This window comes from Anabrus simplex, chromosome 1 (genome assembly GCF_040414725.1).
Source record: "Anabrus simplex isolate iqAnaSimp1 chromosome 1, ASM4041472v1, whole genome shotgun sequence".
Taxonomy (NCBI): domain Eukaryota; kingdom Metazoa; phylum Arthropoda; class Insecta; order Orthoptera; family Tettigoniidae; genus Anabrus; species Anabrus simplex.
Genome location: NC_090265.1, coordinates 1,208,847,753 through 1,209,115,121, shown reverse-complemented (window position 1 = coordinate 1,209,115,121; position 267,369 = coordinate 1,208,847,753). Strand labels below are relative to the sequence as shown.

Genomic DNA, 267,369 nt, shown 5'->3' with positions numbered 1-267,369 from the left:
TAGTAAAGTTAGAGAAAGAGTGCAACAACAATACGATGATCTGTGTGGTAAGGTAGAGACTAATGCTAAAATATGTAATGAAATTTTAAGAAAGCAGAGGAATATGCTACTGAAATTAAAGCCACCAAGGAAAGACAGGAACACATTGCAAATGACGTAGAATCTAGAGAGAAAATAATTAATGAACGTATTGAGAGGTCGGAGGCACTAATACGTAAAGAAATCAGAGAAAAACAAGGTAATATAGGAAGTCAGTGCCATGGTACAAATTTCATATATGAAACTGATTTACCTAAATTCAATGGGAGGCAGACAAACCCTTTAGATTTTTTAAACACTGTTAAGAAACGGTTTGAAAAGCGAATCGAAGAAGGAATCATTGAATGGGAAGAAGCGTTAGAAATAATTGGTAAAGCTTTTATTGGGGAAACGAAATCATGGTTTGCGGTGTATAAGAGCAGCATGACCAGTATGGTGGAATTCCAGAAATATTTCACGGAAAAATTTTGGAGTGAAGCTATACAAAGCAGGGAAAGAGAACGCATTGTCTTTGGGAAATTTAGGCCACACGAGGGAGTTTCTATGACCGAATATTTTTTGGCCCACGTTATGATTTGTAAAAACGTAGATGGGATGTCAGCGGAGAGAGATATTGTGAAATTATTACTCAGGCATTTTCCCAACAAAATCCGCGAAGCTAGCTGTATGCAACAGATAGAGTCTATTCAGGGAATGGAAAGATTGCTAGCAAGTTTCGATGCGTTAGGAAATAGTAATAGTACACGAGAGCACACAAACTATCAGACACCACCCAGAAGACAAGAACACAATCACCGTGGTCAGTTTCAACCGAGACAACAACCTGTAGGTAATCAGTCACACCAGCAAAATAGGAATGTTCAGAGGGAACGCAATGTAGAGGAAGGTACAAGCCGAAATCAGGATACAAGGAGACAAAGTAATTTAAACTGATAGTAGACGGTAATGAGAGATCAGATTATCAGTCTTCAGTACATGTTGCGAGAAATTGTGTAATGACGCACATGGATTATGATCTCGATGTTAGAGATGAGTTATTAAGGGAGGTGGAAGTGAATCAAGTCGATGTTGGTAGTAAAAGTGAGAACCCCGTTGTTACGATCGTTATATGGAGGGCGCAGTATCAGGCTTTATTGGATTCAGGCAGTCAAAGATCATGTGTAAGTTTGAAGTGGTATGAGGACAGAAAGAAGGAGAATATTGAGATTGAGGAAATGCCTGTGAAATCCACATATATCGTCACTGCGGTAGGTAAACGATCCAAGCAAATATGTAAACAAGTTGCCATACCTATTTGTATTAACGGGAAGTCAAAAATTCAGATCTGTCTTGTTATTCCGAATCTTATATTTGATGTTATCTTGGGATCTGAGTGGCTAAGTTTATACTCAGCTCGGTTAAATTACAATGAGGCGATAGTATATTTAAGGTGGGATAATGAGGATGTTAAAGTCACGTGGGATGCCGAAGTTCAGACGAAAGTGGAGGTTTGTAACATGTGGTGTGTTAATGAGGTTTCAAAAGATGAAGAAGAGAGAGCGGATTTTAAGTTGTGTGAAGTGTGGTTAGAGGAGAACCACGATGATGCTTTGAGAGAAGCGGTAAATAGTAGCAATTTGGAAGAAGGTCAGAGGGACCGATTGTTGTATGTGTTGAGAGAACACAAGGAAGTATTTTCATCGAAACCTGGCAAAACACATGTGTATGAACACTCATTTTCAGTGCTGGATAAAAGTATATTCGCTGGACAGAGATATCCGATTCCACATAAGTATGCTAAAGCATTAGACAATCAAACAGAAGCTATGTTAGAGGATGGTATTATTGAAGTTTCGAGTAGTCCGTGTGTCAATCTTTTATTGAGTAAATCGACAGGTCTTAGTTGCAGTAAGATTATTAGTGACAAGTATATTCAGGAATTAGGTACGCCTAGTAGGTTATTATCTGATAGCGGATCTCAATTTACCTCGAAGAAGTGGAAGGCTGTGATGACAGAGTTAGGTATCACACATGTTTTTTCCTCAATTAGGAATCCGCAAGGGAATATGTGTGAACGCGCGATGAAGGAATTAGGTAGGATGTTTCGATCTTTAGTTCATGACAAGCACACTGCGTGGGTTGGTTCTTTAGCGTTGATTGAGAAATGGATTAACATGGTTCAGCATGATAGTACGAAATTCACCCCATTAGAGGTTCATTTTGGCAGCAATCCAAGGAATGAGCTGCCAAAAGTACTAGGTATTACACAGGAACCTCAGCGGGACTCTCAGATATATGTCAGGTTAGCGAGAGAGAATTTGATTAAAGCGGCTGAGAAGCGTAGCAGACAGCAGAAACGTCAGGTGTTAGACGAATTTCAGGTAGGAGATTCTGTTCTGTTACGTGTTCCCATGCTCTCGTCCAGTGAAGAGAAAGTGACGAAGAAATTCTTTTTGTTGTATCGGGGTCCATTCCAGATTCATTGTCGGGTTGGTCCTTGTGCATACAGATTGAAAGATGGTAATCGTGTCATGTTGGGCACTTATAATATTCGCTCTCTGAGAAGATATATTTCTGCGAATAAGTGTAATGTCTCCCCGATGTTGTTTTGACAACATTATATGTACGTGAGTTGGAAAACGTGAATTCATGTATAGGTTGTGAACCTAGACCTGACACCATTGTAGAAGCCATGAGTAACTTGGGATTTTTGTTTTGAAACTGCAGAAGGAAATTAATGCAATAATTTTCTAAGTAATATTTTTTTTGCAATGAAAACAAGAAATTGCTTGCGGCCATCTAAGAGAGGTAATCTACGTGTGATTACGTGTGTGTGTGTGTGTGGTGTATATATAATATAACCTGGAACTGCCGAACACTTTGATGGTGAAGTGCAAAGATAGTGTTATTTACCTGTTGTTGTAAATATTATGAGTGTCGCTGACAAACTTTCGCAAGAAAATTGGCAGGAATTATTACTAACTAGCTGGTGTACCCGTGCTTCGCTACGGGATTCTCAGAAAGACTGACTTTGTGGTTTTCCTAGCCTGAAATCAACATAGGTCATTACAAAAATGTAAGTATGAATGTAGCGATTAAAAGCAATGCCATCATATAAAATACTCGATCAAATGGAAAGCCGCACGTTTTATCACTTTTAACGAACAGTGCTGCGGTTAGATTGCGGTGCCAATCTAATAGTCCAAAGTTCCAGAGCTGGGATGACCAGGCCGTAGATTGCCATGAACACTCATCTGCCATTATTCCGCTAAATATGCACACTGTTCATTCCAATCAGTGCCTCGAGATTGAATAGCCCGAATGCTATGATGATCCAGTGTGTTACGAACCAGTAGTATCAGAAAATTTATAAACCAGGGGAATGGCATGCTAAAGAAGAAAGTTATCTAACTCCCCAGCTACTTCCCATCAATATTCAGATAGGCTGTTACACTCTGTACCACTGGGCGAGTTGACCGTGTGGTTACCGGTGCGCAGCTGTGTGCTTGTATCCGAGAGATAGTGGATTCGAACCCCATTGTCGGCAGCGCTGAAGATTGTATTCCGTGGTTTCCCACTTTCACACCAGTCAAATGCTGGGCCTGTACCTTAATTAAGGCCTAAGGCACTCGTAGACCTTTCCTATCCCATCGTCGCCATAAAACCTATCTATGTCGGTGCAACGCAAATCAAATAAAAATACTCTGTACACAGCAGTAATCCTATCTACCGGAGATTAAGGGCAACAGAAGACACAAAGCTCATCACGACAAACAATGGTCAATGTAATGTTATTGTTGATCAATGTTATGAGCTTTCTATATTGTAGGCCTTCACATTTAGTTTTCTTTCGACTCTGTGATTTGTTAAATATTTTATACCATAAACTGTAGTTTCTTATTCTTCGGCTTTACATACCGATTTTCATTAAATACTGTTTACCCATTTTGTCGTTACTCGGCGCTGATATGTACTTAGTAACAAAAATCCAAATACATGAATATCTTTGTGATCATAGCCAGTACGGTAACAATGTATAAGACATGAATAATAGGAAATTTAATACTATATAACCTTAGTTATGTAGCATTCATCGATTACACCTCTAATAAGAAATATTTGAGAATTACATTTTAGGCCTTCCCCTAAACTACCATATCACTCAGGGTGAATAAAATAATTTACAGCCTAGACTATAGCGACTTATTTCCTGACTTTGCATAGCGATTTTCATCAAGGTAGGACTACTAATAACAACAATATTTGAGAATTAAATTTTAGGTCTTCCCCTAAACTACCATTTTTCTCAGCGTGAATACAATTATTGATAACCCAGATTGTAGCAACTTATTCCCCAACTTCGCATACCCATTTTCTTTAAAATACGACCATTAATAACATAAATAGTTGAGAATTCAATTTTAGGCCTTCCCCTAAACTACCATTTTACTCAGCGTGAGTAAAATGATTTATAGCGTAGATTGTAGAGGCTCATACCCCGACTTCACATACCGATTTTCATTAGACCACTAATAACATAAATAGTTGAGAATTCAATTTTAGACCTTCCCCTAAACTACCATTTCACTCAGCGTGAGTAAAATGATTTATAGCCTAGATTGTAGAGGCTCATCCCCTGACTTCACATACCGATTTTCATTAAATTCTCTTCAACCGTTTTCTCGTGATGCGTGTACATACATACAGACAGACAGACAGACAGACAGACAGACAGACAGACAGACAGACAGACAGACAGACAGACAGACAGACAGACAGAAATTACGGAAAACTGAAAAGTGCATTTTCTTGTTACTATGGACATGACTGATACAGAAATACCATTATTTTCAAATTCTGAGCAATGTACAGACAAAACTCTTATTTTATATATATAGATGTTATCTGGTATCGTTGAAACAGACACTCTACAGTGAGATACAAGATTTGGTTATGTATGTTTTTTATTAAGTGTTTGTAAGATGTAATGATGTATATATCAGCCGTTTTGTTGTAGTGTGTTATTTTCATATACGTTATATCTGTAAATAATAGGAGGGCGTATGTAACCATCCAGGCTTCCCCAGCCCTACTAATTTAATATAATATCATGTTACGCGATATCATTTGATATCAAGTTTATCCGCCATCGGCAATTATTTGTAATAACATATTTATTCAACGTCAATCAGTTGTAATCAAGGCATTTTGGAATCATATTGTATATATAATAACATCGTTTTAGTATTTAAATTATTATATTATGTAGGATAAGAATTCATTATGTTGTAAATACGGTCAATATGTTGAGACATAGTTGTTTTCATTTCATCTCATGTTTGTGTATACGGAGGGTTATTCTTGAAGCTTGGGATTTTGTGTTAGTCATGGGTTTATTTTATGGCCAAGGCTAGTAAACAGCGACCCGTGTGCGAGGCTTGCAAGAGGGTCAGCTATATCTTCGCCACGCCTTCTGGACTTGTCGAGGAGGAAGAGAAGGGGAGTTGATGCTTCGATCTATCGAATCAGATACTTAGTTGTATATGAGTTTTGAGATTGAACTGTTACCAAGAGTGGGGGTGAGCCCGGATATATACTGATTCTCAACACGAGAACGGGACCGTACAACCTTAGAGCCTTACAGCCTTACAACCTAACTACGAGATACTCCATCACTACTACTAATTCTACTGTGAACATCTACTTTGAACGACGTGATTTGATTTTTGATACAGTGTGTGGTCGCTCCGCGACATAGTTCCTTTTGTACAATGTGTTGTCGCTGCGGTAATGTTATCGGATCTACGAGAAACGAAACAAGCTTATGGCTTGTGTGATATTCAGTAAATATTGTGGACGAAGAACTATGTTTAGTTCAAGTCTACGGAATTTGGTACAAGTCTGTACCGTATAAATAGTATAGCTCAGTTGGATTGAGATTTCTACTAATATGGAAAAATTCATATTCTGAATTTTCTCCTCTTGCGATCAAAGCTGATCAGTTCTTACAAGTATAGGGCCAATGTCTAATTTAAAGACTAAGCAAGTAGGGAGTGTTAGTCCAGATAGCCCGTACCATATCAGAGAAGGAAGGAAGGATGTCCATGGAGCAAAAGTCTACATCGAGAAGAAGAGAACGAGTAACCACGGAAACCAGATGACTTCAACGGAAGCTGCTATTGGTGAGCTTCAATTAGATAAAGCAAGCAATAAGTAAATTCAGTAAATTAAATTCTAAATTCCTCCACGCTCTAAGGAAACTTTTCCGATTCATCTCATTTTTTTGTATAATAAATTCATTTGTATTTTATATTGCGTTAATTTTCTTTCTTAAGCGATACTTAATGGTTAATTATTTAAAATCCTACCCCTGTGATTTAAGTGTAAGTCTCTATGCTAGTAAATATAAATTTTGGTTTACAGTTTTATTTAAAACTGTAATCATGGCGCCCAAACATTACATAGAGAAATGGGAAACCATGGAATGTTAATTGTTTCTATTTGCGTGGCAATTTGCGGGCAAGCCACAAATAGTTTATTTAATATTCATGTGTCCCAAGATAATAACTTTCATCTCCCCAAGTGTTTTGACGAGGTGGAACAGTTACAATATGACCGAAATCCATCGAACTAGGAATGTAAGCTTACATCTACACGATCCCTACCGTGTAGCCTAATCGCTCTGTCAAGATATGGTAAGGTGGCAAGGGAGTCTTATCCTAGGAAGTTTGACTGGAATTTTATTGGTTGTTCAATGATAATAGTGAAGTGCTATATATGAGTGAACGTCCTTTATAAAAAAGGGGTATGAGTAAATAAAAGACTCCAAAAGTCTTACGTTCACTTCCAGGGCATTCACCCAGTAAAGTTTCTTCGAAAATAAGTATCCATTTAGTCAGTCGAAGTTATTAAAGGCAGAACAGTACCTATCGGACATTAATTTTCAAGAGTTAAGTTACATTTTTTATAATGTGAATACGTTATTTATGCTGTAATTTTCACGAGCAGAAGTATACCTGCCAAAGGCTCCTTTGGGTATAACATCAGAACGTTGCGAATCATTGCGAATCAACTACGAAAACTGTAGTTAGTTGTGCAATGTGTCATGGTGCCTCAAAGAGAGAGAGAGAAGTGGTCGTAAAGAAAGAATTATCATCCTCTTTCTTGACAATTATTTGACTTATTAACCAGTTGTCCCAATAAGTACCTGCGGAATTCCCTAAATCGGCGGGTTTCCTTTAAGGGTAAAAGTTTCTTGTTCTGCTGCTTCATGTCATGAGAGAGAAGCTGTGAAATTCGTAAACATTCTTCTCTTCGTCAGCATTTTGTCCCACCCTGAGACAGGATACGCAAAACTGGTTTTTCACCTTATTCCAGATATTTCTGAAGACATTCTGGTTCACTTTGTGTTATTGCTGGGGGTTTAAGCACTATTCTCTTCCTGACATCATGTGATTTTAAGGAAAAAAATCCAATCTAGGATCCCCAGCGAGACGAACCCCAGCCGACTGAGAGGAAAGCCAGTACAGCTACCGTACTAATTAAGCTCCCGAAATTCGTAATAATAATAATAATAACAATGTAACTGGTTTTACATCCCACTCACTGCTTTTATGGTTTCCGGAGAAGCGCCGAGGCGCTGGAATTTTGTTCCACACGTGCAGTATTTGAGCACTTTTAATATTATTTTTTGCTAGGGGCTTTACGTCGCACCGACACAGATAGGTCTTAGGCGACGATGGGATAGGAAAGGCCTAGGAGTTGGAAGGAAGCGGCCGTGGCCTTAATTAAGGTACAGCCTCAGCATTTGCCTGGTGTGAAAATGGGAAACCACGGAAAACCATCTTCAGGGCTGCCGATAGTGGGATTCGAACCTACTATCTCCCGGATGCAAGCTCACAGCCGCGCGCCTCTACGCGCACGGCCAACTCGCCCGGTTTTTAATAATTCATAAATAACACTGTTGTTATATAAGTAGAAGAAGTATTAATAACACTTTTTTTCATACCCTGTCGAGGTCGCAGTTGGATCTGTCTCGTACATGTGGACTAGGCCCAATATTATTGGCGGATGCCTTTTTTTTACATACTACTTTAGTGTTTCTGTGGTGGATAAGAAGTGTGTATTTAAACAAACACCCAGTCCTCGATTAGGTCGGGAATAGAACCTGGAATCCTCTGAACCGAATGCCAATACAATGATCATTCAGCCATGGAACCGAAATTATACTTATATTAGTAAATGTCTTTATAAATGATTATCATTTTTGCATTATTTTTCGTATTTCTCTTTGGAGATTTCTGTTGTCCTCAGTACACTCATGTACAGTAGTAAATGGCTAAACTCAAGGTCATTAATGTACATTCTGTGGACCCGCTGTAGTAAACGTGAGGCATCACTTTCCAACTATCCAATAGGGTACATAAATAACCCACTAGTCTTGAAAAGAGTATTCTGAAACTCAGTTTCACCAAGGACTATTATGACGTCCACAGGCGAGCTTTCACACGACTTGCTGTTACTTCCTTGCTGTCAACACACCCACTACACATTCCCAAGGCCAAGGTCGCATTAAAATCCGTAAGGAGGTACAAAGCATCACTAAACGAATTCAGGTAGTGTTACTGTGATGAATTATTATAAAGCAGAACTACAGTATTTTACAGCAGATCAAGAATTAACAGGTATAACCTAAAGTGAACTGGCTGTGATATGGTCTTATTTATATTCGAATCGGATTGGACTTCGTAAAAGAAATTACCGGCATCTTCAAATTATTTAGGGATTAGATTATCTGTTTTGCCATGAATTCGGAATTGGTTAGAGAGTCTTGGGCAGGATGAAAGAGTTTCGCAATTAAATTCGAGGAGAACGTTTAACGTCGGGGATTTTGCAGGACACGAGGTTTCAAAATCCTACCCCTACCCTTATACAAGGTCTCTCATATAAACTCAGACCGAACGCACGGTGTCTGTACTCTGCGCTACGGCAGCTGCCTCAGCCGAACTTACGTCGCGCGCGGCCGCCCTACTTTAAGCGTATATACGATCTTATACGACATCTTACCTTATAAAAGATGCTGGAAGTGTCGCCCTTCCTGGGTTATACAGGCATTGTATCTGGTAACCACATTATGGCTGACGCGAGAGAGTTCTGGCAATGTAATGTTTCTGATTTCATTCGTAATGTTTTCTTTCAGTTCTTCCAATGTGTGAAGATTTGTTCGATACACTTTTTCTTTCAGTTTACCCCACAAGTAAAAATCATACACTATTCGATCTGGAGAACGAGGGGGAAATAGACCAGCACTGATCACTCTGTCTGCAAACACTTCCGAGGGGCTGAATCTTGCTGAAACCACCCACGCGATTTTTTCTTTTCCCGTTAGCTGATGGAAGAACGGCGCCAAAATGGCATCTTGGTACCTCTCTGCATTTATTGTCGTCTCGAAAAAAAGGGGCCCAATTATTCGTCTTGCACCAACAGCACACCAAATATCAATCTTACTATCATAATGAGGGACTTCAAAAACACCATTAGGATTTTCTGCACACCAATAGCGAAAGTTATGACTGTTCACAAGACCATTAAAATGAAACCAGAACTTTTACATACGAAACTACGGTGTTGCTATGATAACTGTCTCACCATGTTAACAGGTGAGAGTTAGACTGGCAACTCATGCTTGCCAGGTCGAACACGTGCAGGCTGCTTGCAAGGTCAAGAACTATGCGCGCGCCTCCCACACGGCAGCTGCCGTAGCGCAAAGTACAAATTCCGTGCGTTCGGTCTGGGTTTATAAGAGAGGTCCTTAGCAGAGTCCTGGCATTGTTTCCACTTACCTGTGCCAGACTGGTCACTTTCATCCATCCTATCAGACATTCCTTGGTCAACTCTTGTTCTTTTTCAACCCCGGCGGTATTAGAACATTTGAGACGTAAAGAATATTTCATGTTACCGCCCTCGTGGCCCTTGTCTTTCTTTGGCCGATACCTTAACTTTTCGAAGTGTCGGATGCCTTCCATTTTCTCTCCCTCTGATTAGTGTTATATAGAGGATGGTTGCCTAGTTATATTTCCTCTTAAAGCAATAATCACCACCACCACCACCATCGAAAACGCCTGGGTGGAATTCCATAAAACTTGGTATTGAAGTTAAGGGTAAAGGCGAGTAGAATATTAATAATTCATCTTTCATTTTGTGTTAGCGGGGAGAGGGGTTGATGGTAAGGCATAAATACAAATCGTAGATATCTGAGCGAGACGTGCTGAGAAGGGGAGTACGCCAGATGAGATTCCTGTCAGCGCGACTCCCAGCCTGTGTCATTCCGATAACCACCTTCATTCCGATCTTCGAGTTCGTCGCGTATAATCACATCCAGATGAGAAGCCTGACCCCCTATAGTGCCGAGTTGGAACTCAGGGATGGGTATTTTTCTCACGGCCAGCTCTATGTTGCATTCTTCATGATAACATGACCGGCGGCAGCAGCTGAAGGAAAATTAAACATAGACTATATACGCATATTGCATACAGTTTGCGCGCAAGTTACTTTTATCTAAGAAGTGCCGAGCGAGTGGCTGCGGGGTTTGGGTCACGTAACTGCAGCGTGCATTCGGGAGATAGTGGGTTCGAACCCCTACTGCCAACAGCCCTGAAGATGGTTTTCCGTGGTTTTCTATTTTCACACCAGACAAATGCTGGGGCCGTACCTTAATTAAGGTCACGGCCGCTTCCTTTCCACTCCTATCCCATCGTCGCCATAACAACTATCTGTGTCGGTGCGACGTAAAAGCACACTGTGTATCTAGGAAGTGAGGACCCTCCAGGGTAGAATATCTAACGTATATAAAGACGCTCTCGAATAGAACACCCGAATCCGCAACTTGACTTAGGATTTCCAGAAGGGTACTCTTTCCGACATGTCTGTCTGTCTACAGCCCGCAGACTGGTTGGTTCCTCAAATAACACCACCAAAGGTTATACAGTTATAGGAATATCGCAAAAGCCGATGGCGGCGCCATAATGCGGCGTAAAAAGCAAGATGAGGAGTGAGGTAATTTGTCACTGCTTTCCTCACAGGGCTAGAAAATGCTACTGCTTGTTCGTTGCACAGTGCGTTCGTTGTGTGCTGGTCTTGTGAAGCACTCTCGAAATTTTCAAATTCCTTTCTCTCGGAACTGGGTAGAAATTGCACCCGCTATGATGGTACCTTGCAATTTGAACTGATCAAAGTTATCGTCATGGCCTGTATGTATATTGAAAGTGGTTAAAATCGGTGGGGATACGTTGCCAAGGTCTCCTGTAACTCCATGAAGCCGCATATTTGTTTCGTTAGATCTTTCTTAATTCGTAGGAGCGGATGTCCATGTACATGCCCTTAAAAATATAAAACCAATAAGTTAATCGGTCAATCAATTTTATACTTTGATACCAGAGTTTATGAACATCAGAATAGTCTGTTCCCCTTTTCTCCTCCTCCTCTGTTAAATAACCTTCTACAGTTTATTCCACTATTCGTTGAAACCTACAATCCGTGATCTCGTAAGCTCTGGGTCAAGAGATTATCGCTCTTCGGCCTTTAATAACTAACCCACTCACCCAGAGCGTCGCCTCTGGACTATTTATCATCTTACGATATAGTGTGTTCCAGTCCTGACATCCATGGATTCCTGGGTGTGAACTACGGTGACACTAATGTCGCCAGTACAAAAAATCTGTCGGCCTTGATTGTCAGTGAGCTGTTGTTCTATGGTATGTTGAGGAAGAAATCTTTCCATTTCAACTAGAGGGTGATCCCAGATCATTTATATTGTGGCAAACACACTATTCCCTGAGATATCCCAAAAATAAGATCATGAGAAATGCCTATGGAAAACATGTAATATCTTTCTACCATCATTACACAACGTGAAAACGACGACGGTGGCTACGATCACTGGAGTTTTAACCTACTTTTATCATATAGAATGGACCCTAATGACTATTATGTCCCAAGTCATATATTTCTATATATGAAAAGAGTTTACTCAAATCAGCTTTTGTAAATCTGTCCGTCTGTTCTACTGGACCGATGTGATTCATTTTTATTTTACTATCTCCGGAATTATCTACCGGTGAATCATGATACATTGATAGGTCTCTAAGTTCAGCCAACGTTGAGTAATCATAAAATCAAATCATTAAATTATCACTCCAATAATTGCAGGCGAAGGCCTACCCTAACCGCAATACATTCTGCACTTAGCAGGTTGCTAAGCGACTAACACTTTCAATAATATTCTGATCCTTAGTAATGTCATTGCATTCAGCGATGTATGATTACTACCTGTCAAGCCAGATAGTATGCACTTCCTCTGATCACGGACGAATACTATTCCCCGCTAGATTCCTAATAACTTACATGTGGCTAAGAGAAAAACTGTCTACGTACCAACAGACCCCATCATGACATACGCCTTACACATTATCTAGGAACACCTATCGAAGGATAACATAGCTACACTAAATAGAGTGAAGGCCATGTATCTTAAAAACTTTCTCTGCCTGGCAAAATACGCTCCTTCGAGACTACCCTATGAGCTTACAAAACAATCGTTCTATATAGCACTGCGATTAAAAATACCATTGCCTTCTACGACACAATACCAAGCTTTACATCAAGAACTGCCGGATTTAAAAAAAACGAAAATATGGATAGACTTTTTACCGAACAGACGTCACGACGACGTCAGAATGGATGAATTCTGACTACGAACTGCGGCATACCATAACGCGCTTCTTATTAATTGTTCAAAAACCATTAAAAAGAGCAGGCAAAAAAATATGGCTACGACAGGCACACAAGATGAGTTGGGAAAAAAAAACCTACAACCTGTTTTCCTGTCATTGACCGGGTCAGGGATGTAATGAATGAAGCAGATATAAGCTATTAGTACGATGGGGTCGCCACTCCCAAAGCGATTTATTAATAACTGATAGATGCTGAGAAATGATAATGGAGAGTGCTGCTGGAATGAAAGATGACAGGGAAAACCGGAGTACCCGGAGAAAAACCTGCCCCACCTCCGCTTTGTCCAGCACAAATCAGATATGGAGTGACCGGGATTTGAACCACGGTATCCAGCGGTGAGAGGCCGACGCGCTGCCGTCTGAGCCACGGAGGCTCCTCACGAGATGAGTTATCTGGCCTATTTATAACGAATGATGCGGAGCAGCGCGGATCCTCTAGTATATATATATTATATGTTTAAACATAAATCTTGTCCGGCTCCATGGCTTGCTGGCCTTTGTTCCCAAGGGTCCCGGGTTCGATTCCCGGCCGGGTCGGGGATTTTAACCTTCATTGGTTAATTCCATTGGCTCGGAGACTGGGTGTGTGTGCCGTCTTGAACATTAGAATTCATCACAGGTAGGGCCCCATTCTCATAGACGCGCAGGTCGCCTATGCGGCGTCAACTCGAAAGACCTGCACTCGGCCTCTTCGGAGGCCACACGCCGTTATTACCATAAATCTTAGGAGGAGGATTTTATTTACACTTTTGAGAGAAAGTTAGTTCGACGCTCGGGGGCTGCTACTAATAGGTCTATATTTTTTCGTAACAAAGAAACTTAAAACTCTACTCAGTTCTCGCGACCTTAAAGGGACTGACAGCCGTCACGTAGTTAACGTAAGTTAAAGTCGCAAGACTAACATGGTAGTCGCACCTACGTCTGCAAATGAACTGTCCTTTCTCATGATTTAGTAAAAGTCAGATCACGTACATTTTATTGATACATTAACACCATACGCTGTTTTCGCCAACTGAAGAAATCGTTTGCGCATTTATCTAAAAAGTGAACTGTTTTAATTCGTTAGCTATTTTTCTGCTAGTGGCTTTACGTCGCACCGACACAAATAGCTCTTATGGCGACAATGGGATAGGAAAAGCCTAGGAGTTGGAAGGAATCGGCCGTGGCCTTAATTAAGGTACAGCCCCAGCATTTGCCTGGTGTGAAAGTAGGAAACCACGGAAAATCTTCAGGGCTGCCGTCAGTGGGATTCGAACCCACTATCTCCCGGATGCAAGCTCACAGCCGCGCGCCCCTAACCGCAAGACCAACTCGCCCGGTCGTTAGCTATTGAATATGGTGGTGAAATATTTCATAATAGTACAAAACAATGAAATAAATTCCGCGTAATCAACAATTTACTCTATGTAAAAAAAAAAAAAGCAAAAGCAAAGTAAAGGTTTCCACTATCCGTAACCTCGGCACTTGGTGAGTAGAGTGGTTAGCTCTACGCCCAGCCGCCTTTCCCCTAGAAATTAACCTGGCACTCATTTTTGGAGAAAGCTAAGAGAACCTCAAGGCCATGTGGCTCCACGTCCTTCTGGGTGAACCGAACAGGCTAGGCAGCCTCTGTGCAAACAAGTAATAGAGTGACTTAATTACAAAGTCTACTCGTACTTTCATCTTATCGTATGCGTATCTATCTGTTTATAAAACTTGAGTATTTTTAAAACACACTGAAAATTGTACCCACTAATATTACTATCTGTATTAGTTGCAATACGATACTAAGCAAATTTGCAGGGTCATCTCAAACTCGTTCGAACGAGCCAGAGCTACTGTTCAGAACTCTTCTTATGCACTTCAATCCTCGTGATAACGGATGTACACAAAAATAAAACTCTTGTTAGTGACTCAGTAGGCTTTATAACTTAAGTACAGCTGGGCAGATTGGAGTTAAATTAGCTATGTGTACTTCTTGTGGGCACGGTTTAAATCATTCCTATAATTTGGTATTATATCAGTCAATATTTTGAATTAAAATGCCCGTACTTATACAGTCATACAGAACACCATACTACAAGTAATCATTCTGGGAGGAATTGAGATGGGTATTTAAGAATGTAAACTCGAAAAAGCGGATTCCAAAGTTAACTGGATACAAAATGCCCAGTAAGCAAGTCACCCTGCAATACAATCGTAGCGAGGTCGCCGTTGGAGTTGCACGCTTACCCAGATATTTTCTCTCTATTATACTTGACTATGAGTGGAGAACCGCAATATTAATGCGTTTAAATCGTCTCGCTTGCGGGATCAACAGCTCGAGTATCTGTGCCCTTAAATTCTTAATATGGTTAATCTCTGTTCATTCCGCTGAACAGCATATCCATGAAACGCATTATCGCAATTGTATCTTATACAGGATGTATCTAAATTATACCTCCAAAAGAATCAGGGATGCTCTTCGTGTTACATAAGGAACAATGACGCAATCGGATTGGTGGAGAACATTTTTATTTTCAAGAAAATGAGGTTACCTTGTTACTTCCGGGCGCGCGATTCAAATTGACGAACTCGCCTTATTTGTTGCGCTAGAGCACAAATCGCTGCCCGCTGCTGTTCTTCAGGGAAGGGAGGGGAAGTGCAGTGTGTGATAGATGGAGCCTCCGTTTATAACACACACCACTTCCCCTTCCTACCCTTCCCTACCCTCCTCTAAAGCACAGCAGTGAGCAGCGATTTGCGCTCTGGCAAAGCAAATACGGCGAGTTCGACAATTTCAAATTATACCGACAAAAAACTCAGGGGAAGTAAAAAAGTAACGTCATTTCTTGAAAACATTTTCTCCGCCAATCCGATTTCACCATCGTTCTTTACATAACACGAAGACCATCCCTGATTTTTTTGTCGGTATAATTACGATATACCCTGTATCTACTGTAGGATTGCACCCCACATGCCACGGCCGCAGCCATAGACAGAAACAAGAGGAGAACAATTAATTTCTGTTGTTCAGGTACAATTATATTAAACAGCAACGTTCGTTTTTAAGTGCACGAGCAAGTAACGTAAAATGTTTGTTTTCTTGACATTGATTATACAGTATAATTAGAGAAAAGGGGGATCAAGCTACCGCAGTAGTGTCTACGGAAATAGCGGCTACACCTTTACCTAGAGGATGAACTAGGTACTTATTCTGTTTTCAAAATAATATTGATTCTGAACGCTTATTCTACCTGAAACTTAAAGCCAAACAGACTTGAAGCATAAGCCCTTTCAAATACAAAATTACCCACTGGTGGATGTGCATGCATTTTTAGCTAAGATAATTGGGGAAGCAGGGATCAGGTTACGGCAGTACGGAAGAAATTTTGGGGTGTACACGACCTGGCAAGGCTGGCGCTGACGCTGATGCAGAATTATTTGATCAGATAATCAGCTTTATGGGAAACGACAGAGAAAATAACGTTATTTTAGCGGATGATCTGAACTTACCAAATGAAAACTGAGAAGGGAATGAGAGCGACGGAAAATATGACCAACAAATAGTGAATAAGTTGTCCGACTCGTTGGCTGAATGGCCGGCGTACTGGCCTTCGGTTCAGAGGGCCCCGGGTTCGATTCCCGGCCGGGCCAAGGATTTTAATCGCTTCTGATTAATTATTCTGGCTCGGGGACTGGGTGTTTGTGTCCGTCCCATATTCAGATAACATACCACACTACCAACCACCACAGAAACACGCAATACTGATTACATCCCTCCATATAGGGTTGGCGTCAGGAAGGGCATCCGTTCGTAAAACAGGGCACAATCACATGTGCGCCGCAGTTCGCACCCGCGGCCCCATAGGCGTGGGAAAAAGCAGTAGGCAAAAAGAAGAAGAATTGAAGAAATAGTGAATAAGTTAATATGGGAAGGATAGTTAATTGAAGAAAATAGCAGGAAAAAATATTCTAGGCGCGTTGTTGATAAAACCAAATGAGCTCTATAGAAACTTAAGAGAGAGATGGCGTAAGGGATCATGAAGCTGTTTTTGTCGTAGTTAAAAATAATATCAGTATATTTTAGTGATAGAAAAAATGTCGTATAAGTAGATTAGGCATATGACGGAATTAAAAAAAAAGCAATTATGATAAATGGAAAATAAAAGGTAAATAAACAGCCTATGGGATGGATTCAACGCACTTGTTGAGGAGTGTGAAAACAGCTATATACATTTAACAGTGATAAGGAATGTTAAGGAGCCATTATATTATAAAAGAGAAATAAAGAGATTAAGAAGGAGGTGCAGATTAGAAATAAATAGAGTTAGGAATGGTTGCGGGAGTAAGGAGAGATTGAAGGAGCTTACTAGGAAATTGAGTTTAGCGAAAAAATCAGTTAAGGATAACATGATGACAAACATAACTGGCAGGGCCATGTGAATTTTAGAGAACAGCAGAAGGATATGTATAGACACTTTAGGGCAGAAACAGGTTCCAGGAAGGAAATTCGAGGGATCATTAATAAACAAGGGGAGTGTATATGTGAGGATTTACAGAAGGCAGAAGTATTCAGTCAGCAGTACATAAAGGTAGTTGGAGATAATGTCCAGATAGACGCAGCAACTAATTACTACGGAATTACTGAAATTTACCCATGACAACAGACACATTTACAAAAAGAAAGATAGAAAAGCAGCTGAGATGATAAGATTTCTGTGGATATATTACAGGCTACAGGTTGAGATATATGGAATACCTATTTGATTACTGTTTGTATGAAGGAGCGGTACCAAACGAATGAAGAGTTGCTATAGTAGTGTACAAGGGAGAGGGTGACAAACCTATAGCGGATAATTACAGGCCACTCAATTTGGCGTGTTGTTTGTTAAGTTCTCGGAAAGCACTTTTTCTTATTATAGTAGACACGTTTGCGAAATTACTAACTAGTTTGTTAGAAGGCAGTTCGGTTTAAGAAAGGTTGTTCCAATAAGGCTCCACTTATAGGATTCTAGCAAGATATACCAGATATTTTAGATTCGGGATGGCATATGGACTGAAACGCTATTGACCTATCCAAGGCTTTTGATAGGGTATATCATGGGAGATTATTGACGAAAATGAGGGCTATTGAACTAAACAAATTTCTAGAAACCGAGCGAGTTAGCCGTGCGGTTAGGAGCGCGCAGCTGTGAACTTGCATTCTGGAGACAGCAGGTTCGAATTCCACTGTCGGCAGTCCTGAAGATGGTTTTCCGTAGTTTCCCATTTTCATACCAGGCAAATGCAGGGGCTGTACCTTAATTAAGGTCACGGTCGCTTCCTTCCCGCCCCTGGCCCTTTCCTATTCCATCGCCGCCATAAGACCTATCTGTGTCAATGCGACTCAAAGCAACATGCCAAAAAAAAAAAAAAAAAAAAAAAAAATCTAGAAAATAGAATTCTGAGAATTAGAGTATGTGAAGTGTTATCTGAGCCTGTAACGATTAAGAGGGTGGTCCCGCAGAGGAGTATTATTGGACCTTTATGTTTTCCTATATATGGAAATGATATGAGTAAAGAGCTGGAACCACAGATAATGTTATTTGCGGATGATGATGTATTGTATAGAGTAGGAAATGAGTTGCAGAATTGTGAACGACTGTAGGGTGACCTAGACAATGTTGTGAGATGGACAGCAGGCAATGGTATGATGGTAAATGAGATGAAAGGTCAAGTTGTAAGTTTCACCAAGAGGAAAGGGCCTCCAGTTTTAATTACTGTATCGACCGGGTGATAGTACCTAGTAGGCCTACCTCAAGGGGGTACACTGTACTGTAGTGCCTAGGTGTTCATATAAGGAATTATCTTCATTGGAATAATCATATAAACGAGGTTATTGAGAAAGGTTACAGAACTCTTTACATGGTTATGCGAGTATTTAGAGGTTGTAGTAAGGATGTAAAAGAGAGGGCGTATAAGTCTCTGGTAAGACCCCAATTAGAGTATGGTTCTAGTGTATGGGACCTATATCAGGACTATTTGATACGAGAACTGGGAACGATCTAGAGGAAGCAGCACGGTTTGTTTTGGGTGATTTCCGATAGAGGAGTAGAGTTATGAAAATGTTGCAAACTTTGGGCTGGGAAGACTTGGGAGTAAGGAGAAGAGATGCTCGACTATGTTGTACGTTTCGAGCTGTCAGAGGAGAGTTGGCGTGCAATGACATTAGTAGACGAATATGCTTGAGCGGAGATTTTAAAAGTAGGAAAGATCATAATATGAAGACAAAGTTGGAGAACAAATTGAGGCAAATATTAATTTATAGGACGAGGAATAAATGATTGAAAAAAATGTATATCAAGCGAAATGTTCGATAAATTTCCAAGTTCTTTGAAGACGTTTAAGAAAAAGCTAGGTAAGAAATTGATAGGGAATGTGGCACTTGGGAGACAGCCCTTAATGCAGATGAATGTAGATTGATGATTACTGATGATTGATGATTATTGATGATTGATCAGAGGGACTCCTCAAACATCTCATTAAATGTGCTGTAACAGTCGTTGGTAAGGTATTCTTACTGGGTCAGTATTTCCGTGAACTTGGCTGAGCCACTGACTGAACCACTTAGCCCAGCCAACAATATTCTTCTTCTGCTTTTATCACACCCTGAAGGAGTCGCGCTTGCGAACTGTGTCGTATATGTGGGAGCGGACCTGTTTTACGGCTGGATGCCCTTCCGGACGCCAACCCTATGTAAAGGGATGTTAGCCCAGTGCACAGTAACATGATCATATTCCGTCAAATCCTGCCTGTAATCATTAATTCACATTGACTACTGACGACTATTTGAAGAGATAGAAACTTTGGAGTAAGTAGCATGTACTGAAACTCACACTGGACATAGGCGCTTTGAATTCTGAGATTGAATTTTCAACACGGCTTTTACAAACAGGGAAAGACAAGCCTGGAAGATGCCTTAAAATGCTACTCACAAACTGTCACCGCTCAGTAGTTTAAAGCGTCGGTTACCGTCTTTAATGAAGGATCTTCTTCTCCTGTTTTTCCCAGAATGGTGGGGTAGCGGGTGAGAATTGGGTCGCATATGTGGATCTAGCCCTGTTTAACAGCCGGATGCCCTTCCTAACGCAAACCATATGTTAAGGGATGTATTAATTACTAAATGTTTCTGTGGTGGTTTGTAGTGTGATGTGTGATTATGAAGAGGAATGCATTGGGAAAAACACAAACACCCAGCCCCCGAACTGTAGTAATTAACCAAACACAGGTGAAATCTCCGACCAGTTCGAGAATCGAATCCGGGTTCCTCTGAAGCCGGTACGCTGACCATTCAGCTAAGGAGCCGGACCATTCTAATAAAGAATTCATTGAAATATACACTCGTGTCCTTCAAGGTTTACCTGGGATGAGGTTATCTACTGAAGTGTAGACAGTATTTTGAGTGACCATGGAGAAGGTAATTTGCTTACACTGAAAAATTTCTTAACACATTACAGTAACACCAACCACGATGCCTCTGCACAAATTGACAATGAAGAAAAGTGTCATTAAGGAACTTACTATCCTTCATATAAGCCCGCAATTGTACAGACTTACAGAATTAGAACGACAAAATAGAGACAACTGTTATAGATTCTGTTGCTACATAAACTGTTAAAAAAATGTTAAACGCCCACTAAAAGCATTTACGATTTCGAAGATACCAAGGTGCCAGAGGCAGGCGTATCTGAACACCTTCAAATACGACTGAGCTGGGATCGAACCTGTCAGCTTGGGTTCGAAAGGCCAATGCTTCTACAATCAGAGTTAGTCAGCCCAGCCCATAATAGCATTTATTCCCTCAAATCCATGCCTTTTAAATTTAAACGAATACTGATTCCAGTAAGGTTAGGTTTAAATGATCAGAAATTCTGAGGGTCAAACTTTTGACAAAGTCTGTCTCCTCCGCCATGGTGCTAGAACCCTGATGAGCCTCTGGACCTACCCCAAGCGGCCGCTACTCAACATAAAGGCCTGCAGATTACGAGGCGAGACGTAATCAGCGCGAAGCGTCCTCTTTGGCGGTTATTCTTGGCTTTCTACACCGGGACCACTAAGTAACCGTCGGATAGCTGTTCAATTGGGTTTCGAACCAACCCTCAGATCCAGGTAAAAATCCCTGACCTGGTCGGAAATTGAATCTGGGAACTATGGGTAAGAGACAAGCTCCCTAACCCAAAACCGCACGGCCGGCAAAAATCTGTCTTAATTTGCCAAAACCAGTCTTCAGCCATGAGCAACATTCCGTAGATCTTTTACGCGTAGGATCATTTAGCTCTATCCTTTGTATATCACCAAATCAGGAAATAGCAAATTTTGTATTCAGAGGAATTTTCGATGGTTGCATACCTATGACACAATTTAGCAAAACATTGATAGAATGTAAGTCAAGCTTCAAACGTGGTTCGCTTCTTTACAGGAATAAGAAGGAAACGTAAATGCACGTTAGAGGAAGGGTTTCTGCCCACACAGAGAAATTTACCTGCTTCTTTTACAACTTCATTTTCTAATCGATCAGCCCCTAGCACACAGATATTCTGCGCGGGATATGCTAGATTTTTTAAATCAGAGATCCTCAGTTAAGACTTGAGGCTATTACAAGTAACATTTGATTTCTGAATATTCTTATTTCACAAAATTATTTTCCATAGATGCATTAAAAATCATGTTGGTATGCAGGAGATCTAGTCAGACGAGATGAAGGTAAATACGTATTTGCTCCCATTCATACATTTGTCATACCTTTTTTCTATCCTTAGTGATATATTTCTTACGTTAATACAACGACTGCCTTGACTTTAGAAGAGTCCCAACATAATCCACCTTTCTATGCAAAATCCATTTTTTTATTGGCGTAATTTTCGCACGGCAAAAACAAACCAAACAAACCCCATGGCACTACAGCCCTTGAAGGACCTTGGCCTACCAAGCAACCGCTGCTCAGCCCGAAGATTACGAGGTGACGTGTGGTCAGCACGACGAACCTCTCGGCCGTTATTCTTGGCTTTCTAGACTGGGGCCGCTATCTCATCGTCAGTTAGCTCCTCAATTCTAATCACGTAGGCTGAGTGGACCTCGAACCAGCTCTCAGATCCAGGTCAAAATCCCTGACCTGGCCGGCATCAAACCCGGGGCCTCCGGGTAAGGGGCTACTCCTACACCACGAGGAATTTTCGCACGGCATTGAGACATATACCAAAATGTGTCCTCACGTAGATTCAATACAAACGTAGATATTGCAAGCAAGACTGGACGCGACAATGGATACGAGACTGAAGACAGACAGACAGACAGACAGACAGACAGACAGACAGACAGACAGACAGACAGACAGACAGACAGACAGACAGACAGACAGACAGACGGGTGAATAAGTCATCTGTGACCAATGAGATTATCCTTGATCGAATATATAATATATATAATTTGTAATGTTATTTACGTGTAGGGTAAACTGAAGCTTCTATTTATTTGACTTAGCCAGTACCTGTAACTTGGTCTACATATCCTGCTAGCTTCGTAAACAGCTGTGAATTGCTCGCCGCTAGCGCGTCGGAAAGCGTACGCAGCAAAATACTCTGCTGCACAGTTTTCATCCACTCGTAAACCACTACGGATAATGGCAACCTGCAAGTAGATGATTTAAATATACAGTACAGATACGGAATATTGCATACTGACCTTTCACCGTTTCATAAATAACACTCTTTCGAAAGTCTCTACGATAATACTACCCTCCTTGGTGTAATTCATGCATTATTCAGAAGAGTTCGACTACAGCAAGAGTAGTCAACACACATTATATTGTTTTCTAGAAATACAGTAATAACAGATTGACGAACTGCATAATAAACTTACGTATCAAACAAACGAGCACTTCAATCAAACACAGCCTACTCCCGAGGTGTTCCGGGTGCGAACGGTGGACTTTGCGCTGGTTTACGGCCGGATGCCCTTCACGACGCCAACCCTATGTGGAAGGGGTGTAATCACTAGTACGTATATCTGCAGTAGTTGCTAATATAATGTGGTGTGTGTAAATGAAGATGTGTTCCCGAGTCAGAGAAAATCATACGCAGTCATAATCCCCGTACTGACCGAAAATCGAACCCGGAGCCGAGTGAACCGAAGGTAACTATGCTGGCCATTTCGCCAAGGAGTCGGACAAATAATAATAATAATAATAATAATAATAATAATAATAATAATAATAATAATAATAACCAGCTATTGTGACCTTACAAGAATATATCGAAGACTGGTTTAGGAAGCAACAAGTTTGCATTCGGTAGACCCTAACCTGAAATGGTGTATGAATATTTGCTGATCGAACATACCGACGGATGTCACAAGGGTGAGATCCTGCCTGGGCCGTTTAGAATCAAGAATTCATTAGAGAGAGAGAGAGAGAGAGAGAGAGAGAGAGAGAGAGTGTGTGTGTGTGTGTGTGTGTGTGTGTGTGTGTGTGTGTGTGTGTGTGTGTGTGTGTGTGTGTGTGTGTGTGTGTGTGTGTGTGTGTGTGTGTGTGTGTGTGTGTGTGTGTGTGTGTGTGTGTGTGTTGGAGGGGATCAGGGGGTGAGGATGGGAAAGGTGTGTGTAATCCAAAAAAAATTAACAAAACTTCTTAAGGACCCGAATGCTTAAGAAGCTGCAAGTTTGCAAGCAGGTAGCCCTAACATGTAAGAGTGCAGGAATATTTGGAGATCGAAAATTTCCTTGCGGATCACAACAATGGCTTTCCGACAAAATAGAAAGTTGAAAATTACAATTACAATTAATTACAAACTGATTTACCTTTCACGCTCAGACGACAACTATTCCCCATTATCCCCATTATTATCAATTTATAATCAATAAAGCACTCGAACCATCAATCAACAACATAGGGCTTTTCCTCCTCAGAGAACCTGAATCATCCCATGGACAGCTATATAATGCACTCACTAGGACGTTCAATTAATTTCTCTTTCAAGACAGCGAGGAACAGCGTCATTTATTAGGAATTAAGGAAGTATTTACAAAAAGTAAATAAATAAATCGGAGATCCGGCTCCTTGATTGAGTGGTCAGCAAACTGGCATTTATTCAGAAAGTTCAGGGTACGATCGGCGGCCAGGCCGAGGATTTTAACTGTGTATGGTTAATTCCTCTGGCTTGGGGACTGATAAGGAGAACCCACAGCTATGGGATCACTGATTTCGTTCAAAACCCGGGAGATACATTTGTCATTCGCCGTAAGTTAACGAAAAACCGGCCCTTTAATTTTAACCGCCTGCACACCAGTTGGCAGTTGGCGTGTAACAATCTATAACACTGCTCATCTAGCAGGCTGCGGCCCTGACTGGAAATGCGGCTTCGAGGCGAGCCAGCCCTTCATTTTTACTTAATCTTTCCTTCTCCTTTTTACCCTTAATCTTTTCCTTTGTTCACGTGGACTAATAAATGCGCAGATTATACATAAGCTGTATCATAAACTTGTTTACTACCGTCCCGTCTTGAAACCCGTGGCTTGACAAATCTCCGCTTCTCCTGTTATTTTTATAACTACTGCTACAGATATGATAAGAGATGGAGACGGAGAGAGAAACACCGATATGATAAGAGATGGTGACGGAGAGAGAAACTGTTCACGTCTTACAACAAAAAATCAACCAGGGACGATGGCAAACGTGTTTCTTATTATACACTTTGTATTTGAACTCGCACATTCCTAACAAAAAGTCGGCCGGGCTGAGTGGCTCAGACGGTTAAGGCGCTGGCCTTCTGACCCTAACTTGCAGGTTGGATCCTGGCTCAGTCCGGTGGTATTTGGAGGTGCTCAAATACGTCAGCCTCGTGTCGGTAGATTTACTAGCACGTAAAAGATCTCCTGCGAGACTAAATTCCGGCACCTCAGCGTCTCCGAAAACCGTAAAAGAGTAGTTAGTGGGACGTAAAACAAATAACATTATTATTATTATTATTATTTTGCTAGGGGCTTTACGTCGCACCGACACAGATAGGTCTTATGGCGACGATGGGATAGGAAAGGCCTAGGAGTTGGAAGGAAGCGGCCGTGGCCTTAATTAAGGTACAGCCCCAGCATTTGCTTGGTGTGAAAATGGGAAACCACGGAAAACCATTTTCAGGGCTGCCGATAGTGGGATTCGAACCTACTATCTCCCGGATGCAAGCTCACAGCCGCGCGCCTCTACGCGCACGGCCAACTCGCCCGGTATTATTATTATTATTATTATTATTATTATTATTATTATTATTATTATTATTATTATTATTATTATTATTATTATTATTAACAAAAAGACGCATGGGCAAAGAAAGAGAGATATACAATAAATAAAAAAGAACAAGAGAGAAGAAAAGGAAAAGTAGCCTATAACCTGAGAAGCCCGCGTGGAAGTCAGTGGAAAACCGGGAAAAAACACATCAATAAACTGAGGAATATTTCAAGAAAAATATTTATTTACATTGGTAATATTTTAATAGAGAGCAGATTTCTCCTTACAATTGAGTTGGTATTTTCTGTAAAATTTCTTGAAATAAAATCCGCCTACTTGATATCAAGAAACACAAATAAGATTGCCTTTCCTATCGTCGTCCACGAAATTTTAATGGAACACATTAAACGGCCATTATTAAAGCCACTGATTTTTAACGCATGTAATAATAATAATAATAATAATAATAATAATAATAATAATAATAATAATAATAATAAATGTACAGGTGTAATTCTTTTCATCTGATTGCGCTGTCACCTACCGTTAACTCTAGCTGGATTATACATTGTACAGTATACGTCATTTAGGTTCGACCACAGTTTGTTTGCATGCCAAGTTACGACACGAAAATCGTTTACTGATGTGTTTTTTTCCCGGTTTTCCACTATCGCTGAAATCCTGTATGTGTCAGTGTAACGTTGTGCACCTAGGAAAAGACGTCTACGTTTAACTGATGCAGCTTCCTTTGTCAAGACTTCTGCTGTACATAATACCTGGGAGTCATTCCTAAGAAATTCCGTCTTCGGAATCCACTCTTATTCATGCTTGTAAGTACAGTAGTGCTTGATGATGATGATGATCATCATTGACAAGACAATCCAATGTAATACATCTTACTTCTCCAATCCTTCAAATGATGGCTTCCTCGGACGGGATTGCATGCGTGATATTTGGTCGGAGCTTACTAGTGTACAAGATTTATGATGCTTGTTTGATGTCCAAGGCACTAACATCGGTGTACGATAATACAGGCAAACTACTGCCACAGTCTACTACTGCACAAGTTAGCTTCTACGGTCTAGAAATTCGTCTACAACCTTGCAGGTTCATGAAACTAATTATTACAAACAGTGGTCAACAAACTGAAATGTACATTCATCAGGGAAGTGTTGTAGTAGAGTTAATAATAAATAATTGTACGTGATAACACTCATTTCACAAAACAGTGGAAAGTGAGGAAATTCTAGATCCTGCATCGGAGATGAGTCGTGTGGCCAAGTCAGCCCGCATGCCCGCCTCCAGCAGCAGCCTATATTCAGCTGGCCTTGAACTTGACGGGGTTTGTGTTCTTTTACTACCGCGGGGAAAGGGAGGGGAGGACAAGTCCGGCAGGCCCTCCCTGCCGCAGCACATCAGGGACACGCCCATAACTCACCTACAGCTGCACGGCCACGCCCATCGCTCAAAACCATTTGAATCTAAATCTCGGACACTTACTAATATTGTGCCCGTCCTCAACCACTCTGTCACATCACAGAAGAATGCTTCCTCTACAACGATTAACTTTAACCAAAATGCAATTAACAACATAGATGTGCTGTATTCGTTAGGAGGTTTTGGAAGAATAATTAAATGTTACCATAAGAAGAATATCTGTACCAATACGCTAACCTGAAGTTACAGTTTTAGATAATATAACATCATTTTGCAAGAGTGTCTTTATTTATTATTATTATTATTATTATTATTATTATTATTATTATTATTATTATTATTATTATTATTATTATGTATTCGCAATATTACAAGTCATACTGAGTACTGCTGTATCTCGTCGGTACCTACAAGCAGCAAGGAAGCACCATTATTTCCTTTTGAATATACATATTCACATATAAACTATGTGAAAAATAGTTCTACTGATGTTTTATGTGGTGGATTCATGCAGCAGATGTTCCATCTCCAATGATTTCCGGACGATGTGGCAGGAGGCTAATATGACTACTTTTGTAGTTCTATATAGCTGAAGGGGTGCAAATCGAGGGTTTTACGACTATTATGCAATAAGACAACTGCACGCTCTTACCATTAACACTGTGGTATAGCCTACCTTCACCATCAATCATCAGTCGACCGGACAAGTTGGCCGTGCGGTTAGGGGCGCGCGGCTGTGAGTTTGCATGCGGGAGATAGTGGGTTCGAATCTCACTGTCGGCAGCCCTGAGGATGGTTTTCTGTGGTTTCCAATTTTCACACCAGGCAAATGCTGGGGTTGTACCTCAATTAAGGCCACGACCGCTTCCTTCCAACTCCTAGGCCTTTCCTATCCCATCGTTGCCGTAAGACCTATTTGTGTCGGTGCGATGTAAAGCCACTAGCAAAAATATCACCAGTCGCCATTTATCTGCATTTAGGGCAGTCGCACAGGTGGCAGATTCCCTATATGTTGTTTACTTTGTCTTTTCTTAAATAATTGCACAGAATTTGGAAATTTACTAAATATCTCCCTTAGTTAATAATTCTAATCCCCAACTCCTCTTCCTATAAACGAAAATTTTCCCCAATTTGTCCTCTGGAATTGCAATTTTTATCTTCATATAGTGATCTTACCTAGCTTTAAAAACACCACTCAAACTTATTCGTCTACTAATGTCAATCCACGCCATTTCTCCAGTGATAGCTCGGAATATACCGCTTAGTCGAGCAGCTCGACTCCTTTCTCCTAAGTCTTCCCAACCAAACTTTGCAGCATTTTTGTAACGCTACTCTTTTGTCGGAAATCACTCAGAACAAATTGAGCAGCTTTTCTTTGGATTTTTTCCAGTTCTCGAATCAAGTCATCATGGTGAAGGTCCCGCACACTGGAATCATACTCTAGATGGGGTCTTACCAGAGACTTACATGCCCTCTCTACATCCTTATTACAACCCCTAAATACCATCTAAATGCCTTCTTAGCTCTCCAAATTGATTTAATTTCCACTGAAAAATCGGTGTGACGTATATGTTGCCTGCAGGTTGTGGCAACTAGGGCATGCAATATCTATGATGAAGCGGGTTTCCTTGGTCTTGTCAAGTAAGATGTCATCATCAAGCACTACTGTACTTACAAGCATGAATAAGAGTGGATTCCGAAGACGGAATTTTTAGGAATGACTCCCAAGTATTATGTACAGCGGAAGTCTTGACAAAGGAAGCTGCATCAATTAAACGTAGACTTTTTTCCTAGGTGTACAACGTTACACTGACACATACAGGTTTTCAGCGATAGTGGGATAGCCTAGGTCTAAAAAGTATAGCAGCCGTGGCCTTGAAGTACAGGCTGGTGCGACGTGGGAAAACACGGAAAGCTATTTTCAGGGCTGCCGACGGTGGGGTTTGAACTCACCATCTCCAGGAAGCGAGCTTGCAACAAAACGACGTGTATTGTACAGCCAGCTCGCATGAAAATGAATAGTAGTATGAAATGAGCAAGTTAGTAAATTCACAAAATACAACTGTACTACATTATTCAGTATTATGCACGGCATAACCCTTGATTTTTATTCACATTTGGAACTTATTTAGTACGGTACTGTTAATAAAATCCTAAGGTTACAAAGACATTTCGCAAAAAAAAAAAAAAAAAAAAAAAAAAAAAAAAAAAAAAAAAAAAAGATGCGTACAAGTGAAAGGAATAGGTCTACATCAATCTTGTAAAATAAATATATTTGTCGGTAAAAACTAACTGAAAATGATATTTACACAAAGTGTTATTTACACTAGTCCAGCATGCATTCTATAAGCCACATTATTCAATACAATATGCAGAGGAATATTAATCTGATTCCTCTATTGAAGCTGAGGAGACGGTCATTTTGAGCTTAGTTCTAAAACCATTGGGATCGTTTCTGCATGGCAGGCATTTATACAATTGGAGGCACATGCTTTCCCTAGTGCACCGTCACTGCATTGTCCTACATAAGAAGCTTGCGGTGGTGTCTCAACTGGATATCACGGACGAGCAAGTTCCTCAGAAATGCGTATTTTCTTTCTGTACTTACCTCCAATGTTCCTCCTCAACATCCAAAGGAAGTCTGTATCGTAGCCTTTGACATAATACTACGTCCTGTATCTTTATATCGCACTTTGTCTATAACTAGGACTGACATGCAAGGTCCATTTTTTTTTTTTTTTTTACAATTTGTTTTACGTCACACCGACACAGATCGGTCTTATGGTGACGACGGGATGGGAAAGGCCTAGGAGTGGGAAGGAAGCGGCCGTGGCCTTAATTAAGGTACAGCCCCAGCATTTGCCTGGTGTGAAAATGGGGAAACCACGGAAAACCAACTTCAGGGCTGCCGACAGTGGGGTTCGAACCCACTATCTCCCGAATACTGGATACTGGCCGCACTTAAGCGACTGCAGCTATCGACCTCGGTGCAGAGTCTTTTGGTTCACCTGCATCGAAATACATATTTAATTCATCGTTATGATTTATATTAACTATTAGGAACTGATTTTTTTTTCTTTGTCTATATCTATTGCCAAAGTATATATTTATTCACTGCATATTATTGACACTGTAAATTATCCTATTTGTACATCTTGTCATTTTAAATTCTCTTGTATTTATAAAGTTTACTAAAAACCTACCTATTAAATTCTCTTGTATCTATAAAATTCATTACAAAAATGTTAGATTAAATTCAGTGCAATGATACTGGTAAATGCACTTATGTGTTACTATAATCTAGAACTGTATTGTCTAAAATTATCATCAAAGTCTGTAGTCAGTAATGTCCAGCAATGCCAGCACGGCGAACTCTTCAAATTAATTATGTAAAGACGAATATTCATTAGTATCTGTAACTCTCTTTCTATATCGTGTATTCGGAACAAAATACAACAAAGCACCTATCCAAGCGTCATCCCTCCCCATCCTCTCCAACACCTCACTTCTCCTCTTACATCCCTCACTCCTTCTCCAACCCGCCCAAAACTCCTGGCCAGAGAGAGGGCGTTACTCTTTAGATGGCCCGCCCCTCCCCCTCCGAGGGGAGAATGAAAACTTTTGTAGAAATATAGATAGTGTCTCAACAGCGCACTAGCCGCCAGCGTATTGGAAAGGTGTAGCAATCCAACTGATGAGCCCACTGCTACACTGGGGCGAAACGCTGGTTATTTCACCATCGAAAAAGCCTAAAGAGCTTAAATGTTTTCATAAACACTCTTATTAAGGGCTACCTTTTTCAGATATGTACCGACGCAGATTTTTTGTATAGTTTTTCATGTTGAACTATTTTCAACTACTTGTGGTCTATCGTAGACGGTTTCTGTACAAACACAGACAACTACCGGGGACTTTATTTTATGACAGGGTTCATTTACATTGGATGCACGCTTGCACGAGTAACTGGTGATACAAGCGAGCACAAGTAGCTTGCATGTGCGTGAAGTGGTTATACTGTATCCAACACGGTCGCGAGTAGGCTTCCAAAATAGATAAATCGGACGACGAGAGTTTTGTAATGGAAAATACCCGCAGAGTTTTATTTTAACGATCTTAGCTATGGATTCAGTCATAATAAGAAAATAATAACTGAATGGATATTTTACTGAGAGAAAAAGATGGAAAATACAAACGTATTTTTCTTGATCTATTCGAACAACCGGAAAGGTTCTTTCGGTATTTCCGAATGATGCGTTTGACTGTTTATTATATCCTAGTAAAATAACTCCACCAATCATCAGACAATCAAACTTTAGGATTTGTATGTCTCCATAAGAAAAGCTCGTTGTTACACTGAGGTAAACTTGAAATTTTACAAAAATACCTACAACCTTTAAGTAAGCTACTGCTTACATTACCTACTACATGAAGTAATGTTATTTAACTCTCAAGTTTATACCGCACTGTACGTGTATTGAAGCAATCCGATTACATAAAAGAACTTGTCCTGACTGACTAACTGACTGACTGATTCATCATCGCCGAGCCAAAAGTCTGGACATAAAGAAATGAAATTTTGGGGATACATTCATATTAAGATGTAGGTGCTCGCTAAGAGAGGATTTTTGGATATTCCGTCGCTGAGGGGGTGAAAAGGGGGGTGAAATTTTAAAATGAGTGTATCTATATCCGAAAACTTTAAAAGTTTACAGATATAAAAATTGGTTCTTAGAATCACCTTGAAAAATAAAGTAAAACGTATTTTTTTCGGAAATTCCCAAAAGGAAGGGTGAAAAAAGGGTGAAAATGTGTTGAATGCCTTTTATGAGGATACTTCTGAAGATATTACAGATCTGAAAATTGGTATTCGGGATCTCCTTTGAAAGTAAACAAACACGTCTTTTTTGTTTTTGGAAAATCCAATGAATGGGGGTTAAAGAGGAGTGTCAATTTGGGGTGAATTTTTGGAACGACTAAATCTACAGTACATCTCAGAAACGTAAAATGTTACAAACGTAAAATTAAGTATTTGGAATCTCCAGTAAAAGTAAAGAATTATATGTGATATGTTTTTGGAAACTCCACTTAATTTACCGCCAAGTAGCGGTCTTGCGTCTTGCTGTGGGGTCCACAAGAACAACAACAACAACAACAACAACATCAACAACAACAACAACAACAACAACAACAACAACAACAACAACAACGACGACGACGACGACGACGACGACGACAATAATAATAATAATAATAATAATAATAATAATAATAATAATAATAATAATAATAATAACATAAATTCGACTAATATCACCCACCCTAATAATAATAATAATAATAATAATAATAATGTTAATGTTCAGGACCGTCGTCCAAATGTGCGGACTGCGCTAGAAACGGTTCCTGGTCATGTGATGACTACGATTGCAGTCCGGCCGCGGGTTCAGTACCCCCAAGGCACCCAAGACGACACCACGCCGGATATCTTCAAGGATTGCTTGCTTGCTTGTTGTTTTAAGGGGCCTAACATCGAAGATCATCGGCCCCCTCTTCAAGGATTTGAACCATATGAAAATACTTACAGGAAGAGATCGCAAAGATTTAGGGAGCCAATTGACCGGGTGGAATACCTGGCCCGGGAAGTACGAAATCGATTGCTGGAAAGAAAGATTGAAAAATGGGAGGAACTTCGCCGTAATCTCTCAGAAAACGAGTCAGATCATGAATTTTGGCGGATTCTCTCAGAAAACGAGTCAGATCGCGAATTTTGGCGGATTACATATAAAACGTTAAGCATTCAATTACAAATTTCATTTTAATACCGTAGCGAAGCACGGGTATCTTGCTAGTCTACATATATAAAAGAACATGTCCTGACTGACTGACTGACTGACTGACTGACTGATTCATCATCCCCGAGCCAAAACTACTGGACAAAAAGAAATTAAATTTTGGGGATACATTCATATAAATATGTAGGTGCTCGCTAAGAGAGGATTTTTGTATATTCCGGCCTTAAAGGGGTGAAAACGGGGGTGAAATTTTAAAATGAGTGTATCTATATCTCAAAACTTTAAAAGCTTACAGATGTAAAAATTGGTATTTAGAATCTTCTTTAAAAATAAGGAAACACGTATTTTTTTTGTTTTCGGAAAATCCCAATAGGAGGGGTGAAAAAGGGTGAAAAAGGGGTTGAATGCCTTTTATCAGGATACCGGTACTTTTATCTCAGAAAGTGAAGATATTACAGACCTGAAAATTGGTACTTTTGATCTCCTTTAAAAATAAAGAAGCACGTATTTTTTGTTTTTGGAAAATCCAATTAATGGGATAGAATAGATAAAATGGGTGTATCTACATCTTATAACTTTGAAAGTTTCCAGATGTAAAAATTGATATATGAATCTTTATTAAAAATTTAAAAAACACTTTTTTGTTTTCGGAAAATCCCATGAAGAGGGGTGAAAAGGGTGGGAAAAGTGGTTGAACACTTTTTATGAGGAGACTTATATCTCAAAAACTGAAGATGTTACAGTCATGAAAATTTAAATTTGGAACCTCCTTTAAAAATAAAGAAACACGTATTTTTTTGTTTTTGGAAAATCCACTTAATAGGGGGGTTGAAAAGGGGGGTGAATTTTTAAAATGAGTGTATATATATCTCAAAACTTTCAAAGTGTATAGATGTAAAAATTGGTATTTAGAATCCTCTTTAAAAATAAAGAAACACGTATTTGTTATTTTCCGAAAATCCCAATACGAAGGGTGAAAAATGGGTGAATGCCTTTAATGGGGATACTTATATCTCAGAAACTGAAGATATTACATACCTGAAAATTGGTATTTGGGATCTTCTTTAAAAAGAAAGAAATACGTAGGTTTTTGTTTTTGTAAAATCCAATGAATGGGAGGGTGAAAAGCGGGGTGAATTTTTAAAGTGAATGTATCCATATCTCAAAACTTTCAAAGTTTACAGATGTAAAAATTGGTATTTAGAATCTCCTTTAATAAAAACACGTATTTTTGTGTTTTCGAAAAAATCCCAATAGGTGGGGTGAAAACGGGTGAAAAAGGGGTTGAATACCTTTAATTAAGGTACCTATATATCAGAAACCGGAGATATTATAGACCTGAAAATTGGTTTTTTGAGATCTCTTTTTAAAATAAAGAAATATGATTTTTTTGTTTTTAGAAAATTTAATTTATGGGGGGGGGGATGAAAAGGCGGGTGAATTTTTGAAATGAGTGTATCTATATCTGAAAACTTTAAAAGTTTACAGATGTAAAACTTGGAATTTAGAATCACCTTGAAAAATAAAGTAAAACGTATTTTTTTCGGAAAATCCCAAAAGGAAAAGTGAAAAAAAGGGTGAAAATGTGTTGATTGCCTTTTATGAGGATACTTATATTTCAGAAAGAGAAGATATTACAGACCTGAAAATTGGTATTTGGGATCTCCTTTGATAGTAAAGAAACACGTCTTTTTTGTTTTTGGAAAATCCAATTAATGGGGGTTAAAGAGGAGTGTCAAATTGGGGTGAATTTTTAGAACGACTAAATCTACAGTACATCTCAGAAACGTAAAATTTTACAAACGTAAAAATAAGTATTTGGAATCTCCTGTAAAAGTAAGAAACATAGGTGATTTGTTTTTGGAAACTCCACTTAATTTACCGCCAAGTAGCGGTCTTGCATCTTGCCGTGGAGTCCAGAACAACAATAATAAAAGTAGTAGTAATAATAATAATAATAATAATAATAATAATAATAATAATAATAATAATAATAACATAAATTCGACTAATATCACCCACCCTAATAATAATAATAATAATAATAATAATAATAATAATAATAATAATAATGATGTTAATGTTCAGGACCGTCGTCCTACAAACGGTTCCTGGTCGGGTGATGACTACGTTTGCAGTCCGGCCGCGGGTTCAGTACCGCCAAGGCACCCAAGACGACACCACGCCGGATATCCTCAAGGATTTGAACCATATCGAAAATGCTTACAGGAAGTGATCGCAAAGGTTTAGAGAACCAACTGACCGGGTGGAATACCTGGCATTAGCCCGGGAAGTAAGAAATCGATTGCTGGAAAGAAAGATTGAAAAATGGGAGGAACTTCGCCGTAATCTCTCAGAAAACGAGTCAAATCTTGAATTTTGGCGGATTCTCTCAGAAAACGAGTCAGATCGCGAATTTTGGCGGATTATATATAAAACTTTAAGCATTCAATTATAAATTTCATTTTAATACCGTAGCGAAGCACGGGTATCTTGCTAGTCTATATAAATAAAGTTTTACGGGGCCCGCTGTCTGTAATTTCTTTTGTTTTGCGAATTTTTCAGATAATTATCCGTTTTAGGTCAATTCAAGACCGAATCGGTGGTTTTTACTTTTCGTGTCTGTTTGTCCGTTCCACCATCTCGTCGAAACGGCTGGATAGATCTCAACCAAACTTCATATTTGGAGTATACTCATCCCGGGGAAGGTTTCAATATGCATATCATTTTAAAATCTTTGAATAGACGGGAGGTTTATAGGAAAACCAGAACGGTTTTCCTCCATTTTCTCTCATACTATTGATTTTCTGTAAACTCCGTGGACCGTATGTGAAACGTCTCTTCGTTATAAACAACTTTCGTTATGTTCATAATTTACCTTCCTCTACACATGACGGTGAAATTTACTATTTTCTGCGGGTATCATACTCTGCATTGAGTGACCGACAGACCGACAACGAACCTACAGGTTACCATGGCAACGTCGATGACTGCTTGCCAGCAGGGAAGTAACGTATTGCCATTTTCCTCATCATGCTTTTAAATTCGTGGTTGTTGCTTGGGTAGAAGGCAAGAGAGGCGTCAATCGGCCTATCTGCGGGATATTAGCGGAATATCGTTGGATAACCGCCCTCGAATAGCACCATCTTCTTATCTGTTTACCTAGGAATCACTGCGCCTACATTTTTCCTCTGTTACCGCTTTATTATGTCCATAACTCACACCAGCATAATTTATTGAGGGGCATTTGATTTTCCAATACATTCACTTGGCATTTACATATTTGTCGTTATCCAGCTGTCCTCAGTTATCAATTTTCTATTAATTTCAACTTTCTTAACTGTATTATTTTCTTCCTTAATTACTCCGTATGTACGCGAATGCTAGAATCTACTGGATATATTTCCACCAAACTTCATATTTAGAATCCACCTGTCCTTGGGTAGGTTTTAGGGCAAGTATTGTTTCTAAATCCCTGAACTGACTGGGAGTTTTTCGATACCGAAACCGTGATTTTGCACTCCCACAAAATATACACAACCAAACTTAATTGAAATCTACCTGCCTTAATGGAAAATAATTTCTAAACTTTTTCTCATTTGCATCATTTCGATACGAGGATTAATAAGGGAGATATCATTAACGGACCGTTTTTCGGTACAAGTCCCATCGGACTTAACTCAAGAGCGGGTGCGTGCAAAGCGTATTTCTTACAACTTGAAAACTACTGAAGATATTCGAGCCAAACTTTATATTTAGCATCCACCTGTCCAAAGGTATGTTTTAAAGGTCAATAACATTTCATGTTCCCGGAATGGACTGGTGGTTTATGGGGAACCGAAATGGTGATTTTACTCTTCCACAATGTATACAGTACAAGAACAACCTGACTGGAAATCGACCAAACGTGATGGAATTCCATCTCTAAAACATTTTTTTCATGTACATTTTTTCGTCAGGAGGATTAATAAGGGAGATATCATGAATGGTCAGTTTTGCAAGTTAAGTCCAGCGGACATAGCACAAAAGGTGTTGTACGTGGAGCAGATTCCTTATCTATCTATATAAATAAAATCGTAACGACTGTGTGCCTCTAAATTGACTATTTTGGCGAAATGTTCGCACAGCTACCAATTTAAGGGGTAATAATGACCATCTGCATATTTTTTTTGGTTTAGTTTCCTGAAAGTCCTAATTTTTACACTCCTCGCCCAAAATCCAGATTCCGGCATAATCTGCCAGACGAAAAAGGAAATGGAAATTTGACAAAATTATACGTTTTAGCCTGTAACGGACGGAAAACTTCCAAGATCTTTAAAATTTTCACTTTTTATCCCCGATGAATATCAAAATATGGAGGCAATTTTAATGATGGTGCGGACCTTCGGGAAGTCCTATCACATAACAGATGGCACAATCTCCGTTCAATTTGAAATGTTCTACAACCTTGGTTTTATGACTTTTTGTCGTATCTGTATCCTTTTTACGTTTGAGCATGAATTTTTTTTGTAAACTCCCCTACCCGATTGTGTTTGTAGGCCAGGGCGCCCGCCGTTATAAACACATGTCCTCATCTAAAATGTGACTGGCATTAGGCATAGTGGCCTGCTATTTTGATGGAAACTCACAAACTTGGTGTGACTGGCAGTAAGCTGGCTCGCAGTAGGAAAAAGGGGCCTGACATTATAATGATAACTGCACAACTCAATTTCGATTGATAGTAGGGTAGTTGCCTGCCATTGTAATAAAAACTCCTGAACTGTTATCTGTCTGGAAGTAGGAAAGGGGGGCTGCCATGGTAACGAAAACTCCCCAAATCGATTGTGACCGCGCAGTAGGCAATTGGGCCTGCAATTATAATGAAAACTTCCCAACTCGATTGTGAACGGCAGTAGGCAAGTGAGCCTGCCGTTATATAACAAATCCGTAACAAACACTTTACATTGGAAACAGCGTATGTGGACCTCCCCAAGCTGTTTCTCGGATAACGCTAAGAGATATTCAATTTTAAAACAATCTTATTTACTGCATGTACAGTATTTACTTCGATATTCGAATGCAATGTAGAATACCGTAGCGAAGCACGACTGTATGCCTCTACACTGACTATTTTGGCGAAATTTTCGCACAGCTAGCAATTTAAGGGGTAATAATGACCATGTGCATATTTTTTTTTTTTGGTTTAGTTTCCTGAAAGTCCTAATTTTAACCCTCCTCGCCCAAAATCCAGATTGCGGCATAATCTGCCAGAGGAAAAAGGAAATGGAAATTTGACAAAATTATACGTTTTAGCCTGTAACGGACGGAAAACTTCCAAGATTTTTAAATTTTTCACTTTTTATCCCCGATGAATATCGAAATATGGAGGCAATTTTAATGATGGTGCGGACCTTCGGGAAGTCCTGTCACATAACGGATTTCACAATCTCCCTTCAATTTGGAATGATCTACAATCTTGATTTTATGACTTTTTGTCGTATCTGTATCTTTTTTACGTTTGATTTTTCTCTATTAATCGATGTTAAGTAAATTTGGACTTTTCACATGCATAATTCATACTTTCAATCACTTATAGGAAATATAGAATCATCAAACTATGCACGAAAATTGGCCCACCCAGTAGCCATATGTGAGCCAAATGCTATGTATGTAGCTGTGACATAATTATCCGAAAAGTAATGCAATGTGAGATAATCTTACAAAACTTTACCCTGTTCAACGTTTCTAACTCAATCTGACACATGAATAGATGAGATATCATAGGACCAGCCATTTAGGCCACTAAATCCGGCATCTTGTGGTACAATCCTTTGTCGATATGACGTACGTTTAGCAGCAGTTAATCTGTAAATGAAGGTCTGCAATATTGTAAACACGCATATACTTTCGTATGTCGATCTATATATATATTCACTGATGTCGATTTGTAGCGATCGAGAAAGGGTGTGTCTGCTATTGTAATCAGTACTCCCCACACCGACTTTGACTGGCAGTAGGAATGGGGTTCTTCTCCAACTCCTGTGTAACTGGCAGTAGTAAGGAAGGACTACCATTGTAATGAATAGTTCACTTCTCGATTTGACTTGCAGAAGGCAAGGGTGCATGCAGTTTTGTTTAAAACTCACCTACCGATTGTGTTTAGCAGTAGGTAAGGGTGCCCGCAATTATAAACAAATGTACTCATCTAAAATGTGACCGGGATTAGGGATAGTGGCCTGCTATATTGATGGAAACTCAGCAGCTTGGTGTGACTGGCAGTAAGCTGGCTGGCAGTAGGAAAAGGGGCCTGACATTATAATGATCGGTGCACAACTCATTTTCGACTGATAGTAGGGTAGTTGCCTGCCATTATAATAAAAACTCCTCAACTATTATCTGTCTGGAAATAGCAAAGGGGACTGCCATTGTACCGAAAACTCCCCAAATCGACTGTGACCGCGCAGTACTCAATGGGGCCTGCAATTATAATGTAAACTTCCCAACTCGATTGTGAATGGCAGTAGGCAAGTGAGCCTGCCGTTATATCACAAATCCGTAACAAACAATTTACATTGAAAACAGCGTATGGGGACCTCCCCAAGCTGTTTCTCGGATAACGCTAAGAAACATGCAATTTTAAAACAATCTTATTTACTGCATGTACAGAATTGACTTCGATATTCGAATACAATGTAGAATACCGTAGCGAAGCACGGGTACATTTGCTAGTCTATATATATAAAAGAACTTGTCTGACTGACTGACTGACTGACTGACTGACTGACTGACTGACTGACTGACTGACTGACTGACTGACTGACTGACTGATTCATCATCGCCGAGCCAAAACTACTGGACATAAAGAAATGAAATTTTGGGAATATATTCATATTAAGATGTAGGTGCTCGCTAAGAGAGGATTTTTGGATATTCCGTCGTTAAGGGGGTGGAAAGGAGGGTAAAATTTTAAAATGAGTGTATCTATATCTCGAAACTTTAAAAGTTTACAGATGTAAAAATTGGTATTTAGAATCTTCTTTAAAAGTAAGAAAACACGTATTTTTTGTTTTCGGAAAATCCCAATAGGAGGGGTGAAAAAGGGGATGAATGGCTTTTATCAGGATACCGGTACTTATATCTAAGAAAGTGAGGATATTACAGACCTGAAAATTGGTACTTTTTATCTCCTTTAAAAATAAAGAAACACGTATTTTTGTTTTTGGAAAATCCAATTAATGGGAGGGTGAAAATGGGGGTGAATTTTTAATACGAGTGTATCTATATCTTAAAACTTTGAAAGTTTACAGATATAAAAATTGGTATTTAGAATCTTCATTAAAAATAAAAAAACACTTTTTTGTTTTCGGAAAATCCCATGAAGGGGGGGGGGGTTAAGGGGGGAAGGAGTTGAACACCTTTTATGAGGAGACTTATATCTCAAAAACTGAAGATGTTACAGTCATGAAAATATAAATTTGGAACCTCTTTTAAAAATAAAGAAACACGTATTTTTTGTTTTTGGAAAATCCAATTAATAGGGGGGGGGTGAAAAGGGGGTAATTTTTAAAATGAGTGTATATATCTCAAAACTTTCAAAGTGTATAGATGTAAAAATTGGTATTTAGAATCTCATTTAAAAATAAACACGTATTTATTTATTTTCGGAAAATCCCAATACGAAGGGTGAAAAATGGGTTGAACGCCTTTAATGAGGATACTTATATCTCAGAAACTGAAGATATTACAGATATGAAAATTGGTATTTGTGATCTCCTTTTAAAATAAATAAATACGTATTTTCTGTTTTTGGAAAATCCAACGAATGGGAGGGTGAAAAGGGGGGTGAATTTTTAAAATGAATGTATCCCTATCTTAAAACTTTAAAAGTTTACACATGTAAAAATTGGTATTTAGAATCTCCTTTAATAAAAACACGTATTTTTGTTTTCGGAAAATCCCAATAGGTGGGGTGAAAAGGGGTGAAAAAGGGGTTGAATGCCTTTAATTAGGGTACCTATATCTCAGAAACCGAAGATATTGCAGACCTCAAAAGTGGTATTTGAGATCTCTTTTAAAAATAAGGAAATATGTATTTTTTGTTTTTTGGAAAATTCAATTTATGGGGAAATAAAAGGGGGGTGAATTTTTGAAATGAGTGTATCTATATCTGAAAACCTTAAAAGTTTGCAGGTGTAAAAATTGGTATTTAGAATCACCTTGAAAAATAAAGTAAAACGTATTTTTTTCTGGAAATCCCAAAAGGAAGGGTGAAAGATGGTGAAAAAGGGTGAAAATATGTTGAATGCCTTTTATGAAGATACTTATATCTCAGAAACTGAAGATATTGCAGATCTGGAAATTGGTATTTGGGATCTCCTATAAAAATAAAGAAGTGCGTATTTTTTGTTTTTGGAAAATCCAGTTAATGGTGGGGGGGGGGTGAAAAGGGGTTGAATATTTAAAATGAATATATCTCTATCTCAAAACTTTAAAAGTTTAGAGATGTAAAAATTGGTATTTGGAATCCCTTTTAAAAATAAGAAACCCTTTTTTTTTTTTTTTTGGTTTTTGTTTTCGGAAGATCCCAATAGGTAGGGTGAAAAAGGGGTTGAATGCATTAAATGAGGATACTTATATTTCAGAAACAGAAGATATTACAGACCTGAAAATTGGTATTTGGGATCTCCTTTGAAAGTAAGGAAACACGTCTTTTTTGTTTTTGGAAAATCCAATTAATGGGGTTAAAGAGGAGTGACAATTTGGGGTGAATTTTTAGAAAGACTTATGCCCGGTTTCTGGAATGATGAGATATTTTTCCGATAACTATTGCTTTGTTATAGCTGTCGACTCGATAAATCTTCGCTGCGTTGCACAGCGGAACAGCAGCTAACTTATCGAACTGTCAACTATTGGCTCGTTGATCAAGTTTCATAAATACACACTAGATGCCACCCCTCGTACTGCTTTGTTTTTGTGCATTAGGTGTGTTCCCTAGATTGTCAAGCGCATGCGCACAAGTAATGCATCGCATTTGAGCTTTCTGTGCAGCTCCTATTATTCCCTCTTTGCCATGCAGGAAGAAATGGATATTCGACTAGTTCTTGCAGAAGTGGGTGTCAGTTTCGTGGTGTTTAAGGACTGTCAGAAGAATTTTATATTGTTTGAGGATTTCGAATGAAATATGCTCACGAATGGCACATGTCACGCGCAATCCAGTTTGCACTGAGCCTTATAAGTATACCGTATCTCTTCCCTGTTATTACAAAATATGAACATTGTTTGATCACAGTATAACGACATACATCGCGTAATTAACATAATTATATAACCTGCTAGTTCCTTGTAATGTAATATCGTTAATTAAAAACAATCCCACGATAAAAGTATATGCTCACTGCCAATGCAAGAAGGCCTGCAGTAGGCCTACTACGATAATTGTGTAATTATCTGTTATACTCAGTTACTGGTACCAGTGCTTTTATGGACACGAATGCAGTCACAGATACAAATATGACAAGACGCAGTAGTACTGAATCTTAAAGGTTATCGTAATTAATAATTGATCAACAGGGGACAATGGAAAATTATTTGTTACAGGACGCAAATTGTCGCCTGTAACCTCTACCATACCTCCGACAGTATATTTGTTTAGCCTCAGTCTGTCTTTGAATTCATTTTCACTACTGTATAGTTCATTAGAACATTAGGCCGACGGAAGAAGATGAGAAAGCCATAGAAAATTTTAACAAACGCAATGTTAGCTGCTGATACTGAAGTACTGCGCACGCGCCCAGCAAGTTAACAAACAGATATCTCCTGCTCAGGACCCTCTAAGTTAGCAAGCGATTTGTCGAACCGATAGATGTATCTTACGTTCGTGCAACGCCAAAACACAAGTTAACCATTCGATACCGCTATAGGTTCGATATCTCACGTTCCAGAAACCGGGCATTAATCTACAGTACATCTCAGAAACGTAAAATGTTACAAACGTAAAAATACGTATTTGGAATCATACTCCTGTAAAAGTAAAGAAACATCGGTGATTTATTTTTGGTAACTCCACTTAATTTACCGCCAAGTAGCGGTCTTGCATCTTACTGTGGGGTCCAGTATAATAATAATAATAATAATAATAATAATAATAATAATAATAATAATAATAATAAAAGGGTTGAATGCATTAAATGAGGATACTTATATTTCAGAAACAGAATTATTATTATTATTATTATTATTATTATTATTATTATTATTATTATTATTATTTATAACCTAAATTTGACTAATATCACCCACCCTAATAATAATAATAATAATAATAATAATAATAATAATAATAATAATAATAATAATAATAATAATGTTCTGGGCCGTCGTCCAAATGAGCGGACCGAGCTAGAAACAGTTGCTGATGACTACGATTGCAGTCCGGCCGCGGGTTGAGTACCACCAAGGCACCCAAGACGACACCATGCCGGATATCCTCAAGGATTTAAACCATATTGAAAATGCTTACAGGAAGAGGTCGCAAAGATTTAGGGAGCCAACTGACCGGGTGGAATACCTGGCATTAGCCCGGCGAGTACGAAATCGATTGCTGGAAAGAAAGATTGGAAAATGGGAGGAACTTGGCCGTAATCTCTCAGAAAATACGTCAGATCATGAATTTTGGCGGATTCTCTCAGAAAACGAGTCAGATCGCGAATTTTGGCGGATTATATATAAAACGTTAAGCATTCAATTGTAAATTTCATTTTAATACCGTAGCGAAGCACGGGTATCTTGCTAGTATTATATATATATATATATATATATATATATATATATATATATATATATATATATAAGTATACAAACTGAGAAATAGCATACGAATTCAAAAAGTTGTAAAAAAACAGCTTAAATACACAAGCATTGTAATTAATTTATTAACACTTTAATAACTGTAGAGTTTTTTAACACTGGTACTTTTTAAAACAGCTTAAATGGTGATAAATGACCATCATGACCGTATAATACGTTTTCCAACGTCTTCGGTGTAAAATGCACTTTGAGAAATTAAAAAATGTGTAACTAGCATTGTCATCTTTCCTTAAATATTACCTGTTTTTCCCACTATACTGAAAGCTAATAAGTTTGACAAAATATTTGTTATTATTCATTTGTTTTAGTATTAAATTTTGTTATAATATGTTCATGCATAGAAATTTTGTTGCAAATGTCATGTTTACCATTTTCGTGTCGCATTAAATAATTGCATTTGAAGAGATGCTTCTATTTTTAACCTGTGCTCTTATAAAAGATCAATAACAAAGTTACATTAAATATTTATAAAACAAATGCACAACATTTACCTTAGGTATTCAGTATTCAGTCAGCAGTATGTAAAGATTGTTGGTTACAAGGATAATGTTCAGAAAGGGGATGTGAGTAACACTAAACAAGTATTAATATTTACCTATGATAACAATGACATTTACAGTAAGACACAAAAGTTGAAAACTAGAAAAGCAGCTGGAATTGATAAGATTTCTGGGGATATACTAAAGGCAATGGGTTGGGATATAGTACCATATCTGAAATACTTATTTGATTATTGTTTGGTTGAAGGAGCTATACCAAATGAATGGACAGTTGCTATAGTAGCCCCTGTGTATAAAGGAAAGGGTGATAGACATAAAGCTGAAAATTACAGGCCAGTCAGTTTGACATGCATTGTGTGTAAGCTTTGGGAAAGCATTCTTTCTGATTATATTAGACTTGTTTGCGAAATTAATAACTGGTTTGACAGAAGGCAGTTTGGGTTTAGGAAAGGTTATTCGACTGAAGCTCAGCTTGTAGGATTTCAGCAAGATATAGCAGATATCCTGGATTCAGGAAGCCAAATGGACTGTATTGCGATTGACCTATCTAAGGCATTTGATAGGGTAGAAGACTACTGTCAAAAATGATTGCAATTGGACTAGAAAAAAGAGTGACTGAATGGGTGGCTATATTTCTAGATTCCCGGCGGGGTCGGGAATTTTAAACATAATTGGTTAATTTCGCTGACACGGGGGCTGGGTGTATGTGCTGTCTTCATCATCATTTCGTCCTATCACGACGCGCAGGTCGCCTAAGGGAGTCAAATCAAAAGACCTGCATCTGGCGAGCTGAACTTGTCCTCGGACACTCCCGGCACTAAAAGCCATACGCCATTTCATTTTTTTCAAGAATGACGATTAATAGAAATGATTGGAATTTACTTCTCCAACAACTGGAACCCCCTTACTTGTTCTGCGAGGATTTGAATGCTCATCACACTTCGTGGGGTTTTGCTTTCAATGACGTTTGTGGGTACGCCATAATAAACATTACTGAATACTCGCCAACCTTGATGTTTGTTATTTAAAGGGGCCTAACATCTACGGTCATCGGCCCTTCTCGCCAACCTTAGTACCCACCCCAGAACATAGACCTTCCGCTATAGACCTTACCTTTTGTTCAGCGTCTATCTCTAATGATTTTCAATGGAAAGTTCTAGCATATACGTTGCGATCTAATCATTATGCAATAGAAATTACGATAATCAAAACAGGTGCACCGATGCTTCAAAATGGGTATTTAAAGATGCACACTGGGTAAAATACCGTAATTCCATCGAGGGACTTCATACTGTGACAATGTTTGGTAACCCACGGATTCAATACGACGCATTCATACACATCATTAATTCAGCTGCAGCTTCAGCCATCCCGCAACGAAGGACAACTGTTTGCTCAAAGGGACCTCCAGTACCGTGGTGGACTACGGAATGCTCCCGACTGATTCCAAAAAGAAGACAAGCACTTCGTATCTATAAACAATCGTCCACTCTGAATTATTATCTGGCATATCGAAAAATGGACGCCGAAGTGAAACGATTTCTTAAATGACAAAAACAGAATAGTTGGCGACAATATTGTGAAAAAATAAATAACGATACTCGTCTGGTGTATGATTAACAAACTCATAAGGAAACTACCCACCATAAGTCTCTTCGGAACTGGACTGAAGAATTTGCAGATACCTGCACAATACCTGCAAGGCCCCTGTTATCTAATCCCGATTCTTCTATACCCTCTCAGCATATTCTGCTGAAACCTTTTACATTTCAAGAATTCACAACAGAAGTCAAGTCTTCCTCAAACACTGCACCAAGTTATGATCAGATACATTACCCCATCATCTCCAATTTATCAGTTGAAGCCACGAAGATCCTTCTACGACTGTTCTCGGATTTTTGGACAAGAAGTGTATTTCCTACGGACTGGCTCACACAGATAATAGTTCCAATTCTCAAACCGGGTAAAGACCTGAACGATGCGTCGTCATATCGTCCGATAACGTAGCGAAAATGTTTGAACGGATTCTGAAACTCCGTATAGAATGGTGGGTGGAACACTTCAATATCTTGCCAACTTCGCAATACGGTTTCCGGAAATCAAAGAGTACTGAGGACAACATCAGCATATTTGCGATGGATATAGAACGGACTTACTGCATCAATGGACATTTTGTGGCTCTCTCTTTAGACATATCCGGAGCTTACGATAATATCATTATACAGATCATTAATAACATACTTCGACTGGTAGAATTTCCTGAAAATTATCTTCGAGCGATTTACACCTTGGTACACTACCGTACCGCATCACTTACGTCCAACAAGAAAACAAAACACTATTTGTACCACGAACTGCAACACGAGACTTACCAGAAAGCGCCGTTTTAAGTTCACTCCTGTACGCATTGTATGTTGCAGACCTGGACCACATCTTCATTCCAAATATTAAGATTCTCCAATACGCTGATGACGTTTGCCTATATTCTTCATCTCCAAGCTTTAATATCGCACGTTTATGGATGGAGAATGCAGCAAGGATACTCTTCATATGAACTTTACAGACCGGCCTCACACTTTCGCCCACCAAATCCTCAGTGGTCATATTCACAAGAAAACGAAAAACATATGTAAAATCCGATATTCGTCTTGGCCCGTACACCTTCCCTGTGTGTATGTCAGTCAGACTTTTGGGAGTATATTTCGACAGCCAATTAACGTGGAATCGCCATGTTATGTATATATCAACTAAAGTTGATCGAGTGTTAAATGTTCTACGGGCTCTAATTTTTACGTGGTGGGGAGCCGATCCCACCACTCTATTATTACTCTATTGATCACTAATACGTCCTGTCCTTGATTATGGTGGTATGGTCTTCGGAAATGCACCAAAATATGTACTACGAAAACTCGATTTATTACAATATCGGGCCATCCGCGTATGTTTCAGCACCATGATTTCCACACCAACTAATGCTCTTCTGGTAGAAGCTACGGAAATGGGACTCTCACATCGTTGACAAATGCATTCCGACGTGTGCTTGCTAAGTCAAACTTAAATTACAACACACCCTCTTCCATCAAGAGGCCAGCAACTGGATAGGCTTCTTCGCACCAAACGGACTGCTGAACACCGCATTCCTTTGCTGATTAGAAGTCATCGAGATCTTCAATATTTGTTTCCACTTATACTGAAGACCAATTCTGTACCTGCCTTTTGTCGTGCGCATGAATTGTCCCTTTCTCCTTTGAAAGACTTCACTTTGCCGGACTTCGTCATTTCAAGCCCTTTCATAAAGAGTATGGTAAATAAATTCCTCATCAAGTTTGGCCCGATTTCATTCAAATTTATACCGATGGATCGAAGACATCTACTGGAATAGCATACGCCTATGTCTGCCCTCTTACTTCAGCCACCGAACAACGTTCTCTACCTGAACCAGCAACCATCATCACGGTAGAAATGATCGCCATACATTCAGCGGAACAGTATGGAATTACCCCGAAGTTTTGTAAAATCCTGATTCTTTCCGATTCTTGTAGCACTCTTCAGCGACTAGAATATCCACGGCGGCCCATAAAATCCTCCATATATATTTTTGACATGGTACCCCGCGCAGTTAAACAACAGCTCTGCCACTGCCTTCGTAATGTCCAGGCCGTACTGTACCTCTGATGACGTCACGCTTTGGGGGGGACTTGAAGGCGATACGCATACGCTCCGCTTGAATAACACACTCGTTTAAATTACTTAAAGAACTGTTAACACCTTATAAAACCAAAACCTATCCTCAAATATTTGTTAATTCTGACATACAATGCATATCCTTCTCCGTAACGTTCTTTTTCTCGCATAGATACGTTCGTTTGCGTGAGTACAGCCTAACACTTTGATACATGTTCTTGCGATTTTATCCATTTTCTGGTCAACTGGAACATTCACATCATACACACTGACAGAAAACATGCAGCCAATTACCATTACTATTTATTTATTACAAATATAAATTATTTCTGTACCTCACTATTTCCACTCCATGAACATTGCAGCTTTCGTGGACCTCTTGCAGGAAGTTACACCAGTATGGAGTAGGTCTGCACTCTTTGAAGCACTTTGTTGAATACACAAGTCGGTGTGAATTTTGGAAAAGTTATTTAAAATATATATTCACCCAAATATATGTAGGCCTACACTGTCCGGCCAGGTCTTCCAATTTTTTCCCGCAGCCACAAATGACTAGGGAATCTGCCAACTGCATTGACTCCAAAGCCAAGTATTTTGTGACACACTTAGGATTGTCTGATTTTAGAAATACCATCTTATATGTATCTGACACTAACACAAAATACTCTGTACACCTCAATTCCAAGTTCTGTTGATATGTCTGATGGATACTTTAAGCCCCCTCGATTTAGGAAATTCAGATATCTTACTTCTGGAGGTAATTCATAAATAAGATATGAATCTGTCAGAAGATAAGATTTACGTAAATCACACTGCTGTTTGATACTCATAAATTATTATTATTATTATGCTATTTGCTTTTCGTCGCACCGACACAGATAGGTCTTACGGCGACAATGGGACAGGAAAGGTCTAGCAATGGCAAGCGGCCGTGACCTTAATTAAGGTACAGCCCCAGCATTTGCGTGGCGTGAAAATGAGAAATCACGGAAAACCATCTTCAGGGCTGCCGACAGTGGGTTTCGAACCCACTGTCTCCCGAATACTGGATACTGGCCGCACTTAAGCGACTGCAGTTATCGAGCTCGGTGATATTCATAAATATGACTTGCATGTTCAAATACACCGAATTCAGATAAGCCGTAGGTCTGATTACATAAAAATATAGGGCCTACCTAATGTTACCCATGTTTATGACATAATTAAAAAAATTTAACTCACCATCTGGACGGGACACTTATTTCTCTCAGGATGCGATTTTCAGGAAAGTGCTTGATACACACAACTGTGTTGTGATTAACTATTAAATTCTCCCTGGGAATAGCCTTCTTCCATAACTTAACTCGTTCTTCATCAGAAGGAAACAGAAATACCGGGGTGTACTCTCCTTGTTTATAATTGGCTTTGAGGCCAGGCACACAGCAACTCTTAGGCATGGAAATTTCCCTCACTGATCATCTTAATTCAAGTATATACAATTAGTGGTTAATAATGAAACACAGAATGCACTAACTCAATTAATTTTACACTATAAATATAACTTTACACAAATAAACTACAAAATTAAAACACTGAAGAACGATCCTCTTAACCTATGGCTTCACATAAATACACGATCACAATAAGTTTTCTTCACTAATTAACGGCTTTCCACTTAATAATGCAGTCGATGACGACTCATTCTCACATATATCTGAGTGAACATGCGGCCACTGGTAAAAATTTCAATAAAACTGTGAAAATCTATGTTTAACTCTACTATTTCATGTGCTAAACTTCCCCCCTAACGATCAGCTGATTGCTTTCCCGCGCTCGTTACAGTACGGCCTGGACATCACGAAGGCAGTGGCTCTGCTTTCCTTCTGCCTGCTAGCCGGCGATCCTTCATTTCCAACGCACCTCCCTCTGCACACCTTACTTGGACCAGAGGTGCGCTCGGCTGGGTGCGCAGTCGTTAGTTGATCTGAGGCAAGCTTCGCGATAACACGTCTCCCTAACAGTGCGCTTTCTGGTTTGACTGAAAGCTACACGTTGACTTGTGTGAAATAGTAGTGATAACAATATGCATCCCGTCATGGGCGCCCGCAAGGGGGGCACTTGCCCCCCCCCCCCTGGAATTCTAAAAATGTTGATGTTCAATTGTTTAATATCATACTAGATTATTTCATAAACTGAAATTACTGACAGTCAGCTAGCATATGTTATAACTGGAAGTTTCTGTAAACAATTTAATGTTGCTGACGTTATATTGGTTTTTATATTCAAGAAAATTGTTAATGTGCCCCCCCCCCCCCTGGAAAAGATCCTGCGGGCGCCCATGCATCCCGTCCTTTCAAAACTATACAGAAAAACTCTTCGTTCTCAGGGTCGAGAAATAGTGTCTAACGTGTTACAGTTCATGCAGAAGGAAGCCGATGTAAACAAATTTATTATTCCATCCAGGAGAGTGCAGGAGCGTGTGTGTGCGCTGAAGTCCATGAAAAAACAATTGCTACAGATCAAGGCTGGAACACTGGCATTGTTCAATACACCTCGCAAGAACAAAGAAAAAAAGCGTCCGTGCCCCTGGATTAGATGATTTTGACATGTGCGTTGTTCGAAGGACAATTTTATATAACCGAGAAGGAAATTCCGACTATGAAATCTGTGTTGGCAAAACTAAAAATGTATACAGTAATAGGGCCAAAGCAGTAATTTGCGAAAAATTTTCAAAGAACTTGGATTTCGGTGGAAAAGGGTAGAAACCAACAGGTGTTTGCTAACTGAGTGTAATGATATTCGCAGTGCTCGAATCACAATTTTTGCGTTCTGTTACTACGTATCGTCAAGTGGGCCGCCCTATAGTTCACAGTGATGAAAACTACATTAACAGCTCCCACACATACCGAAGGCTTGGTGAGACACCATATCTCCTACAGAGGGTCTTAAATCGCCGATATCGAAGGGGCAGCGCCTTATTATTGTTCATGCAGGTTATGAACTGGGTTTTACTCCGAATGCTCACTTGGTATTTAAATCAAACCAGACATCCGGCGATTACCATCGAGAAATGAATGCCACGAACTACATGAAATGGGTGAAAAAGGAAATGCTTTTGCCAATCTTGCCTCCAAAATCTGTTCTTGTGATAGACAATCCTTCCTATCACAACGTTCATTATGATACATGTCCTACTTCAAATGCTCTCAAACAGGAAATGCAGAACTGGCTAAGAGAGCATAACATACCTTACGGAGATCATATGTTCAAGACTGAACTTTATGAACTTATAAAGATCAATAAGCCTCGAACTAAGAGCTACATTCTGGACCGTCTTTTACATGAATACGGGCACAATGTTCTTCGCTTGCCGGCTTATCATCCAGATTTGAATAGAATTGAAAAAATCTGGGGTGATATAAAACAATGGGTAGCACAGCGAAATACAACCTTCAAGCTGGATAGCGTTATAAATCTTTGCGTTCAGAGATTATCTGAAATCGGTGCGGAAGAGTGGGGTTCAGTATGCCGTCATATCAGAGAGATTGAGGAACAATATATACAGTCGGCAGTCCTTCTGGAATCTGAAATTGAGCGCCTAAAAATTAATGTGACTAACAACAGCAGCAGCAGCAACGAGCATGATTCGTCAAGCAGCGGCTCGGATAGTGAAAGTGAAGTTGACATGGCTGGGATTGAAGAACTCCAGCCTTAGTTCTTGACATTATGAACTATATTCATGAACGTGATGTTATTTTTGTTAAGTGTTTGCGAGGCAACAACATAATTCTTGTGATAAGGTTTCGTTGTTATTCAGAATTTGAATAAAATGCCATAACCGGTATATGATTGCCACGTTTCTAGCTTGACGTTGAGCAATGGACCTCGCGAAGTGGGAAATAAACTTTATCACTCCAGGAAAAATATAAACTGAAAATGGAAGGCAACTATAGCTGTAATGGATAGCAGCCTATACTAGATACACTATCTTTCCTTTGCTACTCTGTATACTGTACGTCACCTTCATCTTTGTAAAATGAGTCTGTTACAGGAGGGTTCTGTTTGCATTAAAAATCATACTGGTTATAATTGACCATTTATCTCTCGTATGAGGTTTTTGTAATATGTGAGAACAAATAAACTATTCTTTTAACAAAGATTTATATATGATGATAATTTCATTAGAGACCCTTATTTCAAATTACTAGGGTAACATCTCAATATACTGTATATTTGCCATGAAATAACATTACTACTACTGCTATATTAATAATATGAATGAACTTTTAGTTGGAAGGTTTTCTTAGTGATAATATAAACTTCGCTTGCTTACTACAGCAAATTTTCCAAAATATGACGTCACTTACATTCCAAACTTCTGTTGCGTATAGATGTTCACGATAGAGGCGGAAAACTATCGATAGTGCTATCGATAGTTATCGATAGCGACCACTATCGTCTGACATCGATAGTCAGTTGTCTACTATCGATAGTCAACGATGGTTTTCTTTTTTCGTTATTGGCTTATTTTTCGCACTAACAGAAATTGTACAGATGTTTCACTGTTTGGTACCTAATAACTTTAATATCCCGGTTTAAAATTTTGAACTTCATATATATATGCCCAAAAGGAATATACCTGACGTTTGGAAGTGGTTTAGGTGTAGTGAGAATGAAAAGTTGGCTAAGTGCAATGAGTGTGGAATACTGTAACAGAACCCCTACACCAGAATATCCGCAAATGGAATTATATTAGATCGTTCAGTATTTACAGGATTACATTTTTTCCACACGAATGTATGTGCTACATCTACTATCACCATTGTTTCCGACGAAATATTTCCTCACGTTCATTAGAAATACCAGGTCATCATGCGAAAAATCATTATTACTACTATCAGAATTACCAATATCATTTAGAGATTCATCTTTGATGTAGGCGAGTCCCTTATTTTGTCACCAGACAAACATTTCATCCTTTTCGCGCTCGCCATTTCTGTTTACCTTGTCAGCTGGTGAGTCAGAGATTGTATAACTTATAGGCGAGAGAAGATAAGGCAAATTTTAGGCCAAAGGCTTCACAAAACCAACTGAAAACTCTCCTGCCATCCGTTCAGAAGGCTGTAAAACATTTTTCCAAAGATATTACTATACCCGAGAAGATGTCGGGCGATCGCAAATGAACACTGCAGCTGAACGAAAATTTCTCGGGCGGTAAAGTTATGGGCAAGCGCGTGCAGCTCGAGAATGTCTAGGACGTGCCACTAAATAGATTTATGAGTGATTCCGATTTGAATTTCAGAAATTACATAGCATGAAATAGTTGTAATTTCTGTTTAATTTTTGTGTGGATTGTGTTCAGTGAAGGGCCTATTTTCATGCATAACGGTATGATTCGTTCTACTTTTTGAAAACTATCGATTACTATCGATAGTAGAGCTCATAATATCGGAAAATATCGATGGCGATTACTATCGATAGTTTGCCGCCTCTAGTTCACGATTTTGTAGCTGCGTTACCAATTGTGCTGTAGGAGAATTGAATCACACCAGGTTAAAGCTCTAAGCAATTCGTCGCACTTGCGTGCAATATAAAAAGGAAATGCGACGTCCGTTCAAACGAGGGACTTACGAATATATGGGAGTTGTGGGGATCTTTGCATTATACGGAATATAGTATGATGTGAACATAGCGCTGATTACAGGCGTTAAAGCTACTCGATTTCCTTTTGTGATAAAAATTTGCAAACGCTAAACCAACGTCAACAACAGCTCACGTACTCTGGCGGCAGCTGCTTGGTGCTCTGGCTCTGGTGATGGGTAGGTGTGGCCTGGGAACTCCGCGGAGTGACTCGCACTCAAGCTCCCATAAAATGAACTCGGAGCTGTTATTTGACTGCGGGCTTTAACATGTGCGAGAAACGCTGGAATCACGATACACTATGGATAAAAGAACACATAGGAAGACAACACAATGAACGAGCTGATCATCTTCCAAAACTGAGTATTACTGAAGGCCTGTTTAACGGAATCCATCTTCCCTATACGGACTTCCTTCCATCACTACGTCAACGATCTAACGTAAAGTGGTCGGCTGAGTGGACAGATTCACAGATTCAAAGAGGACGACATTATGCAATCATCGAAACAGATGTTCCCACAAAACTCTGGTTTCAACATTTGCCTCTTCAGAGGCACCACCTTACATCCATCATCCGCATGCGTTTGGGACACGGCTGTTACACCAGCCATTTACATAGAATGAGTGTGTTGAACTCTCCCGTGTATGATTGTAATCCGTCAAGTGTTGCAGATCTGAACCACATAATATTGGCTTGCAAACACCATCAAGTTGCTCAAAACCGCCTGTATAAAAGGATACACGAAGTTCGAATCAACATCCCTACCAGTGTTACAATGCTACTATCCCCTTTTAAGCGCGAAGTGCATTAGTTCAAGTTCATTATCTCTGTGAAACAAATTTGAGCATATGAACGTTCCTGAGTCCATCAGAAAGTGTTGAATGTTTATTTAATATGTTTCTAAGTGATTTCTCTTTCAGTCGTGACTGTTTTATTGTTTTATCATACGCTTCCCTTATGTATCCCATCCATTGTCTTATTCATGTATATGTGTATGGAGGCTGCATGGTCGCAAGACCGAAAGCCAAGATTTAAAAAATAGGATTTTAGATCTAAGCTGTACAAAAAAATGTGCTAGGAGAGAGTGCTTCAGAAGGGACCTACAGCATAAAATTTACGGTTAGTTTTACACAAAAACAGCTCATGGCGAATTTTTGTCCTATATCTTTCTGAAACTTTCGTCTGGAATGTGACATTGTATGGAAGTGAAACATGGACGACAACTAGGTCAGAAAGAGAGAGAATAAAGATAATAGAAGCTTTTGAAATATGGTGTTACATAAGAATTATGAAGGTGAAATGGGTAGGTAAAATCACGAATGAAGAGATACTGAATCGAACTGGTGAGAGGAGAATGATTTAGCGAAATTTGACCAGAGTAAGCGATACCGGTAGAATGATAGGACACGTCTTAAAGGCACCCAGGACTTGTTCAGTTCGTTTTTGAGGGAAGCGTAGGCGGTAAGAACGGCAGGGGTAGACCAAGATATGAATAAGATAAACAGATTAGAGTAGATGTAGGATATAGTAGTTATGTAGAAATGAAAAGGTTAGCACAGGACAGGTGGCGTGGAGCGCTGCATCAAACCAGTCTATGGACTGATGACGACACACAAACAAAAACATCTTTTTAAAATACAGTGAAAAATAAATGAAATATCAGTGGAAGTCGTGAGGAAGTTTAAGTCCATGAGCCAGTTATTAGCTTTATAGACTGTAAAGAGAGTTGCTAAGGAGATCGCTCCGGCAACGTTTTAAAGGCTTTGCACATCTGTCCGAATTTTTAAAAATATTAACCTGATACTTAGCTTTCTTTTATACCGGAAGGAAATCAAATCAAGATTAGTAATAATGCAAATATATGTATATGTGAAGCTGTTAAGGGCCACAGAGAGCAAGGAAGCGAGTACGTCACGACAAGCCACTGACAAGGGAGTGGCATGCCCACTTATGTGCCTCAGAATCTGGGGAACAATGTGAGGTATGGACAAAAATGTATTTATGCTCACGCGAACGACGGGTACTTCAGCTAGTCTGAAAATATAATCACGCTGCACCGCAGCGAATTTTTCGAGAATTATTCAGCCGTTTAATATAAAGGTCAGTATCCTATTATTTATACCCATCAACTTTAAAGAACACATACTGCATGTTTGACTAGGACCGATTTGAACAGTGACGCTCTTGACCTAGTTTTTGACGGCCACGTGCGGTTACTACCGGAGAGTTATCGATCACAGACGCCATCCGTCGCCAGTAAATATAGTCTACTAGATTACTAAGAGCACGAGAGTAATACTTCGCAGCTGAGAACTAAATACATTTGTAACAGTATTACATCAGTATCATTTATGACCTTGGGAGAATATTTCTCGCGTGCAAAACGCTATGTCGAAGATAAGTACCAGTTGTATTAACTTTTATAAGCTTACGTACACTATTTCTTTTTAAAACGGCTCTAAGTCACAAGTACCGATATGGAAAGCGAACGCTGCAATGTGCCAATAACCGCAAGGAACAAAACACTAGTTCTTCATGGTTCTATATTATACTCTATTGTGCAACATAACTACTAGAATTACTTATTGACTTGAGGCTTGTTACAGATAAATTTAAAACGAGTTAGAAACAGAATGATTATTCTTGAGGGCGCAACAACTCAGAGCCACCCGTTTTTATTTTTGAGATGGTATTCGTTGCCAGTCTTGTCCAATGTTCCAAAATGACTCCGTTTCCTTGTTAATGTATTACGTAATATTATAAATAGCGTCCTGACATACATTAAAAGTTATATATACACAGTGAGCACATAGGAAATACATGCATTAGAAATGTAAAATACACTGCTGTGTAAATCTTAAGGACGAAAGTAACTTTCGCATGTTACGAAAGTAACTTTCGCATGTTGTATCACTGCCAAGTAACATAACTCGATGTCCGGCCCCGCGGTGTAGGGGGTAGTGCGTCCGCCTGTCACCCGGCGGCCCCGGGTTCGATCCCCAGCTGAGTCAGGGTTTTTTAATTGTAAACGATAATATCCCTGGCCTGGGGACTGGGTGTCTGTGTCGTCCTTAACGTTCTTTTCCTCACATTCCAATTACACCCAGGTTCATATCATATGGTGCAGAGACAATAAATTACACGTAAGTCACTGCGACTCATGATGATCCCTGGACATCACAAAAGTTGATTGATTGATGTTTGTTGTTTAAAGGGGCCTAACCTCGAGGTCATCGGACGAAATGAAATGACAATTTAAAAGACCAAAATCCTCCACTGACCAGAATTCAAAGCGTGAGGACGGAGAATGAATGGATGGACGGATATGAATTTAAAACGATCAGTGGATCCGACCCAGAGTGCCTCACATGCACAGAAGCTGACACACAACAATCGTATTACTGACCAAAGGACTGCTTCTATAGCACGATGCTGAATCGATTATGCTTATAATCGAAACGGGTCAAAAATCCAGGTCATCGGCCCCTCATAATGGTATTTATCACCAGGAAAGTAGAACCATGCTATGTGTAATATTGCGGTACTAATCAAAAGTAGCGGAGACTCGCGGTTTTCCACACATTATGGCACTATTGTAGTTAATGCGCACATGTAACACAGACCTATGGTGTTTCGCATATTGCGGCGCTATTTACAGGCAACGCAAACCTATAAAGGCAACGCAAACCTATGGCGTTCCTCACATAAGTAGACTAACCACAGGGACTCGTACTATCCCGTGGAATTCCTCACATAGTGGGAACTGAGCATAGGTAAGGCAGAACCATGGTGTCGCTCATACAGGGGTTCGAATCACAGGTACTGTAGGACCCACCTCCTGATTCACATGCTGTCACTACTAATCACAAATCTATTGCGTACCTAACATAGTGGTACAAAAAAAAAAAAAAAAAAAAAAAAACCAAACCCCATGGCACTACAGCCCTTGAAGGGCCTTGGCCTACCAAGCGACCGCTGCTCAGCCCGAAGGCCTGCAGATTACGAGGTGTCGTGTGGTCAGCACGACGGATCTGGATCGGGGCCGCTATCTCACCGTCAGATAGCTCCTCAATTCTAATCACGTAGGCTGAGTGAACCTCGAACCAGCCCTCAGGTTCAGATAAAAATCCCTGACCTGGCCGGAAATCGAACCCAGGGCCTCCGGGTGAGAGGCATGCACGCTACCCCTACACCACGGGGCCGGCAACATAGTGGTACTACGCGCAAGTACATGCGACCCATGCTATTCCCTGCGTGATGGTACTAATTACAAGTAGTCTCGTGGTTCTAATTGGATCATCCCTTTGTCGCCCCTTGTAGTCGCCTCTTACGACAGGCAGGGGATACCGTGGGCAAATTCTTCGCCTGCATCCCCCACCCACAGGGGGTTGTGTGTTTGGTCCGCGAGAGGTATTTTATTACCCTCAAGTCTGCCGGCAAGCCGGTTAGGACCCCCCTATCCGCGACCTGGGAAGCGCCACGTGGGAGTATCACCTCTCCCCCCTGCTATGCCAGCGTAGTAGGTTCGTGGACATCACAAAAAGAAGGGGCAGGGTTCTTAAAAGGGTGTGTGATTACCACGGTAAGCGATGCATGCTCTGCAACGTGTTCCCATGCTGACCACAAGATTGGTAAGGAGTTCTTGTGGTAGGCCGTTCCATTCCTCCACCAGTGCGGTTGACAACTGCTGGATGGTCGTTGGTGCATGTGGACGTGCTGCAATACGTCTGCCCAACGTGTCCCACACATGCTCGATGGGATTTAAGTCGGGGAAACGGGCAGGCCAGTCCATTCACCGAATATCCTCTCGTTCCAAGAGCTCCTCCACCTGCGCTGTTGGAGCGGTCATGTATTGTCATCCATAAAAATGAAGTCAGGGCCGAATGTACCCCCTGAAAAGACGCACATGAGGAAGGAATACACTGTCACAATAACGTTGACCATGAGTGTATCCCGTTCAAAGATTTAGAGGTCGTTACGCCCATGGAACATTATGCCTCCCCACACCACAACACTTGGACCACCAACATGATTATGTTCGGCAATACTCCCGGCTGCATTACGTGTTCCCACCTCTTGCCAGATGTGGGTACGTCTAGAATCACTACTCAGACTGAATCTGCTCTCGTCTGAGAAAAGCACTCCACCCCACTCCTCGTCGGTCCAGACCTGATGCTCTTGACACCATCGCAAACGGTACCGCCGATGTGCGGAACACAACGTAATGGTAGTCGAGCAAACAGACCACCCCCATGCAGTTGCCGTGCCACTGTGGAGCGTGAGATTGGGTGTCTTGCAGCCCTGTTAAATGTGGTTGCAATTACACCCGCTGTTTGAAGTGAGTCTCTTCTTACCTTCTGCACAATGTAGCGGTCATCTGCTGCTGTAGTTGACCGTGGTCGACCCCCTCCTCTCCTTCGGGAAACAGTGCATGTGGTTCGGAATGCTCTCCATGCATGTGTAATGCTGTGAGCCATACCAAACTCCTGGGCTACACTCGTTCACACTTCCTCCTTCTTCCAATTTCCCGATGATTCTTCCCTGTGTGATGTCATCCCAATGTTGTCTCCGGGCCATGTTGTAATGAATAACACCACCACAGTTCAACGTAAAAGCTCGCAATTGACTCACACTGCCTTGTCCCTTTCCTTCAACTGCTTCGTTTTGAGGGGCCAGGCTCATTTGGCGCTATAGTCGCCAGATTTCTATGGAAGCGTAGGAGACCTCTGGCAACTTTTTAAGATTTATATTTATTTCCAGAAGTCTATACAGAGTTTCCTCCAATTAATAGACCCTATGATATCTGGATTATAAGCCTACTTATAATATTATTTTGTGCAAGTGCCTGCATGGGCGCATATGAAAAATCCACCCCCCACCCCCACCCCAGTCATGGATAATCACCAACCAGGGGACGAGCTTCCTATCTCCTCCCATCACGGATCTCCGGCAGCTGAGGAGAACGCGCTATCACCTCATAACTACTATACAAGCTAAAAGCTCAGAGCGCCCATGCACACACCATATCCTATTCCGCCTGCTACGGATTACCACCAGCTGTGGGTACGCCCCTGTCTCCCTCCTCCTTCCATTACTATAACTACTCTTTTCCTGTAACTTTCGTATACACATATTTCTAACTACAGCTAAGTACTTGCTTACATTACTAAGGTTATTACATTCATTCCCCATACATCTTATAATTTTAAGATCATTTTCTTTCTGACTCAATTCTAATAAATCACTATTACTCAAAAATGTTCTTCTAATCACTATAGTTTCTTTACATACTTTTAGGATATGAAATTCTTCTCTCATTTCCCCACACAACACACATCTTACATTGTCCTTTTCCCTGCACGTTCATTCATTTCCACCGAGTAATTGATAGCTATGTTGCTTTGTCTATCTCGTTCTTAAGTTTTGCACAGAACACAAAATCGAAATGGCAACATAATGTTCGTAAGTTCTTAAAAATAGGCGCGCTTTTGTTTTCAAGAATGGCTGGATTTACTGTTGTAAGGAGAAATATAACTAGATAACCATCGAACATGCTTATCAGAAGATAAATAATGTTTTTGACGTTCCCTTTAATATCTAAGAGACGTCGGACTGTCAGATTTTTGCCCAGCAGGTGTTCTTTAACGTGTCACAGACCAACGATACGGAATTGTCACTATTAAACACCTTATACCACCGACCTCCGTCCTAATCGAACTCACAAACTAGGGAACAGGAGGATAACGACTAACAGACCGTCCCATTGAAATCGGTTCAGAAGAGAAAATGCAACAGGTTCGATTCTTCGAAGAATGAAGGCATCAGAAAAAGAAAGGCAATGGCCACGAAGGAAGGGAAAATGAAAAATGAAAATGAAAGACACCCTAGGCTTCGCAAACCTAATACTAATACTACAAGAGAGGACCATGAAAGTAAGATAAGAAAGAAGAAAGTAATGAGTCCATCGCAAATAAGTCGAAGGAATGACAAATTCGGCTAGTGGTCCCGAAGTCGTCAATCCACACTCCCCCAAAATGAGAGCCCCAGGGAAGTTACCTCTTTCAATCGCCCCTCGGGGTAGGCGGGGGGAATTTTAAAAACAGTGAGTTGCTCTTTTTATCCCCACTCCACTCCATATCCTCAAATCCCTCCACCCGGACAGCACGTGGAGACTGTGTAGAGGCGATTTCTCATATTCGTTGTTACCACGCCACCCCTTTTTTTCTACCACACAATTTGTGCATGTTGTTGGGTATTCAGCCCGAAAGCTGGTTTGATCCTCTGCAGCTCCGCCAACAGCTGTCATAAATAGCCTAGGCGTCACTGAAGAGGCGTACTAGGGAAATGAGGAGTGAGGTAGTTTCCCGTTGCTTTCCTCATCGAGCCAGCCGTTGCTATTACATATCAGCCTGCCAAGCCCACTGAAATGCATGCACCAACCGACCCTATGAGCGATATTTTCACACCATTCATAACAGGGACTGGCTGCATAAGGAATGGTATTACTAGCATCACTCACACCTCAGTCACTTTCATATTGTCAAAGCCAAGGATGAGACTGAGACAGGTCAATGAAAGTAACAAATTTATTCTAGCCCATACCAGAAGACATAGTGCACTGTAAACACTACATCTCGCCAGCAAAGGCATATGTTCAGTTATATTTTTTGTAACAATTTATTCTTAGGGTTATTATTATTATTATTATTATTAGGATAGTAATAATTAATAGATAGGTTCTTAATTTATGTATATCCAATATAGGTCATATGTAACTGCTTCAGCTTAATCGAGTTTTCTAATGGAAAGTTTATGTATTTTAACCAGGGGTGCGCGTGTTAGATCACTTAGGCCTATACTTCACTTATACTCTGTATTATTATATATTAAATATCAAGGTAATTGTCTAGATGTCCTAATAGTCTGTTTATTTTACAGCTCTGATACGAAAATAAAAATATCTATGTACGTATTTTTTCCTTTTGTTCCAACTATGTAACATTTATATCTCCCTATATAAAGCCCATTGTGTTAATCAGTTTTTGTTACTCATGAAGTCTGTGTTGCAGCTATCCATGTCTGTAAAAAAATAACGGCTCAGAGAATGTTAATATGTCAACCAGAAAAGGTAAATACAAAATTAAACAAGAAATAAACATATAAAAATAAATCAATAAACGCAAAAACACGTCCCTCCTATGCCTGCACCATCCATTAAGAGTAATCGTACCCTAGTCTCAAGACAATCCAGTCCGTCAACACAGCCTCAAAACCAATATTCCTTTTCTTCCCCATCTCCCTCTTCCTCCAATCCCTAACAACCCCGTCCAATCCCCTGGCCTGGGAGAGGGCGACAACGTCTAGGCGGCCCGCCCCACCCCTTCAGGGTGGGGAATGAAAACTTGTAAAAAAAATATTTAAAAAAAGTTTCCCGCCTCTATGGTGTATGTAGTGGTTACTGGATCAGCTGGCACCTGCGGAGGCCCGGGTTCGTTTCCCGGCTCTGCCACGAAATTTGAAAAGTGCTACGAGGGCTGAAACAGGGCTCACTCAGCCTCGGGAGGTCAAATGAGTAGAGGAGGGTTCGGTTGCCACCTCAGCCATTCTCGAAGTGGTTTTCCGTGGTTTCCAAAGTCTCCTCCATGCAAATGCCGGGATGGTACCCAACTTAAGGCCACGGCCGCTATATAAAGCCCATTGTGTTAATCAGTTTTTGTTACTCATGAAGTCTGTGTTGCAGCTATCCATGTCTGTAAAAAAATAACGGCTCAGAGAATGTTAATATGTCAACCAGAAAAGGTAAATACAAAATTAAACAAGAAATAAACATATAAAAATAAATCAATAAACGCAAAAACACGTCCCTCCTATGCCTGCACCATCCATTAAGAGTAATCGTACCCTAGTCTCAAGACAATCCAGTCCGTCAACACAGCCTCAAAACCAATATTCCTTTTCTTCCCCATCTCCCTCTTCCTCCAATCCCTAACAACCCCGTCCAATCCCCTGGCCTGGGAGAGGGCGACAACGTCTAGGCGGCCCGCCCCACCCCTTCAGGGTGGGGAATGAAAACTTGTAAAAAAAATATTTAAAAAAAGTTTCCCGCCTCTATGGTGTATGTAGTGGTTACTGGATCAGCTGGCACCTGCGGAGGCCCGGGTTCGTTTCCCGGCTCTGCCACGAAATTTGAAAAGTGCTACGAGGGCTGAAACAGGGCTCACTCAGCCTCGGGAGGTCAAATGAGTAGAGGAGGGTTCGGTTGCCACCTCAGCCATTCTCGAAGTGGTTTTCCGTGGTTTCCAAAGTCTCCTCCATGCAAATGCCGGGATGGTACCCAACTTAAGGCCACGGCCGCTTCCTTCCCTCTTCCTTGTCTATCCCTTCCGATCTTCCCATCCCCTCACAAGGCCCCTGTTCAGTATAGCAGGTGAGGCTGCCTGGGTGAGGTACTGGTCATCCTCTCCGGTTTCATCCCTCCAGGACACTGCCGTTGAGGCGGTAAAGGTGGGATCTCTCGCTAAGTCCAAGGGAAAACCAACCCTGGAGGGTAAACTGATTAAGAAAAAGAAAGACAATGCAATGTTTGGATTATACACAACCAGTCAAAAAATAATTGGGCACGTGTCCACAATGTTTGTCCAGTGGTTGTCACCCTGTTAGCAACTCGTAGTGCCACCTCTTGCGGCTATAAAAGCAGCCACTCTGTCCGGCATGCTCTCAGCAAGTGTGTGTAGGAGATTCGTCGCCATTCATCCCGCTCTTCCCGAGTGCTCACCCGGCGGCCCAATTCGTCCCAAAGATGTTCTATTGGACTGAAGTCAGGACTCTGTGCGGGCCACCAATCCAGTCGGCGAACATTGTTGTCGGTGTACTATTGCATCTAGCATCGTCATCCTAAAAGTAGGGGCTGGGTGTTTGTGCTGTCTTCATCATTAAAATTCATCATAGGAAGACCCCATCCTCACAGACCCGCAGGTCGCCTATACGGCGTCAACCCGAAAGACCTGCCAATCCGTAAGCCACTATATAAATAAAATCGTAACGACCGTGTGTCTGTGCATTGACTATTTTGGCGAAATTTTCGTACAGCTATCCCTTTAAAGGGTAATAATGACCATCTGCATGTTCTTAGCTATAGTTTCCTGAAAGCCCTAAATTTTACCCCCCCTCGCCCAAAATCAAGATCGCGGCACAATCTGCCAGACGAGCCAGATAATTGAAATTAGGCAAAATTATCCGTTTTAGCCTGCAACCGACGGAAAACTTGCAAGATCTTTAAATTTTTCCCTTTTTATTCTTGAAGAATATCGAAATATAGAGGCAGTTTTAATGACGGTGCAGACCTTCGTTTTGAGGTATTTCGCGGCTAAATATTAAGTCCTATAACGGATGGCACAACTTTCAATTTGGGGTGATGTACAATTTTGGCCATATGATTTTTTGTTGTCTCTCTCTCCCTTATACGTTATACACTGACCAGTCTAGCTCGAGCGGTCGAGGAGAGAGGTTGCGTAGTGAAGTGCGTGCTGTAAACATGGTCGGCATTGAACAGTACCGGGCCGCTATTGGGAAATGGCAGGCAAGGCAGAAGAAGGAGACCAGGAGTGGATTGGTGATAAGTACGGACGGATTGAAAATGAGTGAAGCGGTGCTGGTGGTGACAGTGATAGCAGTGCTACTGGTTATTGGGGGGGTGGAAGTAAACCCAGGCCCAAATACCAGTGGAAAATATAGTACGGAGGATTTGGCCGCACTCAGGGTGGTTGTAAGTGAAGTTATGCAGGAAAAGTGTCAATGGGATAAGGTGCAGGAAATAAAGGACATGATGGAGGAGCAGAGAAAGGAGATAGGGAACATGAAGAAATGGCTTGAAACGAAGACAGAGGAATCGAGCAGGAGAGTGGTCAATAACGAGAAAGAAATCGAGTTATTGAGAGGGGAAGTGAAACATCTGAAAGAGGAGGTGATGAAGATGAAGAAAGAAGCGGAGGGGTACAGGCAGGAGAGATTGAAAAAAGCCATATTTATATATGGAGTTGAGGAAGGGGCAAAAGAGAGCAAGATTGAGCTGATATATAAGGTGGTGGAAGTTATACGTGATGCAATGAAGATAAGCTTTAGTGAGATAGACATAGATGATGTAGAGAGAGTTGGTAAAATCAAAGGTCGGAGGCCAATTAGGGTTAAATTGTTCTCAACCTTAATGGCAGAAACTGTGTTAGGTAACAGCAAGAATTTACAAGGGCTGAAAATAGGGGTGAAAGGAGACATGGGAAGAGAAGGAAGTGAAAATATGAAGATCTTGAATAGGCACCTATGGAGAGCGAGGAACCAGGGGCTAAAGGCCCGAATAAGAGGTCTGAGGTTGGAGGTGACAAACGGGAGATGGGTTAGAGTACATTCAGTGACGAAGCTAAAGGAAATGGACGAAAACGAGAGGGTTGAGGGTGGTGAGAGGACAAGGCAAGATGGGAAGAAGAAAGAAGAAAAGAAGAGGAGGAGGGACGTGGCAGGAGAGCAGAGCATCTCGGAAGAGAATGGGCAGTGCAGCCGGGAGACAGAAGATCAAGATAGTGAAGTGGACGGTGAGAGTGAGCAGCAAGAAACTGGGAGAGTAGAGTGTAGAGGTGCAGTGAGCAAGAAAGGACAAAGGAAGGTGGATTCAGAAGTCCAAAATAGTGAGGGGGTGAGTGGGGGTGAGCAGCAAGAAGGGGTGAGAACAGGGTGCAGTGGTGTAGTGAACAACAAAGGTCAAGAGGAGACAGATCGACAAGAAGGTAAAAAAATTATGAGTAAAGTCAGAAGTAAGAGCTTAAAAGACATATGGGGAAAAGTACGTAAAGGGATGGAGGATACAGAGGAAGAGAGGTCGATAAATACTAGAAGTAAGAATAGAGGGGGAGACCTAGAAGGGAGGGAGGGAAAGTTATAACTATATTGGAAGATAGGATGTGTAAATATTGAGGGACTAAGGAACAAATTAGGAAACAAGAAAGTTCGGGAAGTAATTGAAAGTTTTGATGTTGTGGCACTCTTGGAGACGTGGTTGGAAACAGGGAGGGAGATTTCATGGAAGGGGTTTGAGATAAAATATAAATATAGAAGAAAAGAGAGGAATAAGGGACGAGCACCAGGAGGGATGATAGTTCTAATTAGGGAAGAAATTAGTGAAAGAGTAGAGGATATAGAGACCGATATGATGGAAACCATATGGCTGAGATTGAATTTGGGAGGGAGTGAGGGAAGGAGGAAGAAAATAAATCTAGCTTTTGTTTACTGCCACCCTAGTAATTCAGCATATGCAAATAAATATTTTTTTGAAGAGTTATTGGTGGATATTGGTAGGATAAGGGGAATGTATCCAGGTGAGGAGGATATGTTGTTATTTGGGGATTGGAACGCGAGAATAGGAGAACAGAGCCCAGTTTATAGTAGGGAGGATGGAATGTGTTTGTTGGAAAGTAGAAGGAGTGAGGACAAAATTACAAATAGTTATGGAGAGAAGCTCCTAGAGATGTGTGCTGTGGGAAATTTGTATATTCTGAATGGGTGGATAGAGGGTGACAGGACGGGGAAATTGACATATGTTACGGAGAAGGGGGGTAGTGTGATAGATATGGTTTTAAGTTCGGAAGGGATGATTGAGGAGGTTGTAAGTATGGAAATAGGAGATTGGATTGAATCACACCATTTCCCGGTGAGGGTTATGCTGAAAAGGGAGGAAGAGAAGTGTACAATGAAGGAAGATGAGACAAAGGATAAACGAGGGAGTGGTTATAATAAGTATAAATGGACAGAGAAGGTGGGCCGGGATTGGAATAGGGTAGTAAAGGAGGAGCTACATCTTCTGAAATATGGGTGGGAAGGGGCGTTAGAAGAGAATAATACTGATAAAGCCTTGGAATTGTTGCTACATCCAATAAAGATGATAGCGCAGAAGGTGAAAGCTAGAAAAGGAAATAAGAAAGAGGGAGAAGAATGGTTTAATAGGGAGTGTGAAGGATTGCGGAGGAAGGTGATGGACGCGTTAGGAGAATATAGAAGGAAAGGTGGGAGCCAAGAAAGGGAGTTTTTCTGTAGATTGAGGAAGGAGTATAAAAAGAAAATCTCTGAGACAAAAAAGACGTGGTTAGAGGAACAAATGGAAGCCATAAATAATGACTGCAAGACAAACAATTTTGAGAGAGTTTGGGATAAGATTAATAGAATTATTAAGGGTGGAAGGAATATAGAGAGAACGAGTATTGAGGAAGTGCAATGGGTCAGGCACTTTGATGAATTACTAGGAAAAAAGGGGGGTGATAGATGGAGAGGTTCGGGAGAAGAAGTAATTTGGAGGAATAGGGGAGTGGCAATTTATGACCTGGATAAAGAAATCACAAGAGAGGAAATCCGGAGAGTGATAAGCAGAGCCAGAGCGAAGTCGGCCGGGGGGTGTAATGGTATAAATAACAAGTTTTGGAAGGAAATTAGTAAAAATGAGATAATGATAGAGGGCATGGTTAAACTATTCAATAGGATATTTGAGGGAGGAAATTACCCTAAGGAATGGGAAACAGGAATTATATGCCCTATATACAAGGGGAAGGGTAGTAGGAACAATGTGAACAGTTATAGAGGTATATCTCTGTTGGATTCTTTGAGTAAAATATATACTGGGGTGCTAGCGAACAGAATAAGCGGGTGGGCGGAAGAAAATGAAATTTTGACAGATTACCAAGGGGGATTTAGGAAAAAGAAAAGAACAGTGGATAATATAATGATAGTAAAGGCTATTTTAGAAAAGTATAAGAATATGGCTAGAAGTACGGTTTATGTAGCAGCAATAGATTTTGAGAAAGCTTTTGACAAGGTGAATAGAGAGGCCCTACTAGAGAAATTAGGTAGGTTAGGGATTTCGGATAAGATGTTGAGGGCAGTGGAAGGAATATATAGGGACGTCAGGTTTTGTGTAAAATTGGGAGAAGGGAGAATGAGTGGACCATTAGAGTCCAAGGTGGGTTTAAAACAAGGATGCAAGTTATCGCCAATACTGTTTATTTTATTTATCAACGATATTTTAGAGGGGTTTGGGGCAGAAAATTGGGCAGTACCAGTAATTAATGGTTTGGAAGTACCAGGACTGATATTTGCGGATGATGTGTTATTGATGACGCTAACTTCAGGGGCGATGAATAGGGCCTTAGAGTCAGTGATGCTATTTGCGAGGAAATGGGGATTGAAAATTAATGGAAATAAGTCTAAAATATTGGTAGTACAGGTGGACAAAAGAAGAAAGATAGAAGGGAATTGGGTAATTCAGGGAGAAAGATTGGAACAGGTAAGGAAGTTGGAATATCTAGGAGTTATTTTTAATGATAAAGGAACTTGGAGTGACCAGATCAAAAGAGTGAAATATAGAGGATTGGCAGCCTTAGCCTCAGTCAGAAATTTGCTACTCAAGTACCCGGGGATCAGTTATAAAACACTGAGACTCGTGTTCAGGTCGGTAATCGTTGGGAGGGTATTATACGGTGCAGAAGTTTGGGGGCTGGATGAGAAAAGAGAGGAACTAAGAAGGATTGTTAGTAGTTTTGCTAAGTTAGTGATGGGCTTACCGAGGTGTACAGCAAATGTAGGGGCGGAATTAATGTGTGGGGAGGATTTGGAATCAGAGGGTGTGAAAAGAATAGTTAGATACTGGATGAATTTAAAAAGACAGGAAGGTGGGAGAGTATTACAGGCAGCATATGTACAGCAATTTAAGAGCATGTATAAGGGTGGATGGTTAGAAAAAATAAAGGGATATTTGGAGAGGATAGGATTAGGACACCTGTGGGGGGAGGTTTGGTCAAAGACAGAAGTGAGAGGGATGAATATACTGGAAAGGAGAATTAGAGATATCCATAGGCAGAAATTATTGGGGGAAAGCAGACTAAGAAATTCGCTGACTGTTTTGACGAAAATAGAGGAGATAGCAGGGTTGAATATTAGATACGTCGATAGGTCAAAACGATATGGGATGATGTGGTGGCTTTTAGGTTTGCCAAGGAATACAGGCTGGTTACAGGGGAGGGATAAGACAAGGTGTGTACTTTGTGGAGATGTGAATGATGAGTTTCACTTGCTAAGAGACTGTGAGGTAACGAGGGGGTTAAGACATGGATTATTGAGTGCCGAGCATCGGGAAATATTGGGGAGAGGGGATGAGAACGCAATACTGAGATGGATTATTAAACAATGGGAAAAAGGGGGTGAATTGAACAGGTATTTTTGTGCGACAAAAAAGGCCTGCGAGAGTAAAATGAAGGAGAGTGAGTTAGAGGGTGGGCAGGGGAATAGGGGGGTGGAATAGTTATCTGTATAAGGGAAGGGGATAGTATGTTAAAATTCTAATGGATTAGGGAATATAGGGACTGAGTACTTAGTTAGGTGGAGTTGGGTAAGAGGACAGGATTGCATGGTCTGTTTGTTTTAAAGTTAGCTGGAATGCAAGTGCTGAAATGCTGAGTGTTGTTGTTTGATTATTGATCAGGTGTAGGTCAGTAACAAGAATGTGACGCAAGTACAGAGCATAATAAGGACACTGGATGAACACTGAGTGAGTGAACTGCTTCAGCTAATGACTGCTAATTATTCTTATTATTATTATCCTTATTATTATTATTATTATTATTATCCATTTTATTATTATTATTATTATTTATTATTCATTTTATCGTTATTATTATTATTATTATTATTACTATTATTATTATTATTATTATTATTATTATTATTATTATTATTGCATGTGAACATGTATAGGGGCGAAGTCGCCTGTTATGTTCAATAAATGTATGTATGTATTATACACTGACTGAGCAAATGTCATGGGATAGCGGAGCACTGATGCGCAAGTGTGTTGTCTGCGAACCACACGCCCCCTTGCCATCGGCAGTTGTATATGAGACCTTGTGTGCAGTGGCTGTACATGTGACAGGTGTAACATGGAACGTCGTCGTGAGCTGACACCGTTCGAACGGGGTATGGTGGTCGGTGCCTGACGGATGGGAAGTGCGATTTCGGAAGTGGTGTGGGAATTCGGCTTCACACAATCAACCGTGCCCAGGGTGTATCGTGAATAGTGAATGCGGGTGTCACCGTCCACAACAGACGAACGACCTGCCGTCCAGCCACCCTCGATGACCGTGACCGGCAACATCTGAGACGGATTGTCAATAGTGACAGACGAGCAACCGTGCAAAACATCACGGCTCAATTCAACACAGGCCGTGCTAGACACGTCTCACAGTGGACAATCCGTAGGAACATGGGTTCTATGGGGTATGGGAGCCGGTGCCGCACACTGTTAACCCAACGTCATCGGGCACAACGAAGCCCATTTGTCACCAAGGATGGACACTGGAACAATGGCGTAACGTGATATGGTCGGACGAATCACGATTTCAACTGCACCATGCCGATGGAAGGCACCGTGTATGGCGCAGACTACATGAAGCGATGGATCCCGCCTGCCTCGAAGGTGTGGTCCAGGGCGCTGGTGTCTCTGTTATGGTCTGGGGTGCATTTTCCTGGTGTGGAATGGGTCCCCTAGTAGTTCTGGAAGAGACTTTGAATGGTACGCGGTATGTTGAGCTGCTCGGAGACTATCTCCACCCATTTTTGGCCTTCCAGCGCCCAGACGGTTCTACGGTGTTTCAAGATGATAACGCGCCTCCAAATCACTCCCCCGTCGCCCGGGAATGGTTCCAGGAACATGCAGCGGACGTCCGACGACTGCCATGGCCACCCAGGAGCCCCGATATGAACCCTATCGAGCATATTTGGGATGTCCTGGAACGCAGGCTCCGTGCCATGGATCTTACACCCACGAACAGACCAGCATTGGCGGCCGCTCTGCAAATGATTTGGTGTCAGCTGAGTCCAGAGGACTACCAGGGACTTGTCGACTCACTTCCACGGCGTCTCACTGCAGTTCGCAGGGCCAGAGGAGGCCCCACACGCTATTAGGTGACTATCCCATGACATTTGCTAAGTCAGTTGTATTTGTATTTCTCGATTGTTCGTAAATTTCGTGCTTTTTACACGTATATTACACAGTTTGACATACTTATACAAAAGATAGAGTTATCGTATTTGGCACGCACATTGACACGACGAATGGCTATATGTGAACCAAATTTCATTATTCTAGCTTCCACATGAGTACATGAAAAAGAATGTAAAATGTTAAAAAGTTTTCCGAATTTCACCCATTCAATCAACGTTAACTCAATCGAACCCATAAATATGGGAGATACGAGAAAATGTTTTAAGACCAAACATGTACAGTGATAAAAGGGGTGTTTGATGGTGCAAACCGTTTGTTGATATGATGTACCGTCTATGAGCAGTAAATCTCGAAATGAAGGTCTGCACTCACAAACGTGCCTATGCTTATCTGTCATCTTCTATATAAATACAATAGTAATGACCGTGTGTCTGTACACTGACAATTTTGACGAAATTTCCGTACAGTTATCCGTTTCAGATGTAATAATGACCGTCTGCATACTTTTTTAGCTTTGGTTTCTGTTTGTTTTTCTGTTTGTGTCTTTAACTTGAAAAGTACGGGATCTATTTCTACCAAACTTTATATTTAGAAACCACCTGTCCTTCGGTAGGTTTTAGGGCTAATATTGTTTCTAAATCCCTGAACCGACTGGGGGTTTATACGAACCCGAACTCACGATTTTGCAGTCCCACAAAATATACACAACCAAACTTAATGGACATTTGACTGCCTTAATCGAAATAAATACTTAAACCTTTTTTTCTCATATGCATAATTTCGATATGAGGATTAATAAGGGAGATATCATTAACGGGCCGTTTTTCGGTACAAGTCCCACCAGACTTCACTCAAGAGCGGGTGCGTGTACAGGGTATTTCTTATAACTGGAAAACTACTGGAGATATTTCAACCAAACTTTTATAGGGAACCGAAATATTGATTTTACTCTCTTACAATACATTACCAGACCAATCTGACTGGAAATCGACCAACCTTGATGGAAATCCATTTCTAAAACTTTTTTATCATGTGCATTTTTTCGATAGGAGGATTAGTAAGTGAGGTATCATGAACGGTCGGTTTTGCAGGCTAAGTCCAGCGGACTTGGAGCAGATTCCTTACGTATATAAATAAAATCGTTAACGACCGTGTGTCTGTACACTGACTATTTTGGCGTAATTTTCGTACAGTTATCCGTTTCAGGTGTAATAATGACCATCTGCATATTTGTTAGTTTCCTGAAAATCCCCATTTTAAAGCCCCCTTCCCCCCAAAGCAAGGTTGAGACACAATCTGCCGGACGAGCTAGAAAATTGAAATTTGGCAAAATTATGTCTTAGCCTATAATCGACGAAAACCTTCCAAGATCTTTAAGTATTTCATTTTTTTTACCCCAGAAAAATATCGGAATATTGAGGCAATTTTAATGTCGGTGCAGACCTTCGTTTCGAGGTATTTCGCGGCTAAACGGCAAGTCGTATCACAAAACGGATGGCACAATCGCAGGTCAATTTGGAGTGATCTACAACTCTGGTCCTATGACGTTTCGTCGTATCTCTATTCCTTATATGTTAGATTTGTCTCTATTTCTCGATTATACCTACATTTTGCTCTTTGTACACGAATAATTCATAGTTGGAATCACTTATATGAAAGACAGAATCATCTACTTTTACACGAACATTGGCCCACCCAGTATCCATACGTGAGCCACATTCTATGTTTGTAGCTGTCGCATTAGTACCCAAAAGTAATGCACTGTTAGAAAACCTTACCCAAATTTCACCCTATTCAACTCCAATTTACCCATACATAGATGAAACAGGAGAAAATATCTTAAGACCAGCCATTTAGACCGCTAAATGAGGCGTCTTATGGTACAATCCGTTTGTCGATATGATGTATCGTTTAGTAGCAGTCAATCTGTAAATGAAGGTTTGCAATGTAGTAAACATGCATATACTTCGTATGCCGATCTATGTATATTCATTGAAGTCGATTTGTAGCGATGTAGAAATGGTGCGTTTACCATTATAATTAATATTTTACATCGATAGTGACTCTCAGCAGGAGGGAGTCTGCTATTATAATAATCTCCAAATCGATTTTGACTGGCAGTAGGAATTGGATTCTTCTCCAACTCCTTTGTAACTAGCAATAGTAAGGAGGGACTACCACTGTAATTACTAATTCTCTTCTCGATTTGACTGGCAGAAGTCAAGGGAGCATGCAATTTTGTTAAAAACTCCCTAACCGATTGTGTTTGTGAGTAGGCAAGTGTGCCCAAACAAATTTACCCATCTAAAATGTAAGTGGCATTGGGCATAGTGGCCTTGCTATTATAATGGAAACTCACCAACTCGGTGTGACTGTCATTAAGAAAAGGGGCCTGCCATTATAATGATAACAGTAGGCACCTTCCCTACTGCTAGTCAAAATTGAGTCTGGAATTAGGAAAGGGCGCCTGATATTGTAACGAAAACTACCCAATCGATTGTGACTGCGCAGTAGGTAATGTGGCCTCCCATTATAATGAAAACTTGTCTACTGGATTGTAAATGGCAGTAAGCAAGTGAGCCTGCCGTACTCATCATAACTCCGCCACTCGCCCTTTACATTGGAAACAACGTATGGAACCTCCCCCTGCTGTTTCTGGATAACGGTAAGAGACATGCTATTTAAAACAATCTTATTCACTGCATGTACACTAATTTACTTCTAGATCTGTATACAATATAGAATACCGCAGCGAAGCACGGGTACATTTGCTAGTTATCCTAAACATAACAAAGGTCCATTCTGTAAAAATGTCACAATGTTCGGCTTATTTCATTACCCAAAATGTTACCAAATGTGTTCATGCTGCCATGAACGAACACCAAGTATCCCACGCCGAGGTACGAAAAACAGCTCCACACCATCACACCTCCACCACTACCTAATTTCCTGGGTGGCACTATACACTCCAGCATAAGCCGTTGTCCGGCTAGACACTCACCGGACTGAAATAATGTGAATGTCGACTCATCACTCCACAGAACAGATTTCCTCTTCTCCAGTGTCCAGTTGCGACAGTCCACAGACCACCTGACCGAGCTTTATAGTCTTTCGTGATAGAATACCCGACTTCGTGCGCCTCAGTACCGGTACGTAATGTTCCAATGAAAACAGATACTCTTGTTGCTGCATGCAACTCCTGTCGGATGCCAGTCATAGACTGCCCCCTATTTTTTTCAGAATTTCATGTTTTAGGGTTCAGCAGTTTCTGTCAGTTAAAATTTTAGGTCGCCCAGAACGTCTACTATTGGCTCTATGCCCATCCACCTTCAACTTAACCGGGATGAATGCTACTGTTGATTTCGGCCTGTTTAACTTCATCGCAATCACCCTGCTAGACAACCCACGGAGGTAGCAGCCCACAATCATGCCCTTATCGAAGTCCGATAGCTCTGTACCTCGTGTGATCTCCTTGTCATTTGGTTCTCATACAGTATGTGACTCTGTTATTCGTACAGGCTTCAATCTCTTATCAAGTCTCGTATATTCACATTAACGATTGAAAAAATAAAACGTGCATTACGGGTAAAAACATGTTTTGTCAATGATAAATCGTTAGTCAAAACCATACTTATTTGCATACACGCAGATAGATTTTATATTAACGTCCCGGCATTGACAAAAGGGTGTACCAGTTGTATTCGTACATATGGACAGGATGAAATGAAATGTCGTATGGCTTTTAGTGCCGGGATATCCCAGGACGGGTTCGGCTCGCCAAGTGCAGGTCTTTCTATTTGACTCCCGTAGGCGACCTGCACGTCGTGATGAGGACGAAATGACGATGAAGACAACACATACACCCAGCCCCCGTGCCATTGGAATTAACCAATTCCGGTTAAAATCCCCGACCCGGCCGGGAATCGAACCTGGGACCCTCTGAACCGAAGGCCAGTACACTGACCGTTCAGCCAACGAGTCGGACATGGACAGGATGATATGCACCGTTTGTTTGCGAAGCACGGAAAAGTCTCAGTGACGGCATACGACTGGTCAAGTGCCTTAGTCTCCTTCCTAGTTGAAGAACTCTATACTTAAACTGGTACTTAAAGGATTTTCCTTACGAAAGACTGGACAGCTGGTCAATAGAACACATTCTACGGTGCAATATGTGGTTGATAAATTCAAATACAAAGGCACTATTAAGAAAACGCCAAGGAAACCCAGGAGAAAGTGTTTAACCGAAAGGGAAAAACGGTTTGTTGTTCAGCTGATAAAGTCAGATTCCAAATTAAGTGTAGAAAAACAGACGGCTTAGACTGACATTCGCTAAGGAGCATATACATAAGGAGAACGAATTTTGGAATTATGTTACCTGGTTTGATGAGACAAAAATAAACCTTTTCGGGTCAGATGGCATCCACCGAATATAGAGAAATACTGGTACGGACAATGATGTGGCAAATACACTCCCAACTGTAAAATATGGTGGTGAGTCTGTAGGCCTAATGCTTTGGGGCTGTATGTCGGCCAGAGGTTTGGGTAACATACTGTACTTTCATTGACGGAGAGCTATAATGCAATCCTGAGGGCAAATGTGAAGCAGAGTGCCGAAGAAATGGGGATGCCACCTGTTTATATGTTCCAGCGTGATAATGACCCAAAACACGCCGCTGACATTAATAAGTCATGGTTGATCTGGAACATTCCTAAGCAGCTTAGAATACCTCCCCAGTCGCCGGATTCAAATCCCATCGAACGTTGAAGAGGCAACGTGTGCGTACGAAGGAGGAACTTAAAAGTGTGATTCTTCAGCAATGGCAGAAAATCAGCCCGGGCATGTGCAAGAAATTAGTGTATTCTATGTGGCGACGATGTCAAGCAGTTATAAAGGCTAGGGGACATTCCACTAGATACCAACATCTTTCACGAACATTTTTTATTTCAAATGTTCAATTTGCCTGTACGAATAGGAAAGATACATTATTATGGGCGCTCTTTTTATTTATTAGAAGCTGCATGTTTTGTTAACAAGATTGCAAACAGATATAGTAAATATATGTTTTCTGAAAGCTTTGTTGAATATATGTTCAGTGAAGAAATTCATTTTCAGTTTATTTTCTGGCAGTGCATTGAGGTACTAAAGCAAAAAGCCCGTACGAATAGAATAGGTACATACTGTACGTCCTCGAGCATACTGTATATCGACCACACAAGTCAAATGACATACTACATTACAAATCGTCATCGGTGCCCAATTACTTTTTGATACATAGTGTATATAATGCATAGCTATGCATAAATACGAAACATGAGGTACCGGTAGCCAGAAGATTCAAAGTGAACTACTCCCAGCCTTAGAAATGCTCCACACAATAAAAATTGCACAAACAAGTAAACATGATAGGCAGGTATGACACAGCATGATAGAAAAAACTAATGTAGAGTAACAATTATACGCAAATATACAGTGGCCACAGAAAGTATTCGTACACCTATGGAAAGTGATGGAACCTCATTACGACTTACGAGCTGGTCAGATTTATAAACAGCATAACGAAATGCATCAGCTATACACGCTGAACATGCAGATCGTTTACAATGTAACATGATCGGCACGATACTGTATACAAACTGCAGATCGTACCACCAAGAAAGTATTCGTACAGCGCGGATGTACTGCCTTTGTGATTGGTTAAATCACTTGTCGCCAAAGGTTCAGGCCGTTATGCCTGCAGGAGGGGTTGTTATCTCTTCAATCATCACTGTGCTGTCGTTGCCGCAAGGTTATTTGGTATGGGGGCGAAAGACGACGGAACTATCATTGAGTCAAAGAGAGATTATAGTGTTACTGTATAAACAAGGTAAAAGTTGTCGTCAAGTAGGAAAACAGTTCCCATTAGCCTTACTACAGTTAATAAATTCAAGCACAGCGGACAAAGTGAAAACAAACCCAGATCTGGTCGTCCAGAAGAGCTGACAGTATGGGAGTGACGCATTATTGTGCGATCGGCACGAAAGGAACCGTTCCAAAGCGCTGCATCCATGGGCGCCCGCAAGCGCCCCACCCCCTGGAATTCTAAAAAGGTTGATGTTCAATTGTTTAATATCATACCAGATTATTTCATAAACTGAACTCACTGACATCTAGCATCTGTTATAACCGGAAATTTCTGTAAACAATTTAATGTTGCTGACGTTATATTGGCTTTTATATTCAAGAAAATTGTTAATGTGCCTCCCTTCCCCCCGGAAAAGATCCTGCGGGCGCCCATGGCTGCATCCATCGCTACAGACCTCACTTCAAGATACAACAAAACGGCGAGTGTGCGAACTATAAGGAACGTATTCACAGTGCGAACCTGCGTAGTGGTTGTCCAGGAAAGAAGCAACTTATAAGTGAAATAAATAGGCAGCAGCTCCTACAGTTCGCGAAAGAGTATTCTAGAAAGACAATGGACTTTTGGAACACATTTTTTCTGGTCAAGCGAAGTTTACACAGTTTGGAACAGGTAGGAGGAGGAAGGTATGGCGCAAGCCAAACATCGAACTTGCTCCTCAATACGTAAACCCCACGGTAAAACACGGAGGAGCGAATGTGATGGTTTGGGGCTGCATGGCTGCGAATAGAGTGGGAAACCTGGCATTTATTGATGGTGTTATGGATGCCAGGAAGTACATAGATGTGTTGCATCATAATTTAAACAGCAGTGCACACAAGCTTCATCTGGAAGGAGCCTTCCCCTTCCAACAGGACAATGATACTAAGCACCGTGCAATGATTTGGTGGTTGTAGAATGCCCGAAGAAGACTTCTCACTCCATCGCAGGGTCTAGATTTCAATCCCAAAGAGAACCTGAGGGATCATCTAGGCAAAGAAGTGCAAAAACGCCATCCTACTAATAAAGAACATCTTAAAAAGATACTCTCAGATGCACGGTCCAACATATCTGAAGAGTACACCAAACATTTAGTTAACTCAATGCCAAGACGTCTGGAACAGGTCATCAACGCTAAAGGCATGCATACAAAGTATCAAGACTGTGTTTGAACATAGACTTCGGCAAGTGTTTGTATTATCTAGTAGTGTACGAATACTTTTTGTTGTGTTAAAAGACGGGTTTATTTGTTTATTATGTTGAGTGCTGTAAATCTGATAGCAAATGTAAAGTGAGGTGTCTTTTCTTTATACATATGTCTCACTGGATGTGTTTATATTAGTTCATGGTGCTTAATATACGAGCTATACGTCAAAATGTTGGTGTACGAATACTTTCTGTGGCTGCTGTACAAACAATTAATTTAACTTACACATTATGTCTTTTAGCATTCGGTCGAGAGGCCTCTGTAACTGAACAGTGAACAATTGGTTGTACGTTATATTATATACCTAAAATGTTCTTAATACCACTGCTAACTATTATTTACGTCTACATCTCTTACTCTCTACAGCCGAGAATGTTAGTCTCCAGGGTTAATCTTTCAAACCCCACTTGTATATCACATGGCCTTATCTACAGCAATTCAATACAGCTTGATCGAATGTGTTAATTTCTAACTATTTCTCTCTTCATAATGGATAACCTTCTCCTTAGTTACCTCCTGTTCATATAAATCATTTTGCAAGTTTCATGGTCTTGACAACCAAAACTGCTGCTGCCCAGCCAGACGGCCTGCAGATATCGGAGTACTGTGTAATCAACAAAGTGACTACTCAGTAGTACTGCTAAGCCCTTTCTTCACTAGTTCGTGCCTCTCATGTAAAAAGTTCTTCAGCTGACTTCACGAGGCTGGGTGAACCCTGTTCTAAGATTTAAATCTCCGGATGAGCTGGGAATCAAATCTATGACTTCCGACAAACTTTTGTTGTATTTCACACCATTCTACCATTGTACTCTTACACACCTAAATAAATAATCCACCCACTTCAGCTTGATGTCTTACAACACCCAGTGGAGGTATGAAAAAGATTCCACTCAGATGACTCTGGTATAACAGTTAGTTTGAACATATGTTACACAATTTGAACTCTTAACTAAGTAACTCATCCAACCATCCTTCCATAGTGTATCAGCCATCTGGCTGGTTTGCTCCTCTGACGATAGATCTCCAACTTTCATGGCACAAAGCCCTTCCTTTAGTTGCTCTACAGTGTGAATTCCCATTTCTCCTTTTGAATGGGGTGACGTAGTATTCCTCACAGTTTCCTTCCCTCCAGGCTACCTTTCATTATGTCCCATAGCAAACCTCCACCATGTCACAGCATGTGTCCGATCCAGGTGAGATTTTGTTCACACAGTTGCCTAAGTTACTAACTTGATTGAGTACTTCAACATTTGTGTTTCGATCCATCCAGGGGATCTTAAGTAGGCACCTCCAACATCACATCTCAAATATCTGAATACAAGCGGTCAGTTTCGAGTTCAGTTTCCATGTTTCACCACTATACAACCCCACTGTCAAACAAATAGCTTGCTGAGCTCTAAGCTGAGTGCACAGTTGGTTAGCAATTTCTGGTATTGGAACAATACCCTTGTCATTCCAACCCGCACCTTGATATGTGGTCAACAATAGCTGTCCATCAATATTATCCAATCCAGGTATTTAAAAGAAGATAATACCGAGCTCCATAGCTGCAGTCGCTTAAGTGCGGCCAGTATCCAGTATTCAGGAGATAGTGGGTTCGAACCCCACTGTCGGCAGCCCTGAAGATGGTTTTCCGTGGTTTCCCATTTTCACACCAGGCAAATGCTGGGGCTGTACCTTAATTAAGGCCACGGCCGCTTCCTTCCCAGTCCTAGCCTTTTCCTGTCCTACCGTTACCATAAGAATTATATACGTCGGTGCGACGTAAAGCCAATAGAAAAAAACTGTTTGAGTGACTTGCTATCAATGGAAATTTTTGAAATTTTTCCTTGATTTACTTAGAGACATAGTCTTTGCTACACTGATTTTCATTAAACTAATAATAATAATAATAATAATAATAATAATAATAATAATAATAATAATAATGTATGTTTAATATCCTTTCAACTGCTCTCAGTTTTGAGAGATGATGGAGAGGCAGACTTTTGTCCTCAAAAGTTGAGTGAATCTACTGACACAGCTCTCTCATAATTAAGCACTCTTAAATGTCAATGAACTGTACCAGGATTCAATCCTGCAACCATGAGCATAGGAAACGAATGCTAACTTCCTTTTCACAAAATACAATATGTAGCTACTCAGAACTACATGTCAATCAAACGAAATTTTATCTTGAATATTCACTACTTGATTACAGTCAATACGGATTAGTATTACTTGAAATGAAGCTGTTAAAGCTTGTTACATGTAATAAATAATTGTTCTCAATCGACATGAATAGGTCTGTATGGTAAAGATAAATTTTTCATCAAATTAAAGCCAGTGGAAGTCGTGATGAAACTACTGTAGTTTCAATCAATCAATCATTCAATCAATCAATCAATCAATCAATCAATCAATCAATCAATCAATCAATCAATCGGTCTGATCTGCATTTAGGGCAGTCGCCCAGGTGGCAGATTCCCTATCTGTTGTTTTCCTAGCCTTTTCTTAAACGATTTCAAAGAAATTTATTGAACATCTCCCTTGGTAAGTTATTCCAATCCCTAACTCCCCTTCCTATAAATGAACATTTACCCCAATTTGTCCTCTTGAATTCCAACTTTATCTTCATATTGTGATCTTTCCTACTTCTAAAGAAGCCACTCATACTCATCTACTAATGTCACTCCACGCCATCTCTCCGCTAACAGCTCGGAACATACCACTTAGTCGAGCAGCTCGTCACCTTTCTCCCAATTCTTCCCAGCCCAAACTTTGCAACATTTTTATAATGCTACTCTTTTGTCGGAAATCACCCAGCACAAATCAAGCTGCTTTTCTTTGGATTTTTTCCAGTTGTTGAATCAGGTAATCCTGGTGAGGGTCCCATACACTGGAACCATACTCTAGTTCGGGTCTTACCAGAGACTTATATGCCCTCTCCTTTACATCCTTACTACAACCCCTAAACACCCTCATAACCATATGCAGAGATCTGTACCCTTTATTTACAATCCCATTTATGTAATTACCCCAATGAAGATCTTTCCTTATATTAACACCTAGATACTTACAATCATCCCCAAAATGAACTTTCACCCCATTAATGCAGTAATTAAAACTGAAAGGACTTTTCCTATTTGTGAAACTCACAACCTGACTTTTAACCCAGTTTATCAACATACCATTGCTTGCTGTCCATCTCACAACATTATGGAGGTCGTATTGCAGTTGCTCACAATCTTGTAATTTATTACTCTATAGGGAATAACATCACCTGCAAAAAGCCTTACCTCTGATTCCACCTCTTTACTCATATCATTTATACATCTAAGAAAACATAAAGATCCAATAATACTCCCCTGAGGAATTCCCCTCTTAATTATTACAGGGTCAGATAAAGCTTCGCCTACTCTATTTCTCTGAGATCTATTTTCTAGAAATATGGCAATCCATTCAGTTACTCTTTTGTCTAGTCCAGTTGCACTCATTTTTGCAGTAGTATCCCAAGATCCACCCTATCAAATGCTTTAGACAGGTCAATCTCAATACAGTCCATTTGACCTCCTGAATCCAAGATATCTGCCATATCTTGCTGGAATCCTACTAGTTGAGCTTCAGTGGAATAACCTTTCCTAAAACCGAACTGCCTTCTATCGAACCAGTTATTAATTTCACAAATATGTCTAATATAATCAGAAAGAATGCCTTCACAAAGCTTACATGCATTGCATGTCAAACTTACTGGCCTGTAATTTTCAGCTTTATGTCTATCAGCCTTTCCTTTATACACAGGGGCTACTATAGCAACTCGCCATTCATTTGGTATAGCTCCTTCAAGCAAACAATAATCAAATAAGTACTTCAGATATGGTACTATATCCCAACCCATTGTCTTTAGTATATCCTCAAAATCTTATCAATTTTAGCTGCTTTTCTAGTTTTCAATTTTTGTATCTTATTGTAAATGTCATTGTTATCATGCATACATTTTTAATACTTCTTTAGCTTAGTCTCCTCCTCTACCTGGACATTATCCTTGTAACCAACAATCTTTGCATACTGCTGACTGAATACTTCTGCCTTTTGAAGATCTTCACATACACACTCCCCTTGTTCATTAATTATTCCTGGAATGTCCTTCTTGGAACCAGTTTCTGCCTTAAAATACTTATTATACCCTTCAATTTATCACTAAAATTTTGTATGACTGCTAATTATGCTTGCCATCATGTAATCCTTAGCTGTCTTCTTTGCTAGATTCAATTTCCTAGTAAGTTCCTTCAATTTCTCCTTACTTCCACAGCCATTTCTGACAATTTCTTTCCAATCTGCACCTCTTTCTTAGTCTCTTTATTTCTCTATTATAATAAGGTGTGTCTTTATCATTTCTTAGCACCTTTAAAGGTACAAACCTGTTTTCACATTTCTCAGCAATTGCTTTAAACCCATCCAAGAGTCTGTTTACATTTTTATTTACTGTTTTCCACCGATCGTAATTACTTTTTAAAAACTGCCTCATGTATGCTTTATCAGCCATATGGTACTGCCTAATAGTCCTACTTTTAAGACCTTCCTTTCTAACACGTTTATTTTTAACTACAACAAAAACAGCTTCATGATCAATTGATCACTAATGCCATCTATTACTTTGGTTTCTCTATAGAGCTCATCTGGTTATACCAGCACCACATCCAGGGTATTTTTCCCTCTAGTTGGTTCCATCACTTTCTGAATCAGCTGTCCTTCCCATATTAGCTTATTTGCCATTTGTTGGTCATACTTCCTGTCATTCGCATTTCTTTCCCAATTGACATTTGGTAAATTCAGACCCCCCCCCCGCTACAATCACATTCCTTTCCATGTCGTTTCCCACATAGCTGATTATCTTATCAAATAATTTTGCATCCGTGTCAGCACCACCCTTTCCCGGTCTGTACACTCCAATTATATCAAGCTGCCTATTATCTTTAGAAATGAGCCTTACACCTAGAATTTCATGTTTCTCATCTTTAACTTTTTCATAGCTTACAAATTCTTCTTTCACCAGAATGACTACTCCCCCACCATTCCTATCTCTATGATACACTCTCCAGTTCCGTGAGAAAATTTCTGCATCCATTATATAATTTCCAGCCATGATTCAACTCCTATTACAATATCTGGTAAATATATATCTATTAAATTACTTAATTCTATTCCTTTCTTTACAATACTTCTACAGTTCAACACTAACATTTTTATGTCATCCCTACTTGACTTCCAAATCTCTGTACCCTTATCACCGCTCCCTAGACAACACCGTTTCCCTGAATGTACCTACCTATTACCCTTCCACACAAATTTCTTAATTTATACGAACCACTGCAGTTTAAGTGAAGGCCATCTGAGCGCAGATCCCTATCTCCTACCCACCCATTAGGATCTAGAAATTTCACTCCCAGTTTCCCACATACCCACTCCATAGTCTCATTTAAATCCCCAATCACCCTCCAGTCAATATCCCTCCTACACAGAATTCCACTGATAACAATCTCCGTTTCCTTAAACTTCATCCGTGCTGCATTTACCAGATCCCACACATCCCCAACTATGTTGGTACTTATATCAGCTTGCCTTACGTTGTTGGTACCAATGCAAAACACTACCACCTTCTCCTTCCCCTCCTTCCTCTCTTCTACTTTCCTCAACATCTGCCTCAACCTAATTCCTGGATAACACTCTACCCTGGTTCCCTTTCCTCCACACACTTTCCCCACATGTCTAATGATGGAATCCCCCATGACCAGAGCCTCAACCCTACCCACCTCATCTGATCCCCTCCCCTCCTGGTCAGCCCTATCTTTCCTGATAGCTGCAGAAGCTACTTCCTCCTCCCTTTTCTCCTTTCTATGACCCTGTTCCACCTGTCTTTTCCTATCCTCTACTGTACATTTCCCTTTCCTACCTTTTCCCTTTGTCCTACTTCCACACATATCAACAACAGTTCCCTGTTCCTCATCTTCCCTCTGTTGCTGTACCTGGAGTGGCTCATACTGATTTTGCATAGACACCTGTCCTGAATTCTGATCCTGAATAGAGCCCTTAGCCTGCAATTTCCTTCCCCTTAGATCATTAGACCACCTGTCTTCTACAACTCCCCCCTTTCCTTCCTCTCCCTCTTGTACACCTACTGTAACCTGTACATTGTTTGAGGGAGGCCTATCTTCCTTTCTGTCTTCCGTGAGAATCCTAATTATCTCCCTCAAACTCTCCATCTCCTCCCTCATACCCCTCAATGCCACGCCACACCCACAGTCCCTACAGTTGCCTCCCTAGCCATTCTTTACAGAAAAAATCAAAATAAAAGGAAAAATAAAATATGTGCAAAAAAAGTGAATGGAGGGATATATTATATATTGTCTGGGATAGTACTCAAAGATCACATGACAATAAAGTTATTAATATACGACTACACTACAGTACTACTTAGTCAAACTCTATTTTTATCCTACAACACCTGTTCATTACTGAATACCGAAAGGAATACAGAAGAATTACACAAATCTAAACTGCAATTAATCTTATCCTAATTACAACAACAGAGTTTTAGTTAAGAGAGTTTCTACAGATACCTCTACTATGCCAGTACTACACAAATATTTTACAATAATAAAATAAGCACGCTAAATTCTAATAAGATATTACTCGTATACTATTGCACAGTACACTACAATAAGTTTAAAGTACGTTCAGACGTATCCTAATCACAATATCGGTACCGTATGTCACTACTAAGCACAAACAGAAATGAAAATTGCAAGTTTGAAATTTGCAAGAACTACTGTACTCAAAGATTACGATAGCTAAATGCTTAGACAGGTTATTATTAGTAGAGTACTATGCTCTAATAGATTCACACGAATATAGCAGGCAAGATACGGTTCTATCTAAATATTAGCCTATTGTATCTACACTACAATTCTCAGCTGAAATGTGGTTATATTATGAATTTTTACCGCTGGTGGATTACTATTATTTTCCCTACTACACGGGACGGAGAATAAAAGTGTCCTTCGATGCTGAAAAAATAAGAGGTTGTCTACAATAATTTCTGTCAAAACTACGCCGGGGGTTGAACTGCAATATTACTGGGATATAGGAATTTGATTATTAACTTTTACTCGACGAATAAACGAAGGTGGAAAGTAAAAAGTATGCAGGGAACTAAGACTACAAATGATCGGAATATAGTAATCAGCTGATTTTGTATTTATTTACACAACTACCATGTGCATGTAGCAACAATCGTCAACAAACTGTGAAGTACCGTACCGTAATTATCCAGGGAAATTACCGTGTATTCTCTTTACCTTCTTTTTAAATCGAAGTTTACAGGCGAATCGTGTTATTTAATTTATTAAATCATTACCTTCGTGATAGTTTGAACGGACATCTACACGAAATATCGGAAATGTTGCGGCGGAAGTCACAATGAGTTACAACTCCTTACGACAATCTGCCTTTGTAAGTATTATACCAACGAATATACAGATATTTAAAAATATTGTTTTAATATTACCTAAAGTATTTCCTAAACCTAAAATTCGAACAAGGTACACCTAGCTAGCCTACTTAACCTAGAAAACGTAAACTACTGCACACCAAATGAATTACTTGTTATAAAATTCAAATAAATATCACTACTCCCAATTTCTACCAACAAGCACTAAACACCAATATATAAATAGCACTAAACGGAACACACACACATAAAATTTAAACAATTTCAATAGGTTTTAACTACTTTATCACTACAATAATGCAAGAGCTCTCTCAACAGCCAACCGTTCACAAGCACATCCAACAATGCATTATCTTTGTTGTATTTCCATTTTATCTCTCCACCATTCTGTTTTTGTGGAAGTATACTCTTACATACCTAAATAAATAATCCACCCAGTTTAGTTTGATGTCTCCAAACTTTTATTCATTCTTCTTTTGTATCATACAATCAAGACAGGCTTTCATTTGACATTTACAAAATACATACCGGTACTCTTATAAAAATGTTGGTTTCCAGTCAAACATGGATCACCACAAATTTTCAACAAAATTAACCATTAGAAGCTGGCTACCAACAAAAATAAAAATAACAAGATTTCTCCAGCAAATGTAAAGCTTTCAGTTAGATGTCAGAATGTAAAATTGTCATCTTTCCTCTTGTTTATACTTTCTTGTTCCAAACAGTCAAGGAACCATACAAGGTTATAATTAACAGCTGTAAAGCAGGGTCTCTGAAAATTTTTAGTATTACGTAGGCCGTAAACATATTCTTCTAATCATCCATAGTTCCACAGTGAGCCTCAACTTGCAGGATTTCAGCTAGATACAGAAAATAGGTACTTTAAATTTAGGAGTTCAAATGGATTGTATTGCCAGGGACCTATCCAAGGCTTCTGATGTTGGTTCATCATGGGAGACTACTGACAAAAGGCTAATGGCTTAGATAAAAGAAATAAATGACTAAGTTTCTAGAATATAGAATTCAGAGAATTAGAATACATGTAGCATTATCTGATCATGTAATGACTAAGAATAAATCTTCTCAATTCTAGCTACTTTTCTAGTTTTCAACTTATATATCTTTTTGTAAATATCTTTGTTATAATAGGTAAAATCCTGTACTTTTTAAAAACTTTCATGTGGCTAGCCTCATGCAGCCTCATGCAGGAGACGACCTGCTCGACTAAGTGGTATGTGATTCAGATGTTGATTCCCATAGGAAACCTGAAATATTTGTCCCGAATGAGTACATTTAAATTTCGGGTTCCCTATGGGAATCAACATCTGTATCATCTGATGGCCAGACAGGCATCAATTTTTGAAAATGAGATGAATCTCTCATAGTGCACTGGCACTGCCGGTGGCTCCAAGTAACCTACGCAGTGGCCTCCGCGGAATGCACTAGTCATGCGTCTTGGTGGGTGTGCTATTTACCAACTGATAGGCCCAACTTAGCACACTGGGACGAAATGCTGGCAACCAGGAATGAGTTAGCTGGAAAATTTATAACGTCCAATAATGGACCAACTATATTATTATAAGTGGTATGTTCCGAGCTGTCAGTGGAGAGATGGCGTAGAATGACATTACAAGATGAATAAGTTTGAGTGGTGTCTTTACAAGTAGGAAAGACCACAATATGAAGATAAAGCTGGAATTCAAGAGGACAAATTGGTGCAAATATTCGTTTATAGGAAGGGATTGGAATAACTTACCAAGGAAGATGTTCAGTAAATTTCCAATTTCTTTGCAATCATTTAAGAGAAGGCTAGGAAAATAACAGATAGGGAATCTGCCACTTGGGCGACTGCCCTAAATGCAGATTAGACCGATTGATTGATTGATTGATTGATTGATTGATTGATTGATTGATTGATTGATTGATTGATTGAAACTACAGTAGTTTCATCACGACTTCCACTGGCTTTAATTTCATGAAAAATTTATCTTTACCATACAGACCTATTCATGTCGATTGAGAACAATTATTTATTACATGTAACAAGCTTTAACAGCTTCATTTCAAGTAATACTAATCCGTATTGATTATAATCAAGTAGTGAATATTCAAGATAAACTTAAATATTATAACCAATAGGCGGACCACTTGATTATAATATTTAGTACCTGTCATTGACAGGACATTCATATAGAATGTGCAAAGTTATCTAACTGTCCAGGTGGTAGAAGTGATGAATACTAGCAAAATACTGGAATTTGTCAATCATAACAAAGACATTTTCAAAAAGATAGAAAAGTTGAAAACTAGAAAAGCAGCTAGAATTGATAAGATTTCTGGGGATCTACTAAAAGCAATGGCTTGGGATATAGTACCAATCTAAAGTACTTGTCTGATTAATGTTACGCATAAAGAAGCTACATCAAATCAATGGAGAAATAGTATAGTAGCCCGAGTATACTAAGGAAAGGGTGATAAAACATAAAGCTGGTTATTATAGACCAGTCAGCTTGACATGTGTTGCACACAAGCTCTGTGAATATATTCTTTCTCATTATATTGGACACGTTAGCAAAATTACTAGCCTGTTAAATAGAAAGCAGTTTGGATTTAGGAAAGGTTATTACTGTGAGCCTCAACTTGCAGGATTTCAGCTAGATACAGAAAATATTTTAAATTTAGGAGTTCAAATGGACTGTATTGCCATTGACCTATCTAATGTTGGTAGATCATGGGAGACCACTGACAAACATAAGGGCTAATAGACTAAACAAAAGAAAGAATACATGACTAAATTTCTAGAATACAGAATTCAGAGAATTAGAATACTTGTAGAATTATCTGATCCTGTAATGACTAAGAATAAATCTTCTCAATTCTAACTACTTTTATAGTTTTCAACTTTTATATCTTTTTGTAATTATTTTGTTATGAAGGCAAATTCCTGTACTTTTTTTAAAAAGTTTCATATGGCTATTGCTAGCCTCATGCAGCCCTTGTAACACAGTCCCTCCAAACGAAGGTTGGCAGCATCCGCCATCTGTGGGAAAAAACTGTGATTTTGTAGTGGAGGATAGTGTTGTGTATGGTGTGGGAGTTGCAGGGAAATCAGTAGCGGCGATTGGAAATTTAAAGTGGGGGAGGGGGGAAACAAAATTATGGACAACAAAAAGTACCCGGTTATTGGGTTATAGCGGGAGGGGGGGTAGAGCGGGGTATATGCATGTAAACTGGAAGAAAAGCTACACATTTTTTAATTCTCTCTGGGCGAATTTCCACAGAGAGGTAAAGGTTTTACCATATTAAGTGCAGTATTAACAGTTTTTGAGATACTGATTCAATCAATACTAGACTACAGAATAAAACTTTCACCAAAGGAACAATATACATATGTATTACAATTAAATAGAAGTACGGCATGATTATACAATTAAAAATCATTTAGTATTTGACTACACACAAAGAAACTAACAGACAATAAAGAGACTGCCTGCCGGGCTGAGTGGCTCAGACGGCTGAGACGCTGGCCTTCTGACCCCAATTTGGCAGGTTCGATCCTGGCTCAGTCCGGTGGTATTTGAAGGTGCTCAAATACGCCAGCCTTGTGTCGGTAGATTTACTGGCACGTAAAAGAAGTCCTGAGGGACAAAATTCCGGCACCTCGGCGTCTCCGCAAACCATAAAAGTAGTTAGTGGGACGTAAAGCAAATAACATTATTATTATTATTATTATTATTATTATTATTATTATTATTATTATTATTATTATTATTATTATTATTATTATTATAAGAGACTGCAAGCCGGATGAATGCGCGCGACAATCGGTGAATCATACCTCAGTGTCCTTGATTCGGCAAAAAGACATAGGCCTACCCCTGCTACCCGTTTTCATAGCACATGCAACGTCTCGACTACTTAATGAGGCGCTATGCAAATCAGTTAGCCGCGACGAGCGACATTTTGTACGTATTTCCGCTAATAATTAAAGAAAACTAAAGAGCTAGCTGATAAGATAACGGGGCTCGCACAATTTTTTAAATAATTCCAATAATTCCTAAAATGGAATAAAAATGTAATGTTTTCTCACAAAGTTGCCGTTACTGGCGGGGATGTTCAGGGCAATACAAACAAACCAGTACCCGTGCCAGGTGAATTCAGGAAAATCTCTAGCCCAACCGCGAATTGAACTCAGGACCCTATGAAACAAAGGTGACTACGCTGGTCATTCAGCCAAGGAGTCAGACATTCCAGTACTTCACTAGCATTTAATCACCTCCTCCAACAGGATATTATCCTCATGCTCGACTATCTGTATAGAGTAATAAACACCAGGTTTGCAAAAGACTGCAAAAATATATTGACAATGTTGTGAGATTGAGTACGATGGAATTATGGTAAACGGGGTGAAAAGTCAGGAAGCAAGTTTCACCAAGGGGAAAAGTCCTCTCAGTTTTAATTACTCTGTGTTGAAGCCTACCTTATGGAATGATGGTAAATGGGGTGAAAAGTCGGGAGGTTTTAATTACTTTGGTGAAGGTGTACCTTATGGGGATCATTGTTAAGTACATACGGAAAGATCTTTATTGAGGTAATGGTTGTTTGGGTCATCAGCTAATAGAATTATGCAGCGCTCCATGCCACCCTATCCCGTGCTAACCGTTCTCATTTCTATGTAACTACTACATCCTCCATCTATTCTAATCTGTCATACCGGTATTCACACCTTGGTCTACTCCTGCCGTTCTTACCACCTGCACTTCCCTCAAAAACTAACTGAACAAGACCTGGGTGTCTTTAGATGTGTCCTATCATTGTATCTCATCTTCTAATCAAATTTTGCAAAACTGTTCTCTCACCAATTCGATTCAATATCTCTTCATTCATGATACAATCTACCCGTCCTTACCTTAAGCATTCTTCTGTAACACAACATTTCAAAAGCTTCTATTCTCTTTCTTTCTGAACAAGTTATTACCCATGTTTCACTTCCATATAATGCCATGCTCCGGACAAAATCTTCAAAAACATCTAATTCCTATATCAAAGCAAATTTCTTCTTTTATTTTTAAGAAATGCTTGTGCCAGTCTGCATTTTGTGTCGTCCTTATTTCTGCCATCATTAGTTATTCTACTACCCAAGTAACAATATTCATAGACTTCCTTTAAAACTTCATTTCCTTATCTAATATTTCTTGCATCACCTAACCTTGTTTGACTGCACTCCATTACTTTTGGATTTATTAATTTTCATCTTGTACTCCTTCTCCATGACTGTGTCCATTCCATTCAGTACTTTCTTCAGATCTTCTGCAGACTCAGATAAAATAATAATATCAACAGCAAATCTCAAGAGATTTTTTTTTCCATCTTGGATTGTGATTTCCTTTACTGCCTGTTGTATATAACATTAAAAAGGAGAAGTGACAAATGGCGAGCTTTGTCTCACTCCTCTCTGGACTGCTGCTTCTTGTTCCATAGCCCTCGAATCTTATCACTCCAACTGTTTTTCTTCTACAGATTATAGATACGTATCCTTTCTCGGTATCTCATAATGATCACTGATCATCCTCTTGAATAGTTTGCTCCAATCAACAATACTGAATGCCATTTCTAAATCTACAAATGCGTATGTATGTGGGCTTGTCCTTCTTAGCTCAATTCTTTAAGATCAAATGTAGTCAGGATTGTTTCACATGCTCCTACATTTCTTCTGAAGTGGAACTGATCTCCTCTCAACTCAGCTTCAACTTGTCTTTCCATTCTTCTGTAAATAATGTATGTTAAAATTTTGCAAGCATGAGATACTAAATAAATGGTGTGGTTGTTTTCAAACTTGTCAGCACCTGCTTATTTGGGAATAGGTATAACAACATTCTGTTTAAAATCAAAACACACTTCTCCTGTATCAAATATCTTGCACACTAAATGAAATAACTTCGCCATGTTGGTTTCTCCTAAGGCAATCCCATCTTTTGCATTCCTTCCTTTCTTCAATAACAGATGACATTTCATGACCACCAAGTTGTGGTCAGAGTCCATGTCTGCTCCTGGATGGTCTTGCAATCAACACCTGGTTTCTGAATCTCTGACTAATCATGGAAAACCTACAACCTGTTTTCCAGTCATTGACCGGGTCAGGGATGGAATGAATGAAGCAGATATAGGCTATTACTGTAGTACGATGGGGTCGCCACTCCCAAAGTAATTTATTAATGACTGATAGATGCTATGAGAATGGAGAATGGAGAGTGTTGCTGGAATGAAAGATGATAAAACTGGAGTACCCGGAGAAAAACCTGCCTCACCTCTGCTTTGTCCAGCACAAATCTCACATGGAGTGACCGGGACTTAAACCAAGGTATCCAGCGGTGAGAGGCCGACGCGCTGCCGTCTGAGCCACGGAGGCTCCCTCTGGCTAATCATAATGAAATCTATTTGATACCTTCCGGTGTCTCCAGGTCTTGTCCGCTATACAGACATCATTTGTGGCCAAAGAAACTTTTTACATTCAGGACCTCAGAATGAGGCTCCATCTGCCATCTACTGGAGCTTACAATGAACTCCTACGCAGAAGGGAAGAAAAGAAAAAGGAAATCGACCCCGACTTCTATACCTCAGATGCCATGTTGTTGAGAAACTGGACCAAAGAAAATCAAGATCAAAGACATATCATAACACGTCTTTCCATTCATGGTTTTCACCACAAGATATGCACAGTGAAGTCTTTTCATAATCCAGATGTTAACTGTATTTGCTTTTTATGTGGCAAACAGTGTGACAGGTATCACATCAAGACTTGCAACAAGAGAACCATGTCGATAAGTGAATATTGTAAACCCTAATGCCCATTCGGGTGCCCTTTCTAATAATAATAATAATAATAATAATTTGTGGTGTTTGAACCAAGTATTAGCAAGGATTAAATTATGATCAGTGTAAAATTCAACCAACCGACTTCCTCTTTCATTCCTTTGTCCCAGTTCGAATTATCTTACTGCATTACCTTTTCTTCTTCTTCTTCTTCTTCTTCTTCGACCTATCACTGCATTCCAGTCTTTCATCACAATTAAATTCTCGCCTCCTTTTACATATTATATTAAATCTTCTCACTCTTCATGTATTATTTTGATTTAATTTCACCTGCTGAAGTAGGAGGCATATAGACCTGCACTATTGTTGTGGGCACTGGCTTGGTGTCTATCGTGACAATAATTCGTTCACTGTGCTGATCACAGCAGCTTACCCACTGGCCTCTATTCTTAGTCATTATTAAATCAACTCCTGCATTTACCCCCTTTTGATTTTGTGCTTATAATTCTGTAGTCACCTGACCAAAAATCCTGCTCACCCTGCCAATTATACCAACTACATCTAACTAGCTTATCCATTTCCCTTTTCAGATTCTCTAACCTACCACAACTATTCAAACTTTAAACATTCCATGCTCCAACTCACAAAATATCAGTATTCATCTTCCTGATGACTGCCCCCTATTGTGTAGTCCTGAGACAGAGATTCAAATGGGGGATTATTTTAACTCAGTAATATTTTACCCAGGAGGAAGTCATCATCAGTACCTCATTCATTCATCCAGAGATAGGTGCATGTCCTCAGGAGTTAGTTATGGCTCTAGTTTTCCATTCCTTTCAACCATGTAGCAGTATTAACATAGCTAAGCCATGTTAAATACTATTACGAGGCTATATCAGCCAATCATCCAGACTGTCGCCCTTGCAACATCCGAAAGGCTGCAACTCACCTTTTGATGAATCATTTGTTGGTTTGACCTCTCGATAGGTTGCATCTACAGCTCGGCTATCTGCTTCATTGTGATGCATAAGCCTCCCCACCGCAGCATGGTCACATGGTTCACAGGGGATGGGTAATCAAATTATTGAGGATGTAAATAAATATTACAGATCTCTTTATATGGTTAGGGTTTGTAGCAAGAATGTGAACGACAGGGCGTAGAAGTTACTGGCATGACCCCAATTAGAATATCGTTCCAAAGTATGGGGCCTGTGCCAGGATTACTTGATTTGAGAACTGGAAAATGTCTAAAGGAAAGCAGCCTAATTTGTTCTGGGTGATTTCCAACAAAAGAGGTGTGTTATGAAAATGTTACAAACTTCGGACTGGGAAGGCGTGAGAGTAAGGAAACTGGATGCTCGAATAAATTGTATGGTATAGATGTTGATTCCCATAGGGAACCTGAAATATTTGTCCCAAACAAGTAAATTTATATTACCAATATATATGGTCCGTTATTGGGTATAATAAATTTTCCAGGTAACTCATTCCTGGTTGCCAGCGTTTCACCTCAGTGTGCTAAGTTGGGCTCATCAGTTGGTAAACAGCATACCTACCAAGACACATGGCTAGTGCATACCGTGGAGGCCACTGTGTAGGCTACTTGGAGCCACCGGCAGTGCCAATGCACTATGAGAGACTTTGTCTCATTACCAAAAATTGATGCCTGCCTGGCCATCAGATGATATAGATGTTGATTCCCAAAGGGAACCTGAAATATTTGTCTCGAATGAGTAAATTTATATTACCAATATAAATGATCCGTTATTGGACATTATAAATTTTCTACAGTAGCCTACGCAGTGGCCTCCACGGTATGCACTAGCCATGCGTCTTGGTGGGTGTGCTATTTACCAACTGATGAGCCCAACTTAGCACACTGGGACGAAATACTGGCAAGCAGGAATGAGTTAGCTGGAAAATTTATCATGTCCAATAACAGACCATTTATATTGGTAATATAAATTTAATCATTTGGGACAAATATTTCAGGTTCCCTATGGGAATCAACATCTATATCATCTGATGGCCAGGCACGCATAAATTTTTGGTAATGAGACAAAGTCTCTCATAGTGCGTTGGCACTGCCAGTGGCTCCGCGTAGCCTATGCAGTGGCCTCCATGGTATGCACTAACCATGTGTCTTGGTGGGTGTGCTATTTACCAACTGATGAGCCCAACTTAAGCACACTGGGGCGAAACGCTGGCAACCAGGAATTAGTTAGCTGGAAAATGTATAATGACCAATAACGGCACCATTTATATTGGTAATATAAATTGTATGTTCCGTAATGTCAGCGGAGAGATGGCGTGGAATGATGATAGTACAAGAAAAGCTCGAACAGAGATTTTAAAAGTAAAATAGAACATAATATGAAGATAAAGTTGAAATTCAAGAGGAAAAATTAGGACAAATATTTGTTTATAGAAAGAGGATTTCCATATTGAAATAATTTACCAAGAGAGATGTTCAATAAATTTTAAACTTCTTTGAAATCATTTAAGAAAATACTAGGTATACAACTGACAAGGAATCTGCTACCTGGGTGAGAGCCCTAAATGCTGATCAACTGTGACTGAATAAAAGAAAGTACTGCATGTTACACGAAAAACAAATGTTTCAATAGAAAGTATTACATACCCTACTCACAATTTCACAAATACATATTCCCTTTATGCTGGACATTGACAATAAATGGAAAATATCAATCATACTCCCACTTGCCAATGATCATTTACACCTGACAGTTGATAATTTTCATGGGTTCAAACCCACTATCTCCCGAATGCAAGCTGATAGCTATTGACCCAAACCACACAGCAACTTGCTTGAAGAATTTATGTTAGGTTCTCAAATGCCTGCAGGTCTCATCTCAACCTTCGAGCTTATGAAGCTTCATTTCTTTCTTTCATAAATGCAATCAGTGAATAGGAAGTATGAATTAATTTGGCTGTATTTCAATTGATTTCTAAATGCCACTCACCTAAACAGTAGGCTACATACTCAAGCTAAGTGAATAGCTAAAACACATATGTAGGAATCAACTGCTTCATTTGTATCTTAATGGATTACATGGCACAGCTTCACTTTCTCTCCAAACACGGCTCTTGTTTAAGGGAGTATACAAGTGCCTTCTTCACACAGAGCTATACATTTCAGAGGCAATCCACACGTCCATATTTTTTTTAAACACTGTACAATAGATCAAATATTGTACATGCACGTAATGTATGCACACTGACTGCAGACTGGGTCACAAATGGAATTTGGATATTAAGATGTAGAAATGAGAGGAAGTAATAAAATAAAGTTGCACATTATGTTACTCATCATACTATTTGCTTTACGTCGCAGATAGGTCGTATGGCGACAATGGGATAGGAAAGGTCTAGGAATGGTAAGAAAGCGGCTGTGACCCTGATTAAGGTACAGCCGCAGCATTTGCCTGGTGTGAAAATAGGAAACTACGGAAAACCATCTTCAGGGCTGCCGACAGTGGGATTTGAACCCATTATCTCCCAGTTCCAAGCTCACAGCTGCGCGTAGGCTACTTGGAGTGTGTGTGTTCCCTAATGAAGTTTGTTCAATGCACACATGCAGAATTGCATCCTTGGGAGATGGAGGTAAAAAGGAGTAACTTAATGTAGCTCCTCATAAATTAGATTCCACAAACATAACTTATTATGTTTAATTCAAACTCCAATTGCAGCTTCAGTATTTATCAATGAATTCTCCCTCTGAATAACATAAAATGGAAGAATATATCATGTACAACATACATGATTTCAGAAATTGGACTCTTATTTATTTCATCATTCCTTTATAACTTGGCAACTAACACAAGGAAAATGACTTTGAACTGGCTAATTTACCTAGGGAGATGTTTGATAAATTTCTAACTTCTTTGAAATAATTTAAGAAAAGACTAGGTAAATAAGTGATAGAGAATCTGCCACCTGGGCAGCAGTCCTAAATGCAGATCAGTGGTGACGGGTATATCATATAATATTCAAAAACAATAAACATCAAAAACCCTTGGGGACTGTTAGTTCTTTATTTCACCAAATGGGCTTGACTGACTTCCAAATAAAGGTTTAGGAATAAATAGAGACATTAATATTCTACTTTCTGTCCCCATATTAAAAAAAAAAAAAAGTTACAGACTAAGGAAATTAATAGCAAAGGCTAAACAATAAAAATAAAATCTGGCTGAACATATCACATGGATGGACAGATTTTGAGTTTTATAACACAGGAAAGCAAGGGCAGAACAACGAAAGTCATTCGGTAGAAAAGTATAAATGAAGAGTAGGCTGCCAAGATTATGATGGAAAAGATTGAATTCATACTCAAATATACCTACATCATCCAATAATTTAGGCAATCAAGAAGCATGGAAAAACTCCTGGATGTAATCATATTCCATATTTTCTATCGTTGTGGAAGTTCTAATCAAATCCCTATGACAATCATTTCCATACTGCTTATGAACTGAAATAAGAAATATCCTCAAGTACATGAAACACTAATAACAGCTATCTCAATAATACGGTTATGAGAAAATAGTGAAGGCACAAGTTCTTTCACCGACACAGATTATGTAGCCTTTAAAACAAATGATCTGGTATAAAGACAGTGGTAAAACAACTCTCCACTTGGCCGGGTCCGCCCCCTTCGCGGCTAGTAGAAAATGTGGCCTTACTGGCCTTCAACAAACCGGAAATATGAGTAGTCCTCCCAGATAATATAAATTTGATTCAACTTAGTGTCATTGCCAATTACTTACGTAAACGGAGAAATTGCAGATCACCTTCTGATTATCCGTAATAAATTTACATTTGCATAAAATGGTCTAAAAAATAACCTGAGTTCACACACACATACTAGTTACAGAAAGGCACAGTAGATGGCAGTATGTTAAACATAAATTGCATAGTATTTAGAACACTAAAGAAAGAGGATAATCTTTCCCCATATCTAGTCCAGCAATACACTGCGGCATAGCCTTGTACAGTCAAGACATATTATTTTACAGAAGTACAAAATACTCTTTTATAGAGAATTATACCAGTGTAGTCCACTTCCAAACAATGCCGACTCCACCAATATAGAATTCTTAATAACTTATTATTTCAATCAATCACCACCGATTTGCACTTAGGACATTCGCCAAAGTGACATATTTGAACTTATCTGTTGTTTACTTAGTCCTTTCTTAAGTAATTGAAAATAATTTGGATATTTATTGAACATCTCACGTATTAAATTATTCCAGTCACTAAATTCCCTTCCTATAGACGAATATTTGCCCCTATGTGTCCTCTTGAATTCCAACTTTATCTTCGTATAGTGATCTATCCTACTTTTAAAAACACCAGTCAAACTTATTCGTCTACGGATATAATTCTACACCATATCTCCACTGACAGCTCGGAACATACCACTTAGTCGAGCAGCTCGTCTCCCTTTTCCGAAGTCTTCCCAGCTCAAACTTTCCAACAATTTCGTAACGCCACTCTTTTGTCGAAATCAAGCTGCATTTCTTTGAATTCTTACCAGTTCTCAGCTTCCATCCCGTGTGAGTGAGAGTGGTAGAATACATCCACGGTACCCCATGTCTCTCGTAAGAGACAACTGACAGAAAGACCAAAGCCCATCAACTAGGGAGAGTGGGTTGGCAATCACAGATTTCCTAGCTGATTCTGGCGTTCCTTCCACTTACCAGTACCAGTCGCGCTTTCATTTTTCTCATCTGACATGTCATCTGATTCTCTAACGGCAGTATTATGCGACCTGTATGTCTTCATAACTGCCGGCACTGCGATGTAGGGGTAGCATGCCTGCCTCTTACCGGAAGCCCGGGGTTCGATTCCCGGCCAGGGATTTTTACCTGCATCTGAGGGCTGGTTCAAGGTTCACTCAGCCTATGTGATTACAATTGAGGAGCTACCTGACGGTGAGATGGCGGCCCCGGTCTAGAAAGCCAAGATAAAGGGATCCGTCGTGCTGACCACACGTCACCTCGCAATCTGCAGACCTTCGAGTTGAGCGGCGGTCGTTTGGTAGGCCATGGCCCTTCGGGGCTGTTACGCGTGGGGGGAGGGTATGTCTTCATATGTATTAGTATATAAATTATAAAAGTTAAGAACTGTAATCCCAGATGAAGATTATTTCAGATGATGGATACTGTACAGAGCAGCAAATAAGTTACAGGACTGTAAGGGACAGCAGCAAAACCTCAACAATCTTGTGAGATTGATAGCAGACAATGGTATGATGGTAAACGTGATGAAAAGTAAACATAACGAATAGAAGAAGAAGAAGAAGAAGAAGAAGTGATATCACTGGCGTAGTACGTCTGGTCCGCCGCAGCGGAGCGGTGGCTCCGACCTTGGCTTCAAGTTAGCACTAGCGCTTACGAGACCCTTAAACCCTTGCGACCTGTTTTACATTTTAAAACACAGTAAGAAATTCTCCTAGGCCCTAATAAGTTCGACATTTCTATTTACATTATTGTGCCCAATTATAATTTAATAAGACGTCTCCTGTAATAGTCCAGTTTCGACAATGGTATCTTTGTCAGACACACACAGCAACATACATCCAAGATAAAATCGTCATCTAAAAGTAGGCCTAAATACAAATTTTTTGGAACCGGTAAACAAAAATTATCAACCCGAAATATAAATATTACAACGTATCAACACACACATTGTACCCGTAAAATGTGTTCATATCTTTAAGGCGCTTGATATTAAATTAACGAGCATGATTCTTAACCTAGGGAGTGGCTTTATCATTGGAGCTGGTACAGAGAGAGGTATAGTTATCAATTTTAGAGATTCTTTTGAAAAATTGAGTTTATTGATCATCAAAAGCAAGTTCATATCACCTTCGTACAGCAGCGTGGAAGTGTCGTGGCTGGTTGGTACCTCCAAGTCCTGGGATGGTGCTGGACATCGACTGGGCAGGGACCACACCTGCTCGGATGAGGATTTCTGGAATGTCTCGAGGTTCTGGAAATGTATCGACGTTCTGGAAGTCTCGACGTTCTGGAATGTCCCGACGTTCTGGAATGTCTCGAAGATTGGCACACGTTCCTGGGTTCGATTCGAGACGTAATTCACACTTGAATTTCCTGCACGGCACTCCACACATTCATGGCACTGTCTGAACAGATATGACCTTTTAATTATGGTTACTGCACTCTAGACATTAAATCAAAACGTTCTGGAATAATCACTCGAAGAACAAGTACTGGTAGAAATGCAAGTTCATAATGCAAGCTCACTGTAAGTCAGAATGTTCTAGAGGATTACTGTCACTGCAGTCCTAAACGCATAGTTCTGAAGATTTAAAGCATATTGGCAATGAACTGAATAAGTAGCACTCGGAAACTGTCCTGTTCCGTCAATAGGCGAAGTGAATAGCCATTAAAGAAAATAATATTTGAAAGAAAAAGTCTGACTTCATAAATTATGGATCATTCAAAATACTGGAAAGTTCTAGGCTTTCTGGGAACGCGATATGCGTATTCTGAATTGTCACAGTCTTTAAGAATCAAATCCCTGTGCAGCACTTGGAAAGTATTGCATATTTCACAATTACACGTAATGTTGAACGTCCCCTAAGTTTCATAGTCTTTACAAGGCGTAAATTCAATGAGGCACTTGCGAAAACAAGTCATATCGTTCACACGAAAGTTTATGTTGGTAGGGCACAAGTTCATCCTACACGCTCGGAAAATTTCAGTGTTCCAGAAATTGATTCAAAAAATACAAGTTCGAATAAGTTCGAAACGTAAGTTCAATGCGGTACACAACACTCGTGAAAATTCAAAGTCCTTTCAATCGTCGTCGAATAAGTAAGTCCCTATGTGGCACTTCAAAAAAATAACAAAGTTCCAATGTATAGAAATAACAAAGTTCTGATATGTCAAAAATATTAAAGTCCAAACACGACACTCGAAGAAAATAAAGTTCCGATGACAATGTTCCAATATGTCACCTTAAGAAAATAATAAAGTCTTATCGCGACACTTGGCGAAAATAACAAAGTTCCAATGAAACGCTTCCGAAAAAATAACGAAGTTCCTATATGGCACTTTAAGAAAATATCAAAGTCCAATCACAACACACGAAAATAACAAAGTTCCAATGTGTCAATATGACAAAGTTCCAATACGATGCTCGCAGAAAATAACAAAGTCCCATTTAGGCACTTCAAGAATATGATAAAGTCCCGATACAACACTTAGAGAAAATTCCGAAGTTCCAATACTTGGATTTCGCAGACTTTCAACCAGAAGTTCGACACACACAATACTTCTCCTGTCACCCGTGTCACAGAGACGGCGGAGTGACAGACACTGAATTCGTAGGTCGGGCGGTCCTCCTTTTATACACGTTCGCATGGAAGTGTCTAGAACTCGGGTATTATCTACCCTTATAACTTCTATAATACTCGGTGGATTTTCTTGAAATCTTGACAGATGACGTCCATTGTAAAGCTTTTTAAGATGGCAGTGTCGAAATAGCGATAAAGTAGCTCAAAATGTACTTTTGAGGGTGAGCTGGAACATTACCATATATGACACGAATAGCTGGCTTAAGGCGGCCACGTCACTCGCTGGGTACGTCACTGCGTTCGGCGGGCTGCCTACCTTCCTCCTCGCGCGAAGTTCAACAAACATACTTCGGACTTCTCTCGTAGCGGCGTTCCCGGTACAATATACACATAAGCAGTCACATATATTAATTAATCTCAAGTTCATTAGAGAAACATATCTTAATGTATATTGAATTTTCACGAATAGTTAGTCAATTAAACTAATACCTATCTAGGTGGTGATGATTAAACAGAGATATGCAACACGCTTTACGACAGTGGAGTGTGAAGAAAATGCTTCATTAAGCTAAAACAGCTTTCAGATTAGTTTCAGATGTCCTTTTAATTGAAATAATGTTTGCTAATTTATCCTGTTTGGACACTCTCGTCCGTGAGTAATATCGCTGCTTCAGATAGCGCAGAAGGTTACACTGTGAAGCTACACGAGTTTTCTCTTACAAAGTCCTACGCCCACAAAGCACTCCTTATACTCAGTATACACGCTACATTTCGAAATAAGTGTACCGTAAATTATCACTGGCAATACCATAAGAAGGTGCGCCCCCATAGGATCTGGACTACACGAGGATAGGAAACAACCCACAGGGCGAAAACATTTGATACCCGTAGAAAATCACCTTAAAAAAGTTTATTTAACAAGATAGAGGAACACCGAAAATAGTAAGGATTAAATATCAACATCATTAAGGTTACGTTGACACGTGCCCTATACTAATTCACACGGGTCCAGCCCTGTTCACAATTTAACACCAGAGAACTAAAACACAACAGATAATTCTAGGTACAGCTTAGCGATAATACGCCACTTCAAATTACTCAAGGGGGAGCGCAAATTACCCCTAACATACAATACGCTAGGAGGTTTCGAGTACCGTATAACTTTCATTAAAACACGCCTCTAGGCACCTAAGGCTTCTAAGAAAGTTGAATACATTGCTCAACATCTATATTTACATCTACCAAGGGCAGAAACTCCCAACAACTTCGTTTAAGTTGCAGTAGAGACCCAAGGGTTCACACATAACTTTACAAATTCTGATTCAAACATGTTAGGTTTCAAGCAGCTTGGCAGCGATGACGCAAGGCACATGACACAAAGCGACACACATAGGCTGCGTTAGAGGGGCACAGCGCTTCCACAGGGGCAAGGGAGGGGAAACCAAAAGGGAGACAAGTACAGGTCAGACCGCTCCCAGGGCGGATAAACTCTTTTACCCTGTGGCCATAATTTGAGAATGCTTTATTACAATTTGCCCGAGGACATAATTCAAAGGGGCGAAATAACAGAGTAGTACCTACGAATGAGTTGAAAACCCATTAAATAGCAAATTTATAAATCGGGGAGGGGAAACCAAATACATGGCTCAAACCTCCCCTCTTAAGCACCAACCAGGGTGACCAATAAATTTCCACTAATAAAATATTCTTGCAGTATAGTCCATTCACTTACTCGTAGGCTAATAATATAATAAAACTATTTCCTTGCAATTAATAAAGATAATATACACATATCTTGCAGTACAAAGTGACGAAAGTTCTTGTCAAAATATCCCGGGATGTCCACAAATACTAGTAATTACATGAAGGTAATGTCTTCTCAAGAGATCGCTGAGACCAAGCCGGCTGCACAAGCCTACACAAGCACGGCGGAAAATGCCACCCCAGGCATTTGGACAATTCTTGTGGGACAGGCACGCCACATGATGAGAGAAATGAAGCAGCGGCAGCACACACCAGGTCAGAAGTAGGCTGGCAATACATAGTCCCACAACAGGAAAAGCCGAAAGGCTCGGCAGCTGGAGACGAGGCACACCAAGACAGCCCACACGGGATGCCCTTCCCATGCAGCAACGGGCAAGGATAGTCACTCCAGCGCTCTGCAAAATAAATCAAGCGCCAGCAATGGTGTCCAAATGATGCCCAGCGTACGAGGGAGACAACGGGCAAGAGATGGCTCAAATGACCGGACCGGGTATGGGAGTAATGAGGAAGAAACGGGACTCCGGGAGGACTCACATGATCATAAAACATACCACAAATATCTTAAATGAATCTAAGGAAAATAGCTCCCCCTGAACGCAGAAAATGTGTCAAAGGAACCGAAGGAAAAAACATAAGGAAATGGATAGCACAGAGAAGGCTACGCATAGCAAGCAGAAATGCCACATAAACCCAGGTAACGCTAGGCATCTTTAACCCGGGATAGATGCACTCGGAACATTCTCTCCGTCTCCGGATCTTTCACCAACAAGGTGACTGGCGTCAAGAAATCAATAATCTCACAGGGCCCGCGAAAGCGAGGAGCGAGCTTTCCGGAAGTGACGATATTCTCAACAAATATCATGTCCCCGACGGCAAGATCGGTAGGACGGCCCCCCTTATCATAGCGCTCTCGTTTCTTCTCGTGCGAGACCTTGAGATTTTGCTTAGCCTTACTCCAAATGGCCCTGATGTTAGGGGGATCAATATTTTCTGGCAACAACTCATTTACTGTATGTTCCACAAATTAGTGAGCGGTGAATTAGGGACGAAGGAAAACATTAGAGGATTGGGGGAGAATTTATGAGCCTCGTGTACCGCAGAATTGAAAGCAAATGCAAGCCAAGGCAACGACGTGTCCCACCTCACACATCGTCGTGGTGATAGGCAATGAGAGCAGACCGCAAGTATCGGTTAACTCTCTCAGCGTAAGAAGGTTGAGGGTAATAGGAAGATGTGGTAACATGAGAAATGGACAAGCTGAACAAAATTTCTTAAACAGGTTCGATGTAAAGGGCTTGGCGTTATCGGAGAATAAGTTCTGGCAAGGACCGAAGGATGAAAATATGGTCTTCAAACACCTAATAGTAGTCTCAGAAGTGGCCAACCTCGTTGGAATCAGCCAGAAAAAACGGGTAAAACCATCGACGCAGACGAAAACGAACCTATTACCATCTGTCCTAGATTTGGGCAAAGGGCCGACGTAATCGATATAGAGGCGCTGCATGGGGTGGGTAGCCTGACTAGAGGACAAGCCGACGCGGGTGTTAGGAGAAGGCTTACTGAGCCTGCAAATTTTACATGCTTTAACAAGTTCACGAACTTCAGCGTCAAGCCCTTTCCAAATAAAATTTTCCCTAATCTTCTCCCTAGTCTTAAACACTCCTAGATGACCACCCAGAGGAGTTTCGTCAAAGTATTTAAAAATCTTAGGCACCAGGACCGAGAGTATAACGACCTTCATTTTATGATCGTGACGGGCGGGACAACACAGTACGCCATTCCTTAACACATAAGGATCAAAAATTTCCCTTCCTTGAGATCTTGGATAATGGGCCCCAAACTAGGGTCCTCCGCTTGGAACTTATCAACGTCGTTATACAATAATGGAGTATCAGACAATATTGCCCCCGCTAGGGGTAATAACAAAGGAACCTCAGAAGTTGAAGACTCGCCCTCCTGAATAGGCTGTTCCGAAAACATCCGACTGAGAGAGTCGGCGACTACGTTGTCCGAACCACGAATATCACGTACGTTGAACTGAAAAGCCGAGATCATAATGGCCCAACGGACTAGACGGCCAGTTTTCCTAGGCTTCCTCAAGACCCAGCTCAATGCCTGGTTGTCAGTCTCGAGTTCGAACCTTACATGCTCTAGGTAAATACGAAACCTTTCTAAGGCGAACAAAACCTCCAATCCTTCAAGCTCGTATACAGAATACTTGGTTTCGAGAGAAGACAAAGTCCTAGAGGCATACGCAATGGGGCGTCTCCCCAATTCCGAGTCCTGTAAAAGGACGGCCGCAACCGCAGACACCGATGCATCGGTCTGAACGATAAAAGGCTTGGAAAAGTCAGGCATAGCCAACACCGCAGCGTTAGATAAGGACAACTTTAAATCATCAAAGGCAGCTTGTTGGGAGGGCCCCCATTTAAATTTAACCCCGTTACGTCGGAGGGTGTTACGAGGCCTGGCTCGATTGGCGAAATTTGGAATATATTTCCGAAAAAAGTTCACCATCCCGACAAAGCGGGCAAGAATTTAACGTCCTGCGGGGGTTTGAATTGACGAATGACCTGGGTGCGAGACTGATCAACAGAGACGCCATTGGATGACACTACATGTCCCAAGAAGGACATCTGCGGCTTGGCAAAAGATACTTTAGACAGTTTGACCGTGAGGCTGGCCTTGCGAAGACGGGATAACACTTCCCTCAAATGGCGGAGATGATCCTCGAAAGTTTCGGAGTAAATCACCACATCATCAAGGTAATGATAAAGGTACTTAAACTTCATGTCAGAAACCAGTTGATCAAGCAGCCTAATAAGCGCAGCAGAGCCAGTGGAAATGCCAAAGAGCAGGCGGCAAAATTAGTAGAGATTCCAGTCCGTAGCGAAGGCTGTCAAATGACGGAACTCTTCAGCTAACGGAATCTGATAGTACCCCTGATTTAAATCTAAGGCAGTAAAATATCTAGCCCTCTTGAACCATAAGAAGCAAGAATGCGGATCAGGGAGAGGAACTGACTGCAATACCACTTTTCTGTTCAACGCCCTATAATCCAGCACAGGGCGATAACCACCTTGAGGCTTCGGTACCAGGAAAATGGGGGAGAAGTAGGCAGAAGTAGAGGGTCGAATAATGCCCTCATCCAACATTTTATTAATTATCTCTTTTAACGCTTGCATTTTCGGAGGAGACAAGCGATAGGACGGCGACCTAACCGGAACCGAGTCCGTGACCTCGATCTTCTACTCCAAAAGATTGGTCATCCTCAGTTTCTCCGTAAAAACCTCCGGGAAGGCATCGCACATTTCCCTAATGCATTCAGCCTTATCCTCAGGCAAATGGCTAAGGTCAGGTACCATTTGATCTTAAGGAGGCGACACGTCAGATGAAGAAACATAATCAGACATAAGTAAAGGTATCTTAGTAGTATTACAAAATTTAAACCAGCAGGAGCCCTGCTGCATATCCAAAAGCAACCCTGTGTATGAAAAAATATCAGAGCCAAGAATTATAGGATACGGCAAATTTTTAGCCATATAAAGGGGAAATTTCCAGGAAAAATTAGACAGACGAATTTTGCACTTTACTACGCCGGAAACCTCAACTCTCGAAGAATTCGCCGCAACAAACGACAGAGAAACAGGCAGGACATCGGAAAATTTACAAACGGAACTATAGCGAGCAAACAACTTTTCGCTAATAAACGAGACTACGCTTCCGGAATCCAAAAGAGCCGACACCGGTTCATTATTTATTTCTACTTTGACAAAGGGGGCTAAACCCTTGACCTCAGCAGATATGCCTAAACACTGAACCGGGCAACCAGAAGAATGTTCCCCGGAAGATATGCTAGAATAACTTTGATCAACAGGTGATAAATCACGGAGGCAAGCGCTTCCAGCTTCCCTGTCTAGTCAGCTAACATTTGTCTTTCGCGAACAATGCCTCGCCACATGACCGGGAACCCCACACCTGAAACATACAACAATAGAAGCCCTAGACTGAACCCTGGTGCCCGAACTGGCACCCGACACCTGTGCGCTAGGGCACTTATTTCGAAGATAGTCAGGAGCCCCGCAATCAAAACATCTTTTAATGGGGAAGGTCTACTAACAACCGGAGAGCCAGAAATATCACAGGCCAAGGAAAAAGTATTCTCAACTCGAAGAGAATTAGCATGGCGAAAACCCTCCGCGGACACAACCATCGCTTCCAACTCGTCAAACTTGCAAGGCTGGGACGCGAAGCATAAACATGAACGGTATTCTGGAGAAATGCCCTCCACAATCGTAGCCACAATCTGCTCCTCGGTAAAATTCAGCGCAAAACTCTGGCATAGAACTTAATATCTGAAATAAACTCCGATAACGTCTCGTCCACGCGCTGTACTCTAAAGTAAAATTTCTGGACTAGTGAATTGAGAGCCCTAAGAGGAATGAACTGGGAAATTAAATGAGCATGAAACTGATGTTATGAGGATTGGCTCGAAATAGCATTACGATTTTGTTTGACAAAGCCCCAACCTATATGGAAAAATAATCTGTAGAATCTGAACATGCGTTAACCCAAACACTAAGGCGTGTTCCAAAAATTCAACCAGAAACCGAAAAAAGGAAACCACATCGCTTGCCGAATTTACGGAGTAACGAGGGGCACCTTTCAACATCATATTCAAAGGGTGAGGCATATTCGAAAAGGGTGGGCTCAGAGATGGCAACTTTGACTGTTGGTTCAACGGCCGACAATAAGGGGCATTTAAATGAAAAGACTGCTGCGGTGGAAACGAAGCTCTCTCCTCGTCAGGCTCACAACTACGAGTCTGTTGGTTAAACTTGCCTTCTACCTGGGCAGGTGGGGGAAGAACGGGCTTTGTTTAATGGAACTGATAAGGATCGCAAGTATCAAAAAAGTAATGAACTCGCATCTGTGTTGAGGTTACATTCTATCCCCCTATTATTAAATTTATTATTATATTTCTGAGAATGATGGTGAACTTCTTCTCTTGCCACCCTCATTGTTTTTGTAGGATGTTATAGAAACTCAAATGTCGGATTGTGATTTTTATTGAAGAAACGTCTCTGAACAGACGGCTGAAATATCGACAGAAAATACAGCGAGATCTACGTAAAGGATTTAGATCAGAGTATTTAGGTCTGTTAATCCTGAGGCCAGGAGTAAAGAAAGAAGAGAGCAAAATCAAACTAGGAGACATAGTCCTTGTTGGGAGCAATACTGTCAAGCGTATAGATTGCCCTTGGGACGAGTTACTGAAATATTGCGGAGTAAAGACAATGTCACTCGTTTAGTACGGTTGCAGAATGCATCATCTATCTTACTTAGGCCCATTCAAAGGGTATACCCTGTAGAAGTCTCGCCTGACCGGGTAGAGGAAGCTAGGACATCAGAGAAAATTGATGAATACCAGGATCTTTCTGAGAGTGAAGGAATACCAAGGACTAGCAGGAGTGGCAGATAAAGGTGCCTGAAAGATTAGATTTGTAATTTTTGAGCATATTGTTCAGTAGGTTTGCATTGTATTGTATATAACCCTCATTTTTGTATGTATTCTGACTCGTATGTATATACATTTTTATATGTGTTTTTATATTTGTTAACCACCAAATCAAGGTAGGAGTATGTTGTATTTTCAATGTAAAATACGCTATGGTGGGAGAAGTGTGGATGAAAGGGATTGGTAGCAGTGGCCAAGCCGCATCATGATGAGAGTGAGTAATGGCTTCCTGTGTTTAAGTTGTTATGGTGATGTGTTGTTCAGATAGATTGAATAAATATCGGTTCTAAGTAAAATGCGACTTATCATTTGAGAACCTTCGTTTACTGATACGTGGGTAACGTAAAAGTAACAACCACCAGCCCCCTGGGGGTGGGGCAGTAGAATAGCATCCACGGTGTAGCCTGCCTGTCGTATGAGGCAACAAAAAAGGCCCCATTTTCTCCAAACTTAGGAGCGTGGATGGGCGACCACGGGGCCCTTAGCCGAGTCCTGGAGTTGCTTCCACTTTTCTGCGCTAGGTTCCTTACCATCACGTATCGTATCAAATCCTCCTTTGTGAACACATATTCTTTTACGACTCCGACGGTATTATGTTTCCGAGGGCTAGGGAGTCTTACATTTACATGCCCTTCTTGGCATTTGGCCTTCTTTGATCGATAACTTCGTTTTTCGAAGTGTCGGGTTCGTTCCACTTTTTTCCTCTGATTTGTGTTCATAGAGGACGGGTGTCCAATTGTAGTTCTTCCTAAAACAATAATCATCATCACTACCGGTACCACCGTCACCGTTTACCATCATACCATTATTTGCTGTCCATCTCGCAACGTTTTCGAGGTCTTTTTACAGTCCCCTGACAATTATGTAACTTAATTATTACCTAATACAGTACAGCATCATGAGCAAAAATCCTTATCTGTGACTCCAGTATTGTATTTCTATAATTTATAATATACATAAGAAAACGTAAACATTCAATAATACTGCACTGGATACCCTCTCTTAATCGTTGCCGAATCAGATAATATTTGACCTACCTGTACTGTAATTCTCTATTTTAGAAATGTATCCACCCATTTAACCACACTTTTTCGTCAGCAGTCTCCCGTGATCTACCGTATCAAAAGCCTTGACAGGTCAATAGTGATACAAACCATTTGACCACCTGAAGCAAAATTATCTGTTATAATTTGCTGAAATCCTACAAGCTGTGTCGAGAAATAAGTTCCTGAAAATTGAATTTTTTCTATGCAACTAGTTAAGGGGCTCCGGTGGGGTGTATCTTTCCCGTGCATTCTTTACAAATTTCATTGGACTTTTTCTCAACAACTAAATAAGGTACATGTCGGGAAAAAATGTGAATCCACGATGGTATTCTAATACTTTAACACAGGGATTTCCAACAGTACCATTGTGTTTGGCAGAATCTTTTTTAATACAAGTACTCCAACTGTTTTCACTTCTGGAGGTGCTGTACAGTCAATAACTCACACACTATGATGTATAAGACAATATCCCTGTGTTAAAGACTCAACAGAAACATACTTTCAAGCCTGTAAAAGTTTCAGGAAGTTCATGCAGGTAGTTTCAGTGAAAGGGTAAACTAACGGGAAACTGCTTTCAAAGTTTCAATGCATTCCAGAAACATAACTTGGGTCATCTGGATTGTCCTGATAGGTTTCTTCCAGCCTTCTCTTTAGTTTCCTTGTTTTCTCTGGTGTCTTATCTTCCACTTCCCTCAATGCTTTCTCTGAAGACCTAACCCTTTCTTTGTTAAGCTTGTGCATGTCTCGTGTGGTGTTATATTCAACGTTAATACAAGCGGTAAGTTTCTTCAATGCCTCACATCTTGATAAGCTGCAATTTTTAAATTCATCAGAGCACCGTAAACACAAAAATGAAGAACATTAATTGACACAAAACTGTTTTTGGAATTCTTGACCAAATAACACTGTTGATGCACTCATTCTGATTTTAAGTACAACTACGTGAATACTTTTTATGCAACTGTACTAAGTTCCTGTATGGCAGCATATTGCAAAACATCCATGTGTACAAGTGTTTGGCCTGCTGCTGTACTTTGTTGTACTTACACCATGTATCTGTTCGTTTGGGGCAGAGCCCGTGGTTTGGTGCAGAATCAATTGAAACAATGCTGCGAAGACTGCCACACCCACACTGATTTCCCTCAAACAGTTTATTTAAAGCATTTCTAGGTTGCAACAATTTATGTATTATACGCCAAATTAACGAGGACTTTCCAAAGATCAATATTTAGCAAAAGTAACGAAAATGTTATATTTTCCACCATACCGGAGCCCCACAATAATTTCAAGAAAACAGGCTTTTAACTATCCGCTTTATGTTTATCTCCGTTATCGATTTACAATGGGCATACTTTAGCTACCCTCCATTCTTTGGTATAGCTCCTTCATGAAAATGGTAATAAGATACATATTTCAGGTACTGCGTTCTATCCCAACCCGTTGCTGTTAGTATATCCCCAGAAATCATATAAATCCCACCTGCTTTTCCATCCTTCAAAATTTGCATCATTTTTATTCGGCCAAGAACGAATATATAGTGTTGTACAATTGATGTGATTTCCCATCCATATTGTGTCTGGCTTTTGCTCTCGTCAATTTTGTCTCTTGCATACAAGGAGCTGTAATTACACACATATTGCAATTTGAACATACGATCTTTTTTTACACAAAATAATCAATACTACTGCCTCCCGAGATATTTAATATTCCTCTTCCTTACCAACATTAATTCCGCGAAAAGTACATAATATGGTGGTGACGTCACGCTAAAGAGGCGATGGGAATGAAGAGAAACGCGGAGCATGGTCAAACACAGACATGATTTTAATATGTTTTGCCAATGGAATAATTTATTTACTGACATATAGCGGTTTAATTTTAAAGGATATGGAATCATACTCTCGTTATTACCGTATTATAGTAACGCTGCCATTAAAGATAAAGCATCACACACCCGTAAAACACGACAGCATTTTACCATGTTAACATACTTAGGTCGAATTGCTAACAGCACAACAGGAAGTTAAACATATTTCAATTTAAATATGTACTGAGTAGGAATTACATGACCTTAAAAGAAAACTAGCACGTATAACATATTTTTTGCTAGTGGCTTTACGTCGCACCGACACAGATAGGTCTTATGGCGACGATTTGATAGGAAAGGCCTACTAGTTGGAAGGAAGCGGTCGTGGCCTCAATTAAGGTACAGCCTGAGCATTTGCCTGGTGTGAAATTGGGGAACCACGGAAAACCATCTTCAGGGCTGCCGACAGTGGGATTCGAACCCACTATCTCCCGAATGCAAGCTCACAGTCGCGCGCCCCATCCGCACGGCTAACTACTCGACCGATACGTGTAATATTAGCTTAGGCCTAACATCTAAGCTGATGTAGCGTCACTGGGAATATTTGCACATGAGCCCACAATGTTTCCTCCCTTGGAGTTCATGTATGGTTTAATGAGAATTTCATCTACTATCGATGTTATAAATTTGTCATTCTGTTCAGAACCTTGAACTGTATGTTTTCCAGAAAGTAAGTTATATTTGACTACCATCAGACTGGAGCCTACTCTTTTAAATATTTTGACATGTGGCAAAATTAAATTGCTACTATGTCTCAAAGATTTGTAAAAACCGCATGACGCAACAGCCCTGAAGAGTCTTGGCCCACCATGGAACCGCTGCTAAGCCCGAAGGCCTGCAGATTACGAGGTGTCTCGTGTTCGGCACGTCGAATCCTCTCGGCCGTTATTGCTGGCTTTCTAGACCGAGGCTGCTATCTGACTGTCAGATAGCTCGTTAAATGTAATCACGTAGGCAGAGTGGGCCTTGAACCAGCCCTCAGATCTAGGTAAAAAATCCCTGACCTGAACGGAAATCGACCCCGAGGCCTCCGGGTAAGAGTCAGGCACGATTTCCCTTCACCACGAGGCCAGCCATAAATTTGTAAGCACGAGGAGATATCAGACAAAAGGTTGAACAAATAAGAAAATCATTAACATACTCCTTTATGAACTAAGCAAAGTTTAAACAGTGACTATTAAATTAACTATGGGTCATCACCCTCGTGAAAATTCATAACCTTTCTTGGGACTGGAACTCTAAGGTTTTCCCAGACTTGGCCGTTCCATTCGTTATAGGTACTGACTTTATGTTAGATACTGGACTGTCGATTGACTTCATCAGTCGTTCCTTCGCTTTCCGTTTTAGATCGAACGAAAGTTTCCCCTTTGAGAGTACCTTCAGAAACAAGCCCCTATGTTCGTTATCTGACGACAAATCTTACATCTGCCTAAGTGATCTGTCTGAAAATCGAACTTTCATGCCAAATAATCTCCTGGAAGTATTCCCTGATGTACTGTCTGCAAAACAAGGATGTGCTAAGGAGTTTTCATATCGAATCATACTGAAAGATGATACGCCTATTAGACTCCCTACTTTCCCTTGTTTTCCTCCTAAAGTAGCCGCCAAGAGGAAGTGCGTCAATGATTTGTTGGATAAGGGTGTTATAAGCCCGTCGAAGTCGTCTTACAGCAGTCCTACTTTACTAATCCCCAAGACAGACGGTCAAGCACGTCTGGTCATTGATCACAGGGTTCTAAACCGTAAGTTAATCATCGACAATTTCCCTCTTACTACGGTAGAGTCCGCCTTGCACTCCTCTCGGGAAAGCCAAGTTTTATTCTGTCTTCGACTTCAGTTAAGCTTACTTTAAGGTTCCCTTGATCGTAGTTGTCGCGAACTTACTGCTTTCGGCCTGTATCAGTTTAATAAGGTGCCTATGTGTATCTCCATTGGTGGTCAAGAGCTGAGCCGCATACTTAACACGGTCTTCAGTGACTTAATGTTCTCCTGTCTGTTTTCGTGGCTCGATGATGTCGTGATCTTTTCTTTGAAGAACACATTGCCCATCTCCGTGAATTTCTCACAAGGCTAAAAAGGCATGGTTTTACGGTCAACCCGGAGAAAATATCGTTATGTTCTAGACGGATCAAGTTCTTGGGACACATCATCTCCGATTCTGGCATCTCTGTAAATAGTGACAGCGTGAAATGCATTCACGAATTTTCTAGACCTAAGAATGTCCGTGGTATCCGTAGATTTCTTGGCATGGCAGGGTTCTACTGAAGGTTCATCCCAAACTTCTCTGACATTTCTGCCCCTTTGAACCTGTTGAAAAGAAAGAACACTCGTTTATGCTGTGGTGATGCTCAAGAACAAGCTTTCAGCAAACTCAATGATGCTCTCTGTCAGGCTCCGGTCCTGCACAGTCCCGATTTCAACAACGACTTCGTCCTTGAATGCGATGCTAGTTACATTGCAGTCTCTGCCGTTTTGAACCAGAGAATAGACAATGATGGTCTGGCCCCTATTGCATTGTATTAAGCTATTCTATTTATGAAAGAGAATCATGGGTTCGTTCTGGGTGTTGAAAGGTTTCACTCTACTAGAACACCGTCATTTCTGGATTCACACTGATAATCAAGCTTTATCTTGGATGAGCGCAAACGTAAAAATGTTAGGGAGAACGAACAGCTGGATTCTTCCTTTTGTCATCTTATAAATTTAATGTTGTACATGTGAGAGGCAAGGACAACGTCGTGGCTGACTGCCTGTCGCGCAGGGTTGATGGCGTGGAAAATCCCAACTATACTGTTGAATGCAGTTCTGGTTCTAATCTTTCAGTCAACGTTCTTCAAAATTACTCCTGGAGCTTCACGAATTTAGGTGAATTCGAAAGGCAAGACGATGAGTGTTTTAAGATAATGGACGGCATTTTTGTTGTGTGTGTCCTCCGCCGCCTGCATGCTCCGCAGCCCGCCCATCATCGATTTTTCGAGAGACCACGAGGTGGACTGCTGTGCGCTGACGTAATCGTCTGTGACGTCAGCCAGCGCTATAAATTGAGCGACGTTTCCGCCTCTCCAGGCACTCCCACAGTGTCCAACGACCAGACTACACCGTATGTCAGACACGGAGGTACCCTCTAAAATAAGTGTTCTGAACAGGTGGACTTACTCTGGCCGCGAGGTTTCACCTCAGGACATTGCCTCATGTATCCTGCCTCCAGTGTCGCCGTCGTGCATCCTGTCCTAGCATTCTGCTACTCATGAACTTTAACACAAGTTCCCTGCAAGTTCTCCGACTTCAATCCAAGCATTCTGCTATTCATGAACTTTACCGCAAGTTCCTTGCAAGTTCTACAACTCCTAACTAGCATTCTGCTACTACGGTCTTTTTACAAGTTACACTTGTCATTCTACCAACTACAGATAGTCGTCAACTATCACGGACATTCATTCATCCGAGCAGCCTACCTTAGCAAGATAGAACTCAATGTACATATAAATATTAATGTGCATAAATATAAATAGCTTTCAGACCCTCAGTCTACTAATTTATGTTATCATTGAACGTGTGCAGCACATTAAACATCAAGAGAAGTTTCGTTCTTTTTGCGTACATACTGTATGAACATTTAAAAGAAATAAACTTTTATGCTGAGCCTTGTATATCAAGCTCCTTGTATACAACACAACAATATGGCGACGAGGAAAAGTCACAGTCCTGCCATATCAACAATATGGCGACGAGAAAAATTTAGTTACGCCATATCACCCATATGGCGACGAGGTTAACGTAGCAATGCCATATCAACGATATGGCGACGAGGAAAATTTTGTTATGCCATATCAACAATATGGAAAATTTATAACGCCATACAACAGACCTTCATCAAACCTCAGCTCACTAGGACGATATTCTATCGCCAGCATTTCGTATTTCTGCAGTGACTTTCTTCCCAGTGGTACGCCCCGTTCGATCTGCGGACACCAGGCCAACATTGCACGGCACGGACACAGCACATGTTTCTCCAGTGCCTTCTCTCTCCGCGCTCGCTCTTTCTCTCGCACTCCCAGGCGTACGCCGAAGGTCACGATTCCAGCTGGTTCCACTACACCCTATTTCAAAAGTTGTGCTCACTGTGTCAGCTGTAAACATGGCTAGTACGGAATAATTAGCAGCTATATTGCAGGCTTTGCAACAGCAGCAACAGCAATCCTTGCAACAGCAGCAGTCAGCATTGCTTACAGCCATTCAGGCTCTCTCTTCATCCGCACAGAACACTACCGTTCCTGCCTTTTCTGCCTTTGACCCAGAGAAAGAAGAATGATCGGTATATTTAGCTCGCGTTCAACAGCACTTCATCTGTCCATCCATTACGGACGAGAAGAGCCAACGAGCTCTTTTTCTCAGTTCTGTAGGAAATACATTCTGAGAATTACTGCAGAAATGAAGCCCCGAAGAACAGATCTCGGAAATTCCTTTCGCACAGTTCCTAGCTCGTATAAATGAACATTATGGTAAGGATCCCCACATTGTAGCAGCTCGCTATATTTTTTTTCAATGTAGAATGAAGCCGCAACAGACTCACACAGAATGGATTGCAATATTACGTGGTCTCGCAAAGAGTTGCAAGTTTATCTGTTCTAAGGATGGTTGTAGCACGCCCTACACTGATTCACTCATTCGGGACATGGTTATTCTCCATACTCCCCAAGACAAAGTTCGTTTCGACTCTGTCAAGAGTAGTAACCCTTCTTTAGAAGAAGTACAGCGTATTGCCACAGTCTGTGAAATGACTGCTAAGACTGTCACCAAACATGAAGTCGCTCACGTATCTCATACGGCCAGAAAGCATTCTGCTCCTTCGAACCGCCAGGTCAGCTCGCTTACTTCGAAGCGTTCCCGACAGGTTCCTTCTCGCTCTTCTACGAAGACACGCATTCATCAGAAAACTCCTCAGCTCCTGTCTTCCTGCAGAGGATGTTTTAAGCATCACGAACGCTGTGACTGCCGCTTCTTCAAGTCCACCTGTGATCGCTGTCATAAAATAGGGCACATCAAGACTATCTGTCGAAGTACGTCCTGCCCTGCCCGTACTCATCCTGCGAAGAAAATTTTTAAGAAGACACGACAGGACACGGAAGTTGATCAAATCAACCTCATTCTTCCTACAAGAAATTCTAGTAAGATCATCATTTCGATCGCTTTCCCAGATCACTCTACTGATTTTCAATTAGATACTGGATCGCCTGTCTCCATCATCAATCTTGCTACATATCACAGCTTAGGATCGCCGTCTTTCTCCCCTGCTGATGTCCAGCTTGTTACTTTTAACAAGAAGAAAATTTATATTAAAGGAAAATTCACTGTTCCAGCAAGATATAAAGATATTCATAAATAGGTTACCTTACTGGTTGTCAATAACTACACTGCATGGATCTTTTCAAGTTATTCGGCTTTCAAGTACATGACAACGTCAATGTAGTCTCCGCCTTACAACATACCTCTGATGTCACTTATCTCCTAGAGCAATTTCCAGAAGTTTCCGGTTCTACCTTAGGCACAGCCAAAGACTACACAGCTCATGTCCAGCTTAAATCAGGAGCCAAGCCTTGCTTTTTCAAAGCACGTTCAGTCCCACTTGAACTTCAGGATCAAGTTACGCAAGTATTACAGAGATGGCTAGCAGTCGGTATCGTAGCTGCAGTCAATTCCAGTAAATGGTCTACTCCGCTCGTCGAAGTTAAAAAAGCTAATGTCAATTTCCGCATTTGTGGTGATTTTCGCTCTATGATCAATTCTCAGATTGAAACCGGCTTTTTCCCGATTCCCCGTCCTGAAGACTTATTTCGCCGTTTATCCGGTTTACAGTTCTTCTCTAAAGTGTATCTCAAAGAAGCTTATCAACAGCTCCTTTTAGACGAAGAATCCAAGCAGTGCCTCACACTAAATAACCCTCTTGGATTTCTACAGCTCCAGCGCCTACCTTTCGGTGTCTCTTCCTTCGCTGCGATTTTCCAGCGATATTTAGCACAGCTTACCGCCTCCATTCCCGGTTGTGCTAATTACCTTGATGACATTCTTGTGACCGGCAAAGATCATCAAGATCACCTGAATAATCTGCGCCTGCTCCTCACCAAATTGAAAGAAAATGGCCTACGTGCTAATCTCGCTAAGTGCACATTCTTTCAAACTCAAGTTCAATACCTAGGTCATATCATTCTACCTAGCGAACAGAACGTCTCTGCCATTACCAACATGCCAGCACCGCAGAACGTCAAACAGCTACAATCCTTTATCGGATAAGGGAACTATTACAACAAGTTCATTCCATACTTTGCTTCAGTAGAAGCTCCTCTGAAAGCCTCACGCAAGAAAGGTGCTAAATTTCATTGGTCTCTTCAATGTCAGCATGCCTGGCAGACCATTAACAAGGCCCTTGTCCACGCTGTCAAGCTTAATCATTTTCGGCCCGGTAAGCACCTCACTCTCGCCAAGGACGCATCTGATTATGGACTCGGCGCCTTTCTCTCCCAGAAGGATCGTCACGGACATGAACGTCCTATAGCCTTCCCTTCCAAGACACTCAACGAACATCAACGTCACTACTCTCAGATAGAGAAAGAAGCCTTAGTTATTATCTTTGGTATTCGCCGTTTCAACGAGTATCTATATGGCAACCATATCCTCATAATCACTGATCACAAGCCTCTTATTCACCTATTCCATCCTGGTAATAAGATCCCTGAACATTCTCTACGGGAACTGCAGAGATGGTCGATATTTCTTTCTGACTACTCCTGTCAGATTGCCTATCGTAGCACCTCCCAGCATTGTAATGCTGATGCTCCCTCTCGCTTACCTGTAGGTCCTGATACTACTTTCGACTCTCAAGACTCTCAAGAATCTGAATGTCTTCAGTTAGACATTGAACTTGAAGACACAGTCTCCAGTTTTCCCATTAACGCTACTTGCATCGCCAAAGTGACTGATAAGGATAGTATACTAGTTACAGTTCGTACTTATATCCGCAACAGTTGGCCTCTTCAACACAAGCTTCCTACCAGCCTTGCACCTTATCATCGTCTTCAGCTTCGTCTTGCAGTTCGTGCCGGAGTAATCCTATTAGAAACAGGCACCCTATTCCGAGTGGTTATCCCACTTAGTCTGCGCAAACAAGTTCTCGACTTGTTACATGAAGGTCATTGGGGAATATCACGCACCAAGCAACTCGCCCGTCAACACTGTTATTGGACCGGTATTGAAGCCGACATCGAGAAACTCATCCGCCACTGTGACCCGTGTCAGGTACATCAGAACGCACCGTCGTCTGACCAAGCTCCATGGCCTCCTGCTACTTCTCCTTGGGAAAGAGTACACATAGACTTCGCTATTTCCTGTCAGTTCCGCCTCGGACCATGTCAGCGGTAAACGTTGTCAGATATGGTCTGAGCCAAAAATGATAGTTAAATTTCTGGGGCCTGTGACGGTCGAGCTGGAGGACGTCGCTACGCACGACTTGTCCAAATGCATGTATCCTTGTTAAAACCATACAACCCAAGGAAACCGTAACATATATTTTATTTCATTTTTACTGCGTTATCAGAACTTGGATTGTGTCTTAGCGAGAAAACGATATACTCAGACCTCTTTCTGTTTCAGGAATAGAGAACTGTTCTCTTCTTTAAGAAATCAGATGAATAACATAGATTAATAACGGCAAAAGTAAACCAGGAGTCGAATCGTAATATTTAGAGAAAATGAATTACGATCGTATTCGACATGCACATGTTTATACGCTTTACTGGACTGCGAAACACTTTTGGGGTCTTCATAAGACTCTGTTCTTCATCGTTTCCTTCTGTTAACATTAGTGATAGGACACTTACGTCTACACGGGTTTCTGAAGGAAAATGTACATTCTCAAACATGTCCCCACCTTTGTATTTTACTCATGTATTACCTTAACATTAAGTTTAGTTGTAGTCGTGTGCGCACATTTAGTTTAAGTTTCGGCCTTCAAGTAAAATGAATTCTTCCTGTCTGATCAGCAAGACAGAATTCATTTCCGATGGGGCACTTAGATTATTTCAACCGCATCATATAATTTTATGGAACTTTTGCCTGTTCTAAAGACTTCACGTTCCTAGCGAACACTTGTATCTGTTGTGAACTATTACTCTTCCCCATCATGTATTGTTACCACTACGTAATATTTCCTTATTCCGGTAGATGGCATCTTATGCGTTAGCATAGGTCAAAGCATTTCTTTTCTGCCCCGTCTTGTTCGTTTATCTTTCCGGTTGGTCGTGTGCGGAGTTTTGACTTGAGAAGATGGAAGCATTGAATTTCCAAGTCGCCTTTGTGGCGTATAAAAGTTATTTTAAGTGATTCCAGATGTATTTGTACATATCTCGACCTTTCGAGAATGTTAATTGCCTATGTATCTGAAGAACTTATTTCCCTTCAATATTTTCTTGGTTTTATCATTGCTTCGTTCTATGCTCACCATGGTTGTGTTGGAAAGGTTTCTCTCAGTACATGTTTTTCTAATTTATTTGTGTGTTAACTTTGCTCTTACACGCTTCTTTCGGTATTAATAAAGCACGATGTAAAAATAGCCTACACAACATAAACACTAATCGCAATTTATTCTTTAATCATAACTCCATTAACATCGCAGACAATAGTTACTCTGGTTCAGGAATTAATAGATAGAAATGCTCTACATCTAATTTTTCTTATGTTGGCCAAACTGGCCGCAGTTTCTCCAGCAGATATGCCGAACTTTACAATGCTCAAAGACATAATAAATTCTCCGCAATGGCCAACCACATGAGGGACACAGGACATAAATTCACTAGAATAGAACAAGACCTCCATATTCTCAAGAGAGTCGATAAAAGTAAACTTATGACAGAATACGAAAATGTATTCATTTTCTTCGACCAACATTTCAATAAAGACAAGAACCTAAATGACATTATTGATTTAAAAAAAGCCCCTTATATGAACAGATTCTAATTCTATTACAAAATTCAATTCCCCTCACTAATATATTCTTAAAAATTTTCAACCTCAAATTTATAAACATTCCCACCTCCTCTACAGCTAATACACTCCCCTCCCTTCCCCTCACAGCTAGCACCTCTAATTCAAATGCAACCAATAAACCCATAGCCACACCCACTCTAATATCGCTCCCTCCAATGGCTCCTCACCGATAAATTACGCGCAGCAATACACTCTCCTACTTCTCTCCCACCAATAGCAGCTCCCCTCCAAGTACTACGAACAAGCCAATAATCACGGCTCCGCAAACAGCTCCTCCTCCAACACAAACCTGCAGCTACAACACTCGCAGTTAGAAGTCTACGGTTGTCAATACACTTGATTCATAACGTACAAACTACCTTCTTCTCGCCAAATGGTAAGTATACACGATCTCCGCTAAAAAAATTTAAAAAAAATCTTTTCACACAATTAATACCAAGTTTCTGGTTTCCTTTTACAGATTCAACTGTCAACAAACTCATATTCTTCACAACATTTTAACATCGCTTCAAACTGAGATGGTCCACAGAGGTCCAATTTTAACACTGTTCTTCAATCTTTAATCTACAATATTTTATCTTCTCATCAATGTGTTATACTTTTTTACCATATGCCTATGACTTTCGCCTTTTGTCACCTGAAAAGGAATATAGTGATCCCCTGACCAACCTTCAACATTATTTCCTCAATATTACTTTGTGAATAAATATGACTGATCGTCATTCTCGTCAGAGTCTAATTGTAACCGCCAATCAGTCAACTTAATTTTTAGCAATCTTACAATTTGTTCATCACAGTCTGTTGCTTTGTCCATATTGCTTGTAATAGCAATTTTTATGTCAATAATTTTAATTCTTTCACCTTTGTAATTCTTCACATTGTAAAAAAATAAAGCCAACATTGTTATTTTGAGTGTTAATTTTAATTTAAGTTTCTTCAAGACATTTTAAAATCAATTTCATCTTATTATATGTTATTTCAGGTGCTTATTTTTATTCCGAGTTTAAGACTATGGCTGATGATACCTTCATACTAGGCGAAACATGTACCATTTTTAGTTAATAGATCGATGTAAATCATCCAAGACAATGACTAGGTGGTCAATTTAATAAATAACTTACTGTTATTTTTATAATCAAATATCAATACAGATCAAAATGATATTTATTACATGTAATGTCTAATGTTAATAATAAATTTCATCCTTTTCTAATTTTTGTTGATTTCTGACCCTTTTGTGTATCAGTTAAGTAGTTATCTAAAAAGTTATTAGTTTTCAAATGTTCATGTGATAATTTAAATTTAGTTGCTTTTTTGTTTTTCTTCATCTTGGTGAAACATACTATCACTACTAAATCCTTTCATTTTATAAAGGAAGAATATTAATATATACTATTAAAGACACCCACCATTTTCATCTGTTTCAATACATGTTCCTAATCTTTCTTTAAAATCTGCATCTTGTTGGCTTGTTGTAATTGTTTGTCCGCTTCATGTCTATGTCCTAAATCTTTGTGAATTCTATAAGCAATATATTGTTTACAAACTTCATCTAATTGATTAATTCCTGTATCTCCTCTAGCTAACATTTCATCAAGTTTAGTAAATGGCCCAGAGTAATTATATCCAGGCAAATGTATTTCAGGCTATGATAAATTATTTAAAGCCCGATTTACAAATCCTTTTCCATGTTTTTCTGAGTTATAGAATGTATGAGGTATGCTATTTAAAATTCTAATTAGGTGTGGAATTCCTTTAGGATTGTTAATAATAAAATCATTACATTTACTCATAAGCATCTTTGTTATTCCAAATTTTTCATTATGATAAGCCTTATTTCCAGCATTTTCTTCACCATGGACAACCATTAATCTATCTATTAAATCTGTAACATAATTTGTCCAAACATATTCAATTAGTGCTTCTGAATATTGTTTATCAAAACCAAATCCAGATTTGGAAGGAGTGGATAGAGATGCAGATCTCTGTATTATGTTTCGTGTTTCAGAATGCCATATACAGTATAACTATTCAACATATTGTATTTTTTCAGCACTACTTTTTGGTTTTGGATTATTTGGACCATTAATTTCATGTATTGTGTTCGTCATTTTAAAAATTTGTTCATAAGCAATTTTGTTTTCATTAGTGTAATCTTCATAGTCTCGTATATCATTTGACGATAAAAATAACATTAAGCATTCTGTAGCTCTGAATTTTTATACTTTTAATTATATCATCATAATCAAATTAAACATTTGAATACATATAAAATTATTATGGAAATCCACATCGTAGCTTAAACCAAATTTAGGATAACTCATTCTAAGTAAATATTTTGAAATTATTGGTCCTTAGTGTGTAGTAGAATAATTAGTTATTTCTTTTTGAAGTTCTGTTACTAAATTTTTTCTGACTTTTCTTACTGATTTTAAAGCTTCTTTTTTCTCATTAATAACATAAAATTCAGCTATAAAACATAATCTTCAGAACTAGAAGGAAAATCGTCTTTAATACTCATTTTTATAAGGAATTAATTGTTTTTCAACCATTACATTTTCTTCTAGAGCTTTGATAACTTTTTCAACAATATTATCCAACTTATGTCCTAAAACACTAACAGCATCTATAACAGGTTGTTATTCTTCTTTATATTTATCATATTCTGTTATAGGCTGCTTCTTTCGTTCTTTAAATTCTTCTTTCATTTCTACAAATTTTTTCCTATATTGTTTCGCTTTCTTAAAATCTCAGCATCATAATGAGCAAACATGATTTATTAACAAAAATATTATGTTAACGTTTATGTTGCTGTTTATTTGTAGTTATTTGTAGAAATGTTTTAATTTTATTACCAGATTTCCGATGATTAATTTTGCGATTCATATCAATAGTAATAAAACCAAATTCTTCATTCCAACATTTGCTGCAAATAGCCTTAAAAACTTCAAACTTCATATCCCCACCCACAAATTGTTTATAAATATGATTTAAATAGGTATCATCTTGTCTGAATATGTTTAAAAACTTCAAGTTATCTCTAACTAACTGTCTTGGTATTTTCGAATATGTTTGAGCTAAATAAAATCAATCAATGCGTTTATGACTTCCCCGAGTGAGATATTCACGAACAATATCTTGGTCTTCTATTATAAAATCATCAAAATTACAACTGCATTTTCTTCACATTCGTGTAACGGAACTATACTTTCTTCATCACTAATAAAATGAACATTCGATTTTCCTGATTTTTTACCAATTTTTTACATAAACATTTGATGCCCTGGTTGATCTAAACCTTTGGAATAAATATAAAGTTTACTTATATTACTCCAGTATAACAATCCAGGTTTTAAAATAAAATTATCAATCATTAAAGTTGTTTTTCCGCAGGCACTAGGGCCAATGATTGCACAACGAATAGAATTGGGCAAAAGTACACCATCTCTGTGTTTTCTGTTTTCTTTTCCAATTTTACATTTTTATTTATTATATAATAAATGGATCGAATTTTTGAACTAAGTGGCACATCATCTGTTTTAGAAAAAAAAAATGTTCTATTGCGAGATGAATTTTAAAAAGTTGGATTAAGAGGATTTTATTCAATTTTCTTAACTCCAAATCCTACAACAAAAAGTAATAAACTACACTATGAAAAGGTATGAGGTACGATAACTGAAATATTTATTCCGCGAGGACAATATAATTTAGACAATTTACAAAAAAACTTTTCAAAATCAAGAACCTAAGATAAGTATTGAACAAAATAAAATTCTAAACAGATTGGAAATAATTATAAAATATAAATTATAAAATATATTTTGATAAAAAATTATTGGTTCAGTTTTAGGTTTTAATAACCAAATTGTAGAACCAAAAACAAAAACATTTTCTCTTAACTTACCAAAACTAATTTCTTTCGAAATGATTAAAATCCATTTTAACTATGCTGATGCTGTTTTTATAAAAGGTTTTGAGCATTTTCACGGTGAAACAAATAATATTGCTTCTTTTAAACCTGATTTAATATTCGGCACACCATTAATTTATGAACCAATATATCAAATATTTTGTTCAGTTTTCGATATAATTCAAAACTTAAAAATAACTATTACCAATGAACATGATGAATTAACAGGTTTTAATGGTGCAAAAGTAACAGTAATTTTAGAGATTAAGAATAATATTGTAAAACGTTTGAATTTTTTTAATTTTTTTGTATAAATGGATAAACTAGAAGGTTGTCAGTGGCAGTCATTTCCTATCAATGAGAAACTAACAAGAATTTAAATTTATCTAACAAGGATGTAGAAATATATATTATAGTTGGAAATGTTGGATTTATTACTACGCCTATTTGTATCTTACTTTCGATGCAACTCATGCTGATGGAACTGATTATACTAATTATGAAGAAAAACAAAATGTGTAGCTAATTGATAATTTTCCCACTCAATTATGGGAAACAGTAACTGTCAAAAAGCGAGGATATACTATCTCTCGAATTGACCATCCAAATATTTCCTCAACAGTTATTTGTCGCCTAACTTCCAATCAAAGTGATAATCTAATGTATGAAGTTAATTTTATGAATAATAGGAAATGGCACAAAAATCAAATGAAGTCTTATATCCCTTAAGACTCTTAGGTGAATTTTTTAAAGAATATAATGAAGTAATGTAGGAAGGTGATTTAACTGTTGCTGTTACATGGAGCCAAAATGCAAAAGAGACTTTATATAGATGGTTCACTAAAATACTGAAGGGGTGATGTCCCTGGAAGTCAGCCTGACGAAGGAAAATATACTGTCAATTCGATGGAAATAAGAATAGTAATTGTTATATACGAACCAGCTTGTGACCAAGAAGAAAGGCAAAAGTCCTAAGTAAAACGACAATACTTATATCATTCTATGACCTAACAACTCAAGAAATTTCTCCCATTGGCGAAAAAAAGAACTCCTAAATTGATATTCATTCATTTATTTCAATTAATTCCAACGAGCCTGTAGGCTCATACATAGGAATTGTACTGGACATTACATGCGGGCGGGCACTTACATATCAAAATATAGTTTGTGTATATAAGATTATTAGTAAACGGTTGAGCATATAAACGCATACAATATATAAAATATGTACATCATCAATATGAGGATTACAAATTACTACATTTCAATGCTATTTGATATGCCCTATTTTATTTTTGTTGTGTTTCAAACCAATAGAAAAGGTAACCAGGATCAAGATTCTTCTAAGTTTGACCATGTTCAACTTCAAAACATTTACGTGAAAAAGGGAGAAATGACATATTTCCAGAAGAAATCTGGAATATAAATCCTCCTAATACTTATCTCAAAGCCTGTAATTAATTTTTAGAATTTAAGCGTGTAACTGCTTTAAATCGGTTCCTTCTGTTAATCCTTACGATGTAATTAATTGTTATCCTATATATTGTACCGGAAACGCCGCTACGTGAAAACAAGTTCGAAGTATGTGTGTCAAACTTCGCCCGACGTGGTGGATAGGCAGCCCGCCGAACTCGTTGACGTGCACAGCCGTGACGTAGCCGCTTCGAACTAACTCCACACAGCCAGGCATGACCATATGTGGTAATATTCCGACCCATGTTTAAAATTCTACTTGGAGTTAAGATGTCGTTATTTTTACACCACCAACGTGGAGGCTGTCATAACAGATGCGATCTATCAAATTCTGGTGAAAATCCACCATGTACCTTGGGAGTTATAGAGGTGGATAGTGTCCACGTTTCTAGATGCTTCGTCACATCCGGGTATAAAAGGAGGGCGATCCAGGCTACAGATTCAGTGTTACTCCACCGTCTCTGCGATACGGGTGACGGGTGGATCTCTACAAGTGTGGCAGGCAGAACGTATGGTCAGACGAGACTTTGCATCTCGAGTGTTTGGTTCCAGCGGAGTTGGAACTTTATCATTTTCTTCAAGTGCCATGTTAGGACTTGTGTTTCAGTGACAAACTGAAGGAACATAGCATTTTTCTTGTGAGTGTTGTAACTACATTTGAACTTGCGTTCGTATACCTACTTTGAGAACATCGACATTTTTCGAGTGTCATATTTGAACTTGTGTATTTCGTAACGAACTGTGGAAACATAGAATATTTAAGTGTGCCACATCTGAACTTGTGTTTAAACTTGTCATCGTAACAGACTGTGGAAGCATAGAATGCCCATGCCACATCTGAATTTGTTTTCCTCTCGTGAAGTTCCGAGAGAACCTAGAATTTTTCAGTGCCATATTGAACTTATAATAATCACTTTTCACAGACAGGGTCAGACTCTTTCCAAGTGCAGTTTAACTTTAATGACCATTTAATGACATTGCTGAACAGCCTTCAAGTACACGTAATTTTTATTAGTAGACGGAATAGGACATTTCCGAGTGCCGTTAAATTTACTTAATTTATTACGAACCTGCATGTACTGTAAATACTGCGCTCAATATCGAGTTCTGATTAGTTGACAAAGTCCGTAAGTTAGGAACTGTGATGATAAAGATTACGGATCTAATGGAACATTCCAGTTTGGCATGCCAATGCAAATATTAGCGGACTTACGTCGTGAACTTGACATTATAATTTTCATAAGTATTAATTCGGCTGACATCCAATTTGCGGTCAGATATCCAGTTTAAATGTTTTACTTTCAAGTAATAATTTATGAACCTTGTTGATTCGACAAGGTGTTTGAATCAAGATTCGAGTGTCAATTTCATTAACGTTCGACACTTTCCACTTACAATAAATGCAATATTTAAAGGTCAATGTTAATTAATTTAACAGTGCTACGAGTGAGTTGAGTGCCATACGGGGAACTTGTGTGCGCAGCACGCTTCACCTTTCAGTATTATCGTGTGAGATTGAACCCCGCAACGTGTGCACCTAGAAATTCGAGAACTCCCAGATCCTCTAGAACTTCGAGAAATTCTAAGACGTCGAGAACTTCACATCCAGGACGGGCGTGGTTCCTGTCCAGACCGTGCACAGTAACCATCCCGAAGTCCGGATATTCCAGCCAGCAACAACGCTTCAACTCAACTTGTATGAAAGGTGATATGAATTTCTTTCCAATGAACAATAAAACTATATTTTCAAAGAAATCTAAGTTCAGTGAACAAATACCTCTCTCTGTACAAACTCCAATGTTTACATGCCACACTCTTAGAAATATTCCATGCTCTTCAAGCTAGTGTCAGCGGCCCCCAAAGACAAACATTTTTTCCCGGTACAATAAGTTATCAATATGATTAGACGAAAGAATGTAGTAACAACTCAGGAAACTACTATGAAACAATGTGCATCATTTAATGCTTGGGTCTTTACGAATCCAGCGCTGGTTTCTTAATCCTCATCGGACCAAATGGGTTTTTACTTCACATTCATGAACTTACGAGAGTTTACATCTGCGCCAGTGATGGTTCGTGACATTTTACTCTGGCAGAGCTGTGCCGCTATCTCCTTCCGCTCCCCAACCGGTCGGGTTTTCATTGACCAGCACCACGACACTTTTAGATGAATAATAATAATAATAATAATAATAATAATAATAATAATAATAATAATAATAATAATAATAATAATAATAATAATAATAATAATAATAATAGCAGGTTCCCGCTGGCTCCGCCCGCAGGTACAAAGTATGGTGTTGTTCGTTACTATCCTCACGGATGTATTTGCAAATTTTCGAGTTAATGAAATAAAGCACATGATCTGCTGTGGCAATAGAATGTAATATTATGTCAACACAACACTTGAAAAGATATCACACAAAGAAATGAATTAAACGTTCCTTGGAACAACACTGCGCGCCGAACTGTTAAAAAGTCCTTCAAAGATCTTCGTCATGGAGACAAAATGTACTCATAACTTTTCTCAGAATCTACCAGTTTAAGTAGTTATTACCTCAAAAGAAAGCGTTTGATCTATTGAGTGTTTTTAGACCAAAACGAACTGCGTACCTCAATTAGAGCGAAATATATGATTCCTCCAATGAGAAAAAATGTTGAAGAAATTAGACGTCAAATTGAATATGCACTCATAACTTTCCTCAGAATCAACCAATTTGAATAGTTAAAAGCTGAAGTGAAAGAACTTGATCCACTGAGTGTTCTTAGGCCAAAACGAACTCCGTATCTCAATTGGAACCAAAGATATAATCGCTTCAAAGATACAAAAAATTGAAAAAATAAAATAATTTGAGGAAGGCGGAAGTTAAGTGATTTATAGTACCTGATGACAAATCTGTGCACGAATAACTTTCAGTTAAAAAATGAAGGAATTCGACCGGATAGAATGGCCGGAGCAGCTGACTTCAGTTTTCTTAAAAAAATAATATATAGACAATAATAATAATAATAATAATAATAATAATAATAATAATAATAATAATAATAATAATAATAATAATCCGATGGCGCTAGCTGAATAAAAATCTCCTTGCATTACAACATTAATTAATGAATTAACTACACTAAAATGGCATTTATGTACACACATTAATAGGCTAACAGCTAATGCAATTGCGACTATTATGGAACTACACTGTTTCACTGATCACAAGAGATAATAACAATATTCATGAAAAAAATAAACAGTGCACTCCCGAATTTCTCTCTCCTTGCTCAAATTTCAAAGCATGACAACGTATTTAACAATTTGATCACAGTACAAATAGTACGGTACCGTCACATTACATTTTGAATCTTTATGTTAGCTTCTTTATAGAATTGAAGTGTTTAAATAGTCACTATAATGGAATTCATTGTTTTGTAAAATGTTTTGGAATTAATCTCTAACAACATTTAATATAAGACGTGGGTGGAAATGCCTAGGTACACTGCAAAGTGGCGATGTGCTGAGGGTTCCGCCGTTCAGCACTTACATCCGCCTGCGATCTTCCTCCCCTTGATAAGCCGGTATCATCCTTCAAAGGTCCTCCCGCTCCCGCAACCCGCGCCCTTGCTGAACTCCAGGAACCTACTGAGGGCTCTGCCGGACAGACCATACTAACCTTGCAGACCATACTTCCGCCTGCACTCTTCTTTCCCCTGAGAAGCCAACATCGTTCTTCCAGGCTCCTCCCGCACCCCGCACACTTTCAAAGTATGGGACCTGCTCAGGGCTCTGCTGCCACAGTCCGAACGCCTCACGACTACAGAAAAAACATCGAGCGTGCTGGACAGCGGCCACGGTCAGAAAGCCGTTCCAATTTTCTTGAAAATAGAAGAGCAAAATGTCTGCAGCCGAAATAATAAAGTTAACATTGTATAACTGAACAGCACACCACTATAAGTTCGACTTCGCTACAATTTGCCCATCTCTTTTTGTAATCAATTACACAGAGTGAAATAACGTTAAATGTTTTTGAGAGGGCGGTGGGGCGGCGCCCAAAAGCCCTTCATGCACGAACCGCCACTGATCTACGCCAGAAGTTCTCACACATTCATACCTTATTATTTCCTTTCCCCGAAGTGGCCACTTCTTCTTTCACTAATTCTCCCTGTCCTTCCTCTAACTCCGCCTCTTTTTTTCACTAAATTTTTATTGAAGGAATCAATAGAGGTTTGAACCAGGCAAGTGTGAGCCTGAAACTTCTAAGAGAAGAAATCATAAACATACAATACCTATCCTCTTGAGCTACCACGGCAGGCAAATATAGGCGTTTAATTTAATATAATTGAATATAATTCAACATTTTTTGGAAGGAGGTAGATTTGAACCGCAAATTGCGCAGTACTAAATTAAAACACTTACAACTCGTCTGTGAGTGACATACCACAAACTGAGCTTAATAGATGTATAATAAACAGAAATACGCCATCTGTTACTTAGAGTAGAAAATATAAGACGGAAGCCATCTATCGGATTATGTAGGAACTACAAGTATTCCGTAGTTATCTATTATTTCCGTCAGATATCAGCAACCCTCGGGTTGCCGGCAGCCATTATGATCCTGCGGTTGAAGCTGTTATCTGCTATCTGCGAGACTTTTCCTGCTTCAAAATAGCTCCTCCTTCTTGGTTTATAAAATAAAATGGAGGAAAAATACAATCTAAATCAAAGCTTTTTAATTGAATTTAAATCCGTTAGGTAATTTAAACATTGAGCCACTGAGTTCAGGCTCGTGCAGGCCCGTTCAGGCTCGTTCAGGATGATTTCTCAGATGTTCGTGATATGATTGATTTTTGGAGGCTTATGACGTTATTTTTTCGTAAATTGGTGCGATTTTTTACGTTTTCTCTTTTTTGCAATTTTTGTGCAGGCACGACGAGCGCAAAAATGACGATTTTGAGATGGGAAATTCGTGGTAAAAATGTGTTTTTTTCATTGATATTTCTTTAATTTTCACTAAATGTTATAGTTTTCCGTGTTTTGCTAATTTAGGCTAAATTGCGCTAGCACTCTCAATTTATATCTACTGGCTTAGAAGATGAGAGAGAGAGAGAGAGTTCATATCTGAAATTTTATGCTCAAAGTTAAGAATACAGTAGGTTTACCTAGCTGACGCATCATCGCAAATACATCCTTCCGGTGCATCCAGTATTGTATAGAGTTGGAAATCTTTTATGAACGAGATATTCCGGTCTATGAAACCCACCATAAACTTCTTGTCTTCTACTGTACGTCAACGCGAGTTAAGTTTGTTGTATCACCGATGGATTTGTACGTGGCGAACAAACATTCGGTCAAACGGATACCCATTACTTCACCACGCTATGTATAGAGCACTCTCGAGCTTAACTGCGCGTCTGAATCGATTACAATTTTCACTCGTAGCCATCATAAACTGATCGACTTTCTCGATCTTGAATGCGAGCGGTTCACCGAGGTAGATACTACCCTTTTGCTTATTCGTCTTACAACAAACAGATCGGTTTTTGTGCCATTCCAGGTGGGAGATCTAAATACTTTTCGTCCGTCCACATTAATATATATTGCCTAGCGAGAATCAACTATCGTAGAAGTTCGTTGTCCTACGGAATCGAACTAAGAATCTGCGTTTTGGTATCAACGTATAAATGACTTTTAATTAAGAGACTGCGTTGTCATAATAACGTATAGATGACGTTACTAACCTAGTACACATAGATAACAACAACCGGTTGACATGGTTACAATCGTGTCGGAAAATTGATGCGGCTAATTCCAGATAGACCCATTGTCCAGAATGATCTCCATGCTAAAACTCCACTCAAGTTTATTCGTCTTCTAATGTTCGCGCTCCAGAAGTCTGTTCGACAATCTGAGACGGAGAGCCGCGGCGTTTCGGCTGTGAACATACGCGGTCCTTTAATCCAGACCTAAATATGTCAGTCAGTCAGTAGCAGTCGCTAGCACCTCCCGCGATGTCTTTATTCTTTAACCTTAACTGTGTATTTTTAACAGTGCGGCATTATAAAGCAGAGTAATGGAAACCGTTCGGAAACATGGTCGCACCATACACAGTGCGTCCAGAAAATATATCGCTGATATAGCTAATTTCTGTGCTGAAAGGACCGAGCAGAAAGTGCCTTCTGTTCTCTTAAGGTGACACACCGGAAATAAAAATCAATATTTGTTCATTTTGATGTAATTATTTTTAAGACTGAAATTGAAAGGATTGAGCTTCTTTCTTCTTGTCACAAAGTTATTCCGCTGAATTCAAACAAGATATCACTGTAATAATGCTTTGTTTGTCAATTGTAATTTTGCATTTAAATACGAATTTTTTCCCATAATATTCTGTCAAATGTAACACAATTTGTTTAGTATATATATCACAGTTGCGTATGGAACTTTTTGATTGCAGAATTTTTCAAGTTGTATTGATTTTTAAGACCAAAATTTTAGAACGTAAAAATTACTCAAACTTTAGTACGATATATCTCTTTATATAAATTATGTACAGAAAAATCGTTACGTAGTGCTTTTAATAAAGTATTATGTACCTAATTACGAGCATACATTGACATGTTAATTAAATTGCATTAAGAAATGTAATTGCAATTTCAAAAGAAAAAAATGATTTTGGTAAAACTAATAATTTATGTGAAAGATATTATCGCGATACCTCTACTTTTATGTAGGTGGCATTCCCACAAAGTTTCTTGCAACTCCGTGTATTAGGTAAAATATCATTTTATCTGCGGAGTGTCGCCTCAACAAAGCCAATTGAAGGGCATCTATGTTCTGTAATGTGCCTGCGAAAACTACCCAACGTATTAGAAAATCTAATTTTCTCGATTTCTCGAGCAGTTGGTGCCTTGGGAAAATGTAACCGTGCATATAATCGAAACGCACTTATTGACCAATTTGATTGCCGTTTTATCAGGAATTTCATTCTAGAATTTCACATCAGACAAAAATTAATGCCGTCGTGTAAACAACTGCTACCAGCTTTGGTAGACACAACTTCCCTGAAAAAGTGTAATATTGTGCACGATATTAAAGAGTATGTGCTTTATGTGGAGAAAGTGTGGGACAACTTCCCTGAAAAAGTGTAATATTGTGCACGATATTAACAACTTCCCTGAAAAAGTGTAATATTGTGCACGATATTAAAGAGTATGTGCTTTATGTGGAGAAAGTGTGGACCAGAAAGAAAATAATTCAGTTGAAAGACAAAATATTATTAAATGGGAATGTAATTGAAGTTGTGCAAATTAAGGCAAAAATGAAAATAGATTTTTACCTCCATGAGACCTAGGTTGATACAAATTTAAAGTTCAAGAAGTGTTGGCAGAGGGAAGGGTGATTAAAATGAGCAGATGAATGCCGAAATCATCAAAAAACGAATTGTCGGAAAAATTATCCCATATTTAGCCACGCCACACATCATTGCAATGGACAACGCAACATACCATGAGAAGCAGATGAATCAGGCCCCATCGAAATCCTCTTTGAAACAGGATATGGTTGCCTACCTGAGAAGGAACGGAGTGACATGTGGTGAAACTAATTATGAGAGAAAGGAGATTATTAAAATTAATCGAACAAATTGAACGAAGGGGAAATGCTCCGAATCGATCATTTGCTCGCAGCACATGGACATACGGTCATTCGACTTCCCCTTTATATGTGTGTTTTAAACCCTATAGAAATGGCATGGATTAATGTGAAAAGGCGAGAATAATACGTCTGATGTCACTGAAAAAATTACAGTAACTATTTCCATTAATGGTGTGATTCCGTCTGATTGGGTTGGCTACTGCTACCATGTGTGGGTGTAGAGAATGAACACGGGATTAAGGACGCAATAATGGAAAATGCTGTTGAAAATATTATTAGGCTGGCGACGAAAGTTATGACAGTGATCTGAATAACATTGTCGAAATGGAAACGAAATCTAATTCAGGATATGAAGATGATGAAAAGGCCGATTCAGCGGTTCCACTGGAATGAATAGAATGAATGAGTAGATAAATTATCATTTTTGAGTCATAACGAAAAATTATAGTCTTCAGAAATGTAATATGGTTTGACATTTTTTCAGTTTTACTTCTGTTGTATAGCAGCCTAAAATACCTTGGACGAAGATCGAGTGAATTGAACCGAATTAAAACATTGGTAAGGTGTGTAATTGTGTCTCATTGAATATTTAAAAATTAACTGTTAGATTCTTCAATCTGTCGAAATTAATTTTGAGTAATGCATTTATGAACTGTCTGAAAAATGAAACATACGGTAACATTATTGCACTTCAAAAAAGAAACAACTGAATGGGTTGCTATATTTCTAAAGAATAGATCTCAGAGAATTATAGTAGGCGAAGCCTTATCTGACCCTGTAAAACTTAAGAGGCGAATTCTTTAAAGTAGTATTAGTGTACCTTTTGTGCGTGAACAATGGAATCAGAGAGATAAAGCCTTTTGCAGAACATGTTATTCTGTATAGAGTAATACATTAGTTACAAGATTGTGAGCAACTGCAAAATGAGCTTGATAAAGTTGTGAGATGGACAGCAGGCAATAGTATGGTGATAAACGGGGTTAAAAGTCAGGTTGTGAGTTTTACAAATAGGAAAAGTCCTCTCAGTTTTAATTACTGCGTTGATGGGATGAAAGCTCCTTATGAGGATCACTGTAAGTACCTACGTGGTGTTACGAATTAGGAGTGTAGAAGGAATCAAACTTGTTTCGATATACAGCAATTCGTAGAGGACAAGCGATGACGTATTAATCGACAAAGAATCATCGACAGGCTATCCAAAGAGAAAACGGGCTGGGACCAATGGGAGGTCAGTGGAAAGAATAAGAACAATGATAAAGCTTAATCAAGACAGTGTATTCTTTCTACTTGAAAGTCAACCTCAGATCACAACAAAAATTTTGTAATATGATACATTAATGAAACAATCCTCGTGAATAATGTATATCACAAGAAAGTCCCTAGACCATTTACAAATTATAACGTAAGGCAATTCAAACGGATATGGTATATTGCAAGCCTCGAGGTAAATTAACACAGTTTTCAAAAACATGTACAAAAGGAGAAGGAAGGCTGTAGGGAGGGGCAAGCACGGGATCACAACAGTGGGATTCGCCTGAGCACTATGAGTTGCGGAGTGCAGGAGCTGTTCATGTTAAAAGTTGTTGAGTCCAGGCCACGTGTTCAATCATTCACAAACTCTTGAGATTACGATTAACTGAAGTTCATATTCTGAGGGAAGACAACACTCATGTCAAACTAAAAGAAAACCGGCCATATCAACGAAGGTAAGTTTAAAATCCATTAGATATACATTGATGGTGATAATAATAAATAAAGTACTCTGTTGCTTACCCAATGTAGCAGAAAAATAAATGGAGTTTCCCAGCAAAATACTGGGAGCCCCTTGGATGACCCTCCAACCTCACTCGGTACCAGCGCTGGACTCAAGACCGACTGGGTGGTTCAGGTATTTATACCACCACAGAAAGTTCGAGAAAGAAGCACACAAAACTTCGAGAAGCATCAGACAGTGACGCAGCGGGTGACGTAATCCAGTGGTGAGCCAGTATGCAGTGAGTTGTTCAGCAGGACGGACGCAAGACGAGACGGCAGCGAAGGTACAAGGCCGGTTAGATGAGTGTCAATAGCGGCGAGTAGAGGAAGAGAAGTGGAGTTCGTGTTGACGGCAGCGGTAATTAGGTGAGTGGCCGTTACAGTGGTAACATAACGAAAGATTTTCATTCGGGCAAACACATAAATGGGATTGTAAAAATAGGGTGCAGGATTACTTGATTCAAGAACTGGAAACAATCCAAAGAAAGAAGTTTGATTTGTTCTGGGTGATTTCCGACAAAAGAGCAACTTAGAAAAACTTGCAAAGTTTGAGCTGAGAAGACTTGGGAGAAAGAAGACGAACTGCTCGGCCAAGTGGTATGTTCCGAGCTGTCAGTGGAGAGATGGCATGGAATGACATTAGTAGACGAATAAGTTTGACCGGTGTCTTTAAAAGTAGGAAAGATCAGAATCTGAAGATAAATTTGGTATTGAAGAGGACAAATTGGGTCAAATATTCGTTTATAGGAAGGGGAGTTAGTGATTGCAATAACTTACCAAGGGAGATGTTCAATAAATTTCCAATTCCATTGAAAGTAGCAAGAAAGTTTCGGCTTTTGTGTCTGATCTTTTCTGTAGTCTCCAATACTTCCATGCATTTTGGCGCAGGCTCCCCAGAATCCGAATGCCTAAATGCTTCACTCGAGCTGAAGGCTGATTGGTTACCACCTGCGGTAATAGCTTCAGCTGAACTTTCCTTCATGTGTTGGACAGTTGAAAAAACAGTAGATTGGGGTCAGTGATATTTCGCACTGACCAAAATACTACCAAGGTTGTGAACCTTGGAGGGCCTCATGATGTTTTCTAGCTAAGAGTAGATATTTCCTCCTATTCTAAATAGGTATGGATTTCCCGCCAATACACGGGTGGCTGATTGCAGTGGCTAACCAGTGGGCGATGGGGTCGCCACATCCCTACGAAAAATTATTATTATTAATGTTATTATTATTATTATTATTATTATTATTATTATTATTATTATTATTATTATTACAGCGTGAGTTAGGCCTCTCCGACCATTCTATTTTCCGCCAGCTCTTCTGTTGTGTTCCCGACTTCAAATTTATAGACTGTCTACTGGAAAGGTTTGGATTTAAGGTAACCGAGGTCACTAGTGGTGGTTTATTCGCGAAGCCTAGTGTACAAGAATTATGATAACGTGATGAAATTTTGTACATCAAAGTTTCATTCCGTAAAGTGTATTATTTTTATGTGTACGTTTCCAGCACTGATAGTAAAGTGTCATAAACTGCCTAACAAAAAAATTAAGCACCTAGAAGGAGTGGTTGAAGGTGAATGTAACTACATATGCTGAAAGACCATGTGCCTTTATTGATCTGATTACAATATGAGATGAAATAGACAAGGCCGTTGGTAGTTACAGGTGGAAGGTTGGCGCCAGGTTAGTAGGGTGTCGCAACCCCAATGGCTTACATGCATCCCCTTGTGTGGTTCTGAATGGTGTGAAAATGCCTTTGGATCCTCTCCTGAGGCAAGTTCATCCACAGTTGTTTAAGCTGTCCACCAGATCCCGCAGGTTGTACTGGGACGGAGTCCGTTGCTAATGTCATCCCACACGTGTTCAATGATGGCGAGGCCCGGGGATCTTTCTGGCCGCGGGAGGACCTCAACATGCTCTAAGCAGTTCGTAGACACTCGTGCTGTGTGTGGACATGCATTATCATGTTAGAACACTGTCCCAGGGTGCTGTGTCGTAAGGGGTATCGCTGTGCCGTCAACGTCTGCCGAAGCACTACTCGAGGTGACATGAACGCATATCTTATGGCTCCCCAGACCATGATACCAAGGATTACGCCTGTGTGTCTTTCCAGAATACGGGCGGGATCTGCCCTCGGCGCTCGACTCCGCCAAACCCACACATGATGGTCATCGGAGGTTATGGAAAAGCGGGACTCATCACTGAACATGATGCTACGCCAGTCGTTCTCTGTCCATGCCTCCCAGACAATGCATCACTCCAAACGCAGGCGTTGGTGTTTTGGTGTCAAGGCAACCTACGCATGGGGCGGTAGGACACCAATCCGTCGGATGCGAGTCGTCGAGACACTGTGCGGGAACTCACAGTGTGTTGTATAGTCTCCAGTACATGTTCGCGGATTGTGCGTGCCGAAGTTATGGGTTTTCGCAATGCTTGGCGCACCATACAACGGTCCTTCTTCGGGGTGGTGTTTCTTGGTCGACCCGAACCTGCACGACGTTATTGGGTGCCCTCACTTACCCATTGAGTCCAACATCGGGCCACAGTGACTTCTAAATGGCTCACATGCCTGGCAATTGCACGATAGACCAACCAGCTTCATGCAGTTCCACAATGCGTCTTCTGTCAAATGCTGTCAGTTGGGGGATATTCTGCCTAAACCGTCTGTGAGGCATCGCGGGTGCTTCGTACTGTAAATAGTCCTCTCTGCACGTCTTGCTTACCTGTCTGACTCGCAGCAGTTGACCGCCAACAACTTATCAACAACAAGAATGTGCCATCACGAATGCATTGTGGCGGACCTTTTACTGATTACAGATCCTTGAAAGTCTAATCATTTACTCACACATCAATGGTATGCGTACATGCCGAAATGTGATAATATTAGTCACTCCTTCTGGGTGCTTAACTTTTTTTGTCAGGCCGCGTACAATCGTTGCCCCTACGTTATCTTAGCTTTCTGTATCTCTGAACTGATCCCCCATTTGCTATTTAAGGGGCGGATTTTGCTCTTGTTTTTCTCTTGATATGCAGCAGCAGTGATGGGAATATCGAATGTTTTAAACTATCGGTAGACTACCGATTGTGAGGCTTGACTATCGAATGAAAACGTTCGATAGTTTTCATTCGGTTTGAAATCGGTAGTAATAGCCTATACGTTTTGTACTGCGGTAGTAAAAGTAACTAGTAATAAGTCATTTGCTAGTAACTACCGAAATGTGGATTGTTGTATTATACTACCGATTTGTATAGCATGTTTGTATAGCGGAAATATAGAGACTACGACTAGTAACCAACGTTACACAATGTTCGAGTGAAGTAATTGGAAACTGAAATACGTTGGTCTATAAAATAAGATAAAATGTCCCGATTAAAGTAACTGTGGTCATTATGTTTCATTTTAAATAAAATGCATTTTTGTGTCCCTAACCACAAGTTAATGGATGTAAGATCGTCTGTTCATAAAATAACAAATGTTAGGTAATTTCAGACGAAGGTTATGTCCTTATTGTAATGACACCAAATATTAAAGTAATATAAACACAGCAAGCCGCCTCTGTGGTGTAGTGGTTAGCGTGATTAGCTGCCACCCCCGGAGGCCCGGGTTCGATTCCCGGCTCTGCCACGAAATTTGAAAAGTGGTATGAGGGCTGGAACGGGGTCCACTCAGCCTCGGGAGGTCAACTGAGTAGAGGTGAGTTCGATTCCCACCTCAGCCATCCTGGAAGTGGTTTTCCGTGGTTTCCCACTTCTCCTCCAGGCGAATGCCGGGATGGTACCTAACATAAGGCCACGGCCGCTTCCTTCCCTCTTCCTTGCCTATCCCTTCCAATCTTCCCATCCCTCCACAAGGCCCCTGTTCAGCATAGCAGGTGAGGCCGCCTGGGCGAGGTACTGGTCATACTCCCCAGTTGTATCCCCCGACCAAGAGTCTGAAGCTCCAGGACACTGCCCTTGAGGCGGTAGAGGTGGGATCCCTCGCTAAGTCCAAGGGAAAAACCGAACCTGGAGGGTAAACAGATGATGAAGATGATGATGATGATAAACACAGCAAACTAAATAAAAAGACAACATATTTTCCTAGGACCAAATATAGTGAATATAATAATTTTAAAATAATTCCATTCATGTAAGGTTACGTTCAATCATTAGAGGTTCATGGTTCGTATATGGAAAGTATTTATATAAACTATAACATGATTATCCATTGACAAAGTGCACAATATTAAAATTGCATTTAGTGCTTCTCTTTCATCTTCACCAACAACGTAAATCTGCAAAAATTCAAGATCTTGATGAGCATTTGGCAATAGACTGCCTATGGAATGATAAATTTGACCTTGTACTGTGAAAGTTGTCCGCCTCTGTGGTGTACTGGTTAGTGTGATTAGCTGCCACTCCCGGAGGCCCTGGTTCGATTCCCGGCTCTGCCACGAAATTTGAAAGTGGTACGAGGGCTGGAACGGGGTCCACTCAGCCTCGGGAGGTCAACTGAGTAGAGGTGGGTTCGATTTCCTCGAAGTGGTTTTCCGTGGTTTCCCACTTCTCCGGGATGGTACCCAAGTTAAGGCCACAGCCGCTTCCTTCCCACTTCCTTGTCTATCCCTTCCAATCTTCCCATCCCACCACAAGGCCCCTGTTCAGCATAGCAGGTGAGGTCGCCTGGGCGAGGTACTTGTCATCCTCCCCAGTTGTATCCCTCGACCCAGAGTCTGAAGCTCCAGGACACTGCCTTTGAAGCGGTAGAAGTGGGTTCGTTCGCTGAGTCCGAGGGAAAAACCGACCCTGGAGGGTAAACAGATTACGATACGATACTTCGAAAGTTGTCAGAAAGCCGTTTTGGATGACTTGTTTAGCACCAAAAGATTGCTAATGACGCATGCGCGCCGGTCATATAATGAGGGAAGAACTGTTTTACCAGTTGCACGGAAGAAATAATTCCTTCAAACGGCTGCATAACTCACTACCGAAATATAAAACGGTAATAGTTCTCCTTGCCGCCTCTGTGGTGTAGTGGTTAGCGTGATTAGCTGCCACCCCCGGAGGTCCGGGTTCGATTCCCGGCTCTGCCACGAATTTTGAAAAGTGGTACGAGGGCTGGAACGGGGTCCACTCAGCCTCGGGAGGTCAACTGAGTAGAGGTGGGTTCGATTCCCACCTCAGCCATTCTGGAAGTGGTTTTCCGTGGTTTCCCACTTCTCCTCCAGGCGAATGCCGGGATGGTACCTAACTTAAGGCCACGGCCGCTTCCTTCCCTCATCCTTGCCTATCCCTTCCAATCTTCCCATCCCCCTACAAGGCCCCTGTTCACCATAGCAGGTGAGGCCGCCTGGGCGAGGTACTGGTCATACTCCCCAGTTGTATCCCCCGACCAAGAGTCTGAAGCTCCAGGACACTGCCCTTGAGGCGGTAGAGGTGGGATCCCTCGCTGAGTCCGAGGGAAAAGCCGAACCTGGAGGGTAAACAGATGATGATGATGATGAATAGTTCTCCTTGATAAAACAATATTCCTATGTTTAAAAAAAGTCGCTAAGAGGAAGACTCGAACCTGCATCCTCGCTATTTGCAGTTTGTTACTTTAACCGTTGCGCTATCAGTGTTCCTAAAAGTGAAGGCTCATTAACTTACTCACAAACCTTCATATAAGTAGGTAATTGCATTTTATTTTCATTAGAGACTTGGTTGATTACCGTCTTGAAATACACAGAAGCGGAGTGAATTGGCGCGTACACTTATATGTTGAAAACTACCGCGGCCATTTTTTTAATAAATGACTGATCCAACGAGCTAGAATATCATAGAGGAGCTGTAAGCCTGTCATCAGCGCTCCCTGCTTGAAGCAAGTTGGTAAGGGGCAGCCATGTTAACGGTTGTCAAACAAAGCGAATTGGCGCGAGAGCATATGTTGAGGTGACAGGGAGATCGTGCATGCTTCCCTAAGTTTTAAGAAGTGAAAACATAGATTCTCGCTTTCAAGAATGCCAGCCGTAAGTTCAGCGTATGGTTGTTCTAATCGGAGTAATAAAACCAAGGATATATCGTACTTTAAGTAAGTATTACTGAATTATAGCCGAGATTCCTTTTTGCCATTTCTGTTTGTAATTAAATCCATTTTATTGTTTACTTAGCGAAAGTACGGATAGCCACGGTTATTATTTGTCGAATTTTGTTTCAGATTTCGTTTAAAGAACAAGGAATTAACGGAACAATGCGTTGTGAGGGCGAAAAGAGATAAATCGTATCGCACTCAATTCAGTTGCTTATGCTCTGTACATTTCCAGCCCTATTTAATTTTCATTCAAATGTACAAATAAAGGAAATGGAGCGCCCACAACCAAGAAAACGTACCCACAAAAAAAAAAAACCACTTATTTCGTTCAAACGTACACTAAGTATGGTAAATACAGTATTTTACTGCTATTTTTGAAATGTATACAGCCTTTATTGTAGATGTCTGTTGCCTTGGTTTTTAAAACTATGCCACACTTCATAATGGACAACTTTCAAGCTTACCTTTCAGCTAGTAATCCCAGTATGATATGGTAATGGGAGAAACGTGATACCCCCCTCTATATTATAATAAATAATTACACTAAACGAATATTATGGTAAAGTATTCATGGGCCGCCTCTGTGGTGTACTGGTTAGCATGAGCAGCTGCCACCCGTGGAAGCCCGGGTTCGATTCCCGGCTCCGTCACGAAATTTGAAAAGGGGCACGAGGGCTGGAACGGGATTCTATCAGCCTGGGGAGGTCAACTGAGTAGAAGTGGGTTCGACTCCCACCTCAGCCATCCTCGAAGTGATTTTCCGTGTTTTCCCACTTCTCATCCAGACAAATGCCGGGATGGTACCTAACTTAAGGCCACGGCCGCTTCCTTCTCCCCCCCACAAGGCCCCTGTTCAGCATAGCAGGTGCAGCCCTCCCACACATTTGTATCCCCCGACCCAATGTCTCACGCTCTAGAACACTGTCCTTGAGGTGGTAGAGGTGGGATCCGTCGCTGAGTCCGTGGGAAAAACCAACCCGGGAAGGTAAACAGATTAATAAAGGAACACAGTACTCATGAGGATGCAATAATTTTAAAAATATGAACAGAATGAGGTTGTAACGTATTGTAGGTCCCTATGATTTTAAGGCTTCCTGTCATAAATATTTATGTCCATCGTTTTTATTCTAATTTGCGCTTAACCACAACAGCCAAGCAGGGTAACGCTCTTGTTCCGATTTCGAGGCCTATTCGTATGTCACTGTGCGATGATTTCGAACTACCCTACAATCAACTGATCGTGATGTTGGCCTCGTGCCGCAATATGATGAAGTGGCGGTATTCGCTTTAATGCTTCAAGCTATCGGCTACGGTCTTTAATTCTCCCCCAGTGATTCTAAAATGCGTATTTTCTACACTTTTCGTCATTTAAAGGCTATGCCCCCCTTGCTTGTGTGACAACAGGAAACATGGCGGACTTTCGTTCTATTAGCTTCACCCAGGCAGCGCTTCCGCCTCTCTATGTTATTCTAGCTCGTTGGACTGACCACTCCGTGACTCAAGAGGTGGCGATTTTAGCGCTGACTAGTGGAAACAATTGGAATTTGCGAACCGAATGAAAAACCGAATGCAAACGGAAACAATCGGTTGTAACGGTAGTTGACGACTATCGAATAATTCGGTAGTTTTCATTCGATAGTCCCATCACTATGCAGCAGTATTACTTGAGTGGTGCTACGGAGAAGGTTGTCCCTCTGAGAGGGAGATGGATGAGATGGGGTTTCAGCTGGCCTGGCATGGACTGACAAGGTAGGGAGAATAACAACTATGTAATTGTCTTCCGAGCTGAAATTAGGGAAGATTCCTACGACCCCGTTTAGTATGTAATTTTCTCTTTCGTTCAAGTATAGTTTTATATGTAGTATCTTTTTGGTAACTCTAACTGCTGGGTAGGATTCCTTTTTCCGTCTTCAGTCTCCGAAATTTTGCCCTGATGGGTCTTTGTAAAATATAAGGAAGTATCAATCAATCAATCAATCAATCAATCAATCAATCAATCAATCAATACTGATCTGCATTTAGGGCAGTCGCCCAAGTGGCAGATTCCCTATCTGTTGCTTTCCTAGCCTTTTCCTAAATGATTTCAAAGAAATTGGAAATTTATTGAACATCTCCCTTGGTAAGTTATTCCAATGCCTAACTCCCCTTCCTATAAACGAATATTTGCCCCAGTTTGTCCTCTTGAATTCCAACTTTATCTTCATATTGTGATCTTTCCTACTTTTATAAACGCCACACAAACTTATTCGTCTACTAATGTCATTCCACGCCATCTCTCCGCTGACAGCTCGGAACATACCACTTAGTCGAGCAGCTCTTCTTCTTTCTCTCAATTCTTCCCAACCCAAACTTTGCAACATTTTTGTAACGCTACTCTTTTGTCGGAAATCACCCAGAACAAATCGAGCTGCTTTTCTTTGGATTTTTTCCAGTTCTTGAATCAGGTAATCCTGGTAAGGGTCCCATACACTGGAACCATACTCTAGTTGGGGTCTTACCAGAGACTTATATGCACTCTCCTTTACATCCTTACCACAACCCCTAAACACCCTCATAACCATGTGCAGAGATCTGTACCCTTTATTTACAATCCCATTTATGTGATTACCCCAATGAAGATCTTTCCTTATATTAACACCTAGATACTTACAATGATCCCCAAAAGGAACTTTCACCCCATCAACGCAGTAATTAAAACTGAGAGGACTTTTCCTATTTGTCAAGCTCACAACCTGACTTTTAGCCCCGTTTATCAACATACCATTGCCTGCTGTCCATCTCACAACATTTTCGAGGTCACGTTGCAGTTGCTCACAATCTTGTAACTTATTTATCACTCTATGGAGAATAACGTCATCCGCAAAGACTAACACCTTCTTCTCAATGGAAAGGAATGAACCTTTGCTGTATTTACGCATAGAGTATTAAGTTGAATATCTAACGATTCTCTCACTTCAACCCTCCCCCTCTGCCCCCTCATTCCAGATTTGCTTTGTGCAACGTTGAAAAGAAGTCCCAGGGACTCCAGCGACACAGTCCCTCAACATTTTTCATCTTTCTGTTAATGTACAGATGACAGCTCGGTAATTCTTGTAGCTTTCTTATAGTATGCCCTTACTTTCGGATGTTAATCTGTTAAGTATTTTGAATGTTAGTCATAACGGGTTTTATGGAAAGTATTTTATAAAATATGTTTCCGTACTGAAAGAGAAAATATTCTCTGTTAATTTGGATTACTCCTTTTCTCTTTGCTCCTGATCTGGTTGATAATGGGGGGAGGAATGATGTTGAAAAACATAGGTTATGTCTGAATTTCGAATTTTTGAAAGTAAATATTACGAGCGTTGGTGATATATTTCATTATTTGAAGACAGTCTACAGTTTCTTAGAGACTCAATACCACCGCCGTCTCGATCTTCTTATACTCTTTGCAGTACAGTGCGTCAAATTGCAATGCTGAATTGCTATTTTGGAGGAGGGCTGTAACTGCCTAGGCATGCTAAGGGCGAACATGATATATCTACAGTTTTTATGATTGCTGCGATAATAAATCCTGTGAAACATAAGCCTATTAGTAGAATAATCAATAGAATAATATTAATCATGAACGATATACATTCCATAACCTTTTCTCCCCTCGGGGCTTCACAATATGTGAAACCTCTTAGTATGAATTACGTTCAGGTAGAATAAAATTGTTCATGGATTTACATCGAGTCCTTCCTCTTTATTTATATTAAATTAATTCTCTTCCGTTATATTTCTTTTTTAGAATGGTGTTCCAAAAAAATGGGACTTGATGAAAATACACGACAGGTACGTTCTAATTAAGATAATGGCCAAACCTCGCGAGCGTTGGGTGCCACTGCCATTCACTCGCCCCATTTCGACCAATGGTAGAATTTAAATGTATGCACATACACACTCCTTGTGCCCTGTAAGCAGAACGTCAGACTGATCTATTATTCACGAGAATTTGACTATAAGAGTTGGGTAATGAATTAATACACACCCAATCACGTTTGTGCCGTGCAATCCACGAATGACATGCGTTATTCGGCATTCATTTCCACACTGTACTGGTACCCCCCGCCCGAGAGGTTTGCTTTATTTAACATCATAGGTTTCTATACAATATGATGATTAAGACAATGTTGTTTTTCTTGCTCTGGTTGATCTTGAATAGCAGATACGTTGTTTTTTTTTGGACTTTAAGGTGCTCATTCTATAACACCAGAATATACTCTACTGATCTTTTGTTAAATGAAGGCTTGATGAATTTGACTTGAATTTTATGTGACACAATTCTCAACTCTCCAAACACTATACAACTCTGTGAATTGCATGTCTGGGCCTCAGGGTACAATTTGATATGGATTCAGATGATAAGGGTGGTGGAAGCAGCGTGAATAATCTATATATCTGAAGCAGAAGTTTTCACACTAGGCAAATGCTGGGGCTGTACCTTAATTAAGGCCAAGGCCGCTTCCTTCAAACTCCTAGGCGTTTCCTATCCCATCGTTGCCATAAGGCCTATCTTTGTCAGTGCAACGTAAAGCAGATCCCAAAAAAGTAAATTCCAAGCAGAAGTCGTCTTCATAAAAATGAGTGATGTATTCTCTCCTTTGTTGTGCTGTCTTCATTATTGTACGTTGGCGATCATGTTAGCTACCACAAGTTTGTTGCCGGCAGCCCGGAACAGTTTTTCACTTGACATCTTGAATGACTGCCGCAGGTTCTGCAACCAAGATGTTTGTGGTCTCCCAGGTTCTGTCATCCCAGCAATCTGGCCTCGTAAGATGAGAATGGGCTGTAAGTTTTAGGGTGTCTCATTACATGACCAGAGTAGTGGAGCTTGCAAACTTTGATGGTCTTCAGAATTTCTCCTGCCTTTCCCAACTTCCGGAACACCTCCTCATTCTGAATCTTCTGGGTCCAGTTGATCCGAAGCATTTGGTGGTAAGGTCTCATCTCAAAAATGGACAACTTCTTGATTGTTGTTTCCGTGAGTGTTCAGACTTTAACACTGCAAAGCAGAAAAGGTGTAACATCTAACCATTCATAGTCATAGGGACAAAAGAAGATCATGACTACAGAGCACTAACTTCATGGAGTTGAATGTTGCCATGGCTTGTTTAATTTGGCATCTGACTTCAAGTTTAATCTGTTATACACCCCAGTTATTTAATCTTAGTTGTACTTTTCAGAAATTCCCCATAGACATCTATGCCCATGTTAAGAACTAGATGATTAGTGACAAGCATGTATTTGGCCTTTTTAGTGGTTAGACTGAGGCCATACCTCTCAAAGGCATTTATTACATACCGGTAGTTTGCAAATCTTTGAGACTACTGACGGTTATACTGTACAAGGTAGTTCGTATTTTTGGGGAGGTGAAATATTATTTAAAAAATGGTGCGAAACAATACTAAGGTAGATGAAAAGAGATATCCTCAATGTTGCAAATTTGAAAATTTCATCAAAGAAATGTCACTGACGCACAAATTCTCAGTTTCACCAACTTTCCCTTCTAAAATAGCAACTGCAATGTGTAAACATTGTATGAAATTCATAATTCCTTTGAAACACACTTTTAAATTTTAAGTTTAGGCCTAATACCTTGTACTTTGGGACCTTTGAGTGAATGAATGAATTTTTTCAGTGCCATGCACCTCATTAACTGCCTCAGTCATTAAGTTGGTTGATGTTTTTAATTTCTGTATACAATAACTCAAAAACCTCAAGTTTTGCAGATAGGTGAGATTATTTACATTTTAATGAACTGTCCTTAATTAAGTTCTGAAGAATTTCAGTTGATGAAGCATCATCCTAATTTAAATCTTTCAAAATTATATGCATAACATACTACTACTTCTAACCATATGCTCCAGCAAACAAGTATGGGTCTAAGTGGAGGCAAAAAATCTGGATTTTTGGCTTTGAACTAATTCATTTTTTGCCGTTTGGAATTAATTTGTCCACTCTTGGATTTAGCGTATGTACCTGCTCACATACCGTTTGTAAATCACATACTATACAAGTTATGTTTGGGAATCTTACAAAAGGCCTTCTACTGCCTTCATCATGTAGAGAGCAGCATTCAATAAGTAAGAGAAATGCATAGCCATCTCTACGCAATTCAATGCTGACACTTCTGTACAAGCTAATAAATAACACTGCTTGGAAACAATTTCCTTATTTTCTAGCACATCTACCACAATGTTTTCCACTTTTTAACTGCTAGATTCATCCATGCTGGCTTATATATTTTTATGCTTTACATTCCAGCATGATCTTTCCTAGTGTTTATTCGTAACATGCATGGACATACAATGTTCTTGATATTGATTATTTTGGTGTTTCAAAATTTGTGTATTTTCAAAGCGCTGGACTGTCCTATTTTTTTGGCTTATGTCGCACCAACACAGATAGGTCTTATGGTGACGATGGGACAGGAAAGGCCTAGGAATGGGAAGGAAGCGGCCATGGCCTTAATTAAGGTACAGCCCCAGCATTTGCCTGGTGTGAAAATGGGAAACCACGGAAACCATCTTCAGGGCTGCCGACAGTGGGATTTGAACCCACTATCTCCCGGATGATGCAAGTTCACAGCTGCGCACCCCTAAGCGCACGGCCAACTTGTCTGGTAAACTTTCCAATTTAAAGGAATATCAGATGTTAGAAAAGCTTTGCATAATTCTGCATAATATTCAGAACTTTTTGAAAATGAAGAATGTAAAGTAGAATAAAACCAGCTTTTGGGTGGTTAGGCCGTGTGCGTTTGTAGAGTTCGCCCAGACGTGCTATTTGGGCTTGTCAGTTGAATTGTTACGCCCCTCTAAGACTCTGCTTAGCAGTGGTAGACCAACTGCGTGATCCCGCTGTGTTAGCAAATAGGGATTGCTAACCTACTAAAGGAGAAGTGAATACAATTACAAAAATTTGGGAAAACTGATAATGATATATGCATTTTCTCGGTGACTGGGGTACACTTGAATATCTTCTGCATATCATTGTTTCTGATATGGTCTATATAATAAACAAGTATAAATGGTCCACCTAGTCAATACATTTAGATTTATTTTCAATTTATCATTGCAAAAATCATCAGAAAAGGAGCACGGTACATGTTTTGTCCTCTTTAGGCTGCTTTGAAATGTCAGAAATAAAAACGTACTTGCTATGGCTAAAATTTACATTCTTGTAAAAACATAGGAATAAAATCACATGAATTAAAACATTACAGATGAAAATAAAACAATATTTTGGCCTGCAAACACCATTCGTCTTAATAGGTGTAACAGTCTTATTCATTAAAAAAATGTTGTTCCATACAATATATTGGCAGCCAAAAGTTTCTGAATTAAAGATGTTGAAGTAGGTATGTCAAGAGTGTTGCAGTTTGAATTGCCGTCAAATCACCTTAGGAGGGGTGAAGTTTTTAATAACTCTGTATTTACTTCACAAGAAGTCAGTATGCTGTCTAAACTATAGCTAATAGGTTTTCATGGAATAAAGGAACATTGAAAACTCCGTAAACCATGCTATAGTATTTGGCTCTTTTTTGAGGATTAGGCTGTCTTGTGTCCAGCTTTATGGTATTTATAGTTTGGGTGGGTTTCCTGTAGATGTTATTGGATAAATATATTTTTTTTTTACAATTTGCTTTACATCGCACCGACGCAGATAGGTCTTATGGCGATGATGGGACAGGAAAGGGCTAGGAGTGGGATAAAAGCAGCCTTGGCCTTAATTAAGGTACAGGCCCAGCATTTGCCTGGTGTAAAAATGGGAAACCACGGAAAAACCCCTTCAGGGCTGCGACAGTGGGGTTCGAACCCACTATCTCCCGAATACTGGATACTGGCCGCACTTAAACGATTACAGCTATCGAGCTTAATGGATAAATAATTATCATGCCTAGGAATTGTAAACATGATATGGGCTTTTGGGCTTATGCCGTGTCAAGAAAACGAGGCGAAACTCTTTACGTTTCGCAGAGAACTTTGCTCTGTGTCTTCAGAAGTAAATCTCGACTGTTCACAAGGAAGACTTATACAATAATGAGGGTTTGAATTTAAGAATGCTTTACCATTTGAGCTGTGGTGGTATGCTCATTCATCACCAGGTGGCTCACTGTATGCTGTCATAACACTAGTATTCCAAACGGGAACTGACGGCAATAATAAGCTCCAATTAAGATGTTCTATCATACCGAGTGTGCGTGAGAAGTAACTGAGGACATCAGATGAATCTGGTAGCAGAAATAAATAGAAACTAATAAAATAAAATAAAATGCAACAAAAGACACCAGGATAGAATAGAACAGAGCTCAAGAATGGAAGGAAAAAACCAGGGGATGATAATGATGCGAGACAGTGTGGAAGGGGGAGGTCCATAACCAGTGTATACACCTTATTAAAGTATGACAAAGAGGTCGATAGCTGCAGTCACTTAAGTGCGGCCAGTATTCAGTATTCGGGAAATAGTGGGTTCGAACCCCACTGTTGGCAGCCTTGAAGATTGTTTTTCGTGCTTTCCCATTTTCACACCAGGCAAGGGCTGTACTTTAATTAAGGTCATGACTGCTTCCTTTCCACTTCTAGCCCTTTCCTGTCCCATCGTTGCCATAATACCTATCTGTGTTGGTGCGACGTAAAGCAACTTCTAAAAAAAAAAAGAAAAAAAATGGTAGTATGACACTTAACACATAGCTTGGAATGAATTATGGCGAACATACGAATTTGGAAAACACCGAAACGAAATAACAGTAGAGAAAGGACAGGGAACAGAACTACATATGTAAATCCTTAATGGCTGGAACCACATATTACTTAATTGATAGCCAGTGTCCCTGGTGAAATTGTTAGGATTTTTACATATTTCCACAGCTTCCTGTATAATCCTAGACCTGTAGTGTTTAGGGTAAGAGCTTGAACATCTTGGAACACAACATCATGATCCAACAATAGGGCATGCTCAGCTATTGCTGACTTGTCTGGCTGGTTGAGACGGATATATCTTTGGTGTTCCTTGATGCAAGTCCCAATGGACCGGCATATTTGGTCATTGTTGGACGGATGCCTTCCTTTCTTGGATGTTGTACTGAGAAAGACACCGGACAGCTCCTAAGGACATACCATCTATCATAAGCTTACCCACACAAATCGCTATCTTCAATGCTGATTCTCACCACCATCCAGCACAAAAACAGGGCATTCTCATGACACCACGAGAGAGACACGAATTTGTGAGCCATCAAATATCCATGAGAAGATGGACACACTCAAAGTCAAGTTCAATGGTAATTGTTATTACGATGTACAGATTCACGGAGACCTGCATCCCGGAGGGACAATTAAGCAAAGCTCACAGAAAGGAGAGTTGAAGGGAACTGCCTACCTGCCTTACATTCACAATGCCTCAGACCAAATTGCCAAAGTCCCCTTTGTTACACCCTGGGGTGTACAAAATTCCCTGTACTTGCGGGAAGGTATACATTGGCAAAACATGCCGGTCCACTGGGACTTGCATCAAGGAACACCAAAGATATATCAGTCTCAACCAGCCAGACAAGTCAGCAATAGCTGAGGATGACCTATCGTCGGATCATGATGTCGTGTTCCAAGTTGTTTGAGCTCTTACCCACACTAAACACTACAGGTGTAGGATTATATGGGAAGCTGTGGAAATACGTAAAAATCCTAAGAATTTCAACAGGGACACTGGCTATGATTTAAGTAATACATGGTTGCCAGCCACTGAGGATTTGTGTATGTAGTTCTGTTCCCTGTCCTTTCTCTATTGTTTCGTTTTGGTGTTTTCCAAATTTGTACATTCGTCATCACTAGTTGATTCATTCTAAGCTATGTGTTATGTGTGATACTTTCATAACGTATGTACAATGCTTATGCCCCTCCCCCACTCCACACTGTCTCACATCATTATAATCCGTTGGTTTTCTCCACACTCTTTTTCCATTCTTCAGCTCTGTTCTATTCTACCCTGGTGTCTTTTGTTGCATTTTATTTTATTTTATTAGTTTCTATTTATTTCTGCTGTCACACTTTCCCCTAGCTGGCCCCGTGGTGTAGGGGTAGCGTGCCTGCCTCTTACCCGGAGGCCCCGGGTTCGATTCCCGGCCAGGTCAGGGATTTTTACCTGGACCTGAGGGCTGGTTCGAGGTCTACTCAGCCTACGTGATTAGATTTGAGGAGCTATCTGACGGTGAGATGGCGGCCCCGGTCTAGAAAGCCAAGAATAACGGCCAAGAGGATTTGTTGTGCTGACCACATGACACCTCGTAATCTGCAGGTCTTCGGGCTGAGCAGCGGTCGCTTGGTAGGCCAAGGTCCTTCAAGGGCTGTAGTGCCATGGGGTTTGGTTTGGTTTGGTCACACTTGCCCCTGATTCGTCTGATGTTCTCTCTCTTACTTCTCATTCATACTTGGTGTGACAGAACATCTTTGTTAGAGCTTAATGTTGTTGCCAGCTCCCTCTTGGAATACTAGTGCTGTGCCAGCATACACCGATCCAACTGGTTACAAGTTCTGTGGGAAAGCATTCTTAAATTCAAACTCTCATTGTTGCAGAAGTCTTCCTTGTGAACAGTCAAGATTTTCTTCTCAAGACGCAGAGCAAAGTTCTCTGTTAAACGTAGGGTTTCACCTTGTTTTCTTGACACAGCATAAGCCCAAAAGCCCATATCATGTCTACAACAAGTACGACACATGAAAGCTTCAATATTAACATGTCTAGTATTTGTTAGGTCAAGATAATTCAATGAGTGGTTTGATTCCATTTCCATAGTATATTTTATGCGTGGATCTAATGTGTTCAGCTGATTATAAAAATGGAATTATTGTTAGTAAAACGGTCATCTGCTAAAATTGCAAAAACATCACCCACATATCTAGTCCAAAAAAAAGAATGTTATTAATTTTATTCATTTTGGAATTTTTGCAACTTAATTAAACCTTAATAATAATTAAACATTATTCGTACAATAGCTAGAAGTAATGGTTCTAGAAAATAATTTCTGAATAAAATAATTTCCAAAATTAAACATAAACTCAAGTCCAGCTTAGTTAAAGAGGCAAAATCTAAAAACAAATTCCCACATTCACTTTCAATAATAATAATAGTATCCATCATATCACCAATTTAGTTAAGAAACACAATCTCAAAATAGGCTTCAAAACTTCCAATAACAACTCCATTTTCCACAGTTTACAATCAGTCATTAACCCTAAAAAATACTACTACTCAGGTATTTATAGATTAAAGTGTACCAGTTGTGAGGCCAGTTATATAGGTCAAAATGGCTAGAAGTTTTAATACTCGCTACCTTTGAACAAGGTAGCAGGTAGGGACCCTCTGCGGAGGCAGCCCTACCCAGGGAGTGGCGCCCCTGCCTATGTGAGTCCCAGAGCACACTGACCCGGTGTGTACCATCTGGTAAGGGTCCCAGCTCAGGGTTACGTGTGAAGACTTCAACGGCAGTGAAGGCGGAGATGAAGATCATTGGTACGGCGGAACTGGCGGAAGAGGCATCCTTGCTTTTTGGGATAGTTGGTGTCAGGTCAGAATATATTCTGCTATCGTATGCGACAGTAGACGGTACTACCTGCGACTGTCTGGCCGAGGGTCTGGCGGCCGATACCAAACCAGGCAAACTAAGGGAAAACCAATAGCTGCGAGCAGAGGAGTTTTGCCTTAGAAGATTGGATAAGATGAGACCTTTGTGTGGGAAATAACACATAAATTAATTAGCTGCTGCCTTGCAGTGAGGCAGGGGACTGCCAAAGGCTAAGGGAGACCACCCTGAAAGAAAATCCTCTAGTACGTTAGGCCTAGCAAGTCAGTACAGGAGTACAATGCAGTTGTTTTCAAAATGTAAACGAGCCTCGGAAAGAAACATATTCTGAATGTCGACAATACTTCAAGTACTCTTGGAACTAATGACGACGTCATGTCCGATGTTCATTCAAGATGCACGAGAAGACCCGATCATAGAAACAAGCTTCGGATTGGAACCTTAAACGTTATGACTCTAACAGGAAAATGCAACGAAATCACGGATTTAATGAACCGTAGACATATTCACATCCTAGGGCTAAGTGAAACCAAATGGAAAGGTTGCAACACAAGAATGTTAGAGGACGGATATAAATTATACTGGAGTGGTAATCCTGCAGTGGCGAGGAATGGAGTTGGTTTTATACTCCATAAAGACATTGATAGTGTAACAGATGTCTCCTTCATCAATGAGAGATTAATCAAAGCTAAAATATACCTAAATGGAGAAACTCAAACTGTAATCCAAGTTTATGCTCCCCAGCAGGGTTGTAGCGATGACCAAAAAGCAAGCTTCCTAGAAAAACTAGAGGACATCATTGATGAAGAGAACATAATGATAATTGGGGATTTTAATGCCCAGGTAGGAACTGATAGGTCAGGTTATGAAGGCATTATTGGTCCATATGGATTTGGTAATAGAAATGAGGAGGGTGAACTTCTGCTTGATCTATGTACGCGAAACCAACTTCTGCTGAAGAACTCGTGGTTTCAGAAACGGGATAGCCACAAGATAACGAGATACAGTTGGGACGGTCAGTATAGATCAGTGATAGACCTTATCATCACAGATAGGTCAAGTGGAGAAAAGGTGCATGATGTAAAAGTGATACCTAGTGAGAGCCTTGATAGTGACCATAGACTCCTCATTGCAGACCTAAAAGTCACCAAACCTATTATTAAAGTAGACAAGAAGAAAAAAACCACGAATTAAAGACTGGAAATTGAAAGATGTGGAAGTCAAACAGCAGTTTCAAGAGGAAATCAGAGCTAAAATACCAATAACAGACACAAAGAAAGGTAATGAAGAATGGAATGATTTTAAGGAAAGTCTGGTTGGTAGTGCAGATAAAATATGTGGAAGAACAAGCAGAAGAGTGAGAGAGAAAAGAACATCTTGGTGGAATGATAAAGTGAAAGAAGCCATAATGAAAAGGAATAAAGCCAAAAAACTTCTTGATGTGGCTAAGTCTGACAGAAGAATCAACAGTGACCAAATAGACAACAATAACTTGGAAGAGATAGCAAAGGAATATAGATACAGAAAGTTGGAAGTCAAGAGAATTGTACGGGAAGAAAAAGAGAAAAGTTGGAAAGAATTTACAACTAAACTGGAAGAAGACAGTAAAGGGAATATGAAAATGATATATGGAATAGTTAAAAGTAAAAGATCAGATAAAGAAGCAATTACAGCCCTGGAGACAGCAGATGGGAATATAGTTCGCAATATGAAAGATATCACGGATACAATGGGGCAGTATTTTGACAAGCTCCTAAATGGCCCTAAAGAGATCTCTGTTGAGGATGTAGGACGGAAAACAATAGAGGAAGATATCCCAATTACATGGACAGAAGTAGAGCAAGCTCTCCACAGGATGAGAAGTGGTAAGTCAGCAGGAGCTGATGAAATTACAGCTGACATGATTAAAGCTGCTGGTCCACCAGGAATACAGTGGCTCTATAGAGTTCTCAGAACAATATGGAAGGATAATGAAATACCTGAAGATTGGACAAAAGGGGTGATAGTTCCTATCTTTAAGAAAGGGAGTAGAAGGAAAAGTGAAAATTACAGAGGCATTACCCTCTTATCACACGGCCTTAAAATTATGGAGAAGATCATTGAAGCCAGAGTAAGGGATATACTAGAGCCTATCTTAGAAGAGGAACAACATGGTTTTAGGACTGGAAGAAGCACAACAGATCTGATATTTGCTTTGAGGATGTTGGCAGAGAAACACTGGGAAAGAGGAAAAGACCTAATTATTGTGTTTATGGACCTTGAAAAGGCGTATGATAATGTTCCTAGATCAACTATTTGGAAAAGTCTTAGAAAACTTGGTGTACCGGAGTACCTTATTAGGAAGATCCAAATGCTATATAGTAATTGTAAAAGCTGTGTCAGAATTGGAGATGGTCACTCTGAATGGTTCAATACAACCAAAGGAGTACAACAGGGAAGTGCCTTGTCACCACTTCTATTCATAGCAGTTATGGATACCATTTTAAAGGAACTAAAAGGAAAAGGTAATAAAGATCTTCAGGTTCTGGTGTTTGCAGACGATGTGGCAATATGGGATGAAACAGAGGAGGGAGTGCAAAATAATCTGAATGCATGGTGTAAGAAGTTTGATGAGTATGGAATGAAATTGAACCCATCAAAAACAGTAGCATTAAAAATCAGCAGACATTATACAGAATGCAACATAAAAATACAGGACCACCAAGTTGAAGTAGTACACCAATTCAGTTATTTAGGAAGCGTAATCGCTAGTAATAACAGAGCTGAGAGAGAAATAACAAACAGAGTAACCAAAGGCTCTAACTTTTACAGCATCGTTAGACACCTACTATGGGATCAGAAAGTCCCACAAAGAACAAAAATGACCCTGTACAAGTCATATTTCATTCCTATCCTTACATATTCTCTGGAAACCTGCACACTAACATCAAAGGATAATAGTAGGATTCAAGCCTGTGAAATGAAATTTCTTAGAACTGCCCTCCAAAAGACCCGACTTGATCATGTGAAAAATGATGAGATCCGATCTAACCTAGGTCTAAATGAATCGATGGAGGAAAGACTTAGGTCATCTAGACTTAAATGGTTTGGGCATGTTAAACGAATGAATAGCACAAGGTTACCATGTGCTTATTTGGAAAAGAGAATAACAGGTAGAAGACCAGCTGGAAGACCAAGAAGAAGATGGATGGACCAACTGAGGGAAGACGTGGAGAGAAGAGGATGGAATTGGGAATCTGTCTTGGACAACGAAATGTTTTTGAATAGGCAACTTTGGAAGACGCTCGTTTTCAAACACCCTACCCGGCTCGTTGGAAGGGCAAACCGATGATGATGCTGATGATGACCTTAAACATACTAACACATTAAAACACAACCGTTTCTCTGCATTGGGACAACATAGGGCTGATTTTCAACATAATTTCTGCACCATCGAACAGAATTTAAATTTTTTAAGATTTACATTATCAAGGATTGCTTCATAAATCCAGATCAGTATACTAACTCAAACTATAATTTAAATGAAATAATAGAAAAAACAAACATTTTATTTAATACTTCTGTCCCTTTAATTGCTAATTCTTATTCCAAAGAGTTTGCTAATCAATGCTGTAAACTCTCTTGTCAGCCTCCTCCACCTGCTTCCCCTCCTCTTCCCGTTCTCTTCCCTTCCTCTTGCAGTCCAAGTAATAGCTCTCCCCGAGCAGCTGACAGCACTCATTTCATCGCAAACACAGCTGCTGGGAACAGGCCCACATGGAACCAAGGGAGTAAATTTAAACATTGATTTTTTTTACATTGGTTTCTATTTGATACAGCATTCTTTAAGTTTAGTTTTCTTTCTTTTCAGACATTCACCCATTCACTCCAATCCAGACTTGCAATATATACACATATTGACGATTCCTTTAACTGGCATCAATTCTCAATTTTACCAGTATTTTCATAGTTACTTAGGATATTCCCTCAGATTAAATTTATAGTATAATGTAATGAACTACACCTGCATTAAAGCTAAGTTCCACAGCACTCTAGCACTGTATTGTATATAGGCCTACTAGAAATTTCTACACAGTTTAAGCACAAATCTGCATACTTTTTGTTAAGGACAGTTCATAACAGCCGGTGCACATGAGATACTTTTAATAACCATAGTGAACATTTTATGGAGAGCAACTATGATATATTTTTAAATAATTCTTTAACAATTTTTACATTAAATGCTATTCTTAGTATTGAAGAATTTATCAATAATCAATCAATCACCACTGATCTGCATTTAAGGCAGATTCCCTATCTGTTGTTTTCCTAGCCTTTTGAATTTGGAAATTTACTGTATATTTCCCTTGCTAAATTATTCCAATCTCTAACTCCCCTTCCTATTAACGAATATTTGTCCCAGTTTGTCCTCTTGAATTCCAATTTTATCTTCATATTTTGATCTTTCCTACTTATAAAGACACCCCTCGAACTTGGTAGTTTCTATGTTCATTTAACCACGCAGCAGTGGATGGTATTGAATAGGTGGTGTAATAGAATACTCCTTGTGTAAACTTAGTGATAAAGCTGTTGTCAAACCGGGCGAGTTGGCCGTGCGCGTAGAGGCGCGCGGCTGTGAGCTTGCATCCGGGAGATAGTAGGTTCGAATCCCACTATCGGCAGCCCTGAAGATGGTTTTCCGTGGTTTCCCATTTTCACACCAGGCAAATGCTGGGGCTGTACCTTAATCAAGGCCACGGCCGCTTTCTTCCAACTCCTAGGCCTTTCCTATCCCATTGTCGCCATAAGACCTATCTGTGTCGGTGCGACATAAAGCCCCTAGCAAAAAAAAAAAGCTGTTGTCAATACGGAACAATCACGAGAATAATGGTTTTTAACATACCACTTCTATAATCTATCAGCTTCATATACCATATGTATATTATCTCGTTTGACATAATGTTGGCATACAGCATAGATATTTGAATGGGACTCCAGCAAGTCTAAGCTCTGTAATTGTACTATATGTATATATATTAACATTAGTATTATATTAGAATAAGGCATTCTTGTTTAATTAATTTTTAGTAATGTTTTATTATGTACAATCGCTATTAAGCAGGTTCATCAAGAGCTGATGATGACCTATTTGAAATATAAATAAAGTATTGATTAGGTGGAAAACTCATTCTTCATACTTGTGTGTAAATACCATTTCGTTGAGCAGCTCTTCTCCTTTCTCCCAACTCTTCCCAGCCTAAGATTTGCAACATTTTTGTAATGCTACTATTTTAATACCAATACCAATTCCCTATGGGAATCAACATCTATATCATGCTACTATTTTGTCAGAAATCACCCAGAACAAATCAAGCTTTGGATTTATTCCAGTTCTTGATTCAAGTAGTCCTGATGATGTCCCATACACTGGAACCATTCTCTAGTTTGGGTCTTACCAGAGACTTATATGCCCTCTCCTGTATATCCTTATTACAACCCTTAAATACCTTCATAACCATGTGCAGAGATCTGTACTCTTTATTTACAATGCCATTTATGTGATTTCCCCAATGAAGATCTTCCTTATATTAACACCTAGATATTTATGGGGATTCCCATAAGGAAATTTCACCCCAACAGTGCAGTAATTAAAACGGAGGACTTTTCCTGTTAGTGAAACTCACAACCTGACTATTTTTTAACCCCATTTATCATAATACTACTGTCTGGCCTCCCTCTCACAATATTGTTGAGGTCTTTTTTCAGTTCACCGAGCTCGATAGCTGCAGTCTCTTAAGTTCGGCCAGTATCCAGTAATCGGGAGATAGTGGGTTCGAGCCCCACTGTCGGCAGCCCTGAAGATGGTTTTCTGTGGTTTCCCATTTTCATACCAGGCAAATGCCGAGGCTGTACCTTAATTAAGGCCACGGCCACTTCCTTCCACTTCCTTTCACTTCCTAGGCCTTTCCTATCCATTCATCGCCATAAGACATATCTGTGTCGGTGCGACATAAAGCAAATAGCAAAAAAAAAGAAACTTTTTGCAGTTGCTCACAATCTTGTAACTTATTTATTACTCTATACAGAACAACATCATCTGCAAAAAACTTTATCTCTCATTCCATTTTTTTATTCATATCATTTATATATGGGATCCTCCGTGGCTCAGTCGGCAGCACGTCGGCCTCTCCCCACTGGATACCGTGGTTCAAATCCCGGTCACTCCATGTGAGATTTGTGCTGGACAAAGCGGAGGTGGACAGGTTTTTCTCCGGGTACTCTGGTTTTCCGTGTCATCTTTCATTCCAGCAACACTCTCCATTATCATTTCATACCATTTATCAGTCATTAATAAATCACCTTGGGAATGGCGACCCCATTGTAATAATAGCCTATGTATGGTTCATTCATTACATCCCTAACCCGCTCAAAGACTGGAAAACAGGCAGTAGATTTTCATTTTCATCATTTTTATATATATATATATATATATATATATATATGAAAACGTAAAGGTTCAATAATACTGCCTTGAGTAATTCCCCTCTTAATGATACAGCATCAGATAAAGCTTCACCTACTCTAATTCTCTGAGTTCTGTTTTCTAGAAATATAGCCATCCATTCAGTCACTCTTTTGTCTTGTCCAATTGCACTCATTTTTGCCAGTAGTCTCCCACGATCTACCCTATCAAATGCCCTAGATAGGTCAATCGCGATACAATCCTTTTGACCTTAATCTAAGACACCTGCTATGACTTGCTGGTATCCTACAAGTTGAGCTTCATTGGAATGACCCTTCCTAAACCCAAACTGCCTTCTATCGAACCAGTTATTAATTTTGCAAACATGTCTAATATAATCAGAAAGAATGCATTCCCAAAGCTTACATGCGATACATGTCATACAGACTGGCCTGTTATTTTCAGTTTTATGTCTATCACCCTTTCCTTTATACACAAGGGCTACTATAGCAACTCTCCATTCATTTGGAATAGCTTCTTCATGCAAGCAGTTATCAGATATAGTACTACATCCCAACTCACCGAGCTCGATAGCTGCAGTCTCTTAAGTTCGGCCAGTATCCAGTAATTGGGAGATAGTGGGTTCGAGCCCCACTGTCGGCAGCCCTGAAGATGGTTTTCTGTGGTTTCCCATTTTCACACCAGGCAAATGCCGGGGCTGTACCTTAATTAAGGCCACGGCCGCTTCCTTCCACTCCCAGGCCTTTCCTGTCCCATTGTCACCATAAGACATATCTGTGTCGGTGCGACGTAAAGCCAATAGCAAAAAAACAACCAAAAAGCATCCCAACTCATTATCTACAGCATATACCCAAAATTCTTTTCAATTCCAGCTGCTTTTCTAGTTTTCAACTTTTGTATCTTATTGTAAAAGTCGTTATCATAAGTAAATTTCAATATTCATTAGTATTAGCCACCTCCTCCTTCTGGACATTTTCTTTGTATCCAACAATCTTTACATACTGCTGATTGAATGCTTCTGCCTTATGAAGATCCTCGGATACACATTCCCCTTGTTCATTAATGATTCTTGGAACCCATTTCTTCCTTAAAATACCTGTACTTACCCTTCCATTCTTCACTAAAATTTGTATGACTGCCAATTATGCTTGCCATCCTGTTATTCGAGGCATGTTTTTTAAGTACAGTAAGTACCATTTTGGTACAGAAAAAAGTAATGCAATTTTTTAAACAATGATCTTTTTTACATGTAAACCTGTACCTGAAACCACGTCTCAACATAAGTTCCAAGCATATTACGGCACTTGTCATAACGTGAAACCAGTTTCTGAATTCCATCCTCATAGAAATCTGCCGCCTGATGTGCCAGCCACTGCAGCACGGTCATTTGTAGGTCATCGTCATCATCGCGGCCCTGACTTGCTAAATGCTTTTTCAAGCGCAGGAACAAGTTGTACTCAGCAAGTCTTCAGTAATGACAGATGGTCGCTTACTACGCTTTTCGTCGTGACATTAGTATGGCGTTCTTTAAATGCTCTAATCCATTTTCTTACCATTCCCTCGCTCACAGTGTGTTCTCCATACACTTTACTAATCTGCCGATGAATTTCAACAGCTTTCACGTCTTTTGCATTTAGAAAATGAATCACGGTCATATTTCACTCTCGGCATTGTCAATACGCACAGACAAACGTAATTATGGGCAAATACTTCCATAATGGCATTTGTGGCTAGCGCACAGATGTACGAACTGAGCACGCATGCTTTGAATGACGACCAGTTTTCTGCAGCAGCCATTTTTAAAAACGGTACTTAAAAAATATGCCTCATACTTACCTGACTTCTTCACTAGATTCAATATCCTGGTAAGTTCCTTCAGTGTCTCCTTCCACAACCATTTCTAAATCTATTTCTTTCCAGCCTGCACCTCCTCCTTAGTCTTTTTACTTCTCTTTACCATTCCTTACCACCTTTAAAGGTACCTACCTGTTTTCACATTCTTCAACAATTGCTTTAAACTCATCCCACAGTCTATTTAAATTTTTATTTACTGCTTTCCACCGATCATAATTACTTTTAAAAGCTCCCTCATGCCTGTCTTATAAGCCATATGGTACTGCACTTTTACGACCTTCCATACTATCACATTTATTTTTAACTACTACAAAAACAGCTTCGTGTTCACTAACACTATTTATTACTTCGGATTCCCTATAGAGCTCATCTGGTTTTACCAGCACCACGTCCAGAATATTCTTCCCTCTAGTTGGTTCCATTACTTTCTGATTCAGGTGTCCTTTCCAGATTAACTTATTTGCCATATGTTGGTCATGTTTCCTGTTGTTCGCATTACCTTCCTAACTGATACTTGGTAAATTGAGATCACCCTTTATAATCACGTTCCTCTCTGTATTGTTTCCGACATAGCTGTTTATCGTATCAAATAATTCCTTTCTTTACAATACTTTTACAGTTCAACACTAACATTTTTATGTCATCCCTTCTTGACTTCCAGATCAGTCTATCCTTATCACCACTCCCTTGTCCACCCTGTTTCTCTGAATGTACCTCCCTATAACCCTTCTATAAACTTCCTAACTTATACATACCACTGCGGTTCAAGTGAAGACAATTTGAGCTCAGATCCCTACTTCCTACCCACTCATTGGGATATAGAAATCTCACTCCCAATTCCCCTCATACCCACTACATAGTCTCATTTAAATCCCTGATCACCTTCCCGTCAGTATTTCACTGATAACAATCTCTGCTTCCTTAAACTTCATTTGTGCTGCATTTACTAGTTCCCACACATCCCCAACTATGTTTATGTATCTAGCTGAGGATGACCCAATTAAAGGGTCGAAACTAGTACTACTATTTTAAATATAAAATGTAATTGAACTTTCTAAATCTTTTATTGATCAGGTGGGACATCCCCTCCTTTGAATTATAGATTGAATTAACACAAAGTGTGACAGAATCTATCGCTCACGAAGGTTATGAGGGCTCATTTTGGTGTATAACAGCCAGGGTCTTCTTGATTATTATCCTGTTCGTTAGGCTCATGCCATCAATCCCCCACACTACTGCACATTACTGCAGATGAGCTCTATAGAGAAACTGAAGTAATAGATGGTATTAGTGATCATGAAGCTGTTTTTGTCGTAGTTAAAAATAAATGTGAAAGAAAGGAAGGTATTAAAATGAGGATTATTAGGCAGTACCATATGGCTGATAAAACAGGCATGAGGGAGTTTAAAAAAAGTAAATATGATCGCTGAAAAATGGTAAATAAAAATGTAAACAGACTCTGGGATGGGTTTAAAGCAATTGTTGAGGAATGAGAAAATAGGTTTGTACCTTTAAAGGTGGTAAGGAATGGTAAAGATTCACTATATTATAACAGAGAAGGAAAGAGACTAAGAAGGAGGTGCAGGTTGGAATGAAAAGGAGTTAGAAATGGTTATGGAAGTAAGGAGAAATTGAAGGAACTTACTAGGAAATTGAATCTAGCAAAGAAGTCAGCCAAGGATAACATGATGGCAAGCATAATTGGTGGTCATACAAATTTTAGTGAAAAATGGAAGAGTATATATAGGTACTTTAAGGCAGAAACAGGTTCAAAGAAGGACATTCCAGGAATCATTAATGAATAAGAGGAGTGTGTATGCGAGGATCTTCAAAAGGCAGAAGTATTCAGTCAGCAGTATGTAAAGATTGTTGGTTACAAGGATAATGTCCAGATAGGGGAGGTGAGTAATACTAAAGAAGTATTAAAATTTACCTATGATAACAATGAATTTTACAGTAAGATAGAAAAGTTGAAAAGTAGAAAAGCAGCTGGAATTGATAAGATTTCTGGGGATATACTAAAGGCAATGGGTTGGGATATAGTACCATATCTAAAATACTTATTTGATTATTGTTTGGTTGACGGAGCTATACCAAATGAATGGAGAGTTGCTATAGTAGCCCCTGTGTATAAAAGAAAGGGTGATAGACATAAAGCTGAAAATTACAGGCCAGTCAGTTTGACATGAATTGCATGTAAGCTTTGGGATAGCATTCTTTCTGATTATATTAGACATGTTTGCAAAATTAATAACTGGTTTGACAGAAGGCAGTTTGGGTTTATGAAAGGTTATTCCACTGAAGCTCAGCTTGTACGATTTCAGCAAGATATAGCAGATATCCTGGATTCAGGAGGTCGAACGGACTGTATTGCGATTGACCTATCTAAGGCATTTGATAGCGTAGACCATGGAAGACTATTGGCAAAAATGAGTGCTATTGGACTAGAAAAAAGAGTGACTGAATGGGTGGCTATATTTCTAGAAAATAGAACTCAGAGAATTGGAATAGGCGAAGCTTCATCTGACCCTGTAATAATTAAGAGGGGAATTCCTCAAGGCAGTATTATTGGACCTTTATGTTTTCTTCACCAAGCTCGATAGCTGCAGTCGCTTAAGTGCGGCCAGTATTCGGGAGATAGTAGGTTCGAACCCCACTGTCGGCAGCCCTGAAAATGGTTTTCTGTGGTTTCCCATTTTCACACCAGGCAAATGCTGGGGCTGTACCTTAATTAAGGCCACGGCCGCTTCCTTCCCACTCAGCCCTTTCCTGTCCCATCGTCGCCGTAAGACCTATCTGTGTCGGTGCGACGTAAAACAACTAGCAAAAAAAATATGTTTTCTTATATACAGGCTGTTAGGGGTATACCTGCAGATATTTCTTCTAGCAATAGAGAACAATGTGACGAACCACTATACAAGGTGAAGCGAAATTCGCGCACTCGGGCGTCGCAGCGCGATTCCTCACATGCCAGCAATAAAAAAAAATCTCTCACAAAAGTTCGTCCTGCGAGTATATCCGGGAGAAAAAGAAAGTTGAAGAGAGGCAATCTGGCAACACTGTAACCACAAGTAGGGTATGTTTTTTTATTTCGTAAATGTAGTCCAGGCATCTTAATCGTCAACAGCGATTGTAGCGCGTCCTCTAGAAACCATTTGCACTTACATACTACGATCCCAGAAATGCACGAACATTCGTTTTCACTGGTCAGCTTTGAAAAACGTACTTTCCACGCCGTGGGCGTGAATTTATTCGCACCACTTCATCTACTAGATGCGTTACGTGTTCAGCGTTACAAAATTTTGTAAATGTAGGATACATGTGACCTAAGAAACGGTGTCTTACTGTACTACAGTATTGTAATGTCCGATGGAAATCAGCAAATAAAAAAGTGCGCCTCAACCCAGGATCGAACCCTCGACCTCCTGCATGCTAACTCAAAATTCTATCCTCTGCACCAACTGTACAGCACGACTAGTAAGTGCTGACAGAGGTAGGTTACAGTGTTGCCAGATTGCCACTCTTCAACGTCCATTTTCTCCCGGATATACTCGCAGGACGAACTTTTGTGAGACATTTTTTTATTGCTGGCATGTGAGTAGTCGCGCAGCGACGCCCGAGTGCGCGAATTTCGCTTCACCCTGTATATCAAACTATTACTAATCCTCGGAAGTTATTTTCGATAGCAAAAAGATACGATGTTTTTAGAATAGGTAGTGTGCCTTGTTCTTGTGAATGAATAGCTTCCCTTTGATAACAGGCAAGTCACGCGCCACCCGTGCCAAACTGGTTTCTGTTTATGTTTACGAGCAAGTGTACTACTGTACTGTGGCTATTTCTAGCCGAGTGCAGCCCTTGTAAGGCAGACCCTCCGATGAGGGTGGGAGGCATCTGCCATGTGTAGATAACTGGGTGTTATTGTGGTGGAGGATAGTATTATGTGTGGTGTGTTAGTTACAGGAATGTTGGGGACAGTACAAACACCCAGCCCCCGGGCCAATGGAATTAACCAATGAAGGTTAAAATCCCCGACCCGGCCGGGAATCGAACCCGTGACCCTCTGAACCGAAGGCCAGTACGCTGACCCTTCTGCCAACGAGTCGGACACTGTAACAGCTGAACGCTACCTATGCAATGCACGAGATGTTACGTAACATACTTGTCAAACTGGTTTTATGTTTAAGAGCAACTGAACTACGATATCAGCTGAAGGCGGCTACTACAGTAGTGTATGCCATGTTACGTTACATTCTCGCCAGACTGGTTTTGTTGTTAGTGTTTAGTTTCCGTCTTAGGGGCTTCAGACAACCCTCGTCATCGGTTTCGGATCCTGGAGATGTATCGAATTCTCAGCGTTAATACTGGTTCATTTGCTGTTACGTTTTTTAGGGGATTGGGATGTCTGTGGTCATCAGCCCCGTGGTCTAGTGAGTTGGAAATGGCCTGAAAACCTGTATCGGTGCGGGACCTGTACGAGCGTGTGATATAATTATTGGTTGGGATAGGCGCGCCGGGACGTGAAATACGGTACGATCCCCCCTTGTGCATTGCGTAAAGGTAGAAGAAAAATGGCAGTTCCTTACGCCAACGAAAGCACTCATGGGATAGCATGTCAAAATGAGTAGCATCGGAATTGAATTATCGAAACACATCGAACGTTTAGTTTCAAAGGAACAATGGACATGTTGTACAACTAAATAAATTAAACGTACCTACATTTCGTACCTCCTTGCGGGCTGAGTGGCTCAGAGGTTGAGTTGCCGGCCTTTTGACTCCAACTTCACAGGTTCGAACCTGGCCCAGTCCGGTGGTATTTGAAGGTGCTCAAATAATGTACGTCAGCCTCGTGTCGGTAGATTTGCTGGTGCATAAAAAGAACTTCTGCGGGACTAAATTCGGACGCCTCAAGCGTCTCAGAAAACCGTAGAAGTAGTTAGTGGGACGTAAAGCACTTAACGTTATTATTATTATTATTATTATTATTATTATTATTAGTAGTAGTAGTAGTAGTAGTAGTAGTACCGGTAGTAGTAGTAGTAGTAGTATCAGGTCATTAAAAGCTGAAATACGTGGAAGAAAATAGTAAAATATGCGTGGTTTAAGAGGAAACAAGATGAAATGTACGTCACGTGAGGCAACATCGGTCGCAGTAGTTAACTACATATTACTATGCGTAAGACGAGAACCAGGTCAAGCTTGTGAGTATGAGTCAGCTGTAATCTCGTATTGTATATAAACAACAAACATACCGTACACATCAACAAATCTGAGAAACATAAACAAGGTTACACATTAGGGACATGTAACTATTAACCTGAACGCCAGGCCGACGGTCGCTTTCAGGAGTACACATGAGTTATCAAATTATATACAATTCACTGATGTCGAATGTATCTAAGAAGATTCCGCCACAACTACATCCTAAATTTTACTATGATGGTGGTAATAACAAATCGCAGCAGATTACGCTACTGAGTGTTAAGATGATGTCGGTAGAATACAGTATACCTGTTAAGACATAACGCTGCAGTAGAAGAAGAGGAAGAAAAAGGTACGGTAACGAGAGCCACATAGTCAAGCAGGACAGAGCCAAGCAAGGCGCATATTAGTGGCACAGACATAAGAGTGGCGTGGTCGTAGAACTGCAGTCGCGTTAGTAACACTCTGTTGTAGAAAAGAATGAACTAACATATAGTAGGGGCTCCGTAATTCCAGGTGGACGGTAACAAGACTATCTCGAATAGAAAAGCACGGATTTACGAACGTACACGAAAACGCCTGTGTACAGAAAATGTACCTATGCTAAACATTACAGCACAACAGTTTAGAAAAAAAAACCATACAGATTGCCTTTCACTAAAAGAACTTTCTTTTGTAAATTAACAAAACACTCTAGGCAACCTTCTTAAGTTAAATGTTAACTTATAGTTCCTATTTCAGTAGTGATGAATATAAAACAATCATTTCCTTAATTTTTTTATACGTGATGATGATTGCTGTTTTAAGGTCATCGGCCTTTAAAAACGCAAAGTGTCTTCTGTTTTAACTCGTAGTGAATAAGAAACAAAATATAAATTCCTGGAACACACATAAAGAACCCAAACCACGTGCAGGGTAGGATTGAGAAACTGCCGAACTGCGTTCAAGGTCAAGGTCTAGCGTTTTAACAAGCACGTCTTCCGTGTGTTGTGTTCAGCTTTTGCCACGTACAAGGCACTCGCGCACTGAAACTCTCGATTTATAATTTTTGTTACCGGTACATCAATTTCTCTGCTCGGATTTATGAAAATATCGAACTATCGAGACTCGAAATACTCTATCGATTCTGTACTGTACTCCCAAGCCATTACGTTGCAGAAAAGCGTAATATCTGACACACCACAGTAAAACTCTTAGCAATTGATCAAATTGATCTGCAGGCTTCACTTTTCCGAATCCAGTTGCGACGCATTCGAGCCAAGACACCAGGGTTGTTCAGAATATCCTCTGCTTCTTAAACAATACGTTCGCGTAAGTTATCCGAAGTGGTTACTTCAGTTCAGTTAAGTTTTATGTTCCCCCGTTCAGTTAAGTTTTATGTTCCCCCAGACATAAAAATCCATTGGAATAAGGTCTGGAGATCTGGCTGGCCAATTGATAGTTCCACATCGTCCTGTCCACCGTTGAGGAAATGTCTGCACCATCGTGCAAAATCCAGGGGCTGTCTGGCCGAGGCGGTAAAGGCGTGCTCGGTTCGCCCGTAAGGACGTGGGTTCGAATTCCCGTCAGGAAGTCGTAAAATTTAAGAACCGAGATTTCCACTTCCGGAGGTGCATATGGCCCTGAGGTTCACTCAGCCTACACAAAAAATGAGTACCAGGTTAATTCTTGGGGGCAAAGGCGGCCAGGCTTAGAGCTAACCACTCTACCCCAATACACGCCGAGGTTACGATTGGTGGAAGCCTTTACCTTCCACCCCTCCAAGGGACTTCATGGCCTGTACGGAGATGACTTTCCTTTGCTTTGTTATCGTGTAAAATCCACGTGGTTCTGCGTAGTCGAAGCGACACGTCCTCTGAAATCTCCAGTAACGTACTGTATCTACAGGAGCAAGGTAACATTAATAAAAAGATGATTAGTCCACGTAACCGACCTCCTACTACACCCATCCATGTATTAATTCAGAACCGGTGCTGGAATGGGGATGTTCCACAGCCCATGAGTGGGATATAGTGGGTTCGAACCCCTCTGTTGGTACCCCTAAGGATGGTTTTCCGTGGTTTGCCATGTTCACACCAGGCAAATTCTGGGGCTGTTCCTTAATTAAGGCTACGGTTGCTTCTTCACGATCCTAGCCCTTTCCTATCCCGTCGTTGCCGTAAGATCTATCTGTGTCATGGCGACGTACATCAACTCCTAAAAAAATGGTAATCATCTGTGAAAGACACTGCTCCCGTTGAATGTGGTCAGGATGCACTAGCTCTTCATGCAGTGTCCTACGTATGGTCCAAGTTGGTACACCAACGGCACATGTTATACTGCGCGTATGGGGCCCGGGATCATCATTTACTATTGTCAGGATATCTTCTTCCGCGTCTAGGATTACACGTGGCAGTTCAGTCCTCACTTTTCAAAGTGTTTTGTAACACAACTTGTATCGCGAATACGCTGCAGTACAGCAAGTATCGTTGCTGGATTCGGCACCCGTCTGTTGGGAAGCCTTTCCCCATAGATTCATGGAGGGCGACCCGTGTTCTGTTCTGCCACATGATACACTAGCAGCATATCATGGTATTCGTGGTATTCATACACTGGCATTATTCAAATACTACTACTACTGATGCTACTACTACGAAGTAACTCGCGTACTAATACGGACGATAATTCACATCTCTGACAGCTGTTATTCAGGGCAAGGTCAGACAGACAGCTCATACCTCTACTCCGGTTTTATGTAGGGGCGGGGAACCCGTCCAACCACATCCCCGTCGCTAGGAACAGCAGACAATCGAACCGGCACATGACAGGTCTAGTGCTTTTGTCAAACTGCTTTCGTGGAATATTCTCCCAAAGTGTGATTTCAATATCATGCATTTTTGGGAGCCCAACTCACCGTATGCAGAAACACCCCGTGTTGACGTGTACGTAAATGAAGTTTCTTACGTCAACGAAAGAATGCATGGGATAGGACTTCCAAGTGAGTAGTATCGGAACTGAATTGTCAAAGCACATTGAACGTTTTGCTTCATACCAATAAGGGACATGTTTTGTGCTTCCAAACGAAAAGAACATGATTAATGGTAAAGTAAAGCATTCTAGCTTACTGCCGCTTTTGCAGTGCCTATTAAACGTATCAAAAGAAATGTTGCCAGGCTGAGTGGCTCAGACGGTTCAAGCACTGGTTTCATGAACTTAGCAGGCTCGATCCTGGGGCAGTCCGCTGGTATTTGAAGGTGCTCAAATACGTCCGCTTCTGATCGGTAGATTTACAGGCAGTTAAAGAATACATGAGCAAAATTCCGACACCGCGCGTCTCCATTGGCACATAAAGATTTATTATTATTATTATTATTATTATTATTATTATTATTATTATTATTATTATTATTATTATTATTAGTAGTAGTAGTAGTAACATTATTATTATTACGGAGGTTTTAATTAAACGGGTCCATTACAGTCATCATTTTACCTAATGGCACTTACTGTCCAATAATAAGCCTTCTGTCCACGTCTGTGGTATAGTGGTTAGTGTGATTAGCTGCCACCCCCGGAGGCCCGGGTTCGAATCCCAGCTCTGCCATGAAATTTGAAAAGTGGTACGAGGGCTGGAACGGTTTCCACTAAGCCTCGGAAGGTCAAATGAGTAGAGGTGGTTCGATTCCCACCTCAGCCATCCTGAAAGTGGTTTCCCGTAGTTTCCCCACTTCTCCAGGCAAATGCTGGGATGGTACCTAACTTAAGGCCACGGCCGCTGCTTTCCCTCTTCCTTGTCTATCCCTTCCAATCTCCCCATCCACCCGCAAGGCCCCTGTTCAGCATAGCAGATGAGGCCGCCTGGGGGAGGTTCTGGTCATTCTCCCCAGTTGTATACCCCGACCCAATGTCTCACGCACCAGGACACTGCCCTTGAGGCGGTAGAGGTGGGATCCCTCGCTGAGTCTGAGCGGAAACCAACCCTGGAGGGTAAACAGATTAGGAAAAAGAAGAATAAGCCTTCTATTAGAAATGCCCGGCGGCAATTCCGCAGTAGCTCTTTTTCCTTCGAGCAATGTTCACGCATGGATGCAACTACGGTTTTTGAAATTTGCCTCATTAATAACAATTTCACTGAATACTCATAGCCTTTTCTTTCAGTGTCCACCGTCCTTTCATTGACCTGAAAAGTTTATGAATAAGCATAGACAACTCACATTGTCTATTGTCAGAAATTCATCGTAGACTGTCGCAATAACAGCACAGAAATGTTGCGCCCATTTTTCATTTACTTATTAACTATTTCCTTTCTTTTTGTCAGCTTGGATCACTGAGTAATGCCAATAACGTCTTATAAATCACACACAACTACACAACACTTGATTCGCATGTATGTGCTGGTACGGATCTTCGACGTCACTAAGGATTCTGTGTACTTTTCACACAGAGTACCCTGGACTGGTGTTCGAGTACAGCTGGTGGCCTTGCACGTGAGTCAACCTCTCCTACTTGCCAAGCCTTTAGGGGAAGTGCACAACAACATGTGTTGGCCTGCAATAATAAGCAGGTTCAACAAGCCCTATACTCTGCTACTATACTTCCACTACGCGTGGACAGAATGACATAACCGGCGGATTCTGCTACGGCCATTGAAAACACATTAGGTCCTGAAATATTTGGCTCAGTTATGGGCAAACTAATAGGACAAGGTAAAAAGTACATAGCATATATTGTGAGATGTTTTTTCTTTGCCGACTAGCTTTATATCTGCACGTATACCCCTAACAGCCTGTATATCAATGATATGTGTAAGAAGTGGAATCAGAGATAAGGCTGTTTGCAGGTGATGTTATTATGTACAGAGTGATAAATAAGTTAGAAGATTGTGAGGGGCTGAAAAACAACCTCGATAATGCTGTGAGATGGACAGTAGACAGGGTTAAAAGTCAAGCTGTGAGTTTCACAGAAAGGAAAAGTCCTCTTAGTTTTAATTACTGCGTTGATGGGGTGAAAGTTCCTTTTGGGGATCATTGTAAGTACCTAGGTGTTAATATAAGAAAAGACCTTTCTTTGGGGTAATCACGTAAATATGATTGTTAATAAAAGGTACAGATTTCTGCACATGGTTATGAGGGTATTTAGGGGTTGTAGTAAGGATGTAAAGGAGAGGGCATATAAGTCTCTGATAAGACCCCAACTAGAGTATGGTTCCAGTGTATAGGACCCTCACCAGGATTACTTGATTCAAGAACTGGAAAAAATCCAAAGAAAAGCAGCTCGATTTGTTCTGGGTGATTTCCGACAACAGAGTAGCGTTACAAAAATGTTGCAAAGTTTGGGCTCGGAAGACTTGGGAGAAAGGAGACGAGCTGCTCGATTATGTGATATGTTCTGAGCTGTCAATGGAGAGATGGCGTGGGAGGACATCAGTAGACGAATAAGTTTGAGTGGTGTCTTTAAAAGTAGGAAAGATCACAATATGAAGATAAAGTTGGAATTCAAAAGGACAAATTGGGGCAAATATTCATTTCTAGGAAGGGGAGTTAGGGATTGGATTAACTTACTAAGGGAGATGTTCAATAATTTTCCAATTTCTTTGCGATCATTTAAGAAAAGGCTAGGAAAACAACATATAGGGAATCTGCCACCTGGGCGACTGCCCTAAATGCAGATCAGTAGTGATTGAAAGCGCCATCTATGTTGTACTCTTTGGTGTAAACTGCTGTAGAGCACCGTACTCCTCTGCAATAACGCAGCAGCCCACACTGCGACTCCCATCAGGGATACACTATAAATTGAGGATAATTATGTCCTTTCAAGGTAATAAATTCGTGATGTGTTAATGACGTCACATTGTATTTGTATTGAAAAGGTGGACATAATTATCCTCAATTTATAGTGTAAATCTAGATTCAATACGGACCAAAATGAAGTTCTTAACTTCCCATCAGGGACCTTGTACAGCAGTGGGGGTGAGAAGTTTGGCACACCCTTTCTGTTCACCGGAACTCAATCTCTGTGGCTTTGATATTATTCCAATACTTAAGAAGCTGTTGCTGATCAGGCATCCATTGTAATGGTGACAGATGGTACACATTGATGCAACCAACACCGCTGATGGCATTTAGTGAATTCTCCATCATTTATAATACAGATGTTGATTCCCATATGGAAATCATTAGCCATGCATCTTGGTAGGTGTGCTATTTACCAACTGATGAGCCCAACTTAGCACACTGGGACGAAACACTGGCAACCAGGAATGAGTTAGCTGGAAGATTTATAATGTCCAATAACGGACCAACTATATTGGTATTCTCCATCGTTGAGTTGCTCAGATGGTTGAGGTGCTGGCCTTTTGACCCCAACTTGGCAGGTTCGATCCTGGCTCAGTCCGGTGGTAGTTGAAGGTGCTCAGATATGTCAGCCTCATGTTGGTAGATTTACTGGCACGTAAAAGAACTCCTGTGAGACAAACTCCGGCACCTCAGCATCTCCGAAAACCCTCAAAAGTACTTGTGGGACATAAAAACAATAACATTAAATTATTTTTGTTTGCTCCTGTATCCAGATTCCATTTGATCGTAACACTGAGACACGCATTGCTTTGGCTTTTCCTGTGCTGCAGCATTATTGAACGATGTAACACATTTACAACCAGACTAAGGTGGTTGAAAATGATCAAGAATAATATAATTAGAAGAAACCTGGATTGGAACACAGTTAAAGGAGGAACAAAGGAGCTGGACAAGGGAAATGGATGATTGTGATGATGATGATACTGTAACAAAATGACCCCTGTATGTATGTAGGTATGCATATCACCATGTCCTTTTGATGAAGGAACAAACTGAACAAAGGAAGAGGAAAAATCATCTGAGAAGAATTAAAAATAAAATTGTCAACTAAATGCTTATTTATTATTTTTATTTTAAAAAATGCTATTTGTTCGGGGCGTTGACCCACGTGGATCTTTTGCACTGACACCATATTGTATGAACCTGCATGTGATTGGAATGGCGGTAGCGTGGAATGTTGTGTGTAAGGAAAAGAAGATTAAGGACGTCACAAACACATAGTCCCCTGGCCAGGGATATTAATCATTACAATTAAAAACCCCTGACCTGGCCAGGAATTAAACCTGGGGCCGCCGGGTGACAGGCGGACGCGTTGCCCCCTACACCACGGGGCGGGACAACTAAATTCTTAGGCCTACATTGATGTTTCCACAGCCTGTAATTGTAGACATGATTGTAAGCTTTTGGCTTTTGCCGTGTGAAGAAAACCAGGCGAAATTCTTTGAGTTTCACAGAGAACTTTGATACGAGTACCAGTGGATTGACACGTTTGGCCAATGTGCATTTGCCATAAATACAGGGAATTTTGTACACCTCAGGGTGTAATAGCGAGGACAACTTGTCCTTGCTTTAACGTAAACTGTGAGCAACTTCTGTGATGGTACCAAGCACGGTTTTTAAATTGTGCTTGACCGGGCGAGTTGGCCGTGCGTGTAGAGGCGCGCGGCTGAGAGCTTGCATCCGGGAGATGGTAGGTTCGAATCCCACTATCGGCAGCCCTGAAAATGGTTTTCTGTGGTTTCCCATTTTCACACCAGGCAAATGCTGGGGCTGTACCTTAATTAAGGCCACGGCCGCTTCCTTCCAACTCCTAGGCCTTTCCTATCCCATCGTCGCCATAAGACCTATCTGTGTCAGTTCGACATAAAGCCCCTAGCAAAAAAAAAAAAAAAAATTATGCTTGAGGAAGACTTTGGCAATTCGATCTGTGGTATTGTGGATGAGAAAAAGGCAGTTCATTTCACTTCTTCATTATGTTAGTTTTGCTTAGTCGTCCCTTTGGGATGCAGGGCTCTATGAATCTGTATATCATTGTAACCATTACCCTTGCATGATAGGGCGAGTTGGGTAGGCAGTTAGAGGCACCCAGCTGTGAGGTTGCATCTGGGAGATAGTGGGTTTGAACTCCACTGTTGGCATCCCTGAATATGATTTTGCTTTGTTTCCCAATTTCTCCAGGCAAATGCTGGGGCTGTACCTTAATTAAGGCCACAACCGCTTCCGTCCCACTCATAGGCCTTTCCTATCCCATCATCACCATGAGACCTATCTGTGTTAGTGCAACTTAGAGAAAATGAAAAAAACACCCTTGAACGTGATTTTGAGTGTATCTATCTCCTCCTGAAATACTTTCATTGATAAACTAATGTTATTTGTATCAAGAATGATAACATACACCTTTAAATCGACATTTAAATGGTTTAATTATTTACTTGTTGACTGTTCCTTAACTTTTATTCTAATGCAAAATAATGTAGTAAGTAATAACAATGGACAGAGTTGTAGGTTTAGAGTAGTTTTGAAGTGGCATGATATTAGGTCCGGCATGCAAATTTATTCCTTGTTATGCTCAAGTCTCTTGTTTCTTCTTTTTTGCAGTGTTTCCATTTTGATGTATAATGTCACCAGAAAGGTGCTCGTATTTGTGAGACAATTTCGGCCTGGTATGTAGTATTCCATCAGTTTACAGTTATTTAGAGAACACCTGAGTGTACATGACAAAGATGTTAATGCAGTCATTTTTGAGGTTTGTTTGCAAAGAAATGTACTGCATATGAAAATCAGTGTAGTTTTAGGTACAAATGAAGTTTCAGGACTGGAGTGTTTGTTTGTGTTAAGTAATATTGATGAAAGCTATGAGAGCAATACCACAGATCTTGTAGAGAAGACATGTGATCCAATACCAAGGGAAAAAATATCTTGCCCATCTTGCAATCAGCAGTATACTTTAAGAAAGAAGTGAATTTTTGCAGAAAATTATCTTTGTATTGCTCTGTTTTCAGACTGGCTTTCCTGTACAAGACAAGCTGGGTGGGCTCTGGATGTTGTATTCATAAGCTGAGTGATGTATAGAGAGATGGGAACATGAAAAGGACAAACATAACAGGATAAACACAATGATAGGTCAGTCTGGGAAGTGGGAGCGATAGAAAGGACAATCTCCACATCTTCATACACTGTCATCTTCAACTTGAACACTGTGTTTGTCTTGTTATGTGTTCCTTTTCTTGTTCCTATCTCTCTATATGTGACTTGTTTTGACACTTGTTTATTCCTGTAGTAGAAAATAGAGGATAGTGTAGTTCAACAGTGTATACTGCCTGAAAAAAAAACTTGCAACATCCACAAGGACTAGGTCATTTTATTCACAAGCGATGTGACAGGTAGTTCATCATTGCAGGAGTACACTACTGCTCATTAATTTCAATACACCCAATAATTGACATGTCGTTCTCTGTAGATAAGGTCTAATACCATGGGTACGGTTGAGGAAGCAAAGGAATAGTACAACAGTTGTACACATGACATGATTTTTGTTTGTGGTCATCGAGATACAATAGTACCCAACAACCAGTGTTGTGTACATAAATGTTGTGTACCTATTGGATATGTTTGTTTATCTATTTGCCGACAGACGGCGCATTTGGTGCATCTGTGTTGTTCCCTGTAGTGATGTGATATCTGCAGCGAATGGCAAACATTGCTACGATACATAACATGTGCTTTCTGCATGTCAGTTCCTTCGTGACAGTTGAAGTGTGCACATCGCTAGTATGGCTCCACGAGTGGATATATCCATAGGAAAACGTGCTGCAATTGTAACAATTAGCCAAGCAGGTTTATCTATTCACCAAATTGTGAAACAGTGTAGTGCGTCTATAGGAGAGTGCAATACATCCTACACACCCTTCACCGCCAGAAGACAACAGGTAGCAATAAGGACATACCACGACCAGGACGACCTCGTAAAACAACTAAAAGTGATGATAAATATATCAAAATTACCAGTAAGAGAAATAGATTCCAAACAGCGGCCCAAATTCGTGCAGAATTGGTAGAAATGAATATGACAAAAATATATGTTGCAACAGTAAAAAGGAGACTGATTGAAGCCGGCTTGAAAGGATGTGTCATAGCAAGAAAACCCCTTCTAAGGCCCATAAATAAACAGAAGAGACTTGAATGGGCTAGAAAATATCGTAATTGGACATTGGAAAAGTGGACGAAGGTGTTATTCACCGATTAATCGAAGTTCAAGATTTTTGGAACCAGAAGGATATTATTTGTTCGCCAATTTGTAGGGGAAAGGGTATCCCAACAGTGTGTTCTACCTACAGTTAAACACGGCAGAGGTTCTATTATGGTTTGGGGATGTTTTGCCGGAGATAGAGTTGGCGACATTATGAAAATAGATGGATGTATGGATCAGAAGCAGTACCACCACATACTTCAGTATCGTGCAGTACCAAGTGGATTGCGCTTAATAGGGAAAGGGTTCACCTGACAACAGGATAATGACCCAAAACATCGGTCAGAATACTGTACGAACTACATTGCATCAAAGGAAAAACAGAAAGTACTGAAAGATACTGTATGGTATGGCCGTCCCAAAGGCCCGATTGCAGTCCCATTGAAATGGTCTGGGATGAAGTGGACAGACGTATCAGGGAAGCTAATATATCCAGCAAGGAACATCTCTGGAATATTGTCAAGGATGTGTGGAATCATATAGATTCACGATACCTACAAAAACTGATTGACCGCATGCCTCGAGTTTGTGAGGCAGTCATTAAATCCAAAGGAGGAGACTTTGATGAATAAAATATAATGTTTGTGATTGTATTATATATGTGTAAGTTAATTTAATTATCTTTTGTGAGAAATAACATTTGATTTATGTTTTAAATCTGAAATACCAGGGTGTATTGAAATTAATGAGCGGTAGTGTATATGATTACAAATTCAGACTAAATGAAACATACATCATAGTAAAGGGTGCCAAAACAGTTGCATCAATACACAGTGTAACCTCCTCTGGTGGCAATGCAGGTGCGTATTCACAGAGGCTTGCAGACTAAATTCTGAAATGCATAAAAGTTTATAATGAAGATATATACGGTATATGATGTATGTGTTACGTGCAAATCATGTAACTGCCCACTTCATGAACTGTGCAACATTTATGCATTTCATGAACTGTGTGATAAGCCATCGCTACGCATCACGCAAGTGCATTATGTAGTGGTTCAGTTTGAGAAAGCTAGAGATTTTGACTGATGGTTCTGTATACTGTTTTCAGTCAAATACTGCAAGCTGGTGTACAGGAATCAGAAGTCATTCTGAAACTGAAATACAAAGAGTTTGAAAATCATCAGAAATATGTAAGACCATAACCATTCTCACTGTACTGATACTGTCAGGGAGGTGGATTATAGAACAGAGTGAACCTAAGTACTTTTGGAATAATTTATTCCACATTAGTGTAGTTCAACTGTTTGTACACTGCCTGAAAAAAGACCCTGCAACATCCACAAGGACAAGGTCATTTTATTCACAAGCGATGTGACAGGTAGGTCATCATTGCAGGAGTGTATAGGATTAGAAATTCAGACCAAATGAAACGTACATCACAGTAAAGGGTGCCGAAACAGTTGCATCAGTACACAGTATAAACCCTCTGACGGCAGTGCAGGTGTGTATTCACATATGCAAACGATCATAAAGGAGCCGAATGGCATCCTGTGATAGATTGTTCCAAGCATCTTGCACCTTTTGATGAAATTCAGCAATGGTTCTTGCAGGCTCTGGAGAACGCGTAAGTTCCCACTTCATCATGTCTCATACATTCTCAATTGGCGAGAGATCTGGTGATTTCGCTGGCCATGGAAGTTGTTGTACACCATGTAGAGCACATTGTGTCACAGCAGCTGTATGTGGACGTGCATTGTCGTGCTGAAAAAGTACATCACCTTCCTATTGAAGAAATGCCAGTAGCACAGGGACAACAACAACAACAACACGCACGCGCGTGCACGCACACACACACGAGGTGGGACTTGGTTGTCGTGGGCGAATGCACTCTGGAATGGGCTGCTCACCAGATCTACACCATACACGTGTACGTCCATCACTTGCATACAGACAGAACCTATTCTCGTTACTGAAGACAACAGAGCGCCATTCCCCTCTCCAGTCGACACTTTCACGACAGAGTAGCCGTGTATGGCGGTGTCATGGTGTCAGTGGTAGTCTGGCCAGAGGCACACAGGCAAGCAGACTGTTCCCAGTGGTCCTTGGTGACACAGCAGGTGCAGCATGTGACCGGATCTCGTTCTTGGATGGCATTTGTTCAACCACCGCTTCTCGCACAATGCGTTGATCTTGATGTGCGTCTGAACTATGTGGGCATATGGAGCCTGGTCTACGGGTGTGGAAATGTTCCACTGACGGCTGCTGAAAGCAGTGACATACCACCGATACATTCTGCCTAACATGTGCAGCAATCTGTCAATACGTCCATCCAGCTTCCTCTAGGCCCACAATGCGACCCCGTTCAAATGGCTGCAGTTGTTCAACAGGAGCATGTACTCATTGGTGGGACATGGTTGTACCCTAGAATGGATGTTGCAGACCCTATTCACCTCTAACCTCAGCACAGTTACTGCCTGCAGAGTCAATACAGAGTGCCATCTGATCACCATTGTCCGTAACAAATGAATCGCTAACACACCAACCCCTCATATGCAGATATTATACCCTGCTGCCATGGGGCACAGTCCTTGAGGATGTTGCATGTTTCTTTTCTGGTAGTGTATTTCATTGTGAGTATCAAGCTCCCCTTACAACTGCACACATATATCATTATCTCCCCATTGGGCAGTGAGTAGCTGCGTGCTCTAAAGTGTTGTAACTTGAATCTTGACATGTGTGGTTCGAATTCCATATCTGATTGCTATTTTAAGCATGTATTTTTTGCTTAAACACTTCAGTTTTTATTAGCACATTCGCATTTAAACTTTACTCTGGAGGCGAGACTGGATGTTCTTTACATTTTGCATTTTTTGTGGTGATTTGTTTCTATAAGTGAAGTGGAGCAAATGTCTTATTTATAGTTGGTAGCATTGTGGTTTATTTTCGTATTAAATCAGTTGACTTTGTGAAGAGTCACATGAATCCTGGCCTGTGTGTCTTGGAGTTTTGGAATGCCAGGTCAAGTTTCCATGGTCTGGTTTCTACTAAAACTTGAGGTCTTGATGTAAATAGTCTTGTAAATCTACAAGTAATGGTGGTGATTATTGTTTTAAATGGAAATTCAATAAGATAATACTTCTTTCTCAGCGCTAATCATTGAAGAAATAGCAAGAGATTCTAACTTTCGAAGATTATACAGGTATCAGCATAAAACAGGGCCTCTCAGGGTGCAAGCACTGTGCACGGTGCAAAAGACGACTTCACTTGGTTGCCCCGAGTGCAGACCCCCACTCCTCGATTTGGAGCAATAGCGCTATCTCTATCTTTCCCCATGCCTGTCTCACTTGCTCCCCCTGTCTCCCTCTTCCTCACTTGCTCCGTAGCGTTCCAAATCCGAGCCGAGCTTAGCCGAGTAGCCCAGAGACGAAGCGTTGGTCTGAGCCGAGCGGGACCGATGCACTGTACACAGGAACCTTGCGCTGCTGTGTACACACGTGAGATTTTGGGCGTTTGATAGGTCGTAGCATAAAAGAAGTAAAGGTTCATGAAAGGTGAGAAAATGAAAGACTCCCTAGGCCTTGTAAACCTAATAGAAGAGAACAAGAGTTAAGGAAGAGAGTTAAAATTGGAGAAAAGAAAGCAAAGAGCCTTGGCATAAGTAAGGTTTTTTTTTTTTTTGCTAGTTGCTTTATGTCGCACCGATGCAGATAGGTCTTATGGCGACGATGAGTCAGGAAAGGCCTAGGAATGGGAAGGAAGCGGCCCTGGCCTTAATTAAGGTACAGCCTGGTGTGGAAATGGGAAACCATGGAAAACCATCTTCAGGGCTGCCGACAGTGGGGTTCGAACCCTCTATCTCCTGGATGCAAGCTCACAGCTGCGCACTCCTAACCGCACAAGCAAAGTCTGAGCTAGGAGGTTTGTGGTTGCCACTCCAGAATCCCAAGTTGAGAGGCCCCTGGGGCTTCTTGTAGTTATTTCTTATGACAGGGAGGGGATACCATGGTGTATTCTATACTTCTCACGGAGTTAGTAAAGTTACAATTTCTCTGTGCTCTTGTTTAGAACCATTATCTTGTCTAATGTTGCATTGCATGTCTCCATGCAGGTGATCAGTCTATTTTTATTTGGTGTGAGGATCTAGAGCGGACATCACTTAGCCTGTGATAAATTTGAGCAGCTACTTTGGAAGGTAACAGTGTAGAAGTGGGTCCAAATCGCAAGAAGACTGCTACTGGTTAGCAGGCAAGAGATCTGTTTAGCAGGTGAAAGACGAAGAGACCACATAGAGAATGAAAGTTGACATTAGCAATACCGGGTTTCTTGAGAAAAGAAAACTGCCATCGATTAGTAGGTGAGAGACATGGCCAATGAAAATAACTCGACATTAGCAGCGGTGGAATCATGGCAGATTAGCACACTTCTAAGTTGTCCAAACTAAGATAAATGATTAACAAAGCCAGCGGCCATGTGCTTTAGCCCGTGCAGCTCTTAGTTGGCATTCGGGAGATGGTGAATTTGATTCTGACTGTCGGCAGTCCAAACAATGGGTTTCTGTGGTTTACATTTTCACATCAGGCATATGTCAGGACTGTAGACTATCTTAATTAAGGTCATGGCTGATTGCTTCCAATTAGTTACAAAATACTTTGTTAATTAAGGTCAGCCTAATCAGTACTTGTATTTCTCGTGATGAGTTACAGTTCATCAGTACATGTTTCCAGTTGTTTCAAACAGTCATCAGCTGTCAAATAATGGTAAAGAATAGTCATTCTCTTATAAAAAGACATACATAAAATATACATTAAAAACTTATGAACCTTTATGAGGATCCTTAAAATTGATGCCTACTGAGTAAAGTGGAATGTCTTCTTCATCCTACCATCTGGTTCAATATGTCTACTGAGTAAAGTGGAATGTCTTCGTGATCCTACCATCCGGTTCAAAAGAGACTTATCCCAGGCCAAGGAAGTTGACTAGGAAAAGAAGAGCGTTTATGAACCATGCATACCATATCTGAGTGAGAGACATAACATTTGCCCAGAAAACTGGTCCTTGATAGGTCTGCTATTTCGAAGCGTACGTGGGAAATATGAAAAAATCTTGGAATCCAGCACACAACTTGGAAAAAATTATAGTGGACATTTTAAAAGATTTGGTGACAATCCTAAATCATTGCTTATACTACTCCTAAATGATAAATCATCTAGTGTTTCCTTTCTGAACAATTATTTTGATATTTTCGGTTCCCCCCCTTCACACCGTCTCACATCATTATCATCCTCTGGTTTTCTCCACATACTTACTTTCCATTCTTCAGCTCTGTTCTATTCTATCCTGGTGTCCTTCATTGCATTTTATATTTATTTTATTAGTTTCTATTTTTTTTTACCACATTCGTCCCTGATTCTTGTGATGTCCTCTCGGATACTTCTCACGCACAAATGGTGTGATAGAACATCTTAATTGGAGTTTAATGCTGTCATCAGCTCCCGCTTGGAGCGCTGTGCCAGCATACAGGGAGCCACCTGGTGTCGAATGAGCATACCACTACAGCTCCAACGGTAAAGCATTCTTAAATTCAAACCCTCATTACTGTAGAAGACTTCATCATGAACAGTCAAGATTTTCTTCTGAAGACGTAGAGCAATGTTCTCTGCGAAACGTAAAGAGTTTCACCTTGTTTTCTTGACACGGCATAAGCCCAAAAACCCATATCATGTCTACAAGTACGGAACATGAAAGCATCAATATTAACATCTGACTTTTTTATCTACTCCACTCAACTAGCCAGGGGACAGTTGTTCAGGCGTGTTCCATTGTATGAACATTTCCCGAAGTCAATGTTTCTAGACTGCTTGTCGAACGGTATATATATCGAGTTGACACGCCAAGAGGCCAGAACTTGGTCAATCAGTTGGTGAGTTACAGAGTGTGGGTTATGGTGAGTGTTACAGTGAATTGAGGATTTGGTTGATATCCATACTACCGAGCTTGATAGCTGCAGTCTCTTAAGTGCGGCCAGTATCCAGTATTCAGGAGATAGTAGGTTCGAACCCCACTGTTGGCAGCCCTGAAAATGGTTTTCCGTGGTTTCCCATTTTCACACCAGACAAATGCTGGGGCTGTACCTTAATTAAGGCCATGGCCGCTTCCTTCCCACTCCTAGCCCTTTCCTGTCCCATCGTCGCCGTAAGACCTATCTGTGTCGGTGCGACGTAAAACAACTAGCAAAAGATATCCGTACTTGTCAGAATCAACTTGAGTGAGTTAGAGGGTAGTCAATCTTGTCTTGTGATAGTAAAGTGAATAATCAGTGTGTGGACTGTTGATATCTGTACTAGTCAGAATTGGCAGTAAATTGCTTCAGTGTGTTTGCCATACTATGCAAGGAAGTGAACGTATCTCATTTGATATTTATTTACACCAAAATAAAATTGCACTGAGAACGATATTGTGGTGCTGAAATGGAAAGACAAATGGATGTAGCCATGGCATTGACTTTGAACCAACAGCAACAAGAGCAGTAAAAACTGGGAATGTAAAAATGAAGCTAAAAACTGTTGTTGTGTACAACACTGCTATGGGAAGCATAGATTTGAAACATCAGAAATTACAGCCATATTTGCTGGAAAGAAAGAGAGGCACCAAGTGGTACATACATTTTTTCAAGCGACTCCTAAACGTAGCAGTGCACAATGCCTACATAATTTATAATTTACAGAATTCCCTTTTTGACTATCTAATGTACAGGCTTGATTTAGTGAAGGCCCTCATTCTGACTTACCAGCTACAAATTCCTACAACTCCATCTCCTGGCAGACCTTCAATCAATCCTCTACCAAAAATATTTCTTGAGAGGCACTTTATTGAGAAAATCCCTCTAACAGAGAAGGCAAAACTCCAGAGGAGGTGTGGGGTTTGTACCAGGAACAACAAGAGAAAGAGAGCATCGTCTGGTGTCCTGATTGTGAAGTTGGGCTGTGTTTTGAAACATGCTTCAAAAATTTCCACATCCAACTGGATTTCTAAGAAGGTAATTAGGCATCTTTTTTACTTTCCATGCAAGTTGCCACCTTTTTATATGTAGATACTACATCTACATGATATGAACTGAATTTCCACTTAATTTGAACAAAATCAGACAAATTGCTTAGAAGTTATTGCAATGTTTGTGACTGCATGTAAAATTGTGATATTTTTCTAAAATTTATTACCGCTGTAGGGTAAAACATGGCCAAATATTAATGCCGGCTTGAAAGGGTAAGGCAGGTCGGACAAGCTCCAGTAGTTCAGTTCTGTCAGTTGGAGTTGAGGGAGTGCTGTATACGAGCGCTGAGTGGAGTACTGTGTTTGAGAATACTCCTGTGGAGTTCACAGTCAGTAAGTGAGTCAGTCAGGTGGTTCAGTTCGAGTTGAGGTTTAGTGCTGTTGAGTGGATTATACCACTGTGGAGCGTTGCGAGTGCTGCAGTGGAGTTCACAGTTCACTGGTTCAGTTTTAGTTGAGGAGTCAGTCTGTGTGTGTCAGCCAGAGTGTGGTTCAGTGCAGCTGAGCAGCACAGTGTAGCGGGGTAGTTCTTTCTTTGAACTGAGCGTTTGTTCTGTTCTGTCTGTCTGTCTCCAAGGAATTGAGTCTCTTGTGTCCAGCTGCTGTGAGTGCATGTGTGTGTTTGATGCAGCGCGTGAGAAGTCTTCAAGGGACAGTGAACGAACTCTATTATGAGTGTACGGATAGTGTATGACATACAGGATTGTGAGACTGTGTTGTGCATGAGCTCTGAATGAAGTGGCTATAATAATGTACAGCAAGAATAACTGTGAAACTGACTTAGACTATGAGTGACAGTTGTGGAAGAGTGTGTAGTGTGATTGTTATAATTTGTAAGCGATAGTGTGAGCAACTAGTGTAACTCAGCAGTGAGAGCAGAGCACGAACTGGTGTAATTGTGACTACTGTATAGTGTAAATTGTGGTCCTGGTATGTCTGTGTAGTGTGTAAGCAAGTAGGAGTTAATAAGTAATAAATCTTAATGATAGAATTTTAATGCTATCAGTGTTGTGTATTTTATTCTTGTACTCCCTGTTACAACTGGCATCAGAAGTGGGATAACTTGGTATATTACAATACGTTAAGGGGAGCAGTGACCTTCCTTCAGCTGACTGGCTATGAAAACCATACATTCTGTTACTTAAGGACAAGGAGGAAGATAGAATCAAAGAGCTTGTGAAGAATCAGTACATTCTTGTGTTAGTTGATGGAACAATAGACAAGATGAATAATTGCTTGTTCAACATATTGTTCTCTATCTTGAAATTGTATGCTGAACCTACAGTAATATTAGTGGCTTCTGTTGTGCTAGATTGTGCACATGCTACTTCATATTCAAGAGCCATTGTTCACACATTACATAGGTGCAGTGTTGATTTCAACAAGGTGATTGGGTATGTAACAAACAGTTCAAGATACATGAACAAATCTGCCAACACACAACAGGGCTTAGTTAACGAGTCTCGTACACATTCAATGTTGGATCCATAAAGCAAATAACATTGGTTCTTTCCTCTAAATTGAATTGGAACAATCTTGTATCTAAAGTGAAAGTAGGCTTCCTAAATTTATGAAAATGAAGACACATGTATTCATGTATTTATCGTCTTGGAAGGAAGTATGGAGATAATTCAGATAAAGTGAAGTTGTTCCCATTTTCAATTGTAACAAGCCTTGCGGTTTAAATCTGTTTTGTATGTCAATGAATATCTTCAGGATATCTGAGAGTTCTTTGAAGAATTGAGAGAAGATGGCTCATGAGTGTAGCTTCTGAAAAATATGACTGAGAAGGAAGTAGAGATTAATAAAGTGCAAGCAGTGATTGTCTCTAATTGCTGTACAAAAATTATAGAGATGATAAATTTCTTAGAAGGCTTTTCCTATCCCACACTTGGTCTGCTACTTGCCAGATTAAGTGACTTGCTCAAGAAGTTAGATCTGCCGTTATCTGGAGTTGGTTTTGAAGAACTGAAAACAGTAGGTACTTATAACACTGTCACTAATGAATCATGGGAAGCAGACATCAATGTTTAGGAAAACAATGCAGTTGTGTATCTGCAGAATGAAGGAACTTCTTGCCAAAGATCCAGCAAAATCTTTACTGGAAGGAAGTGGTTTCATTTTCAACTCTTGGAACATTCTTCCTTGAAGAATTGTTACACACCCAATCACCTTGTTGAAATCAAAACTGTACCAGAAGAAATTGCCATTTATGAAGGAACTGAGTCAGGCTGAATTCCTGGAAAGATACTTTATTCTGAAGGAGTTCAATCAGTCAATCAATCAATCAATCAATCAATCAATCAATACCGATCTGCATTTAAGGCAGTCGCCCAGGTGCCAGATTCCCTATCTGTTGTTTTCCTAGCCTTTTCCTAAATGATTTAAAAGAAATTGGAAATTTATTGAACATCTCCCTTGGTAAGTTATTCCAATCCCTAATTCCCCTTCCTATAAATGAATATTTGCCCCAGTTTGTCCTCTTGAATTCCAACTTTATCTTCATATTGTGATCTTTCCTACTCTTATAAACGCCACTCAAACTTATTCATCTACTAATGTCATTCCACGCCATCTCTCAGCTGACAGCTCGGAACATACCACTTATTGCAGGTTATAAATTTCATTCTTTGCCCATATTGAAGATCTACTTGTGATACAAATTCTTATAATTTTGTTAATTACCACCTATTCAATACAATAAAAAGTTACATATTTATTAAGTTGTTGATATGGTACATGTTTCGCTCCATTTTCATGAGCATCATCAGCTTATTATTTACTTAAGGTTATATAAGATCATGAATCTATTCTATTGGATTAAGGTTATGCTTGTAAACCTGATTGACAAATCTTATAATATTTTACAAGTCATATAACAATAAAATTATGTCTTTAAGTTAAAACATATTTGTCTAAAATCTATCTAAGTCTAACATTTTATTGACGAAACTCATCTGGTGAATTATTTTTAAAAACCTTTTGATATCTAGCTAATTTGTAATGATTCAATGTTGCTTGACTTGTATGATTGTCGTTGAAACTTCGTTAACTATATTAACAATTTTCTACAGCTGATAATTGCCTATGTTATGAACATTTTACTTGTTCTCGATGTTGCTGGAGTAACATTTGTACAAAATGTATTGACATTAATTTTATGTTGTCAATACGAGAATATTGTTCATGAATAAACAAATAATAATAATAATGTTAAAATAATAATAATAATAATAATAATAATAATAATAATAATAATAATAATAATAATAATAATAATAATAATGGTAATTTCATGGATGAATGATCATCCTAATAACAATGAATTAAAGTATTGACGACAACATCATTCAGCTTGCGATTTTATCGGAGTAATAATCACACGTTTTATCGTAACTAGCTGGTTTTTGCGTGAGTCATGTTACCGTAATGCTTGGTTGTTTATTTTCTGCCTACAGGGTGAGTGGAGGTCACCGGCCGGTAATTACCACTGCTCCTCATGTTATCTCATATAGACACTAACCTACTGAGACCATGTGGCCGAATTGGGCAGTGTTCAGATCGTGTGTAAATAATTTGTAGATGTTAGTTCCAGTGGCATGGCATCAGCTGGATATAAAATAGAACCCGTTCGTGATTACACTTCCCGAGATCGTATGACATTTCCCATCCTGAGTGCCGACCTCAGGGAATGTAGACAGTCGGAAGTACGTCATCTAATTTCAATCGCGAAGCCGACAACAAACATGGTTTATCCTCGGGCTCTCGAGTCCTATGGACATAGGTTCGATCCTAATGCGATCGATCAGTGTATTATACCCCACAACTGTAATTCCTTTTCAGGATGAACACCATCAGCATATTGTCACCACTTACGGTGAAGCAAGTGATTTGTTTGATTTAACGTGTTGTAAATTTAATGGTTGTTCTCAAGTGTATCAAAATTCAATGCGCCGGATGGTGCAATAAACTGCTCCTTCTGGCAATTATTTCAAAGGAAACCATTCTCATAATATTTTTATTGTAGTTAGATGTTATGCCCTTTTTAAAGTTAAATGTCACTTCCTAGTCCTATCATGGAGTCCTTAAGTTCATGTTTACAATTGAGCTTTCCCCATTTTTATTTTTAGTTGCCCCGTTCATTCCCGTGTTCACTGATGCCTCTATATTTATATATTTGATGACTTAAATAATGAACCGACACCCCTGAGATAAATGCTAGTCTGGGACTCGGGAGGTGGACAGGTGCAAAAAAACCCGAGATATTAACATTGCCTTCAAAACCCAAAACACGAACCGAAATATTTTCTTCAACCACAATAAAGTTAATATAAATAGTAATCAATATCAAGGATCTGGAATATATAGGCTTGCGTGTGCAGAATGCAATTTTTTGTATGTTGACCAAACTGGCCGAAGCTTTATGATAAGATATCTCGAACAGGTAAATGCAGCCAAACACAAGAAACATTCTGCAATGGGAGCACACATGCTAGAAACTGGACACAGTTTTACAACTATTGAAAGGGATTTAAGAATTCTAAGAAGAGTAGAAAGAGGAAAAGAAATGACGAAATTGGAAAACATATACATTCATTTAGATCAGCAATACAACAAAGATAAAAACCTAAATGATGAAATTGAAATAAAGAACCCCATCTTAGTACAATTACCGGAACTAATACAAATGATATAAATAAATTCTATAAACTTTTTAATCCGACAAAAGTTAATGGCTTATTGACGCAAACAAACTCAACTCCTCCCCTTACTTCTCCTAGGCAGTCCCCTCCACAATCTATTGCAGCTATCAATGCACCGCCTACCTTCACTTCCCCTTCCCACTCCCCGCCAAAACGTAAACTCATCCACACTCACTCATATAATACAAGGAGTGCAAACAGAACAACAAGTAGTTCTCAAGAGGCTAGGAGTAACACTAGACAATTACACAGCAGAAAGAAAAGTAAGTAACAGTTCTTTCGATAAGAAGTTTATACAGAATTATAATCAAAACCAAAAACATATATCTTTTATCTTTCATTACAGATATACCAACAAGCCCAATTTGGAACATATAAGAACAATTCAAATTCTGCATCACATTAGAAAGTGTTTATTCACCAACAAGTTTGTTCATGAACAATATTCTCGTATTGACAACATAAAATTAATATCAATACATTTTGTACAAATGTTACTCCAGCAACATCGAGGACAAGTAAAATGTTCATAACATAGGCAATTATCAACTGTAGAAAACTGTTAATATAGTTAATGAAGTTTCAACGACAATCATACAAGTCAAGCAACATTGAATCATTACAAATTAGCTAGATATCAAAAGGTTTTTAAAAATAATTCACCAGATGAGTTTCGTCAATAAAATGTTAGACTTAGATAGATTTTAGACAAATATGTTTTAACTTAAAGACATAATTTTATTGTTATATGACTTGTAAAATATTATAAGATTTGTCAATCAGGTTTACAAGCATAACCTTAATCCAATAGAATAGATTCATGATCTTATATAACCTTAAATAAATAATAATTGGCTGATGATGCTCAGGAAAAAGGAGCGAAACATGTACCATATCAACAACTCAATAAATATGTAAGTTTTTATTATGTTTTTATTGTATTGAATAGGTGGTAATTAACAAAATTATAAGAATTTGTATCACACATACCACTTAGTCGAGCAGCTCTTCTTCTTTCTCTCAATTATTCCCGGCCCAAACTTTGCAACATTTTTGTAACGCTACTCTTTTGTCGGAAATCACCCAGAACAAATTGAGCTGCTTTTCTTAGGATTTTTTCCAGTTCTTGAATCAGGTAATCCTGGTGAGGGCCCCATACACTGGAACCATACTCTAGTTGGGGTCTTACCAGAAACTTATATGCCCTCTCCTTTACATGCTTACTACAACCCCTAAACACCCTCATAACCATGTGCAGAGATTTGTAACTTTTATTTACAATCCCAGTTATGTGATTACCCCAATGAAGATCTTTCCTTATATTAACACCTAGATACTTACAATGATCCCAAAAAAGAACTTTCACCCCATCAATGCAGTAATTAAAACTGAGAGGACTTTTCCTATTTGTGAAACTCACAACCTGACTTTTAACCCCGTTTATCAACCTGCTGTCCATCTCACAACATTTTCGAGGTCACATTGCAGTTGCTCACAATCTTGTAACTTATTTGTTACTCTATAGAGAATAACATCATCCACAAAAAGCCTTACCTCTGATTCCACTTCTTTACTCATATCATTTAAATATATAAAAACATAAATGTCCGATAATACTGCCTTGAGTAATTCCCCTCTTAATTATTACCGGGTCAGATAAAGCTTCACCTACTCTAATTCTCCGAGATCTATTTTCTAGAAATATAGCAACCCATTCAGTCACTCTTTTGTCTAGTCCAATTGCACACATTTTTACCAGTAGTCTCCCATGATCCACCCTATCAAATGCTTTAGACAGGTCAATCGCGATACAGTCCAATTGACCTCCTGAATCCAAGATATCTGCTATATCTTGCTGGAATCCTACAAGTTGAGCTTCAGTGGAATAACCTTTCCTAAAACCGAACTGCCTTCTATCGAACCAGTTATTAATTTCACAAACATGTCTAATATAATCAGAAAGAATGCCTTCCCAAAGCTTACATACAATGCATGTCAAACTGACTGGCCTGTAATTTTCAGCTTTATGTCTATCATCCTTTCCTTTATACACAGGGGCTACTATAGCAACTCTTCATTCATCTGGTATAGATCCTCCTACCAAACAATAATCAAATAAGTACTTCAGATATGGTACTATATCCCAACCCATTGTCTTTAGTATATCCCCAGAAATCTTATCAATTCCAGCCGCTTTTCTAGTTTTCAATTTTTGTATCTTATTTTAAATGTCATTGTTATCATATGTCGGTGAAGGATCGGCAAGATACATAATCCAGACACACAGTTGGTGAATCTGATGGGAGTTACCGTGCTCAATGGAATCTGAACATCCAGTATTTTCTCTGGCAGTATTAAAATTAATTTAAATCCCATCATCTAATGTTGGTGCTAAAAGATCATTCTTTAAATACTGTATTATTGTGAGTGAACGATAAAGAAAATGCTGAAATATTAACAATTGTAGTTTTCAAATGAGTTGACCAGGTATCCATACTATTTAGTATTATGAATTTTTCTGTTTGATATTACTAGAGTAAACTTGGAATATCCACTTGATATGTGGATTTACAATGTGGATTACACTTCATGTATACAAATACTAGCAAGATACCCAAGCTTTGCTACGGCTTTAAAATGAAAGTTATTATTCAAAGTTGAACATTTTAGTGTGTCCACTGTCAGCTGAGCCTGTTGAATACATCCTCAGTTCATACGTCAAATGGTTTTTGGAGAATGATTATTTATTTTATAACCTACCACTCACTTGAACCCCAGACGGAAGAATTTGAATGTTTTAAACCATGTTTTATTTAACATCTAGGATGTAAAACCATCCATCCTTTGAAATTATGATTTTGTATGCCGAAGAGTAATGAAGGAATGAATACTTTTTTAAGGGGTGAATGTTTTGAAATATTTATTAACATCTAGGATATAGAAGACCACCCTTAATTTTTTTAAATGTTCGTGCCTGAAACGGTTTTGGAAGAGTGGATATTGTGTTTTTGAGAGTCAACTACCATCTAAACCCCTTAGGGGAGAAATATTTTGAAGTATACGGTATTTTACACCTAGGACATTAAAGAAGACCCGTCTCGTAAAATTACAACTTTGTACGCCAAACAGTTTTGGAGGGATGAATAGTTTACGGAGCTAACCTCATTTAACACTTTAGCGGTGGAACATTTATAAATACTTCTAATTCACACCTAGGATTTAAAATATATACTACTATTTGGAGTTTTGTCTTCGTACGTTAAACCATTTTGGAGGAAGGAATTAATATATTTGTTTTTGGATCTTAACCCCCATTTAACTCTCTGAGGAGGTAAATTTGTTTCAAATATCTGACATTTAACACATAGGATATCATTTGACATTTTAACTTCGTAATTCAAACGGTTCCATATAAACGTATATTTTTGTCGTCATTCCTCATCCCCCAGTCAAAACTCCTTAGGGGTGTCCAGTCCAGTTCATATTTGTCTTTTACACCCCCTTTAAGTTAATTCCCTCCTTCCCCAACAAAAAGTGCATCTTTCTTTATTTTTAAAGGAGATTCCAAATACCCATTGTCACGTTCATAACATCCTTCGTTTTTGAGATAATACAAATTTTCATGTCTGTAACATCTTCTGTTTTTGAGATATAAGTATTCTCGAAAAATATTTTAACCCTTTTTCAGTCCTTTTTATACTCCCCTTGAGTGGATTTTATGAAAACAATACATATTTCTTTATTTGTAAGGAGATTCTTTCTACCAATATTCACGTCTGTAATATCTTCATAATTTGAGATAGGCTACCAGTATTCTAATAAAAATAATTCTACCCCTCTTTCAATCCTTTTTATCCCTCTTAAGTGATTTTTCCAAAAACAAAAAGGTATGTGTTACTTTATTTTTAAGAGATATTAAAAATACCAATTTTCACGTCTGTAACATCTTCAGTATTTGATGTATAAGTATCCACATAAAAATAATTCAACTCTTTCTTCACTTCTCTTCACCCACCCACCCCCTTAAGTGGATTTTTCGAAAACAAAACAAAAAAATACGCGTTTCTTTATTTTTAAAGAAGATTCCAAATACAAATTTTCATGTCTGTAACATCTTCAAATTGTGTGATATAAGTATCCACATAAAAAGAATTCAGTCCCTTTTATAGTCCTATGCACAAACCCCCCCCACACTGAAGTGTTTTTTTCCGAAAACAAACAAATACGTGTTACTTTTATTTTTAAAAGATTAAAAATACCAATTTTCACGTTTGTAATATGTTAAGTTTTGATGTATACTGTATATATGCTCATTTTAAAAATTTACCCCCTTTAACACTTCCCCTTAAGTGGATTTTCAGAAAAACAAATTATGCATGTTCTTTCACTTTTACTGGAGATTCCAAATACCAATTTTCATATCTATAAACTGTTCAGTTTTTGAGATATAGATAGACTCATTTTAAAAATGCACCCCCCTTTTCACCCCTTTTGGACGGAATATCAAAAAATCCTCCCTTAGTGAAGACCTTCATTGTACTATGAATGTATCCACAAAATTTCATTCCTTTATGTCCAGTAGTTTTGGCTCGGTGATGATGAGTCAGTCAGTCAGTCAGTCAGTCAGTCAGTCAGTCAGTCAGTCAGTCAGTCAGTCAGTCAGTCAGTCAGTCAGTCAGTCAGTCAGTCAGTCAGTCAGTCAGTCAGTCAGTCAGTCAGTCAGTCAGTCAGTCAGTCAGTCAGTCAGTCAGTCAGTCAGTCAGTCAGTCAGTCAGTCAGTCAGTCAGTCAGTCAGTCAGTCAGTCAGTCAGTCAGTCAGTCAGTCAGTCAGTCAGTCAGTCAGTCAGTCAGTCAGTCAGTCAGTCAGTCAGTCAGTCAGTCAGTCAGTCAGTCAGTCAGTCAGTCAGTCAGTCAGTCAGTCAGTCAGTCAGTCAGTCAGTCAGTCAGTCAGTCAGTCAGTCAGTCAGTCAGTCAGTCAGTCAGTCAGTCAGTCAGTCAGTCAGTCAGTCAGTCAGTCAGTCAGTCAGTCAGTCAGTCAGTCAGTCAGTCAGTCAGTCAGTCAGTCAGTCAGTCAGTCAGTCAGTCAGTCAGTCAGTCAGTCAGTCAGTCAGTCAGTCAGTCAGTCAGTCAGTCAGTCAGTCAGTCAGTCAGTCAGTCAGTCAGTCAGTCAGTCAGTCAGTCAGTCAGTCAGTCAGTCAGTCAGTCAGTCAGTCAGTCAGTCAGTCAGTCAGTCAGTCAGTCAGTCAGTCAGTCAGTCAGTCAGTCAGTCAGTCAGTCAGTCAGTCAGTCAGTCAGTCAGTCAGTCAGTCAGTCAGTCAGTCAGTCAGTCAGTCAGTCAGTCAGTCAGTCAGTCAGTCAGTCAGTCAGTCAGTCAGTCAGTCAGTCAGTCAGTCAGTCAGTCAGTCAGTCAGTCAGTCAGTCAGTCAGTCAGTCAGTCAGTCAGTCAGTCAGTCAGTCAGTCAGTCAGTCAGTCAGTCAGTCAAAGTTATTATATATATAATGTCATTCACTTTGTTATTTAATAACACTGATAGCACAGAATTTCTTGTTTTTAAAAACTGAAAAATTTCAAAAAGTAAAACCACAAATCTTGCTTCTACTGATTGGATTGGAAATCACGTTAAATACGTTCTGTATTCATTAAGGGGGGATGTCAACAATAATTCAGTGTTTGTTTAAAAAAAATCACTGTGTGCTTGTTTTTCAAGATAGAATTTTCATATTTTGCACATGTAATAAAATGGTATTAGTGAGTCTAAGTGCTTTATTACAGTTAGAAATATTATACAGTGTGGTCAAAAAGTTATCATTTTTAGAAAATCCATTGTAACGAAAGTGCACCTTTCTTCCAAGACAAATGGACATATCACTATGAAATTTGTTGTGCATAATTTACAAACATATGTTAGTTTTGGGAACTAGAATTTTGTATTTGAGTGAAATGATTGGGTATAAATTAAATTTTTAATTTCCAAAATTTTTTCAACCCCATTTTTCAGTTCATAACGACTCCATAATTTGGTTTCTAATAACTGTAGTATCTTTATTCTAGTTCCTGAGGGATTTTGTGTTGCTATAAGCAAGTACTGAAAATTACATTACTCTGGCTCTAATAGCTGCTGAGAAAAGGTACAAAATAGTTTGAAAAATGCGATTGTGAGAAACGAAGGTTTAAAATTTTTTCTTTGCATTCAGTATGAAAATACTCATTTTTTAAAGCCAGAGAATTAATGTCCTCCATAAGAATAGTGTTCTTCATCATCCTCTTGCCTTCTCTTCTCTGATCTTTTGTGTTGTCTTGCAGTCTGCTGTAATTTTGGTAGACTGGCTTCAGCTTTTGCAATCCTCTTTTGCTCTATTTCATTCAATATCCGGATAGTATGTACTCCTGGTTCCATTCCTACCTGCCTTAGAACTTCAATTCTGCCTTTATTTCCCTCATTAAACCACAACACAGCATCATAAACGGCAATAGATAACACTTTCAGTCCACAGAATGTAGGTTGTCAAAACTTTCATTATTGTTTTGTGTCTTCCCACGAACACACCTTTTTAGTGATTCTGGGTCAGCTAGAACTCTGAATGTTGGCTTTATTTCATTCATAACTGCCTCAGGGAGTGAATGTTTGTTTGTAAGTAGTTCTATAAATATTGTACTTACAACAGTCATCCTTGGGGCATCCAAAAGCAACAGAGTAGGTTGAAACTTGGTGTGATACATTCGCGCACCCACAAAAACATTAATTTTTTCAGCCACGTCTAGAAAAGATATTACCATGAAAATTTCACAAGATGAAAAAAACATCCCAAATATTCAAAAAACACCATTTTCAAAAAATCGAAATTTTCAACCATTCTCATTGACACTTCCCCCTGAGGCATTATTCATCTGTTTTATATAATTTATATTTTTTAAAGTTTCTTTATGTGTGTATTCAACTGTTCAACTAATATACAGTATATATTTTTAGCTGTTTATTGTGCCAGTATACCCGAAGAAGACCGAAAGTCTCCTATAGATACAACCAAATACCCTTTGGAGAAAGGCTTCACTCTTGAGCTTTGTGCAGGAATTGTGGATAAGGACAAATCTTTAGAAGAAATTGCTAGAGAAGAAGCATTGGAAGAATGTGGCTATGATATTCCAGTATCATGTTTAAAGAAAGTCTTATCATACAGGTAAATTTAATTTAATAAAAATTTATTGAAAATAAACGTTAGCAAAATACTATTTTTTGTTTAATTGTATAATGAAAAATATTACGTACCACTCTAATAATTTATCTCCCACCGAGCTCGATAGCTGTAGTCGCTTAAGTGCGGCCAGTATCCAGTATTCGGGAGACAGTGAGTTAGAACCCCACTGTCAGCAGCCCTGAAGATGGTTTTCTGTGGTTTCCCATTTTCACACCAGGAAAATGCTGGGGCTGTATCTTAATTAAGGCCATGGCCGCTTCCTTGCCATTCCTATCCCTTTCCTGTCCAATCGTCGCTATAAGACCTATTTGTGTTGGCGCGACGTTATGAAATGTTGAAGACAGCTTACGTGAAGCAGGCTATGAGACATTCCCAAATTTTCAAGTGGTTTCCCCCTTTAATGGAGGCAGAACATCAGTTGATGGTGATGATGTGTGCCCTGGTCACCCAGTGTCTACTTCAACATCACAAAAGTGCATCAGACTATCCAAAAAAACAATCATCGAACCCATGATGAAGTCTGTGCACTATTGGGAATCAGTTATGGAACCTGGCACAAAATTCTGACTGAAGATTTACATATGTGGCATGTTGAATCAAAGTTTATGCCTAGACTCCTGAGTGATGACCAAAAGTAGCAAAGACTTGATGTTTACTGAGACCTCAGAGAACAATCTACCATTAACCCCACCTTTCTTTTAAATGTCATTACAGGTAATGAAGCCTGAGTTTATGCTTACGACCTAGAAACCGGACAACAATCCAGTCAGTGCAAAAGCCCGGGGTCACTTCGACCGAAGAAAGCGGAGCAAATCAAAAGCAACACCAGGTCCATGTTGATTTGTTTTTCTGATCAGAAATTTTTCCACTGGGTCAAACAGTTAATGCTGCTTTCTATGTGTCAAAGTTCTGAAATGTCTACAGGAGGATAATAGGAGGAAGCGATCTCATCAGTGCCGAAACAGCACATTGCTTATTCACCATGACAATGCTCATGCCCACACTGCTCACCTAACTTGACAATTTTTGGCCAAGAAAAACTTGAATCCTGGTGCCACACATATTTACCTGACCTTGCAACCTCTATTCCCAAAACTTAAAATTCATCTGAAGGGGCAAAGATTTCAAATGGTGAAGGAAATTCAAACTGCATCACAGTCTGTTTTGAACACATTGTAAGAAAATGACTTTCTGGAATAGCCTACTACTGATAGCGACAGCATTGTTGGAATCTTGTCTGGCCTCAAGAGGGTACCTTGAAGGTGATGGGGCCTAATGATGTCTAAGGTGCACAAAAATTAACTTTGTCACCATAACACCTATCTTTGTTGGTGCAACATAAAGTAGATTGTAAAAAAAAAAAAAAAGCTATTTATGAGATTAGTCTGGGGATTTATTGACTCGTGGAGTATATCAAAACAACATCTGAATCAATGTCTTTGCAGATGACATCGTGCTTACCTTAAAAACTAGAAGAGAAGCCCAAGAAAAGCTGAAAAGCTAAAGAAATAGATGGAAGCATTGGAAGATGAAGGTCTGAAAGATAATGATAGGAAAATGGAGTACAGCACGTAGAATGCAACAGGCAGGATGGTACAATTTACATAGGTTATGCTAACCTTGTTAAAACTGAAAAGTGTAAGTACTTGGGAGTGTGCACAACCAGAATGGTGGATGTGAAGATGATGTTAAAGCAAGGATCAAAGCAGGTTAGGCTAGATTTTGAGAGATATCTGAAGTAGTTGTAGACAGATAAATGCCAAAGAAAACCAAAGAGCAAGGTTTATAAATACATTGTAATACCAAGCATATCGTATGGTTCAAGAGTGCTGGGCATTAAGAAATAAAGGAAAGAGGACACTCTCTTCATACTTATTTTTTTAGTAGTTCTTTTCCTTGGCGATAGAATCTAACCCCAGATGCTTATTATTCATAGATGATAATTTTCTTCCAGAGTGTCGACCCTGCTCAATAGAATTTTGCCATTAGTAACAATGCTGTGCACTTTGTTGGAGTAGTTTTCTACAATTCTTGTTCAAACAAGTTTAGCGTATGTTCCATACTAGGCCAACCACAACTGTCACTTTTGTATGAGCAGAAAATAATGCTCAGCACCAAATGTCTCCTGTCAGTTCTTCTTCTTCTTCTTTTATTCATGGGGTCTCTTTAAAAGTTCCTTTTAGCATCGACCTCGAAGATCTTTTGCTACCATGCGTTTTCCTTCATCCCCACCTAGTTATACCTGCTCCCTTCAAAAAGTTGCAGGTCCTCCTTTTTGGGTCTTCTCAGATGTTTCCTCTCTCTTCACCAGGTTAGCCCAGTCTGGAGATTCTACTTCTTCCCAGCACCTCACATTCAAAAAGTATGTGTTAAGCTGATTCTTCTGCATCGTTGCATTTCCTACATACATTGTCTCTTATTACTCCAGTCCTCTGTAGGTGCTTTTTAAGATGGCAGTGTCCAGTCAGCAGTCCTACTACCCATCTTATATTTTCTCTGTTAAGTTCCAGCAGTTCCTTAGTATGTTTCTTGTTTGGGTTCTGTATTAGTTCTTTTGCAAGCCTGCAACCTGGAGCATTTTTCCAGTTTTCCACTTGTTTCTTTTGTACCCATTTTCCTATGTAGAGGCGGGCTTCTCTATAGAAGATCCCACATTCTGGTTCTGGGCCCACAGAAGGTGTTTCTGACCCTTTTCTTGCCAGTTTATCTGCCTTTTCATTATCTTGTATGCCTGCATGCCCAGGTACCCATATTAACAACATTGTACTCTGAGAGCTTCAGGAGAAGTGTATGACAATACCAAACAATTTTGGATGTAACCTGGACAGCTTCAAGTGCCTTAATGGCTGCTTGGCTATCTGTAAATATGAAAATGTTCTTTTCTCTGTAGTTCATGTTCATTTTCAGATTTTCCTCAAGGCATGTTGTGATGGCTATCACTTCAGCTTGGAAAACTGTAGTGTGTCTGCCCAGGCTCTTTTGGATTGATCTCTCAGGCCTTACCCCATTGATCCCTCCTCCTGTACCCTTCTCAGTCCTTGAGCCATCTGTCCACTACACTATATCTTCCCTATCAGTTTTCCATCTGTTAATGTCCCAGTCTTCTTTTTTAGTTATCTGGGTCTCAAATGGTTTCTCAAAGATATACTTTGGAATCATGTAATCAGCTGGCATGTGTAAAATTTCTCCTGTTATTACTCTGTTAATTTTACAGTGACCAAGATTGGGCCTTTGAGCCTTCCAGCTTCCATTTTGCTCCAATCGATAGGAGCTCATTCTAGCCTGTCCGTCTATAAATTTACTTAATGGAGGGAGATCTAATAAAGTGTTCAAGGCTTCTGTCGGCGTAGTTTTCATTGCTCGAGTTATGGCTATACATGCCATTCTCTGAAGGCTATTTAGTTTGCTATTGACTTTTTCTTGGCTTGCTTTCTTCCACCAGATGATTGCTGCATAGGTCATCAGTTGTCTAATGATCATTGTGTATATCCACATTACCATTGCTGGCTTTAGGCCCTATGTTGTCCCAACAGCCCTCTTGCATGCATACAATAGGTTCTTAGCTCGGGTTGTGTTTCTAAGTGTGGATTTCAGGTTAACTTTCTGTCTAATATTACACCTTTGTGCAACACCTGTTCTTCCATATAGATTTCTTGCCCATGTTCTCGTCCCGTCTAATTTCTGCCTTGTGAAAGGGACCAGTGTTATCTTCCTCGGGTTGGCTGTGAGTTGTTCTTCCCGTCACCAGTTCTCTACAAGATTAAATGATCTTTGGATGAGGTCCTGGATGACACTCATCACCTTACCTCTTACCGCAGTAACTAGATCATCTGCATATCCTTGTGTGTAAAATCCCTGTTCGTTGAGCATGGCTATGATTTTATTCACCACAAGTTTCCACAGAAGAGGAGAAAGAACTCCTCCCTGTGCACAGCCTCGAGTGGCTCTAACTGTTAGCATCTCTTCGAACACAGTTGCCTTTATTTTCCCCCCGTCTAACATGGATCTAATCCATTTTATGACAGTCGTGCTCACCCTACTCTCTTTAACAGCTTTAATCATTGAGTTGTTGGTTGTATTACTGAAGGCCCCTTCTATGTCTAGAAAAGCTGCCAGAGCAATTTCTTTGTATTCTAGGCTTTCCTGTAGTTTGCAAACCAATTGATGGAGTGCTGTCTCATTGGATCTGTCATGTCTGTATGCAAACTGATTTTCATGTAAAGTTGAGTTCAGTTGCACTGTTTTCCGGATGTATTTATCCAGTATTTTCTCCATTGCTTTTAGCATGAAGGAATTTAAGCATAATGGTCTGTAGGCTTTGGCTTGGGCATAGTTCACCCTTCCAGGCTTCGGTATAAATACTGCTTTAGCTTTAGACCATGATTTAAGCACGTACCCCAGAGTTAGGCTTGCTCTAAAAAGGTCTGTCAAAGCCTTGTTGATTATCTCCTGTCCTTCCTGCAGGAGTATCGGGAGTATCTCATCTGGTCCCGGAGCCTTTATGGGCTGAAACGTGTTGATTGCCCACCTCACATGGTTAGGCTTAATTAATCGGTTGGTACAGTTCCAATCTGCTCTTTGAGCTCTGGCCTCTGTTTCAACCAAGAGAGGGCCTTGAGCCCTAACTTCGCCACGAATAAAGACGAATTACTTACTTACTTCTACTTCCTCAGCCTCAGGAAAATGACAAGCTAGTAACATCTGCAGCATCTCCTTTCCCGTCTGAGTGCATGTTCCATCGGGTTTTTCCAAGTGTTCCCACTTGATTTATATGTATTGTTTTAAGAACCTTCTGGAGCCTTGCTGCTTCAGTGTTTGATTCCACTTTCTCGCAGAACAGTCGCCAAGAGTTTTGTTTTGCTCTCCATATCTCTAGATTATATTCAGTGAGTTTCCTATGATATATGTCCCACGTACCATCTCTTGATGATATTTTGTACAACACTCTAACCTCTTTCTTCATTTTGGCTAGATTGTTATTCCATCATCTAACATTTTTGACAGGTTTCTTCCTCTGAGGGGACAGTTGTCATGGTATGCGGTTAAAATGGCCTCTTTTAATTGTTCATCTGCCTCATCCAATTCCCTCCATACCCTTACATTCGTTTGGATCTTTTGTACAGTCTGCCCTAGAACTTCTCTGTATCCATCTTAGTTTGTTCTTTTAGGATCTCTGTACATTTCAATACCACATTGTCTCGCATCTATCACAAATTGGATATGCTGGTGGTCTGCCAAAGATGGCTTCTCCAGCACCTTCTAATTCTTAATGAAGTTTGCAATATGCGTGGTGCTCAATGTGATATCTATTACCTCTCTACGATTCTTATTTATGAATGTAGGTTTATTTCCTAGATTTAATATCTACTAAGGACTCGCCTCTTGCATTACAGTTAGTACTGGCACATGCAGTGTGATGTGCATTTGCATCTGCTCTGAATACTAGGTGTTCACCTTTCCTCTTTGTTTTGCAAATTAATTCTTCAACTTCTTCCGATGGAGGCGGATTCGTTGAGTCACATGGAAGGTACGCAGAGCCTATTATTATTTCTCTGGGTCCTTCCCAATTTCCAAGTTTTATCTTGCCTGCCACTAGATCCCTTGAACAATGTTCCTATAACAGAAGGCATTTTAATTTCCTGCTTACAAGTAGACATGTTCCGGTCATATCTGATGTGATGCCGTACATTAGCTTATCTCCAGATTTCGCTAGTCCTGCTACTCTGCCCTTAACTACCCATGCCTCTTGTATAAAAGCCCCGTCGATAGCCTCGGACTTGAATCCTGACAAAATTGGCGACAGCTGCTTTTTTATGTTGAAGTTTGGCCTGAAGAACTTTCAGCACCATCCTTGCCAATGCTAGGTTATGTTTTTCCCTTAATTACTTGGAATTTGATCTGCCCAAGTCCAAGCTTGGCCTGAAGACCTCTCTTCTTAAGCTCTTCAAAATCTCTTTCATTAAGGGCCAAAACAGTTATCCTTCCTGTGTTAGAAGTTGTCACATTCAGCACTGTCCACTCTTTTGTCAGAAGTTTGGTGTCATGCTGATGGATTCTGACAAGAACATCTTCTACCTTCATCCTGTCAGGTGGAGGTGGAAAGTTAGTGATGACCTTTGTTGTGTTCAGCACCTTCTTAACTCCTGCCACCTCCAAATTCTCCTCTTTCCAAGGGTTGCAATTGGCTACTGTCTGTTTCAGCCAACTTTTGGTTTCTGGATTTGCACAGATCAGTACCATTGCTCCATTTTCCAGTCTTGGAAACTCGAGGAAGCCTGGAAGACACCCGTTTGACAACGGTTTCGTCTGCACTATCAGAACAGATGAGAGCTCTATCACGTCCTCCTCCTTTAGTTTCCCACCTGGGAACTGGTCATCTAGACATGACCATTTCTTCTTTGTGTCTCTTGGCGGGCGGTTTTGTAGCCAAACTTGATGGCGTACTATCCTCTGACCTTAGGCTATTGGGCGTTGTCGGAGAAGGTCGGAAGGATAGCCTCTCGCGGATCCCTGTTCCTTGGCTTCTTTTCCATCCAAGTTCCAGTTGCTATTTTGGCTTCCTTCCTCGCTCTCTTCCTTTCTATATAGTAGGCACTGTTGCGAGGTGGTCTGTCAATATGCAACCTGTTGATTTTTGATGCAGAAATTTTCATTTCTTTCTCTACATGTGTTCCTGATTTGCTTGTGATAGCAGTCTGCTCTACTGAAACTTCTGTTGCTGTCTCTTGTTTTGTGTTGGTGGACAGTCTGTCCTTCTGGGACTTCTGTCTCCATTTGTTCATCTTGGGCTTGCTCCCAGATCTGCTCTTCTGGAGCTTCCATGGCTTTCCCTGATGTAGAAGTTTTTGAATATGGTTCTTCCCAAGCTTCCATGTTTCAAATCATCATAGCGTTTTTGCCCCTTCTAGGGTCCTGAGTGATGTTCTCACCATCCGTGATGAGGCATACAGCCAGACATTGTTGTCCTGCAATTCAGGCTCTCTGTAGCAGAAACCACGCCCCTCAGTCGTCCATCCAGCAGTCTGCTGTTGGCCCGAACCTAGCCAGGTTTGTTCCCCCTTCAGTAGGTCTACTCACGTGGTTTCCACTTGGCATTCCCATGACTGAGTTCACAGCCATGAGTTTCCCCCTAGGTTGGTTTTGCCCCATTCCCAACCCACTGCTTATCCAGGCTCCGTAGAGCAAAGTGATGTGTTGGTTCCAGCACCCCGCAATGAGCCTTCACTTCAGTCACCAGAACCACTTCACCTGAACCGCCGTATCACCCATGTGGGGGAACAATGGATGCTTCTCTAGAATATGTGGGCGAGGCTTCCACTTCCAAGCCTTGGCTTGGGCTAATAACAATCATAATGCCTCAAGTTTTTTTCTGGCAATACCTGCTTTTGGTCCGCGAGAGGTATTTTATTTCCCTCAGACCCTCCAGACAAGTCTGGCGAGCCCCCTATCTCCCACCTGGGACGTGCCCAATAGGGGAGCAGGTAAAGAGAACGGCCCATGGGTCTTCTGTCAGTTACTCAAAGCCATTATGTTTGACCTTTTCCTACTCCTGTTCTTTACAATAACCATTGTTAAACTGCAGTCGTGCAACCTCGCTTATTGAGTATTAATGATGGTGTACAATGTTTCTTATCTTTTGGTGTACCAGTACTTGATATTTGCTATATTGTTATTATCTTATTCTTTTTATTATCCATACATAACTATATGATTTATCACAACCTATGTTTGAAAATTGAAATATCTCATTCCAGGTCTGGTATAGGTGTGACAGGAGATCTTCAGACATTGTATTTTGCTGAAGTTGAGGATAAAATGAGGATTACAACTGGTAAGATTTAGATGAAATTTAGCATTTTCATATCTTTTGTTTTCTTCATATTTCAGTAAGGGTAATGCAGTAAAACTGTGGATTGTGAGCCACTTGGTCTGTGAGTGTTTTGCAAGATGAGCAAAAAATTTAATGAATTCTAACTTGATAAACGAGCTAGGTTTTACACTATAATTATTACTGATCTGTCTGCTGAGCATCATGTAACCACAACTAAGTCAGTCTCTTCCCCCACTCCTTTCCCAGATGCTGTGGGATTGTGGGTAACTTTCTTCTATGCTCAAGTTCTGTTAGCGTGCCACACTCGTTCAACATCCATATGAACGTATATGTACTGTACTGTACACTGTAGCATTGTAAATGTTACTGCTACTACAGTGGTTACACAAAACAAAGCACTAAACACAATAAGGGGGGAAGTAAGAGCAACTACACAATGTCAGAAAACACTACACACTCAGCGAAACATCAGCTGGACTACGTGGATATCGACCAACAACAACATAATACGTAAATATCAGTAGGGCCAACTAGTGGACTATAAACCAGGAAGGTGGAAGGAGCTAGGACTTTACCGAGGGCATGGACATGGCTTAGGTTGCGGTTTCCGAAATAATTCGCCGTGATCCTTAAATTTGAAAAATATTATTTACAAATGAAATTTACAAATACATTCCGAAACAAAATCCACCAACTTGCAACTTACGAACTATAAGCTCTGTGATACACCTAACTTAGAGGTTCTTTGATAATGCTTTTCTGCAAGTTCAAAATTTCAAACCAACTATACATCTAGTTACCAATGCAATTTACAGTGAAGTAAACATACTCTCCAAAACTCTAGCGTACATCAAGTGACACTGAACTACCAGAGGCAAACCCCAAGGTAAATATATTAAACTACAATCTACATATTTCGTGAAACAAGAAATGGGAATGCCTCGAAAACAAACTGGCAAGCCCAGCTGAAAAGCTAAGGCGTCATAAAAAATTTATTTGGCGAATCTAGGTTAGGCTAGGGCATACTCCTATACGAAATAGCAACCGAACATTACGGAAATTTTAGCCGGAACGGAATTCAAGAGTGCTTACCTGAAGGGGGCCCATCCCAGAAGCAAGGCGTCACACACGACGTAAAACTTCAGACAGACCAGGACAGACTAAGGCAGACCAGGCCAAGACAAGACAAGACAGACCGAATTATCACGAATGCAGCTTCGCTGTCTCTATATATAGGTAAACCCTGGCCTTGGAGTAGCCAATCAGAATGCATGAGTCCGCCCATCCCCACCTAGTTTCACCAATCACAATTCCTACTTTCAGTCGCAAACTTTAACTAAACTTCTCGAATACGCACGTTCGCGAATCTTCCGTTTCCAGAATAGTTAGAAAATGCCTTCTAGAACACATAACCAACAAAAGGCAACACACCCTGTTCAAAAATTCATGTAACTTTCTGGATACTTCCATTAAGTACAGAACTGAAATCTACTTTTTACAAATACATATGTTACAAATATTACACTGTACAGGTTAGGTCGTTTCAAATAAACATTACCGCACTTTACAAATAAAGACTTCAATAAACCTTTTCCACTTCCACTACATTGTTCACCTGTGACATCTTCCTCCCCTCGAAAGTCGAGTCACGCTCGACCATTAGCATAGTTTCACTGGGGAGAAAGCGATAAAACGTTCTCACATAGTACAGATAGTAAAGATACATTACTCTAACACACACGATTCCTTGAAGTTGACTTTCTAAGTAATCAAAGCAAAACAAACCAAACTGTCACATAATTTTCAAAAATAATGAAGGTGTTCATAGATCCACCTATTCAATAAATATCACAAAAATCTACATGGATAGTCACATTACATCTTCAAAACACCTTCTGAACCTTTTACAATAGTTTAGACAATTTGTACTCTGTCCACCAAAGGATGTACACACTTTCTTTCTGCCAAATGTTAGTCAGCCAGGAACTTCTCACTTTGTGCTAAACAGCGTTCAAAGCCTCCTTATAGGCGAGATTACGGACTAAGTATTTTGCACCACTTTTCCACACCAGTCACAGCACAGCTAGGCCACAGGTTCTCGCTGATGATGCGGCTGCCGACACGGCCGTTCGCCGCCAGCCTCCATTCAACTTCAGTCCGACCCAGGTAGCTATGTAATTGCAGTCCAGTGGTATCTTGCACCAGATAAGCAGATGGGTGAGACACCGTCCAGTCAGACTGCCACCATTAGGACGTTCGTCACAGGATCGTGGTGCAGCATGGTAGTGCCCAAGGCACCGAGTGTGCCTCCCAACTTGGCACTACAGGTTGCCATCAGAAGAAGCTGGTCACTGCAGCCACTGTAACATAAATAAACCACAGCAGACAAGGAATACTTAAGGAAAGTATGCTGCTGGGCTCAAAGATCTTACGCAGTCACCCAAAGGGTGGCTTAATGAGTATGCAGTAGGAACTCTCCCTCGCACATCAGGGATATTAGGGCACTAGCCCCGGGGTAAGCACTGCTATCTATAATTCATTTGACAAGATTATGGTGGAGGTGAAAGGAACCTATAGGAGTTTACTCTAAACCTGAAACTAAGGGGAATAAATTCCAAGGAGTGACCCTAAACTAAAACCTACCTAACTTATAATACTAAATCTATTACACTAGAGGATACCGAAAGTATTCACCTTACAATAAAATTTATTATTATCTTATAACTAAATCTACATGGTCACCAACAATGGTATTTACCCCTCCTTACCAGGCTTAAGGCACCTTGATCTGGGAGAGGTGGACTCTGCTGATCCTTTTCCTTTCGGGATCGCTCACCAATAATGTCACCGGGGTAAGGAACTTTAAGATGGTGCAGGGACCTCGAAATGTGGGGGCCAACTTACTGATAACATGGTCCGCAGCACTACTGACGGGATGTGTTTTAATAAACACCTGTTAACCCACAGAGAGATCGTGCGGTCTTCGCCCTTGGTGTAATTACGCTGGACCTTAGTGTAATAAACCTTCAAGTTCTTTCGTGCACGGTGCCAATTAGCTCGGATCTTTTCTGGGCTGGCATCGTCGGGCAGAAGATCATTAATTGACCATAGGTTAGATAGAGGAGAATTTGGGGTAAAAGCCAACATTAACGAAGCAGGTGTTTGCTTGTGGCTTTCATGGACAGCAGTGTTAAATGCAAATGACAACCAATTTAATGAGGAATCCCACTTGGAGTGGTCTGAGGAGTGATAAGCGATGAGGGCAGATCACAGGTTACGATTCACTCTCTGAGCATAATTTGGCTTCGGGTAATACGGGGTGGTGGTTACATGAGCAATGGATAGATCAAAACAGAAATTCCGGAACTGGGCAGAAGTAAAGGCTCTTGCGTTATCACTTACCATAAATTGAGAGGGGTCCAAACGAGGCGAATATCTGTTTCAAGCACGAGATGGTGGTGTTGGCTTTAGCCATCCGAGTGGGGAACAGCCACGTAAAACGTGAAAAGGCGTCAACACACACAAGTATGAAATGATGACCATTCCGAGATCTCGGGAAGGGTCCGATGTAGTCTATAAACAGTCTTTCCATTGGGTGAGAAGCTTGCTCAGAAGACAAGAGACCTAGACGAGTATTCGCGGCGGGTTTGCTGATATTACAAATCTTACAGGACTTGACAAGGGTACGGATCTCACTATCCATGGATTTCCAAATGAAGTGGTTACGAATCTTCCCTCTTGTTTTGAAAACGCCCAGATGACCGCCCACTGGGGATTCATGAAAATATTTTAAGAGAGCTGGGACCAGGTTAGTTGGGACTACAATTTTGGGGTCTGTACGACCGCGAGCAGGACAACACAGGACACCATTCTTAAGAATGTAGGGCTTAACATGCTCACCGGATTTAATCCTGTCGATAATAGCCTTTAACTCAGGATCGTCCTCTTGATGTTTGGTTATATCCTTGAAAAGGAAGAGAGAGTCAGTGAGAACTACATTCACAAAAGCCGATACTTCTTCGGGAGATGGGTCTGCCGGCTCTGACTGAGGGTCAGAGCTGCCTGGATTGAACATCCTACTGAGGTCATCAGCCACAACGTTTTCCGTACCATGAATGTGGCGGGCTTGAAATTGGAAGGCTGAGATGTGCACGTGCTAGACGACCAGTCTTTCGCGGCTTGGCCAGTACCCAACTCAGTGCCTGATTGTCAGTTTCCAGATCGAAAGGAAGATGTTCCAGGTACGTTCTGAAGCATTCTAAAGAGAAGACAACAGCCAAGGCTTCCAACTCATAAATGGAATCATTTTGCTCAGCAGGATTCAGGGCACGTGAAGCATAAGAAATAGGACGACGCCCTTCTTGAAATTCCTGAAGAAGAACACCAGATATGCCTGAGGAAGAGGCGTCCGTCTGAAGGATGAAGCATTTAGAAAAGTCTGGCATCGCCAGTACAGGAGCATTACATAAGGCAGATTTCAAGTCCATGAAGGCTTTGCGTTGGACGTCACTCCACACAAATTTGGCATCTTTTCTTCTCAAAGCATTTAATGGGACTGCACGTTCAGCAAAATTGGGAATGAATTTGCGAAAGAAATTAACCATGCCAATGAATCTGGCTACAGCCTTGACGTCCTTTGGAGGGAGAAAATTCTGGATGGCGGCAGTACGAGACTGATCGATTGAGACACCCCTCCCCGACACAATATGTCCTAAGAAAGACATCTGGGGTTGTGCGAAGGAAACCTTGGATACCGTGAGGGTTAGACCTGCTTTACGCAGTCTTTCAAGCACTTTGTTGAGATGGAGTAGGTGTTCCTCAAAGGTTTCACTAAACATTACGAGATCATCAAGGTAATTATAAACAAACTTGAAGTTAATGTCCAATAGGACGTAATCTAGTAACCGTGTAAGGACGGCCGCTCCAGTCGCCAGACCAAAAGGGACACGCTCAAATTCATATAGGTTCCAATCAGTCGCAAATGTTGTGAGATGCTTGGATTCTTCTGCAAGAGGTATCTGGTAATAGGCCTGATTTAAATCGAAGGTGGTGAAAATTTTTGCATTAGCGAACCAAGAAAAACAAGAGTGCAAATCAAGGAGGGGGATAGATTGGAGGACTATCTTACGGTTCAACATCCGATAGTCAACTACAGGCCGATAACCACCTTGCGGTTTAGTGACCAGAAACATAGGAGAAGAATAGGCTGACTTGGATGGGCGTATCACTCCGTCAGCAAGCATTTGATCAATGATAGCCTTCAGGGCTTTCATTTTAGGAGGTGACAACCGGTACGGAGGAGAGCGAACAGATGTGTTATCCGTAACATCAATTTTGTATTCTAATACATTGGTGACACCTAACCTGTCGGTTAAGACATCAGGGAACTTATCGCAGAGTTTCCTAAGTTGATTGGCCTGCTCTTCGGGTAAGTGATTAAAATCAAAAGCCTTGGGTTCATCAGAATCTTCAGGAACAGCGTTAACGTGACAAGGCAGAATAGGGGAGCGATCACACAGCTCAAAATTTCTTGCACAAAATTTAAAATGGAATCTGTTGAACTGGAGGTCCAAAATCATGCCTGTTTTAACAATAAAATTTGCACCCAATATGAATTGGCAGGATAAATCCTTTGCCACTAGTAATGGCATTTTCCAGGTGAAATCACGAACTATAATCTTGACCTCTAGTGATCCTACAATGTTCAACAAATTAGAATTAGCAGTGTGGCAGGTTAAGAACACGGGTTGTAATGTAGGTAACTTGCAAACAGTTTTCATAGAATCGTACCAGGTCTCACTCATCAAGCTGACACTACTGCTAGAGTCTAGTAACGCACAGGTAGGTTCATTATTTACCTCTATGCATACATACGGTAGTTTACAAGAAGGTATGGCAGAAATCCTACAAGATTGCAAGAAATGAATACCAGAGTCAGACTGGGAGCAATCATTAGCCTCAGAATTAAGGATACTATCCAAGATACAGTTATGATTGACAAGACAAGAAGCCATGTTTTGGGGTTTACCATCAGAACTGGCGGTTAGTCATCTACCACTACTATGGCCTGGGGTCCAGAGCCAGAAGTGTTACATGGGCACTGCCTAAAGAAGTGCCTAGTTGATCCACAGTTACGGCAAGAAGAATGGGTGGAAGAGCCTCTACCCATGCCAGGTTTTGCATTGCCTAATGCCCTAGCCTTGGGATAATCCCGCTTGAGATGAGCCTGGAGCCACAATTGAAGCACGAATGAGGATTATATGAGTTGGAAGCAGGTGACGGGGTGGTTTTAGAATCCTGAGGAGAGGTAAGTGGTCGGCATATTGAATGCCTTCAGCAGACACTGTAACGGCTTCCAACTGGGCAAACGTTGTTGGCCGGGGTGAAAGAGCCAGATATGATCTATAGTTCGGGGCGAGACCTTCAGTTATGTAACCATCTGGGCCTCTGAATAGGGAGCCGGAAAATCTTAGCTTGGAGCTTAATGTCTTGAACATATTCAGATAATGACTCGTTGAGATGCTGTACTCTGAAATAGTGCTTTTGCACTAATGCAGACAAGGCACGAGCAGGAATGAAATATTCAAGCACATGGGCATGAAATTGATCTACTGACCGTCTTTCAGAAATGGCCCTGACAATATGCTCAGAAAGAGCCCCAGAGACATGCGGGTATATAATTTGAAATACGTTGTCGTTACTGAGATTATACACTATTGCCTGATCCTTGAACTCAGTTAGAAAGCGAAGGAAGGAAATAACTTCATCAACGGAGTTAGCTGAAAATTCAGAGACTCCCTTAAACACAGTGGTCAACGGGTGAGGCAGATTGGAGAAAATCTGGGGAAAAACAGGTGTAGGGGGTGCTTGGGAAGGCTTAGAATAGTCCAGAGGGTGTACTGAGGCCTCGTACCTTTGATTCGCGTGCCCTTGTGAAAAGGATGGAGTACAGGATAGGTTAGGACTAACATTAGCCTGCAATGTTACGGGCGCAAACAACCTCATTTGAGAAAGGTTCTTACTAATCTGAGAGACCATTTGGGCATTAACCGGTTGTGTAGAGGTTATGCAACTTGATACCGGTGGCGCTAAGAAAGGTTTTTTTTGCACCATTGTATCAGAAACGGGCTGATTAACAATAGAGGGTATACACTGAGCCACAACAGAAGTAGCAGGTAGCTCAGGAAAACTTGTATGGGTACCAACATACAAAGGAGATAGATCATTAGAATGACTTACAGGAGTCCTAGTTCCAGACAATGAAACAGAAGATCCTAGGGCAGCATTAGTCACCTCAGACTCTTGAATAACACCAGCACTAGGTATCAGATTGCACACTTGAACAGCAACAGATGCATCACCAGAGTTAACACTGTCACTCATTTCAGATGGGATTCTGTCGAAAATTCTGGAAAACTGTTCTAGTAGGGCCTGACATTTCTGCTGCTCAACTTCCGGCAATTTGAAAGACGACAAATCCTTAATTCTGTCGAGATAATGTAGTAACTGCCCCTTAACCCGCGCTAATTGGCCATGTAAGGGCTTAGAAGCACCAAAGGACACAAGGATGGCGTTAAATTCAGGTAACCTATCTTTAATCACTGCCAAAGACTCACGCAACTCGTCTGTAGTTAACTCAGGTATGGTTATAGGTAGGCTGACCGACTGTTTCAACAGGCTAGTGTCATCTCTGACATTGCCTGTTGAATTAATTTTTCGGATACAAAGTTCATAAACGAGTTCTGCTTTTCTCAAATGGAAAGGATTAGGAACAGCGCGAGCCATCCTGATAGGTAGAAACAAGATTTCAAGTGATACACGAATCACAACTTTTACGGAGTTTTAGGTTAGGTATGATCACGGTTCACTTTTCGTCGTCTGCAACCCAGCGCTTGCCTCTGCTACCAAATCTTACCGCTACTACAGTGGTTACACAAAACAAAGCACTAAACACAATAAGGGGGGGGGGGGGAGTAAGAGCAACTACACAATGTCAGAAAACACTACACACTCAGCGAAACATCAGCTGGACTGCGCGGATATCCACCAACAACAACATAATACGTAAATATCAGTAGGGCCAACTAGTGGACAATAAACCAGGAAGGTGGAAGGAGCTAGGACTTTACCGAGGGCATGGACATGGCTTAGGTTGCGGTTTCCGAAATAATTCGCCGTGATCCTTAAATTTGAAAAATATTATTTACAAATGAAATTTTACAAATACATTCCGAAACAAAATCCACCAACTTGCAACTTACGAACTATAAGCTCTGTGATACACCTAACTTAGAGGTTCTTTGATAATGCTTTTCTGCAAGTTCAAAATTTCAAATCAACTATACATCTAGTTACTAATGCAATTTACAGTGAAGTAAACATACTCTCAAAAACTCTAGCGTACATCAAGTGACACTGAACTACCAGAGGCAAACCCCAAGGTAAATATATTAAACTACAATCTACATATTTCGTGAAACAAGAAATGGGAATGCCTCGAAAACAAACTGGCAAGCCCAGCTGAAAAGCTAAGGCGTCATAAAAAATTTATTTGGCGAATCTAGATTAGGCTAGGGCAGACTCCTATACGAAATAGCAACCGAATATTACGGAAATTTTAGCCGGAACGGAATTCAAGAGTGCTTACCTGAAGGGGGCCCATCCTGGAAGCGAGGCGTCGCACACGACGTAAAACTTCAGACAGACCAGGACAGACTAAGGCAGACCAGGCCAAGACAAGACAAGATAAGACAGACCGAATTATCACGAACGCAGCTTCGCTCTCTCTATATATAGGTAAACCCTGGCCTTGGAGTAGCCAATCAGAATGCATGAGTCCGCCCATCCCCACCTAGTTTCACCAATCACAATTCCTACTTTCAGTCGCGAACTTTAACTAAACTTCTCGAATACGCACGTTCGCGAATCTTCCGTTTCCAGAATAGTTAGAAAATGCCTTCTAGAACACATAACCAACAAAAGGCAACACACCCTGTTCAAAAATTCATGTAACTTTCTGGATACTTCCATTAAGTACAGAACTGAAATCTACTTTTTACAAATACATATGTTACAAATATTACACTGTACAGGTTAGGTCGTTTCAAATAAAACATTACCACACTTTACAAATAAAGGCTTCAATAAACATTTTCCACTTCCACTACATTGTTCACCTGTGACAGTAAACACATGTTTGCATTTTCCATTTTATGTCTGAGTGTAGTGACTGTTATTCAGTTACTTAACTATGGCAGTGGGCCTTGTGACAAAAATAACTTGAAATGGAAGGCAGTACAAAGAAGGAGATGATTGCAGTGAAAGTTAAGAAGGAAACCATCGAGAAGTATGAACAAGGTATGCGTGTGCCTGATATTATACGATTTTACACAAACTCTACATCATCTCTTTGCACAATATTAGGGAAGAAATAAGAACTAAAGGCTCTGGATGTATCAAAAGGAGTCATGAGAGAATCAAAGCAGTGGCAATGTTTTCAAGAAGATGTAGGAAAATTTGCTTCTTGTGTGGATCATAATATATCGATGCATATTTGTAGGTTGTGGAACGAATTATGTGCATTTATGTTATTTCTTGTGGGAACATTTGCATTGATATATGAGTGCTTTGAATTACAAGTACATTTACAGAACGAATGATTGTATATCATTCATAAAAAATACAGTAGAAGTCCATTATAGCGAATATGGGATATAACGAGAACCCCGTTATAACAATCATTTATGTTCGTCCCTTCAAAATTCCTATATTAAACTGTGTATTATCCTTCGGTTACAGCGAGAGCCCTATCACTGACGCATCCGGTATTACGAGCGATTATGCGCGCTCGATTTTTCCCGTTGCCGATATTTATGCACCTAGTCATTATACTGCTTGCGATCGATCATCTTCGGTATCGTTTTCTCGCTATGCCTACTAGCGAGCTTTCTCGTCGACATTCGAAGGCAATTAAAAATAGGAGAGGATTTCCACCAATCAATACTTATTTATTGCATATATTAAACTACAGGACCGGTTTCGACCTCATATACAAGGTCATCTTCAGCTGAACCATACATACATATTTATATAATGAAGCTTTGATTAAGATTGTGTTGTTAAAGGAATGCATATGATGATGATGTACATTTAGTCACATACAAATGGGGCACGTCTTAGCGTGAACTGGCATATATGTCATTCTGTACAATATTGCAACTGTGTGTCTAAAATATTATGTTGAAGGTCTTAAAATTAGTGTATAAAATATGTCTTTACTTAAACTAATATATATATGTACAAGATAAATACAATATATAAAAACACTTCATGCATATGAACATTTGTTCTAGCTTGTTGGTCAATACATCGACTAACTTCCGTATTTAAGTCTTATTTACAGTTGTACACTTCAGCTGCTATTCTTGGAGTTTGTAAAATTGCATGGGTAAAATTTTTTTGTCTTCCTGTGTATATGTGGGATAAAATACTAAGAATAGTATTCAGAACTACACACAATAGTACCAATATCATACACAACGTCAGGACAATCAACAGCAACAACAAATACAACCACTCAGGGGTATACCGTATCAAATGTAATAACTGCGAGACAAGCTATATCGGACTTACCGGTAGAAACTTCCTAACCTGATATAACGAACACATAAACGCGGTGAAACACAATCATTTTTCCTCAATAGGACAACATGTCGCAGACTATAAACACAGTTTTACAAACATCGATAACGATATGCAAATCCTAAACATAAACTCCAAAGGCCCCCTGCTCAACATAACAGAAGAATTTTACATCACTCTAGATCAGTACACCAATCCAAATTACAACATAAATGAAATCACAGAAAAAACTAACATCATCTTCAATACAGTTATCCCCGCCCTAAAAAACCCTTACCTTAAGTTAATCGATAAACAGAACGCGACACACAACAGAAAAACACCAAACAACACACCCAGCTCCACCCCTACCCCCACAACAACAACAACAACAACTCTCCCTACCCCTCCTTCCCTTCCCCTCACAGCAGCTAGTATGAGCCCAAGAAGAACACGAAGTAGTACATTACAGGCTCGTATGTCAAACACAACTCAGCTACACCAACAACAGTAAGTACATATTCCAATTCACACACATAACCCTTAGACATTCCTCCAACACGATATCACTTATAACTCAATCCTGTCTTCCACAGATAAACATAACATCATTGCACAGCTACAAATGGGAAAGGAGCCACTACTTTGAACCCAATGTCATCCAAATTTACGGACGCCACAAGACAACATGAATTGGTTCCAAAAAGGGCAACACACACAGCAGAGCTGAACATATTTTAGTTGAATTTCATCCATACATTTGGCACCTTTTTAAAATTGAAAGTGTTTTATCCCACATATACATAGGAAGACAAAATATTTTTACCCATGCAATTTTACAAACTCCAAGAATAGCAGCTGAAGTGTACAACTGTAAATAAGACTTAAATACGGAAGTTAGTCGATGTATTAACCAACAAGCTAGAACAAATGTTCATATGCATGAAGTGTTTTTATATATTGTATTTATCTTGTACATATATATATTAGTTTAAGTAAAGACATATTTTATACACTAATTTTAAGACCTTCAACATAATATTTTAGACACACAGTTGCAATATTGTACAGAATGACATATATGCCAGTTCACGCTAAGACGTGCCCCATTTGTATGTGACTAAATGTACATCATCATCATATGCATTCCTTTAACAACACAATCTTAATCAAAGCTTCCTTATATAAATATGTATGTATGGTTCAGCTGAAGATGACCTTGTATATGAGGTCGAAACCAGTCCTGTAGTTTAATATATGCAATAAATAAGTATTGATTGGTGGAAATCCTCTCCTATTTTTAATTGTGCAATTCGTCAATACGGAGAAGATTATAGATTACGATATTCGAAGGCAATGATATAGATGTTGATTCCCATAAGGAATCTGAAATATTTGTCCTGAATGAACAAATTTATAATACCAATATAAATGGTCCGTTATTGGACATTATAAATTTTCCAGCTATCTCATTCTTGGTTGCCAGCGTTTCGCCCTCGTGTGCTAGGGTGGGCTCATCAGTTGGTACCTAGCACACCTACCAATATGCTGGCTAGTGCATACCGTGGAGGCCACTGCGTAGGCTAACTGGAGCCACCGGCAGTGCCAATGCACTAAGAGACTTTGTCTCATCACTAGTGATCACAGTGGCCTCCACGGTATGCACTAGCCAGCATATTGGTAGGTGTGCTAGGTACCAACTGATGAGCCCACCCTAGCACACGAGGGCGAAACGCTGGCAACCAAGAATGAGCTAGCTGGAAAATTTATAATGTCCAATAACGGACCATTTATATTGGTATTCGAAGGCAATGTCGGAGTCGATTAGTAATACCCGTTGTACCATGACGCTATCCCTAAAATATAAATATTAGTCAGATCGCATTAAATACAATGGCCGGCGGTGGCATCAAACAGAGTAAATAAGCATGCAAGGCCATAGAATTCCAGATTAGCAGGATAGCATAATACATAAAACATTGGTGATTGTTTAGACGGACAAAAAAAGAACCTGAACTACTACTTTTTTGGCAGTCCAAGTGTTCACACCTAACTCAGCTCAGATAATAAAAATATAATACAGCAGAAAGAAGAGGAATTACGGATCTGGAAACGTGCAGTCTTTCGAGTTGACGCCATATAGGCTACCTGCACGCCTGTGATGATGGGGCCATATCTAAGATGAAGTTTAATGCTGAAAACAGCACAAACACCCAGTCCCCGAACTATAGGAATCAACTAATGAAAGTTAAAATCCCCAACTCAACCGGGAATTAAACCCGGGACCCCGGGCCGCATGCTAACCATTTATCCATGGAACCGGACGATTATAATGTTGTTACGATGAGTGTAATCTAAATAGCATTGGCGAAGAGAAGATAAAATTATAATAATGTGTAACCAAATGAGTTGTACGGGCCATATAAATGCAGCTTGTGCTCTGGGCATCATAGGTTCGAAATGCACCATTGGCAGCCCTGAAAATTGTTTTCCTTAGTTTTCCCACCTATTTTTACACCAGGCAAATACTGGGGCTGTTATTATTGCTATAGCTCTTCCTTCCCAGTCCTTGTCTTTCCCTATTTCATAGTTGCCAAAATATTTTCTGTATTAACACGGCGAGTACCCCCAAAAAACTCAAAACACTCAACCTACTTTTATGTGTGCTTACTTGGCAGTAAATATAATATAATAGAATCTCTCCCGGTTGATGTTTTGACAGCCCTGTGATGTTTTTTTATAATAATCGTATGGCCTCAGCTACCGTTTGCAGACATTTCACTTTGACGCCATGTGGCTGTCTGCTCGTCAATTTCGACGTTCCGTTTTACTCTAAGTCCGCTAGATGGCAGACAGAGTAAACCGGATCTCTCTTGGGCGTCTATGGCTGAGCTTTAATTAATTTTGTCGGGTAAATACCAAATGTATCACCAGAGATCTTTTACATGCCGACATCGTACGACATGGAGTGTCGAATGGACTTTTTTCCGCCCTTCAAAAATCTGACTACCTCTGCCGGGTTTGAACCCGCTATCTTGGGATCCACTCTACCACGTATCCACAGAGGCTGCTAGCCCTGTGATATGGATGTAGTCAATATGACCTATTATTGCCAAGAAAAATCAAATATATCGATCACCAAGAATTGTAGTCAAGATGACAGTTACCAGACTGTCAGTTGTGTCAGGCTCAAGAAACAAGTCCCGTATATTATCTCTTGAAAAGTGAAGTCATATTTTAAACTGTACTTCCCTGTACATTTCAAATGAATTGCTGCAATATCGCAGCAGACGACTCACAAGAGGGCATCTGAATAACCTTTCTTCCTGGAATCATCTCAATATGATAATACAAAGTACGTTTCATGGTACATAACCTCTGATTGTGATTCGCTCCTAAAATGTGAGGTTAAACAGTGTCCTCAGCAGTGTTTAAACATGTTCTCTTGAACATTGGCTTTAGACAGTGTCTAAGTGATAAATAACTTCTTTGCAGTGCGGCAGCCATATTTAGACATTGTTTAACCATAAACAGTCTAAATGCTGTTTTTGCAATCAGCCCTTATTGTCCAGGAATTGGACTGTGTGCATAGGAGTGAGGAGATGTGCTACAAACAATGAGAATGTTGTTGGTGTCCTTGCTAATTTTGCACAAAATCTAATGTTGGCACAAGGGCAATTTCAGATTTTATAGGCAACCTCTGTGTCACAGGAAGCACTGCCAGTTTTGCTGGAGGATATTCCTTCAAATTTTTAATATGAGATGTGGTTCCAGCATGATGGATGTCTTTCTCATCATGTCTTGGTCGCTACACAAGCTCTAAACAGAAATTCTGGTGGTTGGTGGATGTACCATGGTGATGTGGGATGGACAGACAGTTCTCCAGATCTTACACCACTTGACTTTCTTTTTTGTGGGCCGCACTAAAGGACAATGCATGCAGAGGCACTCTCTACACCAGCAGACTTACAGCAATAGGTCATTGCTGTAAGTGAGGCAGTATGTGGGGAAACATTTCTCACAATCCATGGATCGTTAGGCACGTGACTGCAAAAAATATTCATTTCAGTAGATGGACAGCAATTTGAACAGTTGCAATAGTGAAAAAAGTCAGCATCTATAGCTAGGTCATTTTTGTTTCTTTGCATTCCTTTCTGCTAGGTTTTGTATCAATTCTTGTGACAAGAATTTATTAAAGATCTCTATTAACTTGTTGTTTCTGTTTTACTTGTGTTCCACAAAATGTACCTCTCTGATCCTCTTCCCCTCTGTATCAACAGTGTGATGGGAACTGGACAGCATTTCATCCTCGTTATTGACTCTAAACATGCATGTCGTATTATGTGTGTACTGCAGATTTACTTTAGAAAATTAGATATTTTCATGATACACCTTACATCCCAAGAATCAGTGAGACTAAGAATTTGGAAGAAAATCATCCATGGTAGTAGCTTCTCAATTTTTATACGCGGCCCTTCCAACCCCTTTATAATACGGCAAGACACCAGCCAACATTATAAAACAATAATGAAGAAAGGGACCGCTAGATTGAGAAGATATTGAGAATGCTGCTATTTCTAAAGCCTTAAATTTCATTGGTGTTTTTTTCTCCTTGTCACAGGCTTTTCGCCTGCAGGTTATATCAGGCTTGGTTTCTCAAAAATGTTTGCTCCCGCTCTCCTCCTGACCAATTTGATGTGATGGGTTTCTACTAGGATGATTTTGACAGCAATTTCAAACTGTTTTGTCATTTTTACTAAACCAATAATTTGTAAACTATGAGGTCCACAACCTCACCATGTGCTACTATTATTCATTTCCATCTGCATCATTTGTTTTCTCATTCCCTTGTTTCTTAGGTTAACGCAGTTTTTAGTTTCAATTATTATTTTAAATTAACACCTGTTTCACTGAATTTTGTCGCAATAAGTTGTTTTTTGCTCTGCATATTGATGTAAATATTGTATATTTGTGCTAATTTTGTTTCCGTCTAGGCTCTCTTGTGTTTGTTTTTTCATTTGCTCTTTCATTATGTTTTTTAGCATTTTTTCAACTTATATTATGTAAATTATTCCAACCCCCCTAATTTTTTCACTGAAGATGGCTCAAGCGAGCCGAAACATGTTTGAATTTGTTTTGCTCCGTCTAATGACGGAATATATGACGTATTGAATAGGAGGATACTCTCATTTTTCGCCATTGTAAAGTACTACCTGATATGCATACTGTTGGATGACAAGATACAGATAGTGATGGTGACAAGATACAGTTAGTGATGAAGACCACCATCAGTGGAGAATAGTAGAGAGGAAGCAATACAAGAAATCACAATTTATCATTGGAAATACGACACCTGAAAATCAATTAAGAGCAGGTGATAAATCAGCTTGGTTATTTGTCGGCCGAATACACGAAATGGTCGAAGATGCAGATCTTGTGGTGTACTTAAAAAATAATGGTGTTGACAGGATGATTGAGTGTGCTTAGCTAAAAGCAGTCGGTAACAATAAGTCATTGAGAGTGGGAATACCATTCAAACTGAGAGAGTTAGTTGAACAGCCACACTTCTGGCCGAAAGGTGTGTTAGTAAGGCGATTTATTTTTCAGGGACACCAAAGAGATGGCATACGGCTATAGGCAGGAAACAAGTAACACATTGAAAGTGATGACATGGAACACTGAAGATGCAGTGAATGCATTCAATATGTTATCGAACAATGATATAGCAGACTTTGATTTGATCATTTTAACAGAAACATTTCTAACTAGAGAGTGGAACGTTCCTACTTTTTATATGATGCATGTTTTTGCCACTCAAGGACAAATGGGTAGACCAGTGGGAGGAATCTCATGCCTTATCAAACCCAAAATGGCCCCCTTTAAATTACTGTAGGAAGTACCGGAGATGATAATAGTCGAAATAAAACTATGCACAGTGATAGGCATATATTTCCCTCCACGTTTCAAGGCAGAACACATCATGGATATTATTAGTGCTGGGCTTAATATAATACAGCCACAGATCTAGTAATACTCACGGGAGACCTGAATTGCAGGATAGATATTCGCAACTCTAAAACGAAGGTACTTCTGGAATATCTCAAGACAGAAGGATTAAGCCTGATTGACGAACCAGGGGAAAAGACGTACATGTGCCATAATGGAAGTAGCACTATCGATTTGTTATTTTCCAATATGAAGGATGTTGAAATGATTTCCCAGACAGTTCTAAGCACAGCAACCAGGAAGCACTTACCAGTGGCAACAACACTGATGCTGCGAGAGAGAACCAGAGTCATCACTAAAACTACGGAAGTATCAAGGAAAATCAACATGCGGGTTATATCAGAGTCTAATGCACTAATAGATGTGGTGTCTCTACGTGTCCAAGATGGTGGTATTATTAGTGCAATATCGAAACTGCAAAACATTGTCCTAAATTCCGCTATAAAATATAGTCAAACCGATAGAAGAGCAAAACCATGGTTCAATAGGTCATGTTACCAGGCCAGATATGAAACAATCAAACTCCTCCATATTGCTGCAGACACGCTAGAAGAAGAAGCACTAATAATGTATGCCTGGAAAAGAAGGGAATACAAAAAGCAAATAAGGGAAACTAAAGAGAAATAGTATGAAGAGACAGCACTAAGACAGATAGAAGAGGCAGAAAACAATCCTTACAAGGTTATCAAGCTGAAACTACCAACATTTCATCGAAATATTCCCATGAGCATGTGGATGGCTCATTACACACAAGTTTCGACATGTAAGGACACGAGACCATGCATAATAAACAATAGCACCGAAAATGATGGACCAATAGATATGTTCAGCGCACAGGAGATAGAGGAGGTACTCTTTAAATTTGAAAAATAACAAAGCTTGTGGGCCAGATATGATTTATAATGAACATTTGAAGAGTTTGGATCCCGTCCTCGTTGAACCCCTTACCAGCCTATTTAACGAATGTGAAACAGGGAAGAATACCAGATCGATGGCGGACTTCAACGATAAAGACTCTTTATAAAGGGAAGGGAGACTTAAACGACCCTAATTCATTACAAGTTATTAGAATCATTCCGTATTGACGGTTTTCAATTTACAAAGGTGAAAAAATGAGACTATCCTCCTAATTCAATACATCATATATTCCATCATTAGACGGAGTAAACAAATTCAAACATGTTTCGGCTCGTTTTAGCCATCTTCAGTGAAAAGTGAGGGGAGTTGAAATAATTTACATAATACAAGTTAAAAAATGCCAAAACACATAATGAAGGAACAAATGAAAAAACAAACAAAAGAGAGCCTAGACGGAAACAAAATTTGCACAAATATACAACATTTACATCAATATGTGGAGCAAAAAACAACTCACTGTGACAACATTCAGTGAAACAGGTGTTAATACAAATATAATTGAAACTAAAAACTGTGTTAACCTAAGAAGAAAAAAATGAAAAACAAATGATACAGACGGAAATGAACAATAGGTGCACATGGTGAGGTTGCGGACCTCATAGATTACAAAATATTGGTTTTGTAACAATAACAAAACAGGTTGAAATCACTGTCAAAATTTCAGGAAGAAAATCATCCTTGTAGAAACCCATCACATCAAATAGGTTAGGAGGGGAGCGGGAGCGAAAATTTTTGAGAAACCAAGCGGCGTGCAGGCAAAAAGCCTGTGACAAAAGGAAAAATACCGATGAAATTTAAAGCTTCAGAAACAGCAGCATTCTCAATATCTTCTCAATCTAGCGGTCTCTTTCTTGATTATCGTTGGCTGGTTGGTTTGCCTTATTATAAAGGGTTGGAAGGGCCGCGACATAAAATTGAGAAGCTGTGTTAGGTAGATGACAGATGCATGGTAAACTGTAAGTGACCTACTGGAAACCGTCAATGATTCACCAACCTGTAGTAAACTTACGTAAAATCAATCTTGATGCCGATGATCTCGATGTGCTGAGCAAGGGACCTAAACATAATTGGGGTAATCCTTCTAACCGTGATAATTTAATTTCCACCATAGCTGAATCTGAATTGGCCATTAATAAATTACCAATAAACATACAAGAAGAGGTCCGATATGAAGTCAAACGCAAGCTATCTTCCATCCTTAATCAACAACAAACCATTGAACCCAACACAGAGCACATAGCAAAAGTAAACAAACTAAAGAAAAAAGTCAAACACAACAACTTAATAATAACAAAAGCCGACAAAGGGAATGCTACCGTAATCATGGACAAAAATGACTATGTTAATAAAGCACACATGTTTTTTGCAGACAACTTCATAACCTGTAAAAAAGATCCAACTAATAAAATAAAAAGAGACCTAAAATCCATCATTAAGAACGTTTCATTTCTGTTTAATGACCTTGAAAAATTCAAAATGATCATCATGAATCCGAAGCTTCCCACAGCAAAAGCGCTACCCAAGATCCATAAAGCAGACATCCCCATAAGACCCATTATCAATTTCAGAAACAGTCCGACCTATGAAGTATCTCGGTTCATTAAAAAATTCCTCAAGTCACACTCTCGTTTTCAAATAAAGAACTCCATAGAATTCTGCAACAAAATTAAACACTTTAATTTATCCAAACACCACACTCTTCATTCTTTTGATATTACTAACATGTATGCTAATGTTCCCGTTAACAGCACCGTACAATTGATCAAGAACAATCTTTCCAGATTCAGCAATTTAAGTATACGCAAAATAGATTAATTTATTCCGATTCTGGAGTTTACTTTGAACAACAATTTCTTCACTTTCAGTAATGTCATTTACCAACAGATAGGTCTTCCCATGGGGTCACCAGCTTCAGGAATCCTTGCGGATATCTACATCGATCATTTAGAGCATTCTCACATCATTGGCAAGATTAACGGCATTCAACACTGGACATGCTTTGTAGATGACACGTTTGTTAGTTTAGACTCCCACGTTACTAACAGCAACACAGTACTTGAATTTCTCAACTCCATTGACCCACATATAAAATTCACCATAGAGTAAGAAAACAATAATGCCCTTAATTACCTGAACTTAACCATTATGCACAACAGTAACAACACTTTATCCTTCAATATATACAGGAAACTCACCCACACAATCAGTACCATCCATCAGACCTCTATGCACCCAGACATACATAAAAAAGGAGCTTACAATAGCTTGGTCCTCAGAGCATTAACTGTTCCTTTATCTCGCAAGAATTACAAAAAAGAAATTGATACCATTTACAATATTGCAGAACGCAATGGCTTCAGTAGAACCTTCGTCAGCAGAATCATCAGTAGATATAAGAGCAGACCCAAGACTACCCTAGAAAAAGATTCCGCTCCTAAAGAAAAGTTTCCCACATTTACTTTCAATAATAGTAGCATTTACCAAATTTCTAATATTTTTAAGAAACACAACATCAAAATAGCATATAAAATCTCCCACACCAGCTCCAAACTCACTTTCAATCCACACACAGTCAACAATAACAATAACAACATTAACAACAAATATTTGAACTCTGGAGTTTACAAATTAAAATGCCCATCCTGTAATTCCAGCTATATTGGTCAAAGAGGCCCCAATTTTGTCATAAGATACGCCGAACATCGCAGCGCTCTCAAATATAATCGTTTTTCAGCTATGAGTGAACATCATAAAGCATCCAGCCACGAATACACTTCAATAGATAAAGATCTTGCATTATGAGCAAAAAGGCACCTTGCTCAACATTCTCGACAGCATCCACATTGATTTAGATCAGTTTACGAACCCCTCTCACAATTTAAATGAAGTCAGCGAGAAAAAGAACATTCTACTTGAAACATTCATTCCATATATTTGTCAGAACTTCCATAATACAAACCAACCTCACCTCCATCTCTCCAACTCACCACGACTCCCCCCTCCTCACACCAGCGCTGCACCACCCCTTCCCCCTCCGCTCCTTCCATCCTCGCAAACACAGCTGAACCAACAACAGACTCGATCACGCGAATGAGACCATTACTTTGAGAAGGCCAGGCCATTCGAGTGGACGACCACCTGCTAAACACCGTAAGTTTAAGCTTTCTACACACCCATTCCACACTTTTTACTTATCAGCCCATGTTTCTCACACAACCTCATTTTTTTCCCATTACAGATTGGAATTTCATTGATGGTTTCCACTAGGGCACTTACAGTTTACCATGCATCTGTCATCTGCCTAACACAGCTTCTCAATTTTATGTCGCGGCCCTTCCAACCCTTTATAATAAGGCAAACCAACCAGCCAACGATAATCAAGAAAGAGACCGCTAGATTGAGAAGATATTGAGAATGCTGCTGTTTCTAAAGCTTTAAATTTCATCGGTGTTTTTCCTTTTGTCACAGGCTTTTCGCCTGCACACTATATCAGGCTTCGTTTCTCAAAAATTTTCATTCCCGCTCCCCTCCTAACCGATTTGATGTGATTGGTTTCTACAAAGATGATTTTCTGCCTGAATTTTCAGCAGTGATTTCAACCTGTTTTGTTATTGTTACAAAACCAATATTTTGTAATCTATGAGGTCCGCAACCGCACCATGTGCACCTATTGTTCATTTCCGTCTGTATCATTTGTTTTTCATTTCTTTTCTTCTTAGGTTAACACAGTTTTTAGTTTCAATTATTATTTTTGTATTAACACCTGTTTCACTGAAGTTTGTCGCAGTGAGTTTTGTGCTAATTTTGTTTCCGTCTAGGCTCTTTTTTGTTTGTTTTTCATTTGTTCCTTCATTATGTTTTTTGGCATTTTTTAACTTGTATTATGTAAATTATTTCAACCCCCCTCATTTTTCATTGAAGATGGCTTAAATGAGCCGAAACATGTTTGAATTTGTTTACTCCGTCTAATGATGGAATATATGATGTATTGAATTAGGAGGATAGTCTCATTTTTTCACCTTTGTAAAGTGACCCTAATTCATATCAAGGAGTAGCACTAGAATGCACATTATTGAAGATATTGACCAAACTGCTAATGTAAAGGCTGAATACTTTACTAGATCAGTATCTCCCAGAAGTGCAATTTGGATTTAGGAAAAATGGGTCCAAAATAAAAGCTATAGAATGCCTTCAGAATGATATTCACAGCCTTTAGATTCACGAAGGGGAGGCTACATGTTATATTTGTGGATTATTCTATAGTTTTTGATACAATTAGTCGAACACAAGTCATATCAAAGATTGAGGGTCTCATGGGAATAAATAATCCCATATTGCGACTAGTAAAAAACATCCTGGCAAAGAATGAGGTGCAAATAGACGATTCGATCACAATATCCGATTCAATAGACCAGTCTACAGGTGTACTACAGGGTGATCCTTTAAGCTTTCTCCTTTTTAACGTCGCAACACATGATGTCATACAGGCAACGAAGACAGAAGGCACAAACATTTATATGTATGCAGATGACATAGTTTTAGTGTCCAGATCAATACTCGCTCTGCAGTTGGCATTTGATCGGCTCGTAGAGTGGGCTAAAACAAATTACCTTCATGTAAACACAAGTAAAACCATGACTATGACCTTTAGGAAAGGAGGCAGACATGCAGCAAGTGATCCAGTGTGAATAAGTTTAAATACCTCGGAATAACACTGCAAATACAAGGAGCTAGTTTCACAGCGCATATCAAACAAAGATTAACAGCAGCAGTGATAGCTATTAATGACATCAAATATTTATATAAAATATCTCTTCAGACAGTGTTGAAGTTATTCAGAGTGAAAATAGCACCTGTAATAACCTGTGGCATCTTCAGTATCTGGCAGCATCTTTCAGTAAGAAACTTAAAGGATGTGCAGAAAATAAAAGCAACATTTTTAAACAGAGCCCTATGTTTGTCAAAATTTACCTCTTTGAGACTGGTTTTTGAGCTAACTAGGGAAATTATGTTTTTGGAGGAAATATGGGACACATTCTTTCTCCCATCAATCCCAGCATACCAAAGTTTATTTCGTGAACATCAGAGAAAGAAATTGAAAATCTGGCTGGACTTCTACAGTACAGAAGCGATGATGAACGACAAATGGAAGAAAGCCAACTACGAGTTACAGCACGTAACATCGAGACTAGCTGTGCATGGTTTTCACTTCCATCTATGCTCCACGACAAAGTATCACTCACCAGATGAGGGATGCATGTGTGCTTTGTGCGGGAAGCAGTATGATTGCTATCACATACTAATGTGTGCAGGAAGGAAAATTCCTCTAATTACGTTCTGCATTGAATGATTTTGTTTATTCTTTGTATATGGCAATTAGCTGCAATAAATATATTATTAAGTGTTGGAAAGAAGATACAAGGACAAAGGATCCACAAAATTCAGCAAGATCTCAAAGCAGTTGGACTCAAGATAGCAGATGCAGAGAACAAAAAATTAACACCCTTCTTAATATTCACAAATTTTCAGCAAAAATGACACATAGAAGGGCTATGGCGATTTCAGACAAATTAAGGAAAGAAGGGCTATAGCAATTTCAGATGAATTGAGGAAATTATGATCAGAACAAATGAAAAAGTACTGGGCAGATCACAAGAACCAAACAGTACAACCTTCAAAGAGAAAGTGGACATGGAACAACTCAAGTGGTCCAGTGTGGCCAATAAAAGTAATAATATAATCAAGTCATCAACATAAGGTAGACCGTTTTTGTGATCTACAAATTGCTACTTTATACTCGTCAGTTAATGATACAGTATTCACAGCATCACCTGTAAAAATAAACCTCATATGTAGGTGGTAGATGACGAGAACGGCAACCCTATCGGAGACAAAGAAGATGCTGTTGCGAGGTGGAAATAGTACTATGAAGAGTAGTATTCTAGAGATAACAGTGCAGATCATCTAGCAGTTGAGCAACTTACATTGGATCTTATGAAGTGAAACAGAGAGTGCACTTCAACATCTGAAGAACAACTACAAGTCTCCCAGTGTAAACGATATGTCTGGGGAAATTATCAAAGAGATGGGATAGGAAGGCGTTGATGTTTTGCAATCATTGTGTAAAAGAGTTTGCGAAACTGGAGAGTGGCCAGAAGTCAGTCTTCATCCCCTTGCACAAGAAAGGGTCAGTCAGAATTTGCTCTAACTACCAAATAAATAATAATGTTATTTGATTTTACATCCCACTAACAACTTTTTTATGGTTTTCAGAAACACCAAGTTGCTGGAATTTAGTCTCACAGGAGTTCTTTTTTTGTCAGTAAATCTACTGACATGAAGCTGATGTATTTAAGCACCTTTAAATACCGCCGGACTGAGCCAGGATCGAACCTGCCAAGTTGAGGTCAGAAAGCCAATGCCTCAACCATCTGAGCCACTCACCCGGCTCTAACTACTGAACTATTAGACTCATATCCCACACAAGCAAAATCTTCCTGTACATCTTGAACCAGCATTTGAATTCGGCAGGTTTTGTTGAAAGTAAAGGAACTTAACAGCATATCCTTAGAGCATAAGACAAATAATTGAGAAATTGCATAAGTTCTGTGCCCCGTTTTCATCTTCTTCCCTGACTATAGGAAAGCCTTTGACTGTGCTGGCTGGGAAAAGTTGTGGTAGGTGCTTATAGAGATTGTTGTCCCATCACACTTGATACCACTGATCAGAGGTCTATAAAACAATCACATAGCAGCTGTCAAAACAAATGCTGGCACCTCCAAATTCTTCACTGTATCTAAAGGTGGTAGACATAGTTGTGTCCTAACACCCCCTCAACTATACAATGTCTATACCAAGTATGTCATTAGGAAAACTCTGGATGGATGGATGGATGGATGGATGGATGGATGGATGGACGGACGGACGGACTAGAGGCATTTCATTTGGTCGAGAACTATTAATAATTTCAGATTTGCTGATGACTTTGTGCTTGTAGCCAGCAGCGAAGATGAGCTTGCTGACCTACTGACAAATATAAAAGATGTTAGTCTATCATATGGATTAGACATCAATCTCAGCAAGTTCAAACTTATGATAACTGATTGAGGAGCACAGGTCCAACTCGTAGGTTGATTAAGGTGGTGGATTCTTTTGTCTATATTGGGTCAAACGTCTGTGACTTGGGAAGTTGTGAATATGAGATAACGGATCACGCTAGAACGAGTGGCTATTGAGAAGCTCACCAAGATCTGGCAGAACAAGACGATCACTAGCATTACGAAGATCTGCCTTGTTTTAATCAATCAATCAATCAATCAATCAATCAATCAATCAATCAATCAATCAATCAATCAATCAATCAATCAATCAATCAATCAATCAATCAATCAATCAATCACTACTGATCTGCATTTAGGGCAGTCGCCCAGGTGGCAGATTCCCCATCTGTTGTTTCAGTTTTCTTATACGATTGCAAAACCAACTCTCAAGGCCAGAGACAAGCTGCATATTGATGCATTCAAGCAGAATGCTACACATAAAATGGACTAAGAAAAGAATTAATGCGTCTCTTATCAAAGAACTTAATATCTTCAGGCACCTTTCTTCCTCCAGCTCTTTGGACATATTGTGAGAAGAAATGGAGAAGACCTAGAAAAATTCATTATCGAAGGGAAGATTGAGGGCAGGAGATCAAGAGGGAGAATAGCAAGCAGGTGGATAAAAGAAGATAACCGGTTTACCTGTTCAGCAGGCTTTAAGACAAGCTGGTTACTGTTCGGGATGGCGACACATAGTTCATGGAGTTGCGATGGTCAGCAGTAAGTCGAACGGTTTGTGATGATTCAGTTAAAGATGCGCCTCCAAAAACCATAAAAATGTAGTTAGTGGGATGTAAAACAAATAACATTATTATCAATTAAAAATAATGCTAAAATATTGTAGCTTTGCTTTACTTTGGACCAAGACTTGTTTTACATTTTCCACTGCCATGCTTTACAAGTTAGCATAATAGCTGCATATGTTTGGTTTCTAGGCCTGTCACAAACTTGGAGCTCTCTGAGGGTCTATAATAGGGCGTATCCAGCCTCAGGACACCAAGTTAGAAATGAATGGGCTCCCCACTTTGACTTCCAGCAAATATTGATCACTTTAACATCCTTGAAATTAAAAAAAAAGTAATTAATGCATCCTAATGTTCAATAAATTTACAATTTCTTTGAAATCATTTAGGAAAAGGCTAGGAAAGCAACAGATAGGGAATCTGCCACCTGGGCGACTGCCCTAAATGCAGATCAGTATTGATTGATTGATTGATTGATTGATTGATTGATTGCCTAATATAAATAATTTCATTGCCTTTAGAGAAATACTCTGGACATATCAAAATATATATTTTTTTTCCAAGATGACAGCAGTTCACAAATTAATAATAATAATAATGTTATTTGCTTTACGTCCCACTAACTACTTTTTAAGGTCTTCGGAGATGCCGAGGTGCCGGAATTTAGTCCCGCAGGAGTTCTTTAACGTGCCAGTAAATCTACCGACACGGGGCTGTCGTATTTGAGCACCTTCAAATACCACCGGACTGAGCCAGGATCGAACCTGCCAAGTTGGGGTTAGAAGGCCAGCGCCTTAACCGTCTGAGCCACTCAGCCCGGCAGTTCACAGATTGAGTGTGACCACGAGGATCCTAAATTCTGAATGAAAGCCAAATTATTTGAAAGATACATACTATTGGTATTGACCCACAACAATATTGTGAATATCACAAATCAGAATCTGTAACATGCTGTGACCTATGACCTATACAGGGTTATTCACCTAAGATGTTCCACGGAAATAACGTCTAAACCATTAGAGATATCGGCATTCTGTTTTCATATTCATATATAATACCCAGGGGCTTGTACAATAATGTGCTATGTATTCTCATGGGGTAATTAATAACTGAGATAATGATACTAACTCCATATTTTTGAATGGAATGGCACAAATTCGTACGGCTAGCCTAAAACTTCAACTGCGTGTCTGTGGCTCAGGCAGCACGCGCCGACCTCTCACTGCTGGGTTCTGTGGTTCAAATCCCGGTCACTCCATGTGAGATTTGTGTTGGACAAAGTGGAGGTGGGACAGGATTTTCTCTGGGTACTCCAGTTTTCCCTGTCATCTTTCATTCCAGCAACACTCTCCAGTATCATTTCATTTCATTAGTCATTCATTAATCATTGGCCCAGAGGAGTGCGACAGGCTTCGGCAGCCAACACAATTCCCATTCTCGCTGCTAGAAGGGGGCTTCATTCTTCCATTCCTGACCCAGTTAAATGACTGGAAACAGGCTGTGGATTTACATTTTCATTTATTTGGTATAAATTGTGGTCGTAAACAAACATGTGAGATTATGTCATGACATGTCTGCTGTATGTGTATTAATATGAGTTTATTTAATGTAAGAACACGTAATTAATAGTATATAATTTATTATTACCTGTAAATATGATGTATAAATTCAGTGTAATGTTGTGCAATGCACTGTAATAGTCCAGAATAATGCATCATGTCAGGCTTCGGCAGCCAACACAATTCCCATTCTCGCTGCTAGAAGGGGGCTTCATTCTTCCATTCCTGACCCAGTTAAATGACTGGAAACAGGCTGTGGATTTACATTTTCATTTATTTGGTATAAATTGTGGTCGTAAACAAACATGTGAGATTATGTCATGACATGTCTGCTGTATGTGTATTAATATGAGTTTATTTAATGTAAGAACACGTAATTAATAGTATATAATTTATTATTACCTGTAAATATGATGTATAAATTCAGTGTAATGTTGTGCAATGCACTGTAATAGTCCAGAATAATGCATCATGTCACTAGAGTTGTATATAAAATTCCATTCATTGTAAATAGATTATTGGAGACTCTAGAAATTACTAGAAAACATGCTGTGTCATACTTTTCTAGAAGCCATGCCAGGCAATGTATGTAAAGGGGCAGTCTTGGGAGTTGGAGTTGAGTTGTTAGTGAGACTTGTATTGGAAGTCATTAACCGAGTGGGTGAACTCATATTGTGATTTTGTTGAGTTGGTAATCGGTTGACATGCTAATGTACCAGTCTTTTTCTTCGTCTTCTGCTTCTTAGAAGTGTTGTGTTCAGAATGGTGGTTTATTGATGTGTGTGTATAATTTATATATATATAATCTCTATATATAAAATAACTTGTCCTGACTGACTGACTGACTGACTGATTCATCATCGCCGAGCCAAAACTACTGGACATAAAGAAATGAAATTTTGGGGATACATTCATATTAAGATGTAGGTGCTCGATAAGAAAGGATTTTTGGATATTCCATTGCTAAGGGGGTGAAAAGGGGGGTGAAAGTTTAAAATGAGTGTATCTATATCTCAAAACTTTAAAAGTTTACAGATGTAAACATTAGTATTTAGAATCTTCTTTAAAAACAAGGAAACATGTATTTTTTGTTTTCGGAAAATCCCAATGGGAGGGGTGAAAAAGGGTTAAAAAAAAGGGTTGAATGCCTTTAATCAGGGTACCGGTACTTACAGTATATCTCAAAAGCTGAAGATATTACAGACCTGAAAATTGGTACTTTTGATCTCTTTTAAAAATAAAGAAACACATATTTTTTTTGTTTGTGGATAATGGAATTAATGGGAGGGTGAAAAGGGGGGTGAATTTTTAAAATGAGTGCATCTATATCTCAAAACTTTGAAAGTTTACAGTTGTAAAAATTGGTATTTAGAATCTTCATTAAAAGTAAAGAAACACATATTTTTGTTTTGTTTTTGGAAAATCCCAATAGGAGGGGTGAAAAGGGGTGAAAAGGGGTGAAAAATGGGTTGAATGCCTTTAACAAGGACACATATCTCAGAAACCGAAGATATTACAGACCTGAAAATTGGTGTTTGGGATCTCCTTTAAGAATAAAGAAACATGTATTTTTTGTTTTTGGAAAATCCAATTAATGGGGGGGGGGGTGAATTTTTAAAATGATTGTATCTATATCTCAAAACTTTTAAAGTTTATAGATGTAAAAATTGGTATTTAGAATCTCCTTTAAAAATAAAGGAACATGTATTTTTTTGTTTTTAGAAAATCCCAATAGGAAGGGTGGAAAAGGGTGAAAAAGGGGTTGAGTGCCTTAAATGAGGATACTTATATCTCAGAAACTGAAGATATTACAGACCTGAAAATTGGTATTTGGGATCTCCTTAAAAATAAAGACACACAAATTTTTTTTGTTTTTGGAAAATCCAATTTTGGGGGGTTGAAAAGTGTACAAATGTAAAAATTGGTATTTAGAATCTCCTTTAAAAATAAAGAAACACATATTTTTTTGTTTTTGGAAAATCCCAATAGGAGGGGTGAAAATGGGTTGAATGCTTTAAATGTGGATACTTATATTTCAGAAACAGAAGATATTACAGACCTGAAAATTGGTATTTGGGACCTCCTTTGAAAATAAAGATACATATTTTTTTGTTTTTTTGGAAAATCTAATTAATGAGGGTTAAACAGGAGTGACAAATTGGGGTGAATTTTTAGAAAGACTATATCTACAGTATATCTCAGAAACGTAAAACGCTACAGACATAAAAATTGGTTTTTGGAATCTCCTGTAAAAGTAAAGAAACATAGGTGATTTGTTTTTAGAAACTCCACTCAAGGGGAACTAGAAAGGGGGTGAAATTTTAAAATGAGCATTTCTACAGTATATCTCAAAAACATAACATGTTACCGAAGTGAAAAGTAGTATTATCTCTATTGAAAATAAGGAAACATGTATTTTTTGTTTTCTGAAAAACCACTTGGGTGGAGGGGTAAAAGGGACTGAAAATAGGGTTCAATTCTTTTAATTAGGATACTGATATCTCAAAAGCTGAAGATGTTACAGACGTGAAATTTGGTATTTGGAATTTCCTTTAAAAATAAAGGAATACGTATTGTTTGTTTTCGGAAATCCACCTAAAGAGGGGAGAGAAATTGAAAAATTAGTTGAATTATTTGTATTGAGACTTTCCTAACTCGCTGACTAATTTTACAAACATATAAAACTGCATTTAACTTGAAAAATCTGAAATATCTGCATTTAAAATGGAAAATCTGAAAATTAACATTCATTAAATAAAATACACACTCGTCGAACCTTGTACTCACACTTACTTGTTACCTGCTTACTTACACATACGTTATTTGAAGGGCGCCAGCTGTCACTCAGTACAGCAATAATAGAATGAGGCTCTTGACTATCTCTAGGGTGTGGGGTAATAAGCTTACTTTTGACAACATACCATACAAGTTCTGGGAAAAGGAGATTGGCGTTCGGTTTCCCCATTAATTTTGAGGTTAAGATATTTTACTGTCAATGAAATGAAACTATGAATTCGTTTGATAGAACAATATATATTCTTTAAATAATATATCAAAAAATAGTGAGTCTTGTAGCGATAAAACAGATGAGAATATGAAATTATGACATTGCAACTGAAAGAAACTAGGCATGAATTTGAATTCTTCTTGACCGGACATTTAACAATTTATACGAAATATTTCCCTCACTGATTCACTTGACTGTACCTTCAACACTTTTAGTGTAATTACGACGTATTCCTTTGATCTGGTGTTTACTGTAGATGTGTCACGCCTAACTTGGTGATACATCCTTGTGACTGCTTCTTCTCCATATCATCTGACTTCTTTGTAAGTCAATATGGTATTACCTCTTGGTAGGTCCTGGGTTGCCCTCTCTGACTTCATGGTAAGCCCTTGCGTCCGTGTCTTCCACTAAGTGACGGACCAACCATTTGGTCTCACTCTCTCAATGACCAATAATTAATGGCTCACTGAGTCTTCACCATCTCTCGTTCACACTGGTTGGCTGACCAACTAAGGCCTCTTGATCTAGTAGACTTCTTCACTGTACTGCATCCGTATAACTAATGACTGACGCTACAATATGCACCCACCTTATATAGACGTTGGTTGACACAACTACGTAATCTCCAGAAATAACAATGACATACTCCCACCTACGCGACAGATATTACAGACAGTGGTGAAATAGCCCGGAGGCGGCTGACTCCGTGAGCGCATATCTAAATCAATACAATGCCGTAGCCATGGCTTGGCGATGACTTGGCAGAATCGCCACTAATCTTGCACAATGTCCCAACGTCACACCCAATCTCTGATATATACAACAATTCTCACTGTACAGGTATTGAGTGTTACTCTACACATACGTATATATGCATACATCTAAGTACAATCTTGCAAGCAACAGGCAATTGCAAAATCGAATTGAATAAAACGGATAATTACAATAATAGTAACAATATCACAGATAAAATAATAATAATACTGACATAATAATAATAATAATAATAATAATAATAATAATAATAATAATAATAATAATAATAATAATAATAAAATACAGATAAAATCATACAATAATAAAAATACAGATATCATCTTGTAACGGGATTTGAACCGTTACAATTCGCATCCCTCATAAATAAATCGAAGAACAAAGAATCGATTGATTTATGAACAAAATTATATATATATAACACTGACACATATAAACACTTTAAATGAGTATACAACAATAATTTTCTTTTTCAGCATCCATACATTTTATAATACATCACATATATGAGAATTTTCCTCGCACATTGTCATCGCAGATAACTGTCCAGTGTCCCATTCTCATACTATTCACAAGAGCATAGCCCTTAATTTAACACACACAAATAATTTTCAATCAATATACAACATTCTTCTCCTTTTTTTTAACATATCAAAATATTTTGTAAAAATTCACTTATATGAGAACTTTTCTCGCATATTGTTATCGCAGATAACTGTCCAATGTCCTGTTCTCCGTTGTTGTTTTTTTCACACAGTACATGACAATGTAGCACTTATTCTTCCAATACACCAATACGACACTTGGTTCACACGCAAATTCGCAGATGTTAGTTTTATTTTGCCACTTTCTCACAAAATTTAATCATCTTACTCTTATTTCAACAAATCTCACGTGAATTACTTCTTTAAGTTCTTAATGTTGTAAGTACCGACAATCTTCCCTTCCTGATCTTTTAAGGAATATGCACACTCCCCGATACGGCTCACAATAGTGAAATACCCCTGATACAAAAGAAAGAATTTAGACATATTTCCCGCCTCTGCAGATGATGGGAATAGAACTCTGAGTAGCACCTTGTCACCCAAACTGAATTCGTCCAATTTTGCCCTTTTCTGCTGGCGAATGCGTTTATTGCCTGCTTTGATTAAATTTTCCCTAGCCAGCTGGATATAATAATCCTTAGATTTTCCCTCTCCCAAGTCTAAGCCTAGCATACTTGCAATATGATCGGTTGGCTTCCTACCAAAATGAATTTCATACGGCGTACATCCCGTAGACTCGTGTAACGTAGTGTTACACCATCGTTCTACATCACCCAGTCGTGAGAACCACGAACTGTGCGTATCATGTACGTATGCTCTGAATATTCTCCCGATCTCTCTCATGACCCGCTCGACCATATTACCTTGTGGGTATCGAATAGACAAATGTATGGCCTTAACACCCAGTTCATTCAACTTGGTAGTCCATATCTTTGAACTGAACTGACTGCCGTGATCTGATAATATTCTGAGTGGACATCCAAACTCAGGAATATATCTGTCAATAACCTGCTTTAGGCAACCCCTTCCCGTAGCTTTTCTCAGGGGATACATTTTGACATATTTGCTGAAGGCATCAATCAAAACGAACACATACCGGTATCCATACCGAGATTTTACTAGTTGCCCGAACAGATCTACGCATATAAGTTGGCCTGGCTTGTCTACAATGACTGCTTGCCGTGGACCCTCTAACGTCCTGTTAGGATGCTTACTACGTTGACATAGATCACAGGTCGCAAGTAATTTCCTAATACTCCTTCCCATATTCTTCCACACAAAATTCCCTTGAATAGCATAAAGAACCTTGTTTGCCCCAAAATGACCGAGTTCTTTGTGATAATACCAAATCATGTCTTCCTGTAATGCCTTTGGTACACACACTTTAAATTCCCCAGAATGACACTTCCTTGACAGGAAACCACTACTTAGTTTGTATTCATGTTTACCTTTCTTCACAAGAACATCTGCCTCCTTATCTCTTAACCAGGTAAGGATAACATTCATCTCATCGTCCCTCTCCTGTTCCACCATGAGATGACGTAATCGATCTCGTTCTGTCATGTTGTCCGTCACATTACCCACACATACCAGTATTCCTTCTCGTATATCTACATACTTTGACTCGGTATTGCCTGATAACTTCCTACTGAGGAAATCGGCTAAGACATTATCTTTACCTTTAATATGTCTAATAGTGAAGTCATATTCACTGATAGCTAAAATCCACCTTGTCATTCTATTACTTGTTAACTTACATGTTTTAATAAATACTAATGCCTGATGATCTGTCCATATCTCAAACTTATTCCCTAATACATACATCCTAAATTTGCTTAATGAATAGATAATAGCCAAGAACTCAATTTCCGTGATGGTATACCTTTTTTCAGTCAAGCTGAGTCCCCGACTCGCCAAAGAGACAATACCCAAATTTCCTTCGTCATCCCTCTGACACAAACATCCGGAAATACCCTTTTCTGACGCATCGGTCATGAGTACGAACTCGCGATCAGGCATAGGGTATTTTAACATAACGGCATCATTGAAACCTTTCTTCAGCCTAAGAAATGCCTCATCATGTTCAGCCGTCCACTTCCATTTAGCTCCACCTTTCAATAAGCCTCTGAATGGCTCCAACAACGCTGCATATTGGATGACAAAACGTCTAAAATAATTACAAACCCCTGAAAATGATTTTAACTGTTTACTATTACGCGGAGTGCTCGTGTTGTTAATCTTCTCTAATCTCATTTGTTCTGGTTTTACCCCCTGTGCAGATACAGTGTGCCCCAAAAATGTAATCTGTTGTGTGCAAAATGTTGACTTATCCAGTTTTAATGTGAAGCCTCCCTCTCTGACTTTCTGTAAGACTATGTTCAAATGTTCCATATGTTCTTCAAAAGTGTGAGATGCTATTACTACGTCATCAATATACATTGTAACAAAATCCCCTGTATCCTGACCTAAAACTCTAGACATAGCACGAATCAACGCTGCGGAAGAGGTTTTCGTACCAAAAGGGACTCTAGCAAATTGATACAAACAATTCTTATATGCGAAAGCTGTGAGAGGTCTGTCCTCTCTTCTGAGGGGAATTTGCCAAAATGAAGAAGACAAATCCATGATGGAAAACCATGTTTTTCCTTCAAAACGCTGAATGAGTTCTTCCACTGTTTCAGGCCTCTGTTGGTCTGCCTCAATCCTCTGATTCATAAGCCTGGCGTCAATACACAGCCTGACTGACCCATCCTTCTTGGCAACGATAATTAAAGGATTAATACTATGGCTACAAGATGGTTCAATTATTCCGTAATCCAGCATAATGTTTATCTGTTCTTCGACAGCACTAGCATATTTAAGTGGAATGGGGTACTTGGGTCCTACGAATGATGAATGGTCATGTACAACAAACTTGTGTTCATATACATGTGTTCTTCCTGGCTTATCACTAAATACATCTCGATGCTCACCTAACATCGAACACAACTGCTCCTCCTGTAATTCACTCAAATTACTTCTCGCCACTGTCTCATACAGACTATCCCTTGGATCCTGTCGTATACACAAGTGACACACGTCAAAGCATCTCCTCTCACTAGGAACACCTTCACTCACCTCCCTAATACCTTTACCAGAACACACGTTATCAACACTTACCTCAGACCCTTCATAATTCACACATACTTGTTTGCTAGTTTTCCCCCAGGACAAACACACACTACCCGAATCAAAGTCTAATCTAGCTCCATGATTTGTAAGCCAGTCAGCTCCTAAAATAACTGAATACACCAGATTTGGCACAACAAGGCATGGTTGAAAGTTACATTCATTTTCAATCGTAATAGGTACCGCTATCATTTTATTTACTCTCTGTGACTTGCTACCCACCGCTGTTATAATGAAGGTTTGCCTCACAGGAATCTCTGTTATATTCTGACTTTCTTTCAGAATTTCCTCGTAAAGCTTGGAGCTAATACATGACCTTTCACTACCAGAGTCTAATAATACCTTCACTTTTCTTCTCCATATAATAATTTCTATCGTCGGAGTCACTACCTCACTACTTATATCCTCAGTATTATAACTACTTATATCACTTAATAGATCACTCCTTATATCTAGATTAATACTACTATTTCTTACTTTATTATCTATGACTACGTCATCACTTAAAACATTTGACTTATCACTACTTAGGTCACAATCACGTTGTTCTCTTAAATCTACTTTTACTACACAATTATCTACACTACCTACCTGTTTTTGACAACTTTTACCTTCGGACTGTTCACGTGACCTGTTTATGCAGTCCGCTGAGAGTTTAAAGTGCGCTGGCTCAATGATGGATCCTGAATAACACTCGTGTTAGGCCTATTTTCATCTCTATGACTCAAATCCCCACGCCTCCCATTGTCGGATTGTCTCGGGTAACTCTGCTGACCTCTATCACTATTAAAATTCCTATTAGCCCTCGTCTGATCATAATTGTTTACTCTCCTCTGATAATTATCTGACCTGTTTCCCGCTCCCTCTACATTTCTACTTTGTGGTCGATTACCACCTATGCTACTATTCAGAGCCTCAAAACTATCTAGCAATACCTCCATTTCTTTGATAGTACTGACTTTCTGCATACACGCAGCTTCCCTAATCCTATCAGAATAATGTTTTAACATAATCCTTACGATATCGACTTCTGAACCAATACTATTAAGATTTTTCCAGATAAGCACGTGTGCCAGAAAGTATTCTGTCATAGACACCCCCTCCTGTTGTCTATATTTACCAAACATAATCCGTTCTCTTTCACGACCCTGGACATTCTCATCCCAAAACTTATTAATAAACTTCTCTTTAAATTCTTCCAAATTAGACATATTATTACGGTACACTTGAAACCAGGTTTTACTTTCACCGATGAAGGAACTAGACAAGATCTCTAACACGTATTCCCATTCGATCATATTATCCCTCAACTTATTTGCAAATCTTTTCTCAACTAATGTTAGAAATTCCATAGGATTAAATTGTTTTCCAGTAAACTTAGGCAAATCTTGGTCCCTATTGTATAAACCACTCGTTACTACTATTTCTCTTGTAATCTGACCTTCTCTCATTTCTTGCCGTAGTACCCTCTGGCAATTCAAAACTTTTTCTTCCGCCACTTTCTCCGCATTCTCTTTCATTATTCTCAATTCTTCCTGTAATTTTTCCTCTTTCTCTGTAACCTTCTGCGACAAAGTTTCTTGTTTATTCTTTAGTTCTCTGACCTGCCCAAGCTCTTTTTCAAACGTTTCTACCTTACTGACACATTCCCTCATATCTTGCCCCACTGCTTTATGGATCTTGTCTAGTCTTTTGTCTACAATCTCGTGAATTTCTTCCCGATTACTAGAAATCTTATTACTTAACTCTTTGATATTCTCTGTACAAGTTCCTTTGACATGCTCAATTTGAGTATGAAGATCGCTCCGACTCGACTCCATTTCTCCTCTAAGGTCAACACACTCTTTATTTAACTTATTTTCTAACGTAGATATTTGACTAGTTACCTCTACTATCTTAGTATCTATTTTATAATTTAGTGATTCACTTAAAGCATCTATTTTCTCATTGGTCACATTAAAATTTTCTTTATTACTGCCAATTAATTCTTCCATTTGTTTCTTATTATTTTCATTACTAATACCAATCATTTGTTCCATTTTATTACTTATCTCTTTTTTACTATTTTTGTTACTACTAATTATTTGTTCCATTTTACTACTTAGAGAGTTAATCTGTTTATTACAATTTTCATTACCTTTTTCACTGAGCTCGGTCATTCTGGCCATCAGCAAATTAAAAAAATCTTGGTTCATTCCCCCCCGCGATTTCCTTTTGAGTTTCAGTGTGCATCTCAATTTCTGCATTTTTCTGAATTACCTCAGAAGCTTCTATCGTATTCACCTGTTCCTTACTCTGAATTTCACCTTGGATGTCCGCAGAAGCAATGACCTCGTCGTCACATGACTTGTTATTGTCTTCTTTGTCCATCTTTGGTTCACTAGTGATAGTACGCGATCTCAAATTAATTTCCCTCTTCAAATCCCTTGACATATCCCCAAAATACAAATATATATCACAAAATTACAATCCTGAATTTTACCGATAATGATTCCGTTGGCTTAAATGCGCACACTCTCCCAAAATAAACCTATGATATGCTGTCATTCAGACCAAATTCTGAATTTATTCGTGCCCCACGTTGGGCGCCACATTGAGACTTTCCTAACTCGCTGACTAATTTTACAAACATATAAAACTGCATTTAACTTGAAAAATCTGAAATATCTGCATTTAAAATGGAAAATCTGAAAATTAACATTCATTAAATAAAATAAACACTCGTCGAACCTTGTACTCACACTTACTTGTTACCTGCTTACTTACACATACGTTATTTGAAGGGCGCCAGCTGTCACTCAGTACAGCAATAATAGAATGAGGCTCTTGACTATCTCTAGGGTGTGGGGTAATAAGCTTACTTTTGACAACATACCATACAAGTTCTGGGAAAAGGAGATTGGCGTTCGGTTTCCCCATTAATTTTGAGGTTAAGATATTTTACTGTCAATGAAATGAAACTATGAATTCGTTTGATAGAACAATATATATTCTTTAAATAATATATCAAAAAATAGTGAGTCTTGTAGCGATAAAACAGATGAGAATATGAAATTATGACATTGCAACTGAAAGAAACTAGGCATGAATTTGAATTCTTCTTGACCGGACATTTAACAATTTATACGAAATATTTCCCTCACTGATTCACTTGACTGTACCTTCAACACTTTTAGTGTAATTACGACGTATTCCTTTGATCTGGTGTTTACTGTAGATGTGTCACGCCTAACTTGGTGATACATCCTTGTGACTGCTTCTTCTCCATATCATCTGACTTCTTTGTAAGTCAATATGGTATTACCTCTTGGTAGGTCCTGGGTTGCCCTCTCTGACTTCATGGTAAGCCCTTGCGTCCGTGTCTTCCACTAAGTGACGGACCAACCATTTGGTCTCACTCTCTCAATGACCAATAATTAATGGCTCACTGAGTCTTCACCATCTCTCGTTCACACTGGTTGACTGACCAACTAAGGCCTCTTGATCTAGTAGACTTCTTCACTGTACTGCATCCGTATAACTAATGACTGACGCTACAATATGCACCCACCTTATATAGACGTTGGTTGACACAACTACGTAATCTCCAGAAATAACAATGACATACTCCCACCTACGCGACAGATATTACAGACAGTGGTGAAATAGCCCGGAGGCGGCTGACTCCGTGAGCGCATATCTAAATCAATACAATGCCGTAGCCATGGCTTGGCGATGACTTGGCAGAATCGCCACTAATCTTGCACAATGTCCCAACGTCACACCCAATCTCTGATATATACAACAATTCTCACTGTACAGGTATTGAGTGTTACTCTACACATACGTATATATGCATACATCTAAGTACAATCTTGCAAGCAACAGGCAATTGCAAAATCGAATTGAATAAAACGGATAATTACAATAATAGTAACAATATCACAGATAAAATAATAATAATACTGACATAATAATAATAATAATAATAATAATAATAATAATAATAATAATAATAATAAAATACAGATAAAATCATACAATAATAAAAATACAGATATCATCTTGTAACGGGATTTGAACCGTTACAGTATGAGGATACTATCTCAAAAACGAAAGATTTTGCAGATGTGAAAATTGGTATTTGGAATCTGCTTTAAAATTAAACAAACACGTATTCTCGGAAAATCCAATGAAGCGGGGGGGGGGGAGAGGGGGGTGAAAAATTGAAAATTAATTGAATTAATTGTATGAGGATACTTACATCTAACAAAAAGTAAAGTTGTTACAGATGTAAAAATTGATATTTGGATCTCCTTTAAAAACAAAGAAAAAGCATTTTTGGGCTTAAATAATTTTGGGGGGCAGGGGTGAATTCCTTTTATGTGGACACATATCTTAAAAACTGAAGATGTTAGAGTCAAGATAATTTGTATTTAGAAGATCCTTCACTATTAAAGAGACAAGTATTTTTAACAGGAAATTCACTTAGGGGAGGGGGAGTGTGAATAGGAAGTGAAAAAAAAGTGAATTCTTTTTATGGGGATACTTATATCTCAGAACTGAAGGTAACAGACGTGAACATTGGTATTTGGAATCTCCCTTAAACATAAGGAAACACACCTTCTTTTTTTTGGGTGGGGAATCAACTTAACTGCAGTGGGATGAAAAAGGAGTTGAGACCAATTGATTTTACTGTTCATAATGTACTTATTCTGATCATAAACTGATCATTTTTAATCTTTCCTGGGTTCGTTTTCAAGAACCATCTTTTCCTTTGGAGTACATAAAGTTAGATTACAGTAGATTCTCCTGGCATATAAATAAAAATTTAAACACATTTGAAATAAACGATATGAATGATATTGACCGTGTAATTGTTCACCTCTATAATAAGGTCAATAATTCATGGAAGTATATCATTCGTGTCGCCAGAAATTGTCGCGCGACGATTGTGCTGGTCACATTGTCAGCAATGACAATGGCAGAGGGTGCAATTTACCGCCAAGTAGCGGTCTTGCATCTTGCTGTGGGTTCCAGACCATCAATAATAATAATAATAATAATAATAATAATAATCTAATTTCAACTAATATCACCCACCCTAATAATAATAATGTTCTGGACCATCGTCAAAATGTGCGGACCACACTGGAAACGGGTCCTGGCCAGGTAATGACTACGATTGCAGTCAGGCCGCGGGTTCAGTACCGCCAAGGCACCCAAGACGACACCACGCCGGATCTCCTCAAGGATTTGATCCATATTAAAATGCTTATAGGAAAAGATGGCAAAGATTTAGGCCGCGTGCACACCGAGCGCGCTTCGCATAGTGTGTCGCGTGTTGCTCAACGCTAAGCGTCACGCTAAGCATAACCAGTGCTTTGTTCGTAATCCAGGTGTTCACACCGTCTGCGCTCTGCTACGCTGAACGCCTACCTTACAGCTAAGCGAAGCGCCAGACAACGCGCAGTGTTGGTTAATTGCTTAGCGTTACCTAGCTGGTTCTGAAGCTATGGAAGAAGAAATTATTCATGCAGTGTTTCAAAGAGAAGAAATATGGAACCCAAGACACAAAAACTATACAAATGTAACTGTTTTGCAAAATAAGTGGACTTAAGTATCTACAACAGTTGTATCGCATTCCTACAGTAAACATACACAGTAATATTACTTCTACTGTCACACTTTACTGGGCTTAACATTGTGACAGGATGAGATTGGGTATGGATTTTAGTGTCGGAAGTGTCCGAGGAGAAGTTCGGCTTGCCAGGTGCAGGTCTTTTGAAATGACGCCCGTAGATGACCTGCATCATGATGAGGATGAAATGATTATAAATACACACATACACCCAGCCCCCGTACCAATGCAATTTACTAATTATGATTACAATTCCCGACTCTGCCGGGAATCGAACCCGGGACTCTGTGACCAAAGGCCAGTGCGGTAACCATTTAGCCATGTAGCTGGACACTTTGTGACAAAGTGCATAGAATCTCCCAGACTCCGTCATATCGGCTTATAATTTTGCCAATAGAGGGTGGTAACATGAAGAATATCACTCTGCAGGCTAGTAGTGGGCTTGGAAGTAAATATTTCTGTTTATTAAATATATTTGTCACACATTTACTCCACTTTTGTTACGATGATTAATTGTGTATGTTAATTGTAACTATATTGCAAAATACTATTTATAATTATTATATAAAGAGCGTGATTTAGTCAGAAATTTAATTTCCACGTGTTTGTTACACGGTGCTCCTAGATAATTCGGAAAATTGAATTTCTCCCAATACTTCTCTGCTACTTGACGCCACATTTCAGTTGCAGGGTTTGGAAGGTCAAAGGTATTTTTTGTCATTCTTAAGTAATCATAAAATGTATCGCGATAAAGTCTTGCATCTCTCTGCAAACGATAGAATTCTCTGAAAGTAATTCGTTCTTCATTAAATTCATGAACCCACTTTCGATTCTTTTTCCTAATTTTCAATTTTAGGTAACTGTTATCCATCAGTAAACTGTTTCTAGTGTACTTGGATAACGGCATTAGCTTGTGACCACCCTAAAACGCCTCGCACCAACCTAAGCTGAGAGCACGGCGTAGAGTTTTCGGTGTGAACAGCAAGCACGCCTTGCGCTATGCATAGCATTTCACGCTACACGCGACACACTATGCGAAGCGCGCTCGGTGTGCACGCGGCCTTAGGGACCCAACTGGCCGGGTGGAATACCTGGACCTAGCCCGGGAAGTACGAAATCGATTGCTGGAAAGAAAGATTGAAAAATGGGAGGAACTTTGCCATAACTCTCAGAAAACGAGTCAGATCACGAATTTTGGTGGATTCTCTTAGAAAACGAGTTCGATAGCGAATTTCGGCGGATTATATATAAAACGTTAAGCATTCAATTATAAATTTCATTATAATACCATAGTGAAGCACGGGTATCTTGCTAGTTTGTAAATAAAAGTGTACGCAATTGACAGCATCGCGTGTGGTGCATCTTTGTGAGTACAACCGCTTCATGCCAAAGATGTAGTCTAGCTTGTACTTCTGCTTCCATCTCACCCCATACCATTACATCATCAGAAAAAAAAACCCAGGGCATTAGTTGTTGGATCCTCTCTTTAACTGCTTTTAAAACCACTTTTAAAACTTCATCCATTATGATTATGAAGGGGAGTGGTGAAACACAACTTCCTTGCTGGACTCCACTCTTCGTTTCGAACCAACTTGACCTTCCATCCCGGACCTGGACACAACTCTTGGTTACTTATATAATCGTTTTACTTGTGCTGTTGTCATTGGGAACTTGCTCATGTCTCAAACATCCAATACGTGCCTGCTATCGGCCAATTCATTTACGCATTTATTTCGAAAATGTGTTCTCTTTCATTTCTGATTTTCTTTACGGAACAACATTTGACAGGTATTACTAATCGACTCTAACATCGCCTTCAAATGTCGACGAGAGAGCTGGCAAGTGCACATGGTGAGAAAACTGTACCGTTCCACAGATGATCAATCGCATTTTGTGGCTAATGTTTCAGTTTTCTTATTCAAACAGCGTCACCTAACCTAACTTAACCATGCTATATGTATCATAAAAACATATAAGCATCCGTAGAGAAATGATAACCTTCTCGCTATAAATGTATATGATAATAGCCTTTCCGAAATGTAACCAGATGTGAGAAAATATAAACTAACCTCTGAAATAAATGATGCACTCTGCCATATCTTGAGGTGTATCCCATTCTTACTTAATTGCAGTATTTAGCATTGAAATTAAGCGATTATTTACTTCAGCCTTTATTTTAATGAGTTAACAACTACTATCGGATATGTTATGTACGCATTTATTATGAAAACATGTTCCCTTTCATTTTCATTTTTCTGTACGGCACAGCAGTCGACGGGTTTTAATAATCGACTCCGACATCGCCTTCGAATGTTGACGAGAGAGCTCGCTAGTGGACATAGCGAGGAAATGATACCAAAGATGATCGATCACATGCAGTATAATGGCTGGGTGCATAAATATCACTCTTAATAACTAGAGCCCGGATTATATGTAATATAAAAATGAAAAATATGTACATAAATATGTACAGTAGCTAAAATTGACAAAATATGTAGTTAAATATGTAGTAAATAAAAAAATATGTAACTTAATATCTAAGCTTTATTTGATGTATTCTTGTACACAGAAGAGGAAAAAAAAATAATTAAAAGTGCAGATGTTATTCAACCTCTAGAAAGTTGGCCACGGCTCTGCCGTGGCTCTACGCTTCTGCATTCGGGAGACGGGCCTGGGGCACAGTGCTGGACTTCACGCCTGGCCCCATCCGTCGGCTGTCCTGAGAATGGTTTTCCGTGGTTTTCCATTCTCCTGCACTAAGGCGAATGCCGGGACAGTTCGTAGTATAGGCCACGGCCGCCCACCCCCTCACCTTCTCCACACATCTCCTTCACCGTAACAAATCTCCTGGCCTTGGAGACGCCGTCGCCGTCTAAGAGGCCTGCCTCCCCCTTCAGGGGAGGAATGAAAACATGTAGTAGTAGTAGTAGTAGTAGTAGTAGTAGTAGTAGTAGTAGTAGTAGTCTCTACATTTCATTTGCACAATTAATAACTAATAGTTTTCCAAATTTTCTGCGGTCATTGAATGCCTTCTATCTGTTAGGATGTTCTTATACACAGAACAAGACCTTTCAACTTCACATGACGCCACTGGCACGTATTTCAATTTGCCCGGCAAAGAAATATTTAATTCTAGACTTGCTCAAGCAAGGAAGGTCCTTATTAAGAGAGAAAAATTTGATCTCATCAAACACAAATATGTGTATTAGAAAAATGTTTCTGAAGTGAAGAAGAGCAATAATAGAAGAAGAAGAAGAAGAAGAAGAAGAAGAAAGAAAGAAAGAAAGAAAGAAAAAAGAAAGAAAGAAAGAAAGGAAGAAAGAGAAAATGCGCTTTTTGACATTAAACCGAGGACTGGCAAAGGGATTGCTAAAGAAGGGGTACTAAATCTAAGAGGAGAACAATGTGACAAATTTTCTGCAAGGGAAGATTGATAGACACAGCTTGAGATACCCAGGACTTGCACCGTCAACAGAGCTAAGGAATGTGATTCTTTGACAGAATACTTCACTTTAAATTATTAAATTATTTTTAGATGTTAGAGACGTACAGGTTTTAAAACTATTCAAGTGTCTAATTTTATCGATGTAAAATTAGTGGAAAAAAAAAAAAGTTTTCTTTCAAATGCGCTATATCCTTCAAAATATTTAAAATATATAACCTTTATCAAAATATTTTTGCTTCAAAATATGTAAAAATATGTAACTTTAACTCTTGGAATAATGAGCCTTTTAGTGTGATTTGTCGACATTTTAGTTTTTCTTGTAGCTACATATATGGGAACAGAATATATAATTACATATGATCCAGGCTCTAGTAATAACAGATGCTTCAGTGATAGGGCTCTCGCTGTAACTAAAGGATAATACACATTTTAATATAGGAATTTTGAAGGGATAGAAAAAATCTGATGTTATAATGGGGTTCTCGTTATATCCTGTACTCGCTATAGCAGACTTCTACTGTATTTAATTCACAGAATTAAATCAGATGTCATTGTTTTGTCTTCTTATTAGGATTAAGAGGGGACAGTTATCTAGTTGTATTCCCCCTTAAAAGAATAAACATCAACCGAGCAAGTAGCTGCATTGTTTGGGTCATGTTGCTGTCAGCTTGCATTTGGGAGATAGAGGATTCAAACCTTACTGTCAGCAGCCCTGAGGATGGTTTCCCGCTTTCACACCAGGCAAATGCTGGGGCTGTACCTTAGATAAGGCCATGGTCACTTCCTTCCCACTCCTAGCCCTTTCCTATCCCATCGTTGCCATAAGACCTATATGTGTTGGTACAACGTAAAGCAAATTGTAATTAATTCAAAATTGAATAAACACCACTACCACCACCACCACATTCTTAATATGCTTTAAATCTTATGAACTATAGTTGCTGAGGACAGCTGTGCAGCAAACATTTGAAGGCGTTCCATCAAGGTAATTCATTTACCGCCATAAAAGTAGGGAAAGCCGGTATATTCTGTTAACTATTATGATTATGTAGTGAATGCCAGAATTGAAGAACATATGTTTACTTACATACCCTAAAAGGTTGAGTGTAGCATCTGCTATAATCCATTTTTCCCCTCCCATGGTACAACAGTCCTGATGGGGCTTGGGCTATCAAGCGACCGCTGCTCAGCCTGTAGACCTGCAGATCACGATGTGACGCACGGTCAGTGCAACAAATCCTCTTGGTCGTTATTCTTGGGGTTACCATCTCACCATCAGCTAGCTCCTCAATTGTAATCACATAGGCTGAGTAAATCTCGAACCAACCCTCAGGTCCAGGTACAAATTCCTAACCTTGGTAGAAATCAAACCTGGGGCCTGAAAGGCAGGCACACTACCTCCAGCCCATGGGGCTGACGCTATAATCCATAAGAAAGTTAAAAAATGTATTCACTATAAAGGTATCCGGCTCCATGGCTAAATGGTTAGCGTGCTGGCCTTTGGTCACAGGAGTCCCAAGTCCCGAGTTCGATTCTAGGTAGATTCGGGAATTGTAACCATAATTGGTTAATTTCGCTGACACAGGAACTGGGTGTACGTGTTGTCTTCATCATCATTTCATCCTCATCACCACATGCAGGTCGCCTACGGGCGTTAAATCAAAAGATCTGCATCTGACGAGCCGAACTTGTCCTTGGACACTCCCGTCACTTAAAAGCCATACGCCATTTCATTTCACTTTAAAGGTAGTATAAAAATTTAATTGGAGAATTATTCTAAGTTGTAAGTACTTGCCTATTCCTCATATATTATTTATAACTGAGATTGAGCTGTCTTTGAAAAGCAACTTGTCAAAAAGGTTTTTGTCATGATTTACTTTTCATGTCATGTTTAATGAATACTAATATTTTTGAATAATTTTAGGTGGAGGGAATGAACATGAAGGAGAGTTCATTGAAGTTGTGGAACTCACTGTACCTGAGGTCAAGAAATACATAGAAAGTGGCAATGTCAACAGTCCTGGTGGATTTTTATTTGCTTTAATGTGGTTTTTCCATAACAAAAGTGTGCTATAAAGAAGACAAGAAGGAAGAAAAGTTCAGGACAGAAGCTTCAGAATTCAATATCAATATCACTTACTTACACTGCTTGTTATAGTTTGGATCAGACACACATAACTGAGAAAATATGATAGGCATTTGTAAGTTGAAGCTGATTGTTACCTTATTATTGATAGTTTAAAAGACTCTAGAAAACAACTTGTGAAGTTGAAGGAGTTGGTACGTGTGTTTTTTTTTCCCTTGATTGTTAGAGTGTATTTCATTTTTTAAATTGAAATGTGTTCTGTCTGTTTATATATATGTTATTTTATTTGTAATATTCTTCTTTGTTTGTCAAGTTTTTCAGTTGAAAAAGTTCTTGTTATTCAGCTTCATGTTTATGATCACTGTTATAAATGCTCCATTGTATAGGGTTATTTTAAATTGTGATTGGCAGTGCTTATCAAAGATTGAATTGTAATAGTGGTGAGTGGAGTATGCACCACAAAAATGCATAGATTGAAATCTTTATGGACACTGCATGAAAATAATTATACTCTACCATAATTTCAGTGGTCAATATTTGACATGAGGAATGAGAAACCCCTCATTTATAAACTAACCTCCAGTTCCCTTGAAACATAAAAATCCTTTTTTTCCCCCCTTTCTTACCTGATAACTTGTTTCAAACACTCAGTCATGTGGATGACAAGTTCTGATATTATATTCCAGATTTTTATGTACTCCCTTAAGAAACCTTCAGTGTGGTTGCAAAACCAGAACTGGGTTTATATTCATTGCTTGTGAGAAATAAGTTAAGTCTGTACTGAAAGTGAAATTTTTGACAGTGAGGGACTATGTAAGAAGGTTCAGGATTTTAAATGTTAGTGAACCTAATAGTTAAAACTATAAGCAGTAAATTTATAACAGAAATATTAGTTAGCTAGAAATTGGATAGTTCCCCATGTTTATTTGTTGACATTAGAGATATCTTGATTTTCCTCTCCGGAAGTACCATACACCAGTCTGTCAATGATCAAACCAATTATAGAGCAAGAAGAACCTGAAGGCCTTAAACTTGCCAGGTAAAATAAAACATTACTTACTAAACTAAACTAAATGCAATAAACACTTACACTAGACAGAAGGGAATTCTGGCAAATGGGAATTCTGACTAATATCACTGCCAACCAGAGCCCACATCAGGTACTCTTGACCAGGAATGTAACCCACAAAGCTAGAATGCCTAAACTACAAAGAGAAGATCATGAGGACAGGAACGACTTTAGAGCACCATTCAACATAATAGAATTAAACAAATCTATTTAAGAGAAAAATTTGGAAAATTGGCAGGCCTAGATGATATCTGGGCAGAATAGATAAAGAACTTTGAATTGAGGACTAAGGAATAGATTTGATAACTCTTCAACATCTGCATAAACAGATGCCAAATCCTCAATGTATGGCAGAATAGCAGAGTGATCCTTTTGAAACCTGGTGAGGAATGTTACCACCCAAAAGATTATAGACTAGTTGTACTCATTGGTCACTTCTCTACACTATTAGGGAGAATGATAGTAAACTGTCTTCTCCTTGTGACATCCTCTGCCATTACTTCAGAAAGATGTATTTCATCTTCGTAAAAACTGCACTACTATCAGATTCAAAAGTATGGATCATCATTGTTTATTAAAGGCTATGCCTTGTCGCTGCACTCAACTTTCTTTATCCTTTGTCAGCATTTTCATCTCCCCATAGGAGCTGCAGTTCATTTGCATCATGAGGTTCTTGATCCATGAAAGTCTTAGTCGCCCTTTTTGTTTCCAAGAATTTTCCTTTTCTCTATTTCTCCAGCGAGACTTCTCTTTTCAGTTACTTCTGTCAGTACTACAATGTTACTTTTTCTTCCAGTCCAGCTTGTTCGGTTTGATCGTCTCCAAAACCACATCTCATCTACTTCCAGCCTGTTGTTTTCTTGTTTTCCCAGTATGGATACTCAAGTTTCAACATTGATAAAAAAATGAATGGGTGGACCAATCTCAAACCTAATCACACCAAATTATAGCTGCATTTTTTTCTACATGTAAAAATGGTATAAAATATTTCTTGTCATTGCTGTAGATATTTTAATTGGAATGAAAAAAAAAATATCTGTTTTTCAGTCTTCTACAGACAAACCTCAACTTTGAAACGCTGTCAAATGAAAGCATGCCATCTTATCATAACAAACTCTTAAATTGTCCTATCCTTAAGACCCCTTTCATACGAGAGAACAGGTCAAAAACTACAAGCAACTTGGCCATGGTGGTTCATGCAAATCCCTATTGCCAGTTGATAAAATGGTATCTACAAGTGAGGAACTGCATCTGCTTGCTTTGCTAATTCAGAAAGGAAAAAAAAAAGGAAAAAAAAAAAATTCCTATACTCTCAGGAAGACTGGAGAGAGGTCTTTATCGTACTTTTACTGATCTGTGCATGGACAAAAGAATATTTTTCAACTATCTGCATGTCTAAACCATTGTTTGATGAATTTCTGAGTTACATAATAATGGATATTGTAAGGATTGTCACAGTGATGAGGAAAAGTATTCCACTGTCTACAGCTGATTTTCTTAGACTCGTTATAACTTCCAATTATAGTCTTGGTCTTCTAATTACTTGCCATTTGAGTGAACAAAAAGAAACAGAACCATGTTGTGCCTTGTATATTTTAATATATTATAACTATAACAAAATTACTTTACATAGTCAAATCAGTCTTCAAAATGCACAAAATCGCTCAGCTGGCTGTTGCCTTCAGAAGGTGATGTTATGGTTTTCAACATAGATGCAGAATTTGGATATTATGCAGAGGGGTTGTTAGTTTGAGGAGGACAATTCAGTAGAGAACTGTGACTTGCCAAAAATGCTGGATACTGGCCAGAATAATGTGCGCTTGGCTGTGTATATTCTGTATACCTGGGTAGTCCTTGGTATGGCATTGACTGTGGCCATTGTTGGTATGTTTCCTGAGCTTGAGAGATAGCTACTAAAATTTCAGATTTTAGTTGCAGCTGTCTTTCAGCTGGAATCTTGTGTATTTCTGATACCAGAAAAAGCAGGAACAGTCTATCTTCATCATTCTCATCCAATGTACCACAATCACAAATAATTTTTTTCTTAAGAATTTCAAGCAGTTCATCATTCCTTTTCTTCGACTGTCTACAGCTGACTTTCTCAGACTTGTCATTGTTTTGGATATCCAGTCCTATATTGTCTACATCTTCATTTTATACACTAGAGTTTGCAACATCTCTGTTGTCCATGCTACTTGAAGTAAGTTTCAACGCCGTTACCAAGAAACTCAAGGTTTCGAATTAAACATATTGCCTCCATCCTCTTACTCCCGAACCACTTTCCTCCTCCTCCTTTGTCGGAAGTTCTCTGGTATTGCAAGTGTGAATGCTCTTCCACTTCTTCTGGATAAGAGCAGTTGAAAAAGTATATTTAGGCTATATTCATGGAGTGAATATGCACATTGGTTTTGCTAAAGCCCATAGATGCAAGCACTCGTGTGTGACTGTATTGTACCAGTCGATTCTGTTGACGTATATGTATGTTCCAAAATATGCTTGTGTCTCTACAGGTATCTGGGTTCAGGTTCAACCATGACTGATCTTCACTACTAATACAGACTGGGAATATCTACCATTTCAACAATAATATGACAAGTCTGCAAAACTGTCTGGAGGCGAGTGAAGCCAATCTATTTTCCTGAAGTGATAGAAAGATTCTGGTTACAGACTGCAGTTCACTTTTAGCAAAGGGCTAATTTCCCCCATTGCCTGGTAGCACTAGATGACAAACATATAAAAATCATCAAGCCTGAGTACAGTGGTTCATTCATTTTTCTATTCAGCTAGTTGCTTTATGTGACGCCTCATATATTGTAGGTTTGTGTTCATCGATGTAGGTGCATATGGAAAGTCATCAGACTCAGCTGTGTTTAAAGCTGTGAAAATGGAACGCTGAACATTCTTCCACCACAGAGGTCGTATACATGATTTGATGAGTTAGTGTCCTTTGTATTTGTAGCTGATGAGGGATTTGATCTTTTCCATCATATACTGCGGCCATATGCGGGCACTTTTATGAGTGTTAAGAAACAAGTCTTTAATTACAGACTTTCATAGACTTGCAGACACATTGAATGTTCCTTTGGAATATACTTGCAAACAAATGGCATATTTTCCATAGATCACTGAATGTTGACACTACACTAACAGAGGACATAGTGCAAGTGTGTTGTATTTGGAAATAATTTTGTACAAGAGAAGGGTGGTGGTCAGATCAAAGATACTATGACAGTTGTTTGAAATGGACCCTGCTTCAGGACCTACACCAAGGCTTGCCAGCAATTTACGAGACAAGTTTGCCAGCTATTGTATCAGTGAGGAAGGTGCAGTTTCATGCCAAATGGATCATATTTAGAGACATAAGTATTGTGTCTACAATACTATACTGAAACTAAACATTTCTCTTAGATGGACACCAAAAAATACAATTGTAAATCTAGATGTGTTTTTAATTTGTTGGTGGGACCTTTTTTGAATAACATTAGTTAAGTAGTGGTAATCTTTCATCTTTCATTCTATTGCTAACTTGTATACCAGTTCAGTCTGCTGCATGATTAAAAATAATAATCATCATCATCATATGCAGTTTCCAGTTGTTGGCCAGGTCTGCTTGTCTACCCACCACTTCTTCCTTGTCACTCTTGCCCAGTCCTCTCCTCTTCTCTGTACATACTCTTCCACTCTTTTTATCCACCTGTCTCTTGGTCTTTCTCTTGGTCACTTTCCTGTTATCTCCATTTCGTGCATCCTCTCAGTATCCTTTCCTCTGTCATTCTCTTCATCTGTCCATACCATCTTAAGTCTAGATGCCTCTATCCTGTTCTGCAGTGGCTGTTCATTTACTATATCTCTAACCTTCTCATTTCTCATTTTATCCATTCTTGCCACTCCTATCCTGCTTCTCAGAAATGTAATTTCACTTGCCTGTATCCTATTCTCCGGACTACCTTTTGAGCAGACTAAAGCGGAAGTGAGTGTATAGACCAGGGGATGGCGCGGGCGACAGGGGCAGCGCCTACAGTGTTGTCACACGGTAGGTGAGGGGGCAAGGGGGGTGTGCTACTCAGAGCGAGTTTTGGCAATGGTGCAGTCAATGCGGAGCTGCCATACTTACTCACTCTGTGGATGTCTTGAACACGTGGGTTTAGTTCCAATCATAGTCTGTTTAAAACAGCAGTGAGGGAATTTTATCAGTGTGCTTCACTTTTACAAAAAGAATGTATGTGCGTATTGTGTGCTAATTCATAATTCTTGTAGTCCCTTGTACGTTTGTAGGTTTCTTCTTACTCGTTGTTGGATATTATTGTGCAATGCATCCGAACAAAACTTCAAACTGTTATCAGTTGAACAAGAAACACAAGATTTTTACGTCCTGCGAGAGAAACATAATTCTGTCTGTTTATAAACATTTCCGAGTGAATAGTATTGACGGCGGGATTAGTTTACCTCGTGTGCTGAACCCGGCTCTGATTCCGACTTGGATGTGCAGCCACTCGATAGTGACACAGATTAATTACTGCGGCACAAGGTAAGCTGACGCTGAAACCTCCTGCATGATGGTAGATAGATAGATAGATAAAGAATGGGTGAACCCTGCCTTCGCAGGGCTCCACACGTAGGTCTGTGAAGACCCTTTGTGTCCCTTAAACGGGTTTGCCTAGTCCAGACCTAGTGCTCCTATAAAGGATACCAGTGTCCGGATGTTGGCATTCCTGATGTCTTCCAGGCTCACGAAATGTGAGCCAAGGTATCGATGTCTAGTGCTTGCAAGAGCCTCACACTGACATAACACATGCGCGGAGGTCTCCTCCTCCCTACCGCATCTTCTACACATCGGATCCTGACTGATTTTCATGATGTGTAGGTGTCTCTGTAAGGTATTGTGGCCTGTCAACAGTCCAACTACCATTCGCATTCTGGTCCTATTCAAATTTATCAGGACCTTTTTATAACTTTGGCTAGGCCCTTTGATAAGTTCACGTGCCTGCCTTGCTATAGTTAACCCCTTCCAAATGTCTAAGTGAGACTGGTTTGTCCACTGGGATATTACCAGTTTCACGCTTCGGAGTGACATTCCCAGGAAGGGCTCTGGTCCTATAAAAGGACATTTTGAGCCTTGTTTCGCTAGTTTGTCAGCTTCTTCATTTCCACTGATACCTGTGTGCCCAGGGACCCATAATAGGGTAACTGAGCTAAATTCACACAGCTGATCTAACATCCTTTGGCATTCCCATACCATTTTTGATGTTGTTTTAACTGCACATAGTGCTTTTAACGCTGCCTGGCTATCGCTGCAAATAGTGATACATCTTCTGTGTCCAGGCATTTTCCATATATATACAGCACAGGCCAGTATTGCATATACTTCGGCCTGGAAAACAGTAGCGTATTTACCCATAGGTAGGGAGAGCCTTGTCTTAGGCCCCCAGACCCCGGCGCCTGTGCCCGTCTCTGTCCGCGAGCCATCTGTGTACCATGTACAGCCCCCAGACCTAAGACGGGCCCCAGCATCCGCGGCCCACTCCTCCCTTGTGGGTATCACCACTGTGAATTTATAGTTCAAATTAAAGCTAGGCTTCATCAGGTCCCCAATCATCATTGTCATAGGGCAAGTCTGGTGAAGCCTTGTGAGAATAGAGGCATGACCTCTATTCGGATTCTTGAAGGACCATCCTCCGAGTGACCAAAGGCGGTAGGCACTCATTCCCGCTATTTCCTTAACATATAGATGTAAGGGGGGAAGACCTAGGATGGCCTCCATTGCACATAATGGTGTAGTATCCAGTGCCCCTGTTATTCCTAGACACGCAAGTCTTTGGACACTGTTTAACTTGGTGGTCACAGTTTTACTCTCCGAGCCTGGCCACCAGACTAAAGATGCATAGGTGATCGTGGGCCGTACAATAGAAATATAGAGCCACTGGACCACCTTAGGTCCTAGGCCCCAAGTCTTTCCAACGGCCCTGCGACAGGCCCACATAATCTTGCGAGCCTTATCCACCTTATGGTCTATGTGTTTCTTCCAGCTCAGTCTTGCCTCAAGGATTACCCCTAGGTACTTAACTGAGGTTGTCTTAACTAATTTATTCCCAAATAGGAAAGGCTCTGACAGTCCGTCTAGCCTCTTCCTCCTGGTAAATACCACGAGCTCCGTCTTGTCGGGATTAACCGACAAGTCCGTGTCGTGGCACCATCTTTCCACCCTACGTAGGGAGCTCTGTACGAGCTCTGAGACCGTACTGGGGAAATTTCCAACCGCCATCAGGCTAATGTCATCTGCATAGCCTTGGGCGTAAATTCCTCCAACATTTAACCTGGTAAGTAGTTCATCCACTACCAGACACCATAATGTTGGTGATAATACTCCTCCCTGTGGACACCCCCTGTCTATATTAGCTCTCAACATAACTGCGTTGAGGGTAAACAGAACTTGACGGCCCTGCAGCGAGGCCATAATCCATTTTATGAGCATCCTGCTCACTCCTCTTCTCTCTAGACTAAGTTCTATGGAGCCCAAAGATGTGTAGTTAAAGGCCCCTTCTATATCTAGGAATACAACCATAGCAAGTTGCTGCTGATCCAAGGCACTCTCCAGCCTAGAAACTAGCTGGTGTAGTGCCGTCTCAACCGACTTCCCTGGTTGATATGCATGCTGATGAGGATGCAGGGGACAGTCTCTTAAAACTTTCTCCCTGATATGTCTATCCACTAGTCTTTCCAAGGTCTTAAGAAGAAAAGACGTTAGACTGATGGGTCTATAATCCTTAGGTCTAGTATATGAAGACCTTCCGGGTTTAGGTATATATACTACCTTCGCCTGACGCCACAAGGAGTACACGTACCCCATAGTGAGACAGGCTCTAAAAATTCTGACCAGGTATGGTATAAGGACCTCACCCGCTTCCTGAAGAAGCGCCGGGAAGATCCCATCCATTCCTGGGCTTTTGTAAGGGGCAAAAGATTCTAATGCCCACTTCACCCTTCTGTGGGTAACAATCTCTGCGGCTTCCTTCCAGCCACTTCTATCGGGTCTGAAGGATCCGCTCGATTCTACTTTACTTCACTATTTGTGACTGCTGAACCTGGAAAGTGGGCATCAAGCAGTAGGTTTAGGGTCTCCCTCTCTGTGGATGTGTATCCGCCCGAAGGTGACTCCAGTGAGCCCAGCCTTGCCCTTCCATCCAAGGTTAGAATTTTATGAAGCCTTGCCGCTTCATGTTGACTTTCAATGGAGTCACAAAACTGTCTCCAAGATTTCCTAGAAGCCTTTTTGACTTCTGACTTATACCTTCTTTGTGATTCTTTATAAGAATCTAGGCTTTCTTGATCCTGAAGTTTACCGAGCTCGATAGCTGCAGTCGCTTAAGTGCGGCCAGTATCCAGTATTCGGGAGATAGTAGGTTCGAGCCCCACTGTCGGCAGCCCTGAAAATGGTTTTCCGTGGTTTCCCATTTTCACACCAGGCAAATGCTGGGGCTGTATCTTAATTAAGGCCACGGCCGCTTCCTTCCCACTCCTAGCCCTTTCCTGTCCCATCGTCGCCGTAAGACCTATCTGTGTCGGTGCGACGTAAAACAACTAGCAAAAAAAAAAAAAAAAAAAAAAAAAAAAAGATCCTGAAGTTCCCTGTATTTATTCCAGAGCCTTCGTGTGTTTCTCCTCAGGTGTTCAAGATAACTATTCCACTTGAAACTTCCTGTTGCTCTTTTTGCCTTAACAACTGGGCAGTTTAATTCATAAGAGGTAACCAGTATTTGTGTGAGAAAGCTCACACTAAGCTCCAGCTCCTCTTTGTTCTTAATTATATTTGAGGGTCCTCCTTCCAGTCCCCTCCTCACGTCCTCCCTAAAAGACGTTCAGTTGGTTCGTCTAGGGTTTCTATAAGGTGGGATCTCGAAGGAGCCCTCTATATGAAACACAATGTGTCTATGGTCTGACAAGGAAGGTTCTAAAGAAACTTTCCAGTCTTTAAATTCCTGTATAATTCCCATGGAACCCAGGGTAAGATCTATGATCCCCTCACTCCTGTTATTGATGAAGGTAGGGGTATCACCTATGTTCATGATCTCAAGATCAGTTGTACATAGAAATTCTATGAAATGCTCTCCCCTTCGGTTTGTGTGTTTGCTTCCCCAAATGCTGTGATGAGCATTGGCGTCGCATCCTACTATAAGGTTTAGTCCTTGTTTCTTACAATATATCACCAGTCTCTTGAACTCCTCCGGCGGGGGTGGAGATTCAGAGTCTCCTGGGAAATATGCAGAACAGACAACCAGATCTCTTGGCTGTCCGCCCTCTTCATATCTCACTAGAACTGCTACAAGGTCTCTAGTAATGAAGCCTGGTATAGCCCAAGCGTTATGATCCTTAACTAGTATACATGCTCTAGGCTTTTCCTCTGCTATTCCACTGAATAGAGTGAAGCCTGCACATCTTAGTCCCATGATACGCCCCTGTCTAAGCCAGGGTTCTTGTATCAGGGCGACCGAAAACCTGCCTTTCTGGATACTTCTAATAAGTACCCTGGAGGCCGCTATACAATGTTGTATGTTTGCCTGTATGAAAGTAATCATTCCTTACTTTCATGCAATACTTTACCTTATGCGGTCTCCGGAACGTGCTGCTCCGTCTCCCGCGATGAATCTTGAGGCTTGGCTGGCCCCGGTTCCTGTCCGGGCTCCCGCTCTTCGCCCCTGCTAATCTCAGTGTTGTCTGTGGTGGGGTTGGTCCTCTGCTTGTCACGCTTGCCCTCCACCAAGGTGAAGGTAGCAACATGCACCCCGCAGAAGATCTTCTTCCCCACCACTTTCTCCACATCTCTGGAGTCCATGCTGACCACAAGTCGGACACCTCTCTTCTCCTCCTTGCGGTCATAGACCCTCCAGCTGTTGGGATTTAAGCCATGGTTCTGGCGTGCCATTCTTCCCAAAAGGACGTTATTGTCCTTTGGTTGTCCTGGTATCCAGACCATGACTCTCTTATAGGAAAGGAGTTTATCCATGCCCACAATTGTGAGCCTGGCTCCTTCCCACGGTTGTAGACCTGTAACAAGACTAGAAAGCCATGCTACAGTCTCATCATTCTCTGCGATAATGACGGCCGCACCTCTCGACAGATAGCAATCCAGGAACTGAGGCTTAATGGGCCCCTGCTCTGGAAGCCCGTCTATCAGATCGGTGATAGCCTCCTCCACAGATTCTACTTGTTTCTCGGTTAGCTGCTGGTCAGGATATCCTACAGGTACAATGGCCATCCTGATCCCAGCTTTAGCTATCCTAGCATACTCCACCTTGGGTTTTTTGTGGGTCGGCCGATCTTCTTCTGGGGTTGCCCCCGACAGAAGTCGTTTCCCCACTGGTGTCTTGGTGGGTGGAGTCCTCTGTGCCCTAGAAGCAGAGCCCTTTTCAGGGTCCCGCCTCTTGTGCCCATTGGATCCACCCACAGTCGTCGCTGTCATGGCAGTAGAAGGCCTCTCAGCTCCAGGAGTTTGGCCATCTTTGGCCTGCTCCCGGGCCTTTAAGGCCTTCTTGTACCTCCTCTTCTCAGCGCCGGAGCGCTGTTTCTTCTTCTTCTTCTGGACTAGTAGATTGCCCACCTCTAGAGTGAGCTCTCTTACTGTCGAGGTCGTACTATCCGAGGGTATCTCCGAAGAGTCCCCATCGGTTGTTGAACTGGTGTTTCTCTCGGAGGCCCCAGAAGAGCTCTCCGGTTTATGGGTAGCTACAGTACTCATTTAGGTCCCACGAGGAGCTAGGGAAATATATGTCCGCCCAGGCAGAGCCCCGCATACCCGGGTAAGGCTACTTACTTCGAGAGGGCGCCAAGTATCTCGAAGGCTCCGTTCAGGACACATCTCCCATGTGCCATGCACCCCATCGGCACGGGTCGCGTTACACCTTAGGGTTGGGTGGTGCTTTAGCTTCCTCCTCCTTGCATACCGAATGGTTACCCAACAGGGCTCCACTCGGCATCGCAAGAAAGGAGCTACTAGTCCCCCCCACCACGAAGAGGATCTTCAATTGAAGAGGGTAACCAAGGTTAATCCCCTACAATTGTAGAAGCACACACGAGGGGGTGCATGATGGTAATAATAATAATAATAATAATAATAATAATAATAGTATAATATGTAATAATATTTTTATAAAAATATATTTGTAATAATTAATTTATTGAAATTGGGCTGGACAAAGCGGAGGTGGGGCAGGTTTTCGCCTGGATCCGTAACTTCATCTGTCAGTTTCAAGTTAATTCCAGTATGAGTACATAATCCTCACTTCTCTCGCTTATTCATAAATCGCCCGTGAGTAGCAGCTCATTTCAATCAGGAATCAGGCCATATATTTAGATAATAATAGTGAATAATAAATAATAAAATATTAAGTTATATGCAGTATATATATTGATAATAATAATAATAGAATAATTTAATGAATGCAATGCTTACTGTTTATGTCAAAAGAATTCGTTCGCAGTGCTTTAAGCATGAAATTGTAGTTAGTACATTAAAATTGTGAAAGCCCTGTGGCTCAGGTGGCAGCGCGTCGGCCTCTCAACGCTGGGTTTCGTGGTTCAAATCCCGGTCACTCCATGTCAGATGTATGCTGGACAAAGCGGAGGCGGGACAGATTTTTCTCCGGGTACTCCGGTTTTCTCTGTCATCTTTCATTCCAGCATCACTCTCCAGTATCATTTAATTTCATCTGTCAGTCATTAATCATTGCCCCAGAGGAGTGAAACAGGCTTCGGCAGCCGGCTCAATTCCTATCCTCGGCGCAGAAAGGGGCTTCATTTATTCCATCCCTGACCCAGTCATTGACTGGAAAACAGATTGTAGGTTTTCACATTTAAAATTTAATTCAGTATATTAATTGTTTAAAGATGTCAGACCTTAAAAAACTATGGGATTCTAACACGCATACGTTAATGTATTAATTATTTTAAATTCATTCGAGGTTCAATCCATGAGCTGTGCTGTATTATAGTGGTGGAGTACAACTTTGAATCGTGCGCCAGCTTATTTGGCAACCACGGCGAGTGTGACGACACAATGACGTCACTTCCGCTTTAGTCTGCTCAAAAGGTGGTCCGGAGAATAGTCACAGATCTCTGCCTCATTACCCAAGTTTCTGCTGCATACATCAGAATAGGTATATAGTACATCCCATATATCACTTTTTTGCTTCTCTGAGGGACATCCTTGCTCCAAACCAAGGTTTTGACACTTTTCAGGAATGCTCTTGCTTGTCTTCCACGCTTGATTATTTCCTTATCATTTCTTCCACTTTCCTCTGTGATTCTTTAAAGGAACTTGAAACTCTCTACCTTCCAAAGCTGTTTCCCTCCAAGCATTATCCCTCTCGTAGGTCTCCCCATCTTTCTAGTTGTGATCACTATCTCGCTCATTTTGGCATTAAATTTCATTCCATATTGTTCTACGTCATCTTCCCATGCATCTAACTGTTCCTGGATATCTTCCTTTTGTCCCCAGGTTAACAAATCATCTGCAAACATAATCACTTTAATTTTTCCTTCCCCAATTTTCCTTGCCACGACTCGTCCATTACTACAATGAAGAGCGAAGGTGACAGAGCACTTCCTTGTCTTAATCCACTTTTTTGCTCAAACCAGTCTGATACACCTGAAGGTTGGCCTGTGCTGTTTTATTATTATTATTATTATTATTATTATTATTATTATTATTATTATTATTATTATTATTATTATCATCATCATCATCATCAATTTAGGAAGGCTCGGCTTGTGCCGGTAACATAATGGGCTGACTAGGCCTAAGCAAGGAGTCATCCTCTTGATTATGAAACTACAGGTACATATATGTACAAATATTTACAACAGAAATAATTACAACATATACATTTATACAATAAATACAAACAACTTCAGACTTCTTATGTCCCCGTTTTGGGAATCTGTTCTTCAGTATTACTGGAACTGCGGCCTGGAACTTCATGCTGTTTGGCGTGAGTCAGAGGAAAAGTCATTCCTAGGAACTTTCTCACAATGTGGCAAGTGCTCAGGAGGGTGGCTTTCTGTAGTTCTACGTATGTGTGATGATGCAGGTTTAATGCGGCCAGAGAGCTGTGCAAGCATTTTGGAATAACACCGGTACATGATATTACTATTGGAACTGTGGTGACTGATTCTATTTCTGATTAATTAATTAATTAATTAATTAATTAATTAATTTATTTATTTATTTATTTATTTATTTATTTATTTATTTATTTATTTATTTATTTATTCATTTTTTTTTTTTTTTTTTTTTTTTTTTTTTTAAGAAGCTTACTCATAAAGCCATGAAGGAAGGGTGTGACCAGAAGGTGAGTGGGATTGGCAGTCCTTATTTCAGATTAAGAACTATGACAGGAATAGATGTTAATATCATCTCGGACGTCAGTCCCCTTTAACTCTATAAGCCAATCTCAACAGTCAGTAGTATCAAGATATGCCATTTACACAAGAAATGAAATATACATACAATGTAAAAAAGAAAGCCATACACAGTAACTAAAATGATTAAAGGACTCTCATATGCTAAGAAGGGATTTTCTAGGATTCACAGGAATATTGAAATAAAATATGATCTTTTGATATATGGAGTTACATTCTACCTACTATCCACAGTATTATAGGCATAAATATTGTGTAGAAATATCCACAAAAGTTTTAGTGATCGCAGTATATCATTATTACATTCAGTAGTATTAATCATCAATTAATATACATTCATCAGATAGAAAACAATACAATATAACAAAAATTCAAAATCATTCATTCATGAAAGAAAGTCTGGAACTGAAAAGTTACAAGGTTGTAATACTTTTTTTCTTTTTTTCTCTTTTTACAGTCTAACGTTGCACCAACACATCAAAAGTTTACGGCAACACCATTTGGTATTTTCACAAGGAACTTACTGTTTGATACATCTTTCAGTCTGTCAAATGAGGCACCTGGGGCCACACACTGAGAAATATTGAGATTTGAATAATGTTTTAAATTTATTTATTTTATTTTATTTGTATCTGCTAGAGGATGGCAAGTCTGTGGTAAAGTAGTGTTTGAAGAAACCAAGACATGATAGCACATACTCTGTCGCTACATATTGCACCAATACACGGCACGTCATTCAATCAATCATCTGCATTTAGGTGATAAAATATGCCAAGCTACAAAATTGCATGTATACCTTGTTCTTATTGTTTTGCCCTATTTACAGTACCTAAAAATGTTCTATTTCATGTGACTGAAAGATATATATGTAAATTTCTCTGCTACATGGAAAAGCATAGAATATTGAATGTTTTTAGGTTTAAAAGACAAGAGAGCGAGTACAGATCCTTTGGTTGTTACCCTCTTACAAATAATGCATCCTTTCAGTCCATCGACACGAAAGCAGTTCCAATAAATTGAAAGAAATATGTAGCATGATATACATGCAACAATAAGGCAGCTGATCCAGCACACTACATTCCCATGCCACACGCCACAAGAAAGCCCCACTTAATAAGATCTACTTCCAACAAATTGGTCGTTAATTTACACACAATTTTATGGCCATAAATATTCGCAAGGTATGTACACTATTATGAACAATATGCTGCTAACTTCCGTGACATTACCGTGTGCAAGGGGCTTTGCTATGACCAACATATACCTTGCCAACCCTTTCCTTTCTTCATCAAGCCCCGCGTTGGGCGACCAATTAACATGTATCTTCCACCTATCACTAATTTCATTATTCTTTTCAAGTACGGGGCTTAATTGCGTAAATCATGTACGGTGGTTGGAAGTATATGTTCAGCTAGCTACTTAGGGTAAAATATTTCAATTCGGTCCTCAAATCATATTAACATAATCGCAGGTTCCGTTGAAGAGTGAAGTTTTTCACAATTAATCATTGAATTCTCCCAAAACCAAGAAATAATCCGTGATAAGGCTCAAAACTTATCATAAATATATATTATTAGCTCTTATACTACCTTATGACTACGTAATTTAACTTACTCTCAGAAAGAAAACGCATAAATAGTCCTATATCTAATTTATTAGCATGCTAATACCGTATTAATATAATATAAATCATATTCTGGGCAATAGTGAAAAGAAAATGTAGTTATGTTACATTATTATCCATGAATTCATAAATCATAAATTTGCTAAATTATAATCTTTCAATTCAGTATTTATCATTATCATCCTGTTGTATGACCACAGTTCATCATTTCAAAATATATCACGGGGCAAGAGAGGGTTGAATCTTTATTTTTAGGAGGGAGTGGTGTTTCTTCATGTTTGGTTTGTTTGGATTTTCGTAGTGACTTGTTCGTGACATGAGATAAGCAATAAGAAGCTGCTCCGCGCCATTTTTATTCGCTACTTCTCCATGTCAACGACCATCTCAACTGTAACGTAATGGTACATTTCACCTCCCAGTTAATTTTAAATATGTTGGTCACAATATATTTAAATTGTACTTCCATTCACATATATAATGGACCTTTACGTTACATAATCTCCATCTCCATATTTCATTCCTTGTATGTTGATCTTCTAAATGTTTTAATATTATTTTTAAATTTCCTTCTTTCATCTATTTTTTAATACTAAATTCGACATTTTTATATCGCTTAGAATATTCTAATATGCCCGTTAAGTTATCAGTAAGCCTAACTTCCTCTATATATCCTTCAAACTTAAATAATTCAGCCTCTAAATCTCAACACAAAATAGTCTATCAGACTTATCTATATGCTTAATATTCAAAGTTTCTTTTTCTTTGACTAAATTCTTGCTTAATTGGGAAAGACCACCCAAGACTACCATAACTCAGCCAAGACAGCTTATTTAAGTCATACGAAAATCCAAACATTAAAAAAAAAAATATCCACTTTCAATTATGTTTAGCCCATATTAGCTTAACCTATACATATTATGAATTAAATTGATATTCTATTACTGTATTTCCATCATCTTTGATGCATAAAAAAAATTCTCAAATAACCTAAATAGATGTACAATGAATTCTTTCCTTCTTCAGTTCTGATGTCAAGGAAATCTTTCTTCACTGTATGCCACCTCTATATTTACAATCTATCAGGCATCATCTCTCTCTTCCATATAATCTCATAATTGTACTCTGATTTCATATCATGGCTATTTTCCTAACCGGGGTACTCTAGATCACGTCTGCCATCCTCTCTTTCTATAATCTTGCTTCACCGTTGAAAGCGAAATTCATATGCCTTCACGTCAGCCATAATCTATCTTCCCAATATTTATCTTCGACTCCCTCGGTGTTTTCAACCTTGCCTTACGTTGTACCACTCAAATACATTCATCCAGGTCCAACGTTTATTTCCAAGTCCCATGGTATCTTTCTCTTCAATCGTGCCTTTCTCTTCAACTTGCCTCACGTATGGGCGCCAATTAACATACACCCTGCCAACCCTTTCCTTTCTTCATCAAGCCCCGCGTTAGGCGACCAATTAACATATATCTTCCACCTATCACTAATTTCATTATTCTTTTCGAGTACGGGGGTTAATTGTGTAAATCATGTACGGTGGTTGGAAGTATATGTTCACCTAGCTACTCAGGGTAAAATATTTCAATTCGGTCCTCAAATCATATTAACTTAATCGCAGGTTCCGTTGAAGAGTGAAGTTTTCCGCAATTAATCATTCATTTCCCCCAAAACCAAGAAATAATCCATGATAAGGCTCAAAACTTATCATAAATATATATTATTAGCTCTTATACTACCTTATGACTACGTAATTTAACTTACTCTCAGAAAGAAAATGCATAAATAGTCCTATATCTAATTTATTAGCATGCTAATACCGTATTAATATAATATAAATCATATTCTGGGCAATAGTGAAAAGAAAATGTAGTTATGTTACATTATTCCTTGAATTCATAAGTCATCATCATAAACATAATTGAAATTTGCTAAATTATAATCTTTCAATTCAGTATTTGTCATTATCATCCTGTTGTATGACCACAGTTCATCATTTCAAAATATATCATGGGGCAAGAGAGGGTTGAATCTTTATTTTTAGGAGGGAGTGGTGTTTCTTCATGTTTGGGTTGTTTGGATTTTCGTAGTGACTTGTTCATGACATGAGATGAGCAATAAGTTTCCCAAGTATGGTTTAAAAATATCAATACACCTTAAATAATTCTATCTAGATTAATACCAGGTATATCATTTTCTTTCATATGTGCCAGAAAAAAATCAAATATTTTCACTAGTAAGTGCCATAACTAAGATAACCAATCAGTTCTCTCATATCATTTACCGCAGTGCCAGCATTAGGTTATACTCTGATTTACCAATCCACATTCACATTATTAATTAATATATTTAATGCAGCCAAATAGCCATAACAGAGAATATAGGTTACATTGATGGGTTACATATTTGCATAACATCGAAGGTCCAGCGCACCCCAGAAAAGATCTACATACTACTACTTCACATATACAATTAGACTGGGAACCCCTCACCATAGAGGAAACTAGAACCGCTATAGACAGCACCAAAAACAAGAAAGCCGCAGGTCCGGACGGGATCTATAATGAATATGTAAAAGACACTGCACACCTGCTAGCCCCTATATGCACAAAATTATATAACAAATGTATAGAAACTGCTTCCATTCCCGACCAGTGGAGAAAGTCAATTGTAAAAGTTCTATATAAAGGCAAAGGAGACCCAAGAGATCCCAATAAGTACAGAGGCATAGCACTGGAAAACTGCCCCTTCAAAATATTCACCAAAATTATAACAGGAAAAATAAATGAGGAAATAAATGAGCATCTGCCAGAGAACCAATTTGGTTTTAGGAAGGGACGATCTACCCTAAACGCTATTGAAGTCCTGCTAAACCAAATCTGGGATGCCTTAGAAGACAACGGAAAATATTACACCATCTTCATAGATTTTACTAAAGCTTTTGACCTGATAAACAGGAAGCTAGTAATAGACAAGCTTAAGGAGATGCTGGGCACGAACAACATATGGACCTATCTCATCACATCAATACTGCAATGGAACGAAGTACGAGTTTTGGATAACCTCACTCTATCAGATCCAATAGCTCAATTAAACGGTGTCCTACAGGGTGACCCACCGAGTCCTTTGCTGTTTATAGTTGCAACCGCAGATATCCTAAGAATTACCCAAAAGGAGGGAGTATTTTCTTGCGCGTATGCCGATGATATTGTAATTGGCTCAAGAGACATAACAAAACTACAGGAAACTGTAAATGACGTCCAAAACTGGTGCTCCGAAAACAAGCTGTTCATAAACATCTCAAAAACAGACACCATGGTGTTCAGGAAAGGAGGGAGAGTACCCGCCTCAGCAGAGAACTTCATTCGGGATAAAAAATTAAAGATACTATCAGACTTCAAATATTTGGGCATCACCCTGCAATCGAGCGCATATTGTTTCACAAAACATGTCACAGAAAAGGCAACTCAAGCAATGATGGCAATGCATGAAATAAAATACATTAGATCACATTCACATTAAGAGACGTCTGTCCTGTTAGGCAAAGTTCCTTCATATTCCTTTACTTACTCTATAACGCATGCGAGATTCAAATAACCTAGCATAATCTTTGATGTGAATACTACCAATCGACCATTTAATACTTGGACTGTATCTTATATTCATTTGGACATGACCTAACTTCATAGCTTGCAGTATTATCTACCATACCATAACCGTAACTAACACAGAATTCCGGAATAACATCATCCAACCATTGCTAATACAAGGAACAATTTTCCTAACACTATTATCATTACATAATTCTCATATACCTCTTCTTTCTGATACATCCACATATAAAATATATTCTCATCTAATTTCTTCTTAACAACTTCTTTGTTACTTCAATATCTATTCATTAACGGCAAACTCCTAATATTCAATCAATTCCTTCTAATATCATAATCGTATTGGCCATGTCTGCCAATCTAGTCTTTGTAATATCTAGGTTTCATTCTATACTTCACAGACTCACTTCTTAACCTCATCTGGTTCGACACTAATTGATCTTTCCAAGTAGATTGGCTCTTAAACATTGATATACACATTCCGTTTCTGTTTACAATAACCTTAAATCATCTTACGAGCACAGCATTACTATTACTCAAATTGGCACATGTTTGCGGTTACTTTCTTAACCTCACGCACAAGTGTTCACTTATTGGCATATTTAATTTATCTGTAGGCACTTCTGCACTCATATTAATATATTCCATCATTTGAAAATAATTTTAAAATGAAAACCTTGAAACTTATTACTTATCTCGTGTCAGCTGGTCAGCTGCTGGCTTCTTCTTCAACTACGACATCTCTGAGTAATCAGCCATGGTCCTGGATTACGTCACGGCCGGGCACCGGTCAGGCAGTCTGGCTTGAGCTATAGCATCTTGAGCAGTCTCCCACCATCAGTTTAAGCAAGCTCCATCATGACTCCAGCGTCCATGAAATGAAAAGACAGCATAAATCTGGCAGAATACATATCAATTTCTTGCATTCTAAGCTTTCCGATACATATAATTACGTATCTGTATTCCTTATTACTGAAAAAACAGTGTTCTAAGATTATATATTTCCAATTAGGCCTGCTTCTTGTCAAATATATCGCCTAATGAATACTGATTAGAGCTTCTGACTGCTATTTCTGCAGTTTTTGACAGTTTATTGCCACTTATTGTACTACAACTGGCCCTTTTCTCGTCAACGTGTCACTGGTCTGTGGCCTTTCTTTACTTCGGTATTTGGAAACGAAGTATGTGCGTATTCCTTTCGTTTTTTAATTATTTTACGGATGTAAATAGCAGAATCCCTCGTTTGAACGTGTATAATACTACAGCTTTCTCTGACGCATTGATTATTCTTCCTAGTTCGCAGTGAAAATTGCTATCCTTTTTTAGTGCGGTTTTTCTTCTTTCAAAGTAGTTAAGAATCGGATGATTTCAATTATTTTTACGGACCATAGTTGTTCT

At 39.7% G+C, this 267,369-nt stretch overlaps 1 protein-coding gene across 1 annotated transcript; it reads left to right on the top strand.

Moving 5' to 3' along the window:
* The first annotated feature begins 143,000 nt into the window (after positions 1–143,000).
* On the top strand, positions 143,001–247,766 carry LOC136877535 (uridine diphosphate glucose pyrophosphatase NUDT14). The gene is made up of 6 exons (XM_067151660.2): positions 143,001–143,419; positions 143,508–143,551; positions 173,280–173,344; positions 193,597–193,804; positions 201,577–201,653; positions 247,083–247,766. Exons 1-6 carry the CDS (start codon positions 143,267–143,269, stop codon positions 247,232–247,234), a joined length of 699 nt encoding a protein of 232 aa, XP_067007761.2. The 5' UTR covers positions 143,001–143,266; the 3' UTR covers positions 247,235–247,766.
* Positions 247,767–267,369: the final 19,603 nt, after the last annotated feature.

Coding starts and splice junctions, on each gene's coding strand:
- LOC136877535 (XM_067151660.2), top strand. CDS start 143,267: ATGATTGCTGCGATAATAAATCCTGTGAAACATAAGCCTATTAGTAGA. Junction 143,552..173,279: donor TTGATGAAAATACACGACAG/GTACGTTCTAAT, acceptor TCTTTTTTGCAG/TGTTTCCATTTTGATGTATA. Junction 193,805..201,576: donor AAGAAAGTCTTATCATACAG/GTAAATTTAATT, acceptor ATCTCATTCCAG/GTCTGGTATAGGTGTGACAG.